At 57.6% G+C, this 232,763-nt stretch overlaps 6 protein-coding genes across 11 annotated transcripts; 3 read left to right on the top strand and 3 right to left on the bottom strand.

Annotated features, from left to right (window-relative positions):
- The first annotated feature begins 7,821 nt into the window (after nt 1–7,821).
- Nucleotides 7,822–12,948, top strand: LOC120375083 (gap junction gamma-1 protein-like). The gene is made up of 4 exons (XM_039495733.1): nt 7,822–7,890; nt 10,436–10,484; nt 11,488–12,671; nt 12,813–12,948. The coding sequence occupies exons 3-4, from the start codon at nt 11,513–11,515 to the stop codon at nt 12,818–12,820; spliced, it is 1,167 nt and encodes a 388-aa protein (XP_039351667.1). The 5' UTR covers nt 7,822–7,890; nt 10,436–10,484; nt 11,488–11,512; the 3' UTR covers nt 12,821–12,948.
- Nucleotides 12,949–17,117: 4,169 nt separating this feature from the next.
- INHA (inhibin subunit alpha) lies at nt 17,118–21,895 on the bottom strand. 2 transcript variants are annotated; one of them, XM_039495734.1, is made up of 2 exons: nt 21,607–21,895; nt 17,118–18,495 (listed from the first exon to the last, which is right to left on the bottom strand). In XM_039495734.1, exons 1-2 carry the CDS (start codon nt 21,860–21,862, stop codon nt 17,735–17,737), a joined length of 1,017 nt encoding a protein of 338 aa, XP_039351668.1. In that variant the 5' UTR covers nt 21,863–21,895; the 3' UTR covers nt 17,118–17,734. The 2 variants fall into 2 exon arrangements, with proteins under 2 accessions (XP_039351668.1, XP_039351669.1); XM_039495735.1 differs by having other exon boundaries at nt 21,629–21,895.
- Nucleotides 21,896–29,812: 7,917 nt separating this feature from the next.
- On the top strand, nt 29,813–90,489 carry OBSL1 (obscurin like cytoskeletal adaptor 1). The gene is made up of 27 exons (XM_039495900.1): nt 29,813–30,860; nt 36,333–36,602; nt 37,078–37,338; nt 39,745–40,050; nt 40,483–40,758; nt 42,094–42,369; nt 44,445–44,717; nt 52,384–52,656; nt 53,762–54,034; nt 58,940–59,215; nt 60,187–60,459; nt 61,913–62,188; nt 62,622–62,897; nt 65,256–65,531; nt 68,581–68,856; nt 71,294–71,569; nt 72,732–73,007; nt 73,228–73,494; nt 76,059–76,328; nt 80,157–80,423; nt 83,707–83,973; nt 84,524–84,636; nt 84,914–85,070; nt 85,723–85,884; nt 88,433–88,537; nt 88,801–89,067; nt 89,784–90,489. Exons 1-27 carry the CDS (start codon nt 29,831–29,833, stop codon nt 89,789–89,791), a joined length of 7,326 nt encoding a protein of 2,441 aa, XP_039351834.1. The 5' UTR covers nt 29,813–29,830; the 3' UTR covers nt 89,792–90,489.
- A 3,820-nt stretch (nt 90,490–94,309) lies between these two features.
- TMEM198 (transmembrane protein 198) lies at nt 94,310–139,741 on the bottom strand. Of its 2 annotated transcripts, XM_039493549.1 has the most exons (5): nt 139,218–139,741; nt 100,050–100,300; nt 98,701–99,276; nt 96,229–96,419; nt 94,310–95,299 (listed from the first exon to the last, which is right to left on the bottom strand). In XM_039493549.1, exons 2-5 carry the CDS (start codon nt 100,237–100,239, stop codon nt 95,153–95,155), a joined length of 1,104 nt encoding a protein of 367 aa, XP_039349483.1. In that variant the 5' UTR covers nt 100,240–100,300; nt 139,218–139,741; the 3' UTR covers nt 94,310–95,152. The 2 variants fall into 2 exon arrangements, with proteins under 2 accessions (XP_039349483.1, XP_039349484.1); XM_039493550.1 differs by lacking the exon at nt 139,218–139,741 and having other exon boundaries at nt 100,050–100,378.
- A 921-nt stretch (nt 139,742–140,662) lies between these two features.
- CHPF (chondroitin polymerizing factor) lies at nt 140,663–157,332 on the top strand. Of its 4 annotated transcripts, none has more exons than XM_039494423.1 (5): nt 141,864–142,310; nt 146,717–147,282; nt 149,589–149,771; nt 154,278–155,533; nt 155,584–157,332. In XM_039494423.1, the coding sequence occupies exons 1-5, from the start codon at nt 142,184–142,186 to the stop codon at nt 155,672–155,674; spliced, it is 2,223 nt and encodes a 740-aa protein (XP_039350357.1). In that variant the 5' UTR covers nt 141,864–142,183; the 3' UTR covers nt 155,675–157,332. The 4 variants fall into 4 exon arrangements, with proteins under 4 accessions (XP_039350355.1, XP_039350357.1, XP_039350358.1 ...); XM_039494424.1 differs by having other exon boundaries at nt 142,021–142,176; nt 146,718–147,282; XM_039494422.1 differs by having other exon boundaries at nt 142,168–144,385; nt 146,718–147,282.
- A 10,345-nt stretch (nt 157,333–167,677) lies between these two features.
- Nucleotides 167,678–200,371, bottom strand: LOC120374567 (apolipoprotein L3-like; the record flags this gene model as incomplete). The annotated part of the gene is made up of 2 exons (XM_039494425.1): nt 167,678–170,457; nt 200,016–200,371. Coding segments are annotated over 2 exons (1,116 nt in total), but the record flags the coding sequence as incomplete, so codon positions are not given.
- Nucleotides 200,372–232,763: the final 32,392 nt, after the last annotated feature.

The following is a 232,763-nucleotide window of genomic DNA, read 5'->3' as shown; positions in this document are numbered from 1 at the left end:
TGGGGGCAGGGCAAAATGGGGCAGGGCCTCATCTCTCTCCTCCTCCCCCCCAAGGAAGAATCACTTGCCCGAGTGGAGCAGGTGCAGGGAGGCTACTTGAAGAAAGGCTCCTCACCTTGTGTGGTTAGCGTGCTTGGACTCCTAGACTCTAAGGTCAGAAAGGACCATCACAATCATCTCACCTGACCTCCTGCAGATCGCAGGCCACAGAGCCTCGCCCATCCACACCTCTAACAGACCCTAACGTCTCTCTGCAGATCACGATTTAAAGATTTCTGGTACCGAGATGTGTCCCCCTGGGGGTGCTCCTGCCCCCCTTCCCCTCTCTTTGGCCCGTTCTCTAGCTGAACAGCGAATGAGGAGGAACTGAGGGCGGTTCACCCACGTTGCACTATGCACCCTCGGAGCGTGGCAGGAGGTCGTCCAGAGCACCTGGGGGCTGAATGACGCTGCCAACGGGACATCTCTGACCAAGGGCCCAAGAGGCACATGCGCACCTAAGGACACACGTCTCAAACAACCACAGTCACTGCTGCATAAAGTGAGTAACCTCCTCTCAGCAGGAGGGACAGAGGCAGCTCTGCCCAGGTGGCTGTCACCTTCTGGTTCCTCCCTCAGTGCCTGAACTCCCCTCAGTTTCCCTGCTCCTGGGGAAAGGCACCAACGCACAACCCCTCTGCAGGCTGAGACGGCACTGCCATTAGGCTCTGCCTCAGAGCAGAAACAGTAACTTGCTAGCTCTCTGCGTCACAGCCAGAGGGTGAAAATGGGACCCCGTGTGTCTACGGGCTGGGAAGGGGACCCAGCACGTAGTGTTTGATTCAAACCAATTGGCAGTTCTGGTGTTTGCCCAAGGGCTTCTGCCTACTTCACCATCCCACGCACAACTACTGCCCCTTGCACCTCTCCCTGGCGTTCCACAGGCCCTGCTTGGCTCACTGCCTGCGCTGCGGCTGGGGCCTGACTCTTCCCCCCTCGCCTCAAAAAATGTTACAATCATTGTCACCGGCCCCTTTCCTGTGATGCCTGTTCCAGGTCTCCAAAATCTACCACTGTCCCTGTCCCCTCCACCAGCAGGGATGTGCAAAAAAAAAGGGGGGGGGAGGGGCTTGTGTCTCTTGGGGGGAAAGAGTTTATTTATGGGGGGCTTGGAGTGTTTTTACCTCAGAAATGTTAGCAAGCCTTGGCTGCCCTGGTTCTGCTGGAAGGGCCGTGGGGCCAGGGCTTAGGGCGGGAGATGGCAGCTCCTAGCACCTTCACTATGGGGTTGGGTTCTGAATCTTTCCCCAAAGCATCCTTCCTCCGCCCCATGTACTGGTCATTGGAGTTAGATGTGGATAAACCAATCCCAAGAGCTTTCCCCCTTGTGAGCAAACAGCTTTCGCCTCCCTCTGCGGCTGCACCTTCCAGGGCTGAGGCCATGTGGGCTCCAGCCTGCATGGGAACAAGCAGGAAGGACAGGAAGTAAAAACCTTTACATCAAACCATCCCCTCCACTCATGAACTCACGGACGCACCTTCCTGCACCCCCCATGTTGGTCTCTCTCCCCCAGTAACCAGAGAAACGGGGCATAAGCTCTCCCCTCCCTTGCAGGTCACTTGTACTATACCCTCCTTGGCTCTGGCTTCTCCTCCAGTGTCCCAGCAGGGAGGGAATATGTCTACATGGATGTTGGTGTAGGAAATGGGGATCTGGGGGAAGTGAGCACCTGGCCAGCACATGCTGATGTCAATAAAGCTGCCCTAAGCTGTAACCTGCAGGGGCTCGCACGGGGGAACCAGGCTGGCCATGGCAGCTGCAGGCCCAGCGCAGCACCCGGCCTGCTTCCAGCTTTTCCCACTTGCCCAGGCCCAGCCTGAGTCTGGCCAGGCCACACCAGCGCTGGGAAGCAGGTGGCAGCACGAACGCTGGCCAGGGCCAGGAGGCCTGAGCACCTCCCCCCGGGGGGAGGCCCTGCCCCGCTCCAGCCAGCACCACTCACTTTGCACCATCCTGTCCGTGCCCCAGCCGCAGGGCACTGCCCCAGTTCCCTGGGGGAGGGGGGCGGACGGACCCTGAAAGCTGAACTGGACAAAGTGGTGGCAGATGAGCCAAGGGGTGGGGTGGTGCAGCAGGAGGGACGTGTTTGTTTAAAGGGATGGGGGGGCCAAGTGCCACCCCCACACGTTGGGCTGTTACCTCAGCACAGGCCCAGCCTGCAGTCCTTCTGGCCCAGGCCTGCCCTGCAGGGACCCGCCATGGGAGGCAAACGCGAAGCCCATTCAGCCCTTGGCCTCTCTGCTGAGGCTGCCAGGCAGGGCCTGTCTCGAGCCATGGAGATACCTGGTGTCTGGGAACTGAGCCAACCCCCCCACCCCCGAATGTCCCTACACACAGCTTGTGTTCCCCCCTCCCCCTACACACACGGGAACACACACACGGGTGCTCTCTCTCGCTCTCTCTCACACACACAGCTTGTGTTCCCCCCTCCCCGTACACACACACAGGCACGCACACACGGGTGCTCTCTCTCTCTCTCACACACACACACACACAGCTTGTGTCCCCCCTCCCCCTACACACACACAGGCACTTACACACAGGTGCTCACACACACACACACACACACAGAGTCCCCCCCTTTCCCTTATACATGTACGTTCTCTCTCTCACACACACAGACACACACGGGTGCTCACACACACACATACACACAGCTTGTGTTCCCCCCTCCCCCTACACACACGGGGACACACACACGGGTGCTCTCTCTCGCTCTCTCTCTCACACACACACACACACACACACACACACACACACACTCTCCTCCCTCAGACAAACAGACATGTCCACGTACAGTGGCCCCCCCTGTGCACACACAGGTTCCAGCCTCTCACCACCCCCCACAGTCTGTCCTGCCCAGCACGTTCAGTGGGGGCTCCCCTTCACGCTGGGGTCCCACTGCCCCCTCTAGCTTAGCGCTGGGTCCCTCTCTGGGGGCTGAAGGGGGACGTTTAAAGGGTGCGGGGCCGTGGGGCTGGTCAGCGGCCCGTGGCCTAGCAGCTCCAGCCCAGGCCCAGCTCTCTGGCTCCGGGCTGCAGCCACCCCCACGCTGCCTCTCTTGCCCTAGTTCAGCACTTGGGGCTCCAGGCCTGAGCAGTGGTGGAGCCGGCTCGGCCCGTTCAGCCCCAGTGTGGAGTGTGGGGGTGTGTGTCTGGCCTGGGGGCTCCTGGTCTCCATGCTGCCTCGTGAGCCTTACCAGCAGGAGGCCGCCTCAGGGGCCAGAGGTGTACAACGAGCTGGGGCCAGGTTAGAGTTGCTGAACTGTCTAATCGCACAAACCCAAACACCATTGCCCTTTGCCCCACTCCTGCCCTGCCCCTTCTCTGAGGCCTCGCCCCAGCCCCCCTCGCTCCCTCCCCATTCACTTTAACCAGGCTGATGCCCCTGGGGAAGCTTTGGCAGTGCCAGGACAGGCTGGAATACGTGTTCTGATTCTCTACTCTCTGGAGGCCTCAGGGACGCCAGAGACGTTTCCAGTGATCCAAAGTTCTGCTACTCGCCACCATGTACGCCGGCCTGTCTCCTTCCTTAGCTGATCGCTAGGTGTCAGTGGCCGAAGTCTAAATGTGGGATACAGGGAGGCAGAGCCTATTGTGACAATGACCCTATGACAACCTGGGAATTTTGTGTAATATTTTCATGAAGCCTACGCGTGCCTCAGTTTCCCCTATGTGCTGCAGTTACCTGGGGATAGAGAGGCCTGTCGCTCTCTGGGCAGGCTAACACAGGGGTGACAGGCTCCCAGCTGTCTGGGCCTTAGCTCCCATATCAGTGGAGCTCTGAGAAGACAGTGGCAAATCCGACTGCCCAGACACAGATGCCCAGCAACCAGCGCCTCAGAGAGATCTGCACCCCCCACCCCTGGGCAGGGAGCTGAGCCGCATCCCCCGCGGGGCTCGGGAACAAAGGGTGGGGGGCGGGGCGGGGGCAGGAAGTTAAGTGCTGGCTGCCGAGGACTCTGGGTTAACCTGCCTTGGGACAAAGGGAGGTCAGAGGGACGGGGGGCTCTGGGCTGACCAGGATGGTCTCGGCTGTAACTTTCTGTTCTCTGGGCTCCCGGGGCTGGTCCAGGTGACTCATCACCCGCCTGTCGGCCCACGCTGGCTGCGTGTCCCTGCAGACGCTGGTGGAGGGGGCGCTGCCCCCCAAGATGGTACAAGTCTCCATTGGGGTTTGTCTCCGGGGGACTCGCTGCCCGGGGCTCATGGGGGAGGCAGGGGGGCTGCAGGCCCAGAGGTCCAGCCCCAGGAGGCAGTGAAGCTACGTGGCTTCCCCTGGAAGAAAAGCGAGACCCCGCGGGGGCCTGGCCCCTGTTCCAAAGCTGGGGCCGTGGCCCCGATCCTGTGGGTCTGTAACAGCCCTGCAAGTCCCAGCCTGACTTAGAATGGCCACTCCGTGTCACCAGTTCTGTCCAGCTGCTGCTTGTAACGCTGTCGAGTTAGGGACTGGTTACATGTTTATTATCATTTGTTTAGCAGTAGAGTCTAGGAGCTCCATCATTGCCCAGGGCCCCGTGACACCAGGTGCGGTACAACACCGAACAGTACGATGGTCCCTGCCCCAAAATGCTCACAGCCGCCAACAGCAGGCGAGTCACAGACAGAGGGAGGTGCACAAGGAAACAGTGATACGGGGCCTGGCCGCAGGCCGGGCCAAGGCCGCCCGGAGGATTGCGGGGGCCCGGGGTCTTCGGCGGCGGGGGGTCCTTCCGTTCCGGGACCCGCCACCGAAGTGCCCCGAAGACCCGCGGCGGGGCCCCCCCGCCGCCGAATTACCGCCGAAGCGGGATCCACCGCCGAAGTGCAGCCCGGTCTTCGGCGGCGGCGGGGAGGTCCCTGCCGCGGGTCTTCAGGGCACTTCGGCGGCGGGTCCCGGAACGGAAGGCCCCCCCCCGCCGCCGAATTACCGCCGAAGACCGAGCTGAACTTCGGCGGCGGGTCCCGCTCCGTCTTCGGCGGTAATTCGCCAGCGGGGGGTTGTTCCGCCCCGGAGCGGAAGGACCCCCCGCCGGCGAAGACCGGGAGCGAAGAAGCTCCTGCGCCCGGCCCCGCAAGAGTTTTCCGGGCCCCCCGGAGCGAGTGAGGGACCCCGCTCCAGGGGCCCTGAAAAACTCTTGTGGGGGCCCCTGTGGGGCTCGGGGCCTGGGGCAAATTGCCCCTCTTGCCCCCCCCCTCTGGGCGGCCCTGGGCAGGGCAGCAGGCTCAGCACACCAGCTGGCTAACCAACCAACGCCAAGTGTTTTTGTAGGCACTGTGATGCCGGAGAGTTTTAAAGGGGGATTTTAATTGTGCAGCGAGTGTCTGTGGGATGGGCACCAAGGAAATAGATGGTTGGGGTTGCCACATAGCACTCCAGACCCACACATTCACATGTGCCCTTCTGCTTCTGCCCCCCACAATTCCCCAGGCACCGGAGTAGACAAGGAGCACGTCAGCTAGGTGCGTGCTGGGAGAGCAATGTTTTGTAGAGATCTGTACGCTGAATATTAAATACTGCCCTGAATGCCCCAACCCAGCACCCCCTTCCCTGCTACACAGGACTTCCTGCCAATCCCCAGTGCCTCAGTTTGCCCCAAGTCCCTGGATGCTGGCCCCGAGCTGCCTTTTCTGCCATCGAGTGACTCAGCAGGAACGGGTGCTGCTAGACACCCCCTGATGACACGAACATCTCCCCGTCAGCATTACACACCGTCTTAAGACAACCCAACCAAAGCTGCACGCCCACCTAAAATACACACTTAGCTATTGCAACCATGCCGTGGCAGGAACCATGGCAACCCAAACATACAAACCATACCCCCAGGCACCCCCAGGCACAAATACACTCCACCAGATACACTCAGAATACACCTCTAGGCCAGACACACAGGCCCCAAAGGCACACGCTGACACACACGTTCTGGCGCTCACTCCAGGTGGTGTCCCTGACCTGGCAGAGACCCACGGGTTCTACCTCTCGTTTACGCTTTGCCAGTGCGTGTGGAGCTCTTCACGCCAATGGTGTTCGTGTTATCGTTCCTCATTGGCACTACCATGGTGCCCAGGGCCCCGTGACACCACCAGACCAGGCCCTGCCGTGCTAGGGGCTGCCTGGACGCAGACCCAAAGCCCAGGCTCGGCCCGGCCCCCACAGCTCACAGGGCAAGAGGCAGCAGGTGGCCACAGCAAGCTGGGGGAGCAGTTGGTCGGGGTGACGGGCAGGGCTCCCAGCTCTCCAGCAACCCACAGCTGGCAAAGCTTGGTAAACACATGGCCAGAGGCAAGTTGTCCAGAGGGATTTGGGGGCTGTAGCTGGGCTTTGGGTGGGGGGCAGCGTGGGTCTTACACACTCAGCCCCAGGCCCTGGCATCAGTCCCAGTGAGATGAGCAGGAAGGGAAGCAGGAGGCTGCAGCTGGGGGGGACTGGAGAGGGGGGTGAGCTGCCGGGGGGGCGGGGAGAGGAGACAAAGGGCATGGCTGTTGCTGGGGTTGAAACAAGGAGCTGGGCTGGGGCTGTGGCGGGGGGGCAGGGAGGGTGTGTCTCGGGAGTGGGCAAGGGCTGATGGGGGCAGTGAGGGGGCATCCCAGGGCTTGATGGGTATAGGAAGGGGTGTCCTGGTGGTTGAGTGGGGGCAGGGAGAGGAGTGTCCCGGGTGCTGGGGCGGGTAGGAGGTTTCTGGGGAGTGATGGGGGCAGGAGGGGTGTCCCAGGAGCTGGGGAAGGGCAAAAGGGGGTGTCCTGGGGCCTAATGGGGGCAGGGAGAGGGGTATCCTGGGGATGATGGGAGGCAGGAATGAGGTGTCCTGGAGGGGTGATGGGAGCAGGGAGGGGTGTCCCGGGGCTGGGGAAGGGCAGGAGGGGGTGTCCTGGGGGCTGATGGAGGGGCAGGGAGAGGAGGTGTCCTGATGGTTGATTAGGGGCAGGGAGAGGGGGTGTCCCGGGTGCTGGGGGCAGGAAGGGGAGTCGCAGGAGGGTGATGGGGGCAGGAAGGGGGTGTCTCAGGGGCTGATGAGTGGCAGGAGAGGTGTCCTGGGGACTGTATGGGGGCAGGGAGGGGTATCCCAGTGGTTGATTGGGGCAGGGAGGGGTGTCCTGGTGGTTGATTGGGGAGCAGGGAAAAGGGGTGTCACGGGGCTGGATGGGGGGCCATGAGGGGTGTCCCAGGGGCTGATGGAGGCACAAGAGAGATGTCCCGGGGTCTGGATTGGGGACAGGGAGGGTGTAGGTTGGGGAGGTTGACTGGGGAGCAGGAGAGGGGTGTCCCAGTGGTTGATTGTGGGGCGTGGGGGTGTCCTGGGTGCTGGGGGCAGTGAGGGGTGTCCCGGGTGCTAGGAAGCAGGCAAGAGGTATCCCAGGGATGGAAGTGGGGGCAGGGAGAAGGGGTCTCCTGATGGTGATTGGGGGCAGGAAGGGGATCCTGGGGCTGATGGGGGGCAGGGAGAGGGGGTGTCCTGATGGTGATTGGGGGCAGGGAGGGGGGGTCCCAGGGTCAGGGAGGGGGATACCGGGGCTGACAGGGGGGCAGGGAGAGGGGGTGTCCCGGTGGTGATTGGGGGCAGGGAGGGGGGGTCCCAGGGTCAGGGAGGGGGATCCCGGGGCTGACAGGGGGGCAGGAAGAGGGGGGGTCCCGGTAGTTGATTGGGGCAGGGCAGGGAGGGAGGGTCCAGGGGCGGCAGCTGGTGGCTCCAGGCTGGTTCCCGGGAAATTGCAACATGTGGGTTAATCTGGTTCGCGGCCGGGGCCCGGCCTGTGGGGCTGGGGCGGGGCGGGGCGTGGGGCGGGGCAGCTGGGGCCGGCCGGGCCACGCTTTGTTCGGCGGGCGGGAGACAGGCGCGGCGCTTTGTCCCGCCGGGAGCGTGTCCGGCCCTGGTGAGCGGGGCTAGGGGAGCCGGGCGGATCGCGGGCGGCCCCGGGGGGAGCGGAGCCGGGGTCCCGGGGAGAGCGGGGCCGGGCGGATCGCGGGGGCCGGGGTCCCGGGAGAGCAGGGCCGGGAGCCGGGAGCGGGGCCGGGCGGATCGCGGGGGCCGGGGTCCCGGGAGAGCGGGGCCGGGCGGATCGCGGGGGCCCTGGGGAGCCGGGCGGATCGCGGGGGGTCCCGGCGGGAGCGGGGCCGGGTCTGGCTCTCGCGTTGGATTTGGCGGGGGGGCGGGTTCCGGGACAGCCTGAGCCCCCCCCCCCACTCCTCAGCCGCCCCCGGGCTGCTGCACGGGCGGGGCTCGGCCGGGGTGGGGAGGCGATGGGAGGTTCGGGGCTGGGAGAGGCTCGGGGGTCTCCGGAGCCAGGCAGGGACTCGGGGACTGGGGAGTCGGGGGGGGGGTCAGGAGCCGGGCACAGGGCTCGGGGGGGGGGTCAGGAGCCGGGCACGGGGCTCGGAGGGGGGGGGGTCAGGAGCCGGGCACGGGGCTCGGAGGGGGGGGGGGTCAGGAGCCGGGCACGGGGCTCGGGGCCGGGGAATCAGAGGGGGGCAGGAGCCGTTCAGGGAGTTGGGGGCAGGGGACGGGGAGTGGGGGTGTTTCAGGTTTATGTGGCGCCGAGCCGAGCCGGCCCCTGTTGGCGGGAGCGGCCCGGAAAAGGGGCTTTGGGTGAAGCTGGAAACTCTGGCTGTGGGAACAGCTGGGGGGGGGGGTGTCCCACAGGCCCCACAGGCCCCACAGAGCTCGCCCCCCACCCTCCACGGACTCCTCCCGGCTGCCCGCCCCACGGCCCCCAGGCTGCCTGCCCGCCCCACGGCCCCCATAGAGCTTCCACGCTGCCTGCCCCGCCCCACGGGCCCCACACTGCCTGCCTCACCCCATGGGCCCCATAGAGCATCCACGCTGCCCATCCTGGCGTTCGCCCTCCAGCCGGGGCCCTTGGACGGTTTTAAAGTATCCGCAGTGCTTGGTGCTAACCCGTGGCAGGGCCCGACTGCAGCGTCAGCACCCCGTGGTCCCAGCCCCGGCTGGGAAGCACCCCGAGAGCCAGCAGGCACCGTGCAGTGCTTGGGTGGCACCGGGCTGGCGCCCTAGCGCGTCCACACAGGACAGTTACTGGGCATAAGCCAAGAAAAACTGCTGGTGCGGTGCTGGAGCGACTCCCGTGGGCACACTGTTCTGGTGTGAGGGGCCTTTCCTAAGACACTGGTATTGGGGGAGTGGAGTGCTGGCAAGGGGGCACAGCACTCCTGTGACTGGAGGAGCTGCCCATGTGGACGAGCCCTCCGCTAGGTGAGCAGGCGCTGAGAGGAGGCTGCACAGAGATTACATTGTGTGCTGTGGAAGAGCCATGCCCCAACCTCGCCTCTGCTCTCCCCAGCCCCTCTCTTGTGGCTGCCTTGCCACGCGTCTGGCTTTGCATCAGAGTGGAGCACCCGAGTGAGTAGAGCCAGGGGAGGGGGGATCTCCTCCACCCCATACAAAGCCTCCCCTTCTTGGGGCTCCCCCTGCTCAGAGTGTCCCCCTATCCTCTGTAAAGGACCTTTGGGGCCAGCCACCTCTCCTGGACCCCCTGCAATTCCTTGGCCTCCTACCTACTCCCTCCTGCAGCTGCGTCCTGCTCCCCACTGACCGGCCTCTCTGCCAACTCTTTCCTCTGTGAATCCTCCTCACTGCTGTATGTGGGATTGTGGGGTGTCCGGGCCTGGTGGGTCTGATGCTGGGAGTGGGCGGCCCTGGCTGGCCAGAGTTCTCGCCCTGCAGCCACGTGGCGGTGCTGGGACAGGCCGCGGTGTCTCCACTGCCAGAGCAGGGTTCCTCCCCCCAGGTGTTCATTGTGTGTGAGCACCAGACCCGGGCGGTGCTCCCTTCACAAAGCACCTGCCCTCATTCCAGGATGTGGCACTGCTCCAAGACCCGTGAGTCCATGTGACAAGGACAAACAGGAGCAGCACCTGGGACGGGAATCACGCTGGAGAGATGCTGTCTGGCTGCCTGTCCCAGCTGGTCCCTCCTCTACATTTCATATCAGTGCCATTTCCCTGAGCCATTTCCTCTCCTGCCCTGAGCCGATGTGCCGCCCACCTCCCCAGTGCTTAGGGTGCACGTCCCCTCTGCCCTGCTCCTTTGCCAGAGTCACAGAGAGTAAGGCCCCAAAAGACCATTACATCATATAGTCTGATTCCCCCTGTGGAGCCCAGGCCAGAGACCTTCCCTCAGTGATCCCTGGATGGAGCCCACTGAACTGAGTTTGACTAATGCACCTTCCAGAGAGGCCTCCAGGTTGAGGTGGAGAATCCACCCATCTCTGGCCCATTCCCGTGGTTAATGAGCCTCGCTGTTAATTTGTGCCTAATTTCGCATTGGGATTTGTCTGGCTTCAGCTGGCAGCCATTGGTCCTTGTCCCGCCTTTCTCCACTGGATTAGGGAGCCTGTAATGTGCCCCCTCAAGGTGTTTATACACTGCAATCCAGTCATTTCTCTTTGTTTTGATAAACAGGTTGAGATCCATGCGTCCCTCACTGTGAGCCATTTTCTCCAGTCCTCAGGTCAGTTTTGTGGCACTTTTCTGCATTCTCCCCCAGCAGGGGGCAGGAGCTGGGAGCGGGGCAGGAGCAGTGTATGGGGGGCTGTATGCTATGCTGGGAGGCGTCTCACGCTGCCCTCTGGATGGGGGGGGGTCTCCATGTTCCCACCGTGCATGGCAGGTGCTTTCTGGGAGCCGGGTCTCTGTCTGGGTCGGGTTGGAGCAGGGAATGTCACAGGATTGGCTCTGGATTGATTCTGGAGTGGCACCGTGTTTGAAGTAGGGCCAGGTAGCTGCTGACCCAACCCCTGGTGGGTGGTTGGGGCTGGGCCCCTGCCAGAGTCTCCTGCTTCTTGCGCGGGTGGGGGTGGGGGCCGGAGCTGGACTGTCCGGTCTTGTAGATGCATTTGTGCCCTGTGGGGAGTTTGGCTTCCAGGAGCCAAGCGCACGTCTGGGGGCGGGAGCATGTGTGCGCACCTATCTGCCTGCCCCTGAGGAGCCTGGTTTAGCACACGCTCCTGGCAAACAGGATGTTTGGTCCCTGTGGGCCTGTGCATGGAGGGTGAAGGGGGGTAGGCAGGGGTGCCGGGGGAGGGGCTTGTAGCCTGTGTTTGGGGGTGGGGGGGAGGATGTCCAGTGGGGGAGCCAGCCTTTCCATGGTGGACGTGCTGGGGGGGGTCATACTGAATAGGCATGTGGGAAAGGGAGATGCACCCAGTGTTTGAGCCGTTGGCTCCCTCCCCCCCTGTAAGGTGCCTGGAACCCTTTGGGTGGGCGGGGGCTGCAGCCAGTGGAGGAGGGACACAGCCTGGGGGCATGGCACAATGACCCGCCCAGGAACAGGCCCCTCTACCTCCTGTGCTATCCCATGGTGCTGGGCTCTGGCTGGAGCCCTGCTGCCCTGGGGGGCGTCCCCTCTTGGCGGTGAGTGCTGTGGGGTCTGGCGGTTCGGGGGCTCAGCTGGGGCTAGTGGGCTGCGTTCACTCTGAGGTTTATCGGCTGTCCCCTCCCCTTGCCTCCTGTAGGGTCTGAGCCATCGTCTGGGCCAGGATGAGCTGGAGTTTCCTGACCCGGCTCCTGGAGGAGATCAACAACCACTCAACCTTTGTGGGCAAGGTCTGGCTCACTGTCCTCATCGTCTTCCGCATCGTGCTGACTGCCGTGGGTGGGGAGTCCATTTACTATGATGAGCAGAGCAAGTTTGTGTGCAACACGCAGCAGCCGGGCTGCGAGAACGTCTGCTACGACGCCTTCGCACCCCTCTCCCATGTCCGCTTCTGGATCTTCCAGATCATCATGGTGGCCACGCCCTCCGTCATGTACCTGGGTTTCGCCATGCACCGCCTTGCCCGCGGGCCGGAGGGCCGCCGGCGGGGGAGCGGGGGCCCGCGGGTGCGCATGCCCGTGGTGCGGCGGGGCGCCGGGCGGGACTACGAGGAGGCAGAGGAGGATAACGAGGAGGATCCCATGATCTTTGAGGAGATCGAGGTGGAGAAGGAGAAGGGCGGGGAGGGGGGCGAGAAGCACGATGGGCGCCGGCGGATCCGCCAGGATGGGCTGATGAAGGCCTACGTGCTGCAGCTGTTGTGCCGCTCGGTGCTGGAGGTGGCCTTCCTCTTCGGGCAGTACGTGCTGTACCACTTTGAGGTGAGCCCCTCCTACGTGTGCAGCCGCAGCCCCTGCCCGCACATCGTCGACTGCTTTGTCTCCCGGCCCACCGAGAAGACCATCTTCCTGCTCATCATGTACGCGGTCAGTGGGCTCTGCCTCTTCCTCAACCTCCTCGAGCTCTGTCACCTGGGGGTCGGCCGCATCCGGGACTTGCTGCACCAGGGCAGCGACAGCCCGAGCCCCCACGACAGCCACCCTGGGCCGCACTATGCCAAGAAGGCCCCCAGCGCGCCTCCCACCTACCACTCGCTGAAGAAAGAGCCCCCCAAGGGCCAACTGGCCAACGGGAAGCTGGACTACAGCGAGAACCTGGCCAGCGTTCCGGCCGAGCGCTCCCGCGAGCACGAGCTGGACCGGCTGCACAAGCACCTCCGCATGGCCCAGGAGCACCTGGAGATGGCCTTCCAGCTGAACCCCACACTGGAGACGGCCAGCCCCTCGCGCAGCAGCAGCCCTGAGGCCAACGGTCTCGCTGCCGAGCAGAACCGCCTCAACTTGGCCCACGAAAATGAAGGATCTGCTTGCGAGAGAACCACAGGTGAGCAAGGTCTGGGCCATGCCCCCAGCTGTCTCCCAGGCGCTAGCCTGCCCACATCTGTGTCCCCAACCACAGGGCTCTCTCAGACTCCTCTGCAGGTGCTGCAGCAGGACCTTAATGTGCGTGTTCTCCCCCCCACAGGATTGTGAGAGGCTGGGCCCCTCAGGGCAGCTGCAGAGATGGCGACGGAATGGCTGGGACTGGCAATATGCTCCTGAGGAGACCACTGGAACCTGGACAGCCTGTGCTGGGGAAACGGGGAGGAGACCGGGGAAGAGACCGGACCACACAGGGTTGGGGGCTGAGCTTCCGAGGAGGGCTGGGCTGGGAAGCCCTCTGCCTCCCGTGGGGCTCCAGCAGGCCAGGCTGGCATGGGAAGGTGACTTGGGGGAGGAGCATTCCTTCACTTGTCTCACTTTTTTAGAAAAGGGAATCTTGTATTTTTGTACTTTTTATAAACTTGTCAGTGCACATCGCCAGCCCCAAACACCTGCGTCCCCTCCCCGCTGGGACCTTCAGCCAGCCCCAGGCCCTCCCCGCTGGGACCTTCAGCCAGCCCCAGGCCCTCCCCGCTGGGACCTTCAGCCAGCCCCAGGCCCTCCCCACTGGGACCTTCAGCCAGCCCCGTCTCCCCTGCCCCCAGCAGTGAGGATGCTGCACTGTCACGGGAAAGGGCTTGTGTGCAGTCGCATGGAGGCGGTCGCTTTCCCACGGTGGCAGGGAGCTGTCGCCGAGTGGGAATCCCATGGGATCCAGCGGGGCTGGGCCTATGCACACCATTCCCTTGAGGTCCTTCCTCCGAGCTGGGTCTGACATCTTCTCGATCTCGTGGCTGCAACCGGCCTGGGGGAGCCAAGCCTGTGGACACGTCTACCCAGAGTTGCAGGCAGACGGGGTCGCACCGAGCTTTAAATATGGGGCAGCCGTTCCCTGTGGGGGGAGGGGAGCTGGTTCCCCGCTGAGCTGCAAGTGGGAATGGCCAGTCTCTGCGCGGGAGAGCCCAGGTCCCTGGGTTTTTGTCAGGAGGCCTGTTCCCACCTAATGCTCATGCTCTCTGGATTGGCTGGTGTAGGGGGTTGTAGATTAGCAAGAGGCTGAGCAGGTCTCCGGGGGGAGAATAGGGCACTGCGAGGTGAGGGAGGGCAGGGGCCGTGCTGAGGGGGCAGCTGTGCTGTAAACTCAGCCCCAAGGGCCAAAGACCCGCACTGATTGTAAAGCAGCTTGTGGAGGCAGTGGCACAAGGCCCCCCCACGTCGCACACGTAGGTACGAACTGCCAGGCTGGGGGCTCTGCCCAGGCCCTGGGGTCTGATTTGCACGGGGAAGAGGGACTGGCATATCCGGCTCCCTGCCAGCGGGGCCAATGTGGCAGGGGCCCCTATCCAGCCTGTCTCCTTCACTTCCCCTGCCGGCAGCTTTGCACCTGGCTGGCTGGTGCCTGGGCCAAAGCGATTCGGTTACATTCCAAGACTCAGGCATCCCGGAGGCATCTGCTTTCCTGCCTGGGGCATGGCGCGGCAAACACGGGTTCCTGTGCTGTGGCAGGGCCTGCCTGCCTTCGGACAGTCCAGAACCAGCTGGGAAATGCTGGGTGTGTCTGATCATCTCAGCCTGGGTCACGTGATTATTTTGTGTCTTTGCTTTTTACTCAAATGATTATGAAGTTTTTATATTTTAGTAAAACTTGGAGATGTTTTGTACAGAGCCCTGCAGCTGGTTCTTCAGGGGGGTGGGCTGGGGGAACTGCATAGAAAAGCAAAATGCTGCCCTGGATCTCTCACTCCCCGTGTGGTTTTCCCTCCTCCTCCTCCTGCCCCAGGCACTGTATGTGTGCACAGGGAGACCGTTGAGCTATGGTTTGCCAGATTAGAAAATACAGGGCAAGGACACATGGGGGCCCTCATCCAGCTCGCTGGTGTTCATCACAGAGCCTTGCTGTCCCGGGCCATATCTGGACTGAGGACGGAGCAGAGTGTGAATCCTGGGCCGCCCTGAGGCTGGATGGGAACCTGGGCCACCTGGAGGAGAAAGGCCCTGCCCCCGGGGCAGCCAGTCCTCCCTGTCCTGAGGTTCTATTGGCGCAAGTGCTCGCTCCAGAATTGAGCTGAGTGTCTCAGAGCCCAGAGGGGCTTGGGGCAGGTCTGGGCCAAAAGGGCTGGGTGAGGCACTGGAAGGGGATCTTGGGGCCCTTGGCACGGGCTGTGTGACTGCTCAGTGAACACCGGAGCAGGCGGGTAGAGGCAACTGTGCCCAGGAATGCAGGGGAGCAGCAACAGCAGAAAGCCAGTTTTCTGCACCTCCTAGTTCAGCCAGCTCTGGTGACCCCTCATCCCCTGCAAGCTCTGCCAGACTGGGCCCAATGTTCAGCCCTTGGGCTGTGTCTGGCTGCTTGGCCGCTTTGTGCCATCATGTCAGGGGATGATCGGCTGGTGAGAGACCTCCCCCCATGCAGCCGGTGGAGGTGCAGTGAGTTGGGAACCGGGAGATAGAAGTTCTGGGCTCCCTCCCATGCGAGGCCTTGCACCCCCTCTGGAGCAGGCGCCCAGTACTGGTAAATGGGCCACAAGGTCACTTCTGGTCTAATTCTGACTACAACAGGGCTCTTGATTATGGCAAACCCATCTCTGTCACTTGGCACATCCAGCCTGAAGGACAGCGTGGCCAACACTACAGCTGTGACCCCTGCGGAGCCCTCCCAGATCCAGAGAACCTGGTCTCTCATCGCTGATCTCCTACTGCGAGCTGGCAAAGAGCTGTGACCCGCTGGCAAAGTGCGTATGCAGGGCTGGTCCCCAGGTGCTCCCGTGCTCCTGGTCTGCGCTGGAGCTCTGATGGCGGAGTTCAAATCCTGCCAGTTACACCCTGGGAATGTTAGGGTTGCATGTGATCAGAATTTGCATTTCCTCTCCCTTGAAAGAAGGATTTATTTAATTTACCCTGTGAGAAAGCCACTGTTATAGCTACTAACTGCTGGTTAGAGTGCAGCCTGCCCCCCCGGCCGCGTGCCCCCCAGGCCGTGGCTTGCTGGTGCAGGTGGAGGCTGCATGTCCCAGCCCCTGCACTCTGCCCCCGAGCGCAGCTGCCCCCTCCGAGCCAGGCCTAGCACTTGCTCCTGCTTTCCCAGGGGTTGCACGGGGAGACTATTCCCCTCAGTGTCAGCCGGTGCAGGAGCTGGAGCGGCCCCACACGCCGAGGGGGGACCAGTGCTGCCCTGGGGAGCAGCCCGGGCCCATCTGAGGAGTGGCCCTGCAGGGCAGAGGCTCCGCTTCGGCTCCGTTCCCTTGGCCCCAGCCTTGTGATTTCCTGGGCGGGGGGGGAGCTCCCTTCCTGCTCCCCATGGCCGGACACCGCACCACAGCGTTCGTCAGGCTGAGCAATATCCTGCCGGGCTCAGCGCCTCCCTCCCCCGGCTCTGGCTTTGCCAACCCCCTCCCTGCTCAGGCCTCAGCCGTGGGGCGGGGCGGGGGGACCGAGGGGGAGAAGCTTGGCAGGGTATTGGGGTAATGAAGGGTCCGCTGCCAAGGGCACTGAGGGAGCAGCCTGGGCTCAGTGGGCTGGGGGTGAGGGAACAGCCTGGGCTCTGTGGGGTTGAAGGAGCAGCCTGGGCTGGGGGCGTTGAGGAGCAGCCTGGGCTTGGCTGGGTGGGGTTGAAGGAGCAGCCTGGGCTCAGTGGGGTGGGGGTGAGGAGCAGCCTGGGCTCGGTGGGGTGGTGGGGTTGAGGAGCAGCCTGGGCTGGGGTTGAGGGAGCAGCCTGGGCTCGGTGGGGTGGTGGGGTTGAAGGCGCAGCCTGGGCTGGGGGCGTTGAGGAGCAGCCTGGGCTCTGTGGGGTGGGGTTGAGGAGCAGCCTGGGCTCTGTGGGGTGGGGTTGAGGAGCAGCCTGGGCTCTGTGGGGTGGGGTTGAAGGAGCAGCCTGGGCTGGGGGCGTTGAGGAGCAGCCTGGGCTCTGTGGGGTGGGGTTGAAGGAGCAGCCTGGGCACTGTGGGGTGGGGGTTGAGGAGCAGCCTGGGCTCTGTGGGGTGGGGGTTGAAGGAGCAGCCTGGGCTGGGGGTTGAGGAGCAGCCTGGGCTCTGTGGGGTGGGGGTTGAAGGAGCAGCCTGGGCTCGGGGTTGAGGAGCAGCCTGGGCTCATGGGGTTGAGGAGCAGCCCGGGCTCAGTGGGCTGGGGTTGAGGAGCAGCCTGGGCTCTGTGGGGTGGGGTTGAGGAGCAGCCTGGGCTCTGTGGGGTGGGGGTTGAGGAGCAGCCTGGGCTCTGTGGGGGGTTGAGGAGCAGCCTGGGCTCTGTGGGGTGGGGTGGGGGTTGAAGGAGCAGCCTGGGCTCGGTGGGGGTTGCGGGACCAGCCTGGGCTCAGTGGGGTTGCGGGGTTGAAGGAGCAGCCTGGGCTCGGGGGTGGGGGTTGAGGAGCAGCCCGGGCTCGGGGGTGAGGAGCAGCCCGGGCTTGGCTGGGCGGGGTGAGGAGCAGCCTGGGCTGGGGGGGAGCCAGGGGGGTCTCAGTGGTGCAGCTGCAGGGACTGACCCTGGAGCAGGTTTGGCGAGTTGAACCGCTCCCCTTTGCCCCGCCCAGGACCTGCCCGGCTCGGTGACTCAGGGGCTGCTGCCCGGGGGCTGTAGGGAGGATCCAGCCTGAACTCCTGGCTCGCAAGCCCCTTGTCTGCTCTGGGATGGGCAGATCCTTGGGGGGGCGGGGGGCGAGCAGGGTCACCAGCCAACAAGTGTGAAAAATCGGGACGGGGTGGGGGTAATAGGAGCCTATATAAGAAAAAGACCCAAAAATCGGGACATCTGGTCACCCTAGGTGTGAGCCCGCTGGGTTTGCTGAGTGCAATGACACCCCCCCCCCCACGCACCCCCGCCCGGGGGTGGGATCCAGTCAGAATGACCTGCTAGCCCTGGTTGAGGGAGCCCGGCTCCATCGTGCTGGGTCATCCCAACGCGGGGATGGCCCCCCCGCCACCCCGCATGGCAGGAAAACAGCCCCCCCCACGTCCCACCCCGTCGCGGGGAGCTCCGAGGGAGTCGGGCCGGCTCGGCAGAGCCCAGCGCAGGGCTGCGTGGTACCCGGCGGCCCTAGATGCAGGCGCAGTCCTGGGTGAGGATGTTGGGCACAGTCTCGTACTTGAAGGAGTAGCCGCCGTCGGAGGTGGTGCGCACGCGCAGGGAGCGCATGGTGCTGGGCAGGGCGGCACAGCACAGCCGGAAGCCCAGCGCGTGGCTCAGGGTGTGGGCGTCGGAGCAGCTGCCGTGGCAGTAGTGGAAGACGAAGCTGCTAGGGTGCACGATCCACTTGTCCCAGCCCAGCTCCTCGAAGGAGATGTTGAGGGCGGCCCGGTGGCAGTCAGCATGGGCTGCGGCGTCTTCTGACGGGCGCTGCAGCAGGTTGAGGGCCGCCGGGGACCAGGGCACGGAGGAGCGGCGGGCTCTGTCCGGCCCTTTGGGCTTGGTGGTGGCCATGAGGAAGGGCATCTTGTCTGCGTCGGCCGTGCAGGGGCAGCCCGGGCAGCGCACGAGCAGCACAAAGAGCTTCTGGGAGACGTAGCGCAGGAAGGGCGCAGCGAAGTGGAAGACCGTCCACTGCTCGGCTGCCTGCACCACAGTGGCTGCCACGGTGACCCGGCCCTGCCCCGAGAGGATCAGCACGTCTGCCCCCGCCCCAGAGCGGTTGGCAGCAGCTGGTGAGCTGGGGGGCACGAGGACCGGGCCTGTGTGGAACCAGAGCTGGGTGGACGTCACCACGCGGCTCAGGGTGTGAGGTGAAGGCTGGAAGAGGTAGGTGAAAACGCTCTCGTCCTCTGGGAGCCCGTCTGGCTGGGGTGGCTCACATGGCACATCTGCAAACGGGCAGCAAGGGTCAGCAGAGCAGCCGGGAGCCCCCAGGCCTGGGCCTGCCCAGCGCCCCGTACAGGATGGCGGGACCCAGGGGCCAGGGCTCTTGGCTGCACCAAGTCAGACTTCAGAACGGCAGGTCAGGAGTTTGGGTCTTCAGCATTAAGCACTGGGTTCAGGAGGGACTCGGTGGGACCGCAGGGGGCTGGGGGTCAGGACGGAGGGGCACCAGCGGAGATGTGTGAGAGGAGCCCAGCTGGGGCTGGGGGTCAGGACTGAGGGGTACTGGCAGAATGGGGGGAACCTAGGCTGGGCTAGACGGGGCCTGGGGGGCATCGGCGGGGCGGGGGGAGTGTTTGGGGGGGAGCTTTGCTACCTGGCCCATTCGGCCTCTGGCGGCTCGAGGCACCAGTCTCAGTTACACGCTGTGCCAAGCGTCTCACATTCCCCCAGAGCCGGACGCCCCGTCCCAGCCGGTGCCGGGGAGGCGCCTGCAGAACAAGAAGGTCCTGACACCTCGTGTCAGACAGGAGCAACTGCACGGCTCGGTGTGACTGGGGCTCTTGTGGAGCAGGGGCAGGGGCCAGACACCTTTGCGGACGGTGCCCCCTCTGCAGCGTGGCCTGGGACAGGGCTTGCTCGGGGCCGGGGCCGGGGTCACACCCACTGAGTCTGGGGCTGAAGGGGGACAGGCGCCAGCCGCTTACAGGCATGGCCTGGTTTCCAAAAGCAGCTCTGAGCGGTGGGGCCGTGCACTCCAGGACATGGCCATGGGACAGAGGGGAGACTGCCCTAGAGACTCCAGCCCCACCACTGCACCGGCCTTGCCTTCCCCCACCCCCTTGCCCCCTGCCTGTATCCAGCCCTGCCCGAACACACGCCCAGAGAACCACCACCCGGATGGGCGGGCCCAGAGCCACAGGGCTAACCGCAGCAAACCCCACCGGGGTGCCTGCCTGGCTGAGTCACTTCCCTCTGCTCCCTGGGCCCAGTGCTGATCCAGCCCCCGGATCTCCCCCACCCCACTCCTCCGATCCAGCCCCCGGATCTCCCCGAGCCCCCTCCTCCGATCCAGCCCCCGGATCTCCCCCACCCAACTCCGATCCAGCCCCCGGATCTCCCCAGCCCCTCCTCCGATCCAGCCCCGGATCTCCCCAGCCCCTCCTCCGATCCAGTCCCGGATCTCCCCACCCCACTCCTCCGATCCAGCCCCGGATCCCCCAGCCCCCTCCTCCGATCCAGCCCGGATCTCCTCCGATCCAGCCCCGGATCTCCCCAACCCCTCCTCCGATCCAGCCCCGGATCTCCTCCGATCGAGCCCACTCCTCCGATCCAGCCCCGGATCTCCCCAACCCCTCCTCCGATCCAGCCCCCGGATCTCCCCCAGCCCCCTCCTCCGATCCACCCCCCGGATCTCCCCCAGCCCCCTCCTCCGATCCAGTCCCCGGATCTCCCCCACCCCACTCCTCCGATCCAGCCCCCTCCTCCGATCCAGCCCCGGATCTCCCCACCCCTCCTCTGATCCAGCCCCTGACTCTCCCCCACCCCCTCCGATCCCGTCCCCAGCTTTCCCCAGCTCCCTGCCCGTATCCATCCCTGTCGGAACATGTGCCCAGAGAGCCACCACCGGGACGTGCAGGCCCCAGAGCCACAGGGCTAACCGCAGCAAACCCCACCCGGGTGCCCGCCTGGCTGAGTCACTTCCCCCTGCTCCTCAGGCCCAGTGCTGATCCAGCCCCCGGATCTCCCCCACCCGCTTCCTCCAATCCATCCCCTCCTCTGATCCAGCCCCACCCCCGCTCTCCACAATCCCCCTCCTCCAATCCAGCCCCCCCTCGCTCTCCCTCACCCCCACCAATCCAGCTCCTGGATCTCCCTCACCCCTCCTTCAATCCAGCCCCCCCAGGTCTCCCCCACTCCTCTGATCAAGGCTCCCAGCTGCCCCCACCCCCTCCAAATCAGCTCTCCAGCTCTCCCCACCCTCCTCCTCTGATCCAGCCCCTGGCTCTCCTCCGCCCCCTCCTTCAATCCAGCCCCTGGATCTCCCCCAGCCCCCTCCGATCCAGCTCTCTCCTACTCCTTCGATCCAGCCCTCAGCTGCCTCAGCCCTGACCCACTCACCCCTCCAGGTCCTTTTAGCTCCTCTGCTGCCCCCCACGTCCCAGACCCACCTCCAGCCCGGTCAGGCCTCCACCAGCCCTCCCCCAGCCAGCTCCCTGCCTTGGTTCCCCCCAGCTCCACTCCAACCCCCTTACTCCCCCCATCTCTGACGCAGACCCTCCAAGCTCCGCTCCAACCTCTTCCCCCAGCCTCTCCAGCTCTGATCGAGCCCCACCAGCTCCAGCTTCCTGCCCCATGCAAAGCAGCCTCTCCATCGCGGGGGCGCCTATCCTGCCACCACCTCCCTCAGTGCTGCGATTCCCCCAACGCCCGCTCACCCCGGACGCAGGGGCCCCCATCCCAGGCCTCTTGGTGGAGCCTTGTGGGAGCTGGTGTGACTGTCCCACGGGCATCGCCTTAGTAAGCAGCTCTGGCTTGCCGGGGGGGGCGGGAGAGGGAGAACCCCCAGCTCTCCTGACCTCATGGGGAGCCTCATGGGGTCTTAACCCCTCCTCCCACAGGTACAGTAGCCCTCCCCCACACCTCCTGGCTGTCGGGTGCCCTCGGTTCAAATTCACCTTCAGTCACAAATTCATTTGGGGTCTCAACTGCACCCCTGTCAGCCATGTCACAACACAGCACAACGGGGCATCCTGAGGAGCTCAGGGCTCGACTAGCAGGGGCTCTGGGTCAGGACGGCTCTCCCCATAGCCCCACCGCCCCCGTCCTGTGCAGCCTGATCCCCCTGCCCCCATCCCCCCTGCCCCCGTCCCTGCCCACCCTGAGCCCCCCGCCCCCGTCCCCCCTGCCCCGGGCCCCCCCGCCTGCGTCCCGCCCCGTCCCTGAGCAGCCTGATCCCCTGCCCCGTCCTGTGCAGCCTGAGCCCCCGCCTCCCTGCCCAGCCTGATCCCCCTGCCCCGTCCCTGCCCAGCCTGAGCCCCTGCCCCGTCCCCTGCCCAGCCTGAGCCCCCGTCTCTCCCTGTTCAGTCCAGTCTGACCCCCCCGCCCCCTCTCACCTGTGGTGGGGAAAAGTATCACCTGGGAGGTGTCCTCTAGCTCCTGGCCTGGGAGGGCTGGAGTCCCTGGGATGTGCCTCCTGTGCATCCCCCTGCGCTGCTGCTGGGCCCTGCTCCTGGGGCTGCTGGGACTCAGATACTCCAGGACCTGGGCCCGGAGCTTGGCCAGGATGAGCTGCCGGTCGAGCTCGGCGCCCTGGCAGCCTGCAGCAGTGACCGGAGCCAGCAGGGCCAGCAACAGGTGCAGCAGCCACATGGCTCTGGCACATGCAGGGGTCTCAGCCGCGAGCGTCTGTCTGCACGGCCAGTGCTGCTCGCTGAGCCCTCCCTGCTGGCCTCTGCCTGGGCACGGTGGCATTGAGACGTATCTGACACTGACGCAAATGTCTGCTAGCCATGAATATTATCTCTGGGCTCTGGAAACAGCCAGACGTCTGGAATGCAAGGCCTGCAAGGACAACAGAGCAGGGGGACGCAGCCCCGGGCAGGGGGAGGTCACGCTGCACTGGGTGTGCGGGACAAGGATGGTGGAGCCCAGTCCAGAGGGAGGTCAGACTTCCCCAGCTGGGTGAGTGAAGGTATTGCCAGGACCGGGGAGCTGCAAAGGCAGCATAGAGCTGCCCACCCCGTCCTGTGCCAAGTGCCGCTGAGCGACAGCACAGACCCTGTGCCTGTCTCTAGTGCTTCTGCTTGTAACAAGCCTGCTGTGTGTGCCCGCCTGTAACCAGTGCCCGGGTCTGCAGCCTGCCTGACACTAGTGCTGTGTGTGCCCGCCTGTAACCAGTGCCTGGGTCTGCAGCCCGCCTGACACTAGTGCTGTGTGTGCCCACCTGTAACCAGTGCCTGGGTCTGCAGCCTGCCTGACACTAGTGCTGTGTGTGCCCGCCTGTAACCAGTGCCCGGGTCTGCAGCCCGCCTGACACTACTGCTGTGTGTGCCCGCCTGTAACCAGTGCCCGGGTCTGCAGCCCGCCTGACACTACTGCTGTGTGTGCCCGCCTGTAACCAGTGCCCGGGTCTGCAGCCTGCCTGACACTAGTGCTGTGTGTGCCCGCCTGTAACCAGTGCCCGGGTCTGCAGCCCGCCTGACACTACTGCTGTGTGTGCCCGCCTGTAACCAGTGCCTGGGTCTGCAGCCCGCCTGACACTACTGCTGTGTGTGCCCACCTGTAACCAGTGCCTGGGTCTGCAGCCCGCCTGACACTAGTGCTGTGTGTGCCCGCCTGTAACCAGTGCCTGGGTCTGCAGCCCGCCTGACACTACTGCTGTGTGTGCCCGCCTGTAACCAGTGCCCGGGTCTGCAGCCCGCCTGACACTACTGGTGTGTGTGCCCGCCTGTAACCAGTGCCCGGGTCTGCAGCCCTCCTGACACTAGTGCTGTGTGTGCCCACCTGTAACCAGTGCCTGGGTCTGCAGCCTGCCTGACACTACTGCTGTGTGTGCCCGCCTGTAACCAGTGCCCGGGTCTGCAGCCCGCCTGACACTACTGCTGTGTGTGCCCGCCTGTAACCAGTGCCTGGGTCTGCAGCCCGCCTGACACTACTGCTGTGTGTGCCCGCCTGTAACCAGTGCCCGGGTCTGCAGCCCTCCTGACACTAGTGCTGTGTGTGCCCGCCTGTAACCAGTGCCTGGGTCTGCAGCCCGCCTGACACTACTGCTGTGTGTGCCCGCCTGTAACCAGTGCCTGGGTCTGCAGCCCTCCTGACACTACTCCTGTGTGCGCCCGCCTGTAAGCAGTGCCCGGGTCTGCAGCCCGCCTGACACTACTGCTGTGTGTGCCCGCCTGTAACCAGTGCCTGGGTCTGCAGCCCGCCTGACACTACTGCTCTTAGCTACCCCTGGTTACACAGCGGGGTTAGCTGTACCAATGACCCTGCTGCTGTGGGGGCCAACGGCTGGGCCGGGTGACGCCTGGCTGTTGTGCCGTTGTGTCTTTGCAGCGAGGCGAACTGGCCTGGTTCTGCTCAGCAGCCATCAGTGCTGGGGTTCCTGGCTGTCACGTTATTGATTTGAATTGGGACCATATAGAACATGGTTGCAACCAAAGTCCTGTAGTGGCACCAAATCTTGTATAAAGGGAGTCAAATGACCAGGTTATGGGTTGCTGGTTATGATTATGCTGTCTATATATATAAGCTCATGCTACAATAAATTTGTTAGTCTTTAAGGTGCCACAAGTACTCCTGTTCTTTTTGCGGATATAGACTAACACGGCTGCTACTCTGAAACCTGTCTATATGTGTGTATCAGTTTTGTAGTTGAAGTTATGAGTATTGGCTCTATGCTGTCTGTATTTCACACTTATGCTGTGCTTCTGGGTGACACCCCAGACAAGCTGGTGTTAGCCCTGCCTAGCCTGCTTGAGGGCCCATTAAGGACCATCAGCTACACAATTGACCCATGGAGAGAAGGCAGACACGCCTTGTGACTCAGCAAAGTGCAGGGACTGGCCCATGTGACTCCAGACTCCATTTTGCTGTAATTTTCCACAGTAAGAACAAAGAGGTTCTTACACCTGGAAAAGACTATAAAAGGCTTATGCCTCATCTCCATCTTGTCTTCAGTCCTGCGTCTTACCTCTGGAGAGACTTTGCTACAAATGGAAGCTACACAAAGGACTGAATGACCCATCCCAGCTGGGGATGTTCCAGAGACTTGATTTGAACCTGCAATTTATTCTATCGCTGCTGCAAGCCTGAACCAAGAACTTTGCCATCACTGGATGGAATTGATTCCATGTAACCAATTCTAGCTCTCAGCTCTACCTTTTTCCTTTTATGAATAAACCTTTAGATTTTAGATTCTAAAGGATTGGCACCAGCGTGATTTGTGGGTAAGATCTGATTTGTGTATTGACCTGGGTCTGGGGCTTGGTCCTTTGGGATCAGGAGAACCTTTTTTGTTTTACTGGGGTGTTTGGTTTTCATAACCATTCATCCCCAGGACGAGTGGCACTGGTGGTGATAGTGGGAAACTGGAGTGTCTAAGGGAATTGCTCGTGTGAGAGCACCAATTCAGGACAAATTGCTTAAACAAGGCAGTTACAGCCCAAGGCTGGGTTTTTTCCACCTCTAAGGCAAACCAAACCAGCCAGACCAAGCGGACTTCGGTCTCACCCCACTCAGTTGGGTTCCGCCAGAACCAGCATCGTTACACTGGCCAACGAGGGTTTGTTTCTCGGGTTTCCACTGGAGTTTGGCCGGGGCGGGCAAGCAGGGCGGTTGTCCTGGGCACCGGCTGAAAAGGCCATCACATTGCTCGAGTGGGCCCGTTTGCCTTTCTAAAATATGAGTTAATTTTTGTTCCTTGGCTGGTTAGTTACAGCTTTTTTTAATGGCTCATCCGGTCTGCGGCGGGGCGCTGAAACTATTTTCTAGCTAGATCAGAGCTAGCTCAGGTGGTGCCATCAGACCTCCCGACTGCAGTGTAGACATACCCTGTATGGGGCTGCCAACCTTCTACTTGCACAAAACCAAATACCCTTGCCCCGCCCCTTCTTTGAGGCCTCACGCCTGCTCACGCCATCCCCCCTCCCTCTGTCCTTGCTCTCCCCACCCTCACTCACTCGCAGGGGGTTGGGGGCTCTGGCTTGAGGTGCGGGCTCTGGGGTGGGGCAGGAGGGGGCTCCGTGCTCCGTGCTGGGATTGAGGGGTTCAGAGGGCAGGAGGGGGATCTGGGCTGGGACAGGAGGTTGGGGTGCGGGAGGGGTCAGGGTGCTCCGGGCAGCGCTTACCTCAGGCAGCTCCCAGAAGCAGCAGGATGTCCCCCCTCCGGGTCCTAGGCGGAGGCGCAGCCAGGCGGCCCTGTGCGCTGTCCCATGCACAGGTGCTGCCCCCGCAGCTCCCATTGGCTGTGGTTCCCACATCCCTGCCCCCACATCTCTGCGCCTCATCCACCCCCCACTGCAGCCTGGTGTCTCTCACACCCCACATCCCTGCACCCCATGTTCCTGCCCCCCACATCCCTGCGCCCCATCCCACCCCTGCTGCATTCCATTGTCCCCTGCCTCCCCATCCCCCGCCTTCACGCAGCATTCAGCCCCCAGCTGTGGGCTAGCGTCCCCTGTACCCCATTCCCGGCTTTCTGGCTGGCTGCTGGCGGGGAGCTGCTGGCCTCTGGGCACTGCGCACCCTGTCTACTGTGTGCAGTTTGGTGTCCTTGAGGCTGTGCTGACACCCCGGGGTCCTGCACAGGGTCTGCCCTGGGCGGTGCTGAGCTTTGTGCCTGAGGAGAGCGGCAGGGCAGGGCCTGGCTGGGCCGAGGGCTGCACTCCTGCTGCAGCGCTATAGATAGCTGGCCCTGCCCAGCCCCGCGTTATCAGCCCCGCGTGTCATCGGAGGGTATTTTTGGGGACAGCAGCTGCAGGCATTTGTAACATTTGGTCCCTGCATGTTGACACCCTGGAGCTGTGCAGGCAGAGGTAGCGGGGCAGGGTGACGGACGTGGGGCAGAGAAGGCAGCGGAGCCGGGAGGAGGTGCCAGGGCACAGCCGGGCTGGCGTGCAGGTGTGGGCGCAGCGACAGGGACGAGGAGCAGAGCTGGACGGGCGGATGGAGCGTGTGTGACAGACGGAGCAGCAGAGTCACACGGACGGACGGACGGACGGACGGGACAGGCTCTCTGAGCGGGGAGGACTTGCGGGCTCGTGGGTAGAGCCTCCCTGAGGCAAAGGAGGGTCCAGCCCCACTGGCCTGGTTCTGACGCTCTGTCCCCAGCGCTGTGCCTGGCACTGTGAGTATCGTGGCCCCCTGCTCTGCCAGTCGCAAGGAGCCCACGAGGAATTTGCAGGCCTCGTGAGGGATGCCCTTCCCCAGGTTCCTGCAATGGATGTGGGGTGAGGATCTAGGTCAGGGCATGGGGGCCCATGGGTCTTAGCCCCGCAGGAGGGGCCACGTGTGGGGCCACCCTATGGAGCCGGGTCCTGGGTTCACCCAGGGTGATCCTGACACCAGTTACAATTTACTGCCCAGCAGCAATGGGGGAACCTCTGCACCTCCTTCTCCCAGCGGGAGCCCTCCATGCCGCAGCCCAGGAGGGGCTGTGTCTTCCCTCCCCCCTACCTGAGCCCTGCCTGCCCCAGTGCCAATGGGGGGCTGCCTGCCCCTCTCCCCACCTGAGCCCTGCCTGCCCCAGTGCCAGCGGGGGGCTGCCTTCCCCCCCCGAGCCCTGCCTGCCCCAGTGCCAGCAGGGGGCTGCCTGCCCTCCCCCACCCCCACCTGAGCCCTGCCTGCCCCAGTGCCAATGGGGGGCTGCCTGCCCCTCTCCCCACCAGAGCCCTGCCTGCCCCAGTGCCAGCAGGGGGCTGCCAGCCCCAGTGCCAATGGGGGGCTGCCTGCCCCTCTCCCCACTGGAGGGGTTAATTCCACTGCCCATGCACAGCGTGACTCCCTCTCTCCCTTGCAGGCCACTCAGCCGCCAGAAGGACGGTGCCGCTCTGTCCCCAGGGGCCCGTGGGGGGATCGGGCACCTGGTCTGCCAGTCCGGCTTCAGGGAGCATCTTCCCAGGCGCCCGCCCTGTGGGCTGGTAAGTGGAGAGGGTCCGTCTGGCAGGGAGATCAGGCTGCCCTGGCCACCTCCCACCAGCCTGGATTCTGCTGCCCCAGTGACAGCCCCTTATCAGCCCCTCAGGGTGAGCCAGGCCAGATGCTGCAGGAATGCGGCTCCACCCCACAGGATCCTGCAGGAAAGGAGGGGAGGGAGCCAGTGGTTCTCTGTCCTGCTGCATTGCTGCCCCCTTGTCCCCGTCACCCCCTCTGCCCCACAACGCCCCACTGCCCCACACCCCCACAGGGAGCTGCCTCTGCCCCCTCACCCCCTCTGCCCCACAACCCCCCACTGCCCCACACCCCCACAGGGACCTGCCTCTGCCCCTCACCTCCTCTGCCCCACACCCCACAGGGACCTGCCTCTGCCCCTTCCCCACTGCCCCACACCCCCACAGGGAGCTGCCTCTGCCCCTCACCCCTCTGCCCCACAACCCCCACTGTCCCACACCCCCACAGGAGCTGCCTCTGCCCCCTCACCCCTCTGCCCCACAACCCCCAGTGCCCCACACCCCACAGGAGCTGCCTCTGCCCCTCACCTCCTCTGCCCCACACCCCCACAGGGACCTGCCTCTGCCCCTTCCCCACTGCCCCACACCCCACAGGAGCTGCCTCTGCCCCTCACCGCCTCTGCCCCACACCCCACAGGGACCTGCCTCTGCCCCCTCACCTCCTCTGCCCCACACCCCCACAGGGACCTGCCTCTGCCCCACAACGCCCCACTGCCCCACACCCCCACAGGGAGCGGCCTCTGCCCCTCACCGACTCTTCCCACACCCCCACAGGGACCTGCCTCTGCCCCACAACCCCACTGCCCCACACCCCACAGGGACCTGCCTCTGCCCCCGTCCCCACTGCCCCACACCCCCACAGGGAGCTGCCTCTGCCCCCTCACCGCCTCTGCCCCACACCCCCACAGGGAGCTGCCACTGCCCCCTTCCCCACTGCCCCACACCCCACAGGAGCTGCCTCTGCCCCTCGCTGCCTCTGCCCCACACCCCCACAGGGAGCTGCCTCTGCCCCCTTGCCGCCTCTGCCCCACACCCCCACAGGGAGCTGCCTCTGCCCCCTCACCGCCTCTGCCCCACACCCCACAGGGACCTGCCTCTGCCCCCTTCCCCCACTGCCCCACAACCCCACAGGGAGCTGTGTCTGCCCCCTCCGCCCTCTGCCCCACACATCCAGCAGGGAGCTGTCTCTGCCCCCGACCCCCCCTGCCCCACACCCCCACAGGGAGCTGCGTCTGCCCCATCCAAGAAGGGAGCGTCTCTGCTTTCCTCTGCCCCCAGGCCCAGGATGGGGGGGGGGGTCTCTTCCTTTCCTGCCCCTTCCCCTCTGCCCCCCAGGCCCAGGAGGACATCTCTGTCTCCTGTGTGGGAGGGAAGGCCGGGGCCTCGCTGGTATTTGCTTCCTTTCAGTGCTGGGCTGGTGCCGGGGGCTCAGGCCTGGCTTCGCTGGGTACCCAGGGCAGACGAGTCGGTGCAAGGTGACTCTGGGCTCCCCAAGGGCCAAAGCTGCCATCGAAGGGGGCTGGGATGTGGACACCTGTGCCACAGGACCTTGGATGGGCTCCCCCCTCCCCCTGCAGCATCCCACCCCCAAATCAAGTCACACGCCACCAAACGGGAGCCCGAGGAGACACATTGGTCACTGCCAACCGGCTGGATTGGGACTGGTGCCCTCGAGGGGACGGCCCAGAGTACCATTCCCCACCCCTGAGTCAGCCAGTACCCTGCCCTGGGGCCAAGTCAGAGCTGTTGTCCCTGAGAGGGGAGGGGTCCCGTGTCCCATTCCCCACTCCTTGAGCCAGCCTGGTGTCAGCAGATTTGCCTGCATGTCGGTTTCCAGCTGAGCTGGCGTTCAGCAGTGACGAAACGTCACGGGGCAGCAGAGTCCTGTGAGGGCCCAGGAGGGTAGAGGGAGGCCTCTGGGTGCCAGGTATGGGACCTGCAAAGCACAGGAGATCTAGGGGGCCTTTGGGAGAGGGGGGAGACCGTATGTGGCATTGCACAGGCTCCTGCCACCGCCTGAGCCAGGCCTGTCCGAGCCACCGCAGGGCTGGTTGCCTCTGTGCCCAAGGCTGGCGCTGGCTAAGAGTCCCGGCAGAGTGGACTGGTTGTGTTCGCGCCATCAGGGGATCCAGGAAGTGACCGGAGTCTCCCGGGTAAGGGCCCAGCGAGACCGAAATAACCGTTTAACAATAGGCTTGGGCTGGCGGCCTGCAGGGAAACCCGATGCACTGGGGCTGGGGTGGAATCCAGGGGGCTGGGGACTAAACATGTCCAGGGCGACTGCCGTCTTTTGGCCAAAGGACTCGGCACAAGATTCTTCTGAGCTTCCAGCTCCCAAAGGTCTGGGCAGCTGCTTCGCCTGGCCAGGGCCTGCGCCCCACGTGGCCCTGGGCTGAGGGGTCCAGGGGGCTCTGCTTTGAAACAGGCAGGCCACAGAGCCGCTTCTCCATTGGGCTGACCCTGCCGCGGCCTTGCTGAGAGGAGGCTGGCTCCCTGAGGGAGTGCCATGAGGCTCCTGGTCCCTCCAGTGCAATTCCTCGGCTTGCGCCATAGCCTTCTCCTGCAGCGGAGTTGGAGTCTGTCTGTCTGTCCCTCCAGGTGTCTGGGCCCAGCTGCTGTCCTGGCTGAGCCCCTGGTGCGGGGCCCTGCAGTGTCCCAGCTGAGTCCGGAGATGGATGTGTTCGGGGGGGCCCCTCGGTTCCTTGCCTACCCCCGCACTTTCACAGTGCAGAGTGGTGCTGATGCCGTCCTGAAGTGCCAGATCGCGGGTGACCCACGCCCCAGCATCATCTGGGAGAAGGACAAATCCCCGATCGTGCTGCTGGGCCGCTTCCAGGTTGAGGCTGAGGGGAACGTGTACAGCCTGTCGATTTCCCAGGTGACCCCAGCGGACAGCGGGCAGTATGTCTGCAAGGCCAAGAATGCCATCGGGGAGACCTACGCTGCTGCCACACTCAAGGTGGAGGCGGGGAAGCTGCAACAGGAGGGAGACCCTGAGGATGTGCCCCCCGTCTTTCTGAGCAAGCCGCTCTCCTGGCAGGTCTGCCGGGGGGAGGACGTGATGTTCACCTGCAGGGTCTCGGGGCAGCCTTGCCCTGTGCTGCAGTGGGAGAAGGATGGGCGCCAGTTGTCGGATCTCTTTGAGAGCAGCCATTTCTCCGTGGGGAAGGAGCCGGACGACTGGCATTTCCTGAAGCTCTTTAGCGCCCGGCCCCCGGACGGAGGGGTCTATGTGTGCAGGGCGCAGAACCGCTCCGGGGAGGCCCTGGCAGCAGCTGTGCTCCTGGTCGACCCCATGGCTCGTGGGCTGCCAGACTGCTGGCCCCTGAGCCATTTCAGTAAGCAGCCGGATCAGCACGGTGACAGGAGACTCCGCCACGGGCAGCGCGCCGCACCCTGGCTGGCCCGGCCCAATGGCGAGGTGGCGCCCGGCGCACCCAAAGCCAAGGCCTTTGCTGTGAGCGAGGGGAAGCACGCCAAGCTGCGGTGCTACGTGACAGGCAAGCCGAAGCCCGAGATTGTGTGGAAGAAGGACGGGAAGGTCGTTGCGCCAGACAGGAGGCACCTGGTCTATGAGGACAGGGAAGGCTACTTCATCCTGAAAGTGCTGTACTGCAAGGCCCGGGACCAGGGGCTGTACGTCTGCACCGCCTCCAACACGGCCGGCCAGACCCTCAGTGCCGTGCAGCTCCATGTGAGAGGTAGGGCCCGGGGGGTGCAGAGACACGGGCCTTGCTCACAGCGGGCGAGGGGGGGGGGTCAGAGCAGGCTGCTGCTGGTCGATGGTTTAGCCCGGGTGTATGGAGGGGCAAACCTGACCCGCTCCCAGTGGTTCCCTGGGGGCTGGGGTTACCCAGGGGGGCTGGATCAAGGGGAAGCGGAAACGGGATCCTGATTTGCCAGTGGGACAGTTTGCAGAGAAGCCAGGGCTCTGGGCTGTAGGGTGGGCTGTGGTGGTCTGGAGGAGGTGGTGGTGGTAATGGTGGGATCAGGATCGGGGCCAGGCCCCTGAGGGGTCTCGCTCTCCCTCCAGGGGAAGCCACGCGGCTTCACCGTCTCCTGGGGCTGGACCCCTGGGCCTGCAGCCCCCCTGCCCCCCCACCATGAGCTCCAAGCAGCAAGTCCCCCTGAGACAGACCCCGAGGGAGACTTGTACCATCTTGGGGGGCAGCGTCCCCTCCGCCAGCATCTGCAGGGACACGCAGGCAGTGTGGGCCGACAGCTGGGTTATTAGTCACCTGGACCCAGCACAGGGAGCTCTTGGGGAGCCCAGAGACCAAAGCCCCGTCCCTCTGGACTTGTCCCCGGCCAGCTGCACTTAACTCTCCTCTCCCTCTTCCCCCAGCCCTTTGATCCCGAGCTGGGGGATGCTGGGAGAGGCGGGGAGTCCGGATCTCTCTGGGTTGTTGGTTGCTGGGGGTCCATGTCTGTGCAGTCGGATTTGCCACTTGTGACGCAGGAGGGAGCGGGGTGGATTGACCTGGGAATGTCCTTTAGTTTTACTGGGACTGTCTGCATGGGGGATGGGAGAGCAGGGGATGACTTTAGGTGAGGGACGGGACCTGAGCCTGTAACCTGAGCCAGGAAGGGGGGTGGGGCGACTGGACAAAGGGAGAGGGGGGAGAAGGAGGGAGAGAGCCTGCTGGAGAGGTTTTTAGTTTTCAGTTTTGGGCTGTCTGGGAAGAGGCAGGGAACCCCAAGTCTGGAGTCTAAGATCCTTGCCCCCAAAATGGACCTGACTGAGGGGTCCTGTTGTCTGTACCTACAAGCCCTGCTTGGGACCGTGTTCCTGTCGTCTAATAAACCTTCTGTGTTACTGGCTGGCTGAGAGCCCCGGTGAATCGCAGGAAGTAGGGGGTGCAGGACCCTGACTCCCCCACACTCCATGACACCAGTGTCTTCTCAAGAGCTTCACTGATATGGGACCTAAGGCCCCAGACAGCTGGGAGCCCGTCACACCTGTGTTAGCCTGCCCAGAGAGCGACAGGCCTGTCTATCCCCCAGGTAACTGCAGCACATAGGGGAAACTGAGGCACGCATAGGCTTCATGAAACTATTACAGCCAATTCCTGCTTCATTGCAGTGGCGTTTCTGGTTAGGACGTTGCAAGGCAGAAGGGTGGGCTTGGGGACGCAGAAGGCTGTTCGGTGGGGGGGGGGGGGTGTCTCCGGTTCCAGTGTAAAAGGGCACGGGAAGGGGAGGCTCGTGCACCAGTCCTAGGACATAGGCTGGGATGCCACAATGACCTAGGACTGCTCTGGCCAGCCAGGATCAGGGCCTGTCTCTCTGGCTGTCCTGCCTTCACCCCAGCTTGGTGCAGCTGCTGTCTGGGCTCGGAGGCTCAAGCGAGAAGAGAGACAGGGGAGCAGGACAGAAGGGTCCTGGTGTCACGGACTCACAGGACTCGTGCTCTCCCTTGGCTCCATACGGTCCCTGCGGGGAGCCCCCTTCAGTGCGACAGCCCTTCTTGGCAGTCCACTTTCTCTCAGGAGTTAACCCATGGGCTCCCCGCCTCCTGGAACTGCACCTCTCATAGGCCCCCTCAGGGAGTCCACTCCCCATGGGCTCCCGGGGTCTCCACTGCCAGAGGGAATAATGCTCCCCCCCACCCCGATCTCTAGACTGGAGCGACTCTCAGCCAGCATAAAACAGGAGGGTTTATTGAGTGTCCAGGGCCGTCTCCAGGCACCAGCATCCCAAGCAGGTGCTTGGGGCGGCATTCTGCAAGGGGCAGCAGTCCGTGTGTTTTTGCCCCCAAGCAGAGCATCAAATTGCCGCCGGATGGCGGGGGGAGTCCGTGTGCCGTTAGGGCAGCACGCGCGTTTCCGCGGCAGTGGCAATTCGGTGGCAGCCTCTATGTTCAGCTGTCCGCGGCAGCACAGCTTCTCTCTTCCGGCTGAAGACAGAAGCTGCCGCCGAATTGCTGCTGCGGCGGAAACGTGCGAGCCGCCCTAATGGCGCACAGACTGCCCCCGCCGTCCGCGGTGACAATTCGGCGCGTTGCTTGGGGCGGAGAAAACAGTAGAGCCGGCCCTGTGAGCGTCTGAACCCAGCACAGGGAACTCTCCGGGCCCTTGGGCCTAGCAACCCTTAGAGCCGGCCCTGTGAGCGTCTGAACCCAGCACAGGAAACTCTCCGGGCCCTTGGGCCTAGCAACCCTCCAGGTCACCCAGCACATCCAGGTCTCTCCAGCCTTGGGGGGGGGGGGGCGCTCTGGCTGCTCCCTCCCCAGTCCAGCCACCCCCTCCTTCCAGCCGATCATCCGAAATCATCTCCCCTACGGCTCCTCCCCGTCCATTGTCTGCAGTCCCAGGTAAACAGGTCACCTGGGCTCCTCTCTTCCCTCCTTTGTTCCCACCCCTGGCTGTATCCTCCCTCCTCAGCCCTTTCTATTCCCGCTGGCCAGAACCGGCAGGCTGCCAAGCTGGGCTGGGTCTCCTGGTCACCAGGTCACCAGTCACTTTGTCCCCGATCTCCAGGCCTTTATCCAAGGTCCAGGCTGCAGGTGAGGTCACACCTGGTTCTCTGCAACAACCCGCCCGCCACCCCCTCGTTACACAGGCAGGCAGCACACAGGGAAACCGAGGCACAAACAGAGTCCATGCAAAACACTAAGACCATCCCCCACTTCATCACACCTGGCCATGTCCCTTCTGGCACTGAGCCAGGTTGGGTGGGAGGGGGTCAATGTGTTTGGGAGGGCGGGGGGGCTGTGGGCTGTTAGTGACAATCTCCCAGGGAAGTGCTGAGTGGGTTTGGCCCTGAACTGGTGGGGCTGGGAGCCAAGTGTCTGTGCTGGCAGCGTTTCCCTCCCGCCCTGCCCGGCACGTGCTGAGCCCCCAAGAAGGCAGCCGGGAACGGGGCACTCACTCCTTGTCTGGCCCCAAGGGAGGATGCTTGAGGCTGCGAGGGGCAGACGCAGCACCCGGGGAACACACTGAGCTCCCCTGAATGTCGGCCCTCGGAGAAGCCTGGGGGGAGTTGTGCTTGTGAAGGCCAAAGGGGCAAAGTGTGTGTGTGTGTGGGGGGGGGGGCTTAGTGCCTCTAGGGCGTGAGCGTGTGTGATCGGTGGGGGCTGGCTGTAGTCTCCTGCCCCTGGCCTTGCTGTGCCCTGTGGATCCGGTCCAGGACTGGGTTTGGGCAGGACAGGGGAGGAGGAGGTGAGGTCGGCATTAAACGCCATGTGGCCCTGGATGGTGAGGGTGGCACTGCTGCCAGCCCTGGAGATGAAGGGAGCTCAAGGCACAGGGCTGGCCTTCGGGAGACATTGGCTTCTCCCGCGGAATAACCCCGTCGCCGCTTCCCCTTCGTTATGGCTCCCGAATCCCACGAGTCGTTAATTGAACTGCAGCAACCTTTACTGCCCAGCCAACCGTCACGCCTTCCAATCCACCCGGCGGGTGGCCCCAGCCAGCCCTGGCTCCCTCCTGGGCGCAGGCTGCCTCTGCTCCCACCCCACGTCTTACAGCTCTTAAGGGTGTGGCAGCAACACATGCTCTGCCACAGCCCGATGCCACCTCCCTCACCCCACCCATTTGTCTAGGGGCTGGCGACACGCAGAACGCGATGGGAGAGGTTCTCCTGCTGACAGCGACCTAGCGCTGTCTACACCAGGGCTGAGGTCGGTAGAACTGTGTTGCTCAGCGGTGTGGATTTTTCAGCCCCCTGAGCGCTGATTTCTGCCGACCTCATTTCCCAGCGTAGACCCAGCCTCGCGCTTATGTTACATGTGTGTTGCTGGGGTGTGAAGAAGCAGGGACTGTCTGTGTGCGTGGTAGGCAGAGACAGGTCTGCAGCTGTAACATGAGCCTGGCCTGGGGGAGGGGAGGTCTCACCTCTGGCTGGGGCTAGACAAAGGGAAGGGTGGAGTGGAGTCAGTCTTCAGTTTGGGAGCTGGGTGGTGGGTTTCAGGGGATCCTAGGCTGGGATCCAAGCACCCTGAACCCCCAGAAAGGCCAGATTGAGGGGTCCTGGCTCTGCACACAAGCTGGGCTGTATCCTGTGTTCCTGGTGTTCAATAAACCTTCTGTTTTACTGGCTGGCTGAGAGTCACTGTGAGTTCAGGAAGAGGGGTGCAGGGCCGGACTCCCCCACACTCCGTGACATGGAGCAGCTGGGGTCCCAGTGGAGCTCAGGGCCCATTGTGCTGGGTGACAAGGCAGCCACCATGAAGGCATTGGCAGGACGGGCTGGTTTGTGCCTCCCTTGAACTATGCCCGATGGTTTGTATTTCTTAGCATCATGGGGTTCGACGGGACCGCCAGGGTCAGGGAGGCTGTGCCCCTGCCGTGATGCAGGATTTGCTGGGTCTAACCCAGCCCAGGCAGCCGGCTACCCAGCCTCAATGGCAGGAGCTTCCCCGCGACTCTGGCAGTGCCTGTCACTCTGCACTGGGGCTTGGAAAGTGTAATGCTAATCAAGCCCACAGACACCCTTGCCTGGCTGGAGGTGCGCAGGGGCCTGCCCGGGGGCCCGGTCCTTTGGAGGTGAGGGGGGCCCAGGGTGCAGGGGACTGCCCGGGGGCCCAGCCCTTTGGAGGTGAGGGGGGCCCAGGGTGCAGGGGCCTGCCTGGGGGCCCAGCCCTTTGGAGGTGAGGGGGGCCCAGGGGCCTGCCTGGGGGCCTAGCCCTTTGGAGGCGAGAGGGACCTAGGCGCAGGGGCCTGCCCGGGGGGGCCCAGCCCTTTGAAGGCGAGAGGGACCTAGGTGCAGGGACCTGCCTGGGGGCCCAGCCCTTTGGAGGCGAGAGGGGCCCACGGCGCAGGGACCTGCCCGGGGGGCCCGGCCCTTTGGAGGCAAGGGGGCCCAGGGCGTTTGGAGCAGTGGTGTCTCTGCCGGGGGGTTGGAGACAGCATGAAGAGCTGACAGCAGGGGACTGAATGCTGAACATAGCAAGTGCCACCCCCTGTGTCGCCTGCCACCTCTCAAAATAGCCCGCTGGGAATGGAGAGCTTTCGGCTGCCCCCTCCCTGGAACAGACGGCTCTGGGCAGGGGCTGGGCCAGGCTGACTCCTGAGCGGGGCGCCCAGGGGCTGGGCAGGCTGGGTGCGTTATGGGGGGTTTGCTTTCCTCTGAAGCAGCTGCTGCGGCGCCTGGGCTTGCTCTGGTGGTGGCCCTGGCCCGGCCTGGCCCCGCCTGCTCGCTGCAGTTCCTGTCTCTCTCTTGCTCGGCACCAGAGCCCCGGGTGCGGTTCCAGTTGCAGCTGGAGGATGTGGAGGTGCAGGAATGTGAGGACGCCGTGCTGGAGTGCAAGGTGCCCTTGGAGACCATCCCCACGGCCTGGTACCTGGAGGACAAGCAGCTGCAGCCAAGCCACAAGTACGTGATTGAGGAGCAGGGCCTGGTGCGACGCCTGACCATCCGCGATGCCCGCACTGACGACGATGGCATCTACCTCTGCGAGATGAAGGACAAAGGGCGCAGCATTGCTGAGGTCTCCGTCAGAGGTGAGAGGGACAGGCCTGGGGTGCACGGAGCCTGAACAGATGGGCATGGAGACCGTCTTGCCTGTGCTGCTTGCTGCCTGCCCTGCCTGGTCCTGCTTCCTGCTGCCCTGTCCCTGTCCAGTCCTGCCCTGTCCCTGCTGCCCTGTCCCTGGCTCCCAGCCTGTCACCCACTGCCCTGCCTGGTCCTGCTTCTCACTGCCGTGCCCCTGCTACCCTGTACTTCGCACCCAGCCTGTCACTTGTTCCCTGCCCCAGCCAGCCAACGCCTGCCCCAGCTGCCCAACCTGCCCCATAGTGCTCTGCCCTGGCTCCCAGCCTGTCCATTCCTGCCCCCCTCAAGCCAGCCCCATTCCCGACACCCCCTTTTCTTGCTGCTGAATTTCCTGCTCCTGCACCCTCGGGCCCCAGGCTCCCCATGTCCCTCCCAGCACCGCAGCCCCATGTGACTCTGGGCTGTTCCTGGACACTGTCCCAGGGGCGATCGTGAAGCGGCTCCCGCGGAAGCTGGACGTCATGGAGGGGGAGAATGCTGCCTTCTGCGTGGAGACCCGGGACGCCGTGGAGGGAATCCGCTGGAGCCGGAATGGGCTGGAGCTGCGGGAGACACCATGCACTGTGCTGAAGAGCTTCGGCAAAACCCACCTGCTGGTCCTGGTGCATGTGACGCGGGAGGACGCTGGGGTCATCTCCTTCAGCGTGGGGGAGTCGCAGACGTCCGCCCAGCTTCGCATCAAATGTGAGAGCCCCAGCATGGAGCCCATCGGTCTGTGGGTCGGGGTCCCTCTGCTATAGGGCTGGATTGGAGTCAGTGTCCCCCTTAGGGACCTCGGGGCTTTTCGCCTTCCTCTGCAGCTTGAGCTGTGGCTCACCTGCTGGGATCACCTGGGCACCTCTCCCTAATCAGTCCCCCGCCACTGTGCGGCTTGGGCCGCCGGTGGCGCCTGTTCGCTGCCTGTGGCCACAGCTCAGTCTCCTGAGGGCCAAAATGGTTGAGTCTAACTCAGATCTTTGGGTTTAATATAGGGGTATCTGGGTAAAAATGAAGGGCCTGTGATAGGTGATCTGGTCCCTTCTGGCCTTAGACCCAATGACATCTGTGAAACTAGCGTGATGCTCCCAGTGGTGATGCACGAGCGTGAACACCAACCTCAGGGCAGACGGGTACAAACCAGGCCACAAACCCCATGTTGGTTGTGAGCTCTAAACTCGGATTTCACCAACCTCCTGCGCCTAGTGCAAACTCCTCAGGCACTTTAGCAGCCTTAACATGGAGTCACAGACAGTCTTGGTGCGCCGGCCTGTCTCGTCACCAGGCGAGCCTAGCTCTGCGACAGGCGGCCTCTTACACCAAGGAGCACGGCAATATTCAGGTTACTCCCAGTCCCAAAGGACCAGGCACTTACCCCAGGTCACTTGTGCTTTAGTCTCACACTGAAGACAACGCTTGCAGCCAGTCATAGAGTAACTGTCTGAGGGTTTATTAAGTAGAAAAAGGAAATGAGAGTTATTTACAAGGCTAAACGGAGTGAACACAGACACACAAATGACTTACAGGCTTAGGTTTCAAAAGGTGACGTAAGTTTCTATAATCAGCCTGCTCTATGTGTCCTTTGGGGCTGACCCAGGCTGAGCAGCTGGGGATCTCTTGCTTATGCTTAGAAACACTTTGATCCCCAGCGTCCAAGCAGCACAGAGATACCTTGTTCCTTCGGTTTGGGGTCCCCCCCCACCAGCTGCGGACTCAGCTGATGGGAGACGTCCACTCACACGACTCATTGTCACAGGGAGCAGCGCAGCATTTTGCTGACAGTTTCTCACTCCAGATGTAGAGAGTTTCCAGTTGCAAGAACCACCCCTAGCCTGTCTGGTACTGCTGGGTCTCCTCCTTCGGGAGGCACAGAACAATTTCTGTAGAAGAGGAGCTCGCTCACTAATGTCTGTCTCCTGCACGGCGATTCACACAGTCCCAGAGGCTCACAATACACCCGCTCCAATAATGCATTGCAATATGGAATACACATAGCGCAGGGGAGATTAACGCAGGCAGCAGCTCACAAGCCTTCACTAGTGCAAACACTTCCTTGTAATGCTGATCCCTGTTTTACCACTATTACCCCACAAGTGAGCCAGACAGATCCCAGCTCTGTATCTGTCAGTGTCCAGCTGAGAGATGGAGGCCTTGGCATGAGCTGGCACCTGGCCTGGCAGCATCACACCTATGCCCAACAGCCAGATTGGAGCTGGTGCTCCCTAGTGCACCGTCCTGAGTTATCTGCACTTCTGGCCCCTTTGTGGCCTTCTTGAGGGCACCCCACTCCAGTCTCTAGCCAGCACCTTTATCTGGGCCGAGTCGGGCACTCCCTTTGGCTGCAGAATCCTGCAATATATGGTGAGTCTGTCAGCAGGTCTGACGTCAGCTCAGCACCGGCAATCCGGGGTTAACCAGGGACCAGCCAGCGCTCATGAAACCAAGTGCTGTTTGTTCAGAACAAAAGCATAAAACAATAAACAGCTGGTAATGCAGGTCTGTTTTGCCCAGCAGTCCTTCATCTGCTACATGCAAACCCTGCTAGGCCTCGACTACTTCAGCTCCTTCCTGCAAGGCCTGGCTCCCTGGTCCCGGTTTCATGTCAGTTCCTGGATCGAGTGGGAGTGACGTCTCTCCCTGTGTCGGGGATGGGGGTGTCACTCTGTACACTAGAGGGTTCTTTATTTCCCTCGCCTCGTGAACCAAGTCAAACCAGTCTATGCAAAGTCCCCGGGGTGACATTCACAGCCATGTTACCTGCACGAGGGATTTGTAGTGGTGATTTTAGTTCCTACTTGAAACATCTTAGCTCACCCATTGAGCCAGGAGCACACTAGCCCGTATAGAACATTTTTATAAAGCTGATGCAGGAGTATTTGAATAATCCAGGTGTCCAGAGCAGCGTATCCGTCCCCTGGAGCTGGGTTGGAGCTGGTGCCCCCGGAGGGGAAGGCGTTGTATCCCATTCCTGGTCCCCTGACACCAGGCGGCCCCTGAACTGGGGATGGCGGCTGGCAGCCCCCAGAGGGGAAGGTCCCATGTCTCAGCTGGTTTCTCACCCACTCGGTCGACATCTCAAAGCAGGGAGCTAACCAGATGTGGGGTTTGTGTTAGGTGCAAAGCGCGTCCCCCCGAGTGCGCCCGTGGCTGCCGAGATGAGCACGGACCGCAGCAACGCTGCCCTCCTGACGTGGTGCCCCGGGCCTGATGTGCACAGGACCCCCCCCAGCAGCTACGTCCTGGAGCGGCAGGAGGCCAGCACGGCCGAGTGGGTGCAGTGCCTTACCACGGACCTGGCCAGCATGGTGGAGGTGCTCGGGGACAGCGTGCCCGCCGAGGCAGACTACTGCTTCCGCATCTGTGCCGTCAACAAGTATGGGCGGAGCAGGCCCGTGGAATTCCCTGGCTCTGTGCACCTTGGTACGTACCACAGCCCTGGGGGCCCATTCCCTTCCTGAGCTCACTCCCTCCAGGCCCTGCTCCCGCCTGAGCCCTGCCAGACACGGCTGGTGCCAGGATCCTGGGAATTACACCCGCATTGGCTTGTGCAGGGCACTGATGGGCTGAGTCCAGCACCAGTACAGTGCCCTCTTCTTCCCAACACGGAATGGGACAGGCCATAGGCCCACCAGCTGAAGGGCACTTGCCCTGGGGGGCTGGTCCATGTCTGGAGGGCAGCCCCCTGGCCCCGCACCCGGCGTGCTAGTGGCCAGCCCAGAGTGCGGGGGTGAGGGGACGTGGGTAACGTGTCCCGTGGCCAGTGGCTGAAGGGCAGCCATAGCCAAGAAGGGGGCCAGAGCGCTGCCCGAGCTGTTGCCTGTCTCTGGCTGAGGACCCTGCACTGTGCTTTAGTCCCTGTAGCCTGCGTGCGGAGAGCCCTGAAGGACGTGCAGGTGCAGGCAGGCCAGGATGCCCAGTTCTCCCTGGAGCTCTCGGCCTCCGTGGCGGGGAGCTGGTTCCTGAACGGGGCGAAGCTGGAGGAGGAAGAGGAAGGCCAGCGCTACTGCATAAAGCGCAGCGGGACGGCGCACTCCCTGCTGCTCCGCGGCGTGCGGCTGGCGGAGAGCGGGGCCGAGGTCAAGTTTGTGTCCAGTGGCGTGCGGGACTCCGCCACTCTGCGGGTGCAAGGTACGTGTTCTCCTGCTGCGGATCAGCCCCCAAACCGGGGGCGGGGGCACTACACCCAGGCTCCAGACCACCCTCCCAGGATACCGACTGAGAGCACTGAGCTGAGGGGATGAACCAGGCGGCATAAACACAAGCGTTACAACAAGGGCCTGCCCTTCCCACACGCCTGCCCTCCCAGCAGCTCAGAGTCCTTGGCAAAGGCCAAATAATCCTCCCAGCCCGCGGGAGGTTGGGGAGGGATAGGCAGGGACCACTTCACCCAGCAATGTAATGCAGCCCCCTCTGGCCTGGGTGGTGGCAGCTGGCTAGGACACAGGGATAGTGCCCCAATTCACAGGGAAAGGGTCCTGGGATTGTTAAATGCCACAAGGGGCAGAACTTTGGTTCTCTCTGAGTGCCAGAGCCAGCACCATAACACGGGCTGCCTCTCGGGGCTTTTCCTCTCCGGCTGTTAGTATCCTGAAGCTTTTCCCTGCATTGCCCCACGCCCCCTTCCTTCACTGCAGCCCAGTGCAGCACCTACAGGCCTCTGACATAGCACCTGTTGCTGCCCTGGCCTGAGGGAGCCCTCTCCCTCCCTGCAGAGCGTGTGCTGCTTGCTGAGGTGTCTCCCCAGGGTGTCTCCCTGCGCTGAGCCCACAGGAGGGAACGTTGGTTCAGCCAGGGAGAGGCTGCATTGGGCTCCATGGGGTGGCAGCAGGTTCTCACCGGCCCTGCTGGGGCTGGGAGCAATCTGCCCTGGGCTCCTGCTGAGATGCCGCGGAGAGAGCGAGCCCCATGTCTGCAGCAGGCTGTGCTCCCCTCTGGGGTAGGGGGTGGAGCATTACATGCTGGGAGCTGTAATCTCCAGGGGCTGCTCCGCTGAGGGATGCAGGGGAGAGCAGCTCCTGGCCATCTGGCAGCCTGGCCTGGGGTGGGATGGGCTGAGCAGCAGGGAGCTGGCCTGTGTGGGGTGCCTGGCGGCATGCGCTGGCCTGCAGAGCCTGATCCCGCGGACACAATCTGCATGGGCAGGGGCGGCTCCAGGCACCAGCACGCCAAGCGCGTGCCTGGGGGGGGCAAGCCGCGGGGGGCGCTCTGCCGGTCGCCGCTAGGGCAGCAGGCAGGCTGCCTTCGGTGGCTTGCCTGCAGAGGGTCCGCTGGTCCCGCAGCTTCGGCGGACCTCCTGCAGACGTGCCTGCGGGAGGTCCGCCGAAGCCGCGGGACCAGCGGACGCTCCGTGCTTGGGGCGGCAAAATGTCTAGAGCCGCCCCTGTGCATGGGGCATTGTCCTGGCTGCCCTGTGGGAGCGAGGACTCGCCTCCACTCTCTGCTCATTCAGGGTGACTCTCTCAGCCCCACAGGTGCGCATCGCCCCGGTGCCCGAGGCCCGGCGCCTCCAGGAGCTCCTGGCAGGGCTGCCGCTGCTCCTCGAGTGTGAGGTCTCCACGCCCGACGCCCCTGTGCGCTGGCTCAAGGACGGGGAGGCTGTGCCCTCGGAGGGTGTCGTCGCCCTGCAGGCAGAGGGCTGCACTAGGAGGCTGTTTATCCGCTCTGCCCGCCCCTCAGACTCCGGGACGTACACGTGTGACGCGGGCGAGGATGCGCTGAGCTTCGCAGTGACCGTGAGCGGTGAGCTGGGGGCTGGCCCACAGGAGCCCTGTGCCTCTGCCCCTCCTGCAGGTTCCTCGCAGACAGGGGCTCAGGGCATTAGAGCTGGAGACGTCCCATCACATCCCAGCAGGCCCAGGACAGATGTGTGGCCCTCTGATCCCTTTCTCCCCTCCTGCCCCATCCACCCCTCCCTTAGCCTCCCTTCCTCACTGCCTCTCCCCCAGAGACCTGCCTTCTCTGGCCTTCACAGGCTCTGCTGGCCACTGAAATCAAATCATCTGGAGCTGCTGTGGCCAGGTTCTGTCCATGGCCCTGGGGGAGGCCTATGGCCATGTGAGCCCAGGGGCTCTGCCACCCCTGCTGGGTAGTAAGCAGAGGCCAAGTGACGGGCAGCTGCCCCCAGTGACATTGTCCAGGGTGAATCCCATGGGGAACGATCTCCCAAGGCTGCTGGCCACTGGCAGCACATGTGCTTCACTCTGGGGTGCAGGCTAGTGACTTACCCACCCCACCTTGTTACACGGAGCACCCAGTTCCTTGTCTGGACACCTGCAGGGCGCCCCACTCTGCTGTCGTGTAGACACCTGCAGTGCACCTCAGGTTACTGGCTTCACCTCCCTTCAGCACTGGCCCCTTATTGCAAAGCACTTAGGGTCTGTTTACAGTGCAAAGAAACCCAAACAAAACCCCGCAGCAGCGAGTCTCAAACCCTGGGTCACGGGGGCTCGTGCTACGTGGCTGTGAGTAGCTGCGTAGCTGTTCCTGCTTAGGCTGGAGCTGGGCTCTCACCCCCCTGCCGGGTTTCAGAGCCCAGCTTGAGCCCAAGCGGGAATGTGCACGCTGCTCCTTTCAGCCCCGGAGCGGGAGTCCCACAAGTCAGGTGACCCAGGCTCTGAGACCTGCTGCAGAGGGGTTTTCTTGCACTGTAGATGTGCTGTAAGGTTACATCCGCACTGCAGAGAAAAACCCCACAGCTGGCCTGTGCTAGCTGACTCAGGCAGTGGGGCTCGGGCAGCCGGGGCTGTTCCCTTATGGTGTAGACGTCCCAGCTCTGGAATCCTCCTACCTCGCAGGATCCTAGATCCTGCGCTCCAGGCCGAGCCGGGAAATCTACACTGCAGTGAAACAGCCCCTTAGCCTGAGCCCACTGCCTGAGGGAGCTGGCCTGGGCCAGCCAGGGGTGTCTAATTGCAGTGTAGACGTACCCTTAGTCATGTCTATAATAAATCCAAACAGAAGCTTGAGATAAAAATTCACATACAAGCATGTAAAAGGGTTTGGAAACATCAGGTTACAAGGGAAAGAAAAACATAGCCTGCAATCAGACCTGGTAGGCCCGTCCAGCCCGGGCCAGGCCACTGAGCTGGGATCTGCCTCTCCTGAGACTCGTCTGCTGGCAGGGTACCTCCTCTGCATGGGGAGTTCCTGTGCCTTGTCTCCTCATACGCAGCCCCAGACCGTTTGTCGCTTTCCATGAGCCAGGCTCCAGCTTAGCCCGAGGGTCCCCCATTCAGAGGCTTTTCCTGCGGTTCTTTTGTCTTTGTAAATGCTCAGCCTGTGTCTGGCCCAGCCTGTAACCCAGGGCTGGGCTGGGACGAAAGTTGTCAGTTGTTCTCACTCTTGACCGAGTTAGCTGATCCCCAGCCACTGCAGGTGACTTGCTGCATCTCCAGCGGGTCTGGAGCATCGTATTCTACATTTTACACATCTCTTCAAGTAGTGCCCGTGCAGTAACCGTGACACTCAGCTCGTGCTTAGCGTGCGGCAGGGACCGCGCACAACTACCCGCATGGTGCACTCTCGCTAGCCGCTCAGGCCTGGTGCGAGATGCCTGCCTGGGCATGGCTGCTCAGCAGGGCAGAGCTCATCGGCTGCCCCCACCCAGCTGCGGGAGCCCCCCCAGCCCCACTAGACAGGGCACAGCTGACCCAAGTGTGCTCCGGTTCCCCTCAGTCGATGGGCACTGGAAGCCCCTTGTAATAATGAGCAATAACCTCCCAGTACTGAGGAATGGGCGGGGTGCTTGGCTGGGAGTGACCCAGCCCGGCCAAGCCGGCAGCCTCTCTGCTGAGCCCAGCCTGTCTCCCCGCCAGAGCCGCCCGTGAGGATCGTCAGCTCTAACGAGGACGCCGCGCACACCTACCTGGCCTCGGAGCGCGTGGTGCTGGCGTGCGAGCTGTCCCGTGCCGACCCCCCGGTGCAGTGGTACAAGGACGGGGTGGAGGTGGAGGAGGGCGAGCACCTGCTCCTGGAGCGCGAGGGGCCCCATCGCAGGCTCGTCATCCCCTCGGCCCGTCCGCAGGACACGGGGGAGTTTGTGTGCGACGCGGGCGGCGACTCCGTCTTCTACAACATCACAGTGACAGGTGGGTGGATCCCAGTTCACTGGCATAGGTGCTGTGGGTCTCTGTCCGTCTGTCTGAGGGGTTTCTATAGCTCTGTCCCTGCAGTGTCCACACGCCCTTCGACCTCTGTCTCTTGGTCTGTCCAGCTCTTTCCCTTCTTTGCACTTCGTTGTTCTGCCCTCATCCTCCCTGGCCAAAGCGTCTCTTGTCCTCACTCCCCTCCTGTTCCATCAGAAAGCTTCTAGTCACACACACGCCCGTCCTCCCTATCAGCTGTCTTCTGCTGCAGTTTCACTATCCGGGAGCTGAGATTAGCTGGAGGGGCCCATCGGGAGCGGGTGAGGCTGGGGATTCGGGGCCTGGGCTTGCCAGCTCTGCTCACACTGAGAGAGATCACTGGAGGGAAAACGTTTTATTGATCTTTGCTCTGATTTACTCCATTGCTACTAGTTGCACCCCTGGGACTTGCGATCCCGCCTCGCCAGCCAGCGGTTAACAGAGCGCTCTTTGGGGAGGGGCGTGGGCTGAGGTCTTGCTGCTGTACAGGGAGGTGATGGGAGCCTGCTGCCCTTTGTAAGATAAGCAGGGGGTGGTCTGGCCATGCAGTGGATGGGGGTCCAGTGAGGAAGGACCAGGTGGTGCTTTCAGTTACTCGGTAGATTGTGCTGGCTAGGTCCTATGATGGTGTCCCTTGAGTAGATAGGTGGACAGAGTTGGCACCAGGGTTTGTTGCAGGGTTTGGTTCCTGGGTTGGTGTTTCTGTTGTGTGGTGTGTGGTTGCTGGTGAGTATTTGCTTCAGGTTGGGGGGCTGTCTGTAATCAAGGACAGGCCTGTCTCCCAAGATCTGGGAGAGTGAGGGATAATCTTTCAGGATAGGTTGTAGATCCTTGATGATGTGCTGGAGAGGTTTTAGTTGGGGGCTGAAGGTGATGGCTAGTGGCGTTCTGTTACTTTCTTTGTTGAGCCTGTCTTGTAGTAGATGGCTTCTGGGTACTCTTCTGGCTCTGTCAATCTGTTTCTTCACTTCACCAGGTGAGTAATCTAGTTTTAAGAATGCTTGATAGAGATCTTGTAGGTGTTTGTCTCTGTCTGAGGGATTGGAGCAAATGCAGTTGTATCTTAGAGCTTGTCTGTAGACAATGGATCGTGTGGTGTGTCCTGGATGGAAGCTGGAGGCATGTAGGTAAGTATAGCGGTCAGTAGGTTTCCGGTATAGGGCGGTGTTTATGTGACCATCGCTTATTAGCACAGTAGTGTCTAGGAAGTGGACCTCATGTGTGGATTGGTCTAGGCTGAGGTTGATGGTGGGGTGGAAATTGTTGAAATCCTGGTGGAATTCCTCAGGGGCTTCTTTTCCATAGGTCCAGATGATGAAGATGTCATCAATGTAGCACAAGTAGAGTAGGGGCGTTAGGGGACGAGAGCTGAGGAAGTGTTGTTCTAAGTCAGCCATAAAGATGTTGGCATATTGTGTGGCCATGCGGGTACCCATAGCAGTGCTGCTGATTTAAAGACATAAATTGTCCCCAAATGTGAAATAGTTTGGGGTGAGGACAAAGTCACAAAGTTCAGCCACCAGGTTTGCCGTGACATTATCGGGGATACTGTTCCTGACAGCTTGTAGTCCATCTTTGTGCGGAATGTGGGTGTAGGGGGCTTCTACCTCCATAGTGGCCAGGATGGTGGTTTCTGGAAGATCACCAATGGATTGTAGTGTCCTCAGGAAGTCAGTGGTGTTTTGAAGGTAGCTGGGAGTGCTGGTAGCGTAGGGCCTGAGGAGAGAGTCCACATAGCCAGACAATCCTGCTGTCAGGGTGCCAATACCTGAGATGATGGGGCATCCAGGATTCCCAGGTTTATGGATTTTGGGTAGCTGGTAGAATACCCCCGGTCAGGGCTCTAGGGGTGTGTCAGTGTAGATGTGTTCCTGTGCTTCTTTAGGGAGTTTCTTGAGCAGATGATGTAGTTTCTTAGGGGAGGAGGGATAGCCCCCACCCCCCAAAGCCAGAGTTGTGAGTTCAATCCTTGAGAAGGCCATTTAAGGACCTGGGGCAAAATCTGTCAGGGACAGTAGTACCTGGTCTTGCTGTGAAGGCAATGGACTCAATGATCTTTCAAGGTCCCTTCTAGTTCTATTTTATTTGTTTGGTAACCCTCAGTGGGGTCAGAGGGTAATGGCCTGTAGAATGTGGTGTTAGAGAGTTGTCTAGCAGCCTCTCGTTCATATTCCAACCTATTCATGATGACGCCAGCACCTCCTTTGTCAGCCTTTTAAACCAGTAGGAAAACACTTCAGTCTCCCTGGTCACTCAATAACAGACCTAACAGTGGCAATTCTTCAACAAAAAAACTTCAAAAACAGACTCCAGTGAGAAACTGCAGAACGGGAATTAATTTGCAAACTGGACACCATCACATTAGGCCTGGATTAAAAACCGGGAGTGGTTGTGTCATTACAAAACCTAAACCTAATTCCCCCCGTACTGATTTCCCCTACTGTTAGTGACACTTTCTTGTCAACTGTTTGAAATGGGCCACTTTCATTACCACTACAAAAGTTATTTTTCCTCCCTTGGTATCCTCCTGCTAATTGAATTGTCTCGTTAGACTGACCTTACACTTGGTAAGTCAACTCCCATCTTCTGTTCTAAAAAACAAAACACAGGCTGACGCACTGGTGGGTGTCCCAGCCAAATTCCACAGGGAGCAGGATGAGCAGCTCCTTGCACTCCTGTTGGCAACGTGTAGGGGAAAAGCTGCGTGGGTTGAGGGCAGGGAGGCTTGACCCTGAGTGACACACGCTGGGGGTCTCATGCTGCCCAGACTAAAACATTCTTGGAATGACTAAATATTCTAGATGACAGTTTCCTAACTCAAAACGAACTGTATCCACCACGGGGGGATTCCATGTTAGACCTTGTTGTGACAGAGACACTGATCACAGAATTAAAAATTGGTGACATTTTAGGTAGAAGTGACCATGACTTGATTGCACTTGTTATGTGCAAACAGAGTAAAGTCCAAACCAGTCAATGTCTACTTGGTGCTTTAAAAGGGCCCCTTACAGAAAGCTGAAAACCAATTGGAGCCAAATCAACTGGGAGATTTAAACAGAAAAATGTCAATAATCACTGGGAATTGTTTAAGAAGGTGACCTCTCGAGGTCCCTTCCAGCCCTATGTTTCTATGATTCTCTGATTTTACTAGATGCCCAAAAAGCCACAATCCAGAGAGTCGGCTACAGTGGTTAAAAAACCAACCTGGCTTAGAGGGGAAGTGAAAGTGGCTCTAAAAATTATATATATAAACTAGGATTGCATCTGAAGAAGTGAGGTTCTTTACCCACGAAAGCTTATGCCCAAATAAATCTGTTAGTCTTTAAGGTGCCACCGGACTCCTCGTTGTTTTTATTTATACGCTGGGCTTTTCAGAACATTGATAAGGGAAGCAACAAGACAAAAGGAAAAATCTATGGCCAGCAGAATTAAGGACAATAAGAAGGAGGTTCTTTAAAGTATATTAGGAACAAAAGGAAGCCTAACAATGCTATTGCTCCATTATTAGATAGAAATGATAGACTAGTCAGTAATAATGCAGACGAGGCATAGGTGTTCAATAAATATTTCTGTTCTGTATTTGGGAAAATAACCGATGATGTAGTCGGATCATATGATAATGACACTCTTTCTATTCCACTAGTATCTCAGGAGGATGTGAAACCGCAGCTACTAAAGCTAGACATTTTAAAATCAGCAGGTCCAGATAATTTTCATTCAAGAGTTTTAAAAGAGCTGGCTGAGGAGCTCGCTGGCCCGCTAATGTTGATTTTCAATAACTCTTGGAACACTGGGAAGTTCCAGAGGACTGGCAGAAAGCTAACATTGTGCCATTATTTTAAAAGGGCCAGTGGGATGACCCAGGTAATTATAGGCCTGTCAGCCTGACTTCAATCCTGGACAACATAATAGAATGGCTGGTATGGAGCACAGATTCTAAGGCCAGAAGGGACCACTGTGATCATGAGTCTGACCTCCTGTATAGCATAGGCCATAAGACTGCCCTGAAGTAATTCCGGTTTGAACTAGAGCAGAGCTTTTAGAAAACATTCAATCCTGATTTAAAAATTTGCAGTGATGGAGAATCCACCAGAGCTCTTGGTAAGTTGTTCCAATAATTAATTATCCTGAAGTGTGGTTGACAAAGGTAATAGTGTTGATGTAATAGACTTAGACTTCTGTATGGCACTTGATTTGGTACTGCACAAGATTATGAATAAGAAACTAGAACAATATAAATTCAACATGGCCCATATTCAGGGAATTAAAGACTGGCTCACCGTTAAGTCTCAAACAGTAATTGTAAATGAGGAATCATCACTGAGCATGTGCGTTTCTAGTGGGGCCCCGCGGGGACTGGTTCTTGGCCCTACACAATTTAACTTTTATCAGTGACCTGGAAGAAAACAAAATTATAAAATTTGCAGATGACACAAAAAATTGGTGGCAGGTACATCATAGAGTCATAGAACTGGAAGGGACATTGAGAGGTCATCTAGTCCAGTCCCCTGCACTTGTGGCAGGACTAAGTATTATCTAGACCATCCCTGACAGGTGTTCGTCTAACCTGCTCTTAAAAATCTCCAATGATGGAGATTCCACAACCTCCCTAGGCCATTTATTCCAGTGCTTAACCACCCTGACAGTTAGGAAGTTTTTTCCTAATGTCCAACCTAAACCTCCCTTGCTGCAATTTAAGCCCATTGCTTCTTGTCCGATCCTCAGAGATTAAGAAAAACAATTTTTCTTCCTCCTCCTTGTAACAACCTTTTACATACTTGAAAACTGTTATCATGTCCCCTCTCAGGCTTCTCTTTTCTAGACTAAACAAACCCAATTTTTTCCATCTTCCCTCATAGCTCATGTTTTCTAAACTTTTAATCATTTTTGTTGCTCTTCTCTGAACTCTCTCCAATTTGTCCACATCCTTCCTGAAATGTGGTGCCCAGAACTGGACACAATACTCCAGTTGAGGCCTAACCAGAGCGGAGTATAGTGGAAGAATTACTTCTTGTGTCTTGCTTACAACACTCCTGCTGATACAGCCCAGAATGATATTCGCTTTTTTTTCAGCAGTGTTACACTGTTTACTCATATTGAGTTTGTGATCCACTATGACCCCAGATCCCTTTCCGCAGTGCTCCTTCCTAGGCCGTCATTTCCCATTTTGTATGTGTGCAACTGATTGTTCCTTCCTAAATACAGTACTTTGCATTTGTCCTGATTGAATTTCATCCTACTTACTTCAGACCATTTCTCCTGTTTGTCCAGATCATTTTGAATTTTAATCCTGTCCCGCAAAGCACTTGCAACCCTTCCCAGTTTGGTATAGTCCACAAACTTTTTGAGTGTACTCTCTGTGCCATTATCTAAATCACTGATGAAGATATTGAACAGAACCGGACACAGAACTGATCCCTGCAGGATCCCACTCGTTATTTCCTTCCAGCATGACTGCGAACCACCGAAAATGACTCTCTGGGAACAGTTTTCCAACCACTTTTGCACCCACCTTATAGTAGCGCCATCTAGGTTGCGTTTCCCTAGTTTGTCTATGAGAAGGGCATGCCAGCCAGTATCAAAAGCTTTACTAAAGTCAAGATATACCACGTCTACCACTTGCCCCCTATCCACAAGGCTTGTTACCCTCTCAGGTTGGTTTGACATGATTTGTTCTTGACAAATCCATGCTGACTGTTACTTATCACCTTATTATCTTCTAGATGTTTGCAAATTGATTGCTTAATGATTTGCTCCATTATCTTTCCGGGTATAGAAGTTAAGCTGACTGGTCTGTAATTCCCCAGGTTGTCCTTATTTCCCTTTTTATAGATGGGCACTATAGTTGCCCTTTTCCAGTCTTCTGGAATCTCTCCTGTCTTCCATGACTTTTCAAAGATAATTGCTAATGGCTCAGATATCTCCTCAGTCAGCTCCTTGAGTATTCTAGGATGCATTTCATCTAATTTGTCCAAGTAATTTTTAACTTGTTTTTTCCCTATTTTAGCCTCTTCTGATCCTACCTCATTTTCACTGGCATTCACTACGTTAAACGTCCAATCACCACCAACCTTCTTGGTGAAAACGGAAACAAAGAAGTAATTAAGCACCTCTGCCATTTCCACTTTTCCTGTTATTGTCTTTCCTCCCTCATTGAGTAACGGGCCTGCCCCGTCCTTGGTCTTCCTCTTGCTTCTATTGTCTTTGTAGGACGTTTTCTTGTTACCCTTTATGTCTCTAGCTAGTTTGATCTCGTTTTGTGCCTTGGACTTTCTAATGTTGTCCCTACGCACTTGTGTTATTTTTTTTCTATTCATCCTTTGTAATTTGACTGAGTTTCCACTTTTTGTAGGACTCTTTTTCGAGTTTCAGATCATTGAAGATCTCCTGGTTAAGCCAGGCTGGTCTCTTGCCAGACTTCCTATCTTTCCTGTGCAGTGGGGTAGTTTGCTCTTGTGCCCTTAATAACGTCTCTTTGAAAAACTGCCAACTGTCTTCTATTGTTTTTCCCCATAGACTTGCTTTCCATGGGATCTTGCCAACCAACTCTCTGAGTTTGCTAAAGTCGCCGCCTTGAAATCCATTGTCTTTATTGTGCTGTTCTCCCTCCTATGATTCCTTAGAATCATGAACTCGACCATTTCATGATCACTTTCACCCAAGCTGCCTTCCACTTTTGAATAATGCAGAGGATATGTCACTGATAGTGAGCAATCTGGATCGCTTGGTACACTGGGCTCAGGCAAACAACGTGTAAATGTGTTGGGCATACGTACAATGGCAGGCCTGTACCCTGGGAAGCAGGGACTCTGAGAAGGACTTGGGGGTCTAGATGGGTAATCACATTAACATGAACTCCCAGTGCGACGCGGTGGCCGAAAGGGCTAATGCGATCCTGGGATGCATAAACGAGAATCTCAAGTAAGAGCAGAGAAGTTATTTTATCTCTGTATTTGGCACTGGTGGAACCGGTGCTGGAACCCTGCCCCCCATTCTGGTGTTCACAGTTCAAGGAGGATGTTGGTAAATGGGAGAGAGTTCAGAGAAAAACCACGAGAAGGAATAAAGGATTGGAAAACCATCCTTGTAGTCACAGACTCAAGGAGCTCAGTTTACTTAGCTTAGCAAGGAGAAGGTTACGGGATGACATGATCAGTCTGTAAGTACCTACGTGGGGAACAGAAGTTTGATACTGGGCACTTCAGTCTAGCAGACAAAGGCACAGCATTATCCAGTGGCTGGAAGTTGAAGCTAGACAAATTGAGATGAGAAATAAGGTGCAAGTGTTTAGCCGTGAGGGTAATTAACCACTGGAACCATTTACCACAAGTTGTGGCGGATCCTCCATCACTGGCAGGCTTTAAGTCAAGGTTGGAAGTTTTTCTAACAGATCTGCCCTGGTTCAACCAGGAATTAATTCAGGGGAGACCGATGGCCTGTGTGACATGGGGGCAGAGCAGATGATCGCAGTGGCCCCTTCTGCCTTATAACCTATCAGTTGCATAAAGGATCCAACTTCATTTCCAGCCCCAAACTCTGGGGTCCGGTGGTGGGCTGCTGCAAGAACTCGACAGAATTTGTAGATCAGTTACATACGTCTCTGCTGAGCCCGTCCTGTCTCCCTGCCCAGAGCCGCCCGTGAGGATCGTCAGCTCTAACGAGGACGCCGCGCACACCTACCTGGCCTCGGAGCGCGTGGTGCTGGCGTGCGAGCTGTCCCGTGCCGACCCCCCGGTGCAGTGGTACAAGGATGGGGTGGAGGTGGAGGAGGGCGAGCACCTGCTCCTGGAGCGCGAGGGGCCCCATCGCAGGCTCGTCATCCCCTCGGCCCGTCCGCAGGACACGGGGGAGTTTGTGTGCGATGCGGGCGGCGACTCCGTCTTCTACAACATCACAGTGACAGGTCGGTGACACCCCTGGCCTCCCGGTGGGTGGGTCAGCAGCGCTCCCCCATTACCCCAGCTGGCAGGTCGGTGACAACCCTGGTTCCCTGGTGAGTGGGTCAGCAGGGCTCCCCCATTACCCCAGCTGGCAGGTCGGTGACACCCCTGGTCCCTGGTGGGTGGGTCAGCAGCGCTCCCCCGTTACCCCAGCTGGCAGGTTAGTGACATCCCTGGTCCCTCAGCAGGTGGGTCAGCAGGGCTCCCCCGTTACCCCAGCTGGCAGGTCGGTGACACCCCTGGTTCCCTGGTGGGTGGATCAGCAGCGCTCCCCTGTTACCCCAGCTGGCAGGTTAGTGATACCCCTGGTTCCCTGGTGGGTGGGTCAGCAGGGCTCCCCAATTATCCCAGCTGGCAGGTCGGTGACATCCCTGGTTCCCTGGTGGGTGGGTCAGCAGGGCTCCCCTGTTACCCCAGCTGGCAGGTCGGTGACACCCCTGGTTCCCTGGTGGGTGGGTCAGCAGGGCTCCCCTGTTACCCCAGCTGGCAGGTCGGTTCCCTGGTGGGTGGGTCAGCAGGGCTCCCCCGTTACCCCAGCTGGCAGGTCGGTGACACCCCTGGTTCCCTGGTGGGTGGATCAGCAGGGCTCCCCCGTTACCCCAGCTGGCAGGTCGGTGACTTCCCTGGTTCCCTGGTGGCAGGGCCGGCTCCTGGCACCAGCTGAGCAACCTCGTGCTTGGGGTGGCAGATTCTAAGGGGCGGCTTCCGTCCAATCCTAGGGCGGCACGGCCACCCTTTTTTTGTTCGCTGCTCTGGCCGCCCTGCGGGGGTGGCGGCGCAGAGGAGGGGAGCGCCCTGCTGGGAGCCGGCTGCGCGCTCCGTCTGCCCCAGCCGGTGCCAGGTCTGCAGCCAGCCTGGCAACCCGCGTCCTTCCCTCCCCACTGACCAGAGCGGCGTGGAGGCCTCCCGGCAGGCGGCGCAGCACGAGGGGCCGAGTGGTGAGCGCCCCGGCTGAAGGAAGCCCTGGCCGCCCCCCTTCTCTCTCTCCCCCCTGCTCCCTCCCCCTCCCCCCGGGGAGTGACCCAGCCGGCAGCCTCACTGCTGAGCCCGTCCTGTCTCCCTGCCTAGAGCCGCCCGTGAGGATCGTCAGCTCTAACGAGGACGCCGCGCACACCTACCTGGCCTCGGAGCGCGTGGTGCTGGCGTGCGAGCTGTCCCGTGCCGACCCCCCGGTGCAGTGGTACAAGGACGGGGTGGAGGTGGAGGAGGGTGAGCACCTGCTCCTGGAGCGCGAGGGGCCCCATCGCAGGCTCGTCATCCCCTCGGCCCGTCCGCAGGACACGGGGGAGTTTGTGTGCGACGCGGGCGGCGACTCCGTCTTCTACAACATCACGGTGACAGGTGGGTGTCGGCTCCTCCCAGCCCTGGCTGCCCCCACTGAGTTGTCCCCCCTTTTCATCACGGCTCCCGCCCCGCCCGTAGTGCCAGCAGCCCCGTCATGGCCCAGGCCCCCCTCAGCTCGGTGTGGTACAAACACAGGACACAGGCAGTGCCTGCCACAGGGGCTCACAGGCTGAGTACGAGCCGGGAGCTGGACGGACGGACGGGCGGGCGGGGGAGCACACGGCAGCATGGGCAGCATGATGGGCAGTGGCCGTTGCTCGCCAGCAACCCAGCCATCGTCACCTGGTTCGCAGGCCTCCCGGCAAAGGAGAGTTTGGGGGGGGTGGGTAACGAGGTCGCCTTGCGGCTGTTTCTGGGAGCGCTGCCCAGGCAGGAGGGGCAGCCGGGGAGGAAGCACAAAGGGCCTTGTTTGCAAATGTAATTGGTGGGCAGTGGAGGCACCCAGTCGACAGCCAGTGAGAGGGAGGTGGGGACAGGCCAAGAAGTGCCTTGGAAGTGAGACAAGCGGCTTCCGTTTGGGGTGATGGAGAAGCCAGCAGAGAGAATCAAAGCACGGGGATATGGCCTCAGTGACAGGCCAGGAAAATGACCGTGGCAGCAGCAGGTGAGTGGGGCAGGACGCATTCGTCAGGGCTGGAGAGCAGGCTGCTGCAGTGACAGAGAGACGAGAGGATGAGGCCTGGACACGAGGGTTAGCTGTGTGGGTGGGTAGGACAGACCATAGTCTAGAGACGCTATCCAGGCAGAATCAGCCGGATTTGGAGACGGGTTTCTCTCCAGGGCCTCATGTACCAGCTAAGGTGAAGCTGATGCCAAGCTAGGGGCCTGTTTGTCTCCCACAGAGATTGAGAAGTAAGGCAGCAGGAGGGCCTGGGGAACGAAGAACCCATTGTAGCTATGTTGGATTCGAGCTGAGGGCTAGACATCCCTGGGAGAGGTCAGAACCCACACCCAGATCTTAGTTTGGAGGAAGGACTTGGCTGGGGAGCGGGAGGTGGGGCTGTCAGCTGTCAGCACAGGAGGTGCTGGGTGGAATCTATGTTTGCAGATGAGTTTACCCAGAGACACGGTGGGGGACCAAGGCCAGAGCCCTGTGGAACTCCCCCAAGAAGCTGGAGGGGTGTGACACTTTCGGGGTTACCCAAGGTGACTCGCTACTGCTCAGAGCACGAGGGAGCCCACTGGGGGAAACTTGCCCCAAACGACCGCTGCTGGCTACACGAGCGGCCCCCTCCGGGCACTGTGAACCCCGCTCTTCCCTCTGCAGGCCAGCAATTCGCACCCCCAGCCCTCCGTCCCCTGAGTGAGGCCTTGGGCAGCGCAGAGAGACCCTGTCACTAAATCTCTGGAGATCGTTACCCCCTGAGCTTGGCACAGGTCCTTCCAGCCTGTCTGTGCTCCCCACTGCGCACCCCCCCCAAGTGCCCAGGCCTCCACAACTGGCCCCCAGAATGCACAGATTTGCTGCCTCCGTGCAAGCAGGGCCCTCGTTCACTAGCTCCCCTCTGTTCAGCCCGTCCTCAGCACCCATCACTTAGCCAGGGCTGCAGTAAAACCAAACAGAGGTTTTGATAAAGCTGCAGAGAGATTCAGACAGAAGCCAGGAGACGGGCTGGAAACACACGGCTACAGACCAAAGAAAAATACAACCCGCCATAGGCACCGACTCTGGAGCATCCATGGGGAAAAAATGGTGGATGCTGAGCATCCACTGGCAGCTCTCCTATCAGCACCTCCCCCCAGCGCCTCCTGCCCACCGGCGGGCCCTGCCGATCAGCATCTCCCCTTCCCACCCTGCACCTCCCGCCCACCGCAATCAGCTGGAGGCCCTGGGGGGGAAGGGGGAGGAGTGAGGAAGAGGCAGTGGAACAGGGCAGGAAAAGGTGGGGTGAGGCTTGGGGCAGAGCCAGGGGATCCAGCACCCCCTGGAGCCTGTACTACTTGTTAGTAAGTTGGACTTGTAAAAGGTTCAGAAAAGGGCAACAAAAATGATTAGGGGTGTGTCACGGAGTCCCCGGGCGCTGCTCTGGAACTGCTCCCCACCAAGCCAGGCAGGACTCTGGGGAGCCTCCTCTCCCTCGGAGCAGCCTGTCTGCAGGGCAAGAAGCTCCCCCGGCTTCACCTCCTGGGTCTCTCCTTGGAGCATTCAGCATCCTCTGCCCCTCCGTGCGCTTCCCCCAGCGAGTCCGCCCCGGCGGGGTCCTGGGGAAGTGACAGGGTGCTGCACTCGCTTCGCAGTCAGACGTGACTCTCAGCCAGCCAGTAAAAAGGAGGTCTATTAGATGACAGGAACAGGGTCTAAAACAGAGCTTGTAGGAACAGAGAACAGGACCCCTCAGCCAGGATCATCCTGGGGGGGGCAGCGAGCCAGACAACCACATCTGCACTCACTCCTTGTCCCCCGCTAGCTCCAAACTGACTCCCCCTCCAGCCCCTCCTCCTCTGGGCTTTGTTCCTTTCCCGGGCCAGGAGGTCACCTGATTCCTTTGTTCTCCCACACCTTTTGCGATCACCTTGCAGGGGGCCTTTAGTTGTCAGGACACAGCCGGCCATTTATGCACACTGGCCCTTTGCTCTGCAACAATCTCACCACCTAGAGACATAAGAAATGCATAGGGGAAACTGAGGTACCCACACCGTATTCAGAGGAAACATTAAGAACAGTCCCACTTCGTCACAGTGTGGAACAGCTGCTATATGTGGAGAGATTAATAAGACTGGGACTTTTCAGCTTGGAAAAGAGATGACTAAGGGGGGATATGATAGAGGTCTATAAAATCATGACTGGTGTGGAGAAAGTAAATAAGGACGTGTTATTTGTGCCTTCTCATAACACAAGAACTAGGGGTCACCAAATGAAGTTAATAGGCAGCAGATTTAAAACAAACAAAAGGAAGTATTTCTTCACACAACGCACAGCCAACCTGTGGAACTCCTTGCCAGAGGATGTTGTGACAGCCAAGATTATAACAGAGTTCAAAAAAGAACTAGATATGTTCACGGAGGATAGGTCCATCCATCCTATTAGCCAGGACAGGCAGGGATGGTGTTCCTAGCCTCGGTTTGCCAGAAGCTGGGAATGGGCGACAGGGGGTGGATCACTTGATGATTCCCTGTTCTGTTCATTCCCTCTGGGACACCTGGCATTGGCCACTGTCAGAAGACAGGGTACGGGGCTAGATGGACTATTGGTCTGACCCAGTGTGGCCATTTTTATGTTCTTAAGCTCCTTTCCTGTCTGAGAAGGTGTTTCTCACCCACTGGCTCATCTGGCCAGTGCTGGGCCAGTCCAGAGAGCTGGGATGCACATTTTTCACGAGACACTCCTGCTGGCAGAGCATACAGTCTCGTGCTTCTTTCTCCGGATGACCCGCCCTGTTCCAGGTCTTTTTCTTGGGCTCTTTAGTGCTGTGGGACGACCCAAGACCACGCCTTGTCTGGCCTGTAAACTCTTGGCTGGGCTTGGGGGAAAGGTGTCAATTGTTCTCACTCCGAGCTCTGAGGATCCCCGCCCCGGGGACTGTCTGGCCTCCAGCAGCTTTGGAACACAATAGTCTGTGGTACATAACTCTGGGAATACTTGCCAGCCAGCCAGCCAGCCAGCCCGCAGTAGCCGTGGCTGCCAGCAAGGTCTTAGCCCGTCTGGGCACGTCCCTGGGCACAGACTCAGAACTGTGCAACCCCCGGCTGTTGCCTGGGTCTGGAGGCTCCTCCAAAGGAGCGGTTGGAGGGGGAGGAGGAGACTCAGAGAGGCCAGACTCAGGGAAGGCAAGAGGAGGAGCATGGCCGGCTGTGTGAAGGCGGCTGACAGGTCTGGGGGGATGAGGATGGAGTGCTGGGCCTGAGCCTTGGTTAGAAGGGGCACTAGAGATTTGGGCGAGGGCAGTTTCTGTGGCGTGCCGGGGGTGGGAGCTGGGCTGGAGGGTCTAGGACGGAGCAGGAGGAGAGGAACTCCAGCGTGTGCAGGGAGCTTGGGGAGGAAGGGAGATGGGGTGAGAGTCGAAGAGGCAAGTGGGGCAGGCTGGGTGTTGAAGATGGGAGCGACTGGCACTTTGTGTTGTGAGGGGATGAGCCAGAGGAGAGTGAAAAGCGGCGGGAGGAGGGGGGTTCAGGGAGGCCAGGAGCTGGGACTGGATGGGGTCCTGGGCACAAGTGGAGGGGTTAGAGGAGACGCTATGACTGGGGAGGAGGAGGGAGAGTTGTGGGAGGGGCAGGCGAGCCGAGGGGAGGGGGAAGGGCAGGTCACATTTCGCCAGCTTTCTCTTGGCAGAAATTGGCAAGATCCTCTGGTCACATGGCGACTGCTTCCCGCCAGGCTCCCCCCCAGGCCACTGCCCCCCTCCTGCTCTGCAGCCTCCCAGACACCCTGCAACCCCTGCTAGACACAGACGCTGGGCGGATCCTCACCTATCTCCTCACTAGGGTGAATGGGGACAGTCACGAGTTTGGGTCTTTTTCTTATATAGGCTCCTATTACCCCCGACCCCTGTCCCGATTTTTCACACTTGCTGTCTGGTCACCCTGCTCCTCACTCTTCAGCCACCTCCCTCCAGGCCTCCCTGCCTGGCTCTGCACCCTCCCTCCTGGCCGGCCCTCCTGCCCCTTCCCCAGTTCCCTGCTTTCTGCCCCGACTCCAGCCAGTCTGTCAGCCCAGCACCTCCTCTCCTCCCTTCACCCTGTGACTGCTGCCTATGGGAGCCCTGTGGGCTCAGCCCTCGGCAGCTTGTCCCCTCCAGCCTGGGAGCTGTTAGTGTGCGGAGCAATGTCACCCCCCCGCGGTGCTCCTACGGCCTGGGGCTGTGAGCGCCGTGGGGCTAGGACCCCGGCCTCCTCTGGGCTTTGAAATAGCCCTGCCTCTGAGGGTGCTGCCGCACTCACGGTGATAAAGAACTGGTCTCTCAGCCCCACAGGTGCGCATCGCCCCGGTGCCCGAGGCCCGGCGCCTCCAGGAGCTCCTGGCAGGGCTGCCGCTGCTCCTCGAGTGCGAGGTCTCCACGCCCGACGCCCCTGTGCGCTGGCTCAAGGACGGGGAGGCTGTGCCCTCGGACGACATCGTCGCCCTGCAGGCAGAGGGCTGCGCCAGGAGGCTGTTTATCCGCTCTGCCCGCCCCTCAGACTCCGGGACGTACACGTGTGACGTGGGCGAGGATGCGCTGAGCTTCGCAGTGACCGTGAGCGGTGAGCTGGGGGCTGGGCGACGGTCCCCTCCCTGGGAGCAGGGTTAATGCCCACGGGCAGCGCTGCGGGGCTGTGCCGTACACTCAGATAGGAAGCCGGGGTCTCTGCCCTGAGGTGCTGCCTGGCCAGTCACTCTGTGGGGCTGACCCTGTATCCAGCGCTGCCTTTGCCGTCGACCCCAGTAGGGCAGCAGGCATGGCACACGGGCTTGCCAGTGAAGCGTCTGGGCTCGACGTGCATTATCAGAGCTGGCACTTGTCAGACCCAGCAGGGCCTGGGCTCCGACTCCTGGTCCCTGTGCGGCCAGCGGGGGACCAGCCTGCTGCCCTGACAGCCCCTGCGGACACAGCTCTGCTTTGAAGGTAAATGAAGATCCTCAGAGTCCTGAGCCCTGGCTCTCCCTGCCACGGGGGTGACTGCGGGGAGCTGGGCCCTCGGGAGAGAAAGAGCAGCTCCCCCCGACACGGAGAATGCAAGTGACTCTGCGGCTGCAGCTAGCGCAGAATGAGCCACATCCCCACCTGATGAGGGATGGCCAGTCTAGGCTCCGCATCTTCCCCAGAGAGCTGCCCCCAGGGTCACTTTCTCACTCTCTTCCTGGACATCCTATCTTGGGGCTAGTCTACACACCAGCCGCCGGTCGGCGGCGAGAGTTCGACTTCAAGCTTGAACTATCGCGCCTAATCTGTCTGTGGACGAGTTTCGAACTCCGGGGCGCGCGCCCCACCACTGCACCACACCAAAACGGCGGGGCGCGGAGGTCGATTTTGAGGACGACTCGGTCCACGCGCTGGATCCGGAGTTCGAGAGTGAAGGGTACTTTGTATTCAATATTTCAGCGCCGGACGCCATGCGAACCCCTAGTTTCTTTCACTGCCCTGTGTGACCTGCCTTGGAGAACAGGTGGGGCGGCTGGCTGGGAGAGACCCAGCCGGCAGCCTCACTGCTGAGCCCGTCCTGTCTCCCGCCAGAGCCGCCCGTGAGGATCGTCAGCTCTAACGAGGACGCCGCGCACACCTACCTGGCCTCGGAGCGCGTGGTGCTGGCGTGCGAGCTGTCCCGTGCCGACCCCCCGGTGCAGTGGTACAAGGACGGGGTGGAGGTGGAGGAGGGCGAGCACCTGCTCCTGGAGCGCGAGGGGCCCCATCGCAGGCTCGTCATCCCCTCGGCCCGTCCGCAGGACACGGGGGAGTTTGTGTGCGACGCGGGCGGCGACTCCGTCTTCTACAACATCACGGTGACAGGTGGGTGATGTCCCCTGGCCTCCCGGTGGGTGGGTCAGCAGGGCTCCCCCGTTACCTCAGCTGGCAGGTCGGTGACACCCCTGGTCCCTGGCGGGTGGGTCAGCAGGGCTCCCCCGTTACCCCAGCTGGCAGGTCAGTGACACCCCTGGTTCCCTGGTGGGTGGGTCAGCAGGGCTCCCCCGTTACCCCAGCTGGCAGGTTGGTGACACCCCTGGTCCCTGGCGGGTGGGTCAGCAGGGCTCCCCCACTACTCCAGCTGGCAGGTCGGTGACACCCCTGGTCCCTGGTGGGTGGGTCAGCAGGGCTCCCCCGTTACCCCAGCTGGCAGGTCAGTGACACCCTTGGTCCCTGGCGGGTGGGTCAGCAGGGCTCCCCCGTTACCCCAGCTGGCAGGTCAGTGACACCCCTGGTCCCTGGTGGGTGGGTCAGCAGGGCTCCCCCGTTACCCCAGCTGGCAGGTCAGTGACACCCCTGGTCCCTGGTGGGTGGGTCAGCAGGGCTCCCCCATTACTCCAGCTGGCAGGTCAGTGACACCCCTGGTCCCTGGTGGGTGGGTCAGCAGGGCTCCCCCGTTACCCCAGCTGGCAGGTCGGTGACACCCCTGGTCCCTGGTGGATGGGTCAGCAGGGCTCCCCCATTACTCCAGCTGGCAGGTCAGTGACACCCCTGGTCCCCTGGGGGGAGATGACAGGTGGGCCGGGCTCTCACCAGCACCGAGCCCCTGGCCCTGAGGGGAGAGCCCGGCCCCCCTGTCAGCGTCCAGCCCCGGCCCTGAGGGGGGAGCCCTGTGCCCCTGTCAGCGCCCGGCCCCCCGTGCTGAGGGCAGAGCCCGGCCCCCCTGTCCATGCCCGGCCCCTGGCCCTGAGGGGAGAGCCCTGCGCCCCTGTCAGCGCCCGGCCCCCCGTGCTGAGGGCAGAGCCCGGCCCCCCTGTCCATGCCCGGCCCCTGGCCCTGAGGGGAGAGCCCGGCCCCTCTGTCCATGCCCAGCCCCCGGCCCTGAGGGGAGAGCCCTGCGCCCCTGTCAGCGCCCGGCCCCCCGTGCTGAGGGCAGAGCCCGGCCCCCCTGTCCATGCCCGGCCCCTGGCCCTGAGGGGAGAGCCCTGCGCCCCTGTCAGTGCCCAGCCCGCGATGCCCCTGGAAGAACTGGTGTCTGGGTCTGATAGAGGCTGTGATACCTGAGCTCCGTGGGCAGCTGCTTCCCCGCATGTAGCACAAGCTAGCAGAGACTTTTCCTGACGACCATCAGGCTGCAGCCCTAGCACCCACCCAGATCCCCCAGAGCACGGGGGAGCATGATGGACATGGGCAGTGGCCGGGGGTCTCGCTAGAGCAGAGTGGGGTCCAGGGAAGTAGGCAGGCTGGGGTTGGGTAGAACAGACCCCCTGCCCTGCAGCGGGTAGAGATTGGGTATCCCTGAGCCCATCGTGTCCCTTCCGTTGGATGTGCCCGACAGAGCCCCCAGTGAGGATCCTGTGCCCCCAGGAGCGCTCCCTGGAGCTGCGGGCTCTGGCGCTGCAGCGCCTGGAGCTGAGGTGCGAGCTGTCTAGAGCAGACGCCCAGGTGTGCTGGTTCAAGGACGGGCTGGAGGTGGATGAGACAGAGAACCTGCTGCTGCGGGCAGAGGGGCCCCTGCGCTGGCTGATTGTCCCGCAGGCCCGGGCCGAGGATGCCGGCGAGTACATCTGTGAGACAAGGGACGAGTCCGTCTCCTTTGACGTCAGGGTGTCAGGTGAGCGTGGGGGGCCAGGTAACGTGGGGCACAGCTTCCTTATCTCTGTGACCGTCGTCGATGAACTGAGCAAAGCTCTTCCCCCACTCCGAGTCCGTCTCCCCCTCTCGGCTGCACTTGGTGTCTCCCGGGTTCCCGCTCTGCTTGTGGTCGCTGGGGAGAGTGGGCCGTACGTTTGCCGGTGGTGGGTATCTGCTGGCATGACTGCTCCGTGTCATACACGTGCCCCAAGGCACAGCCATACGTGCTGTGTCTCCTCAGGCCCCAGGAGCCATCCCGTGATCTGCCCCCTGCAGCTCTTACACCCACCATTGCTCTTTCGTGGCGTGAAAGGAGAAATTGGCCGTGCCGGACATTGATTCAAACCAACAGGCCAGGGTGGGGGCAGCATTGTCCCCTCGCTGCCTGGGCCAGCGCTGCCCTCTCCTTTCAGAGCCCCCGGTGAAGATCCTGCAGCCGCGGCGAGCTCCCCACACCCTGAAGGCTGTTGTGGGGGAGACGGTGACTCTGGCCTGCGAGCTCTCGCGCGGGAACGTGCCGGTGCAGTGGGTTAAGGATGGCACCAGGCTGGAAGCTGGCGGCAGCCTGATCCTGGAGGAGGAGGGTGCCCATCGGCGGCTGGTCATCCCTGCGGCTGGAGTGGAGCATTCTGGGAAGTACGTCTGTGATGCGGCTGATGACACCAGGACGTTTACTGTCCAAGTGTGTGGTGAGTGAGAGGCTGGGGAGGGCCCAGAGACCTGAGTAGTGCCTGGGGGTGGGCTGGTGACTGGCCCCCGTGAGCAGGGCAGTGCTGGGGGAAGCGAGTTCCCTGGGTGGGGGCATTGGCACTGCAGGAGGTGCCTTTGCAGCCAGATTTGGGCTATAAAGTGATGTCCCCACAACCCTCTCTTGCCCCCTGCCTCATGCTGCCCCCTGAGAACCAGAGCTGAGTCCCAAGCGCAGCCTTGGCACGCCTGTCGCTGCCTGTGTGGCAGGCCGCATGCACCGGGCTCTGTTTCCAGTGGCTAGTCTGTCCAGGGACAGTTGCTGAGTCTGCGCACTCAGGCTCAGGGCTTGTGCCTTGGCATAGGCTCCACTGGGTGCTCTTGGAGAGCCATGGTGAGTCTGTGGGGGGGTCAGCAATGGGGTGGGGAAGGTGTCACGGACCCATAGGATGGGGGTCATGTCCCCCATGTGGGGACAGGCTCTGGGAGGCCCCGTCAGTGGGTCATGCCCCCAAAGGGTCTCACTCTGCCTCCAGGCAGCGAGTCCCACGGAGACAGACCCTGAGGGAGAGTTGGACCATCTATGGCGGAGTCACAGGTCCGATGCTCTGGAGCTGCTCTGTACAAAGCCAGCAGGACTCTGAGTAGCGTGACTCCTCTCAGGGCAAGGAGCTTCCTGGGACTGACCTCGGAGTATTCAGCATCCCTGTTCACACCGTACACTTCCCCTTGTTGGGTCCGCCTGGACGGGACCCCTGGGGAAGCCAGAGGGGCCCTGCACCCCAGCTCCGCACTCAGCAGTGACTCTCAGTCAGCCGGTAAAACAGACGGGTTATTAGTCGACAGGATCACAGCATAGAACAGAGCTTGTTAGCACAGAAATCAGTGACTTTCAGCCAAGTCCATCTTGGGGGGCCCCGGACTGGACACCCTGGACTCGCTACTCTCTGAGTTACCCCTAGCAGACTGCTCAGCGTCCAGCAACCCGACCTCTGACACACCCATTGCCCCCTCCCGATCTTTGTCTCACTCCCCAGGCAAAGTGTCATCCGGTTGCACCCCCTCCTGGGTCTCAGATTATGAAGGACATCGTCCATCGCTTACGTGCAGGCAGCCAGAGCCATCTCGCCTGTCCCCAAGGGGCTCAGCAAAAGTCACACACCCTTAGTCCCACCATCTAGGCATTGGTGCAATAAGCCGGGAAACTGAGGCATACAGAGTATTCATGCAAAACAGTAAGACTCACACAGGCTCACGTACAACATAATAAGGAGGAAAACCCCACTTTGTCACCCCATCTTAGGGGTCAGCGCCCCCTCCGCCAGCGTCTGCAGGGACACGCAGCCAGCGCGGGCCGACAGGCGGGTTATTAGTCACCTGGCCCAGCCCTGGGAGCCCTTGGGGAGCCCAGAGCCCAAAGCCTCGTCCCTCTGTCACGCCCACTGACCTCCTCAGTCAGACTCCGCAATTACCTCCCACTGCTTCCTGCAGCCAACACAACCCCTCACCCCCAGCCCTTTGTTCCCGAGCCCAGCGGGGATGCGGCTCAGCTCCCTGCCCAGGGGTGGGGGGTGCAGATCTCTCTGAGGCGCTGGTTGCTGGGCATCCGTGTCTGGGCAGTTGGATTTGCCACTGTCTTCTCAGAGCTCCACTGATATGGGAGCTAAGGCCCAGACAGCTGGGAGCCTGTCACATCTGTCTCTTCCCCCGCTCCCAATAGGTAACAATACAGCATATAGGGGAAACTGAGGCAGACACAGACTTGATAAAAATAGTATCGACAATTCCCACGTGGGCGCAGCAGGCCCAGCTCGCCAGCCTGAGTTTCCCAAGCGGTCTGTGCCCGTTTCTGTCTCCTTGGCAGTCCCTGCAGGCCCCAGAGCCCTGGCAGCTGCACTGGTTGTCTCCTCCCAACAGGAAATCGAGGGGTGTGACATGAAACAGGCTAATTGTAGGCAGGATGCTCAGGGGCCAGTTGGGCCCATCCTGGTCCTGGGGGGCCTGCGCTAGCCTGACCACCCACTCAGAGAAGGCCGAGTCCTGGGCCTGTGTCCGAGTTCCCACGTCTAGTCTGGTGCCCGTCTCTGACAGCGACCAGCCCCAGGCACTTCCAGGGAAGGTACAACCGCCCTGCAATGAGGGCTGGGCCCAGGGGAATCGCCTTCCTATCCCCAACACTGGCACAGGGGGGTTCAGCGCCCTTGTATGTAGCGCAGTGTCATGGGGGCTCTTGTCACTGTTGTCCATGCAAATATTGAATCCTTCTGATGCCTGCTGCGTTCCTGGGCGCAGTGAAACCTGGTGGCAGGGAGTTCCATAGGCTGGTTAATCGTAGCTGCTGTTTGTCTTGGTTCTGCCAGACCCTCCCGTGACGATCCTGGGGCGGAGTGAGCTGCAGACCCACCGCCGCTGCCTGGCCGCGGAGGACCTGGTGCTGGAGGTGACGCTCTCCCATGCCCACGGAGAGGTGAAGTGGTACAAGGATGGTGAGAAGTTGCAGGACATGGGGCGTGTGCGTCTGGAGGAAGACGGGGCGCGGCGCGCACTGGTCATTCTGGGCATGGAGAGCAAGGATGCGGGGGAGTATCTGTGTGACAGCCATGACGACAGCCTCATCTTCTGTGTCGCCGTGGAAGGTACGGCTGAGCTGCCGCTGACCTCCTGTCCGGCGGGTGGGCGAGGGCCCTGCCTGGCATTGGGGAGCAGTGCAGGAGCCGGGCGGCCCCTCTGGCGGGACGGGCCCTTTGCTGCCGGGCCCCACAGAATGAGGGTGTGAGGAGCCTTACTCAATGGGCTAATGGGGGGTCTGTGATGGGGGTGAGCAGGGCAATAGGCAGGTGGGTGATGGCACTACATGACTTAGGCTAACTAAAATCAGAGGGGACTGAGGAAGGACAGAGGGCCCAGGCTGGCGGGGAGGGGGCAGAGGGCCCAGCCAGGCAGGCGGGGGAGGGGGAGAGGGCCCAGGCAGGTGGGGGCAGAGAGCCCAGCCAGGCGGGGGCAGAGGGCCCAGGCTGGCGGGGAGGGGCAGAGGCCCAGCCAGGCAGGCGGGGGAGAGAGGCCCAGCCAGGTCGGGGAGGGGGCAGAGGGCCCAGGCAGGCGGGGGCAGAGGCCCAGGCAGGCAGGCGGGGGCAGAGGCCCAGCCAGGCAGGCGGGGGGAGAGGGCCCAGCCAGGTCGGGGAGGGGGCAGAGGCCCAGGCAGGCGGGGAGGGGCAGAGGCCCAGGCAGGCGGGGGCAGAGGCCCAGCCAGGCAGGCGGGGGGGCAGAGGGCCCAGCCAGGCAGGCGGGGGAGGGGGCAGAGGCCCAGCCAGGTGGGGGCAGAGGCCCAGCCAGGCAGGTGGGGGGGGGCAGAGGGCCCAGGCAGGCAGGCGGGGGGGGGCAGAGGGCCCAGCCAGGTGGGGGAGAGGGCTGCAGTGGGGGCGGGTGACGTACAGTGTGGGCAATGTAGGGCGCCCCCACTGGAAGGAGTAATCTGGACCCTCAGGCTCTGCCCTGGGCTCTGAACTCCCTGTGACCCCTCGGGGAGAGCCCTGGGCAGCCCCATGCACCCCGCTTGATGCGCGGCCATGGGCGAAGAGTAACCCCAGCTGCGGCCGCGCAGGGCTGGAGAGTGCATGGACAGCGTCTGCTGCGACCGCTCTGGGAGGCTGAGCCTGAGGTGCAGCGCCGGGCTCTGGTCTCCCAGCTTCAGAAAGGGTCTGGTGGGGGAAGGGGCCTGGGCGAGCGTCCGTATAAAGAGACTGCAGAGGCTGAGGCCGTTCGGTTCAGAGGAGCCCCATGCCACAGGCTGACGAGGTGTGTCTCCAGGAGCGGCACAGAGAGGGGGATTGGGTGGGGCTGGTTGCCCCTCCTTTAACAGCAGACCACGGGGTGCTCAGTGAAATGGGAAGGCTGTGTATTTAATAGCAGCAGCAGGAAATGCTGTTGTATTTTAGACACTACACACGTAACCTGTGGAACTCCCTGCCACATGGTATCCTTGAGGCCAAGAGGTCAGTGGGATTCAGAGAGCAGAAGTGTTCTCATGTGTCCTGGGAACATCCTGTTACACGAATGGCAATAGCTCTGAAAGGACTGTCAGCCCATGTGTCCCATCCTAGCCCTAGTGCAGGGGTGGGCAAACTATAGGGTGACCAGACAGTAAATGGGAAAAATCGGGGCAGGAGGTGGGGGATAATAGGAGCCTATATAAGAAAAAGACCCAAAAATCGGGACTGACCCTATAAAATCAGGACATCTCATCACCCTAGCAAACGATGGCCCGTACGACATTTTAATACAGCTCTCGAGCTCCCGCTGGGGAGCAGGGTCTGGGGCTTGCTGTGACGCAACAGGGAGTGGGGCGGATTTGACCTGGGAATGTTGCAGGGGGGTTACATCTAGCCTGCTTCTCGCTTGCATATATATACCTGCCCCTGAAAATTTCCACTACCTGCATCTGACGAAGTGGGGATTCACCCACGAAAGCTCATGCTCCAATATGCCAGTTAGTCTATAAGGTGCCACAGGACCCTTTGCTGCTTTTACAGATCCAGACTAACATGGCTCCCTCTGATACTTGTGCCCCAGAGAAATATTCAGGGGAAGGTCTCTCCCAGCTGGGACTTCCCCCTGCAGCCCATGGAGAAGCCCCTCTCCCTGTGCCCCAGAGCAGGGTTCTGACCCCATCCTGCTGTCTCAGGCCCGGCTGGGATCGTCCCGGGTACCTTCTGGAGTGGAGGGGGGAAGCTGAGCTGAGGCATGGGGTGTGCCTCCCCGCCGGCTGGTACTTGGCCAAGGTCTCTCCATGGCCTGCCTGGAGTTTGTGGCTGTTACTTCTGTCTGTCAGCCACCTGTCTAGCGTATAGTCTGCCTGTCTGTGTCAGTCGGCCTCTCTGGAGCAGAGCCAGTACGTCTGTTGGTACAAGTTGTCACAGCGTCCCCGGGCGATGCTCTGGAACTGCTCCCCACCAAGCCAGGCAGGACTTTGGGGACGCTCCTCTCCCTTGGAGCAGCCTGTCTGCAGGGCAAGAAGCTCACACGGCTTCACCTCCTGGGTCTCTCCTTGGAGCATTCAGCATCCTCGGCCCCTCCGTGCGCTTCCCCCAGCGAGTCCGCCCAGGCGGGGTCCTGGGGAAGCCAGCGGGTCCTGCACCCCCACTTCACAGTCAGACGTGACTCTCAGCCAGCCAGTAAAACAGAGGTTTATTTAGACGACAGAAACACAGTCCAAAACAGGTCTTGCCAGTACAGACGACAGAACCCCCTTTAGTTAGGTCCATCTGGGGGCCCAGGGAGGCCCCAGCCCCGTCCGGACTCCCCTCCATTTCCCAGCCAGCTTCCAAGCTGAAAAACTCCCCCCAGCCTCTCACTCAGCCTTTGTTCAGCTACCCACCTGGCCTCTAACCCCTTCCTGGATTCTCACATGCTCAGGTCTCCTCCCTCAGGCCAGTCTCCCATCCCCCAATGCAGACCGTCCTCCCAGGCCAACACCCCCCACTCAGCACTCACAGCCCCCAGTAAGAACAGTCCCAGTTCGTCACAGGCAGTGCTGTCTGTCCGGCCGTCTGGCACGCTGTCCGTGTGCAGCCTGTCCAGCATGCACGCAGTGAGTCGCTCTGGCTGCTGCATGCCATACTCTGTGGGGTGTGAGGCACGCCTGGCCTCTGCCCCATGCAGTGACGCTGCCTCTCTCTGACTCCCCAGAGCCCCCTGTGTGCATTGTGAGGAGCAAGGGGGTCCGGGAGCAGCAGTGCCTGGCGGCCGGCGATGACTTGGTGGTGGCCTGCGAGGTGTCTCGGCCCAGCGCTGCCGTCCGCTGGCTCAGGGATGGCCAGGAGCTGGTGCCCAGCGAACGGGTCCGGATTGAGGACCGGGGAGCTCTCAGGCAGCTGACCATCCTCGGGGCCCAGCCCAGCGACTCTGGCTCCTATGTTTGTGACGCTGTTGGTGACCAAATGGTGACGACCGTGGAGGTGGCAGGTGAGCCGGCAGGGGCCATTGTACATGCCAGCTAGGTGGGCTGGGCGGACGCGGAGCAGAGCAGGAACACTGTCCCTCCCAGCCAGGCTGGGGGCCTGTCAGCTCTCCCTGGGACTGCCCCCGTGCTGCAGGTAGTGGGGTGAGGTTCAGTGAGGGTGCTCTCTCTTGGCAGCCAGTGCAGGGATTGGGACGGTGGCTCTGGCTACTTGTGATCCCAGAGCTCTCTCCCTAGTGTCCTCGCCAGATTCCTTTTCCAGAGAATCCATCGTGCCCCCCCCAAGCTTTGCTGGATGCAGGATCCTTCAGCACTTCTGGTCCTAAACTCTGGTGGTGTTGCTGAGCAGCTGCTGCATCCCAATCCAGAGGTGGCTGCATATCAGTGCTGGGTGAGGGATGCCTCTCTGTGCCTCCTGAATGAAAGGCCTCTACACAGGACCGACCCTCTGTTCTCTGGACTCCCCCCTCCAGAGCACATGCTGCCTGTGCCTTGTCTTACTGGGCCTGGAGTTTGGGCTGGGAGCCCCGGCTCCATGGCAAATGTCCCCCCCTCGATGTTGATTCGGAGGCTCCCCATACAAATGGAAGGGGGGCTCTGGGGATCGGCCCATGGTGGGGGGAACCGGTTCAGGGTTTGCGGGAGCCGTGCGCAGGTCCCAGCCGCTTGCTCCCAGCCGCCAGAGGAGCAAGGTGGCACCCATGGAGCAGCAGGAGCCTTACGGGGGCTGGTTACATTTCACCTTGGCCAGCTCCCAGGCACCTCACCTGCTGCTGCCAGGGGCTGAGCTGGGCATTTATCAGCTGGGGTAAAGGGAGGTGGCCCCGCTCCCTGGGGCAGGGCTGGGGCTGCAAACGCTGTCCTGGCCTCTGATGGAGGCTGAGCCCTGGCAGTGCAGGAGGGCTGCGGGGCTGCCCCAATCCCTGCCAGCGGGCGCATGGGAGAGACGAGGAGTGAGAGGTGCTGGCTCGGCTGGATGCGCCCTGCTGCCTTGCCATGCCCAGCCCAGGCCTCTGGCCTCCTCCTCAGCACTTGCTGCCCAGGCTGCAGGACCCACAGCCTGCTCCTGTTTGTGTTAGACACGCCTGGATGGAGGATTCCCAGCCTCCTGCCCTGCGTCACCAGCAGGACCAGTGCAGACACTGCGGCTGTCACTGGGGTAGCTCGGAGCTCCCTCCCTGCCCAGTGCTCCTTCCTGCTCCCCACAGCCAGTGACCCCGACCCCGCTCCCCACAGCGCCCCCTGCTGGGGGAGGCCGGGCTGGGGTAGCCAGGAACCCCCCGCCCCCAAAGCCAGTGACCCCCGACCCCGCTCCCCACAGCGCCCCCTGCTGGGGGAGGCCGGGCTGGGATAGCCAGGACCCCCCCACACACACACAGCCAGTGACCCCGACCCCGCTCCCCACAGCGCCCCCTGCTGGGAGAGGCCGGGCTGGGGTATCCAGGAACCACCCCCCACACACAGCCAGTGACCCCGACCCCGCTCCCCACAGCGCCCCCTGCTGGAGAGGCCGGGCTGGGGTAGCCAGGACCCCCCCCACACACACAGCCAGTGACCCTGACCCCGCTCCCCACAGCGCCCCCTGCTGGGAGAGGCCGGGCTGGGGTAGCCAGGACCCCCCACACACACACAGCCAGTGACCCCCTACCCCGCTCCCCACAGCGCCCCCTGCTGGGAGAGGCCGGGCTGGGGTAGCCAGGAACCCCACACACACAGCCAGTGACCCCTACCCCGCTCCCACAGCGCCCCCTGCTGGGAGAGGCCGGGCTGGGGGAGCCCGGCACCCCCCCCCACAGCCAGTGACCCCTACCCCGCTCCCCACAGCGCCCCCTGCTGGGAGAGGCTGGGCTGGGGTAGCCAGGAACCACCCCCCACACACACACAGCCAGTGACCCCTACCCCACTCCCCACAGCGCCCCCTGCTGGGAGAGGCTGGGCTGGGGTAGCCAGGAACCCCCCCCACACACACATACAGCCAGTGACCCCTACCCTGCTCCCCACAGCGCCCCCTCCTGGGACAGGCTGGGACCGGAGCAGCCGGGAGCCCCTCCCGCCCCCGCCCCCCATGCAGTGCTCCCAGCATAGGTGGCCCCTACATCCCATTTTGGCCGGGACAGCCCCCTTTCTAAGCCATGCCCCGGCCGTCCCGGCAGAAGTGGGCATTTGTGCTGTTTGCTTTGCTGACTTGATCAATGGGACAAATGCCACTTCTGTCTGAGTAGTGGGGTGTGCAGGAGGGTGAGCAGCGATGCCGCCCCGCACGGGTGGGGGGGAGGGCGGGAGGGCTCGGGGAGCAGCGTGGGCCAGGCCTGAACGAGGAGCGGGGCTCAGGCGAGTGGCTCAGGCCAGCCCCTGTTCACCCTCTCCCAGCCTGCACCCCACAGCGCCCCGGAAAAGCTGCCCCAGGGCTGCCTGGTCACTTCCTTTCCCCTCTGGCTCCAGCGCCCCCCGTTCGCGTGGTGAATAAGGAGGAGGCCGAGATGCCCGTGGAGGTCCTGGAAGGGGAGAGTGTCACGCTGGTTGCCCGGCTCTCCCAGGAACAGGCTCCTGTCCAATGGCTGAAGAACAAGCGGGCGCTGCGTTCGGGGGCGCGGCTCCTCCTGGGCACCCAGGGGCCCTCGCACAGCCTCACCATCAAGCAGACGGAGCTGGGCGACAGCGGCACCTTCAGCTGTGACACTGGGGACGACGAGGTGCACTTCACCCTGCGCGTGGGAGGTGGGCCAGGCGGTGGGGAATGTCATTGACTGACCGGCTCCCTGCCCGGCTCCTGCCCAGCCCCCTGCCCGGCTCCTGCCCAGCACGCGGCTCCCTGCCAGTGCCCAGCCCCCTGCCCGGCTCCCTGCCCGGCTCCCTGCCCAGCTCCCTTCCTGGCTCCTGCCAGTGCCCAGCCCCCTGCCCAGCTCCCTGCTCAGCTTCTACCAGCACGCGGCTCCCTGACTAGCTCCCTGCCAATGATGAGCCCCCTGCCCAGCACGCGGCTCCCTGCCAGTGCCCAGCTCCCTGCCCGGCTCCCTGCCCGGCTCCTGCCCAGCACGCGGCTCCCTGCCCGGCTCCCTGCCCGGCCCCCTGCCCGGCTCCTGCCCAGCTCCCTGACCAGCTCCTGCCCAGCACGCGGCTCCCTGCCCGGCTCCCTGACCAGTGCCCAGCTCCCTGCCCGGCTCCCTGCCCAGCTCCCTTCCTGGCTCCTGCCAGTGCCCAGCCCCCTGCCCAGCTCCCTGCTCAGCTCCCTTCCTGGCTTCCTGCCAGTGCCCAGTCCCCTGCCCAGCTCCTACCAGCACGCGGCTCCCTGACTAGCTCCCTGCCAATGACGAGCCCCCTGCCCGGCTCCTGCCCAGCACGCGGCTCCCTGCCAGTGCCCAGCCCCCTGCCCGGCTCCTGCCAGTGCCGAGCCCCCTGCTCAGTCCCCTGCCCAGCTCCTACCAGCACGCGGCTCCCTGACTAGCTCCCTGCCCAGCTCCCTGCCTGGCTTCCTGCCAGTGCCCAGCCCCCTGCCCAGTCCCCTGCCCAGCTCCTACCAGCACGCGGCTCCCTGACTAGCTCCCTGCCCAGCTCCCTGCCCGGCTCCTGCCTGCCCAGCTCCCTGCCTGGCTTCCTGCCAGTGCCCAGCCCCCTGCCCAGTCCCCTGCCCAGCTCCTACCAGCACGCGGCTCCCTGACTAGCTCCCTGCCCAGCTCCCTGCCCAGCTCCTGCCTGCCCAGCTCCCTGCCCAGCTCCTGCCAGCGCCCGGCTCCCTGCCCAGTTCCCTGCCCAGTTCCCTGCCCGGCTCCTGCCCAGCATGTGGCTCCCTGCCCGGCTCCTGCCAGCACCCGACTCCCTGCCCGGCTCCTACCCGACTCCTGCCTGCGCCCAGCTTGCCTGCTCATGGTTCTCTCCCCAGAGGCTCCAGTGGTGTTTGTGAACAAGCAGGAGAAGCCGGAGAAGGTGCTGGTGCTGGAGGGGGGCAGTGCCGTGCTCTCAGCCATCGTCTCCAAGGAGCAGGCTGGAGTGAGCTGGAGGGGGCCCCAGCAGCCCCTGGCAGCAGGGCAGCGCTGCGAGCTGCGGCGAGAGGGCCGGGTGCACAGCCTGGTGCTGAGCAACGTGGGCAAGGACGACGCCGGCCTCTACACCTGCCTCTCCCACCATGACCAGATGCAGTTTGAAGTGAGCGTGAAAGGTGAGGGGGCAGCACCGGGGGTGTGGGGGGGTCCCCAGCCAGCAGCCCTGCAGCCCCAGGGCAAACCAGGGCAGACGCTGACCGTCTGCAGCAGGGGATCTGGCAGCAGCGAGGGCAGGACAGGGCTGCCCCATGGCCGTGGGGATCCAGTGGTGCTGGAGGCAGGGTGGGACCCCTATCAGGGGCACAGATACCCACCGGCCTCCGTTCGTGTTCCCAGAGCTGCTGGTGAAATTTGTGCGAGGCTTGTCGGACGTGCAGGCGCACGTGGGCGAGACAGTGCTGCTGTGGTGCGAGCTGTGCAAAGCCAAGGGGCAGGTGGTGTGGCTGAAGGATGGGCAGGAGCTGGAGCCCAGCGGCAGGTGGGAGATCAAGGCAGAGGGGCGGGAGCGGTCCCTGGCGCTGAGCAATGTGGGGCCTGAGGATGCCGGCGAGTACTCCTGCGAGTCCAAGGATGACCAGACGCTGGCCATGGTGACTGTGCAGGGTGAGTCACGGGGCCACGGGGCCCTGCTCCAGGGACTTAATACCCCCGGGGCCCAGCCCGCAGCTCCCGGGCCCTGACCCCCCAGCCCAACTCTCCGCCCTGGGGCTCTGATCCACTGCCCCTGGGGCCCAGCCCTCAGCTCCAGGGCCCTGACCCCCCCAGCCCAACTCTCAGCCCTGGGGCCCTGATCCACTGCCCCTGGGGCCCAGCCCTCAGAGCCAGGGCCCTGACCCCCCAGCCCAGCCCAGCACCAGGGACCTGATCCCCCAAGACCCGGCCCAACCCCCAGAGCCCAACCCTCAGCCCCGGGGCCCTGACCCCCCAACCCAACTCTCTGCCCTGGGGCCCTGATCCACTGCCCCTGGGGCCCAGCCCTCAGAGCCAGGGCCCTGACCCCCCAGCCCAGCCCAGCACCAGGGACCTGATCCCCCAAGACCCAGCCCAACCCCTAGAGCCCAACCCTCAGCCCCGGGGCCCTGACCCCCCAGCCCAACTCTCAGCCCTGGGGCCCTGATCCACTGCCCCTGGGGCCCAACCCTCAGCTCCAGGGCCCTGACCCCTCAGCCCAACCCTCAGCCCTGGGGCCCTGACCTGATCCCCTGCCCCTGGGGCCCAGCCCTCAGAGCCAGGGCCCTGACCCCCCAGCCTAGCCCAGCACCAGGGACCTGATCCCCCAAGACCCGGTCCAACCCCCAGAGCCCAACCCTCAGCCCCGGGGCCCTGACCCCCCAGCCCAACTCTCAGCCCTGGGGCCCTGATCGACTGCCCCTGGGGCCCAGCCCTGAGCTCCAGGGCCCTGACCCCCCAGCCCTGGGGCCCTGATCGACTGCCCCCGGGGCCCAGCCCTCAGCTCCAGGGCCCTGACCCCCCAGGCCAGCCCAGCACCAGGGACCTGATCCCCCAAGACCCGGCCCAACCCCCAGAGCCCAACCCTCAGCCCCGGGGCCCTGACCCCCCCAGCGCAACTCTCAGCCCTGGGGCCCTGATCGACTGCCCCTGGGGCCCAGCCCGCAGCTCCCGGGCCCTGACCCCCCAGGCCAGCCCAGCACCAGGGACCTGACCCCCCAAGACCCAGCCCAAACCCTAGAGCCCAACCCTCAGCCCCGGCCCAGCCCAGCTCCAGGGACCTGATCCTCCAGCCCAACTCTCAGCCCTGGGGCCCTGATCGACTGCCCCTGGGGCCCAGCCCGCAACCCCAGGGCCCTGACCCCTCAGCCCAGCCCAGCCCCAGGGCCCTGATCCCCTGAGACCCAACCCAGCCCTTGGGGCTCAGCCCTCAGCCCTGGGGCCCTGACCCCTCTAGACCAGCCCAGCTCCAGGGACCTTCCCACTCCCCCACAGACCCAGCCTCTGTGACCCAACCCCCCTCCCAAGACCCACAACAGAGTGCGCTGCAGTCCCCAAGCTGGCATGACGCAGGCGGGTCCCCATGGGGGGCTCTGCCCCTCAGGAGGGGGGCGCACTGGCAGCCCAGTCACACCAGCCAGGGTAGGGGGGATTTTGTGGCTGTGGCTCTCGTACCAATCCCAGGTGGGTGCCATGCGCCGGGGGAGGGGGGGATGAGCTCCCCCCAGCACCAGCATCTTGCCCGGGGGTGCTCTTCACCCAGCTGCTCTGAGCAGGGTGCAGGGGAGGGGGGCAAGCAGCGTGTGGCGGCGGGGTGTGAGCTGGGGGAGGGGTGTGAGCGGGGGGAGGTGAGTGAGCAGGGTGCAGGGGAGGGGGTGAGCGGGGGAGGCGAGCAGGGTGCAGGGGAGGGGTGAGCGGGGAGGCGAGCAGGGTGCAGGAGGAGGAGTGAGCGGGGAGGGGCGAGCAGGGTGCAGGGAGGGCGGTGAGCGGGGAGGGGCGAGCAGGGTGCAGGGAGGAGGGTGAGCGGGGAGGGGTGAGCAGGGTGCAGGGGAGGGGTGAGCGGGGGAGGGGGCGAGCAGGGTGCAGGGGAGGAGGTGAGCGGGGAGGGGGCGAGCAGGGTGCAGGGAGGGGCGAGCGGGAGGGGGCGAGCAGGGTGCAGGGAGGGGCGAGCAGGGTGCAGGAGAGGGGTGAGCGGGGGAGGCGAGCAGGGTGCAGGGAGGGGAGTGAGTGGGGAGGAGGGGTGAACAGGGGAGGGGAGGGGAGGGGGCAAGCAGGGTGCAGGGAGGGGTGAGCGGGGACAGGGGCGAGCAGGGTGCAGGGGAGGAGGGTGAGCGGGGAGGAGGGGTGAACAGGGGAGGGGAGGGGCGAGCAGGGTGCAGGAGAGGAGGGTGGGAGGGGGCGAGCAGGGTGCAGGGGAGGGTGTGAGCGGGGGGAGGGGGGTGAGCAGGGTTCAGGGGAGGGGTGTGAGCGGGGGGAGGGGGGGCGAGCAGGGTGCAGGAGAGGGGGGTGAGCGGGGGGAGGAGGGGTGAACTGGGGGAGGGGGCGAGCAGGGTGCAGGGAGGGGGCGAGCAGGGTGCAGGGGAGCGGGGTGAACGGGGGGCGGGGGAGGGGGCGAGCAGGGTGCAGGGGAGTGGGGGCGGGGGCGGGCAGTGGGTTGCGGGGGGAGACGGGCACGGAGGCTCAGTGAGACCCCCCCCCCCCCACTGCTCTGGCCCCAGTGCCCAGGGTGGTGGAGATCCTCTCGGAGCTGCACAGCGTGACGGTGCTGGAGGGGGAAGACGCCACATTCAAGTGCCTGGTGTCCCCGGATGACGTGGCCCTGACGTGGCAGCTGAACGGCCAGGCTGCCACCTCCTGCGAGCGGCTGGTGGTGACCAGGAACGGGCTGTGCCAGGCCCTGACCATCCGGCAGTGCCAGCTGGGAGACGCAGGCACCGTCACAGCCCGCGCGGAGGGCCTGGTGAGCACAGCCCGGCTGAGCGTGCAAGGTGAGGGGACTGGCCTGGCTGAGCGTGCAAGGGAGGGGCCTGGGGTGGGGCCACCTGGCTGAGTGTGCCAGGGAGGAGCATGGGGTGGGGCCGCCTGTCTGATTGTGCAAGGGAGGGGCCTGGGGCAGGGCCACCTGGCTGAGTGTGCCAGGGAGGGGCCTGGGGCAGGGCCACCTGGCTGATTGTGCAAGGGAGGGGCCTGGGGTGGGGCCACCTGGCTGAGTGTGCCAGGGAGGAGCATGGGGTGGGGCCGCCTGTCTGATTGTGCAAGGGAGGGGCCTGGGGCAGGGCCACCTGGCTGAGTGTGCCAGGGAGGGGCCTGGGGCTGACCACAGCCCGGCCTAGCTGAGTGTGTCTGTTGTAGGAGGAATCTCGTTGAGGGATGCACGGGGGGGTCTCCCCTGGGGGTGTCGGGGGAGGATTTTCTCTCTCGGCTGATTTCTGAGGCCGTGGTTCTCGGGGTCTGTCTCGTTGGGGATGGAGTCTGATGGAGGGTCCCTCCTGTTTGGGGGTCTCTCCCAGAGGGAGGTATTTTGTTGGGGGGGGGGTCTCATGGGAGGGGTCTGGGATGGTGGGGTGGGTTCCAAGAGGTCTCCTGGGGGTGGGGGGGATGGCAGGGGTGGGTAGTTCCTGGGAGATCACCTGGGGGGTTCTGGGATGGCTGGGGTAGTTTGTGGGGGTCTCTCATGGGTTCTGGGGTGGGGTTGGTGGTAGTTCCCCGGGGGCCGCTCCCCCGTGGGTCTTTTTGCGGTTCTGGGATCGTGGGGGGCGTGCCCCAGGGAGCCTCTCACAGGGGCTGGGCTGGGGGCGTGTGTAGTTCCTGGGGGGTAGGTCACCAGAGGGTCTCTCACAGGGGCTGGGCTGGGGTGGGGTTGGTTCCCAAGGGGTAGTTCCTCAGTGGGTCTCTCAGAGGGTCTGGGCAGCGGTGGGGTTGGTTCCCCAGGGGTGGTTCCCAGGGGGGTCTCTCACAGGGGCTGGGCTGGGGGTGTTGGTTCCCACGGGGTCTGGGCGGCGGTGGGGTGGTAGTTCCTGGGGGTGGTTCCCAGGGTCTCACAGGGGCTGGGCTGGGGGGGGTGTTGGTTCCCCAGAAGGTCTGGGCAGCGGTGGGGGGGTTGGTTCCCCAGCGGGTGGTTCCCCAGGGGGTCTCTCACAGGGGCTGGGCGGGGCTGGGGGGGTGTTGGTTCCCCAGAAGGTCTGGGCAGCGGTGGGAGGTTGGTTCCCAGCGGGTGGTTCCCCAGGGTCTCTCACAGGGGCTGGGCTGGGGGGGGTGTTGGTTCCCCACGGGGTCTGGGGGGCAGTGGGGGTGGTAGTTCCCCAGCGGGTGGTTCCCCAGGGGGTCTCTCACAGGGGCTGGGCGGGCTGGGGTGTTGGTTCCCCAGAAGGTCTGGGCAGCGGTGGGGAGGTTGGTTCCCCAGCGGGTGGTTCCCCAGGGGGTCTCTCACAGGGGCTGGGCTGGGGGTTTCCCAGGGGTCTGGGTGGCGGTGGGGTTGGTTCCCAGCGGGTGGTTCCCAGGGGTCTCTCACAGGGGCTGGGGGGGGGGTGTTGGTTCCCCAGGGGGTCTGGGAGGCGGTGGGGGGGTTGGTTCCCCAGCGGGGGGTTCCCCCGGGGGGCTCTCACAGGGGCTGGGCTGGGGGTGACCCACGGGTCTGGGCGGTGGGGGTGGTAGTTCCTGGGGTGGTTCCCCAGGGGTCTCTCACAGGGGCTGGGCTGGGGTGTTGGTTCCCAGAAGGTCTGGGCAGCGGTGGGGTTGGTTCCCAGCGGTGGTTCCCAGGGGGTCTCTCACAGGGGCTGGGCGGGGCTGGGGGGGTGTTGGTTCCCCAGAAGGTCTGGGCAGCGGTGGGGAGGTTGGTTCCCCAGCGGGTGGTTCCCCAGGGGGTCTCTCACAGGGGCTGGGCTGGGGGGGGTGTTGGTTCCCCACGGGTCTGGGCGGGGTGGTAGTTCCTGGGGTGGTTCTCACAGGGGCTGGGCTGGGGTGTTGGTTCCCCACGGGGTCTGGGTGGCAGTGGGGTGGTAGTTCCTGGGGTGGTTCCCCAGGGGTCTCTCACAGGGGCTGGGCGGGGCTGGGGTGTTGGTTCCCAGAAGGTCTGGGCAGCGGTGGGAGGTTGGTTCCCAGCGGGTGGTTCCCAGGGGTCTCTCACAGGGGCTGGGCTGGGGTGTTGGTTCCCAGGGGTCTGGGTGGCGGTGGGGTTGGTTCCCAGCGGGTGGTTCCCCAGGGGGTCTCTCACAGGGGCTGGGCTCGGCTGGGGGTAGGGTTGGTTCCCCAGGGGTTGGTTCCCCAGGGGGTCTCTCACAGGGGCTGGGCTGGGGTAGGTTGGTTCCCAGGGGTGGTTCCCAGGGGTCTGGGTGGCGGTGGGAGGTTGGTTCCCAGCGGTGGTTCCCAGGGGTCTCTCACAGGGGCTGGGCGGGGCTGGGGGTGGGGTTGGTTCCCAGGGGTTGGTTCCCAGTGGGTCTCTCACAGGGGCTGGGCGGGGCTGGGGGTGTTGGTTCCCAGAAGGTCTGGGCAGCGGTGGGAGGTTGGTTCCCAGCGGTGGTTCCCCAGGGGTCTCTCACAGGGGCTGGGCTGGGGTGTTGGTTCCCAGGGGTCTGGGTGGCGTGTGGGGTTGGTTCCCCAGCGGGTGGTTCCCCAGGGGGTCTCTCACAGGGGCTGGGCTGGGGGGGTTGTTGGTTCCCCAGGGGGTCTGGTTGGCGGTGGGGTTGGTGCCCCAGCGGGTGGTTCCCCAGGGGGTCTCTCACAGGGGCTGGGCTCGGCTGGGGGTAGGGTTGGTTCCCCAGGGGTTGGTTCCCCAGGGGGTCTCTCACAGGGGCTGGGCGGGGCTGGGGGGGGTGTTGGTTCCCCAGGGGGTCTGGGCGGTGGTGGGGGGGTTGGTTCCCAGCGGGTGGTTCCCAGGGCTCTCTCACAGGGGCTGGGCTGGGGTGGGGGTTGGTTCCCAGGGGTCTCTCACAGGGGCTGGGCTGGGGTGGTGGTTCCCAGGGGTCTCTCACAGGGGCTGGGCTGGGCTGGGGTGGGATTGGTTCCCAGGGGTGGTTCCCCAGGGTCTCTCACAGGGGCTGGGCTGGGTGTTGGTTCCCACGCGGTCTGGGTGGCAGTGGGGGTGGTAGTTCCTGGGGGTGGTTCCCAGGGGTCTCACAGGGCTGGGCTGGGTGGGGGTGTTGGTTCCCAGAAGGTCTGGGCAGCGGTGGGGGGGTTGGTTCCCCAGCGGGTGGTTCCCCAGGGTCTCTCACAGGGCTGGGCAGGGGTAGGGTTGGTTCCCAGGGGTTGGTTCCCCAGGGGGTCTCTCACAGGGGCTGGGCGGGGCTGGGGGGGGTTTTGGTTCCCAAGGGGGTATGGGCGGTGGTGGTGGGGTTGCTACCCCAGCGGGTGGTTCCCCAGAGGGTCTCTCACAGGGGCTGGGCTGGGGGTGTTGGTTCCCCAGAAGGTCTGGGCAGCGGTGGGGAGGTTGGTTCCCAGGGGTCTGGGTGGCGGTGGGGTGGTAGTTCCTGGGGTGGTTCCCCAGGGGGTCTCTCACAGGGGCTGGGCGGGGCTGGGGGGGTGTTGGTTCCCCAGAAGGTCTGGGCAGCGGGGGGGGGGTTGGTTCCCCAGCGGGTGGTTCCCCAGGGGGTCTCTCACAGGGGCTGGGCTGGGGGTGGTTGTTCCCCAGGGGGTCTCTCACAGGGGCTGGGCTGGGGGTCGGGTTGGTTCCCCAGCGGGTGGTTCCCCAGTGGGTCTCTCACAGGGGCTGGGCGGGGCTGGGGGGTTCTTGGTTCCCCAGAGGGTCTGGGCGGCGGGGGCTCCCAGGGCTCCCCGTCGGGCCCGGTGGAAGCCCTGCCCTGCCCTGCGGTGCCTTGCAGAGGCCCAGGTGCTGTTTGTGCGGAAGCTGCAGGACGTGGTGGCCGAGGAGCTGCAGGACGCGGTGCTGCAGGTGGAGCTGAGCTGCGAGGCGGGCGAGGTGCACTGGCTGAAGCAGGGGGTGCTCATCCAGCCGGGCAGCAAGTACCAGCTGCAGGAGGCCGGGCGCAGACGGGGCCTGACCATTCGCAGCCTCAGCCCCTCGGACCGCGGCACCTACCGCTGCGAGAGCCTCCACGACCGGACGCAGGCCAAGCTGAGCGTGGAGCGTAGGTGTCCCTGCCCCTGGCTCCAGCAGGGCCTGGCCAGGAGAGGCTGCAGGGAGGGGAGGCTGGGGGGTGCGGAGGGGAGGTAATGGTGTTGGGGGGTGGCCTGGAGAGGGGAGGGGTGTGGGGGGGGGGAGGCTGTGGGTGGCCTAAGGTGGGCAGGGGATTAAAATGGGAGCCAAGCGACTGAGGCTGAATCTCAGGGAAGTTCTCTGGCAGCTGCAGCTGGCTGGGAGTCATCCCTGGGAGGGGCTGTGGGGGATCCTGTGGCTGGCCCATCCCCTTGGTGCAGCCCCATCCCTGCCCCCCGATGTCAGTCCGGGTTCAGACTCATCCCCGCCCCCTGGCACCGCTCCGGGTTCAGACCCATCCCTATTCCCATGGCGCCGGTCCGGGTTCAGACCCATCCCCACCCCCTGGCGCCTGTCCGGGTTCAGACCCATCCCCGCCCCCTGGCGCCTGTCCGGGTTCAGACCCATCCCCGCCCCCTGGCGCCTGTCCGGGTTCAGACCCATCCCCGCCCCCTGGCGCCTGTCCGGGTTCAGACCCATCCCCACCCCCTGGCGCCGGTCCGGGTTCAGACCCATCCCCGCCCCCTGGCGCCGGTCCGGGTTCAGACCCATCCCCGCCCCCTGGCGCCTGTCCGGTTCAGACCCATCCCGCCCCTGGCGCCTGTCCGGGTTCAGACCCATCCCGCCCCTGGCGCCTGTCCGGTTCAGACCCATCCCTATTCCCATGGCGCCGGTCCGGGTTCAGACCCATCCCCACCCCCTGGCACCTGTCTGGGTTCAGACCCATCCCCGCCCCCTGGCGCCTGTCCGGGTTCAGACCCATCCCCGCCCCCTGGCACCTGTCCGGGTTCAGACCCATCCCCCCCCCCCGGCGCCTGTCCGGGTTCAGACCCATCCCCGCCCCCCGGCGCCTGTCCAGGTTCAGACCCATGTTCAGACCCATCCGCCCCGGCGCCTGTCCGGGTTCAGACCCATCCCCGCCCCCTGGCACCTGTCCGGGTTCAGACCCATCCCCGCCCGCTGGCGCCTGTCCGGGTTCAGACCCATCCTCACACCCTGGCGCCTGTCCGGGTTCAGACCCATCCCCACCCCCTGGTGCCTGTCCGGGTTCAGACCCATCCCCACCCCCTGGCGCCGGTCCGGGTTCAGACCCATCCCTATTCCCATGGCGCCGGTCCGGGTTCAGACCCATCCCCACCCCCTGGCACCTGTCCGGGTTCAGACCCATCCCCGCCCGCTGGCGCCTGTCCGGGTTCAGACCCATCCCCACCCCCTGGCGCCTGTCCGGGTTCAGACCCATCCCAAAACCCATGGCGCCGGACCGGGTTCAGACCCATCCCCGCCCGCTGGCGCCGGTCCGGGTTCAGACCCATCCCCACCCCCTGGCGCCGGTCCGGGTTCAGACCCATCCCCGCCCGCTGGCGCCGGTCCGGGTTCAGACCCATCCCCACCCCCTGGCGCCTGTCCGGGTTCAGACCCATCCCTATTCCCATGGCGCCGGTCTGGGTTCAGACCCATCCCCACCCCCTGGCGCCTGTCCGGGTTCAGACCCATCCCCGCCCCCTGGCGCCTGTCCGGGTTCAGACCCATCCCCACCCCCTGGCGCCGGTCCGGGTTCAGACCCATCCCTATTCCCATGGCGCCTGTCCGGGGTCAGCCCCATCCCCACCCCCTGGCACCTGTCTGGGTTCAGACCCATCCCGCCCCTGGCGCCTGTCCGGTTCAGACCCATCCCGCCCCTGGCACCTGTCCGGTTCAGACCCATCCCGCCCCGGCGCCTGTCCGGTTCAGACCCATCCCGCCCCGGCGCCTGTCCAGGTTCAGACCGATCCCCACCCCCTGGCACCTGTCCGGGTTCAGACCCATCCCCACCCCCTGGCGCCTGTCCGGGTTCAGACCCATCCCCGCCCGCTGGCGCCTGTCCGGGTTCAGACCCATCCCCGCCCGCTGGCGCCTGTCCGGGTTCAGACCCATCCCCGCCCCCTGGCGCCTGTCCGGTTCAGACCCATCCCGCCCCTGGCGCCTGTCCGGTTCAGACCCATCCCGCCCCTGGCGCCTGTCCGGTTCAGACCCATCCCGCCCCTGGCGCCTGTCCGGTTCAGACCCATCCCGCCCCTGGCGCGGTCCGGTTCAGACCCATCCTCGCCCCTGGCGCCGGTCCGGTTCAGACCCATCCCGCCCCTGGCGCGGTCCGGGTTCAGACCCATCCCGCCCCTGGCGCCTGTCCGGGTTCAGACCCATCCCGCCCCTGGCGCCTGTCCGAGTTCAGACCCATCCCGCCCCTGGCGCCTGTCCGGGTTCAGACCCATCCCTATTCCCATGGCGCCGGTCCGGGTTCAGACCCATCCCCGCCCCCTGGCGCCTGTCCGGGTTCAGACCCATCCCCGCCCCCCGGCACCTGTCCGGGTTCAGACCCATCCCCGCCCCCCGGCGCCTGTCCGGGTTCAGACCCATCCCCACCCCGGCACCTGTCCGGGTTCAGACCCATCCCGCCCCGGCGCCTGTCCGGTTCAGACCCATCCCGCCCCGGCGCCTGTCCAGGTTCAGACCCATCCCGCCCCCTGGCACCTGTCCGGGTTCAGACCCATCCCCACCCCCTGGCGCCTGTCCGGGTTCAGACCCATCCTCACCCCCTGGCGCCTGTCCGGGTTCAGACCCATCCCCACCCCCTGGTGCCTGTCCGGGTTCAGACCCATCCCCACCCCCTGGCGCCGGTCCGGGTTCAGACCCATCCCTATTCCCATGGCGCCGGTCCGGGTTCAGACCCATCCCCACCCCCTGGCACCTGTCCGGGTTCAGACCCATCCCCGCCCGCTGGCGCCTGTCCGGGTTCAGACCCATCCCCACCCCCTGGCGCCTGTCCGGGTTCAGACCCATCCCTATTCCCATGGCGCCTGTCCGGGTTCAGACCCATCCCCGCCCGCTGGCGCCGGTCCGGGTTCAGACCCATCCCCACCCCCTGGCGCCGGTCCGGGTTCAGACCCATCCCCGCCCCCTGGCGCCTGTCCGGGTTCAGACCCATCCCCACCCCCTGGCGCCTGTCCGGGTTCAGACCCATCCCTATTCCCATGGCGCCGGTCCGGGTTCAGACCCATCCCCGCCCCCTGGCGCCTGTCCGGGTTCAGACCCATCCCCGCCCCCTGGCGCCTGTCCGGGTTCAGACCCATCCCCGCCCGCTGGCGCCTGTCCGGGTTCAGACCCATCCCTATTCCCATGGCGCCGGTCCGGGTTCAGACCCATCCCCACCCCCTGGCACCGCTCTCTCTCCGCTGCAGCCCGAAAGGTGTCTGTGCGGAAGCCACTGTCGGACATGGAGACCTTTGAGAAGGAGACAGCCACGTTCCAGCTGGAGCTGTCCCATGCCGACGTGCCCGGGGTGTGGACGCGGGACGGCATCCGGGTGAAACCCAGCCGGACCTGCCGGGTCAGCGCCACGGGCTGCGTGCACAGCCTGACACTGCTGGGGCTCACGCTGGAGGATTCGGGCACCGTCACCTTCACCGCCGACACCCTGCGTTCCAGCGCCCGCCTGACAATCAGAGGTGGGGGCTTGGCTGGGGGTTGGGCCACGTGTCGCACCGTGTGGGGCCTGCCACGGAACCACTCTGGTGCCACCTGCTCACCCCGTCCTGACACTCTGCAAAGCCTCAGCCCGACATCGCAGACCCTGCTGCTGCAGCCTGAGCGCTGGGGTCTGCAGCCACTGCCCCAGGAGCAGCTCACAGGCACGGGCCAGCGCTTGCAGCGAAGCAGGGCCCAGCCGTGACCTCCCTGCTGTGAGCTTCTCCACAGCAGTGCCCCACTGGGGAAGCCAGCGCTGTGAGCTTCTCCACGGCAGGGCCCCACTGGGGAAGCCAGCGCTGTGAGCTTCTCCACGGCAGGGCCCAGCCGTGACCTCCCTGCTGTGAGCTTCTCCACAGCAGTGCCCCACTGGGGAAGCCAGCGCTGTGAGCTTCTCCACGGCAGGGCCCAGCCGTGACCTCCCTGCTGTGAGCTTCTCCACAGCAGTGTCCTGTGCCCCTCCGGTCCCGCTCCTGAGTGGAGCTCCTTGCATCTGGTTAACTCTCTGGCCTGTGTCTCCTCTCCTCTCAGAGCCGCCAGTTGCCATGGTGAAGGCCCCCCGGGACGTGGGTGTCCCTGAGACAGGGGCTGCCAGCTTCGAGTGCGAGCTGTCCCGCCCCATTGCGGAGGTGAAGTGGTACAAGGTGAGGGTGGCTCTGTGACACCGTCTGGGCCCCGGGGCCTGGCCTCTCCCGGCCCGAGGCCCCTCTGGGCTGCAGGCAGGCGTTCTGCCCTGGGCCAGGCCTGGCTTCAAGCTCAGCCATGGGGGGGACGAGCTGCAGGGGGGTGCCCCAGCCATGGGCTCCCCACCCGGCACGCGGTGTCAGCCCCGAGCCCCTCGTCCTGCCCCGTCCCTCCCAGGCTGCCTGCCGGGAGCCCCAGCCCCGGGCAGCCCAGTGACTGCGTCCCGCTCCGTCCCAGCAGGACGGGACGGTGCTCCGAGCCGGGCCCAAGTGCCGCATCTACTCAGTGGGCCGCCGGCGCCTGCTGCAGCTCAGCCACTGCAGCCTGGACGATGCAGGGGAGTACACGTGCGACGCAGGCGACTGCCGGGCCTCCGCCACGCTGCGGGTCTACGGTACGCCGGGCCGGGGGGCTCCAGGGGTGAGAGCGGAGGGGGGGTCTGAGAGCTGGGGGTTCTCTTGGGGGTGAGAGCCGAGGGGGCTCCCAGGGGTTAGAGCTGGGGGCGGGCTGAGAGCCGAGGGGCTCCGGGGGTTAGAGCGGGGGTTTGAGAGCCGGGGGCTGAGAGCCGAGGGGCTCCGAGGGTGAGAGCCGGGGGCTGAGAGCCGAGAGGGCTCCGAGGGGGAGAGCCGGGGGGCTGAGAGCCGGGGGGCTCCGGGGGTTAGTGCTGGGGGCGGGCTGAGAGCCGAGAGGGCTCCGAGGGGGAGAGGGGGGGGGGGGGGGTGAGAGCGGCGGGGGGGCTGAGAGCCGAGGGGGCTCCGAGGGTGAGAGCGGGGGGGGGCTAAGAGCGGGGGGGGGCTGAGAGCCGAGGGGCTCCGGGGGTTAGAGCTGGGGGTGGGCTGAGAGCGGAGGGGGCTGAGAGCCGAGGGGCTCCGAGGGTGAGAGCCGGGGGGCTGAGAGCCGAGGGGCTCCGGGAGTTAGAGCGGGGGGGTGGGGGGGGGCTGAGAGCCGATGAGCTGGGGAATGGGGCGTCCCTTAGTCACACCACAGCCCCTGCAGAGCTGTGTGGGGATGGAGACCCCAGGGGTTTGTTCCTGTCCCCCTTGCAGAGCGCCAGGTGCAGATCGTGCAGGAGCTGGCGGACGTGCGTGTGCGTGAGAACGAGAACGCCGTCTTCACCTGCCAGGTCTCGCACGAGGACGTGAAGGGCGAGTGGTTCAGGGACGGCGAGAAAATCAAAGTCACCAGCACTGTGAAAATTCGGCAAGAGGGTGAGTGCCACCCCGCCCCCGCCAGGCCGCTCCCGGGGCCCTGGTGTTCCTGCTGCTCCCTGTCCCGCTGCCTGCCGCACTCAGCCCCACACTCCCCGCGGGAGGCTGCTGGACCTGCGGGCTCAGAGCCCCGTGGTCTGGGCCTAGAACAACTAGGGGATCACCCAGCCTGGGCAGGCCACGCTCACAGCATTCCCTGGGGCTCCTGCGTTCCTCGAACCCCCTCCCCAGCTCCCTGTGCCCCACCCCATCCCGCAACCTCAGTGACTCCTGCAACACAGCCTGGCCCCTCCCTCCCCCTGGGGCTGTGTGTCCCCGTTCCCCTCCTCCCCACGGCAGGGCCCCTTCTCTGCTCCTCCTGGGGCTCTGTGTGTGTCCCCGTTCCCCTCCTCCCCACGGCAGGGCCCCTTCTCTGCTCCTCCTGGGGCTGTGTGTCCCCGTTCCCCTCCTCCCCACGGCAGGGCCCCTTCTCGCCTCCTCCTGGGGCTGTGTGTGTCCCCGTTCCCCTCCTCCCCACGGCAGGGCCCCTTCTCGCCTCCTTCTGGGGCTCTGTGTGTGTCCCCGTTCCCCTCCTCCCCACGGCAGGGCCCCTTCTCGCCTCCTTCTGGGGCTCTGTGTGTGTCCCCGTTCCCCTCCTCCCCACGGCAGGGCCCCTTCTCGCCTCCTCCTGGGGCTGTGTGTCCCCGTTCCTCCTCCCACGGCAGGGCCCCTTCTCTCCTCCTCCTGGGGCTCTGTGTGTCCCCGTTCCCCTCCTCCCCCCGTCTGGGCCCCGTCTCGCCTCCTCCGGGGTCTCTGTGTGTCCCCGTTCCCCTCCTCCCCACGGCAGGGCCCCTTCTCGCCTCCTTCTGGGGCTCTGTGTGTCCCCGTTCCCCTCCTCCCCACGGCAGGGCCCCTTCTCTCCTCCTCCTGGGGCTCTGTGTGTGTCCCCGTTCCCCTCCTCCCCACGGCAGGGCCCCTTCTCTGCTCCTTCTGGGGCTGTGTGTCCCCGTTCCCCTCCTCCCCACGGCAGGGCCCCTTCTCTCCTCCTCCTGGGGCTCTGTGTGTCCCCCATTTCTCCCCCACCAGGAGCTCTGTGTCCTTGGCTTTTCCCCCTTCTTTATTTCTTCCCTGTCTGTCGGGGTAAGTAACTGGAAGAGCCGGTGGGATTATAGCCGGGTAGTGTGCCCGTGCCAGCTTCAATCTCGCTGGCCTGGGTACCAGCAGCAGTGCGGATGTGGTGTCAGAGGCTAGTCACTCGAGCGTGTACACAGGGTCCCCGGGGGGCTTGTGCGAGGGTCAGGGATGGCTCCAGGCACCAGCATCCCAAGCAGGTGCTTGCTTTGGCAATCCGCAAGGGGCAGCAGTCCCCAAGCTGCGGACGGTGGGGGCAGTCCCTGTGCTGTTAGGGCGGCACGCACGTTTCCGTGGTGGCGGCAATTCAGCAGAAGCTTCTATGTTCAGCTGTCCACGGCGACAATTCAGCGCGCTGCTTGGGGCGGCTAAAACAGTAGAGCCGGCCCTGGCGAGGGTTGCTAGCCTGTGCCATCGTGTCTACGCCATTGCTGTTACCCATGCTAGCCATGGCAGGGCTCTGCCAGCCCATGCCACGCTGGCACCTCCCTGGCGGTGTAGACGGACCATATGAGCCGTCACTCTGGGTGGAAAGGGTTCAACCTCCAGGGGAAAGCGGGGCCGAGCCGAGCTGGGGGCGTGCTGTGCTGGAAGATGTCAGCGGCTGCCCCCGGCCGGTTCGTGGGTCTATACACAGTTAGAGGTGGCTGAAGCTGTGACCCTGCTCGCCAGGTGCCAGGCGTCCGTGTGGCCGTTACCCGGTGGTGTTTGTCACCCAGCTCAGGGGGTTCTGCCCATCCATGCCCAAGCTGGAACTGATGGGGTGGCTGCACTCAGCCGTTAGGCAGTGGGTCCTTACAGCAAAAGGCCGTGTCCATGGGAACCAGCCCAGGACAGCCCTGGCACACCAGCTTTCCATGGGGACACACCGGCTCCGCACGCAGGGTGCCACGCCGGTTAACCCAACCCACACCCAGGCTGTGCGTCTCCATGAGTGACGGAGCTCGGGCGCCTCAGCGTCACCCCTGCTCCTGTCGCAGGAACGGCGGCCTGGAGACAAGCCTAAGACCTCACTTTGCTCAGCCCACCAGACACTCTGGGGGCGCTCACCAGGCTGGGTGAGCTCACTGGTGCCCACACTGGCTCTCTTGCACGTGCACGAATTCACACGCTGGTGCCTAGTTCATGCACCGCCCCACATTGTGACTGATGTACACACACACACACACACACCCCGCCCCAGGCATCTCTCAGTGTGGGGGCGCAGAGTCCGGCTGAGCTGCTCCTCTCCGTGTGTCACTCACACCTTCATTAACCCTGTATTAGCCCCGGAGTCTTTGGCTCTCTCGGGGGGGGGGGCACCAGTGCCCAGGAGATCTCCCTACTTACCCCTCCCCAGTCTGCCCGTCCCAGCCCAGGGCAGGGGGCTGCTCACCCGTCGTCCCCTGCAATGGCTGAGCCGTGGTGCACGGCGTCACGCCAGCGCCTTCCTCCACAGGCCCCAGGCACTTCCTGCTCATCTGCAACGTGCGCCCGGAGGACGCGGGATGCATCCGGTTCGTGGCCAAGGCAGCTGCCTCCGACGCCAGCCTGCAGGTGGAGGGTAATGCGTCCCGCGAAGCCCTGGGGGGGTGACTAGGTGGGCAGTGGAGGGGGCTGGCTTGGCGGGTGTGCGAGGAAGGGGCTGGGGGCGAGTGGATGCCAGGTGCCAGCTGAGGGCCGGGCGAGCGCCGAGCTGGGCGTTTGCTGTGGCTGGGAGGTCTCGCACTGGGTTTCGGGGGAGGGAGGTGGGAGTGACCCCCCAGGCCCCAGCCCCTCGCTTGTCCCCTCCCATCCCCGCGAGCTCACAGGCGCTCCCCTCGGCAGCACTCCCTATCCGGATCATAAAGCCGCTGCGTGACAAGACGGCGCTGGCGCGGCACAAGGCCACGCTGGAGTGCACCGTGTCGCAGGCACGCGGCCGCGTGCGCTGGTTCCGCGGCGACACCGAGATCTTCGCCAGCGACAAGTATGAGATCTGCAACCTCGACTGCTATCGCACCCTCATCATCCACCGCGTGGGGCCGGAGGACGAGGCCTCCTACACCTGCGACGCCTTTGACGACCGCTCCACCGCCCGCCTGCTGGTGGAGGGTGAGGCGCAGGGCGTGGCTGGGGACTGGCCCTGGTGGGGAGGGGCTGGCACCGTTCGTGGGGCTGGGTGCCACTGGGCGCTGCATGGGCCAGGCTGGGCGTGTGCAGCCGAGGGGCTCCAGCGGCTGTGGGGCTGCAGAACGTGGCGGTGGTGGCCCCCGCTGAGGCCCGGCTCAGTGCGAGGTGTCTGTCCCCCCAACGGGGCGGTGCTGTGGGCTGGCACACGTGCGGGTGGAGCGCGTGGGCCGGGTGCACAGGCTGGCGCTGTGCCGGGCCTCACCCAACACGAGCAGGTGCTGAAGGTCTCCGTCCGCGGTGCCTGTGCCGAGGCCCAGATCACCGGGCGAGGGACGTGTCCCAGCTGCGTCCGTGGGCCCAGCACCGAGGCTTCACCGGGGGTGTGCCTGGCAGCCCGGCAACTCCTGTCACCCGACTCAGGCCCCTGGCCAGGGTCCGTCGCTGCCACGGGGCCTCTGCGAAGCTGGGGTCTGTCGCTCTGCCGCGAGGCCCCTCCATGCCTCGCCCGGGGTCAATCACTGTGCTGAGGGCCCCCTCGCCCCACCCGGGATCCATCTCTGCCATGGGGCCTCTCCCCACCTGGCGGGGGTCCATGGCCCTGCCAGGTCATGGTTGGGGGGGGGTCTCTGGATGGGGGTTGGGCTGGAACCTGCCCCTCGGGGGGTCAGTTGCTCTCTGACCTCCCCTTCTCCCCACAGGGCATTAGGTGCTGGCGTTGGACGAGCCCGACCGGATGGGTCCTGGCTGCCCACTAACCACTCCAGTGCCCCAGGTCGCTGGGTGACATCCTGTCCCCGCCCCCCCCCGAGCAGGGCAGTGCCCTGGGCAGGGGGTGCTCTGGGGTGACCCCCACTCCCAACGCGGCTGAATCGACCTCGCAGTGGGACTCTACGTTTCCCTGCTCCTCCGCAACACAAGGGCAGGCCTCCATTTCCACCCCCACCCTGCTCCTTGCGACCGAGGGGCTGTGGGGGCAGGGAGCAGCTCAGGGGGCCTGGCAGCCTGGGGACCAGGGAAAAGCCCCACGTCTCCCCCCCAAAGCCCCATGGGGGATGGGCAGAAAGGGCCTGGGCTGGCAAGTCTCCTGGGGTGGGGGTGCTGAGCCCCAACAGGACCCGCAGGGGCTGCTCCAGCAGCTTCTGCGCACTTGGGTGGGGCAGTGCTGGGGGGGGGGGGCGGGGGCTGGGTCTTGACAGAGAGGAACTGTAGCCAAATGGTGCCCTTGTGAGGGGGAGGGGGCAGGTGTCCCCACAGACCCTCCCTCCAGCCCCTGTCCTGTACACCCACAAATCACCTGGCAGTGCTCCTGCCCCTGTGACAAATTAGGAAAGTGCTTCATTTTTTCACTGAATAGTGTGTGTGCCTCAGTTTCCCCTGTGTGTTACTCAAGTATCTAGGTCAGGGGTGGGCAAACTTTTTGGCCTGAGGGCCACATCTGGGTATGGAAATTGTATGGCAGGCCATGAACGCTCACAAAATTGGGGGGTTGGGGTGTGTGTGGGGGTGAGGGCTCTGGCTGGGGGTGTGGGCTCTGGGGTGGGGCTGGAAATGAGATCAGGGTGCGGGACGGGGATCTGGGCTGCAGCAGGGGGTTGGGGTGCAGGAAGAGGTGCAAGCACCAGCTGGGGGTGCAGGCTCTGGAGTGGGGCTGAGGGTGCTCCAGGCTGGAACAAAGGGGTTTGGAAGGCGGGAGGGGGATCAGGGTTGGGGCACGGGGGAAGCTCAGAGGTGCAGGCGCCAGGCAGCATTTACCTCAAGCAGCACCCGGAAGCAGCGGCGTGTCCCTCTCCAGCTCCTACACAGAGGCGTGGCCAGGAGGATCTGCGTGCTGCCCCATCCACAGGTGCCACCCCTATGGCTCCCATTGGTCACAGTTCTCCTGGCAGTGCCCAGCCCCCATATGTCCCCAAATGTCCTGGCAGTGCCCAGCCCCCGTACATCCCCAAATCACCTGGCCGCTTCCCCTCCCCTCAGTCATGGCAATGCTCCCCCCGCCCCAGTAGTGAGAGCTGGAGGGATGAGGGGCACATGGCGGCAGGGCCTTTCCCTGGTCCCGAGGCTGGTGACTCTGCCAGGCCCCCTGTGGTGGGTCCCCAGGCCATGCCCCCCTCGCTGCCCCCCCTGCTACCAGCATGTGGGGGGCATTGGAGAACCCTGTCCCACCCAGTGCTGCAGAGACTGACAGCACCCTGGGCCAATCCTGGCCCTTCTGCGGGCAGGGCTCTGAGGCACCCCATGGGGTAGGGTGGGATGCACCAGCTGCAGCCCCTCTGTGCTCACAGCAGGTCATTTGCAATTGGGGAAAGCTGCCCCATGGCTCACAGGGACCTGCCCAGGCTTGGGCGCAAAGAGGGGGGGCGGCGACGGCCCTGTGCCCCCCATGCCCAGCCCCACAAGCAGGCAGAGGCGTGGCTCCAAAAGGCTCTTTACTGCGTGGCTGGGCCCCGGCAGCGTTTGGCACATTTACAAAAAGACTGAACGGGGGGAAGGAACCAGGGCGCAGGGTCCTGGGCATTGGGGCACGAGAAACATGCAGCGGCCCATGGCTAGATGGGGAGGGGGCTGAGCGCGCAGGTACGACCCCGCCCCAAGGACAGGGGGGCAGGAGTTCCCTGGTCCCAGTCGATCTGCTGGGGCCCCTCGGCTGGGGGGCAGGGAGCAGCAGCGGCTCCTGTCCGCGGGCTGGGCTCCCTGGTGGGAGTTTCAGGCAGGCCCACTGACGGCTGGGGCAGCGATGGCAGGAGAGCCCCTAGCAAAGCACCCAGCAAAGGGCCCCATCCTCCTCCAGCTCTGTGCAGACCCAGCAGCCTCCTGGGGGCCCCGCTCCAGCCTGGGCGGAGGGCAGGGTCCATCCCAGGTCTGATGGCCCCGTTCAGTCAGTGATCAATCAATACAGCTGCCAGCCACACCAACAGCCCATGGGCTGGGGCAGGGAGTCCTGCCAGAGCGGCTGGCTGGAGGGGAGGCTGCTTTGTGCTCCCGCAGCTGCAAAATGCAGCCCCCAGTGTCCCAGCCTCAGCTCCGCAACCCCCCAGCCCAGCCCACAGCCGGGCCCCCTCCCTCCCCATCCCCATTCAAAATCCAGTCACCCGCAAACAGCGCCAGTACGTGGCCCGATTCGGTCCCAGAGGTGAAGGCTCCATATCCCTGAGCAAGCCAGTCCCCCGGCCCTGGAGGGGAAGGGCCTCAGCTTCCATTCCTGAGCCCCCCAGGCAGACCAGGGGCAGGGCAGGGGCCCGAGGGGGGAGGCCCCATGATCCGTTCCCCTCCTTGTGTCAGCCAGGTGCCTCTGGTTCTGTGCCAGCAGCATGGGCAGCGAGGTGCAAGTCGCAGGGGCGGTGCCGGCTGCCATGAGGCCGACGGGCAGACACAGCTGGAAATGCCTCAGTGCCGGGCAGGCCTGGCAGCTGCTGGCCCTGCAGCATGAGTGGCCCAGTCCCAGGGACGAGACTATCCCTCACGTGCGCCGGGGAGCAGAGGGGCCGCGCTCACACTGCCCCTCCAGGCGGGCAGTGCCCGCAGCCCCCAGCCCAGTGCCTGGCAGGCGAGCGGCTGGGACACCACCTACCCTGGCCCGTTCTCTGAGGGAACGGCCTCTCCTGGCGCTGCTCTGGCCCAGGGCCGCTGGGGGACAGCTCCCAGCGAGCTGGGGTGTGTCCAGGCACTCACGGAGCTACGCTGGGGGGGGCAGAGATGGGGGAACAGGCACCATGGAGCTACGCTGGGGGGGCAGAGATGGGGAACAGGCACCATGGAGCTACGCTGGGGGCAGCGCGCGGGGACCAGGCACCCTGCAGCTACGCTGGGGGGGCAGAGATGGGGGGAACAGGCACCATGGAGCTATGCTGGGGGGACAGAGATGGGGAACAGGCACCATGGAGCTACGCTGGGGGCAGAGATGGGGGAACAGGCACCATGGAGCTATGCTGGGGGCAGAGAATGGGGAACAGGCACCATGGAGCTACGCTGGGGAACAGGCACCATGGAGCTACGCTGGGGGGAACAGGCACCATGGAGCTATGCTGGGGAACAGGCACCATGGAGCTATGCTGGAGGGGGAACAGGCACCATGGAGCTATGCTGGGGGCAGAGAATGGGGAACAGGCACCATGGAGCTATGCTGGGGGAACAGGCACCATGGAGCTACGCTGGGGGCAGAGATGGGGATCAGGCACCATGGAGCTACGCTGGGGGAACAGGCACCATGGAGCTACGCTGGGGGCAGAGATGGGGAACAGGCACCATGGAGCTACGCTGGGGGGCAGAGATGGGGAACAGGCACCATGGAGCTATGTTGGGGGCAGAGATGGGGAACAGGCACCATGGAGCTACGCTGGGGGCAGAGAGGGGAACAGGCACCATGGAGCTATGCTGGGGGCAGAGATGGGGGAACAGGCACCATGGAGCTACGCTGGGGGCAGAGAGGGGAACAGGCACCGTGGAGCTACACTGGGGGCAGAAATGGGGAACAGGCACCATGGAGCTATGCTGGGGGCAGAGATGGGGGAACAGGCACCATGGAGTTATGCTGGGGGCAGAGATGGGGGGAACAGGCACCATGGAGCTACGCTGGGGCAGAGATGGGGGGAACAGGCACCATGGAGCTGTCCTGGGGGCAGAGATGGGGAACAGGCACCATGGAGCTGTCCTGGGGGCAGAACTGGGGAACAGGCACCATGGAGCTACACTGGGGGCAGAACTGGGGAACAGGCACCATGGAGCTATGCTGGGGGCAGAACTGGGGGAACAGGCACCATGGAGCTACGCTGGGGCAGAGATGGGGAACAGGCACCATGGAGCTACGCTGGGGGCAGAGATGGGGGGAACAGGCACCATGGAGCTACGCTGGGGGCAGAACTGGGGAACAGGCACCATGGAGCTACGCTGGGGGCAGAGATGGGGGGAACAGGCACCATGGAGCTACGCTGGGGCAGAGATGGAACAGGCACCATGGAGCTACGCTGGGGGCAGAGATGGGGAACAGGCACCATGGAGCTACGCTGGGGGGCAGAGATGGGGGGGAACAGGCACCATGGAGCTACGCTGGGGGGGCAGAGATGGGGGGGAACAGGCACCATGGAGCTACGCTGGGGGGGCAGAGATGGGGGGGAACAGGCACCATGGAGCTACGCTGGGGGGGCCGAGATGGGGAACAGGCACCATGGAGCTACGCTGGGGCAGAGATGGGGGAACAGGCACCATGGAGCTACGCTGGGGGGCAGAGATGGGGGGGAACAGGCACCATGGAGCTACGCTGGGGGGACAGAGATGGGGGGAACAGGCACCATGGAGCTACGCTGGGGGGGCAGAGATGGGGGGGAACAGGCTCTCAGGAAACTGCTCACTGAGCTGCTTGGGGGTCAGTGGGGGGCTAAGGGCTGGCATGGAGGGAGCTGCCCTGGGGGCCTCGGGGGAAAGGTGGGGACACCAGGAACTCTGGGGCGCGTTTGGCTCATCAGGCCCTGCCACGGGCTGTGCCCCCTCGGGGAGTGGCAGTGGGGCGCTCACCCTGCTCCATGAGTCCACGTGTCCCATGCCGCCATGCAGGGTCTGTGCCAGCGAGCGGGACTAACCCTCTCCCGGCACTGCTCGCCGGCCAGCGATCACTGGGCACGGCCCTGCGCCTGCCCCGTCGATGGGCTCCCTGCCCCAAACGGGCCACAGCGTCGCCTCCCACACCCCTGGCGCTGACTCCTGCTCGCCCTGGCGTGTCTGGAGGGCTGGTCCGTGCTGGCCTGGCGTGTCGGTCCGTGCTGGCCTTGGCGTGTCGGTCCGTGCTGGCCCTGGCGGAGCCCTGGTGTGTCTGGAGGGCTGGTCCGTGCTGGCCCTGGCGTGTCGGTCCATGCTGGCCTTGGCGGAGCCCTGGTGTCTCTGGAGGGCTGGTCCGTGCTGGCTCTGGTGTCTCTGGAGGGCTGGTCCCTGCTGGCCCTGGTGTGTCGGTCCCTGCTGGCCCTGGCAGGGCCCTGGTGTCTCTGGAGGGCTGGTCCGTGCCGGCCCTGGTGTGTCGGTCCATGCTGGCCCTGGCAGGGCCCTGCTGCTGGTGTCACGAGAGGTCGGGGGGTCTGGGCTATACCCGAAGAGCTGGGCCAGAGCCCATGGTCAAGGGCACCGTAGAGCCGCAGTCATAGTCCAGGTCAACCACGGCGTGCGTGCTTGTGATGAGGCTGCTCAGCGACGTCCCCGTCTGCCGCTCCCGGAAGCTCTGGATGTAGCTCTGGGTGAGAGAGGTGGGACATGAGCCTCATGTCCCCAGCCCTCCGGCTGCCACCCCAGCCCCATCCCCTCCACCAGCTCTGGGGCTCTGCTGGCCCTGTCTGGGGGAAGGACCTGCCAGGCTGCTGCAGTACAGCCCTTCCCCAGCAGGTGGGGCCACGCCACACACCCGGGCAGGGCAGGGAAGTCAATTCCCTGGTTCAGGCTGCTGCAGCAGGCGGTTCTCCCCTGCCCCCCCCCCCGGTCGGTGGGGCCCTCTGCAGCCTGGGGCAGCGTGTGGGAGTCTGGGGGAAAGGCCAGGGGGCACTCGCCCCCCAGGGTGGGACCACAGGGGGAGTCTAGGCAGCAGAGCTGCTCCTGCCCTGGTGATGAGGGCAGCAGGCTGGCGGCCAGGCCCAGCATGCAGGCAGGCAGGGGTGGGGGATGTGGGGGAGGAGGAAAGGGTGCTGGGGTGGGGGTGCTGTGTCAGGAGCAGAGAGGAGGGTTTGGGGATCTATGGGGGGGGTCACCCCCTGCTGGTGCTCAGCCAGGGAGGCGTTGCCAGTGTGGCCAGCTGGGTGCTGCTCACTGGGGGTATCTGATGCCTTCACACTGGGGAGCAGGACCTGGCATCCCCCGTCAGCTGTAGCTGAGGACGGAGGATGGGAACGCTCTCCCCACCCCCACCCCCAGAAGTGGGGCAGGTTCAGTTCTGGTTCAGGCGCTGGCGGGAGAAGGCAAAGGGGCCCCCGGCCGGGGCTGATGCCCGTGGGGAGTTGCAGGGCAAGGAGACCACGGGCTGGCTCAGTCCCTCCCGCTAGTTCATTGTGTTTCTGGCAGAACGAGGCGACGCCGTGAATGTGCAGGGCAGAGCCCACCCCTTCCCAGAGCGCTGGGCTCCTGCCTCCCCCTGCCCAGGCCCAGCCCCAGCGCCTGGGGCACGGCACTCACGGGGGAGAGCACGTCCCCGTCAAAGCGCCGCACGGGGGTTGGCTTGCGTCGGTAGCTGGGCTCGGGCGGGTGGGCTTTGTGTGGGTGGGGAGGGGGATGGGGTGGCCTCCGCTGCTTCTTCTTCTCCTTCCGCTCCTCCCGCTGCTTGATCCTCATCAGCTGCACCCGGCGCTGCTGCCGGCTGATAACCACTGGGGGGTGAGAGGGGGAGTGAGGGGTCTGTTCTGCACCCCCGCGGCACCTGGACCTGCAACCCCCCCCCACGCCTGGCACCCAGATCCTGCAACCCCCCCTGGCATCCAGACCCTGCAACCCCCCTGGCACCTGGATCCTGCAACCCCCATGCCTGGCACCCAGACCCTGCAACCCCCCCCGGCATCCAGACCCTGCAACCCCCCTGGCACCTGGATCCTGCAACCCCCCTGGCACCCAGACCTGCAACCCCCCTGGCACCTGGATCCTGCAACCCCCCTGGCACCCAGACCTGCAACCCCTGGCACCTGGATCCTGCAACCCCTGGCATCCAGACCCTGCAACCCCGGCATCCAGACCCTGCAACCCCCCTGGCACCTGGATCCTGCAACCCCCCTGGCACCCAGACCTGCAACCCCCCTGGCACCCAGATCCTGCAACCCCCCCAGCATCCAGACCTGCAACCCCCTTGCACCCGGACCTGCAACCCCCCCCCCACGCCTGGCACCCAGACCCTGCCACCCCCCCTGGCATCATGTCCCTGCTACCCCCCTGGCACCCGGACCTGCAACCCCCCTGGCACCTGGATCCTGCAACCCCCCCGGCACCCGGACCTGCAACCCCCCTGGCACCCAGACCTGCAACCCCCCTGGCACCCGGATCCTGCAACCCCCTCGGCGCCCGGATCCTGCAACCCCCCTGGCACCCGGATCCTGCAACCCTCCCACCCCACGGCACCTAGATCCTGCAACCCCCCACAGCACCCGACTCCTGTAACCTCCCCCCCACATACACACAGTACCCGGACCCTGCAACCCCCCATCCCCGGCATCCAGACCCTGCAACCCCCCTGGCACCTGAATCCTGCAACCCCTGGCACCTGGACCCTGCAACCCCCAGCATCCAGACCTGCAACTCCCTGGTTCCCGGATCCTGCAACCCCCCACCCACGGCACCTAGATCCTGCAACCCCCACAGCACCCGAATCCTGTAAACCCCACATACACACAGTACCCGGACCCTACAACCCCCCGTCCCCGGCAACCACAGCCTGCAATCCCCACCCCACCCCTGGCACCCAGACTCTGCAACCCCTGGTACCCGGATCCTGCAACCCCTCACCCCACGGTACCTAGATCCTGCAACCCCCACAGTACCCGGACCCTGCAACCCCCGTCCCGGCATCCAGACCTGCAACTCCCTGGCACCCGGATCCTGCAACCCCAGCATCCAGACCCTGCAACCCCTGGCACCTGGATCCTGCAACCCCAGCATCCAGACCTGCAACCCCTGGCACCCTGATCCTGCAACCCCGGCATCCAGACCCTGCAACCCCTGGCACCTGGATCCTGCAACCCCCGGCATCCAGACCTGCAACCCCTGGCACCCGGATCCTGCAACCCCCACCCCACAGCACCTAGATCCTGCAACCCCCACAGCACCTGAATCCTGTAACCACTCGCACATACACACAGTACCCGGACCCTGCAACCCCCCATCCCCAGCAACCACAGCCTGCAATCCCCCCCACCCCACCCCTGGCACCCAGACCCTGCAACCCCTGGTACCCAGATCCTGCAACCCCCAACCCCTGGCACCTGGACCCTGCAACCCCCACCACCCCTGGCACCCAGACCCTGCAACCCCAGCATCCAGACCCTGCAACCCCTGTCACCTGGATCCTGTAACCCCCGGCATCCAGACCAGCAACCCCCCTGGCACCCGGTTCCTGCAACCCCCCCCCCCCCGGTACCTAGATCCTGCAACCCCCTACAGCACCCGAATCCTGTAACCTCCCCTCCACATACACACAGTACCCGGACCCTGCAACCCCGCATCCCCGGCATCCAGACCCTGCAAGCGCCCTGGCACCGGGAGCCTGCAACCCCGGCACCCAGATCTGCAACCCCTGGCACCTGGATCCTGCAACCCCCGGCATCCAGACCAGCAACCCCCCTGGCACCCGGTTCCTGCAACCCCCCACCCCACGGTACCTAGATCCTGCAACCCCCTACAGCACCCGAATCCAGGAACCACTCCCACATACACACAGTACCTGGACCCTGCAACCCCCGTCCCCGGCAACCAGAGCCTGCAATCCCCACCCCCAACGGTACCCGGACACTGCAACCCCCCCATGTCATCCCTCCAATCACTGAGAGCCTTTGACTCCCACCCCACAACACCCCCCCAATCACTCAGAGCCTGCGAACGGCCCACACCACCCATCACCTCTGATCCCCCATTCCCCGCGTCCCTCGCCTGCCCGTCCCACCTCACCTTCGGTGTGGGAGTACCCCTCGGCCGTGACTTTCCACTGCACCAGCACGCCCAGCGTGGCGAGGACAGGCCAGACGCCCAGGATGACCCAGCTGTACCAGCACATGGGCCGCGCGGGCGCCACCTTGACGCGCTCGTAGACGTACTGCACCAGCAGCAGCAGCTCGATGAAGTAGTCGACGGTGACGGTCATGATGGCGCTGCCGAAGACGGCCGTGGAGAGGGTGGTGAAGAACTTCTGCCACTGCAGGGTGAGCACGGCGCCGAGCATGCCCACGCCCAGCAGCAGCCCGATGGGGATCCACACCGTGGGCGGGTGGTAGAACTGCTCCATGGCCACCAGCGTGGCCAGCGCCAGCAGCAGCCCCAGCAGCAGCCCCACCATGAAGAGCCCGACGCTGCGCACCAGCATGGTGACCAGCCCGCACAGGACGCCGATGCCCAGCCCGATGCCCACCGAGGCCTCCACGCTCAGCTGCGTGTCCAGCACCCGCTCCTTGTAGCACAGCATGAAGATGATGATGGAGCCAAACATCAGCCCGGTCAGGAACATGACGGCCTTGAAGCAGCGGTAGCCTAGGGAGAGCAGGGCTGGTCATTGCCGCAGGCTCTGTCCGGCCAGCGGGGACGCAGCGTTGGCAGGAGCCCTCCCTGGCGCACACTCAGCTCCCCTCTGCGCCACCCGAGGGCAGGGGGGCTCCTGCTGGGGGGTGCGGTGCCAGGGTTCGCCGCAGGCGGCCTCGGTGCAGGCACGGATGTGCCAGGCCAGAGATACTGACTGCGGCTCGGCGATGGCCTGGCTGACCGAGCCGGGTGCTTTCAGGATGTGATAAAATGACACCACGTGCGCTGCCATTTTGCGGGGAGAACTACGTCGCGTCCATGGCAGAACGAATTCCCACTCTCGCCGTGTCGCCCGAACCCCTGAGCTCTGTCAGAGTCGTTGTCAGACTGCAGCCAGCTGCCCCAGTCCCCTCTCCCCCAGCTCGGCCTCAGCCCATCCGCTGGCTCTGCCTGGCTGGAGGGAGGAACATGGGCTGGGAGCCAGGGGCCCCGCACACAGAGAAGTGGGCTCAAGCGGACCAGAGCAGCATGGCTGGGTGCCAGGACTTCTCACCTCTGCCACTGACTCGCTGTGAGCTGGCGGGAGGCCAGGCCCCACCCCTGCGCCTCAGTGTCCCCACATGTACGGGGGAGAGCAGGGAAGCAAAGCAGGCTGGCGATGGCTGCCGCTCTCTGCCTGTCCTCCCGTCACCCGCACTCACCAAGCCCCCATCTCTTGCCCCGCTCCCCCCACTCCCTGCCTTGCTGCACAGCCGAGGCAGCCAGCCCGGCCCTGCCGGACTCACCGAAGAAGCAATAGATGATCCCAAAGAGGCAGCACATGGCGCACACGACCGAGGGCACCACCTGGTACCGGCGCTCGATCTCCTGCTCACAGCTGTGCACCCACTCCTGCCCGGGCTCGTGCGGCAGCAGCCTGAAGCGCAGCGTCTGCACAGTTGAAGTCATGGCTCTTGGCGATCCCGGCGGGGGCATCAGACGCCCCACGCCCTCCGCACGCCCCACAGGCCGCGCTGCATCCAGGAGCCTCCTCCAGCTGGCGAGAGGGCAGAGTGACAGGGGGAGGGGGTGGGATGAGAGCTAGCCTGCCCCGAGCACCCAGCGAGCCCCAGGCAACTGCAGGCTGGGTGCCCACCCCAGAGCCACCCTGATCCCTGCAGCACTGCAGTGGGGGGAGCTCAGCCGCCCCCCCCCCCAATGCCTGGTGCCCTCCCAGGCCATGGGACAGAGCGGGACCCTGTGCTGGCACCAGGGAGCCAGGCTGGAGTAGGAGGCAGCCCTGGAGTGGCTGTGGGGAGGAAGGCGCAGGGACAAGGGGGCTCTGGCAGGAGATGGGGGAGGCCATGGGAAGGGGGACAGGGGGAGCTTCCTGATGGGGGCCCAGCCCAGGGCTGCCAGCAAAGGTGTGAGGAACCCCCCTGCATCCAGCAAAGGTGCGAGGAACCCCCCTGCATCCAGGCAGGTAGGAGAGGGGCCCCCGGACAGGAGACTGCCGGGATGGCTGAGCCTCACACTACAGTGCGTGTAAAAGGCTAGTTGGCATGACAGAGCCATTCACCCTGAATCGAGCGGGGGTGGGGGGGGAGAGTCACAGAGCAGGTCTGCTGGTGTCTGGGGGGGGACTGGGGATGGCCACGGAGCGGCTCCCCCGGTGTCTGGGGGGTCTGGGGCCGGGATTGCCACGGAGCAGCTCCCCGGCGTCTGGGGGGACTGAGGCTGGGGATGGCCATGGAGCAGCTCCCGGCGTCGGGTGGGGACTGGGGCCGGGGATGGCCACGGAGCGGCTCCCCCGGCGTCTGGCGGGGGGGACTGGGGCCGGGGATGGCCACGGAGCGGCTCCCCCGGCGTCTGGGGGGGGGGACTGGGGCCAGGGATGGCCACGGAGTGGCTCCCCCAGCGTCGGGGTGTGGACTGGGGCTGGGGATGGCCACGGAGCAGCTCCCCTGGCGTCGGGGTGGGGACTGAGGCCAGGGATGGCCACGGAGCGGCTCCCCCGGCGTCGGGGTGCGGACTGAGGCCGGGGATGGCCACGGAGCGGCTCCCCCGGCGTCGGGGTGGGGACTGGGACTGGAGAGGAGATGGAGGGTGACTGGGACTCAGGAAAGTCAATAAAGAGCTGTTTTGTTTTGGTCCTGTTGGCTCCCCCACAAGTGAAGGGTTGTTAGTTTGGCTCAGGGGCCAAACTACTCTGAGAGGAGGGAAACTGAGGCCATAATTGCCCCACTACCAGAGCGAGATGTAAACCAGAAGGGAAACTGAGGCAGCGACGCTGGAACGGTAACAGCTGTTACAGGTGCTAACCCCCTCCAGACCCAACCCAAAGCCTTGGCACTAACCCAGAGATCCCAAGCCTGAACCAACAGCACAGCCCTGCACAGAGAGACCCAAATGGACAGGACTGATCCCAGAGAACGCAGCCACCAGGCGCTAACGGAGGGAGCCCACACCACCAGCACCGCCCCACAGGGCTCCAGGCCAGACGGGACCCTCGAAGAGCTCGCCTGACTCCTGCCTAGCCCTGGGCCCCCCGCACTGCGCCCAGTAACTTCTGTTCAGCCAAAGCCACCCCAGAAAGGCCCCGGTTGGACGGGAACCCTTCAAGTGAAGGGGAATCCACCACTTCCCCGGGAGCTCGTTCCACGGGTGAAGCACCTGCACCGTTAAACATCAGGGCCTTATTTCTAATAGGGATTTATCCAGCTGCAGCATCCAGCCACAGGCTCTGGTTCCGGACGTCTCTGCCAGACTGAAGAGCCCTTAGTGCTGCAGCTGAGCCGGCTGCCTGGGGGTGCCGTGCCATGGCTGAGCTGGGTGGCCGGGGGCGAGGGGTGCGGGGCCACGGCTGAGCCGGCTGGCCGGGGGTGCTGCACCGTGGCCGGCCGTGGGCGAGGGGTGTGGGGCCGTGGCTGAGCCGGGTGGCCATGGGCGAGGTGCGGGCCGCGCTGAACCGGCTGGCCGGGGGTGCCGTGCCATGGCTGAGATTGGCGGCTGGGGGTGAGGGGTGCCGCTTCATGGCTCAGCCGGCTGGCCGGGGGCGAGGGGTGCCATGCTGCGGCTGAGCTGGATGGCTGGGGGCGAGGGGTGCAGGGCTGTGGCTGAGCCGGGTGGCCGGGGGCGAGGTGCGGGGCCGTGGCCCTGCTGGGGGGCCGGGGGCGAGGGGTGCGGGGCCGTGGCTGAGCCGGGTGGCCAGGGGCTAGGGGTGCCGGGTTGTGGCTGGCCAGGGGCGAGGGGTGCCGGGTTGTGGCTGAGCTGGGTGGCCGTGGGCGAGGTGCGGGCTGTGGCTGAGCCGGCTGGCCGGGGGTGCTGCACCGTGGCCGGCCGGAGGCAAGGGGTGCCGGGTTGTGGCCTGCCGGGGGCGAGGGGTGTGGGGCCGTGGCTGAGCCGGGTGGCCATGGGCGAGGGGTGCGGGCCGTGGCTCAGCCGGGTGGCTGGGGCAGGTGCGGGGCCTTGGCTGAGCCGGGTGGCCGGGGGCTAGGGGTGCCGGGTTGTGGCTGGCCAGGGGCGAGGGGTGCCGGGTTCGGGGTGCGCTGGGTGGCGGTGGGCGAGGGGTGCGGGGCTGTGGCTGAGCCGGCTGGCCGGGGGTGCTGCACCGTGGCCGGCCGGAGGCAAGGGGTGCCGGGTTGTGGCCTGCCGGGGGCGAGGGGTGTGGGGCCGTGGCTGAGCCGGGTGGCCATGGGCGAGGAGTGCGGGGCCGGCTGAGCTGGGGTGCTGCACCGTGGCCGGCCGTGGGCGAGGTGCGGGGCTGCGGCTGAGCCGGCTGGCCGGGGGCGAGGGGTGCGGGGCCGTGGCTGAGCCGGCTGGCCGGGGGTGCTGCACCGTGGCCGGCCGTGGGCGAGGGGTGCGGGGCCGCGGCTGAGCTGGGGGTGCTGCGCCGTGGGCGGCCGTGGGCGGTGCGGGGCTGCTGCTGAGCCGCTGGCCGGGGCGAGTGCGGGGCCGCGGCTGAGCCGGCTGGCCGGGGCGAGGTGCGGGCGCGGCTGAGCCAGCTGGCTGGGGTGCGGTACCGGGGCTGGCCGGGGGCGAGGGGTGCGGGGCCGCGGCTGAGCTGGGGGTGCTGCACCGTGGCCGGCCGTGGGCGAGGTGCGGGCTGCGGCTGAGCCGGCTGGCCGGGGCGAGGTGCGGGCGCGGCTGAGCGGCTGGCCGGGGCGAGGTGCGGGGCAGCGGCTGAGCCGGCTGGCCGGGGTGCTGCACCGTGGCTGGCCGGGGCGAGTGCGGGGCGCGGCTGAGCCGGCTGGCCGGGGTGCTGCACCGTGGCTGGCCGGGCGAGGTGCGGGCCGCGGCTGAGCCGGCTGGCCAGGGTGCTGCACCGTGGCTGGCCGTGGGCGAGGTGCGGGCTGTGGCTGAGCCGGCTGGCCAGGGGCGAGGTGCGGGGCAGCGGCTGCGCCGGCTGGCCGGGGGTGCTGCACCGTGGCCGGCCGGGGGCGAGGGGTGCGGGACCGCGGCTGAGCCAGCTGGCCGGGGGTGCTGCACCGTGGCTGGCCGGGGGCGAGGGGTGCGGGGCCGTGGCTGAGCCGGGTGGCCGGGGGCGAGGGGTGTGGGGCCGCGGCTGAGCCGGCTGGCCGGGGGTGCGGCACCGTGGCTGGCCGGGGCGAGGTGCGGGCCGCGGCTGAGCCGGCTGGCCGGGGCGAGGGGTGTGGGGCCGCGGCTGAGCCGGCTGGCCGGGGGTGCTGCACCGTGGCCGGCCGTGGGCGAGGGGTGCCCAGCGTGGCAGGGACTTGGGCTGCTCTCAGGGTCTGGGCTCCCTGCACTGTGGGCCCCTTGCTGCCCCCCCGCAATGGGGCCTGGTGCTGGGCCGGCTCAGGGGCGCCGGCCGGGCAGCCGCTGGCAGCCGACGCCAGCTTGGGCCCGAGGCTGGCAGGGCCCCGGAGTGACCCCACGTGCGGGGGCTGCCTCGCTGCCACCCCATTGGTCCACTCGCTGTTGCTAAGGGAGGCAAGACACTCGCTGATTGGCTGCAGGGAAATTACCCACCGGCTGCCTCCTCTGCTACAGCCTCTTGTTACATCCCCGCCCCCCCCGCCGGGCCTAGCCCCCCTGCCCCCCCCAGCCCCCTTCCTGCCCTCCCGGTCCATACACAGCTCTGCTGCTGCTCCCCAGTGCTGACCCACAACCCCGAACGTTATACAGTTTGGATCTGATCTAAGATTAGGGAATTGGGGAAGCAGCCTCTGTGCCCTCCCCCGCCCCCCAGGCAGGGCTGCCAGGCAGGGTTCGGGGGCAGCCCCTCTGCACCTGTGCAAGTCTGGGGCTCCAACCATCAGGAGAAGTTTCACAGGGACAGGGCTGAGCACAGATGCCAGGTCCGACTGCAAAGCCTCCTCCGCTCGGGAAGGTGCCAGTGCTATAGCAAAGGGAACGGAAACTGAAAACGCCCGTTGTCGCATCCTGACTCCTCAGCTGTGGCGTGGCGAAAGGGCTGAGCTCCGGCTGGAGCAGGCACCAGCTGGGAGACAGGTGCTGACTCCGGCACAACCCCCCCCCCCCCCACACACACACAGGATTTGCTGGCTGGCAGTTCTAATGCCCTGGAAATCCATGACAGGACCCTTGCTATGTCTGGCCCCCCGAAGGCGCCGGCACTGAATCTTCTCAGGTTCTGCTGCATGCGCTTTGCCTTGTTATGTTTCCAGCCCTGTACAGAGTCTGTCGGTGACGTGGTTTAGTGGTGGCCTTTGCTGGAGGATGAGAACTGTCGAGAGCTGTGTGGGTGTACAGCTCCTGGAACAGTCCCTCCTTGCACCCAGGACAAGTCCCATTACCCCCTGTAACAAGCGGGGACAACCTCAGAGCAGGGACTCCCAGCGCCACTGCAGCCCGCAGGCTTGCCTCTGCCCCCGCCACCAGATGTGGTGCTCTACCGGGGATCATCCTCCAGGCTCATGCGGCGTGAGCCCTGTGCCACCTCTGGCACGGCAAGCAGGAGATGCCATGTGCCTTAGACGGACAAGCGGTAGCACAGCTCAGATACCAGTCACGACAGACGGACGGATGGATTGACCCGTGGGAAAAGGGATGCTCCTCGCAGAGGACCAGAAACTGCCCACTGACAATGTGCGGTAAAGGTTTTCTGTGGGCCGGCCCCGCCTAGCACATGGCTCCGGAGCGCTAGCTCGGAAGAGCTCTCCGACGTCCCGCCGCTCTCAGCAGAGGGTGCTGCAGAGAATGGTGCAGGTAATGATGGCAGGATGGATCTGTGGAAGGGATCCTCAAAGCTTCATCCTCTCCCCGCCCTGGAGATTACGCTGGCAGCCTGCAGCAAAGCTGCTAATGAGAGCTCTGGGCGCCTAATCCCCGAGTGCCCCGGGGAAGAGGCCCATGTGCATGGGCCAGCTGCAGCCCAGCGACCACAGGCTGCTCCTGGGGGAGGGAGGAGACCCACAGCTGATGCTGCAGAGCGGAGCTGTGGCCCCTCAGGCTCTGAGGGCCCTAGTGGGTGACCAGGGTACGTGATTGAAAACGGGCTCCCTGGGGGCCATGCGCTCGGAGTATTAAACTGAGGCCCTTGAGTCAGTTCCGTGGCTGTGGGGAGGTGGCATCACCTTCCCAACTGGCTTCCAGTGCTTCCCCTGCACCGCAGGAGCCGCTCTGGGGTGGGCCAGCTGCAGCCAGAGACTCCCCTGCCTCTGCTCAGCAGCATTCACGCCTGCTGGCCGCCTGCCATGCCACGAGGGAGAGGACCCGGAGGCTGTGAACTGCCAGCAGCAGACAATCTCCTCGATCCAGGGTGCTGCTAGTGCGGCAGCTGGGTCTGAACGTCTCCTCTTCTCCCCAGTCCCCGACACCTGTCCATCCCACCCTGGGCCAGCTTCACCAGCTGCCTTTCAGTGTGTGCTCTTCTCCACCCGACCCCGGGCCAGTGAGCCTGGGACTGCTGGAGTCAGGAGAGGGGAGCCATCACTGCGCCCACTCCCACCAGCCGTGCCACTGGCCTGACTTCTCCTGGACCCGCAAGGGGCTGCGCTGCGCTAGACAGTCAGGAAGTGACAGCACCCAGATTCCCACGCCTGCCTGGCTTCCCTGCCTGTGCCGGCATCATTGCAAACGAGGCTCTAATTACAGGGCACAGGCTCATTCTCAGCCAGTGCAAACGTCCCAGCCCCAACTGCCCCGTCCCAGCCCCTACTGCCCCGTCCCAGCCCCTACTGCCCCGTCCCACACCCCCATGCCCCGTCCCAGCCCCTACTGCCCCGTCCCTGCCCTCCTGCCCCGTCCCACACCAGCCTGCCCCGTCCCAGCCCCCACTGCCCCATCCCAGCCCCCCTGCCCCGTCCCAGCGAGCCTGGGACTGCTGGAGTCAGGAGAGGGGAGCCATCACTGCGCCCACTCCCACCAGCCGTGCCACTGGCCTGACTTCTCCTGGACCAGCAAGGGGCTGCGCTGCGCTAGACAGTCAGGAAGTGACAGCACCCAGATTCCCACGCCTGCCTGGCTTCCCTTCAAACGAGGCTCTAATTACAGGGCACAGGCTCATTCTCAGCCAGTGCAAACGTCCCAGCCCCAACTGCCCCGTCCCAGCCCCTACTGCCCCGTCCCACGGCCCCCTGCCCCGTCCCAGCCCCTACTGCCCCGTCCCACGCCAGCCTGCCCCGTCCCAGCCCCAACTGCCCCGTCCCAGCCCCTACTGCCCCGTCCCTGCCCCTACTGCCCCGTCCCAGCCCCCTGCCCCGTCCCTGCCCTCCTGCCCCATCCCACACCAGCCTGCCCCGTCCCAGCCCCACTGCCCCGTCCAGCCCCTACTGCCCTCCCACACCAGCCTGCCCCGCCCCAGCCCCCACTGCCCCGCCCCAGCCCCCACTGCCCCATCCCACACCAGCCTGCCCCGTCCCCGCCCCCTGCCCCGTCCCTGCCCCTCGTGCCCCGTCCCAGCCCCTACTGCCCCGTCCCACACCAGCCTGCCCCGTCCCTGCCCCTACTGCCCCGTCCCACACCAGCCTGCCCCGTCCCTGCCCCGTCCCAGCCCCCTGCCCCGTCCCATGCCACACGGTTCCAGGCCCCCATCTTGCTCACACCACTGGGACTCTGGCTTGCCCTTTCCAACACCACGTCACTCCACCGCCCCACCGCATGCCATCCTGCCCTGCCCCCCAGCACACGCTCCAGCCCCAGCCCAGCCATGCTGCCCTGCCCTGCCCACCCAGGCAATACTAGGCCCTATTCCGTCCCAACCCACTGGACTCCTCCCCAGCTTGTCCCACCCCCTACGGCCTGCCCCACCCTGTCCTGCCCTAGCCAAGCCCACTCCGCGCTGCTCACTCCACCCAGCGCTTTCTGCCTGTGCTCACACATGCCACCCCAGTGCTCCAGTGTCCTGCCCCATCCAGTCCCAGGCCTCCCCTCTCCATCCCCCGTACCATCCCATCTGCCGCTTGGCAACCTCCCATTTGCTCCCAGCATCCAGGTGCACCCTCCGGAGGTTCCCAGCAGGCAGGCAGCTGAGGCGAGGACGGGTGTTGCTAGGATACTGTGCGGCAAAGCCTTCTGGAGAGCCAGCCGGCAGCAGCTCCTCCTCTCTTTGTCTGGCGCCCAGGGGGCCCTGGCGGGAAGGCCTCGTACTGCCAGAGGGTCCCGGCTCCTGCCTGGCAGGGCTGGCCTGAGACCTTGTTCCCGGGAAGCCAGAGCTCGGCAGTGGGTGTTTCCCAGCCCGGGGGCTCACACGCTAGTGTGCACAGAGAGGAGCAGGATGGGAGCCCGGTCACCCCCCGGGCAGTGTCCCCCCACCCACCTGCTCCCACCCGGGGAGAGGAAATGCCTGGGGCTGCTGGCCGGACACCTGCTGCCCTTCGGGCCTTGGCGCCTTCCCAGTGCAGAGCGGGGAACCGCTCGCCCGGGCCTTCTCCAGGCTGGGGCGGGCGGGAGGGAGGGCAGAGAGTGTTCACAGGCTCTCTGAACCCCAAACAGTCAGCAGGAGCCAAGGCCACGGGCTGGTGAGGTGCAGAGACATTATTACTGCCCCACCTGGTCACCCCAACCCTCCACCCTGCCTTCCCTCCTCCCCCCAGCCTGCAGCACCTGTTCCCATCCACCCCCACACCAGGGCAGCTATCCCCGTCCACCCCCGCCACTCCCACACCGGCGCAGCTATCCCCGTCCACCCCCACCACCCCCACCCCAGGGCAGCTATCCACATCCACCCCCACCACCCCCACACCGGTGCAGCTATCTCCATCCATCCCTGCCACCCCCACACCGGGGCAGCTATCCACATCCACCCCCACACCAGGGCAGCTATCCCCATCCACCCCCGCCACTCCCACACCGGTGCAGCTATCTCCGTCCACCCCCACACCAGGGCAGCTATTTCCGTCCACCCCCCCGCCCACCCCCACACCAGGGCAGTTATCCCCATCCATCCCGCCACCCCCACACCGGGCAGCTATCCACATCCACCCCTGCCACTCCCACACCGGCGCAGCTATCTCCGTCCACCCCAGCCACCCCCACACCAGGGCAGCTATCCACATCCACCCCCGCCACTCTCACACCGGCACAGCTATCCCCATCCACCCCCACCACCCCCACACCAGGGCAGCTATCCACATCCACCCCCGCCACTCCCACACCGGCGCAGCTATCCCCATCCATCCCCGCCACCCCCACACCAGGGCAGCTATCCCCATCCACCCCAGCCACTCCCACACCGGCTCAGCTATCTCCGTCCACCCCTGCCAACCCCACACCAGGGCAGCTATCTCCGTCCACCCCCGCCACCCCCACACCAGGGCAGCTATCACCGTCCACCCCGCCACCCCAACACCAGGGCAGCTATCTCCGTCCACCCCCACCACCCCCACACCAGGGCAGCTATCCACATCAACCCCCCCCACCCCCACACCCGCGCAGCTATCCACCTCCACCCCCGCCACCCCCACACCGGCGCAGCTATCCATATCCACCCACACCACTCCCACACCGGCACAGCTATCCACATCCACCCCCGCCACCCCCACACCAGGGCAGCTATCCACATCCACCCCCGCCACGCCCACACCGGCGCAGCTATCTCCGTCCACCCCCGCCACCCCCACACCAGGGCAGCTATCCACATCCACCCCCGCCACTCCCACACCGGCGCAGCTATCTCCGTCCACCCCACCACCCCACACCAGGGCAGCTATCTCCATCCACCCCCGCCCCCCCCCCACCCGGGCAGCTATCCACATCCACCCTCGCCACTCCCACACCGGCGCAGCTATCTCCGTCCACCCCCGCCACCCCCACACCAGGGCAGCTATCCACATCCACCCCCGCCACTCCCACACCGGCGCAGCTATCTCCATCCACCCCTGCCACCCCCACACCAGGGCAGCTATCCACATCCACCCTCGCCACTCCCACACCTGCGCAGCTATCTCCGTCCACCCCCACCACCCCCCCACACCAGGGCAGCTATCTCCGTCCACCCCCACACCGGCGCAGCTATCCCAATCCATCCATGCCACCCCACCCCACGCATACTGGGATGTGACGAAGTGGGGGGTTTTCTTGGTTTTTCCATGTTTTCCAATGGGTTGCATGCGGGGGGTGGGGGGAGTGGGACTCAGTGTCCCTGGATGTTACTGGTTTAACGAGGGGAGGAGAGAGGGAGTTTGTTGGGACACAGGACTGGAGAGGGGACTTGGGACCCTGGCCAATGGCCTGGAGGATGGAGACCCCAGCAACTGGTGACCTGGTGACCCAGAGATCCAGCTCAGGAGTCGCAGCCGGTTCTGGCCAGTGGGGGACAATGGGCTGCGGGGAGAGGACCCCGTGACCTGACCAGCCGGCTCCAGCCCGAGGGGCCAGAGGGGGGCTGAGAGGAGACCCAGGTCTGCCTGTTTACGACCCTGTTTCCCTGGAGAGAAGCCAATGGACAGAGGGGGCTTGGGGCTGGGGGTATCGGAGGCCCAGCTGGGAAGCAGGGGGGCTCGGGGCTGGAGAGGGGGAGCAGGCAGAGCCCACCTGGATGCAGGGGAGACTGGGATGTTCTGTGCTGAGGGAGGCCAGGCCTGAGACCCTGAGAGTTTCCTGTGCTGTGTTCAACTCTCAATAAACCTCCTCTTTTACGCTGGCTGAGAGTCGCTCCGGGCTAGAGAACAGGGGGCATCAACCCCTTCGGGGGTGAGGTGGCCTGGGGGGTCCAGAGCGCGTGGACTCCCGGAGGGGGCCCACAGTGAGAAACAGGTGTGCTAAGGTCAGAGAGGTGCAGCTCCAGGAGGTGGTGTGGACCCCCCGAGAAGGGCTGTCGAACTGAAAGGGGCACCCCCCACGGACCGCACGGAGCCAAGAGTGGGCACGATCTGTGAGTCCGTGACAGCTGACCTCGAAGCATTCAGCATCCCCTTCCACACCGTGTGCTTCCCACAGCAAGTCTGCCCGGGCAGGGCTCCTGGGGAAGCCAGGCACCCTGCACCCCAACTCCGCAGTCAGACGTGACTCTCAGCAAGCGTAGAACGGAAGGCTTATTAGTCGACAGGATCGCAGTGTAGAACAGAAATCAGTGACTTTCAGCCAAGTCCATCTTGAGAAATCCTGGGCCAGGCGGCCTGGACTCCTCCTCTTCCATTTCCCCCAAGCAGACTGCCAGCTTCTAGCGCCCACACCTCAGACACTCCCATTGCTCCTCCTCCTTCTCTCTGTCTCCTGGCTGCATCCCCCTCATGGGTCTCCGGTTATGAAGGGCACCGGCCATAGTCTATGTGCAGGCAGCTGGAGCAGCTTCCCCTGCTCCAGAGGTCTCAGCCCAAGTCACACACCCCTATTGCCACTGCTGAGATACTGGTGCAGCACACAGGGAAACTGAGGCACACACAGTATTCATGCAAACGAGTAAAACTCACACAGGCTCAACAGCAAGACTCACATACAACATAACAAGGAAAATCCCCACTTCATCACATCTCTCCCGCATTTGAGACCCAACTGAGCGGGGTCACTTTAACCAGTGGCCTGGGGAAGTTCAGGCCCCCCTCTCCGGGACAAAGCGTCAGCTATAACATTTGCACTCCCCTTAACCTGGACCATCTCCATCTCATACTCCTGGAAGAACAGACTCCACCTCAGGAGCTCGGCATTGGCCCCTCTCATCTGGTGCAGCCACAGCAGGGTGAGTGCTCAGTGCACACAGTGAAGTGGCGCCCAAACAGATCTGGCTGCAGCCTTTCAAGAGCCCACCCCAGGGCCAGGCACTCCTTCTCCATGCCTGCATAGCCCTGCTTCTGGGGCAGCAGCTTCCTGCTCAGGCACATGATGGGGTGTTTCTCCCCCTTTGCATCAATGTGCATCAGCACCACGCCCAGCCCTGTGTCAGGGTATCGGTGAACACCATAAAGGGCTTGTCAAAGTCTGGGTTTCCCAGCACCGGGCCCTTGACCAGAGCCTCTTTCAGCGCCCGGAGAGCCCTCTGGCACTGCCCGGTCCAGACCAGCTTGTCCGGCTTCCCCTTCCTGCATAGCTCAGGGATGGGAGCTGACACAGAGCTAAAGTGGGGCAGTGTCCCGCCATCCCAATAAAGGCCTGGGGAGCGGGCCAGTCTCTGATCGCCCCCACCTCGGCTGGCTCTGGCTTTAGGCAGCCGCTCCCCACCTTGGGGCCCAGGTACGTCACCTCTGCCATCCTCACCTTGCACCTGCCAGGTTTTACAGTCAGCCCTGCATCCTGCAGGCGACCCAGCCCCTCTTCCCCTGGGACACCTGGTCCTCAACCTCCGCTAGGGTACAATTCTCCATCCCCCTCAGGAGCTGATCCCCCTGGCGCCGGCAGGTGACCGGCGCCGCCTTGAGGCTGAAAGGCAGGACCAGGGATTTGTACAGCCCCAAAGGGGCAACAAAAGCAGGTTTCAACCTGGCATCTGTATCCAAAGGTACCTGCCAGTAGCCTTTGGTGAGAAACCTGGTCATCACCCACAGCTTGTCTAGGATCTCATCAGGCCTAGGCATGGCAGGCACCAGACATGGTGATGGCATTGAGCTTCTGAGAGGCCACACAGAATCGGATCGACCTGTCTTTCCTGGGGACCAGCAACACGGGAGAGGCCCCCGGGGCTGGTGGGTGGCTGGATCACTCGTAAGCCGGCATGTCTCTGAGCTCTTCCTCCAGGGCCTAGGCTGTGCTCCCCATTACGCCGAATGGGGAACACCTGATGGGAACCCCGTCTCCAGGTCAGCCAGGTTAGTGAGTGCAGGCAGGTTGGAAAACAGCTGTGGGTACGAATGCACCCCTCTGATCTCTGCCTGCTGGGCAGGGGTAGCTAGTCAGAGAGGGGAACTGAGTCCAGCAAGGGGCCGGCTCCTGTCTCAGGGAAGAGACCCACCAGGGGAGCTTCCCCCTTCTCCCACTGGGCACACATGGCCAGTACCAGCCTCTCCCTGTCACAGTCCGGCTCCATCATGTTGACCTGGTTCCCTCAGTGGCTGTGAGCCCGGCTGGGCAGTTCCACCACATCATTCTCCTCATTCAGCTGCTGGATGACCTCGAAGGGTCTGTCCCAGGGCTTAGTGCAGCTTCCGGGACGAGACCCCTCACCTGGTCCTGGTGCCATAGGCTGAGCGGTCGTACCAGAGCTTCTGCCTCCCTTGGGCCCTGGCTAGGTTCTCCCTGGCCGAACCCATGAGCTCAGCGAGCTTTTTCCGGAAAGTCAGTACATGCTCCAGCAGTGATTCTCCGTCGGAGGAGGCCTTCCCCTCCCAATTGTCCCTCACTAAGTCCAGGGCCACCTTCTGAAAGTCTCCTCTGACAGGCAGGTGTCCCAAGGCTGCCTTACCCTTGTCCTGGGCCTTTTGCACCTCTGGACAAGGCAGCCCTAGTTGGCAGCTGTCCCGCCCTAGCGGTGGTTCCCCATACTCAGCTTGGGTCTCCAATCCCCCTGGACTCAGCTCTGCCCCTGCTGTCCCAGTGGGGGCAGGCAGCAAGCCCGCTGCTTTGCTCACAGCATCAGAGCCAGCGTGAGCCCCCTCTCCGGTGTGCAGGGGGGCGGGGAGCATCTCTCCCTCCCGCTCAGCCCCAGGGGTCTGGTTACAGACAGGCAGGTATCCTCAGCCCAGCAGCCCCTCCCTGCTGCCAGCCAGGTCATTTGCATTTTCACTGACTGCTTCAGTCTCAGCCAATTGGTTCCCTGGATTCAAATTCAAATCCTCGGCCCTTACAGGAGCGGGGCCTGGATCCTCTGGATGGGTCCTTCTACCTCTCAGCTGTCGCTGTCTCTCCTGCTGTTCTGCTTCATGCCTTCCCTGTCTCTCACGCTCCTCTGACTCCTTCAATCTCAGCTCCAATTCCATCCGTCTCAGATCCATCGAAGGGGAACCTGGTGGAGACCCCCAGCTGGTTGGGGACACGGGTCTCTGGGACACCTGGCTCCTCCCAGCCTCTCTTGCGGCGCCAGCTGGGTCAGAAATCAGCCCCTTAGAGTGATCCTCCCCTTAAGCTTTCCAATGTGCAGCCCTCTCTGCACAGTTCTACAAGGTCCTTCTTAAGGGGATGGTTATAGGCAGGAAGGTTATATAGAGGAAGCAGAAGGTCTGGTACGACCACACGGCGCGGGCCCGCACCTTCGACACTGGGGATCAAGTAATGGTCCTCATCCCCGTGAGGAAAAACAAACTCCAGGCTGCCTGGGAAGAGCCCTTCAAGGTTGTCAAGCAACTAAATGAGGTAAACTATGTGGTGGAGCTGTCGAACCGGGCGCACCACCGCCGGGTCAGGTGTACCATGTGAATATGATGAAGCCATACTATGACAGGGGGAATATGGTGCTGGCCGTGTGTGGACACTGGGAGGAGCTGGGGGATGACCCCTTAGTGGATCTATTCCCAGGGACAAAGGCTGGTTCCCCCTGGAGGCGATTCCCCTCTCTGATCAGCTGACCCCTGCCCAGCAGGCTGAAATCAGAGGGGTGCTGCATCTGTACCGACAGCTGTTCCCAGCCAGCCTGGGCGCACTAATCTGACTGTCCATCGCACCTGCCTATAAAATGCTCCCCCTTCCGAGTCACAGGGAAAACTGCTCAGAACCTGGAAAGAGAGGTCAGGGACATGCTGGCTTTAGGGGTGATCCAGCCGTCTTCCAGCCCTTGGGCCTCGCCGGTGGTGCTGGTCCCCAAGAAGGACGGGTCGATCCGGTTCTGTGTGGACTATCGAAAGCTCAATGCCATCACCGTATCTGATGCCTACCCCATGCCAAGGCCTGACGAGCTCCTAGACAAGCTGGGAGGCGCTCGGTACCTTACCACCATGGATCTTACCAAGGGCTACTGGCAAGTGCCGCTGGATGCAGATGCCAGGCTGAAATCGGCCTTTATCACCCCCCTGGGGCTCTATGAGTTTCTGACCCTGCCCTTCAGCCTCAAGGGAGCACCGGCCACCTTCCAGCGCCTGGTGGATCAGCTACTGAGAGGGATGGAGAGTTTTGCCGTGGTGTATATTGACGACATCTGCGTCTTCAGCCAGACCTGGGAGGACCACGTGTCCCAGGTTAGACAAGTGCTGGACCGACTCCAGGAGGCGGGGTTAACCGTAAAGGCTGAGAAGTGCAAGGTGGGGATGGTGGAAGTATCTTACCTGGGCCATCGGGTGGGGAACGGCTGCCTGAAGCCGGAACCAGTCAAGGTGGAGGTGATCAGAGACTGGCCTGCTCCCCAGACCAAAAAGCAGGTCCAGGCCTTTATTGGGATGGCGGGGTACTATCGGAGGTTCGTGCCCCACTTTAGTGCCATAGCTGCCCCCATCACTGAGCTGTGCAAGAAGGGGAAGCCAGACAAGGTGGTCTGGACTGAGCAGTGCCAGGAGGCTCTCCGGGCGCTGAAGGAGGCTCTGCTCAGAGGCCCAGTTCTGGCAAATCCAGAGATTGACAAGCCCTTTCTGGTGTTCACCGATGCCTCAGACACGGGGCTGGGGGCGGTGTTGATGCAGGAGGATGAAAAGGGGGAGAGAAACCCCATCGTGTACCTGAGCAAGCAGTTGCTACCCTGGGAGCAAAACTACGCGGCCATAGAGAAGGAATGTCTGGCCATGGTGTGGGCCCTTAAGAAACTAGAGCCATATCTCTTTGGGCGCCACTTCACCGTGTGCACCGACCACTCTCCCCTGACCTGGCTGCACCAGATGAAAGGAGCCAACGCCAAGCTCCTGAGGTGGAGCCTGCTCCTGCAGGACTATGACATGGACGTGGTCCATGTGAAGGGAAGTGCCAATATGATAGCGGACGCGCTGTCCCGGAGAGGGGGCCCCGAACTTCCCCGGGTCACTGGGCAGAGTGACCCCGCTGAGTTCAGTCTTGAAGTGGGGAGAGATGTGACAGAGCGGGGAGGATTTGACCTGGGAAGGTTGCCGGGGAGTTACACTGGGGATGGGAAGGAAGCTCCCTGAGCTGTAACCTGAGCCAGGAGGGGGGTTGGGTGAAGTGACACCTTCTGCCTGGGAGCCTGAACAAAGGACAGGAAGACCAGAGGGGAGGGGGCAGAGAGCTGCTGGGGGGATTTTTAGTTTCAGTTTGGGCTGGGTGGTGCAGCGCAGGGGATCCCAAGCTGGGGTCTAAGCTCCCTGAACCCCCCAGAAGGACTCGATAGAGGGGTCCTGGCTGTGCCCACAAGCTCTGCTGTAGGCTGCGTCCCTATTGTCCAATAAACCTTCCGTGTTACTGGCCGGCGGAGAGTCACAGTGAATCCCAGGAAGAGGGGTGCAGAGTCCTGACTCCCCGACACTCTGTAACACCATCCTTCCCGGTCACCCCCACACCGGCGCAGCTATCCCCATCCATCTCTGCCACCTCCACACCGGCACAGCTATCCCCATCCATCCCCGCCACCCCCACACCGACGCAGCTATCCCCATCCACCCCCACCACCCCCACACCACGGCAGCTATCCCCATCCATCCCCACCACCCCCACACCGGTGCAGCTATCCCCATCCATCCCCGCCATCCCCACACCGGCGCAGCTATCCCCATCCATCCCCGCCATCCCCACACCGGCGCAGCTATCCCCATACATCCCCGCCACTCCCACACCGGCGCAGCTATCCCCATCCATCCCCGGCACCCCACACCGGCGCAGCTATCCCCATCCATCCCGCCACCCCACACCGGCGCAGCTATCCCAATCCATCCCTGCCACTCCCACACCGTCGCAGCTATCCCCATCCATCCCCGTCACCCCCACACCGGCGCAGCTATCGCCATCCATCCCCGCCATCCCCACACCGGCGCAGCTATCCCCATACATCCCCGCCACCCCCACACCGGCGCAGCTATCCCCATCCATCCCCGCCACCCCCACACCGGCGCAGCTATCCCCATCCATCCCCGCCACTCCCACACCGGCGCAGCTACCCCCATCCATCCCCGCCACTCCCACACCGGCGCAGCTATCCCCAGCCATCCCCGTCACCCCCACACCGGCGCAGCTAAACCCATCCATCTCCGCCACTCCCACACCAGCGCAGCTATCCCCATCCATCCCCGCCATCCCCACAGCGGCGCAGCTATCCCCATCCATACACGCCAACCCCACAGCGGCGCAGATATCCCCATCCATCCCGCCATCCCCACACCGGCGCAGCTATCCCCATCCATCCCGGCATCCCCACACCGGCGCAGCTATCCCCATCCATCCCGCCACCCCCACACAGGCGCAGCTATCCCCATCCATCCCGCCACTCCCACACTGGCGCAGCTATCCCCATCCATCCGCCACTCCCACACCGGCGCAGCTATCCCCATCCATCCCGCCACCCCACAGCGGCGCAGCTATCCCCATCCATCCCCCCCATCCCCACACCGGCGCAGCTATCCACAGCCATCCCAGCCACCCCCACACCGGGGCAGCTATCCACATCCATCCCCGCCACCCCACACCGGCGCAGCTATCCCCATCCATCCCGCCACTCCCACACCGGCGCAGCTATCCCCATCCATCCCGCCATCCCCACACCGGCGCAGCTATCCCCATCCATCCCCGCCACTCCCACACCGGCGCAGCTATCCCCATCCATCCCCGCCATCCCCACACCGGCGCAGCTATCCCCATCCATCCCCCCCACCCCCACACCGGCGCAGCTATCCCCCTCCATCCCCGCCACTCCCACACCGGCGCAGCTATCCCCATCCATCCCCGCCACTCCCACACCGGCGCAGCTATCCCCATCCATCCCCGCCATCCCCACACCGGCGCAGCTATCCCCATCCATCCCCGCCACCCCCACACCGGCGCAGCTATCCCCATCCATCCCCGCCACCCCCACCGCGGCGCAGCTAGCCCCATCCCTCCCCGCCACCCCCCCCCCGGCGCACCTATCCCCCTCCATCCCCGCCCCCCCCAAACCGGCGCACCTATCCCCATCCTTCCCCGCCACCCCCACACCGGCGCAGCTATCCCCATCCATCCCTCCACCCCCACACCCGCGCAGCTATCCCCATCCATCCCCGTCACCCCCACACCAGGGCAGCTATCCCCATCCATCCCCGCCACCCCCACACTAGGGCAGCTATCCTCATCCATCCCGGCCACCCCACACCAGGTGCAGCTATCCACATCCACCCCCGCCACCCCCACACCAGGGCAGCTATCCACAACCATCCCCGCCACCCCACACGGGCGCAGCTATCCCCATCCATCCCCCCCCCCCACCTCCACCCAGCTATCCCGCATCCCCGCCACCCCCACACTGGTGCAGCTATCCCCCTCCATCCCTGCCACCCCCACACCAGCGCACCTATCCCCATCCATCCCTGCTACCCCAACACAGGCGGAGCTATTCCCCACCATCCCCGCCATCCCCACAGCGGCGCAGCTATCCCCATACATCCCCATCACCCCCACACCGGCGCAGCTAACCCCATCCATCCCTGCCACCCCCACACCGGCGCACCTATCCTCATCCATCCCCGCCACCCCCACACCAGTGCACCTATCCCCATCCTTCCCCACCACCCCCACACCAGCACAGCTATCCCCAGCCATCCCCGTCACCCCCACACCGGCGCAGCTATCCCCATCCTTCCCTGCCACCCCCACACCGGCCCAGCTATCCCCATCCATCCCCGCCACCCCACACCAGGCGCAGCTATCCCCATCCATCCCCGCCACCCCACACGGGCGCAGCTATCCCCATCCATCCCGCCACCCCACACCAGGGCAGCTATCCCCATCCATCCCCGCCACCCCCACACGGCGCAGCTATCCCCATCCATCCCGCCACCCCCACACCGGTGCAGCTATCCCCATACATCCCTCCACCCCCACACCGGCGCATCCCTGTCACCCCCAAACCAGGGCAGCTATCCCCATCCATCCCCGTCACCCCCACACCAGGGCAGCTATCCCCATCCATCCCCGTCACCCCCACACCGGCGCAGCTATCCCCATCCATCCCCGCCATCCCCACACCGGCGCAGCTATCCCCATCCATCCCCGCCACCGCCACACCGGCGCAGCTATCCCCATCCATCCCCGCCACACCCACACCGGCGCAGCTATCCCCCTCCATCCCCCACACCCCCACACCCGCGCAGCGATCCCCATCCAACCCCACCACTCCACACCGGCGCAGCTATCCCATCCATCCCCGCCACTCCCACACCGGCGCAGCTATCCCCATCCATCCCCGCCACCCCCACACACGCGCAGCTAACCCCATCCACCCCCGCCACCCCACACCGGCGCAGCTATCCCCATCCATCCCCACCACCCCACACGGCGCAGCTAAACCCATACATCCCCGCCACTCCCACACCGGCGCAGCTATCCCCATCCATCCCCGCCACCGCCACACCGGCGCAGCTATCCCCATCCATCCCCACCACCCCCACACCGGCGCAGCTATCCCCATCCATCCCCGCCACCCCCACACCGGCGCAGCTATCCCCATCCATCCCCGCCACCCCCACACCGGCGCAGCTATCCCCATCCATCCCCGCCACCCCCACACCGGCGCAGCTATCCCCATCCATCCCCGCCACTCCCACACCAGCGCAGCTATCCCCATCCATCCCCATCCCCACACCGGCGCAGCTATCCCCATCCATCCCCGCCACCCCCACACCCGCGCAGCTATCCCCATCCATCCCCGCCACCCCCACACCGGCGCAGCTATCCCCATACATCCCCGTCACCCCACCAGGGCAGCTATCCTCATCCATCCCCGTCACCCCCATACAGGCGCAGCTATCCCCATCCATCCCCACCATCCCCACAGCGGCGCAGCTATCTCCAACCATCCCCGCAACCCCCACACAGGTGCAGCTATCCCCAGCCATCCCCGTCACCCCCACACCGGCGCAGCTATCCCCATCCATCCCCGCCACTCCCACACCGGCGCAGCTATCCCCATCCATCCCCGCCACCCCCACACCGGCGCAGCTATCCCCACCCATCCCCACCACCCCCACACCAGCGCAGCTATCCCCATCCATCCCCGTCACCCCACCAGGGCAGCTATCCTCATCCATCCCCGTCACCCCCACACCAGCGCAGCTATCCCCATCCATCCCTGCCACCCCCACACCGGCGCACCTATCCCCATCGTTCCCCGCCACCCCCACACCAGCGCAGCTATCCCCATCCATCCCCGCCACTCCCACAGCGGCGCAGCTATCCCCATCCATCCCCGCCACCCCCACACCGGCGCAGTTATCCCCATTCATCCCCACCACTCCCACACCAGGGCAACTATCCCCATCCATCCCCACCACTCTCACACCGGCGCAGCTATCCCCATCCATCCCCCCACCGGCGCAGCTATCCCCATCCACCCCCGCCATCCCCACACCGGCGCACCTATCCCCATCCACCCCCGCCATCCCCACACCGGCGCAGCTATCCCCATCCATCCCCCCACCGGCGCAGCTATCCCCATCCACCCCCGCCACTCCCACACCGGGCCAGCTATCCCCATCCATCCCCGTCACCCCCACACCGGGCCAGCTGGCCTAACTCTGCAGTCCCTGGCCGTGGGGCGCTGGTGCCGTTTCTGGGCTGCCTGTCGGGCGGTGACAACGTTACGGCTTCCAAACCTGGCGGCCAAGTCCCTGGGCAGTGGAGCCAGGAAATAAACCTGCTGACCCGGAACCCGAACCCGCCCTGCAGGGTCCCCAGCTCCTCCAGCCCCCGCGCCTGCAGGGTCCCCCCGGCTCCTCAGAGCCTCCAGCCCCCACCCGCAGGGTCCCCGGCTCCTCCAGCCCCCTGCCCACAGGGTCCCCCGGCTCCTCAGCACCTCCAGCCCCGCCCACAGGGTCCCCCCCCCGGCTCCTCCAGCCCCCCCGCCCACAGGGTCCCCCCCCGGCTCCTCAGAGCCTCCAGCCCCACCCGCAGGGTCCCCCGGCTCCTCAGCGCCTTCAGCGCCCCACTCCGCAGATCCCCGAAACCCAACGCCTCCAGCCCCCGCCCGCAGGGTCCCCGGCTCCTCCAGCCCCCGCGCCTGCAGGGTCCCCCCGGCTCCTCAGCACCTCCAGCCCCCACCCACAGGGTCCCCAGCTCCTCCAGCCCCCGCCCACAGGGTCCCCCAGCTCCTCCAGCCCCCGCCCACAGGGTCCCCGGCTCCTCAGAGCCTCCAGCCCCACCCGCAGGGTCCCCGGCTCCTCCAGCCCCGCGCCTGCAGGGTCCCCGGCTCCTCAGCACCTCCAGCCCCACCCACAGGGTCCCCCCGGCTCCTCCAGCCCCGCCCACAGGGTCCCCCGGCTCCTCCAGCCCCCGCCCACAGGGTCCCCCGGCTCCTCAGAGCCTCCAGCCCCCGCCCACAGGGTCCCCCGGCTCCTCAGAGCCTCCAGCCCCACCCGCAGGGTCCCCCGGCTCCTCCAGCCCCCGCGCCTGCAGGGTCCCCCGGCTCCTCAGCGGCTTCAGCCCCCGCCGCCTGCAGTGTCCCCGGTTCCTCAGAGCCTCCAGCCCCCACCCGCAGGGTCCCCCGGCCCTCAGCTCCTTCTCCCCCAGCCCACAGGGTCCCCCGGCTCCTCAGCGCCTTCAGCCCCACCCGCAGGGTCCCCCGGATCCCCAACCCGCCTCCCAGGGCCCCCCCCGCCCGGCCCGTGGGGGCCCCCCCGCCCCTACCTGCGCCCCCGGCCCGGCCCCGCCGCATGGTCCCGGCCCGGCCCGGCCCGCGGTGCTGAGCGGACAGCTCCGCCTGACGTCACCGCCACGTCACGGGGCGGGGCCGCGCGAGCGGAAGTGGGGGCGGGGCAGAGGCCGCGGGGGCGGGGCTGCGAGGGAAGAAACGGGGGTGAAGCGCACGTGCAGGTGCGGGCGTGTGTGCGCAGTGACGTGCAGGGGTGTGCATGCAATGCCCGTGGAGGTGTGTGTGTGTGCGCATGTGTGCGTATGCAGCTGTGTGCGCGCAGTGCATGTGCAGGGGTGTGTGTGTGCATGCAGTTCGTGTGCGGGTGTGTGCACGTGCAGTGCACATGCAGGTGTGTGTGTGTGCAGTGACGTGCAGGGGTGTGCATGCAGTGCACGTGGAGGCGTGTGTGTGCGTATACAGCTGTGTGTGTGCAGTGCATGTGCGGGGGTGTGTGTGTGCAGTCTGAGTGCAGGTGTGTGTAGATCTGGTGTGCATGCAGGTGATTGCAGGTGTGTGGGTAGGTGTGCAGTGACGTGCAGGTGTGTGCATGCAGTGCACGTGGAGGTGTGTGTGTGTGCATGTGTGCATATACGGCTGTGTGTGCGCAGTGACGTGCAGGTGTGTGCATGCAGTTCGTGTGCGGGTGTGTGCACGTGCAGTGCACATGCAGGTGTGTGTGTGTGCAGTGCATGTGCGGGGGTGTGTGTGTGCAGTCTGAGTGCAGGTGTGTGTAGAGCCAGTGTGCATGCAGGTGTGTGCGTGCAGGTGTGTGGGTGTGCAGTGTGTGCATGTGTGCGTATACGGGTGTGTGCGTGCAGTGCACGTGCAGTGGTGCCCTTGTGAGTGCACCGAGGGGTGTTGGCGCAGAGCGTGTGGTGTCTCAGGATCCATTCAGGACTCGTTAGGAAGCTCCCGGCTCTGCCAGGTGCTGCTTCATGAGGCTTGAGGGAGTCTCAGTTCCAGGCTGAGGTGCGCCCTAGAAACCCTTAGGCCTGAGGCTGGACACGGGAGCTCGCGCTCCCCCTGGTGACTCAGTACGACCTAGAGCACAACTTCCTTGAGGAGCCCCAGCCTTGTGTGAGATCTGCAGGAGCTGGGAGGTTGCCAGTGGAGCCGTTTCCTCAGAGTGGGCCCTGTTGCCCCCTTTCCTGGGCATGGCCATGCTGGCATAACTCCCAGGGGAATGGGGAGAGATGGGCCCCCCATAGGCACTGCTTCAGCTGGTGGGTCTCCCTCGTAGGTACCCTCCATACCCAGTCAGAGAACAGCCCAGCCGGTGGCACGCTGGGCAGCCTCCACGTTGGCTCAGAGATAAGTCACCCATGCTCCATTCATCCATTTGCCCTCCTTGCACCCTCTGCAGACCACGCTGGTGCCCCGCAGCGCTGAGAAGCTGAGGAGGAGAAATTGACCAGAGGCTGGACGCGGAGTTCAAGGCTCAGTCCCACACATCAGATGGCCAGAAAATCCCAGGGTGTCCCGCACTCTCCAAGGGCACTTGCTGCACAGGCTCTTCCGGGCCGTCAGCCTCAGAGTGGGAGGTAAGCCCAGCCAGAGACCCCCTCTCTGCCTACCTGATAGAGGCTTATCCTCCAGACCGGGGTGGGGCCACTCCACGAGAACGGCCATGCGGCATCACACCAGTCGCCCATCTAGCCCAGGATCCTGTCTCCGACAGTGGCCAGTGCCAAAGCTGCAGGGGAAGCTTTAGTTACAGCCATAGGGCCTCTCGCTGCGGGGGTGCAGAGCCCAAACAGCTCAAGATACTTGGGGGTCTGACTTCCAGGTTTGTTCTCTTGAGGTTGGCAATGCTGGACTCTCAGACACCCAGCCTGGCACAAAGCCAGCAGTTCTGCCCTGAAAGCCCCTCTCGAGGTAGGGCCTGGAGCTACAGCCCCCCACCCCCCGCGAACAGTCATATCGGTGGCCCCAGAGACTCAGTGTGGGCAGGTGTGTGTGCAAGTGTGCTGCACTTTCTATCTGAGGATCAGCCTCTGCTTTGGAAGGGCTGTCGGTGCGAGGGGTGCCCGTGCGTCTGGGTGTGAGGGGCAGTCAGTGTGAGGGATACCCGTGTGTCTGTGAGTGAGGGGCTGTCGGTGTGAGGGGTGCCCGTGTGTCTGCGTGTGAGGGGCTGTCGGTGCGAGGGATGCCCGTGTGTCTGCGTGTGAGGGGCTGTCGGTGCGAGGGGTGCCCGGGTGTCTGTGAGTGAGGGGCTGTCGGTGCGAGGGGTGCCCGGGTGTCTGCGTGCGAGGGGCTGTCGGTGCGAGGGGTACCCGTGTGTCTGGGTATGAGGGGTTGTCGGTGCGAGGGGTACCCGTGTGTCTGCGTGTGAGGGGCTGTCGGTGTGAGGGGTGCCCGTGTGTCTGCGAGGGGCTGTCGGTGCGAGGGATGCCCGTGTGTCTGCGTGCGAGGGGCTGTTGGTGCGAGGGGTACCCGTGTGTCTGTGAGTGAGGGGCAGTCAGTGTGAGGGGTGTCCGTGAGTCTGGGTGTGAGGGGCTGTCGGTGTGAGGGGTGCCCGTGTGTCTGGGTATGAGGGGTTGTCGGTGTGAGGTGTGCCCGTGTGTCTGTGCGTAAAGGGCTGTCAGTGCAAGGGGTACCCGTATGTCTGTGCATACAGGGCTGTCGGTGTGCTGTGTGCAAGGGGCTGTCGGTGCGAGGGGTGCCCGTGTCTGCATGTGAGGGGCAGTCGGTGTGAGAGGTGCCCGTGTGTCTGTGTGTGAGGGGTGCCCGTGCGTCTGGGTGTGAGGGGCTGTCGGTGTGAGGGGTGACCGCGTGTCTGTATGTGAGGGGCAGTTGGTGTGAGGGGTGTCTGTGTGTGAGGGCTGAAACATGTTGTGAGGTTGAAAATACCCACAAGCAGTCTTTCAGGTATTACAGTAGAAAGGCCAAAAAATGTTAATGGCTTGTTGAGGAGATGCACACAAGGGCAAGGATCACTCCAGGAACTGGGTACAATAGAAATCTCTCAGAAATAGCTGAGTCAGTCAGTTGCAAATCAATTTGGAGTGGGGAAGTCCACTGTTGGGGCTGTATTACTCCAAGTGTGCAGGGCAATAAATCGCATCCTGCTGAGGAGGACCGTGACTCTGGGAAACGTGCATGAAGTAGCTGTTGGCTTTGTAGAGATGGGTTTCCTGTGGCGGGGCGATTGATGGCACACGCATTCCAATTTTAGCACCAGACCACCTTGCCTCTGAGTACATCAATAGGAAGGGATACTTCTCCATGGTGTTGCAGGCGCTTGTGGATCCCATGGGCGTTTCACAGACATCAGTGCAGGCTGGTCTGGAAAGGTGCATGACGCATGCATCTTCAGGAACAGTGGCCTGTACAGAAAGCTGCAGGCGGGGAATTTCTTTCCAGAACAGAAGATCACATTGGGGGATATGGAAATGCCCATAGTAATCCTGGGAGACCCGGCTTACCCCTTACAGCCCTGGCTCATGAAACCTTACACAGGGCACCTGGCAGCAGCAAGGAGCGTTTTAAAAACCGGCTGAGCAGGTGCCGCATGGTAGTCGAACGTGCCTTTGGCCGTTTGAAAGCTCGCTGGAGGTGTCTCAATGGCAGGCTAGACCTTGCCAAGGATAATATTCCTGTGGTCATAGCCGCGTGCTGCACTGTGCATAATCTGTGTGAATCTAAGGGTGAAATGTTTGCTTGGGTGTGGTGCACTGAGGCCGAGCACTTGGCTGCCCAGTTTGAACAGCCAGATGCTAGGGCTGTCAGAGGAGCCCAGAGGGCTGCTATTAACATCACAGAGGCTTTGAGGAACCACTCTGACAATGAGGGGCAGTAACACGTCTGCTTTGGAGTTGCTTCCCTGGTGCAGCCATGTACAGTTTTGGGGCCCAAGATCCATGCAACAAAATGCTTTAGAAGCCTGTTTCCAAGAGTGAATTGATTGCTATACGCTTTTGTAGAACATGGACTAAAAACGCTGTACCATTAAATACCTTGGCCTTTATTGATTGTTAAAAAGGGTAAAACCTCACAAGTGTGTTTAGCTCCAGCTATCATAGACAGCTGCAGCGGCACAGCAGCCAGCAAACAGAGCTGTAAACAGGGGAGTCTCACTGGGAGTTCTGTCGGAGGAGCAGGTTTTTGTATTTTGTGGAGTTTGTACGTGTGGAGGCTGGTAGGGGCAGGGTGCTGGGGGAGAAGCTGAGCCCTGCTTAGGGGGCGGGGCTTATCTGCTTAGGGGTCCTATAAAGGCAGCCAGCCAGTCAGGCAGCAGCATAGACAACGGCAGCGGCACAGCAGCCAGCAAACAGAGCTGTAGACAGGGGAGTTTACAGGGGGAGGTTGCGGGGGAGACGTAGAGACCTAGGCAGAGGAACTGACAGGCTAGTGAAGGGCGTGGGTGGTGTTCTGCCGGTGTTCTGGTGCCTGTTGGGGGTTTGTTTTGGTTTGTGTTTCCTGCACTAACAGGTTTTAGGTGGGAAGGCTATGACCGATACAGAGGCAGCAGTGAAAGACACAATGAGGATGACTGGATGTGGAAGCTGCGGCATGTACCTGATCCTGGAGGGGGTACCTGAAAAGAGTTTCATCTGCATGAAGTGCCGCCTGATAGAGCTGATGGAAGAAAAGAGCCGAGGACTGGAGATGCAGGTGGAAACTCTGGCTGAGTTTAGAAGGGGGTTCGAGCAGATGATGGAGCAAAGACATGAGGAGGCTGAAGGGATAATCTCAGACTTGCAGATGGAAGCAGGCCCACAGAATTCTGAGGGGAGACTGCTGGGTGAGGAAAGTGGACAGTGGAAGCATGTGACTAAGAGAACCAGGCAGAGGAAAAGATGGGCCAGTGAAGGAGAAATAGAGCTCAGGGACAGGTTTGCGGAGTTGGAAAATGAAGAAGGGGCACAGCAGGTGGTCGCTGAAGGTGAGAGGGCAAGGAAGAAGAGAAGAGCAGCTAGTCCTACAGGAAGAGGGGAAGAGTCAATGGAGACAACACCAAATATGAGCCCCAGGAGGATACAGGATGGGTTGTGGAGGATGGCAAGGGTGAATAGGAATCGAGAGGACTTGCAGCCAGTGGGAGCAGGGGATAGACCGGAGAATCACACTGTCACCAGGAAAAGGCAGGTCTACGTGATTGGGGACTCCTTACTGAGAAGAATAGCCAGGCCTGTAACTAGAGCTGATCCGGAGAACAGAAGGGTGTGCTGTCTGCCGGGTGCTAAGATACGGGATGTGGACCTGAGGCCGAAAAGGATCCTAACGGGAGCAGGAAAGAATCCGTTGATTGTCCTTCATGTGGGAACGAATGATACGGCTAGATTCTCGCTGTAACGTATCAAGGGAGACTATGCCAGACTGGGGAAGACGCTTAAGGAAATCGAGGCTCAGGTGATCTTCAGTGGGATTCTGCCTGTTCCTAGAGAAGGGCAACAAAGCTGTGACAAGATTATGGCGATCAACAGATGGCTCAGGCAGTGGTGCTATAAGGAGGGCTTTGGGATGTACGGCCACTGGGAAGCATTCATGGACAGAGGACTGTTCTCTCGGGACGGACTTCACCTGAGTAAGGAGGGAAATAGACTTCTAGGATGGAGGATCGCCCAACTGATTGAGAGCTTTAAACTAGGAATTTGGGGGAGATGGTTGGGAGATGTCCAGGTAATCTCCACGCCGGAATTTAACATTGAGAGGGAAGAAAACAAAGTAAGAGAGGATACAGCCGTGGGCAGAAGAATGGACATACGGAGGAAGGGTTGTGTAGATACCAGTCTAACTGGTGATACTGGCGGTAGAATGTCTGTGCCTAACCAGGTAAAGAATGTCAGTGAAGCCAAGCGGCAAAAATTAGGATGTCTGTACACTAATGCGAGGAGCCTAGGTAACAAAATGGAGGAACTAGAGCTACTGGTGCAGGACGTGAAACTGGCTATTATAGGGATAACAGAAACATGGTGGAATAGTAGCCATGACTGGAGTACAGGTATTGAAGGCTATGTGCTGTTTAGGAAAGACAGAAATAAAGGCAAAGGTGGTGGAGTAGCATTGTATATCAAAGATGAGGTAGACTGTAAAGAAATAAGAAGGGATGGAATGGATAAGACAGAGTCTGTCTGGGCAAAAATCACATTGGGAAAGAAAGCTACTAGAGCCTCCCCTGCGATAGTGCTTGGGATGTGCTACAGACCACCGGGATCTGATTTGGAGATGGATAGAGACCTCTTTAATGTTTTTAATGAAGTAAACACTAATGGGAATTGTGTGATCATGGGAGACTTTAACTTCCCGGATATAGACTGGAGGACAAGTGCTAGCAACAATAATAGGGCTCAGATTTTTCTGGATGTGATAGCTGATGGATTTCTTCACTAAGTAGTTCAAGAACCAACAAGAGGGGATGCCATTTTAGATTTGGTTTTGGTGAGTAGTGAGGACCTCATAGAAGAAATGGTTGTAGGGGACAACCTTGGTTTGAGTGATCATGAGCTAATTCAGTTCAAACTAGATGGAAGGATAAACAAATATAGATCTGGGACTAGGGATTTTGATTTCAAAAGGGCTAACTTTAAAGAATTAAGGAAATTAGTTAGGGAAGTGGATTGGACTGAAGAACTTGTGGATCTAAAGGCAGAGGAGGTCTGGAATTACTTCAAGTCAAAGTTGCAGAAACTATCAGAAGCCTGCATCCAAGAAAGGGGGAAAAAATCATAGTCAGGAGTTGTAGACCAAGCTGGATGAGCAAGCATCTCAGAGAGGTGATTAAGAAAAAGCAGAAAGCCTACAGGGAGTGGAAGATAAGAACATAAGAACATAAGAAAGGCCGTACCGGGTCAGATCAAAGGTCCATCTAGCCCAGTATCTCTGTCACCCACAGTGTGGCCAATACCAGATGCCCAGAAGGAGTGAATCTAACGCACAGGATCAGTGATCTCTCTCCTGCTATCCATCTCCATCCTCCTGCCAGGAGGCTCTTATAGGGGACACCATTCATATCCATCTATTAGCCATTATAGGACTTAGCTTTAGCCATTAGATTAGTCCCCTTTTAAACATTGTTATAGTCCTTCCCTTCTTCACCTCCTCCTCAGGTAAGTTCACACAGTAAGTTGACTAGAACTGAAGAAGAACTTCCTTTTTTTTTTTTTTTTTTAAACCAGCTATATTCTTATTTGGTGACTGAATTAGCTATTCTTGTATTAGTAAATAAATAAACTTTTTTTATCCATCCACTTCATCCAATATCTCTCTGATTTTAATATACCTCCCTTCCTCCTCTTGTTTTCAGACTTCCTTCTCCTAGAGTTTAAGCTACTTTATCCTCTCCTCTCCCTGGACCCTCTCTTATTTTAAAATCATTTTACTTTTTTCTAGTGCTAGAATATCTTTTTGAGGTGAGGAGGATCTTCTTGTACACAGAATTGATTCTGTGATAACAGTATATATGATATTGGGCAATAAAATATATTTTCTCTCTCTCTATAATATATTCTCAGTCTCCTATTCTATCCCCTTTTTTTTTTGACCTGCACACATGTTGCTTGCTTCTCCAGAAGACTCTCCACGATAACTCCAGATCTTTTTTTATCCTGTTGCGTTGTAGCTAAATTAGCCCCATCTTGTTGTATCAATTAGGGTTATTTATTTTTGTGTGTGTACTTTACATTTATCCACATTAATTTTTGCTTTACATTGTTTGTTGCCCAATCACTTAGTTTTGTGAGATCTAGTTTCACAGTCTTTTGTTTTGTCTTTTTGAAGTTTGTCACCTCTGCTGGTCAGTACTATCTTGAGTCACTTAGTAAACCAAACAAACTTCTCCCACCTCCTGTTTGAATTTCTGAATACTCTTAGAATTTATTCTTAATAATTGTGTCCACTTGGGGAACACTCTTTAACACAGACATTTACCTCTACCCTTTGTTCCTTTGTTCCTCCCCATCCTAATTTTCCTTTTTAGTTCTTTCTTTTTCAATCCCATGACAGCTTAATTTGACGAATCCCATTACAGCTTAATTTACGTAGAAGCTTTTGTGAAAACCTTGTGTAAGGCTTTCTGGAAATTCCCTAATTCCACACTGTCCACACCGGATCCCCCTTGTCCACATGTTTATTCCTTTAGTTAAGAAACCTAGTTAGATGTTAAAGACACACTTTTTCTTTGCAGAATGTGTTTGACAATTTGCAATTTTTCAATTTTTTCTATGTATCTTGTTATTTTTTTATTTACTATTTACGTTTTAACTATGCCGGGTACACCGCCAGATTTACGTTTCTTTGGCATTAGATCACCCACCTAGCCCTTTTTCCTCATTAACGACACATTGCTGGCGTGGGTTACAAAAACGTTTTATTTATTAACATTTGATTTCTTTGTAGTTTCTTTAGTCAAGCTGGTCCGTGTGAATCTTTCAGAACTCTTGGGTGATGTTAATTTATCAATTACTCCTCTAACCTCCTGTTTATTTATCAATTAATTTTTCAGTTAATCACCTGAAAAGCCTCACAGTGACTTTGGCTCAAGTACTAACCTCTCTAAAAACCAGCTCAGCAAAGAAGATCTTTCCTTTCTTATTGAATGCCCGTGAAGCCTGAAAGTTTGAATTTTGAATTTTTGACTTTGATCTTTTGTTACTTGACTTTGCTCTTTTTTCTGAGCTTGATCTTACTTTATTACATAGGGTTTTTTGGTTTGATATGTATGCTTCTTGCTTCACACTCTTTTTTGTTCTTTTTTTATTTCTTTCTTGCACTCTCTGGCTATGTTCTTTTTCTTTCTTATTTGCCTCTTGGCAGTTTTTTGGCCACTTTTCTATTTTTTCTGTTGCCTCCCTTGGATTTTACTTCCCTTTTTTTTTTTTTAGTTAAGCCTTCTTTTTACTTGACTTACATTTTATTTAATTTCTTAATTTGGGGTATACTTTGAAGTTGGGCCTCTATTATGGGTTGACATTGAAGTTGGGGGATTATTATGGGGTATTTTTGGGTTTTTGCGACTTGCTTTATTTCACTTCATTGTACTGTTTTTTTAACTTTTGTCTAAAGGCCACAGTGTTGCCAGCAAGCCTTTGTTCCTTTTGAAATTAAAGGCCACAGTGGGCAGGGGATGTTATTCCTACCCACACCACAGGGATTGCAGTCTGCTGATAGTTACTATTTTTCCAGCAGTTGAGATCTACTCAGCCTCTCTCACCAGTGGGTTCCCCCACCTAGAGTCAAAATCTAGTACAGCCTCCCCGAGGTATCCTTATTCTGTGTCCATCTCTGCCTCTGAATTTTCCATTTAAAGTATCGAGAAATCTTTATTCCTGTCCATATTGAAATTTAATTTCCCTATGGTTATATTTTTGAATAGCATTAATATTGGTACTTTAATTTTGGTCAGGTTTTCAATTAGCCTCTTAGATTTCACTTCACTGTATTTCACTGGTTCTATTTTCCTGGTAAGAGAGGTCTATGTTTATATTTTCTTTTTGTTTTCATAGCTCAGGAACTTTTACCTAACACATATTGCTTCTACTAGATCAGGTTTTGTTTTATTTCTACTTCTTTTGAATCCCCTATTGCCCTGTGTATCATCTACCCCGATTCCCCTCTTCCCAGTTCTTGATTGTGTCCCATTTGTTGTACTCCTGCCTTTGTGTCAGTCCCTGTCAGTTATTACAAGGGTATTGAGTATCTATATCCTCCTTTATCTTCCTTTACTTCAGTGGGTGGGATTAGCAAGGAAAGCTACCTTATTGAGGTCAGAACATGTAGGGATGAAGTAAGAAAGGCTAAAAGCCATGTAGAGTTGGACCTTGCAAAGGGAATTAAAACCAATAGTAAAAAGTTCTATAGCCATATAAATAAGAAGAAAACAAAGAAAGAAGAAGTGGGACCGCTAAACACTGAGGATGGAGTGGAGGTTAAAGATAATCTAGGCATGGCCCAATATCTAAATAAATACCTTGCCTCAGTCTTTAATAAGGCTAATGAGGAGCTTAGGGATAATGGTAGGATGACAAATGACAATGACAAATGGGAATGAGGATATGTAGGTAGATACTACCACATCCGTGGTAGAAGCCAAACTCGAACAGCTTAACGGGACAAAATCGGAGGGCCCAGATAATCTTCATCCAAGAATATTAAAGGAACTGGCACATGAAATTGCAAGCCCATTAGCAAGAATTTTTAACGAATCAATAAACTCAGGGGTTGTACCGTATGACTGGAGAATTGCTAACATAGTTCCTATTTTTAAGAAAGGGAAAAAAAGTGATCCGAGTAACTATAGGCCTGTTAGTTTGACATCTATAGTATGTAAGGTCTTGGAAAAAATTTTGAAGGAGAAAGTAGTTAAGGACATTGAGGTCAATGGTAATTGGGACAAAATACAACATGGTTTTACAAAAGGTAGATTGTGCCAAACCAACCTGATCTTCTTTGAGAAGGTAACCGATTTTCTAGACAAAGGAAATGCAGTGGATCTAATTTACCTCGATTTCAGTAAGACATTTGACATGGTTCCACATGGGGAATTATTAGTTAAATTGGAAAAGATGGGGATAGGTAATAATTGGAGATATACCAATCTCCTAGAACTGGAAGGGACCTTGAAAGGTCATCAAGTCCAGCCCCCTACCTTCACTAGCAGGACCAATTTTTGCCCCACATCCCTAAGTGGCCTCCTCAAGGATTGAACTCACAACCCTGGGTTTAGCAGGCCAATGCTCAAACCACTGAGCTATCCCTCCCCCCAAATCAATATGAAAACTGAAAGGTGGATAAGGAACTGGTTAAAGGGGAGACAACAACAGGTCATACAGAAAGGTGAACTGTCAGGCTGGAAGGAGGTTACTAGTGGAGTTCCTCAGGGATCAGTTTTGGGACCAATCTTATTTAACTTTTTTATTACTGACCTTGGCACAAAAAGCAGGAATGTGCTAATAAAGTTTGCGGATGACGCAAAGCTGGGAGGTATTGCTAACACAGAGAAGGACCGGGATATCCTACAGGAAGATCTGGATGACCTTGTAAACTGGAGTAATAGTAATAGGATGAAATTTAATAGTGAAAAGTGCAAGGTCATGCATTTAGGGATTAATAACAAGAATTTTAGTTATAAATTGGGGACACATCAGTTGGAAGTAACGGAGGAGGAGAAGGACCTCAGAGTATTGGTTGATCACAGGATGACTATGAGCGGCCAATGTGATATGGCCGTTAAAAAAGCTAATGCAGTTTTAGGATGCATCAGGCAAGGTATTTCCAGCAAAGATAAGGAGATGTTAGTACCATTATATAAGGCACTGGTGAGACCTCATCTGGAATACTGTGTGCAGTTCTGGTCTCCCATGTTTAAGGATGAATTCAAGCTGGAACAGGTGCAGAGACGGGCTACTAGGATGATCCGAGGAATGGAAAACCTGTCTTATGAAAGGAGACTTAAAGAGCTTGGCTTGTTTAGCCTAACCAAACAAAGGTTGAGGGGAGATATGATTGCTCTTTATAAATATATCAGAGGGATTAATATTAGGGAGGGAGAGGAATTATTTAAGCTTAGTACCAATGTGGACACAAGAACAAATGGATATAAACTGGACACTAGGAAGTTTAGACTTGAAATTAGACGAAGGTTTCTAATCATTAGAGGAGTGAAGTTCTGGAACAGCCTTCCAAGGGGAGTAGTGGGGGCAAAAGACATAACTGGCTTTAAGACTAAGCTTGATAAGTTTATGGAGGGGATGGTATGATGGGATAGCCTAATTTTGGCAATTAATTTGGCAATTGATCTTTGATTATCAGCAGGTAAGTATGCCCAGTGGTCTGTGATGGGATGTTAGATGGGTTGGGATCTGAGTTACAACAGAGAATTCTTTCCTGGGTGCTGGCTGGTGAATCTTGCCCACATGGTCAGGGTTTAACTGATCACCATATTTGGGGTCAGGAAGGAATTTTCCTCCAGGGCAGATTGGCAGAGGCCCTGGAGGTTTTTTGCCTTCCTCTGCAGCATGGGGCACGGGTGACTTGCTGGAGGATTCTCTGCAGCTTGAGGTCTTCAAACCACAATTTGAGGACTTCAGTAACTCAGCCATAGGCTAGGGGTTTGTTATAGAAGTGGATGGGTGAGATTCTGTGGCCTGCATTGTTCAGGAGGTCAGACTAGATGATCATAATGGTCCCTTCTGACCTTAAAGTCTATGAGTCTATCATTGTGCAAACTGTGAGAGGGGGAGGAGTGATGGGGAAACTGAGGAGGGCTGTGACGTGAAAAGGAATGTGTGGGCATAGAGGTGGGTGTTGTTGGCAAAGAATTGTGCATGTGCTGCAGTGGAGGTTGACCACGGATCTGCTCAGTCCACAGCTGTACCAAAGACTTGAGCATCTCTGTCTGATCCTCCATAACTTTTATCATCCGCTCTGTCACTTGCCTATAACCTATGGACTAATTCTGAAAGAACTCTTTGCAACTACAAAGCTCATCATCTCTTCTATGAATCTGATCTCAGAACTGTACTCATGTCGGTATGTATATTGATCTTTTAACCAGTATTCTCTTTTCTTTTTTAATAAATTTTAGTTTAGTTAATGAGAATTGGCTGTAAGCCTGCATTTGGGTAAGATCTGAAATATTCATTAACCTGGGAGGTAATGTGTCCGATCCTTTGGGATTGGTAGAACTTTTTTATATGATGAATGAGATTTTCAGTAATCCTCCTCCTATTTGACTTGGGGTGTTTGGGTGGAGGCCTGAGGCTGGGTTGCTTTAAGAGAACTATTGTGGGGCAGGTGTCTGGCCTGTGCTCTGCAGGAGGTCAGACGAGATGATCACAATGGTCCCTTCTGGCCTTAGAATCTATGAATCTACGTAGAACATCCCTGACGTTTTGGAATTGAGTGGACGTGGCATTCAGCAGTTACACTGCATTGCATCCAAAGAGACACACAGAGAAACGTCATTGAATTGAGCATACAGCCTCGCGAGCTTGGCCAGCTATGTAAAAATGTCGCCTCAGCTTGCAAAGCAGTGTGCCAAGTTCAGCTTTGGATTGACAGAGTCTGTGCTATGCCCCACAGGTTTTATATAATCTCTTTGTACAGGCTTAGCTTTCCACGAGAGCAGGCCATGGGCCCTCAATGGCTCCAAGACCATGACTCTCAACAGTGACTCCAACTTCGTTCAGACTCCAGAGAGAGGCTTTGTCCGTTAGGGAGTGATGCCACCAGCGGAGTATTGGCAGCAAGGCAGGGCAGCCTTTTCAAAACAAGGCAGCATTGCTTAGCCACCTGGAATACAGCACTGGAGAGACTTCAGGGCAGCACAGAGAAGCAAAGCTTAAGTCAGAGTCCATGGACTGCTCTACACTCTAACAGTAGGTTGACAAAACAGAATCATCAGACCCCTAGGTCAGTCAAGGGCTAGGTCCATCAATGGTGATTAGCCACGAGGGTCAGGGATGTTGTAGTAGTAGGATTTTATGTTTGTATTTTGTATAATTTAAAATGAAGGATAAAGAATAATAATGTAGCATGCATTAAATGTATTGATGTACGATTTGACCATATCCTGCCAGCCACCCTTTCTGAAAGCAGAAAGGAATGGCCTAGTGTGCCATTGGGAAAGATGCATCAGCTAGAACCTTGTGTCTGAAGCGGATTTCAAGGCCGTAATAGACCTTTAGGGTCACCACTTTGTTGTAGGTTTAAAATTAGCATTTTGAAATAAGTAAAAGAATGTAATGATTCTTTTCTCCTGCATTGCAATTTGATGTTCTTGTTCAAATGCTTTGTGTAAAGCAATCCTGTTTTGTGTGTGAATGAGGAATGTGTGTGTTAGAAGATAAGTGTGAAGGCCATCACCAGACCAGATGTTCTAGGGAGGAACAGAGGACAGATGTAAAGGTGCCAGGAGATTGCAACACGCCCCTATTGAGATGTCAGAGGAGGGCAGATTGATGACTCTAAAGATGAGAGAGGCACCTATCAATGGGGACAAGAGAGCTGTGATCACAGCCAGCCTGGGGTAACTCCCTGAGGAACTGATGAAAGAACAAGATAAAGGATGAGAACAACAATTTAAGAAAACAAGCACTTGTCAAACGGCGACTGATTGCAGCATGACGATGCAAAACTCACTGGTCCCAAGGAAGGAAGATCACTATTTAAACAGGGTGCCTTGCCATGAAACGTTGGGTTCGTCCTGCCAAGACTTCCCTGGAGCATTGTGTCGCAATCGACAGAACCCGGCTCCTCCCTACCGGTGATCAACTGAGCTGGCCACTAGATTGATCCAGACTCTGGCCTGGTAACTATATCATTGAATGGCAGGACTCTCTGTGTGCGTGTGTTTGAATGCATATGCTAATTGTGTATCTCCAATAAACGCAGCGTATTGCCTTTTCCCTTGAAAAAGATCCCATGTGCTTCTTATAAACATAACAATGTAACCCAGCTGCCAGAAGCTGGGAGGGGAAGAGGGGTGGATCTCTCCAAAATTGCCCTGTTCTGTACACTCCCCCTGAAGCTCTGGTGCTGACCAGAGGCAGGATACTGGGCTAGATGGACAACTGGTCTGATCCAATATGGCCATTCTTATGACAGAAGTTGTCTTGCGCTGACCTAACTTGGCATGTGTCTACACTCCAATTTGTCTCTGGCTTGTGTAAGTGTCCCTTACAAGGGCGCAGTAAAATGACACCTCCAAATAGCACAAAACCATGGTTGATGCAGTGTGATTTAGACACTGAATGACCTGTGTCGACCCACAACGCCCCAGTTCCTGCGACAGTGACCACTCTGCTCACAATTTTAAACTCCACCGGGTTAGGGAAATTGTTAAAAACCAGTGCAAAAGTTATGGGACGGTGAAAGTTGCATGTTGGGAACTTGACCCCTAGCAACCAAGATCCCTGGGCGAATTGTTACTGTCCCCCCAAAACACTGCAAAAGTGTCCCAAAAGACACTGTGCTGGAAGGGGCACATGGCACACCGGGATACCTTCCCATGGTGCACCATGCTTTATAGCGATGCAAGCACGCCTGCTGAGTACATTCAGCCAAGTATGCATGTGGCTGAGCCATATACAAATTTCAGCAGCTGTCAATGATATAACTTGTGTCAGCTGTAGTTTGTAGCAGAGAGGTGGCCCGTGTTAGCAGAACCCTGTGGGACAGTCTTCAGAGACTCCTCAAATCCATCTGTCTCCTTGTCTCTCTGTCCGACTGCGAACCCAGCTCCTAACACAGATACCTGGCACCTCGTCCCTTTGTTCTCCAGCTCCCGCCAGGCTGCGTTCACATGCTCAGCCTGTTTTAAGGCTGAAGGGCCGGAACGCCAAAGTTCAGTCCTTGGGGCACCCATTGTCTCTTCTGGGCCTTCCACTCATAGGCACTGATTCCACTCAGTTCCTGAGGGTGCATGTGCACCCAGCTCTGACAGGCTGACTGTCTTTGTTCCTTGCCCACTCCCCATGGAGCCGTACAATGTGAGCAGGTAAACTGACACACCCATATGGCAAACACACCCATGTTCATCACAGCTCCCCACAGTCTGAAAGCCTGGCTGAGTGCCAGGCAGCTGCTGTCGTCACAAGCGGTCCCCAGTTCCCCTCACAAGCTGCTACAGCGGGCAGGCTCAAGGGAGTGGATAGGATCAAGTCACTTCTTGTGGACATTACAGATCTTCTTGGAAGTTCTGTGACAGAGCAGGAGTTGGACTCTTTTCTCAGATCTGCAGACAGCCCTGAAAGGCCCTAGCTTGATAGATCAGCCAGACCTCCCTGCAGTGAGCCCATGGATCAATCCATATTCACATTTCTGTCAGTATTGCTTCTGTTTGGTGATGCTCATGTGAAAAGGAGCAGGGAGCGTTTAAGTACTAGCGGGGCCCAGCGCTGAGAGGGAAGCAGTTCTGATCCCCGGTAAGAATGCCCTTGGACCGAGATTAGTGCAGGAGGTTGTGGTTGTTTAAAGGTTCTTGGATTTGCTTTTATCTGGCTTTGAGCAGGGCTGTTTCCAGTCTGAGCTCCTGAGCTGGGGAGCAGTTCCCATCTGCAGCCGCTCACAGCCAGCTACAAACCACAGGGAGAGACAATCAGCTGTATCAGGATCACAGAGGAAGGAAGCCAAACGTCCCTGACCCGGAGAAACCTGTGATTAAACCAGCTCAGACGTTTTATCTCTTGTTCCAGTTAAACCACAAAGACATTTGCTTTCAGAGCTGGGATGCGACTTATCCATCTGCTAAGCTTCTAGCTCCCAGACAGACTGAGCGGGGCTCCCGCCCTCTCATTCAGAGCCCTCCCCCAACTCTGTGTCTTCTCTGTTCAGCTATTCCACTGCACTGCCATTCCCCAGGCGATTGCGCTCTCTGCACGATCATTGTGATGATGTTGTTAAGCAGAAACACAAACCGTCTGTCCATCCATCTGTCCTGCAGCCTCCTGTGCTGCACCCAGTGGCACAAACTGTCCGTCTCCTCTCTTAGGCAGCATCACCTTGCTGCTCAGCCGGTGGAAACAGACTAAATTCTACCAGGGGAACGAGCCTTTGAGAAGCCTAAACAGTGGTCATGGCTTCGAGGCTGATGAGCGGAGTTGACGGGATGGTGGTGTTGCTGCAAGCAGGACTTAGCTAACCGAGCTTTGCAGCTGTAGCCAGGATATGGGAGCGACCAGGCGGGTGAGGGAACATCTTTTATTGGACCAAGCGAGGGAGACCAGCTTTGGAGCTTCCACCTTGTATCTGAGTTAGTTTCCCAGACACACAGAAGAGCTCAGTGTAAGCTCGAAAGCTTCTCTCTCTCCCCAACAGCGCTTGGTCCAATGAAAGATCTCACACCACCTGCCTTCTCTCTTGCTGGCCATTGGGGAGCTCTACCAGTGGCTTTTCCTGAGCCTTTGGCAGTAAGCAGTGCAGTGAGTGATCAGTCACTGATCAGCAGGCCTGCCTGTGGGCAGGTGGTGCTGGGAGCCAGGGCGTGGGAGGAGCTGATGAGAGGCTGCTGACGTGTTACTGTGGCTCTTTGGCAATATACGTTGGTAGATTCTGGCTCCTTCTCAGGCTCAGGTTGGCCACCCCAGTCTAACCTTATGACTCTACGTGTTTTAAAGAAAGGCCCTGGCTAGCAGGTAGATGGAAGGCATGGTGGAGAACAGGAGCGGGAGCTTGCGAGGGGGAGAGAAGAGGACCGGAAGAAGATGGAGGAGTTAGTTTTGTATAAAGAGCCATCTCATTCTTGCTGCATGATCGCTCATATCAGGATCTACCAACCTCCGCTTGGCTGGAAGCCATTGGGGAAGTAGCTGCCCTGAGGGCTTGCTGGTGTGATGCAATGCCAGGTTTGAGTAATGTGTTAACACAAAGGCTGCACCATTACATGACATTCGTGAACAAATGCTCAACACAAGCAGGAGGAGGTTTGCCGAAGAGTCACCAGCTGTTTGAGCTGGTGTCATGCACAATCCAGCCCCGAGTGATTCAGTCCAAAAGCAAAACTACTTGCGCTGAAGGCACCAGTGCGGAGCTGTAGAAAGAGCATAAAGGAACTGCAGGTTCAGTTGCCTACTGGGCCTGGTAGAACACAGCAAGGAGGTACCAGTAACTGGAAAGGAAACGCCAGGACACTGCAGAGCAGTGCACCTCACTGGGTCTGACCCCACCCCCCCATCTCCCGATCAGCTGTTTCGTGGCATGCGGGAGATGGGGAGGGCATAGCAGGCTGAGGGGAGGGGGCGGGAAGGGGTGGAGTGGGGGCAGGGCCTGTGGCAGAGCCAGGGGTTCGGCAGTGAGCACCCTTCCCCCCTCCAGCTCCAGCCCCAGCCCCGGAGTTGGTGCCTATACAAAGAGCCATATTAACCTCTGAAGAGCCGCATGTGGCTCCGGAGCCAGAGGTTGGCCACCCCTCGGTTAGACGGACTGCAAGGGTCAAATCCTTTACAGATATATTTCCCTAACCAACCTTAAGCTAACTTGAATTCTTCAATTTTATACTTACCCTACGTTTCCCCTTCTGAGAAATAGGGACAATGAGACTGACTTTCTCTGGGGAGCGGTGAAGACTGATTCACTCCTGCCTGGGAAGCTCTTTGGGAGCCAGATGGGACGTGCCAGAGAAGGGGGAAGGCTGAGGGTGGTGCAGGGCGTGGAGGCCTTTCCGGGGGCATTGCAATGTCTCACTGTGAGCTCTGCACCACGCTCCCAAGCAGCGGGACCATGGCTGGCTCCTTTTCTTCCTGCCCCATGCAAGGAGAGCGACTGCAGCTCACTAGGCTAATCAGGAACAGTCTTTGGACTCCAGGCGTGGGGGACTCCAGTGACACCTGCTCGGGCCCCAGGCAGGCAGCCTGAGCCCTGCCGCTCTTCATCTTTGCCCTTCTCCCTGTCCGCGGGCCTGCCCTGCCCAGGGTCCCAGGGAGCCGCTGGTTTCCAGGCTGCGAGACGAACAAGGAGCCGAGTCTGGCAGAGTCAGGCTGGGCCTCATACAGAAGTCGCTAACCCAGGGATCAGCAAAGCCCCAGGTGGCCCATTCCCAGCTGGCCTCTCTGCCCCCCATCCAGCCCCCCCAGGCCCACTCCTGCTCTGCCCCTCTGCCCCCCCAGCCAACCCCCCACAGGCCCATCCAGCCCCAAGGGGCCCATTCCCGGCTAGCCCCTCTGCTCCTGCTCCTTCCATGGGCCCAGCCAGCCCCCCCACACTCTGCCCCAAGGGGCCCATTCCCAGCTGGCCCCTCTGCCCCCCCCCAAGCCAGCCCCCCCATGGCTCATCCAGCCTTCCCAGACCCCCTGCTCTGCCCCTCTGCCACCCCAGCCTACCCCCCCCGGGCCCAGCCAGCCTCCCTCCCTGCTCTTCCCTGAGTGGCCCATTCCCGGCTGGCCCATACGCCCCCACGGGCCCATCCAGCCCCACCGGCTCTGCCCCAAGGCCCATTCCCAGCTGGCCCTCTGCCCCCAGCCAACCCCCATGGGCCCATCCAGCCTCCCATGGGCCCACCTCGCTCTGCCCCTCTGCCCTCCATCCAGCCTCCCCAGCCCCTGTTCTACCCCTGTGCCCCCAGCCAACCCCACGGGCCCATCCAGCCCCCGCTCTGCCCCAAGGGCCCATTCCCAGCTGGCCCCTCTGCCCCCATCCAACACCCCAGGCCCACCCCTGCTCTGCCCTCTGCCCCCAGCCAACCCCACAGGCCCATCCAGCCCCACGGGGCCCATTCCCAGCTGGCCCTCTGCTCCGCCCTCCATGGGCCCATCCAGCCACCGAGAGGGCGGGGCCGGGAGGAGCCTGCGCGCTGTGGGACCCCGCGGCAGCGCGGCCCCGCCCTCCCGCCAAGCCCCGCCCTCCCGCGGGGAGCCGCCGGAGATCCCGCACGCGGCGCGCGCCGGGCGGGGATTGGCTGGCGGGCGGTGACGCGGCGCTGCTGACGCGGGGCGCGCGCGGACACGTCGCACCCGCCATGCGCCTCTCGCTGCTGCTGCCGCTGCTGCGGCCCGCGGCGCCCGTGGCTGTCGGGGTGTCGCTGGGGCTGACGCTGAGTCTGCTCAGCGCGGGCTGGGGCCAGGCGCCCTGCGGGCCGCGCGCCGCGCGCCGCCCCGCCCCCCCGCCGCGCGCCGGCCCCGCCCCCGCCGGCCAACCGCCGCCCGCCGCCGCCGCCTGGGAGCCGCGCGTGCTGCCCGCCCGGCCCGCCGCGCCCGCGCGCGCCGCCAGCAAGGCCGTCAGGTGGGGGCGGGGCGTTGGGGCCCTGTCGGTTGTGGGGCTGTGGGAAGACGGGGGCTGGGGTTGAGTGGACGGGAAGGTGGGTGGGTTGGGAGGCTGTGGGAAGATAGGGGATGTGGGTTGGGATGGGGGTTGGAGGTTGGGCAGTGGGGGCTGTGGGTTGAAGGGATGTGGGAAGATGGGGGCTGTAGGGTGGGGTTGGGGGCCTGTGGGAAGGTGGGGCTGGGGAAGACGGGGTTGGAGGTTGGGCAGTGGGGGCTGGGGGTTAAGGGGATGTGGGAAGGTGGGGCTGGGGTTGGGGCAGGGGTGGGGGCTGTGGGAAGGTGGGGGCTGGAGGTTGGGCAGTGGGGGCTGTGGGTTAAGGGACGTGGGAAGATGGGTGGGTTGGGGTGGGGAGGCTGTGGGTTGAAGGGATGTGGAAGGTGAGGGGCTGGAGTTTGGGGTAGGGGTTGGGGGCTGTGGGAAGATGGGGGCTGTGGGTTGGGGTGGGGCTGTGGGTTAAGGGCACGTGGGAAGATTTGGGGTTGGAAGATGGGGTCTGTGGGTTGGGGTGGGGTGGGGAAGATGGGGCTGTGGGAAGGTGAGGGGCTGGAGTTTGGGGTGGGGGCTGTGGGAAGATGGGGCTGGAGGTTGAGAGGATGTGGGAAGATGGGGCTGTAGGGTGGGGTTGAAGGGATGTGGGAAGATGGGGTCTGTGGGTTGGGGTGGGGCTGTGGGAAGATGGGGGCTGTGGGAAGATGGGGCTGTGGGAAGATGGGGGCTGGAGGTTGGGGGTGGGCTGTGGGAAGATGGGGGCTGGAGGTTGGACAGTGGGGGCTGTGGGTTAAGGGGACGTGGGAAGATGGGTGGGTTGGGGGGTGGGGAGGCTGTGGGTTGAAGGGATGTGGGAAGATGGGGGGCTGGAGGTTGGGGCAGGGGGTTGGGGGGGGCTGTGGGAAGACAGGGGGTTTATGAAGTCACAAGTGTGGGGGTCAGCTCTGCTCACCATCCGTGTCATGGACAGCGCCTCCCCTGCCTGGCGTCCTGCAGCCCCCATGCACCCAGTATCCCCAGGGCTGGCCCTCCAGCCTCCACCGTGTATGAGCCAGGCCCTGGGGCACTGGCACCCTTCACTTACCATCCAATGGCACCTGCTGTGCCTGGCGATGGTGCTGGGGTGCTCCGTGCCCAGGCTCGCCGTCCGGGGCCAGCCCAAACCCCAGGGGGGCAGAGGGCACAGCAGGGCATGCCGAGGCGAATTGGAACAGGTGCCTGATGAGTCTGGCTCCCCAGTGCGGTAGGGTGGGGAGCTGGTGTGCCAAGCACCCTGTGGCTGCCCTCCTTGAACGGACCAACCACTGCAAGGAGACGGCGCCCACGGGGAGAGATGAGGGGGGGTGGTGAGTAACTAGGGTCTGCCCAGTGGAAAGTAATGGGCAGCAGCCTGGCCCTGACCCTGCTGTTCCCCAGCCCATTTCATACCAGCTTCACAGCCAGACACCCAGCAGCTTTCATCCGTGTCCCGTGGCCCATCATAGTACAGGGATTTGGGTAGCGGGGAGTGACCTTAAATGGGAGGCCTGGGGCAGGGGGAAGGCTCAGAACTGCTGCCCTGGGCAAGGTCTGTTACAGAACCATGGTACAGCTGCCTCTGGATGTGAAGCGCAAGGGTGATGCTGTGGGTCTGGGGGAGAAGTGCCCAGGCTGTGGCATGTAGCTTGTCCCTAGGACAGTGGCTGCTGTGGTGGTTCATATTGGTGCAGCTTGCATGCTGGCTTGGAGCAGTCAGTGGGGACACCGTGGGGCAAATGTGGGGCTCCGACTTGATGCATAAGGGGCCATGAAGGGGTTGGGCTTCAGCTGTGGCTCAGCAGGATGAGTGCTGCTGGCTGCCCGGACAGTGCTGCCTCCCTCTGTTCAGTGAGACTGACTGGTTCATCGGTTTATTGGCCCTTCCAGGAGAGCGCAGGTCTCGGCTCTGGCCGCACAGGAAGTCTTTCTGCAGAAATAGTTTCCTTTGGGAGCAGCCTGGCTGTGCACAGCCGCTGCTGGCCGAGCTGGCAGTACCCCTGTTCCCAGTGCTGCTGCTCTGCATTCTCAGACTGTTCTTGCCCCACGCCTTGCCTTATCACAAAATGTTTCCTGGCCTAGCACCCGCCCCATTGATGACTTGTTCTCTCTATTAGGAAGCTTTTTCTCTTATCTAATGTCAGTTTGCCCTGTGGTGGTTTGAGGTCATTCCACCTAGGGCTGCAATATCCCAAGCTAAGCAGGGTTGGGCCTGGTCAGTATTTGGATAGGAGGCCTTTGTGGACATCCAGGTGCTACAGAGAGCAGGGGAGTGACTCCAGGAGCTGGTCCCTGGGCTCAGCGCTTGGCAGTGCTGGGGCCCTGGCAGGATGCAGCACAGAGCGCCCAGGGACCGGGCCAGTGAACGAGCTCTGTTGTACCCTGGAGGAGGCGAGAGGGCAGGAAGTGGAGGGGCTGAATGAGGCCAGTGTGCGGGAGGCAGCAGCTCAGGGTTGTTTCCTGCCTCTTGGCTGCACTGCATTGATAAAACCTGAGAGTGATGTGAGAATCATGCAGCTCTGGCTGGGGCTGCTGTGAGTGGGGCTGGGCCCCCCAGCAGCCAGCACTGAGACCAGCTCTTTCACGCCCTCTTCACAGGCTTCAGGCGCCTTTTGTGCTGGTGCTGCCTTTCACGGCGTTTGGGCCCTGGGCCCTCTCTGGCTCAGGTGGGCTGGGCTCAGGAGCTGAAATCCTTCCGCTTGGAGGCCCTGTGATTGAGTGGGTGCTTGGGGAGAGCAGAGCCCAGCTGCCCATGGGCAGGAAGGGGCTGTCAGTGACTCTCACTGCAGGAGTGGGTCTCTGGTCTCTCCCCCAGTGCTGGTGCTGCGTGGGCAGCGGGGTGCTGGAGCTGTAGGACTGTGACTTGTGACAGCTCACTCCTGTGGGAGGGATGGGTCTCCTAGCAAGGGGGAGCTGCAGCAAAGCAGGTGTCTGGATGGTGGAGGACGGGAAATGCATGGGGCAGGGGCAGCAGAATGGGGGCTCTGGGAACTTGCTGTGTGTGGCTGTTCCAAAAAGCTGCCCTGGAGCTGGGATTCCTGCCTGAAAAGTGGGCTTAGTGGGGACGCGGTGCCATTGCTGCTGGGCTGTGGAGAGCCCCTACCCTCACTGCACCTCATCAGGGGTCTGCCAATATCTTCCCACCAAGCAGACCGGGTCCCATCCCCAGCTGCCCCTTCTCTGCTGCAGCAAGTTCAGGTCTCTTGGCCTCACCTCCTTTGGGGCTCTGCTCTGCCTCATGTTCATCACACCTCCGCTGTGCCAGCTTTACCCGCCGCATCTCGCAGAACCTCTCCTCGCCCTGCCCTGCCCTGCATGGTGTCCTCCCGTCAGCGCCCGCCAGTGGTGCAGCTGCCCTGTCATGGGCCTGCCGGTTGGTGTGAGCCACGCGGCAACCAAGAGAGCTGGGTTAGTAGGTTTGGGACCCTTGAGCTGTGCCCTGGGGAGTCTCATGCTACCGCCACCCTCCCCCATTGCATACCCAGCTGCCTAATTAGACTGAGCTCTTTGGGGCAGGGCCTGCCCGGCTCTGGGTCTGCGCAGCCCGGGTGCACTAATCAGGGTGCTCTCTGCAGCCATCCATAAGGGACAGCCCCCAGCTGAGTTGGCGGGGCCATGGTGCTGTATCCCACCCTTGTCCCTGCCTGAGTGGGGTTGGCAGGTGGGCAGGGGCCCACTGGAATAGGGGACGTAGTCCTGTCCCTTAGCAATGCCCCGGGGCTGGTGGTGGGCTGTCCCGGAGCTTGTCCTGGGCCTTGTGTCCACCCTGCTGTCTGCTCCATTGAATGTGGGGGCCCTGGGGCGGTGACCAGGAGGGCAGCTTTGCTGCATGTACACGCCCTATCCAGAGACTCTCCTGGGCTGCCCCATGTTGCCTACAGGAAACTTCTGTACCCACTGAGGCCTGTGGGGGTGGGGGTCTCCATCCCAGGACATGCAGCTGCTTTGCTCCACTCAAACTGCACCCTGCTCCCTTCCCAAGAAGGGTTTGTTCGGGATGCTGTGGTGCCCTGTCGGTGGGGGAGCATATCCCACCCCTCCTGCAGTCCAGTGGGCTCAGCATAGCAGCTCCCTGGCAGACTGGGACCTGGCCCGGGCCCCCCAGGCACAGTTATGGGATGCCGCGTGTGTCACAGGCCAGGCCCGTGGTGGCAGCGAGAAGCCTGGGTTAGCAGTGGCGGGGTTGGTGCTGCCTGGGCCCACGGTGTCTGTGTCGCCCTGTGTGTGGCACATGCCTTAACCTCTGGGGCCAAGGCAGGTCAGGTCAGGTCCCCCTTCCCTGACGCTGGGTCGGGGGAGGGAAGGAGAAGTGTGGTCAGCAAACTCCCTTTCTCCCCACCCACGACATGTGCCCCAGGGCCTCCTGCTGCAGAGCTGGGAGGACACATGCTCACACACGACCGTCTCCCGGGTCCCACACTGCCTTAGCCTGCTCCTGTGTGGGGGGTTAGGAATTAGCCTCTTTAGAGCACCACAGAGGAGGGGGTTCTGGAGGACCAGAGAGGCCCATCCAAAGGCTGGCTGTCGGCTGTTCTGGTCTGTATAGGTTTTGTACTGTGCTTGTCCCTGCTGCATCTGGGCCCCTTCCAGTGAGGCATTCAGCCAAGTGACTCCACATCTGCCACGTGTTCATTCTCCTGTCCCCTCCCCAAAGGAAGGGGCACGTGCTGCGGGGAGTCTGGATTCGAGTCTATATTAATAATATAAATGTGCCTGTTGCTGTGTGTGCATTAGAGGAGGCGGGTCGAGAAAACATGCCTGATGCTTGGGAGTTCTGCTGGGGTTCCCCATAACCTGGGATGTCCCCTCACTTACCTCTGCCCCAGCTATTCACCCCCGCAATCCTCTTGGTGCCATGACATTCTCTGTGGGGAGGGAATCTCCATGCTTGGAGCTGATGAGGGCACATATTGGGTATCTGTGCTGGGGCAGTGTCCCTGTGCCGGGCTGGTGGGAGGGACCCTTGGCTGTCCCTGTGCCAGTGTGGGAGTCCTGGGGTCTCAGACACACGAGGGGCCCCTGCAAGCGTGGCTGGGGCATTAGTGGGTGTGACCCAATGGGCAGAGCACTGGACTGGGATGCAGGAGCTCTGGGTTCTCTTCCTGGCTCTGCTGCTGGCCTGATGGGTGCTCTGGGGCCAGTCACTGCCTATCCCTACGATGGGGTTGGTGATGCTGACGTCTTTCATGAACTGCTTTGAGAGCTGTGCAGGAAATGTGCCAGACAGGAGCAGGGCTAGCCAGGGTGGCGCTGTCTGCAAACGGGAGAAGTTGGCGAAGGGCAGCCGAGGTGTTGGGGACTGCGGGAGGGGTTCTGCACCGGGGCGGGGCTGTGAGCCAGGGTAGCTCGCTGCTGGTGTGAGGGGATGCCATGGGGGGAGGGGCACGTGCTGTGTATCCTGCCCCACCCAGCCCCTGCCTCTCGCTTCCTTGCCCTGAATCTGCCCTGCCCTGGAAGGACCCCTGCTGGGCAGAGATGGACTGGTCATCACCTACCCCTCTGCCCCCCACCCCTGCATCTCTGCAAGCTTCCTCACAGCAGTGCCCTGCCTGAATCCAGCCCTACTCAATGGCTCAGATGCAGCTCATCTGTGTTTGGGGAGAAGCCCAGAAATCCGAAGCTGTGCCTGGGTGCCGTGACTTGTGTGGTCAGCTGGATCAGCCCTGCAGGGCTCAGGGGCAGGTTTGTGCATGGCTGGCTGGGGAAAAAGCTCCCTGACATGCGCTTTCTGCCCTTCCAGGACACGGTACATCAGTACGGAGCTGGGCATCCGGCAGCGGCTCTTTGTGGGCGTGCTCACCTCCAAGAGCACGCTGAACACGCTGGCTGTGGCCGTGAACCGTACGCTGGGGCATCGGCTGGAGCGGCTGGTGTACTTCACGGGCACGCGGGGCCGCAAGGTGCCGCACGGCATGACGGTGGTGACGCATGGCGATGAGCGGCCCATCTGGAACATGTACCAGACCATCAAGTACATGCTGGACCACTACGTGGGCGACTTTGACTGGTTCTACCTGGTGCAGGACGACACTTACACCGAGGCCCATCGTGTCAGCCGCCTGGTCGCCCACCTCAGCATCGACACCCTCCTCTACCTGGGCCGGCCTGAGGAGTTCATTGGGGGCGACACTGAGGGGCGCTACTGCTACGGTGGCTTCGGCTACCTGCTCTCCCGCAGCCTGCTGCTGCGCCTGCAGCCCCACCTGGAGAACTGCCGCAACGACATCCTGAGCGCCCGGCCCGACGAATGGCTGGGGCGCTGCATCATCGACTACACGGCCATCAACTGCATGGAGGAGCACGAGGTCAGAGCTCCCCCCTCGCCTCCACCCTGGCCTCCCACCCTGCCCCCATCAACCCTCACCCCTTCATTGATTCCCTGCCTCCATCTACCCTCGCCCCCATCAACCCCCGCCCTGGCCTCCTGCCCCCATCAACCCCCACACTGGCCCCCTCCTCCCTATCAACCCTCATCCCTTTATTGAGTCCCTGCCTCCAGCTACCCTCGCCCCATCAACCCGTGCCCTGGCCTCCTGCCCCCATCAATCTCCATCCCCACCCTGCCTCCATCAACCCTCACCCCTTCATTGATTCCCTGCCTCCATCTACCCTCGCCCCCATCAACCCCCGCCCTGGCCTCCTGCCCCCATCAACCCCCACACTGGCCCCCTCCTCCCCATCAACCCTCACCCCTTCATTGAGTCCCTGCCTCCATCTACCCTCGCCCCATCGACCCCCACACTGGCCTCCTGCCCATCAACCTCACCCCCACCCTGACCCCTTCCCCATCAACCCTCACCCTTCATTGTTTCCCTGCCTCTATCTACCTTTGCCCTCCGCCTCACTGCCCCCTGCCCCCATCAATCTTCCCCAATCAACCTCCACCCCCACACTGGCCCCCTCCTCCTCAACGCTCACCCCTTCATTGATTCCCTGCCTCCATCAGCCCCTGCCCCCATCACCGCCACCCTGGCCCCTGCCCCCATCAACCTCCACCCCACATTGGCCCTCTGCCCCCATCCTGACCCCTGCCCCAATCAATCCCCACCCCACACTGGCCCCTACACTGACTCCACCCCCTGCCACCATCAACCCCCATCCTGACCACCTGCCTCAATCAACCTCCACATTGGCCCCCTCTGCCCCATCAACCCTCACCCACTCATTGATCACCCGCCCCCTTTGCCCCCACACTGACCTCTCTGCCCTGTGAGGGGTTTCCCCCAGGGTGCCGCCTGGAACTGGGGTACCACTGAGCCCGCCTGATCCACCAACCCGGCTTCACTTTACACTGTACTGTGCAGCCTGCCAAGCCCTCCCCCAGGCTTCAGCCTGCACGTTACCAGCACACATAGAGGTAGGGACACAGCCAGCTGCAGGAACACACAGATGCTGAAATCAGCTCTGCATGGGAAGGCTGAGCTAAGGAACTGCCCAGTACTCAAGTGAACACTCCCCTCTAGAGGGTGATCCCAAAGATATACCGTCTTGCACCGCACAGAGATCTGTACAGCACAAGCTCATGGAATTCGCCCCCTTCCTCAGTGTGGAGAGGAATGTACACAGCTTTATGCCCCAAGTATGATTTCCCTACACTGGGTTTAGACAAAACAAAACCAAGTTTATTAACTACAAAAGATAGATTTTAAGTGACTCTAAGGGATAGCAAATGGATCAAAGCAGATTATGTAGCAAATAAAACAAAAACGCAAACTAAGCTTAATATACTAAAGAAATTGGATGTGAGAAGCAAATTCTCACCCGAAGGGTATGTCTACACTTGCAGAGTTTTTGCGTTGTAAGTTTCACTGATGATAGGGAACCAGTGAAAGAAAAGTGCTGGTTTATGTACTCACTTAATTCCTCGGGCATCAGAGAGTGTTTACACTGGCAGCACTTCCATCGCTGATGAGAGCAGCGCTGTAGGGCAGCTGTCCCACAGTGCAGCTCTTGATAGGTCTCGTGGGAGGGGGGGTGAGTGGAAGGCATTCTGGGTCCCTGCCCAGTGCCCTGTGCTGCCCTGCTTCGTGTCCCAGCAGCCCCATTACTTCCTTGTTTCTTTCCTGGCATTTTTAACACCCCTGCCCCTTCCTGCTATCTGGCTGCTTTCCCCACCACATCTACAAGCAAAGGGCAAGGGAGTTTCAAACTTTCTGGGGCTTACAGGGGGAGGGGCTGACGTCCCTTTACCTGGCATCAGAGCAGTGGAGATACTGGCCAGAGTGGTCACTTTTGGAACTGTGGGGTATCCTCCAGAGGCCAAAAGGTGTTTACACAGGTAGAACCCCAGCTCAAGGCCTGTGGTACCGGTACTCAGAGCAGGGATTAGGGTGTGATTTGGGGCAGGTATTACCCCCTCTCTCTCCGGTTCAGGGCCGTGTGATTTGGGGCAGGCATTGAGCAGGGATTAGGGTGTGATTTGGGGCAGGTATTACCCCCTCTCTCTCCGGTTCAGGGCCTGCGGTACCGGTACTCGGAGCAGGGATTAGGGTGTGATTTGGGGCAGGCATTACCCCCTCTCTCTCCGGTTCAGGGCCTGCGGTACCAGTACTTGGAGCAGGGATTAGGGTGTGATTTGGGGCAGGCATTATCCCCTCTCTCTCTGATTCAGGGCCTACGGTACCAGTACTTTGAGCTGGGGAAGAACACGGACCCGGAGCGGGAGAGCGACCCCCGTTTCCAGAGCGCGTTCACTGCCCATCCTGTGCTGGACCCTGTCCAGATGTACAGGTTGCACAAACACTTTGCCCAGGTGGAGCTGGAGAGAACCTACCAGGAGATCCAGCAGCTCCAGGTGAGGCCCGGCACCGGGAGAGGGGGAGTGTAGAGGGGATGGGCCTAGAGCTCTGAATCAGATGGGCAGGGAGCAGCCTGGCTGCAGCTTGCGTCACCTTGCCCCAGGGAGCCATCTCATTCAATCTCAATCTGCTTTACCTGCCTTAATGAGGCAGCCAGAGCACAGAATCCCCCTGGCCTGTGCCCTGGCACCGGGGCCAGGCATCTTCCTTCACCCTCTGTGCTGGTGATCGACCCTGGCAGAGGCGGTTCTGCTAGGAGAACGGGCCTGCCAGGGTGGCGGAGCATGCCCTCTGCGGGCATTACTCTGGTAGATCTGGACTGGCCTGATCTCTGAGCCCAGCCTGGCACTATTGCCCAGCTCAAGTGCTCCCACTGCTGGCTGCCTTCCTCCTGCAGGGTTTCATCAGTTTATTTCTTTTAAAGGCAGAAAGGATCCCTGTGATGGAGGTTATGCTCTGACCTCTGCATAACACAGACCGAAAACTTCCTCGAAACAGTCCCTGGCTGAACTAGAGCAGATCTTCTAGGAAATGTCTAGTCCTGATTTAAAAATTTCCGGTGATAGGGAATTTTCCATGACCCTTGGTAAACTGTTCCAGTGGCTAATTACTGTCACTTAAAAATGTGCACCTTATTTCTAGGCTGAATTTGTCTAGCTTCAACTTCCAGCCATTGGATCACATTAGACCTTCCTCTGCTAGACTGAAGAACCTTCTACTATCAGATTTCTGTTCCCCGTGTAGGTACTTACAAACATGATCAAGACACCCCTTAACCTTCTCTTTGTTAAGCTAAATAGATTGAGCTCCTTGAGTCTGTCACTATAAGGCAGGTCTTCCAATCTGTTAATCATTCTTGTGGCTCTTCCCTGAAGCCTCTCCAATTTATCAACACCCTTGAATTGTGATCACCAGAATAGGACACAGGATTCCAGCAGCTATGGCACCAGTGCCGAATACAGAGGTAATATAATACCCCTTCTCCTACTTGATATTCTAAGGATGGCCGTAGCCCCTTTGGCCACAGCATCTCACTGGGAGCTCATGTTCAGCTGGTTATCCACCATGACCCACTGCTTCCCCAGATACAATACCCCGTTCTGTAAGTATGGCTACATTCTTTGTTCTTAGATGCATGTCTTTGCGTTTGGCCGTACTAAAAACACATTGTTTGCTTGCGCCCAGCTTACCAAGAAATCCAGATCATTCTGTATTGATGACTTGTCTCTCTCCTTTGTTTATTTTTCCCCCAAACTCTGTCATATCCAAACTTTATCAGTGACTTTGTTTTTTCAAAGCCATTGATAAACATGCTAAATAGCATAGGGCCATAAACTGTTCCCTGCAGGACCCCATTAGAAACACGCCAGCTCGATGATGATTTCCCATTTACAATTACATTTTGAGACCTAGTAGCCAGTCTTTCATCCATTCAATGTGTGGCCATGTTGATTTTTTTTGTATTTTTCTAGTTTATTAATTGAGTTGTCATATGGTGCCAAATCAAACCCCTTACAGAACCGTCTAGATCAGGGGTAGGCAACCTATGGCATGGGTGCCGAAGGCGGCACACAAGCTGATTTTCAGTGGCACTCACACTGCCTGGGTCCTGGCCAGCAGTCCAGGGGGCTCTGCATTTTAATTTAATTTTAAATGAAGCTTCTTAAACATTCTGAAACCTTATTTACTTTACATACAACCATAGTTTACTTATATATTATAGACTTATAGAAAGAGACCTTCTAAAAATATTAAAATGTATTATTGGCACGCGAAACCTTAAACTAGAGTGAACAAATGAAGACTCGGCACACCACTTCTGAAAGGTTGCCGACCCCTGGTCTAGATGTAATATATTTACTAACCTTTATCAACCAAGCTTGTAATCTCATTAAAAAAACATGTTGATTGGCATGAATTACATTACCTTCCTTTAATTCTTTATTAATAGAGTCCTGTTTCAGCTGTCCCATTATTTTGCCCAGGGCTGATGTCAGACTGATCGGCCAATAATTCCGCAGGCCATCCCGGTTCCCCTTTTTGAATATTAACACAATCGCTTTGTGCCAGTCCTCCGAAAATTCCCCAGGGTTCCATGACTTGTTAAAAATCAACATTAATGGTCTGGAGACTTTCTGTGCCAGCTCTTTTAAAACTCTTGAAGGCAGATTATCCAGACCTGCTGATTTAAAAATGTCTGAATTTAATAGCTGCTGTTTAACATCTCCAGAGTTACTCTTGGAATGGAAAGTGTTTGATCATCATGTGACATGACGACATCATCTGGCTTTTTTCCACCTTCAGAACAGAAATATTTATTGAACACTTCAGCTTTTTCGCATTATCATTGACAGTTCTACCATTTGCATCTAGTCATAGACCAATACCATAGGTAGGGTTCCTTTGGCTCTTGATATACTTTAAAACCCATCCTTTTTATTGTCTGTAACTCTGCTGGGCGTGTGCCACCGGCGCTGAGCCGGCTGGGACGGAACCGCAGGTCGCTCTGGTAACAGGAATCCCGACTGGGCGTCCGTCTGTACCGAAGCCAGAGCTCTTGGCCGTGGCCCCTGACCTTCCTGGTTCCTGTGAATCCCCACGGCCATGCGGAGGCCCCTCTGAGTGTCTCTGTTGTTAGTGTTTGACACGTAACAAATCCTGGAGCCCCGAGTAAGTACCTGGGGACGGGAGAAAAGCCAACATGGCGCCAGCATTTAAAATCCAACCTGTGATTGTGTGGGGCTGAATCACAGGTTTCGATGATAAAGGTAACTGGTTACCATGATGCACCGAGACTCTGTAAGGCATGTTTTGGCTCCCCGTGGTGTTCTTGATTAAACAGAAAAAATTAAGCACTCCACAAAATCAATGCAGCCTGTCTGAAATGGATTAAAAACTGGTGAACAGATCTCCAGAAGTCGCCATAAATGGGAAATTGTCATCCACTGGGGTCTGTCTATTGGGGTCCTGCAGGGCTCTGTTCTTGACCCAGTGCTATTCAATATCGTGTATCAGTGCTGGTAAAATCTGCAGATGACACAAATTGCGGAGTTGTAAATAAGGATGGGGACAGGTCTGTGACACAGCCTGGCCTGGATCACTTGATAAGGTTGACTCACGTGAACAGTGTGTGTTTTAACACAGCCAAATGCGAGGTCACACACCTAGGAAAAAAGAATGTCGGTCACGCTTACGAGATGGGCACCGTATCCTGGACACATTGAACAGGATTTAGGGGTCACGGTAGGTAACCAGTTGAACGTGAGCGCCCAGTGCAGCGCTGTAGCTAAATGGGCGAACTTGATCCCTAGCTGTATAAGCAGGGGGGATGCCAGGTGCAAGCAAGGAGGTGGCATTCCCTCTGTGTATGGCATTAGAGCAGACTGCACACTGTGTCCAGTGCTGGTGTCAACCCGTCAAACAGAGCATTGGAAAAACAGGCTCAGAAAGGAGCTACAGAAGGGATTTGAGATCTGAAAAGCTGCCTGACAGTGAGAGACTAGGCAGCTCAGTCTATTCAGTCCAACCAAGAGAAGGGTATGAAGTGCCTTGGGCATATGCACTGTACAAGTACTGACAGAGGTAGATTTCTCCTGACAGAGGTCTCTAACCCAGCAGACAAGGCAGAGCGAGACCCAGTGGCTGGAGCTGAAGTGAGACAAATTCAGAGTAGAAATGGGGCACAGATGTTTAACAGGGCGGGGGATTAACCACGGGCACAGGTCACCCAGGGACCAGACTGAGTTCTAAAGGTCCTGCCCCACCTCAGCCAGGAGTGGGAGGCTGGATGCAGGAGTTGCTGGGGAGGGTCTCAGGCTGGGAGAGGGGTCGGACCCTCTGGCCTGTGAATTTGTAAATGTTATATGATGGTAGCGCCCACAGGCCCTGCTCAGGATCGGGCCCCGTCATGCCAGGTGGGCATGGTCAGAGCCAGTCCCTGCCCTGAAGGGCTCAGCCTGAAGACCCAGCTGAGGGGCGGAGGCGGGAGCCAGGCCCGGGATGGCCGAGGGGCGGAGGCGGGAGCCAGGAGCCAGGCCCGGGATGGCTGAGGGGCGGAGGCGGGAGCCAGGCCCGGGATGGCTGAGAGGCGGAGGCGGGAGCGGTGCAGGACAGCAGATGAGCTGTGGGGATTGGCCAACCAGCTGGAGTCACTGTAGGGTTTGTGTAACCTTGAGCAGCTGAGGAATAGTCTCAGCTCCTTACCGTACGGGTTGGTGCTGCCATCTGATGGGGGAATGGTGACCTTGCATGGTTAACAGACTGCGTCCCCGCCCCTGGAGTGACAAGGTGGGGGAGGGGTGTCACATCTTTTATTGGACCAACTTTGGCTGGCGCGAGAGACGCTTTCGAGCCACACAGAGCTCCCCTAGAAACTCCGGGATTTGGTAGGAAACCGGGGGTGACTGTGTGCCTGGGAGGAGCTAGGCCAAGCCATGGAGGGTTGGTGTGGGGGACTGGAGGGTGTCTTGTTCCTGCTTCAACTCCCCTCCCTCCTTGTGCAGCTGGAGATCCAGAACACCAGCAGCCTGTCTGCAGACGGAGACCACGGCGCCACGTGGCCTGTCGGCATCACCCCCCCGTTCCAGCCCAAGACGCGCTTCGAGGTGCTGCGCTGGGACTACTTCACGGAGGAGCAGTTGTACTCGTGCGTGGATGGCTCCCCCAAGTGCGAGCTGCGCGGCGTGGACATGGCTGACGTGGCTGACGTGGTGGCCATAGCCATGGAGGAGCTGAACCGCAAGTACCAGCCCGTGCTGCACATCCGCAAGCAGCAGCTGGTGAACGGGTACCGGCGCTTCGACCCCACGCGGGGCATGGAGTACATGCTGGACCTGCAGGTGGAGGTGGTGACGCAGAAGGGGCACAGCCGCTCGGTCGTCAAGCGCGTGCACCTGGTACGCCCCCTCAGCGAGGTGGAGATCATCCCCATGCCCTACGTGACTGAGGCCAGCCGCATCAACGTCATCCTGCCGCTGACCGCGCATGACCGGGACCATGCTGGCCACTTCCTGGAGGTGTACGCGGCGGCCGCCTTCGAGAGCAGTGAGAACGCCGTGCTCACCTTCCTCTTCATCTACGACCCCTTCGAGGCCCAGCAGGTGGCACAGAATGACGTCTTCGCTCCGGTCAAGGCCAGGATCGCCGAGTACGAGCGCAAGTACGCCGAGGTGAAGATCCCTTGGATCAGCGTCAAGACAGACGCGCCCTCCCAGATCAAGGTCATGGACATCATCTCCAAGAAGCACCCCGTGGACACGCTTTTCTTCGTGGCCAGCGTGGACACCGAGGTCACTACCGACTTCCTGAACCGCTGCCGCATGAACACCATCAACAGCTGGCAGGTCTTCTTCCCAGTCCACTTCCAGGGCTACAACCCAGCCATCGCCTACCACAACCAGGCGCCGCCCGCCGCCCTGGATCTGATGCGGGACGCTGGGCGCTTTGACCGAGACATCTTCCACGAGGCCTGTTTCTACAATGCCGACTACATGGCAGCGCGCACCCGCATGGCAGGCGACGCGCAGGAGAACGAAGACATCTTGGAGACCCTGGACATCTACGACATGTTCATCAAGTATTCCAACCTGCACGTCTTCCGGGCCATGGAGCCCGCCCTGCTGCAGCGCTACCGGCAGCACGTCTGCAACCCCCGCCTCAGCGAGGAGATCTACCACCGCTGCATGCAGAGCAACCTGGAGGGGCTGGGCTCCCGCTCTCAGCTGGCCATGGTGCTCTTCGAGCAGGAGCAGGGCAACAGCACCTGAGCTGCAGGAGGGGCTGGCTTGGCTGCCTCCCCACGGCCTGCCCCACCTGCTCTGCTGGCTCTGGTTGTTCTTCCCCTCCCGCTCCCTGTAGACCGTGGGCTGGGTGGGGGATGGGCTCAGACCATCAGCTCTAGACTAGTGCTGGCACTGGCTGGGCTGGGGCGCTGAGGGGGGACCTGTGATCTCCTGGGGCTGGAGAGACTCCCCTGGGAGCTGGTTAGAGGATGGGGCTGGGAGTCAGGCCACTTGGGTTCTGATCCCAGCTCTGCTCTGGACCCTGGCTGGTCCCAGTGTCTCCCTCCCCCTCTTTCCATGGGGCAGTGATACTGAGCAGCCCCTGGGAGGGGGCTTCATGGGGGCTGGCACTTGCACTTGTCCTCACTCTGGGCTGGGCAGGGCCCCAGGGCAGGTCCAGGGTTTGCTCCAAAACCTCTGCTCCCATGAAATGGCCCTGGAAGGCTGTGAGTGGCTGGTGGAGGAGGCTGGAGACTGCAGTGGGGCTGGAGCCTCTCCCTGTCTCCTCTACACAGCGCGTCGGCCATGTTGGGGCAGCGTGGATCCTCTGCTCCTGTGTGCACGGGGTGCCTGGCCCTGCCCCGCAGTGTGCGGCTTTGCGTGCTGGTGAGTGTGGGGCATTGATGTGGGTAGAGTGACTTGTGAGGACAGGGTGGCCGTGCGACTCCATCCTGCAGTGAGGTGCAGCACCCCCTGTCTCTTGCCCTCTGCCCCATGAACTCCGCTGGCTCCAGTGGGCTGAGGCTCCCCTCCCCCTCCCGTGGCTGCTCCAGCCCTGGAGCGTGTGGCTTTAAAGAGTAATTGCCTGGCTTTGCCCCCCAGGTGCTGCCACTTGGGGTTGGAGGCTCTGAGAGCCCCTGTTTGGTACAGTGTGGGGTGCGCTTGCCCTGTCAGCCCCTCACCCACGGAGTCCCTGGGGTGCTGCAGGGCAGGAGGGATTAGAGCTGCAGGCCCGATCCAGGGCTCTGTCCCAGGTTGCTCAGGGTGCCGGCTCCTGGCTTGCGTTCCTGAAAGTGCAGCCTGGGCTCTGGGGGCAGCTGGAACCTGCTGCTGTAGAGCTGGGGGAGACTGGGGCGGGGGGAGGGTTTCTCTGGTACGTATGGCGCAATAAGACATTTAATGTCAGTGCAATGCAGCTCTGGCAATAACCCGCTGGCCGAAGCACTCCTGGCTTGGGGGAGGGGGAAGCCTACAGGGCCCGGGCCCCAGGACGTGTGGGTGGGTCCCTCTGTTCATTGACTGTGCTGCTCCCCATGGGAACCAGGACCCAGGCCGGTTTGGCCTCAGCAGTATTTTAGCAGGACGGGAGGACGCTGCAGCCCTCCGACGAGAGCTTCCCCTGGGAGGTTTGAGCTGTTGCTGCCGCTGGCTCAGCAGGCCTGATGCAGCTGCCCCTGCAGGTGCTGTCACCCTCAGGGCTCTCCATGCCGCTGCTTGCGGGGCTGCATAAGGGGACAGGGGGTCCTGTCCCCATTGGCCGCAGGCAGGGCCCTGTGCAGGGACACGGGTGCTGGAATCGGGCCCTTCTCCGGGCAAGCATTGACTCCTGGCTTCTCCGTGGAGCTGTGCTCTCTGCCTTGAGCTCGCCGGGTGGGGGGCCGTGCCTGGGGCTGCCCCCAGTCAGTGCTGCTGGGGCTGCCAGAAACGGGACAGGTGGGCTGCAATGGGAGTCTCCACGGAGAAAGTGACCGAGGAGCCAGGCTCGGCTCCAGGTTTATATTTAATGTGGGGTTGGGTTATCGTGTTTACACTGCAATAAAATGGAGAGGACAAACTAGTCTGGCTGCGAATTCTTCACTGCGGGGGAGGGAGGGCAACAGGCACCAAAGGAGGAGAGAGAGGGAGTTGTACCTGGGCGTCAGAGCTGGGCTCAGAGAGGGGAGCCGGGCCGGGGAGGGGCCCAGGGCAGGACTGTCCCTCCTTTACTGTGCAGCTGAGGGGTGACTGGCTGTGCTGGGAGGTCGGGTGCTGATGACCCCGTGTGCTGATGGGCAGCTGTGGCTGTGCTGGGAGGTTGGGTGCTGATGCCCCTGTGTGCTGCCCTGGCGGGGGAGCCTTGGGGCTCTGCAGCAGAGCCGGGGTGGGGCTGCTGAGCTCTGCCTGCTGGGGAGCTCTGGGTGCACAGGACGACAGGTCAGCTGCTTCTGGGCTGCCTCACCCCCTTCTCCCTGAAGCCTGATTGCGGGGAGCCTCTCCCAGCCCATGCTCCTTTCTGGCTGTAACGGCCACTCCTGGTGCTGGGCTGGGCCTGTCACCTCCCAGTAGGAAGCTCGGTGCTGGGTCGCTCCCCACGGCCTGGTCTCTCTCCAGTCGAGTACTAAGGGCCCTGCTCACTGGGCCTCCGCGCCCCCACCCCCAGCCCCTGGGGTCTCAGCGGGTTCTCGCTGGGGAGCCTGGCCTAGCGGGCCTGGCATGGACGGGTTTCTGCAGGGAGCCGAGAGCTGGGGAAGGCTGTGGTGTGCTCAGCACGCCGGGGTGTGGAGCATCTGAGTGTGTGAACCCCGGGGGGCGGAGGGCTGGTTCGACCTGCGGAGAGAGAACAGCTGTGCCTGAGGGGGATGCAGCCGATTCCAACCTCTGCCCCCCAACGCCCTCCCCCCGCCGCCTGAACGGTGCACCAGCCAGCGTCTCGACCATCTCCCCACACCCTGCCGCCTGAGGGGAGCATGGCCCCACCCCCACTGATGGTCTCCCTCCCCCACCTGCCTGGGGGGAGCATGGGCCACTCTCCCAACCATTCCCTCCCCACCTGAGCCCCCTGATGGTTCACCCCCCGTGTCTAGGGGGAGCACTGCCCCCCACCTGCCTGGGGGGAGCACGGGCCACTCTCCCAGCCATTCCCTCCCCTCCCCACCTGAGACCCCGACGGTTCCCCCCCTGTGTCTAGGGGGAGCCCTGCCCCAACCCCCCCACTGATGGTCCCCACCACCTGCCTGGGGGGAGCATCGGCCACACTCCCCAAACCAGCACCGGTCTGAGAGCCGTCGGGATCTCACACCTAGATGGGTGCAGGAGGCGTTCCTGGGCAGGGCGCTCGTTTTCCCGTCCGTAGGCCGGGGGACTGGCACGCAGAGGCTGAGCAAGCTGCTGCCGTGGCCACTCCACAAGGACGCATCACCGTGTGGCCCCATCCCAGCGTCATGCCTAAGGTGCTCTCAGGTTAGTGTGACCATATTTCCCCAAAGGGAAAACAGGACATGGTGTGGGGCTAGCCTGAGCCCCCCCTCCCAGAGCCACTTGTCCGAACCTCTCCCCACCCCACCCCCCTGCCCATGTGGGGCTGGCCTGAGCTGTGCATCTGAGCCCTGCCCCCTTCTTCCCAGCTGGGGCTGGTGTCGCTGCTCACCTGCGCCCTGCCTGCCCCCCCCATGTGGGCGGGGGGGCATTGCTGCTCCCTCGAGCCCTGTCTCCCCCCCCCCCCCGTGCAGGGCTGGCGTCACCACTCCCCCTGGCCATCTGTCTCTTTGCTCTTGCCAGCTGATCCAGGCAGCAAGCCCAAATGGGACAAAGCACCTTTGCCAAAGAAGTCGGGACGGCCAGGACAGGGCTTAAAACAGGGACTGTCCCGGCCAAACCCGGATGTCTGGTCACCCTATCTCAGATTCCCACTCACCCCAAAGCCCCTTCCTGCCCTAGTTCTTAGCCAGACACCAGCTCGCCCACCACCGCCCCCTCCATCCCTGGCTGTGAAATGGGGCCCTGAGCTTACCTAGAAAAGACCCCGGCCTTTAACAAAATCTAAGGGGTTATTTGCAGCATGCGAGGAGCTGTGGCAGGGAGAACCCAGCGCCAGGCAGGATGAGGAAATGCACGAACACTGTTACACCGGGGCAGAAAGCCGGTTCCCCCTGGATACAGACGGCTCCGTAAGAGCCACCGCAGCAGCCGTGCTGTGCCGCAGGGAAGCTCTCTGGTGGGAAACGGCAAAGTGGCAACTTGGACTGTGGTGCCTGTTTTCACTCTTTGGATTTAGCTTCGTGCACCGATGCTCAGGGTGGGAGTGCGACGTGCCGGCCACACTGACCTAGAGCTCCCTGCCCAGCATCCGCCGGGTGGGGCACTGCTTGCTGACCTCCCTCCAGCGGGAAAGCACCTCAGCCCCCAAAGCAGAGAGGTTCCTCGCCCCCCCTCCCTCCCTGCCTCGGGGCTCTCGTCGACGGCAGGACTCTGCAGCGAGGGAGAAAGAACGGAGCCGGCTGCGGGGTAACGTAGGTGTCCTCCCTCGTATCGAGCAGGGCAGCGACCTCGCCCTGGCATGAGCCCGCTGTGCACAGGGCCCTGAGGACACTGATTTCACGGCCTGCGTGGACATAGCGGCGTTAGCGGAATGCCGCAGCTTTTGCCAGTGCTGGGGGAGGTGGAAGTGCACATCCCTGCTTCTGCACCGGTGCTGAGGCGGTGGCTGCTCGGGGGCGTCACTGGGCTGGTCCCATCCTGGAGGGGACAGGGAGGGCAAGCGGGTCCTGTCCTGGGGTGTGGGGGGCTGAACCCCCCCTGGACAAGCAGCGAGAGCCAGCGCAGTGCGTACGTCAGCAACGTGGGGCCGGATGGGCCAGGCCGGGGCAGGGATCAGGGCCTGGCTCACCCTGTGCCCAGCTCCCGCTCAGGCTGCTGCTTCCTGCCCAGCTGGCGGGGTGGGGGGTGGCTGACGGCACAGAGAGTCGGGGCCTGGCCTGGCTCACCCAGCGCCTGCAGGCCCGAGACACTGGAGCGATGGCTGTGAGGAGCTGAGACCCCGCAGAGACAATGGGCACCCGCTGACCCGTGACAAACACCGAGCGGCAGGGGCAGCTGAAGTGTGAACACGGCAAGGCGGTGTCGGGAGAACAAGGAGGGGAGAGGCAGGGCCGGATCTAGACTTTTTGCTGCCCCAAGCAAAAAAATTTTGGCTGGCCCCCACCCCAGCCCTGGGCTCTTCACCCCCCCCCACTCCACCCGCATCCCCTGCCACCCCACCTCTGGGATCTCCCCACGCCCACTGCCACCCCAGCCCTGGGCTCCCCCACCCCACCCGCACTCCCTGCTGCCCCAGCGCTGGGCTCCCCCCCACCAGTGCTGACTCCATCCGCTCCCCCCTCACCTCCAGCTGGTCCAGCGCTGGCAGGGTCGGGGGAAGCAGCGGGGCTCCCAGGCGGCGCCTCAGCTCAGGGTCCCTCCAGCAGGGGCTCCCGCCTCTAGGACCGGCTGGGGCCCGGGACAGTGGAGCCAGGGGACCTCCTGGCAAAGGGCTGCAGAGCTGGGGCAGGGCAGACCCAGAGAGAGCGGGATGCGGGCCCCACACAGCAGCGCCCCAGGCACCAGTCCCCACTATGGCCCCGCTGCTGCTGCTGCTGCTCCTGGCTGCCCTGCCACAGTCCCTGGGTGGCTCGGGCCGCTTCGGCCAGCCCCGGCTGCAGTGCTGGGGGACGGCCTGCGTGCGGCACCTGCACGCGGCTCCATGCGCCAGGCAGTGCGGCCCCCAGCCCGAGTGTCCGCGCTCAGAGCCCGCCCGGCCATAAGGTGCGGGCGCTGCTCCCCGACGCAGACCGCAGCGGCCCCAGGGTGCCCCCCCCCGTGCAGGACGCGCTGCTGCTCTCAGGGCCGGCTCTAGGCTTTTGCTGCCCCAAGCGGGAAAACAAGGCTGCCTGGACGTGCCGCCCCTGAAAACGTGCTGCCCCAAGCACGTGCTTGGTTTGCTGGTGCCTGGAGCCAGCCCTGGGGAGAGGTGTCTGTGCTGAGAACTGGGCTCACAGACACAGCAGCTCCCTGCGGGCACAAAGCCAACGGGAACGTACGTTTCCGAAGCCTGTTAGGTTATTTTTAGCCGAGTTGCAGGTTTTTGTGCTTAATGCTAATGGGCTGCTCTTCCTCTGGGCGCTTGTGTGTGTGTGTGTGTGTGTGTGTGCGCTTTGATCGTGCCCTGCTCCCCACCCAGTGTGACTGACTGACTGACACCCCCACCCCTTTGCCACTCTGTAACCCCCCCCCCTCGCCTCTGCCTCCCAGCCAATGGGCTGCAGCGATTCCTTTAAAAAGGGAGCAGAGGCACATGATTGGCCATCCCACTCATTTGAAAATACCCATTAATTTCATTGATTGGTTCAGCGCGGCTATTTAAAGAGCAACGTCCTCCTCTCTTGGGTACGGTGAGGTGCTCTAACGGGGCGGTTGCCCCACTTTGGCAGAGGAAGGGTTAAAGCAGGCTGGAGGGAGCCTGTACAGAACCCGGCCAATCAGAGAAGGGCAGAAAGGCAGCCAATCAGGGCCAGGCTGGGCCCTATATAAAGGCTGCAAGGCAGAGGAGAGAGCAGTCTCTCCCTGACAAGCAAGGGGGAGGAGGGGCCCGGGCGAGTGGAGGGAAAGCTCCAGCCTGATCCCTGCCAGGCTGAGGCCCCCAAAGGACAGGGCTGCGGAGGTCCAAGGGGAAGTGCCCCAGGGAGCCTGAGCAGTAGAGGGGAAAGACACAGGGCGGGGCCTGGCTGCTGCAAAGGGTCCCTGAGACAGGACCCAGAGTAGTGGGTGGGCCTAGGTCCCCCCCCTCCCCACCTTACACTGCACCTGGCCAGGGAGGAGCCTGGCCCGATACAGACTGAGGCTGGGGTTAGACTCTGGGGCTGCAGTTGGCCATGAGGGCAGGGCCAGGCTGAGGACTGTGGATACCCCTGGAAGGGAGGAGAAGCGAGTGGGGCACAGCCGGAGGGCTCTGTCCAGGAGAGGAGGCCGCAAGCCAGGGAGCAACGCGGGTCCCAGACAGCACCGCAGAGCAGACAACGGGCGAGACGCCACCTGCAGAGGGCGTCCCACAGCTGGGCAGAGCTAGTTCCTGCAGCAGCCAGCAGGAGGCGCCGCGGTGGTGAGTCCGCATGTGTTACAGGTGGGTTGGGACTGGGGAGTGGCTGCTGCTACCCTGAGTAAATGGCATCCACGCCCCTGCTAAGAGGAGTCGCCTGGAGGGGGTTGGGGGTGGAATATGTCCTCAGTGCTTGCGCTGCCGTGAGTGCTGACAGACAGGACTCATGGAACGGTGCACTTGGCAGTTACACTTCAGATCGAGGGACGTGATCATTCCCCTCTATTCAGCACTGGTGAGGCCTCATCTGGAGTACTGTGTCCAGATTTGGGCCCCACACTACAAGAAGGATGTGGAAAAATTGGAAAGAGTCCAACGGATGGCAACAAAAATGATTAGGGGGCTGGAGCACATGACTTATGAGGAGAGGCTGAGGGAACTGGGATTGTTTAGTCTGCAGAAGAGAAGAATGAGGGGGGATTTGATAGCTGCTTTCAACTACCTGAAAGGGGGTTCCAAAGAGGATGGAGCTCGGCTGTTCTCAGTGGTGGCAGATGACAGAACAAGGAGTAATGGTCTCAAGTTGCAGTGGGGGAGGTTTAGGTTGGACATTAGGAAAAACTTTTTCACTAGGAGGGTGGTGAGGAACTGGAATGGGTTACCTAGGGAGGTGGTGGAATCTCCTTCCTTAGAGGTCTTTAAGGTCAGGCTTGACAAAGCCCTGGCTGGGATGATTTAGTTGGGGTTGGTCCTGCTTTGAGCAGGGGGTTGGACTAGATCCCTCCTGAGGTCCCTTCCAACCCTGAGATTCTATGATTCTATGACTTACAAATACGGGGGCAGGTCTGGTGTGGAAATTGTGTTGCTTACGTATTTATATGTAGTAGTACAAGTGTGTGTGGGACACTATAGTGCACAGACCACATCTCATTCCATGAAATGGACATTCTTATTCCATAGCACATAGTCTCCAACAGATCATCCAGGAGATGGTTCCTTCTTGGCAAAAGGATCTGACTCACTCCTGGGCTGGGCCGGGCCACTACAGCTAGTTGCATTGACCAACCCAAAGTGCAAAGGATGTGTGTGCCAGGCTCCCTGGCTGGTGCAACAGCAGGGCCAACAGAAAATGCCCTGGCAGCTGGAACACAGGGCCTGAGGCTCCCGAGTTGGGGCACTAAATTCTGGGGCCAACCAGAACTTGGGACAGTCGGGAGGGGTAGGGTTGTTTTTTAAAAAAATTGTTCTGAAAAAGAGCTTGGAGATTGAAAATGTTCCCTATGCTTTAAGTACCTTTAATATGTACTGAAATGCTACTAAGTACAGACCAATCCAACTACTTCAAGTTCAGATATGAAGCGTGTGCCGGAATACTGCAGTGCATGGGAACACGGCCCAGTGTTTGTGGGTGGTTGGTGGTTGTGTGGGCTTGTTTCAGAGTCTAGGCTGCTTAACGCTTTTGAGACCCATTTCAGCTGGTGGTTTGAGAGGTATCTGATGTCCCTGTGGCTGCCTGCTGGGCAGACCTTAGTTCTCACTGAAAGCCTGCTGTGAAATGGGAATCTCTCAAATCATTTCTTGGGGAGGGCTCCAAAATCTCCAGCAAACTTTCATCTGTGGTGTTTTGTCCCGCTCTCTGCCTGTGTCACTCCTGTGCTGTCCGAGTGCTCTGTGCTGCACGCTCGGGCTGCTCGAGCAGCTTGTCCCAGGGTCCTTAGGGTGGGAGGGCCCTACGGACGTTAGGTGCCACATTCAGAGGTTCTAAGGCCAGATGGGACCATTAGATCATCTAGTCTGACCTGCTGTTTGGCTCAGGCCAGAGAATTTCACCAGTCGCCCTGTATTGAGCCCAGTAACTTGTGTTCAACTGAAGCATCTGCCAGAAGGGCCCCAGGCTGGATTCGAGGCCCTCAGGATTCTGTGCCAATGGATGGTGACCCGCCCTAGTCACACCTCTCGCCTAATTCTAGCTGGGATCTGCCTGGTTTCAGCTTCTGTGGGATTTGGGTGCCTTTGAACATCCCAACCTCCATCTTGGCTCTAGCAGTTCGTGAGCTTTGATGTGCTCAGATTATCTCAGAATTGAAGTAGGGACAGAAAAGCTTATTCCAGTCTCCAGCTACCTGGTCAGTTAGGCCTGAGAACAGTTGTGGGAGTTGCTGAGGAATTACTATTTCAAAGGGCTGGCACAATTCACACCAATGAGGAAACAGTCGCTGCCCCAGGGAGGTTCCAGTCCTGGGTAAATTTAAATCAGTTCCCAGGAATCCCCCTGTCTCCCAGCTAACGGGGTTCCTGATTGCAGAGAGCTGGGCTGGGGGTGAGCTAGGGGCAGCCTGTCACCTTCTCTAGGCTAGAACAGGCTCCATTCAGCCCTTTGGGGTCCCTTCACTCTGATCCCGCAGCCAAAGCCAATTGATCATCTGTAACCATTTGTTGAGCTGAGCATGTGTCATCGCTTACCCTGGTCTGTGAGCTCTCGGGGCTTCAAGAGCCGTCGTCGTCTCGTCTGTCTTACCACGTTCGGGGCTGTCACAATAAACGTAATTCATAGATTAGGTTTTAAGGCCTCAGGTGACCATTTTGACTGTCCAGTCTGACCTCGTGCATAACACAGGCCAGAGACGCGCTCAGTAACGGCTGGCTGGGCTAGAGCAGAGCTAGGAAAGGCGTCCAGGGTGGATTCGCGTGATGGAGAATCCACCATGTCCCTAGGTCAGCCGTGCCAGTGACCATTATTGTTACATGTTTGCACCTGATTCCTAGTCTGAATTTATCCAGCTTCCAGCCCCTGGCTCTTGTTGTGCCTTTTTCTGTTACAGAGCCAGCTACGGTCAGAAATCTCCTTCCCATGTGGGGGCTTCTAGACCCCGATCGAGTCACCTCTCCCTTGGCCCTCCCACAACACGAGCTCCCTTCGTGGGAGCCCACAGAGTGAGTCCTTGGCTCACAGACGCTGCAGCTGTTCAGAAATGATCGAGCAGCTCCACAGGGCCGCTGAGCTCGGCTCCCCTTCGGGGGCTCAAATGTGCTGCTGAGTCCTGTTGGGCTCCTCACACCTGACTCTTCAGGAGTTTATGAATGGGATCCTGTGCCTGGGTCACCGCTGATAGCAGGGACTGGACTCAGTGACCCGGGGGCCCTTCCAGTCCTACGTTCCTATGTTTTCATTGGTGGAGAATAAGTCGTGGGATCCCCCAGATGCTTGTGGCAGTGAAATGAGACTCCACTCACAGTGGACGGCACCGACCTGTGACCTTTCCGCTCCTCTCACCTGGTTTCCTGAGAAATTAAATAGTTATCAATGTTGACAATGAAATAATCATGACGAGGGGGCTGAGTTAACCCCTCACTGGGATGAATGAGACTGTTCATTGTAGCAGTTACACCTTGGATCCTGTTTATTGGTTATATAGGTTAATATAATGATCATTCCATTATGAAATATGGAAACCACACTGGCAAAGCTACTTGTTACAGCATGAAGAAACTCACACAATAAAATTAAAACACACGTTGTATATTGCATCACTTCAGCTGACAGCAGTTACATTGTTATAAATGCCCTTGCAGGTTACATATACACACTGCGTCTGCAGGTAAAACATTGCCTCTGTGTGTTTAAGTACCCTTATGTTTTATAGCTTGTATTCAATAAAACTAGGGATTGTTTAAAAGAAGAGAGGAAATATTTTTGTAAAATTTTGATTAAATTATTTGAAATTAAAATTTACAACTTTTGAATCAAATAGAATCAATGGGAAAACGCTGAGATTTTGTTTGTTGGTTTTCAGAACAAATAAATACACTGACCGGCCCTAGCTGAAACCTTGGGGCCCAATCCTGCCCGTGGCAGAGCAGCTGAAGTCCGTGGGGCTGCGTCCAGGCCAGGCAATATGCCCACCCGCAGTCACTTACAGGCTCAGGGTCTCACTTTGTTTAAGCACTGGGGGTGGGGGAACAAAGGGGGGAAAAGGGCCCTTAATACTGTTGAAAGCTTAGTCCCATTTCGGGGGTACCGAATTCCAACCAACCTTGCCTGATTGGCTTTTATAAAAGTTACAATTAAACCTTCAAACACTTGAAAAGGCTGAGCCCCTACAGCTTGCCATATCTGTAGCTCAGACAGACTCAAGGTTCTTTTATTGACATGTTCCGATGAGGCTTTGAGAACAGTCACCTTCTCCCATGGCTGCCTACCCCCCCCACCACCACCATGGGGGAGCGGTTCAGGGGCCGTGAAGGGGGTGTTGCTTTTTTCTTTTGCCTGACACCTAAAACACGGGTGGATGGAACTTCCCTTCCCTCCTACCAGCGAACTTTAATTAACACACTTTGAAAACCCCTATAAACTTGTCCTTTAGGGGACTATAACCCAACATACAGGTACTATATTGTGTCACATGCACACATCAAAAGTTGTCATAAAAACAAAACAATTAACCAAATACTCCAAATAAAAAATTACAGATTGAAACAAGTCACCATCACAACAAGAAGTGTCCTGTTTGCAACAGCCCTTATTTCAGCTGATTTAACCCTCAATTTATGGCCAATGTCCCAACAACCCAAAATCAAGAGGTCCTCTGGAACTTCCCGGGTGTGCCCAGACTTACTGAAACTCAGCATAAATGGGCCAGTGAGCTCTTCAGCTCTTCTGATCGTCTGGAATGCAGATTGTCTGGACGGGCTGATTTTAAAAATACCTAACGTTAGTAGCTGCTGTTTTGCATCCTCCTGAGTTACTGTTGGAATGGAAAGTGTTTCCTCATCATATGATGTGATTACATCATCTGCTTTTTCCCCCAACTACAGAACAGGAATATTTATTGGACTCTTCTGACTTTCCTGCATTATTATTGACAGTTCTACCATTTCCATCTAGTAAGGGGCCAATACCATTGTCAGGATTCGTTTTGTTCCCAATGTACTTTAAAAACCTCCTTATTGTCCTTAACTCTGTTGGCCATGGATTCCTTCTTGCATCCCTTTGCTCCCCTTATCAGTTTTCTACAATTCCTAGCTTCTGACTTATATTCATTACTATCAATTCCCCCTTTTCCATTTGTTTTATATAAAATATATTATTTTACAGCTCATTAATTTCCACTTTAAGCCAGGTTCCTTTCTTAACAAATATGACCTTTCTTGATTGTGGCTTTTTGGGCAGCTGTGGTTTGGAGTTTGCATAAAGTCACACTGCCTACTCCCACTGCAAACCACCACCATAATCATCATTTCTCTCTCCCTGTCTCTCAAAGCACTTGAAACCAAGACAGTTAAGTAAAACTTTACTTTTAGTAATTTCTGTTATTCCTTTAAGTTTTTACAGGTAAAATCCTACAGATGGGAACTGAGGAGAGACTGTGCAACGTCTAAGGTGACACAGGGTATCTGTGGTAGGCTAGGAATAGAATCTCAATTGCTTCCCAGTCAAGAAAACAGCCACAAGGCCACTCTTCCTGACCCAGCTGGTTCCTTCTCACCAGGTGTGTACATCTTTCAGGATGTGGAAGATAGTATGACGGTAAATCCTGGGGCTCAGCAAGTGGTGGTGGTAGTGACAGCTACGATGGTGAAACTCATTAAAATGTAGTAGCACCTTCGTATTGTTGCTCCCTAGCAAGTTGTCAAGGGCTCCCTCCCAAAAAGCTAGCTGTAAACTGAGCAGAACCCCTGCCCATCAAAGATAATCAAAGCCAGCATCCGGCGGTCCCATGTATGGGCACTTATTGTAACAGTGTCTCAGCCAGTAGCTGTAGCTCCTGAGGAACTTGAAACTCACAAATCACAGCTCTGTAGAGTAAAGGCATCCAGCTCTTACTTCAATTTTTTTTTAATAAATAATTTTTATGGTTACAGGGTGGGAGTGAACTTTCCATCTTTCCCCCAGAATACAGCCCCCTTCACAATGAGACTAACCTTGACACCTTGCTGACTGGTGCTACGTTAGCACATTCCTAAGTAGATGGAACTGTAACTCCCCCAGGTCGTGGGGAACACAAGTTGTGACAGGTTGTCACCCTGGGCTGCAGTCTGGGAGCCGTGGGAACCACTTTGCCCCCTGACCATACAGCTGAACTGGCCTCTCTCACACTGCTCTGCTGGTGATTCATCCAGCCCCTCCAGGCCATTATCCCCCAACATGACAGCAGGTGGCGCCACTCACCCAACTGAGCTACCTGAGTGCTTTACCGAAGCCACTCAAGGACAGACAACAGCCAATTTCCCAGCTCCCCAGCCTTGCACCTTTGCTGGAGTATAAACCCAGAATTATTCTGTCTTGCACTGCACAGGGATCTGTACAATGCAAGCTCGTTAATGTAGTTCGCTTTCTTCTCAATGTTGGAAAGGTATGCAACAGCCTTTGTTTACAGAGAGGAGATTTTCCCAGACACTTCACTCAAAACACAGTGGTTAAGATAAAATATAAAACAAGCTTATTAACTACAGACAGATCGATTAAGTGACAGCAAACAGATGAAAGCAGATTACCTAGCAAATAAACAAAAACACAAACTAAGCCTAACATACTAGATAGGATTTAAATTATCAATTTCTCACCCAGGCTGATGATACAAGCAATCCACCAAGTTTCCATAAACAAGCTAAAAATCCCTTTAGCCTGTGACCAGCCCTTTCCCCCAGTTCAGTCTTTGTTCCTCAGGTGTTTCCAGGAATTCTCTTGTGTGGGGAGTGAGGCCCCGAGATGATGTCACTCTTCACCTTGTATAGTTTTTCCATAGGGCGGGACCCTTTGTTCCAAGCCCAGTTGGTAGAAAAATACACCTACCAAAATGGAGTTCAGTGTCATGTGGTCTGGTCACATGCCCTTGCTGAGTCCTAGCAGCCATTACTCACAGACTGGCTGAAATGTTCCCAGGAAGGCCAAGCTCTTCCATGGTCCATTGTCTTTGTTGATGAGCCATTGGCATTGTCTGTCTTCTTTGTTGTGCCTGAAAGGCTTGTTGTGGGTGTTACCTTGTTAGACCCACAATTGGCTAGAAAGAAAGAAATCAACAACAAAACAACAGTGCTGGGGACAGACTGAGGTTAAGAAGCCAGTTGGACTGTCTAGCTTGCACTATCCACCCCTGTTACCATTTTAATTGTGGAAAAAGTCTTTAACTACGGCTGCTACTAAGAAATTCAATGACTAATTTTAGGGCTGGTTTTAATATGTGTAAAATGTAATAATCATGAATGTGCATAAATAAAGAGTGGGGCCTGGGAGTGGGTGTGTTCTGTAGGAACATCACTAGGTTAAAGAGCAGGATGATGTGGGGCGCTGAAGCCCTCCAGTCCCTGTGGAAGGCAGTGGGGATGGACATTCAGCATCTTGCAGGACTGAGCCATTTGTTTTTGCCCAAAATTCACTCTTGTTTATCTGCAGTTAGTGCCTTGTACATTTCATTGATTTGGCAAATCATTTGCTCCATTTCATTGACTTGGACAATCACTTTTTCCATTTCATTGACGGCTTCTCGGATATTAGCTGCCAGCTCTGTTTTTGCGCCTTTGTGGAGATCCACAGAATCCTTTGCTACAAAGAAAATATCTAACGCCAGGGTGAGAGCTGTTAGAACATGGGTAGCAGCTCCTGCAAATCTTGCAGCTCTACCAGCATTAGCCAGGAGCTGCCCAGCTTTGACCATTTTTATGGTGTTGAGAACAGCTCGTCCTGCCCCAGACCCTATCTGTGAGAATGCAAACATAAAAGCAATGTCTCCATAACTTTCCAAGCATTGTATAGCCTTTATGATATTTCCCAGCTCGGCCTGACACTCCTGTAAGAGTTTCTCTACTGTCTCCTTCTTGACTTTACTTGCCACTATATCTGTGGTGGTTGCGGCTGCGCTGGTCAGGCCCCCTGCTGTAGAAACAGCCAGTCCTGTAAGAGAGACTATCAGGGATGCTCCAAATGTAACAGGAGCGAGACAGAGGCCTACGATGGTCGTTATCCCCCCGGCAATTCCCACTGCCCCTCCAGTAATGTTTGCTATTGTCGCTCCTTTGTGGACCATGTCAATATCATCTGCAATTTCCCGAAGCTCAGGGAAGAGCTTCTGCAATCTGTCTCTCGCCGGCAATAATGACTGCAGCACTTCATTGATCTTCTTCCTTTCTGGCGAGCTGACAGAAAAGGGAGAAAAATAAAAAATTAGTCTCCAGGTCTAAGATCCCTGCTCTTGCACCTTCTTGGGCAGTCTTGACCAGCTCCCATTGACTTCCATGGGAGCTGCATCCATTTACTCCAGGGCTGAGTTTGGTCCATGGTGACGGGTGAGCCTCAGTAGGTTTCATTTGGATAAACACACAACAATTAATTTAGGACCACAGGAATTGCCACACTGGATCAGATCAATGGCACAGCTGCAGTTGACTCGTATTCTGTCTTCACTGGGTACTATTAGGATATAGATATTCAGGCCTGTCTGTAAAAGCCTATACTCTAAGAATTTAGGTGTATGTTTATCATTTAGCTAGTTATAGAGGTATAAAGGAGAGAATCAAAATCACGGTCTGCCGGTGTAAGGGCCTTCTCTTACTGTGACAGTCTGAGGCCCTGTTCTTAGGCCAAGACCTTCGGCTAAGCAGCAGAGGCAGCCATAAACTGGGAAGTGAATGGTCACGTCCTCACATCCCAAACTAGTCACATTGAAATAAGGCAATCTGGGGCTGGTAGGAAGGTGATCCGATCTATCATCTCCAAAGAAAGGGAAGAGCCTAGAAGATGTAAAAGGAAACTTAGTTTGATAGCATCCTGTCTGGCAAGAACTCACTTCTCAATAGCTGGGATGTGAAATCCTCATTTCTGTGTTGTTCTATCACTGCAGTCTCCACGTCCCTACTGTTTGTCTGTATAATCTGTGTCTGGTTCTGTGATTGTTTCTGTCGCTGTATAATTAATTTTGTTGGGTGTAAACCAATGAAGGTGGTGGGATATAATTGGTTAAATAACTGTTACAATATGTCAGGATTGATTAGTTAAATTTCAGTAAAATGATTGGTTAAGGTATAACTAAGTAGAATTCAAGTTTTACTATATAGTCTGCAGTCAATCAGGAAGTGGGGGTGGTGGTTTGGGAACAGGGACTGGGGATGGGGGAATTGGGATCATGTTTTGCTAAAGTGGTGGGAGGGGGAATGGGAACAGGGACACAGGCCAGGCTCTGTGGTGTCCGAGCTGGGAAGGGGGACACTGAGGAAGGAAACTGGAATCCTGCTCGCCGGAAGTTCACCCCAATAAACATTGAATTGTTTGCGACTTTGGACTTTGGATATTGTTGCTCTCTGTTCATGCGAGAAGGACCAGGGAATGAGAGGGTGAAGGAATAAGCCCCCTAACAGGGACCAGTAACAGATGATTCAAATGAAGGTGAAACCCCACATAAGGGGCAATTATGAAATACCAGGCCCAGAGGTTAAGTTGCTGCCTTCTCCCAGGCAGTTAGTGGTTGACTCATGCTCTGAAGCAGGAGGGTTTAGATCCCTTTCAGATGTTTTATCCTATCTAATTTAAAGGTGGATGTTCTCTTCATCTAGATTCACAGATAAACACTCTATTAAATTGGAGTTAAGACTGAGGGTAGAAACCTAGGAAACCGAGAGATAAGATTAAAATTAAAAGAAATCCAAACAGGGTGAGGTCGGGAAATGCTCAGTCAGGGCCTTAAGAATCCTTAACTCTGCCCTGTAGTGATTTCACCAGGAAAGAATGAAACAAACCCAAATGTCTTTAGAAATCAGTTTATAGCACAGCATCATTCTAGGGAAGAGTTAAGGCTATTGGGTGCCTCCCTATCAGAATTCTTCTCCCCGTGTAGGTGCTTATAAGCTGTGATCAAGTCACCTGTGATTCTCTCTAGCAGCGGCTCGTTACTTGTTTGACAGATGAGTCACGAATTACAAAATTGCCCTGACGTGGTTGTTCAGAGTCTGGTGTCTGGGTTCTGCAGTGATTGACATCACGTGACCACAGTGGACTGTCAAGCCCGTGGCACTGGGACTACACGGCAGCAACGGCAGGAAGGAAACACCCTGTGACGCTGTCTGGAGTGGCGTGAGTCCCAGGGTGTGAGTCCCAACCCCCGGGCAGACAGCCAGAGACAGTGCAAACTCCAGACTGGTTGTGGGCTCTGTACTTAGATCTTAGACAGTATTTGGTCCTGCCATGAGGGCAGGGGACTGGACTCTATGACCTCTGAGGTCCCTTCCAGTCCTAGAGTCTATGAATCTCACCAACCCAGCGTCAAATGTGAAAACCTCCGACACCATAACACCATGGAGTCACAGACAGCCCCCGTGGGCACATCCGTCGGTCTCGCCACCCAGACAAGCAGATGGTCCCTTACACCACAAATTGCAACAATATTCAGGTTACTCCCAGTTCCAAAGGACCAGTCACTTACCCCAGGCCAATAGCCCCTGAGATCTCACACCAGAGACAACGTTTGTAGCCAATCCTAGAGTAAACTATGAGGATTTATTAACGAAGCAAAAGAAACGAGAGTTATTCCAAGGTTACAGCAGGTAAATGTACACACACAAAAATTACAGTCTTCAGTTTGAAAAGGGGATAGAGCTCCCGTGAGATGCCAGCTCTCTCTGTCCTCTAGGGCTAACCCAGGCTAATTCTGGGGATCTTTTGCTTGTGCTTAGTAGCTCTTGCCCTGTTCAGTCTGAGCTGCATAAATATAACTGTGTTGTCTTGTGAGGCCTTTTCACGTTTCTGTTCCCAGAGTTCAAGCTGATGGGACGTGTCCAGGTGCACGAACCTCTCCCTGGCTGGGAGGGGGAAGCAATTAACAAAGTCTTGGGTCCTTAGATGTTCCACAACGTCTCGTGTCTCTGGGTTTTCTTTTGTTGGGCAGGAGAGAAGCCCCTTCCCCCCCCCCCGCCAGGGAATCTAGTATTTCTCACTTTACTACCTCACAGCACAGGCTACAGATGTGAGCAGTGAGATTAGTGCAGGCAGCAACTCACAAGCATTCCACGGAGTCTAAACACGAAGCTTCACATCTGTTTTCACAACACTCCCACCCAGCCAGGCTGGTTTCCAGGTACCTGTTTGTCAGTGTTCAGCTGAGGCTGGGGCCTTGGCATGAGCTGTTACCTGGTCTGCCAGCGTCACAGCCCTCTCCCCCACTCCAGTGCGGAGGCCTGTTGGCAATCTCAGTGGCTCACCTTTCTCTCACATTGCAGAGCAGGGGGCTCTTGGGCACAGCTCAGAGTTCCTTGCTCGTTCCCACGGCAGGGGTAGCTGCGCTGCCATGTTCCTCCTGGGGCTGTGAACAGAGGCAGCTCACAGCAGAGCGTCCGAGGGTGCAGCTGTGACTGTGTTGGGGGTAGCGGGACATGGTGAGTGGTGCCTGGTCTGTCTGTGGGTTGTTTGCTCTCTGTGTATGGACTGTGGCTGGGCCATGGCCCCTGCATAAGCAGCTGAGACAGGCCTGTGTGTTGGTGCTTTGGTAAAGGCCACGAGGCTCTAACCCTGGAGCTTTGACCAGCCCAGCTGTCTGACATCTCTCAGTGGTTAATCGCTCCCTGGTGGGGAGGGCAGAGCTGGGCAAAGCAGGGAGAGTTGGTGTAAAGAGTCACTTGCTAGGTGAACTCAGAAGCCGCAAAGAGAAGGAGCATTTCTGAGGGAGCTGGAGAGGCTTTCCTCCCAGGTACAGCTCTACAGGTGATATCCAGCTGGCCAGTGACGGGACAGTGGTGGGGACCTGCAATGGACATGCCGTGTTCTCTTCCCTGCCTGAAGCCAGAAGGGATTTCCTGTGCAGGGAGCGCATGCTGGTGGCTGTGTGGGAGGAGAAGATTCTTGGGTTGGAGGGGTAAGTGGAGATGCTACAGAGAATCAGAAGCTGAGGTGTTCCCAGACAACCAGGCCAGGAAACCCCAGTCCCCCAGGTTCAAAGGAGAAACGAGCTGGCCACCAAGGCATCATGTGGAGAGAGGAAGTCGGAGAGGAGGCCTGGCAGTTCATAACCACCAGAGGCAGAAGGTCACAGAGCATTCTGGGTGTCTGAGATAGATGAGGATGGGCAGGCTGTGGCCACCAGAGAGAGGAGGACTGGGAGGAATTAACACAGCTAGAAGTTTCCAGTTGGTACCAGATCCTCATCATGGAAACCGTGGAAGAGACCTTGCAAGATCCAGCTGGTCCAAGGGAATGGAGACATGTATGTGGGACACATGAGGATGTCAGCTTTGTCCAACCTGTGTGAAAATCAGATTTCCCCATAACGAGTTCTCCACCCATTCATGGAAGACAGACGATCCTTGTTGGGGATTCAGCACTCAGAAGAATGGAAAGAACTTCCTTCAAGGGACAGACAAACAGGACAATGTGCTGCCTTCCTGGAGCCCAGACACGAGATGGCTGGAAAACAATCAGGGAGAATTGGAAGTCCTGGCACAATCAAGGAACTATGATGTGATTGGAATAACAGAAACTTGGTGGGGCAGTTCACATGACTGGAGCACTGTCATAGATGGATATAAACTGTTCAGGAAGGACAGGCAGGGGAGGAAAGGTGGAGGAGTTGCATTGTATATAAGAGAGCAGTATGATTGCTCAGAGCTCCAGTTTGAAACTGGAGAAAAGCCTGTTCAGAGTCTTTGGGTTAAGTTTAGAGGTGAGAGCAACAAGGGTGATGTCGTGGTGGGTGTGTGGTCTATAGACCACCGGACCAGGAGGATGAGGGAGACAAGGCTTTCTTCAGACAACTAGCAGAAGTTACTAGATCGCATGCCCTGGTTCTCATGGGAGACTTCAATCACCCTGATATCTGCTGGGAGAGCAATACAGCAGTGCACAGACAATCCAGGAAGTGTTTGGAGAGTGTTGGGGACAGTTTCCTGGTGCAAATGCTGGAGGAACCAACTAGGGGCCGTTCACCTCTTGACCTGCTGCTCACAAACAGGGAAGAATTGGTAGGGGAAGTAGAAGTGGGTGGCAACCTGGGCAGCAGTGACCATGAGATGGTTGAGTTCAGGATCCTGACACAAGGAAGGAAGGAGAGCAGCAGAATACGGACCCTGGACTTCAGAAAAGCAGACTTTGACTCCCTCAGGGAGCTGATGGGCAGGATCCCCTGGGAGGTGTGATGGAGCAAGGCCGGATGGCTACAGGAAAGTACTGAGGAGCAGGTATGTTAGCTCCAGGCTAAGCAAATCCCTAGTACCTTGGGAACCAAAATGGCAGTTGCTCCAGGCTAAACAAGGCACCTGGGGCCAATTAAGAACTTTCTAGAAGGCACCGGAGAGAGCTACATTGATTGGAGCACCTGCAGCCAATCAGAACAGGCTAATCAAGGCACCTGGTATAAAAAGGGGAGCTCACTCCAGTCTAGGGAGGAGGAGCCAGAGGAAAGAAGTGCGCATGAGGAGCTGGGAGCAAGAGACACAAGGAACTAAGAACTGAGAGGGGGTACTACTGGAGGATTGAGGAAAACACCATACAAACTAGCAGCATCAGACACCAGGAGGATCCTGTGGTGAGGATAAAGAAGGTGTTTGAAGGAGGCTATGGGGAAGTAGCCCAGGGAAGCTGTAGCGGTCAAGCAGCGGTTACAAGTAGCACTATAGAGACTGCTGCAATTCACAGGGCCCTGGGCTGGAACCCGGAATAGAGGGTGGGCCCAGGTTCTCCCCTAGCCCTGCTACTCCTAATCAGACACAGGAGGAGTTGATCCAGACTATGGGTTTCATCCAAGGGGAAAACCACTGAGGGGAAGAAATCCGCCAATAAGCGCAGGACCTACTAGAGGAGAGGAGGAACTTTGCCACAGAGGCTAAAATGAGGAGGCAAGAGTCCAGGAGAGCTGGCTGTATTTTGAAGAAACCTTATTGAGGGCGTAGGAACAAACCATCCCGAAGTGCAGAAAGAATAGAAAATATGGCAGGCAACCAGCTTGGCTTAAGAGAAATCTTTGGTGAGCTTAAACTTAACAAGGAAGGTTACAAGAAGTGGAAATTTGGACAGATGACTAGGGAGGAGTATAAAAATATTGCTTGAGCACGCAGGGGTGAAATCAGGAAGGCCAAAGCTCAACTGGAATTGCAGCTAGCAAGAGATGTGAAGGGTAACAAGAAAGAAAATAACATAAGAACGGCCGTACCGGGTCGGACCAAAGGTCCATCTAGCCCAGTATCTGTCTACCGACAGTGGCCAATGCCAGGTGCCCCAGAGGGAGTGAACCTAACAGGTAATGATCAAGTGATCTCTCTCCTGCCATCCATCTCCATCCTCTGACAAACAGAGGCTAGGGACACCATTCCTTACCCATCCTGGCTAATAGCCATTAATGGACTTAGCCACCATGAATTTATCCAGTTCCCTTTTAAATATTGTTATAGTCCTAGCCTTCACAACCTCCTCAGGTAAGGAGTTCCACAAGTTGACTGTGCGCTGCGTGAAGAAGAACTTCCTTTTATTTGTTTTAAACCTGCTGCCTATTAATTTCATTTGGTGACCCCTAGTTCTTGTATTATGGGAATAAGTAAATAACTTTTCCTTACCCACTTTCTCCACATCACTCATGATTTTATATACCTCTATCATATCCCCCCTTAGTCTTCTCTTTTCCAAGCTGAAGAGTCCTAGCCTCTTTCATCTTTCCTCATATGGGACCCTCTCTAAACCCCTAATCATTTTAGTTGCCCTTTTCTGAACCTTTTCTAGTGCTAGAATATCTTTTTTGAGGCGAGGAGACCACATCTGTACACAGTATTTGAGATGTGGGCATACCATGGATTTATATAAGGGCAATAATATATTCTCAGTCTTATTCTCTATCCCCTTTTTAATGATACTTAACATCCTGTTTGCTTTTTTGACCGCCTCTGCACACTGTGTGGACATCTTCAGAGAACTATCCACGACGACTCCAAGACCTTTTTCCTGACTCGTTGTAACTAAATTAGCCCCCATCATATTGTATGTATAGTTGGGGTTATTTTTTCCAGTGTGCATTACTTTACATTTATCCACATTAAATTTCATTTGCCATTTTGTTGCCCAATCACTTAGTTTTGTGAGATCTTTTTGAAGTTCTTCACAGTCTGCTTTGGTCTTAACTATCTTGAGCAGTTTAGTATCATCTGCAAACTTTGCCACCTCACTGGTTACCCCTTTTTCCAGATCATTTATGAATAAATTGAATAGCATTGGTCCTAGGACTGACCCTTGGGGAACACCACTAGTTACCCCTCTCCATTCTGAGAATTTACCATTAATTCCTACCCTTTGTTCCCTGTCTTTTAAGCAGTTCTCAATCCATGAAAGGACCTTCCCTTTTATCCCATGACAGCTTAATTTACGTAAGAGCCTTTGGTGAGGGACTTTGTCAAAGGCTTTCTGGAAATCTAAGTACACTATGTCCACCGGATCCCCCTTGTCCACATGTTTGTTGACCCCTTCAAAGAACTCTAATAGATTAGTAAGACACGATTTCCCTTTACAGAAACCATGTTGACTATTGCTCAACAATTTGTTTTTCTATGTGTCTGACAATTTTATTTTTAATTATTGTTTTGACTAATTTGCCCGGTACTGACGTTAGACTTACCGGTCTGTAATTGCCGGGATCACCTCTAGAGCCCTTTTTAAATATTGGCGTTACATTAGCTAACTTCCAGTCATTGGGTACCAACGCCGATTTAAAGGACAGGTTACAAACCATAGTTAATAGTTCCGCAATTTCACATTTGAGTTCTTTCAGAACTCTTGGGTGAATGCCATCGGGTCCCGGTGATTTGTTAATGTTGAGTTTATCAATTAATTCCAAAACCTCCTCTAGTGACACTTCAATCTGCGACAGTTCCTCAGATTTGTCGCCTACAAAAGCCGGCTTAGGTTTGGGAATCTCCCTAACATCCTCAGCCTTGAAGACTGAAGCAAAGAATCCATTGGTCAGGGAAAGTGTGGGCCCCTTACTGAATGGGGGAGGCAACCTAGTGACAGAGGATGTGGAGAAAGCTGAAGTACTCAATGCTTTTTTTGCCCCGGTCTTCACAGACAAGGCCAGCTCCCAGACTGCTGCACTGGGCAACACAGTATGGGGAGGAGGTGAGCAGCCCTCAGTGGTGAAAGAACAGGTTAAGGACTATTTAGAAAAGCTGGACGAGCACAAGTCCATGGGTCCAGATCTAATGCATCTGAAGATGCTGAGGGACTTGGCTGATGTGATTGCAGGGCCATTATCTTTGAAAATTTGTAGTGATTGGGGAAGGTCCTGGATGATTGGAAAAAGGCAAATATAGTGCCCATCTTTAAAAAAGGGAAGAAAGAGGACTTGGGGAACTACAGACTGGTCAGCCTCACCTCAGTCCCTGGCAAAATCATGGAGCAGGTCCTCAAGGAAACCATTTTAAAGCACTTGGAGGACAGGAAGGTGATCAGGAACAGTCAATTTGGATTCACCAAGGGCAAGTCATGCCTGACCAACCTGATTGCCTTCTATGAGGAGATAACTGGCTCTGTGGATATGGGGAAAGCAGTGGCTGTATTATTCCTTGACTTTAGCAAAGCTTTTGATATGGTCTCCCACAGTATTCTTGCCAGCAAATTAAAAAAGTATAGGCTGGATGAATGGACTATAAGATGGATAGAAAGCTGGCTAGATGGTCGGGCTCAACGGGTAGTGATCAATGGTTCCATGTCTAGTTGGCAGCTGGTATCAAGTGGAGTGCCCCAAGGGTCGGTCCTGGGGCCGGTTTTGTTCAATATCTTCATTAATGATCTGGATGATGGGATTAATTGCACCCTCAGCAAGTTCGCGGATGACACTAAACTGGGAGGAGTGGTAGATACAGTGGAGGGTAGGGATAGGGTCCAGAGTGACCTAGACAAATTAGAGGATTGGGCCAAAAGAAATCTGGTGAGGTTCAACAAGGACAAGTGCAGAGTCCTGCACTTAGGACGGAAGAATCCCATGCACTGCTCAGGCTGGGGACCGAGTGGCTAGGCAGCAGTTTTGCAGAAAAGGACCTAGGGGTTACAGTCGATGAGAAGCTGGATATGAGTCAGCAGTGTGCCCTTGTTGCCAAGAAGGCTAACAGCATTTTGGGCTGTATAAGTAGAGGCACTGCAAGCAGATCGAGGGACGTGATCATTCCCCTCTATTCGACATTGGTGAGGCCTCATCTGGAGTGCTGTGTCCAGTTTTGGGCCCCACACTACAGAAAGAATGTGGATAAATTGGAGAGAGTCCAGCGGAGGGCAACAAAAATGATTAGGGGGCTGGAGCACATGACTTATGAGGAGAGGCTGAGGGACCTGAGGTTATTTAGTCTGCAGAAGAGAAGAATGAGGGGGGATTTGATAGCTGCTTTCAACTACCTGAAGGGGGGTTCCAAAGAGGATGGAGCTCGGCTGTTCTCAGTGGTGGCAGATGACAGAACAAGGAGCAATGGTCTCAAGTTGCAGTGAGGGAGGTCTAGGTTGGATATTAGGAAACACTATTTCACTAGGAGGGTGGTGAAGCACTGGAATGGGTTCCCTAGGGAGGTGGTGGAATCTCCTTCCTTAGAGGTTTTGAAGGCCCGGCTTGACAAAGCCCTGGCTGGGATGATTTAGTTGTGAATTGGTCCTGCCTTGAGCAGGGGGTTGGACTAGATACCTCCTGAGCTCCCTTCCAACCAACCCTGATATTCTATGTTACTGTGACCCAGGAGTCCCTCAAATGCCAGTTGGCAAAGGCCACACCATACCATCAGGTCTGACACACTGACTGCCCCAACACACTGTTGTCATAATCTGTATCTAAAAGGTGTTGTATGCAAACAGGTAACATCCTGGTCATTAATATTATCGTGTGATCTCTGTACGGGCAGCGTATCAAGCTGATAGGTGTGTGCTGGAAATACCTTCCTGACATGTGTCTGGCAGGCGGTGCCTACGCCCAGTCTGTCCTAGACAAAGGAAAGTTGTTTTGCTGGCTTGACGGTGTTTCCAAGGTCAATTATACAGGTGAAACCAGAGACAATGAAAGGAGCATTTACATGGAAGGTAAAGAACCCACCAGGCGAGCAAGTGAGGGGAGACGGCCATTTAACAGACTTGATGGGGATGGAGGCTGCGCCCTTAGGAAGCCTTCCTGCCTCTTGAAGCAGGTCAGTGAACTGTGGGAAGAAGTAAGCAGAGGCACAAAGCCGTTTTGTCCATCGCCTCGGGATGAGGGGGAGCAGCACACTGAGTTCATGAAAAGTGGGTCCTCTTGGCGTGAAAACCAAGAGTAGCTAGAACTGACAGTAGGTGAGAAATCTGCTTAGACAAAGATTGCGACTTGCTGACATTAAGTTTGTCACAAGAAAACGTTTTGTTTGACTTGTAACCATCCCTGTCTCTTCTATTCTTATTGCTGCAATCTCTGTTCTTCTCTGATAAAACAAGAATAAGTTTATCACAAAACCATCTCAGCGCTGTGTATCGACCCGAAGGGTAAAATCCTCAGTGAGACCACCAAGCTGGTGTGGGCTCTGTCTCTGTGGAGGCAGCAAACATGGTAAATTCTGCAAGGGACCAGACACAGGGAGTGGGCACTGCTGGAGAGGTGATTTTGGGGAGACTCAGGACTGGAGTGGTTGTAGGTGTCACCCTGTGAGGAGGAACTGGGCTGGTGGCAGCTGGGGGAGGCCATTGTGCTGTGAACAGGCTGCTGGGATTGGGGCTCTGAGCCAAAGCTGCACAGCAGGGAAGCACTGAGGGTTGCAGGGCAGGTGGTGACAGGACCCCGCACTAGTCTAGGTGAGCCCCAAAGTGTCACAGTCGCTTTGAGGCTGGCTAGGCTCTGATGTCAACAGGCAAGGATCCATTAGTGATGGTTCATATCACCTGTAGTGACACTGCGTTGTGGGCTATCTCACAGACAGCAGGTGACTTCCAGGCTCTCAGAAGTGTGGAGAAGAAGAAGAACGTCCCAGTGATCTTCTCAGAGACCCATCCAGTCCCACGAGCGCAGGCTGTCAGATGGCGGGAGATTCTGGCAGGGAGCTGCTGGCGAGGGAAGTGGTGGAGGCCTTGGGTCTGGGGAACAATGTTCTACCTTCTGTGGCAAGAGGGGGCTAGGTCGCTTGGCTGGCCTCCACCTCAGTAGAGGGGGGAACCAATCTCCACAGGGCCGGGCCGGCTGGAGCAGTCAGGAGGTGTTAAACTAACAGCCAAGGGGGAAGGTAAAAAAGAGGGAAGATCTGAGCACTCAGCACAAAACCGAGAGAAAATGGTGCTACCCGGTGTGAAGCTGCTCTGGGAACAGCTTGTGTGGTAGCAGTTCCTTGGTGTCACTGTCGTTGTCCTCCATCTGCTGCCGCTGGAGGAGCCTTTTGTAGCCACATCATCCGCTTGGTGGTGTGGTGGTTGAAACTGTCCTGCGACAACAGTCTGTGAGTGGGTGCAGCAGAGGAGAAGGGGAAGTGGTGTGAGAAAGGGACATTAGTCCATTGGACTTTCACACCACACAGTGGGAAACTGAGGTGAAGGGCACTGCCCAAGACACTGTGGGGCAGGGTGGGGGTTGTTTATTATTGCCTACTTTTGAGTCATTGTTCCTGTGTTTCCCCAAAGTCATGCCATGTCTCTTCTCCTCTTATAATAATTTTTTTTTCATGTTATGCACAGACTCGGTGCTTGCCAGCGGGGAAACGTGGCCTATTAAAGGTGCCCAGGGGAGTTACTTCATTTTTCCAGATTTCTGGGTGGGGGCTTGAGCCAGTTTTATTTTGTAATTTTAAGAGCAACCCCTAGATATTGAATCCAGCCCTTGTTGCTGCCGACACCACCTGACTGAAGGGTCATGTTAGTTTCCGTAATAGCCTCGTGGGAGGGGCTGTATCTGAGGCCTTTCGAAAGTCCAGATAAAGTGTCAATAAGGTCTTTTTTATCCACTATTTCATTGACATTTAAAACTTCACAGGGGCAGCAAGGGAGCCCACCCCAGCCTGGAGCCTATCGGAAACCCAAGTTGCTCACTGATTACTTCCTGTGTGTGGGAGGAAGCTCTCGGGAATGGCTTTTTCACAGACCGAGTTCCTCGCTGTTTCCCTGCAACAGGGGTAGCAGCTGCTCTGGTTTTCTTCCGTGTGTCTAAGGGTGATCTCAAACGCACGCGCGATGTTGTTAGTGGTTAATAGAGCTCTCCTGAGGGGCTCCAAATCTGGACTGGCGCTGTCCCCAGGAGTGCTTATTACTACTGACCCTCTGCAGCCCCCGTAGGTACTGGCCTCCTCATAGGTGAGATCGACTAGCCCAAGAAGTGAGACACTTCATGGATTACAGTCTCTGACTGGCAATTTTTTACAAGATATTTAGGAGCCGTCACAAGTAAATGATTTTGTCTCCAGTAGAACCTTATAACTTTACATACGGTGTTGTCATGCACATTTTACCTGGACAATAATGATCAGCAAATTATGAGTTTTCAAATGATGCCTCGCAAGGCAAATTGTGTACAAAATTTATCATGGTCCTGAAAAAGGGGTGAACAAAGGGGTACAATCCGTCAAAGTCTTATTCATTTATTGCCTTGCAGAATGCTAGCATGGTTCCCTAGTGGCTCATCTTTGCACTTCCCAGGTGAGCCCGTTTCACAGTGAGTCTCAAACTATTGTACTGGTGACCCCTTCCACACAGCAAGCCTCTCAGTGCAACCCCCCCTTATAAATTAAAAACACTTTTTTATATATTTAACACCATTATAAATGCTGGAGGCAAAGGGGGTTTGGGATGGAGGCTGAGAGCTCACAACCCCCTATGTAATAACCTCATAACCCCCTGAGGGGTCCTGACCCCAGTTTGAGAACCCCTGGCCTTTCAGATCTATTAAAAAAACAAAACATCTGGTTTGGTCACTGCCTGCCCATGTCCTGTATCCAACCCAAGCAGAATCCCCAGGGCTTTTTAATCCCTCAGTGGCACAGACCGTAAACCCAAGTCTAAGGGTTTGTCTACATAGCCCACGTTACAGCACTACCACAGTGGGCTGTGTAGTCACCAGGGGTGGTAGCTTTATCACTGGAAATGTGGCTCCCAGCCGTAGAACGCTGTCTGTACTGCCACTTTTCAGTGCTAAAACGTTTATCGCTCAGGGGTATGTTTTTTCACACCCCTTAACAAAATTTTAGGGCAGAAAGTGGTAGTGTAGACACAGCCTAATTGTTTTAATATTCTCAGTGTTCCGACAGCTGCCTTACAAAAGCTGATACTGATCATGCTGTATATGACCCAAAATAGGCTTGGCAGAGCCCACTCTACCTCCCCTGGAAAGAGAGAGCAAATTCCCACAACGGCACCTACCCTGCTATGCAGAGAGGGAATTTCTAAACATTACAGGTGACAAAGATGACTGTCAGTGTTTCAGTCAGCACAGGGGAATTCGATATTAGACCTTGTCCTAACAGATAAAGAGGAACTGATCACAAGACTAAAAGTTAATGGTAGCTTAGGTACAAGTATCAGAGGGGTAGCCGTGTTAGTCTGGTTCTGTAAAAGCAGCAAAGAATCCTGTGGCACCTTATAGACTAACAGACGTTTTGCAGCATGAGCTTTCGTGGGTGAATACTCACTTCTTCGGATGCTCTTGCACGAATACCCACGAAAGCTCATGCTGCAAAACGTCTGTTAGTCTATAAGGTGCCACAGGATTCTTTGCTGCTTAGGTACAAGTAATCATGACCTGATCTCATTTATAATGTACAAGCAGAATAAAGCCCACCAGTAATATATATACCTGCTGCTTTACTAGGACCAGTTTCACATATCTGAAAACAATTCACACAGCTGGAAGAATCTAATCAGAAAACTGTGAAAGACAATTGGCAATTATTTGAGAACACTTTACTAGATGCCCCAAAAGCCCCAATCCCACGGTTGAGGAAAAAGGCAGTGGTAGTTTAAAAAATGACAACACTGCTTTAGAGGGGAAGTGAAGAGAGACAGACACACACACACAAAAGTGGAAGTTGATAGTAATGACTAAGATTGAGCTCCTTGAATCTATTTGGCTTAACAAAAAAGAAATTTAAAGGGTGACTTGATCAGTCTATAAGTACCTATATGGGGAACAAATATTGGACAATGGGCTCTTCAATCTAGCAGAGGAAGGTGTAAAATGATCCTATAGCTGGAAGTTGAAGCTAGACACATGTTTAACGGTGAGAGTAATTCACCCTTGGAACAGTTTACCCAGGGGTGTGGTGGATTCTCCATCACTGACTATTTTTAAATCAAGACTGGATTTTTTTTTTAAAAATAGGTTCTAGTTCAAAAAACTATTCTGGGGCAGGTCTCTGGCCGGTGCTATGCAGGAGGTCACACTAGATGATCACAACGGTCCCTTCTGGCCTTGGAATCGCCGACTAAGCCAGACTCTTATTAGACAAGGAAAAAGGAGACACAAAACCCTTTATTTCCATCACTCTTGTTTCTAGTAGAACCTCCATCATTTCTTAAATAAACCTTCTTCTGTTGTTGTACAGGTGCTGTGTGGTTTACAGGAGCAGGAGTTTCAGGTAAAACTGGGGCACACGACTCCTCTGGGGTCAGAGGCTCTGGGGTTTCTGAGAGTAGCCAGTGTCAGGGACTGGGATCACAGGCAGGGGTGGCTTCAGGCACCAGCGCACCAAGTGGGTGCCTGGGGTGGCAAGCTGCGGGGGATGGCCTGCTGGTCGCTGTGAGGGCGTCAGTCAGGCAGCCTTTGGCGGCATGCCTGTGGGAGGTCTGCCAGTACTGTGGCTTCAGCAGCAATTCGGCAGTGGGTACGCCAAAGGCACGGGACTGGGGACCTCCCGCAGGCGCGCCGCCGAAGGCTGCCTGATTGCCGTGCTTGGGGCAGCAAAATATATAGAGCCACACCTGATCACAGGGGAGTGACCCAAGGGGGTTCGGGGACTGAGGTGTACCTCCTGCTAGCCTGCATGTGAGGACAGGGCTGGCATAGCCCAGAGAAGAGCATTGAGCAGCTAACGAGCTGGTGGTGCTAACGAGTTAACAGCCAGCCTGGCCCCCACAGGCCAGGCTCCCTCTCGCTGGGGCAGGGGTTCACCAGGTGACTCGGCTGTGAGTGCTCTGGGAACCGTTACAGAGGCCCTGGGATTATTGCGTTGAGGCAAGTTCCCAGGGAATGTGACAGCGGAAGGCAGGGTCGCGCTGACCGTGGGTCCCTGGGGAACCGGGCAGAAATCTGACCAGATCTCGCTCTGCCGTGAGCTGACAAAAAGCTTTGCCTGTCTTGGCTTTGAATCCTGGTCCCAGGTGACCAGGAATCCTGGGTGGGAGGAGAGAGCTTTCCTGTGGTTCATCGCCCAGCCGGGGGCTCCAGGACCAGCCAGGGCTTTGTTTGCTGATCGCGCAGCCGGTTCCGCTGAGGGGTTCGACTCCGACACTCACCCAGGTAGGGACACACAAACAAGCCCCCGCCCCGCTTAATAATTTAACTTAAAAAAGAAACCAGATGTTCCAATTTGTGGGGCCCAGGCCTGTTCAGCTCACACCTCCACTCCTGTCCTCTCATCTCCGGCCTCACAGCCAGCCACCTTCCCCCTCAGGTTCATTCAAACCCTCGTGCGGGGATGAGCTTCTCGACTCCCTGCTCCAACCCCATCACCCCGTTGTGTCACTCCCCTGGCTCCCTCTCCTCTCCCCTCTCAGACCCAGCTCCTGGACTTTCCCTGTGATCCCAGTCCCTGTTCAGCCCCCACCCCCCAGGCAGTTACAGCAGTGATTCTCAACCAGGGGTCTGGAACCCCCTGGGGGGGCCGCAAGCAGGTTTCAGGGGGTCCAGCAAGCAGGGCCGGCATGAGATTTGCTGGGGCCCAGGGCAGGAAGCCAAAGCCCCACTGCCTGGTGCTGAACCCCGGGACCCTGAGCCCCACCACCCAGGGCAGAAGCTGAAGCCGGAGCAATGCAGCTTTGTGGGGCCCTGGGTGCTTGCCCTGTTTGGTGCCCCTAACGCCAGCACAGGCTTTTAGATGCAGAAAAATGCTTGTTGTGGCACAGGGGGGCCGTGGAGTTTTTATAGCATGTTGGGGCTGGGGGGGGGGTTCAGAAAGAAAAAGGTTGAGAACCCCTGAGTTACAGTATCACAGCACTGACCCCGGCCTTCCCACTACCTGTTACTTCATCCCTTACTCATCCAGAAGCACCTTCACACCTTCTCCCAAACTCCCACCACATCCTTTTCAGTTCCCTGCCATGGTGCCCAGTGAAACAATGGCTAGGCTGAGAATGGCTGTCTGACCATTGCTGCAGTCTGAAAAGGGCTAGGCTGACAGTGGCTGTCTGACAATGGCTAAAATGTCAGTGGTTTTCTGACATTGGCTGTAGTCTGACAATGGCTGTCTGAAAGTGGCTAGGCTGACAGTGGCTGTAGTCTGACAAAGACTGAAATCCAGGACCTCTATGGTGGCATTCTCAGAAATGCTCCCAGTTCCACGCGCAGGGCCAGGTAGGCAGGCAGAGCTTCAGAGTCTCAATGTGTGGATGAGACGATGGTGTAGAGAGGAGGGGTTTACATTCATTAGGAACTGGGGAAACTTTTGGGAGGGGGGAGCCTATACAGGAGAGATGGGCTCCACCTAAACCAAAGTGGAACCAGACTGCTGGCACTAAACATTAAAAAGGTTGTAGAGCAGTTTTTAAACTAGGAGATGGGGGAAAGCCGACTGCTGCAGAGGAGCATGTGGATCGGACAGAGACTTCTCTTAGGGGAGAGTCTATTGATAGAGCAGCAAAGAATCCTGTGGCACCTTATAGACTAACAGACGTTTTGCAGCATGAGCTTTCGTGGGTGAATATTGATAGAGAATCTCCAGGTTCTAGTCAGGAGCAGAGGATGAAAGAGGATAATGTAAGGGCCAGATCAGACGAGAAACATTCACATAAAAAAGAATCTGACACATCAGAAAAGGGCAGACAAATAAACAGGGACAAGTTTTTAAAGTGCTTGTACACAAATGCCAGAAGTCTAAATAATAAGATGGGTGAACTAGAGTGCCTTGTGCTAAAGGAGGCTATTGATATAATAGGCATCACAGAAACCTGGTGGACTGAGAGCAATCAATGGGACACAATCATTCCGGGGTACAAAATATATCGGAAGGACAGAACAGGTCGTGCAGGGGGAGGAGTGGCACTATATGTGAAAGAAAATGTAGATTAAAATGAAGTAAAAATCTTAAGCGAATCCACATGTTCCATAGAATCTCTATGGATAGAAATTTCATGCTCTAGTAAAAATATAACATTAGGGATCTCTTATCGACCACCTGACCAGGACAGTAATAGTGATGATGAAATGCTAAGGGAAATTAGAGAGGCTATCAAAATTAAGAACTCAATAGTGGGGGATTTCAATTATCCCCATATTGACTGGGAACATTTCACTTCAGGATGAAATGCAGAGATAAAATTTCTCGATACTTTAAATGACTGCTTCATGGAGCAGCTAGTATGGGAACCCACAAGGGGAGAGGCAACTCTAGATTTAATCCTGAGTGGAGCGCAGGAGCTGGTCTAAGAGGTAACTATAGCAGGACCGCTTGGAAATAGTGACCATAATACAATAGCATTCAACATCCCTGTGGTGGGAAGAACATCTCAACAGCCCAAAACTGTGGCATTTAATTTCAGAAGAGGGAACTATGCAAAAATGAGGGGGTTAGTTAAACAGAAGTTAAAAAGGTACAGTGACTAAAGTGAAATCCATGCAAGCTGCATGGGTGCTTTTTAAAGACACCATAATAGAGGCCCAACTTCAATGTATACCCCAAATTAAGAAACACAGTAAAAGAACTAAAAAAGCCACCGTGGCTTAACCACCATGTAAAAGAAGCAGTGAGAGATAAAAAGACTTCCTTTAAAAAGTGGAAGTCAAATCCTAGTGAGGCAAATAGAAAGGAGCACAAACACTGCCAACTTAAATGCAAGAGTGTAATAAGAAAAGCCAAAGAAGAGTTTGAAGAACGGTAGCCAAAAACTCCAAAGGTAATAACAAAATGCTTTTTAAGTACATCAGAAGCAGGAAGCCTGCTAAACAACCAGTGGGGCCCCTTGACGATCAAAATACAAAAGGAGCGCTTAAAGACGATAAAGTCATTGCGGAGAAACGAAATGGATTCTTTGCTTCAGTCTTCATGGCTGAGGATGTTAGGGAGATTCCCAAACCTGAGCTGGCTTTTGTAGGTGACAAATCTGAGGAACTGTCACAGATTGAAGTGTCACTAGAGGAGGTTTTGGAATTAATTGATAAACTCAACATTAACAAGTCACTGGGACCAGATGGCATTCACCCAAGAGTTCTGAAAGAACTCAAATGTGAAATTGTGGAACTATTAACTAAGGTTTGTAACCTGTCCTTTAAATCGGCTTCTGTACCCAGTGACTGGAAGATAGCTAAGGTAACACCAATATTTAAAAAGGGCTCTAGGGGTGATCTCTGCAATTACAGACCAGTAAGTCTAACGTCAGTACCGGGCAAATAAGGGTATGGCTACACTTGCAGCCATACAGCGCTGCCGCGGGAGCACTCCCGCAGCAGCGCTTTGAAGTGAGAGAGTGGTTGCGGTGCCAGCGCTGGGAGAGAGCTCTCCCAACACTGCAGGTACTCCACCTCCCCATGGGGATTAGCTTACAGCGCTGGGAGCCACGCTCACACTGGCGCTTTGCAGTACTGTAACTTGCTGCGCTCAGGGGTGTGTTTTTTTCACACCCCTGAGTGAGAAAGTTGCAGCGCTGTAAAGTGCCAGTGTAGCCAAGGCCTGAGTTGAAACAATCGTAAAGAATAAAATTGAGAGACACCTAGAAGAACATGACTTGTTGGGCAAAAGTCAACATGGTTTCAGTAAAGGGAAATCGTGTCTTACTACTCTATTAGAGTTCTTTGAAGGGGTCAACAAACAAGGTCCCTCACCAAAGGCTCTTATGTAAATTAAGCTGTCATGGGATAAAAGGGAAGGTCCTTTCATGGATTGAGAACTGGTTAAAAGACAGGGAACAAAGGGTAGGAATTAATGGTAAATTCTCAGAATGGAGAGGGGTAACTAGTGGTGCTCCCCAAGGGTCAGTCCTAGGACCAAAGCAGATTGTGAAGAACATCAAAAAGATCTCACAAAACTAAGTGATTGGGCAACAAAATGGCAAATGAAATTTAATGTGGATAAATGTAAAGTAATGCACATTGGAAAACATAACCCCAGCTATACATACAATATGATGGGGGGCTAATTTAGCTACAACGAGTCAGGAAAAAGATCTTGGCGTCATCATGGATAGTTCTCTGAAGATGTCCACGCAGTGTGCAGAGGTGGTCAAACAAGCAAACAGGATGTTAGGAATCATTAAAAAAGGGATAGAGAATAAGATGAAGAATATATTATTGTCCTTTTATAAATCCATGGTACGCCCACATCTGCGTACAGATGTGGTCTCCTCATCTCAAAAAAATAAATATACTGGCATTAGAAAAGGTTGAGAGAAGGGCAACTAAAATGATTAGGGGTTTGGAACAGGTCCCATATGAGAAGAGATTAAGGAGTCCAGGACTTTTCAGCTTGGAAAAGAGAAGACTAAGGGGGAATATGATAGATGTCTATAAAATCATGAGTGGTGTGGAGAAAATGAATAAGGAAAAGTTATTTACTTGTTCCAATAATATAAGAACTACGGCCACCAAATGAAATAAATAGGCAGCAGGTTTAAAACAAATAAAAGGAAGTTCTTCACGCAGCGCACAGTCAACTTGTGGAACTCCTTGCCTGAGGAGGTTGTGAAGGCTAGGACTATAACAGGGTTTAAAAGAGAACCTCCATGAATTTATCCAGTTAAGTCCATTAATGGCTATTAGCCAGGATGGGTAAGGAATGGTGTCCCTAGCCTCTGTTTGTCAGAGGATGGAGATGGATGGCAGGGGAGAGATCACTTGATCATTGCCTGTTAGATTCACTCCCTCTGGGGCACCTGGCATTGGCCACTGTCAGTAGACAGGATACTGGGCTAGATGGACCTTTGGTCTGACCCAGTATGGCCATTCTTATGTTCTTACATTAATGGCTGTCTGACAGTGGCTTCGCTAACAATTCCTGGCTGACAGAGGCTGTAGTCTGAGGATGGCTGTTTGATAGTGGCTAGGCTGACAATGGCTGTAGTCTGAAAATGGTTCTCTGACATTGGCTGTAGTCTTCTAGTGGCTGTGATATGACAGTGCCTGTCTGAGTATGGCTGTAGTCTGACAGTGGCTAGGATGACAATGGCTGGACAGTGGCTGTATCATAAATAGAGAGAAGGGTAGCATAAAATCCCTCTTTGGCAACTGTACTGAATCGCTTTACCTGTAAGGGGTTAAAAAGCTCAAATAACCTAGTTGGCACCTGACTAGAAGGACCAATGAGAAAAGAAGAGACTTTCAAATCTGGGGGGAGAGGGGGAGGATTTGTTCATGCTCTCTCTTTGTTGTTCCCTCTGTGGACAGAGGGAGAGACCAAGCAGGTACATCTCCTGAAAATATATCTGGAATAATCCATCTAAAACCACAGAAATTGTAAGTAGGCAAGGAAATGCATTATGTTACCTTTTGTTTTAGCTTGTGAATTTTCCTATGCTACAAAGGTAGTTTTATTCCTGTTTTTGTAACTGAAGCTGAGCTTAGAGGGGAATCCTCTGTGTTTAAAATCTTATTACCCTGTAGAGTTACCTTCCATCCTGATTTTGTAGGTGTGATTCTTTTTCTTTATAATAAAGTTCTTCTTTTAAGAACCTGATTGATTTTCAGTTTCCTGAAGACAAAGGGTCTGCTTTGGTCTCACATTGCTAAGGCAATTGGTTGGTATGTTATTCTCAAGTCTGCCCAGAAAGGGGGTGAAGGGGCTTGGGGGGGATATTTTGGGGGGGACAGGGATTCCAGGTGACCCTTCCCTAAATTTGCAGACCTTCAGAGTCTCAACGCATGGATGAGATGATGGTGTAGAGAGGAGGGGTTCACGTTCATTAGGAACTGGGGAAACTTTTGGGAGGGGGGTAGCCTGTACAGGAGAGATGGGCTCCACCTAAACCAAAGTGGAACCAGACTGCTGGCACTAAACATTAAAAAGGTTGTAGAGCAGTTTTTAAACTAGGAGATGGGGGAAAGCCGACTGCTGCAGAGGAGCATGTGGATCGGACAGAGACTTCTCTTAGGGGAGAGTCTGATGATAGAGAATCTCCAGGTTATAGTCAGGAGCAGAGGATGGAAGAGGATAATGTAAGGGCCGGATCAGATGATAAACAGTCACATAAAAAAGAATCTGGCACATCAGAAAAGGGCAGACAAATAAACAGGGACACGTTTTTAAAGTGCTCGTACACGAATGCTAGAAGTCTAAATAATAAGATGGGTGAACTAGAGTGCCTGGTGCTAAAGGAGGCTATAGATATAATAGGCATCACAGAAACCTGGTGGACTGAGAGCAATCAATGGGACACAATCACTCCAGGGTACAAAATATATCGGAAGGACAGAACAGGTCGTGCAGGGGGAGGAGTAGCACTATATGTGAAAGAAAATGTAGATTCAAATGAAGTAAAAATCTTAAGCGAATCCACATGTTCCATAGAATCTCTATGGATAGAAATTTCATGCTCTAATAAAAATATAACATTAGGGATCTATTATCGACCACCTGACCAGGACAGTAATAGTGATGATGAAATGCTAAGGGAAATTAGAGAGACTATCAAAATTAAGAACCCAATAATAGTGGGGGATTTCAATTATCCCCATATTGACTGGGAACATTTCACTTCAGGACAAAATGCGGAGATAAAATTTCTCGATACTTTAAATGACTGCTTCATGGAGCAGCTGGTACGGGAACCCACAAGGGGAGAGGCAACTCTAGATTTAATCCTGAGTGGAGCGCAGGAGCTGGTCCAAGAGGTAACTATAGCAGGACCGCTTGGAAATAGTGACCATAATACAATAGCATTCAACATCCCTGTGGTGGGAAGAACATCTCAACTGCCCAACACTGTGGCATTTAATTTCAAAAGGGGGAACTATACAAAAATGAGGGGGTTAGTTAAACAGAAGTTAAAAGGTACAGGGACTAAAGTGAAGATCTGGTTACATGACCTTTTAAACTGGAGTAATTGTAATAGAATGAAATTTAATGTATTTCCAGCAAAGATAAGGAGGTGTTAGTACCGTTATATAAGGCACTGGTGAGACCTCATCTGGAATACTGTGTGCAGTTCTGGTCTCCCATGTTTAAGAAGGATGAATTGGAACAGGTTCAGAGACGGGCTACTAGGATGATCCGAGGAATGGAAAACCTGTCTTATGAAAGGAGACTGAAAGAGCTTGGCTTGTTTAGCCTAACCAAAAGAAGGTTGAGGGGGGATATGATTGCTCTTTATAAATATATCAGAGGGATTAATATTAGGGAGGGAGAGGAATTATTTAAGCTTAGTAACAATGTGGACACGAGAACCAATGGATATAAACTGGACACTAGGAAGTTTAGACTTGTAATTAGACGAAAGTTTCTAACCGTTAGAGGAGTGAAGTTCTGGAACAGCCTTCCAAGGGGAGTAGTGGGGGCAAAAGACATATCTGGCTTTAAGACTAAGCTTGATAAATTTATGGAGGGGATGGTATGATGGGATAGCCTAATTTTGGTAATTAATTTGGCAATTGATCTTTGATTATCAGCAGGTAAGTATGCCCAGTGGTCTGTGATGGGATGTTAGATGGGGTGGGATCTGAGTTATTACAGATAATTCTTTCCTGGGTGCTGGCTGGTGAGTCTTGCTCACATGCTCAGGGTTTAACTGATCGCCATATTTGGGATCGGGAAGGAATTTTACTCCAGGACAGATTGGCAGAGGCCCTGGAGGTTTTTTGCCTTCCTCTGCAGCATGGGGCACGGGTGACTTGCTGGAGGATTCTCTGCAGCTTGAGGTCTTCAAGCTGCAATTTGGGGACATAAATAACTCAGCCATAAGTTAGGGGTTTGCTATAGAAGTGGATGGGTGAGATTCTGTGGCCTGCATTGTGCAGGAGGTCAGACTAGATGATCATAATGGTCCCTTCTGACCTTAAAGTCTATGAGTCTATAAAGTGAAATCCCTGCAAGTTGCATGGGCCCTTTTTAAAGACACCATAATAGAGGCCCAACTTCAATGTATACCCCAAATTAAGAAACACAGTAAAAGAACTAAAAAAGAGCCACCGTGGCTTAACAACCATGTAAAAGAAGCAGTGAGAGATAAAAAGACTTCCTTTAAAAAGTGGAAGTCAAATCCTAGTGAGGCAAATAGAAAGGCGCACAAACACTGCGAACTTAAGTGCAAGAGTGTAATAAGAAAAGCCAAAGAGGAGTTTGAAGAACGGTAGCCAAAAACTCCAAAGGTAATAACAAAATGCTTTTTAAGTACATCAGAAGCAGGAAGCCTGCTAAACAACCAGTGGGGCCCCTTGACGATCAAAATACTAAAGGAGCGCTTAAAGACGATAAAGTCATTGCGGAGAAACGAAATGGATTCTTTGCTTCAGTCTTCATGGCTGAGGATGTTAAGGAGATTCCCAAACCTGAGCTGGCTTTTGTAGGTGACGAATCTGAGGAACTGTCACAGATTGAAGTGTCACTAGAGAAGGTTTTGGAATTAATTAATAAACTCAACATTACAAGTCACTGGGACCGGATGGCATTCACCCAAGAGTTCTGAAAGAACTCAAATGTGAAGTTGCGGAACTATTAACTAAGGTTTGTAACCTGTCCTTTAAATCGGCTTCGGTACCCAATGACTGGAAGTTAGCTAATGTAACACCAATATTTAAAAAGGGCTCTAGAGGTGATCCCAGCAATTACAGACCGGTAAGTCTAACGTCGGTACCGGGCAAATTAGTTGAAACAATAGTTAAGAATAAAATTGTCAGACACATAGAAAAACATAAACTGTTGTTGAGCAGTAGTCAACATGGTTTCTGTAAAGGGAAATCGTGTCTTACTAATCTATTAGAGTTCTTTGAAGGGGTCAACAAACATGTGGACAAGGGGGATCCGGTGGACATAGTGTACTTAGATTTCCAGAAAGCCTTTGACAAGGTCCCTCACCAAAGGCTCTTACGTAAATTAAGCTGTCATGGGATAAAAGGGAAGGTCCTTTCATGGATTGAGAACTGGTTAAAAGACAGAGAACAAAGGGTAGGAATTAATGGTAAATCTCAGAATGGAGAGTGGTAACTAGTGGTGTTCCCCAAGGGTCAGTCCTAGGACCAATCCTATTCAATTTATTCATAAATGATCTGGAGAAAGGGGTAACCAGTGAGGTGGCAAAGTTTGCAGATGATACTAAACTGCTCAAGATAGTTAAGACCAAAGCTGATTGTGAAGAACTTCAAAAAGATCTCACAAAACTGAGTGATTGGGCAACAAAATGGCAAATGAAATTTAATGTGGATAAATGTAAAGTAATGTATATTGGAAAAAATAACCCCAACTATACATACAATATGATGGGGGCTAATTTAGCTACAACGAGTCAGGAAAGAGATCTTGGAGTCATCGTGGATAGTTCTCTGAAGATGTCCACGCAGTGTGCAGAGGCAGTCAAAAAAGCAAACAGAATGTTAGGAATCATTAAAAAGGGGATGGAGAATAAGACTGAGAATATATTATTGCCCTTATATAAATCCATGGTATGCCCACATCTCAAATACTGTGTACAGATGTGGTCTCCTCGCCTCAAAAAAGATATACTGGCACTAGAAAAGGTTCAGAAAAGGGCAACTAAAATGATTAGGGGTTTAGAGAGGGTCCCATACGAGGAAAGATTAAAGAGGCTAGGACTCTTCAGCTTGGAAAAGAGAAGACTAAGGGGGGACATGATAGAGGTATATAAAATCATAAGTGATCTTGAGAAAGTGGATAAGGAAAAGTTATTTACTTATTCCCATAATACAAGAACTAGGGGTCACCAAATGAAATTAATAGGCAGCAGGTTTAAAACAAATAAAAGGAAGTTCTTCTTCACGCAGCGCACAGTCAACTTGTGGAACTCTTTACCTGAGGAGGTTGTGAAGGCTAGGACTATAACAATGTTTAAAAGGGAACTGGATAAATTCATGGTGGCTAAGTCCATAAATGGCTATTAGCCAGGATGGGTAAGAATGGTGTCCCTATCCTCTGTTCGTCAGAGGGTGGAGATGGATGGCAGGAGAGAGATCACTTGATCATTGCCTGTTAGGTTCACTTCCTCTGGGGCACCTGGCATTGGCCACTGTCGGTAGACAGATACTGGGCTAGATGGACCTTTGGTCTGATCCGGTACGGCTGTTCTTATGTTCTTAATCACTTAGTGGTGGCAGCAATACCATCCAAGGACAAGAAAAGGAATTTGTGCCTTGGGTTAGTTTTAACCTAACTGGAGAAGAGGAAGCATTACTGAGCTCTGAGGTAAGGGTGAAGCTTGGGAAAGGGGAGCACGGGGAAGTGGCCCAGGGAATCAAAGCAGCGCCAGTGGTGGAGGGAAGCTGCTAACAGCTGCTATCATTAGGGTCTCTGGGCTCGAACCCAGAGTAGAGGGCGGGCCCGGGTTCTCCCCTTCCTCCCCGCATGATCTACAGAGATCCCTTTGGGAGGTGAAACAGACTTTGGTCCTGGCAGGAGACCAAATGGTGCCTATGGAGCTCTAAGGATAGTTAAATTTACGGGGTCTTTCAGGTCCCCACATCTGTACCCCAGAGTTCAGAGGGGGGGGGGAAACCCTGAATGGCTGTCCGACAATGGCTGTAGTCTGACAATCAGAGGGGTAGCCCTGTTAATCTGTATTGTGACAAAGCTCCAAGTCTGCATTGGTGGGTCCTAAGCTTCCTGGCGGATTCAGTGGCCTCAGAAGCTCAGTAAGGCCCTCAAGATGACCTCCCTTTCCCAGTATGGCAGTAAAGGTTACAGCTTATTGAGCTATTTTCATCACAGGCCAGTATGGGAGGTGGGAAGGTGGAATACCCACAGTCTCTGTTGCTCCTTAGAGCTCCATAGGCACCGTTTGGTCTCCTGCCAGGACCAAAGTCTGTTTCCCCTCTCAAAGGGATCTCTGTAGATCATGCGGGGAGGAAGGGGAGAACCCGGGCCCGCCCTCTACTCTGGGTTCGAGCCCAGAGACCCTAATGATAGCAGCTGTTAGCAGCTTCCCTCCTCCACTGATGCTGCTTTGATTCCCTGGGCCACTTCCCCGTGCTCCCCTTTCCCAAGCTTCACCCTTACCTCCGAGCTCAGTAATGCTTCCTCTTCTCCAGTTCCTTTCACCTAGGCTCCTCTCAAGAGAGAGAACTGGCAAGGAGAGCTTTTAAAGCAGTATAAGTGGGACCTGAATTGGTCCCAGCTGTCTCCATTAGCCTATCAACCTTAACTGACCCTTTGTCAGTTAATTGAGGTCAGGTGCCAGCATTAGCCTAACGACCTTAACTGGTTAAATTGGCCTCAGGTGTCTTGATTGGCCTGGAGTAGCCCTTGTTTGGCTATTCAGGGAACAGGGACCTGCTCATTCTGAGGCTGATATACCTGCCTTCCACTACCCTCTTATATCCTTCTGGCCTGAGTCCATCACAGAACCCACAAAAACAACGAGGAGTCCGGTGGCGCCTTAAAGACTAACAGATTTATTTGGGCATAAGCTTCTGAGGGTAAAAAACCCCACTTTTTCAGATGCATGGAATGAAAATACAGATACAGGCATAAATATATATTGGCACATGAAGAGAAGGGAGTTACCTTACAAATGGAGAACCAGTGATAACAAGGCCAATTTAGTCAAGGTGGATGTGGTGCACTCCTAATAACTGATGAGGAGGTGTCAATACCAAGAGAGGGAAAATTGCTTTTGTAGTGAGCCAGCCACTCCCAGTCTCTATTCAGGACCAGTCCACACAAGAGATCCACTTCCTGGACACTACAGTGCAAATAAATGATGGTCACATAAACACCACCCTATACTGGAAACCTACTGACCGCTATACTTATGTACATGCCTGCAGCTTCCATCCAGGACAAATCACAAGATCCATTGTCTAGGCTGACAACGGCTGTAGTCTGACAATGGCTTCCTGAGGAAGGCTGAAATGTGTGAGCTGTTACATAAGCCTGGTCTACACTAGGCGTTTAAATCGGTTTTAGGAGCGTAAAACCGATTTAACGCCAAAACCGTCCACACTAGGAGGCACCTTATATCGATTTTAATGGCTCTTTAAACCGGTTTCTGTACTCCTCCCTAACGAGAGGAGTAACGCTAGTATCGGTATTAACATATCGGATTAGGGTTAGTGTGGACGCTGATCGACGTTATTGGCCTCCGGGAGCTATCCCACAGTGCACCAGGGACCGCTCTGGACCGCAATCTGAACTCGGATGCAGTGGTCAGGTAAACAGGAAAAGCCCCGTGAACTTTTGAATATTTCCTGTTTGCCCAGCGTGGTGCTCCGATCAGCACGGGTGGTGATGCAGTCCGAAATCAAAATAAAAAAAGAGCTCCCGCATGGACCATGCGGATGTGATTGCTGTAAGGGCAGGCAAATCCGTTCTATCAGCGCTCCGTTACAGAAGACGAAATTCAAAATCATTTTTAAAAAATCTCCAGACAGACGCCATAGCAGGGGCTCAGCGCACTGCTGCGTGACAAGCGTAACGGAAAGCCAAAGAATCAAATGGATGCTCATGGACTGGAGGACTGAAGCTATCCCACAGTTCCTGCAGCCTCCGAAAAGTATTTGCATTCTTGGCTGAGCTCCAAATGCTTCTAGGGTCAAACACAGTGTCCGCGGGTCAGGGCATAGCTTGGCAATCTACTCACCCACCCCCCACCCACCCCCAGAAGCGAAAGGTAAAACAATCCTCTGACTCTTTTACATGTCACCCTATCTTTACTGAATGCTGCAGATAGACGCGATAGTGCAGCACTCAACACCAGCATCCTTGCCCCCCCCCCGCCATGGGCGGCTGATGGTACAATACGATGGAAATCCATCCTCATCATCAGCATCAGCTGATCGTACAAAAAGCTGGAAATCCATCCTCATGATCAGCCTCAGCTGATGGTACAAAAGGACTGTTAACCGTCCTCGTCATCAGCCTATTGGCCCTAATTTTTTCTGGTGGATGGATGGTGCAATATGGCTGGTAACCATCCTCATCATAGCAACAGGGGGCTGAGCTCCATCAGCCCCCACCCTTCATGTGTAAAGAAAAGATTCAGTTGCCCCTGGACTAGCAGTGGGATGCTGGGCTTCTCTCCTACACACTGCTTAATGTCCTGTCTGGACTATCATAGCAGCTGGAGGCTGCCTTCCACTCATTTCTCACTAACAAGTCAGTGTGTCTTATTCCTGCATTCTTTATTAATTCATCACACAAGTGGGGACAATGCTACGGTAGCCAAGAAAGGCTGGGGAAGAACGGAATCAACAGGTGGGGTTGTTACAGGAGCACCCCCTGTGAATAGCATACAGCTCATAATTTCTGCAGGCTCTGACACAGAGCAGCTGTGCTCTCTGGTTCTATGATACGGTGGTTCTCTAGCACACTTGCCTATATTAGGCAGCACTGATTCTATTTTTAGAAACCAAAAAGGAGGGATTGACTCAGGGAGTCATTCCCAATTTTGCTTTAGCCCCTGGCTGATCGGCCAGGGGCACTTATGACAGCAGCTAATGGTACAAAACAATGGAAGGTGCAATATGGCTAGTAACCAATCTTGGCTTTGCGCCTGGCTGATTGGCCAGGGCACTAGCAGCAAATGGTACAAAAGGACTGGTAGCCATGATCATCCTCAGTTCCAATTTATGGAAGGGTTTGGATGGTGCAATATGGCTAGTAACCATCTCTGCTGTCATGCAAAAGCAAAAGCATGCTTCTGTGTAGCGCTGCTGAATCGCCTCTGTGAGCGGCATCTAGTACACATACGGTGAGAGTCACAAACGGCAAAACAAGCTCCATGATTGCCATGCTATGGCATCTGCCAGGGCAATCCAGGGGAAAAAGGCGCGAAATGCTTGTCTGCCGTTGCTTTCCCAGACGAAGGAGTGACTGACGACATTTACCCAGAACCACCCGCGACAATGATTTTTGCCCCATCAGGCACTGGGATCTCAACCCGGAAGTTCCAAGGGGCGGGGGAGGCTGCGGGAGCTATGGGATAGCTAGGGAATAGCTACCCACAGTGCAACGCTCCAGAAATCGACGCTAGCCTCGGACCGTGGACGCACACCATTGATTTAATGTGCTTAGTATGGCCATGCTCCACCCGATTTTATAAATTCTGTTTTACAAAACCGGTTTATGCAAATTCGGAATAATCCCGTAGTGTAGACGTACCCATAGAGGTGTGAGCAGATCTCAGCTAATGTAATTGGTTCCATTGCAGTAAATGGAGCTTTGCCACCCTGGTCTGCACCAGCTGAGGGTCTGGCACCTGGTGTTCGTTTTACTGTCACCGTCTCCTCTCACCCTTGCCCTGGTTGTCTTTCTTCCACCTATTGGTACCTTATTATAATCCTGGATTGCGAGCGCCCTGGGGCGAGGGCTGTCTCTCCATCATGCGTACAGCCCCTGGCACCATGGGGACACAATCCCTGTGTGGGGTCCCTAGGCACCACTGCCATACAGTTAATAGGGAGAGAACCACACACAACATGCACTGCCCATGGGAAAGGAGAGTTACTTACCTTTCCCTGAAATAGTGAATAAGAAACTCATCAGGCACAGCTTTCTCACAAACTGAGTTCACGGCTTTTTCCCCACAGCAGGAGTATTTTCCATTCTCGTATCTTCCTTTGTGATTTAGGGTAATTTCAAATTCATACTGAATGTTGTTAGCATTTAATACTGCTTTCTCAAGGGGATTCAGATCTGGGACACTGGGTTCTGAATCAACTTTCAACTTTGCCAACTTCCCTCTGCAGGCAACAGAAATAGTCTCCTTGGAATAGGTGATATCTCGTATCCCCAGGAAGTGAGATGCTTCATGGATAAGAATCCCTGGCTGAGAACCTTCTCCAAGATCTGTGGAAGCCTCCCAGAATTGCGGGCACAAATACACTGTTTTGTCTCCAGACTTTGGATAAACATAAGCATAGGTATATTTCCTGGTTAGATCCTCCTTAAACTTCACAGCTTCCAGCTCTGAGATGAGGCGTTGAACTAACTCTTCTGTCAGTATCGCATGGCGTTCCATCCAGAATTTGGGATCTCCACTATCACCAAAAACCAGATCCTGGGGCTTCTCCATCAGCACTCGGTCCTTTTTCTTCAGGGCATCTCTCAGAATCTCCACTGCTTTCTGCTTTGCCGCTTCTGCCGTTTTTCTCTTTTTTTCAGCTAGGAGTGTGTGGTTACTGGAAAAGTCACTTGCTTTAACAATATAGCACAGTATTCCTGTTGGTGTTATGATGCTCACGAATATTTCCTGGCAACTCATCTTTGCACCTACGTAGCACGTTCACTTCAGCCAAGAGTAATTCTCCACGTGAGCTCTCGCTGCTAAAACACAAAATTTGGCTTTGGTTACGTTGCCTTTCGAGGTAAAGATCTGACACATTTTGATTCACTCTAGTGGGAACACAGGAAACACCCGAACAGATCAGACCAGGCATCCATCTAGCCCCCGCCCCCCCCCTAAAACTGGCTGGTACCAGCTGGTTCAGGGGAAGGGGCGAGAAACCCCCCAAATGGATAATTCACCCTTAGAGAGAATTTCCTCCCAACTCCAGATAGTTAGTGCCTGGGAGGCTTGTGCCCAGCGGGGGAGGGTTTAGATCCCTTCCAAACATTGGACACTTGGTTTTGTGTTTTCATTCTCTCTCGTGTAACTGTGGAGGTGCTGCCTGTCTGTCTGATTCTCCAATTCTCCTCTGAATCCCGCACATGACACCTGTGGCCACGAGTTCTACAGCGGAGTTACGTGTTATGTACATGGGTGTCCGTGTGTCAGTTTTACCTTTTCTTCCCTCCCAGGGCCAGTGCAACCATTTAGGCGACCTAGGCGGTCGCCTAGGGTGCTGGGATTTGGGGGGCGCCATTTTTCTTCAGCAGCGACTGTGGATCTTCGGCCTCCCCGGTCGCCACCGGCATTTAGGCAGAGGGAGCTGGGCCAGGGGAGCACGGGGAGGGCCGCCTGCAGCAAGTAAGTGGGAGGGCGGTATGCAGGGGAACTCCCTGCTCCAGCTCACCCCTGCCCCGCCTCCTCCCCAAGCATGCCGTGGCTGCTTCACTTCTCCCGCCTCCCAGGCTTGCGGCGCCAATCAGCTTAGGCGCTGCAAGCCTGGGAAGCGGGAAAAGTGAAGCAGCAACAGCATGCTCGGGGTGCTTGTGCTTGTGCGTGGAGCAGGGGTGAGCTGGGGCGGGGGGGGGGAGCTGCCACGGGGGGGGGGAACGGCACCTCGTGGGGGGGGAGGGGGCGCAAGGTGGAAGTTTCGCCTAGGGCATGAAACATCCTTGCACCGGCCCTGTTCCCTCCGCTTCATCGAGTGTCCCATTGTTCTTGCATTATGAGGGGGTAAAGAGAAGCCCTGACCGACCTCCTCTCTCTGCCATTCGTTAGTTTGTACATTTATCATTGTCTCTCTGAACTAAACAGCCCTCTCTCGTTAATCTCTCCTCACACAGCAGGTTTCCCAGACCCCTAGTGATTTTATTATTATCTGAATCTCTGCTCTGTCCTTGGTGAACAAAACTGGGGACAGAACTGAACTGAGGCCTGGTCCACACTCCAAAGGCAGGTTGACATCAGCCAACTTGCACCAACCTCATTACACGTTTATTGACACTAACATTTGCCTCCTGCTGACGTGAACTCCTGGTTACAGAGCTGCAGTGACACCACGTCCCGAATGGCGAAAAGCCTCGGCCACCTCCGTAGGTCACCGCAGTGCGAGTGCAGATGCTGCAATTCTTGTGTCTGTCTGCCACTGCCCCACAATGCCCCAGGCCCCCTGCCAGTGACAGTTCTGAACTCCACTGCCCAGGGGTCAGACACTGGGAGCCTGTCCCCACCTTTCAGAACCTCTGGGTGTTTTTGAAATGCTTTGTCCTGATCACCCACCTGGTGAACACACTTCCCTGCTGCCTTTGTGTGCGTCCAACCCTGCTGGCTCCACACACCCAGAGCTGCCTTGGATCTATTCTGCCTGGGGGGGAAGGGACTCTGCAAGCTCAGGTACGGAGCAGCTGTAGCAGGACCGACATCTACTTGCAAGATGCAGAGGGATTCACAGAGCCTGGGTTGGGTTCCCAGGCTTCCTAGACAACGAATGGGCTTCCCATAACCCAGCACCCTGGACGGGGAGCCACCGAGCTAGCCAATGGGAGATGCCGAGCAAAGGGGGGTGCTAAGCCCTGCTCCTCTCCTGGCGTTTGTCTCCCAAGTCTGGGCTGGAGGGAGGCGCCTCCCTCTGGGTGGGATTCACAGCTGGGAGCCGGGCCTGGGCTCTGCTCTGCTAACGGCGTGTGCTGCTGCTAAGCTGCTGTTTGCAAGACGTGCGCCAGCAGCACACGCCATTAGCCCAGGAGCTAGCGCAGTGACCCAGCAGGGGGGAGAGTGGGGTTCAGTCCCCTCACCCCCGCTCAATGGAGGGGTTTGACTCTAGATCTCCCCCACACACAGGAGACAGGGCCCTGGGACAGGCTGATGTGGGGCTCTCCTGTTCCACTGCATATAAACGTTTAAAGAGTCACTGAGCTGGTGACCATGACCGTGGGGGTGGGGCACTTACCTGAGAGGGTCAAGTTCACGTGCCCCTGCTCCAGGGAGTCATTAATTACTTTACGCCCAGTTGGAACAGCTTCCACAGGAGAGAGTGAGGGAACCCCCACATCAGAATCCCCCCAGCCCAGTGATTCGGGCACCCGCATCCCATTGTGAATCTCACCAGAAATGTTTTCTCTGATAGTTTTGGTTAGATTTTGATTTTCTATCATTTAATATAAAATACAAGTGAAAATGAAACGTTGTGTGTATCCAACAAACATTTCTGTCCCCAAACTGCATTTTCCAAAACTTTCAGACTGTTTTCTGAGCAATTCTGCTCTTCTGGCTTCTCGTTCTGGTTCAGAATGAAAACAACTTTGGAACTCTCAGAATTTTGCATGGGACAGAAATTTCAGGTTTCCACCAGCCCCAGGCTCGTGGGATGATGCTGGTGAGTAGCCACAGGGCACCAAACTAAGGGTGACAGAAACCTTAGTTCTGGCACTTCCCGAGTTCTGAGTGCTTGGCTGTGTGACTTTACTAATGTTCTGATCATGCACTTTGTATGGCTGCAATATGGGATAAATACCCTCCTGCTTCAGAGTGTGAGTTGAGCATTAACTGATGGGGGGGGGGAGTTAGGAAGGACCCTCCGCTTTGAGCAGGTTATTCTGTAATTATTCCTCTGAAGCAGCTGGTCCTGGCCACTGCCAGAGACGGGCACTGAGCAGGAGCTCGGATCTGGTCCGGCAATGTGTGTGTTTCTCCTCAGTGTCTTTTCTCTCTCTCCCCTTCTTCCTCTGGTGCAGCCCCTCCATCTCACCCCCACTCTCATGGGTGACACTAAGCTGGGGGGAGTGGTAGATACAGTGGAGGGTAGGGATAGGGTCCAGAGTGACCTAGACAAATTAGAGGATTGGGCCAAAAGAAACCTGATGAGGTTCAACAAGGACAAGTGCAAAGTCCTGCACTTAGGACGGAAGAATCCCATGCATTGCTACAGACTAGGGACTGAATGGTTAGGCAGCAGTTCTGCAGAAAAGGACCTAGGGGTTACAGTGGACGAGAAGTTGGATATGAGTCAACAGTGTGCCCTGGTTGCCAAGAAGGCTAACAGCATTTTGGGCTGCATTAGTAGGAGCATTGCCAGCAGATCCCCTCTATTCGGCACTGGCGAGGCCACATCTGGAGTATTGCATCTAGTTTTGGTCTCCCCACTGCAGAAGGGATGTGGACAAATTGGAGAGAGTCCAGTGGATGGCAACGAAAATGTTCAGGGGGCTGGGGCACATGACTTACGAGGAGAGGCTGAGGGAACTAGGATTGTTTAGTCTGCAGAAGAGAAGAATGAGGGGGGATTTGATAGCTGCTTTCAACTACCTGAAAGGGGGTTCCAAAGAGGATGGATCTAGACTGTTTTCAGTGGTGGCAGGTGACAGAACAAGGAGCAATGGTCTCAAGTTGCAGTGGGGGAGGTCTAGGTTGGATATTAGGAAAATCTTTTTCACTAGGAGGGTGGTGAAGCACTGGAATGGGTTCCCTAGGGAGGTGGTGGAATCTCCTTCCTTAGAGGTCTTTAAGGCCCGGCTTGTGTTACCTGTCAGCTCCGTGTTCTTGGGGAACCAGGGCACAGTACCCAGTCTGTCTGACTCATGACAGACTCCACCCCCCACCCCCAGCCTCTGTTTGAACCAAATCTGCATCAGAAGAAAGACTTACAAAAATCAAAGGAAAGGCCGTGGGAGACCCACCTAAACCCCTGGGATAAGGGTGATAGAATTAAGGAAACTCCCCTAGGCTCATTTGCATGGAAGATGGGACAAGGAGGCATCTCCATTAGCTACAGACTGGAGACCAGAGACTCCAAGGCTAGAACCGCTCTGAACTCTGGGACCAGAGAAGCAGGGAGTACATAAGAACATAAGAACAGCCATACTGGGTCAGACCAAAGGTCCATCTAGCCCAGGATCTGTCTGCCGACAGTGGCCAATGCCAGGTGCCCCTGAGGGAGTGAACCTAACAGGCAATGATCAAGTGATCTCTCTCCTGCCATCCATCTCCATCCTCTGACGAACAGAGGCTAGGGACACCATTCCTTACCCATATTGGCTAATAGCCATTTATGGACTTAACCTCCATGACTTTATCCAGTTCTCTTTTAAACCCTGTTATAGTCCTAACCTTCACAACCTCCTCAGGAAAGGAGTTCCACAAGTTGACTGTGCGCTGCGTGAAGAAGAACTTCCTTTTATTTGTTTTAAACCTGCTGCCTATTAATTTCATTTGGTGGCCCCTAGTTCTTGTATTATGGGAACAAGTAAATAACTTTTTTCCTTATCCACTTTCTCCACATCACTCATGATTTTATATATCTCTATCATGTCCCCCCTTAGTCTTCTCTTTTCCAAGCTGAAGTGTCCTAGCCTCTTTAATCTTTCCTCATATGGGACCCTCTCCAAACCCCTAATCATTTTAGTTGCCCTTTTCTGAACCTTTTCTAGTGCCAGTGTATCTTTTCTGAGGTGAGGAGACCACATCTGTACACAGTATTCGAGATGTGGGCGTACCATGGATTTATATAAGGGCAATAATATATTCTCCGTCTTATTCTCTATCCCCTTTTTAATGATTCCTAACATCTTGTTTGCTTTTTTGACTGCCTCTGCACACTGTGTGGACATCTTCAGAGAACTATCCACGATGACTCCAAGATCTTTTTCCTGAGTCATTGTAGCTAAATTAACCCCCATCATATTGTATGTATAGTTGAGGTTATGTTTTCCAATGTGCATTACTTTACATTTATCTACATTAAATTTCATTTGCCATTTTGTTGCCCAATCACTCAGTTTTGTGAGATCTTTTTGAAGTTCTTCACAATCAGCTTTGGTCTTAACTATCTTGAGCAGTTTAGTATCATCTGCAAACTTTGCCACCTCACTGGTTACCCCTTTCTCCAGATCATTTATGAATAAGCTGAATAGGATTGGTCCTAAGACTGACCCTTGGGGAACACCACCATTTACCACTCTCCATTCTGAGAATTTACCATTAATTCCTACCCTTTGTTCCCTGTCTTTTAACCAGTTCTCAATCCATGAAAGGACCTTCCCTTTTATCCCATGGCAGCTTAATTTACGTAAGAGCCTTTGGTGAGGGACCTTGTCAAAGGCTTTCTGGAAATCTAAGTACACTATGTCCACTGGATCCCCCTTGTCCACATGTTTGTTGACCCCTTCAAAGAACTCTAATAGATTAGTAAGACACAATTTCCCTTTACAGAAACCATGTTGACTATTGCTCAACAGTTTATGTTTTTCTATGTGTCTGACAATTTTATTCTTAACTATTGTTTCGACTAATTTGCCCGGTACCGACGTTAGACTTACCGGTCTGTAATTGCCGGGATCACCTCTAGAGCCCTTTTTAAATATCGGCGTCACATTAGCTAACTTCCAGTCATTGGGTACCGAAGCCGATTTAAAGGACAGGTTACAAACCTTAGTTAATAGTTCCGCAACTTCACATTTGAGTTCTTTCAGAACTCTTGGGTGAATGCCATCTGGTCCCGGTGACTTGTTAATGTTGAGTTTATCAATTAATTCCAAAACCTCCTCTAGTGACACTTCAATCTGTGACAGTTTCTCAGATTTGTCGCCTACAAAAGCCAGCTCAGGTTTGGGAATCTCCCTGACATCCTCAGCCTTGAAGGCTGAAGCAAAGAATTCATTTAGTTTCTCTGTAATGACTATATTGTCTTTAAGCGCTCCTTTTGTATCTCGATCATCAAGGGGCCCCACTGGTTGTTTAGCAGGCTTCCTGCTTCTGATGTACTTAAAAAGCATTTTGTTATTACCTTTGGAGTTCTTGGCTAGCTGTTTTTCAAATTCCTCTTTGGCTTTTCTTATTACACTCTTGCACTTAATTTGGCAGTGTTTGTGCTCTTTTCTATTTGCGTCACTAGGATTTGACTTCCACTTTTTAAAGGAAGTCTTTTTATCTCTCACTGCTTCTTTTACATGGTTGTTAAGCCACGGTGGCTCTTTTTTAGTTCTTTTACTGTGTTTCTTAATTTGGGGTATACATTGAAGTTGGGCCTCTATTATGGTGTCTTTAAAAAGGGCCCATGTAACTTGCAGGGATTTCACTTTAGTCCCTGTACCTTTTAACTTTTGTTTAACTAACCCCCTCATTTTTGTATAGTTCCCCCTTTTAAAATTAAATGCCACAGTGTTGGGCAGTTGAGATGTTCTTCCCACCACAGGGATGTTGAATGCTATTGTATTATGGTCACTATTTCCAAGCGGTCCTGTTATAGTTACTTCGTGGACCAGCTCCTGCACTCCACTCAGGATTAAATCTAGAGTTGCCTCTCCCCTTGTGGGTTCCCGTACCAGCTGCTCCATGAAGCAGTCATTTAAAGTATCGAGAAATTTTATCTCTGCATTTCGTCCTGAAGTGAAATGTTCCCAGTCAATATGGGGATAATTGAAATCCCCCACTATTATTGGGTTCTTAATTCTGATAGCCTCTCTATTTTCCATTAGCATTTCATCATCACTATTACTGTCCTGGTCAGGTGGTCGATAATAGATCCCTAATGTTATATTTTTATTAGAGCATAAAATTTCTATCTATAGAGATTCTATGGAACATGTGGATTCGCTTAAGATTTTTACTTCATTTGAATCTACATTTTCTTTCACATATAGTGCCACTCCTCCCCCTGCACGACCTGTTCTGTCCTTCCGATATATTTTGTACCCCGGAGTGATTGTGTCCCATTGATTGCTCTCAGTCCACCAGGTTTCTGTTATGCCTATTATATCAATAGCCTCCTTTATCACAAGGCACTCTAGTTCACCCATCTTATTATTTAGACTTCTGGCATTTGTGTACAAGCACTTTAAAAACTTGTCGCTGTTTATTTGTCTGCCCTTTTCTGATGTGCCAGATTCTTTTTTATGTGACTGTTTATCATCTGATCCGGCCCTTACATTATACTTCTCATTCCTCTGCTCCTGACTATAACCTGGAGATTCTCTATCATCAGACTCTCCCCTAAGAGAAGTCTCTGTCCGATCCACACGCTCCTCTGCAGCAGTCGGCTTTCCCCCATCTCCTAGTTTAAAAACTGCTCTACAACCTTTTTAATGTTTAGTGCCAGCAGTCTGGTTCCACTTTGGTTTAGGTGGAGCCCATCTCTCCTGTATAGGCTCCTCCCATCCCAGAAGTTTCCCCAGTTCCTAATGAACGTGAACCCCTCCTCTCTACACCATCGTCTCATCCACGCGTTGAGACTCTGAAGCTCTGCCTGCCTACCTGGCCCTGCGCGTGGAACTGGGAACATTTCTGAAAATGTCACCATAGAGGTCCTGGATTTCAGTCTCTTCCCTAGCAGCCTGAATTTGGCCTCCAGGACATCTCTCCTACCCTTTCCTCTGTCATTGGTACCTACATGTACCACGACCACCGGCTCCTTCCCAGCACTACACATAAGTCTGTCTAGATGCCTTGAGAGATCCGCAACCTTCGCACCAGGCAGGCAAGTTACCATACGGTTCTCCCGGTCATCACAAACCCAGATATGTATGTTCCTAATGATCGAATCTCCCATTACTAACACCTGCCTTTTCCTAGAAACTGGAGTTCCCTCCCCCGGAGAGGTAACCTCAGTGCGAGAGGCAACCCCAGCACCATCTGGAAGGAGGGTCCCAACTATGGGAAGGTTTCCCTCTGCTCCCATTGACTGCTCTGCTTCCCTGGGCCGTTCTTCCTCCTCAACAGCACAGGGGCTGTCTGAGCAGAGGTGGGACAATTCTACAGTGTCCCGGAAAGCCTCATCAACATACCTCTCTGCCTCTCTCAGCTCCTCCAGTTCCGCCACCCTGGCCTCCAAAGGCCGTACATGGTCTCTGAGGGCCCCGAATTGCATAAGAACATAAGAACGGCCGTACCGGGTCAGACCAAAGGTCCATCCAGCCCAGTATCTGTCTACCGACAGTGGCCAATGCCAGGTGCCCCTGAGGGAGTGAACCTAACAGGCAATGATCAAATGATCTCTCTCCTGCCATCCATCTCCATCCTCTGACAAACAGAGGCTAGGGACACCATTCCTTACCCATCCTGGCTAATAGCCATTTATGGACTTAGCCACCATGAATTTATCCAGTCCCCTTTTAAACATTGTTATAGTCCTAGCCTTCACAACCTCCTCAGGTAAGGAGTTCCACAAGTTGACTGTGCGCTGCGTGAAGAAGAACTTCCTTTTATTTGTTTTAAACCTGCTGCCTATTAATTTCATTTGGTGACCCCTAGTTCTTGTATTATGTGAATAAGTAAATAACTTTTCCTTATCCACTTTCTCAACATCACTCATGATTTTATATACCTCTATCATGTCCCCCCTTAGTCTTCTCTTTTCCAAACTGAAGAGTCCTAGCCTCTTTAATCTTTCCTCATATGGGACCTTCTCTAAACCCCTAATCATTTTAGTTGCTCTTTTCTGAACCTTTTCTAGTGCTAGAATATCTTTTTTGAGGTGAGAGACCACATCTGTACACAGTATTCGAGATGTGGGCGTACCATGGATTTATATAAGGGCAATAATATATTCTCAGTCTTATTCTCTATCCCCTTTTAATGATTCCTAACATCCTGCTTGCTTTTTGACCGCCTCTGCACACTGCGTGGACATCTTCAGAGAACTATCCACGATAACTCCAAGATCTTTTTCCTGACTCGTTGTAGCTAAATTAGCCCCCATCATGTTGTATGTATAGTTGGGGTTATTTTTTCCAATGTGCATTACTTTACATTTATCCACATTACATTTCATTTGCCATTTTGTTGCCCAATCACTTAGTTTTGTGAGATCTTTTTGAAGTTCTTCACAATCTGCTTTGGTCTTAACTATCTTGAGTAGTTTAGTATCATCTGCACTATCTTGAGTTGCGTTGTGAGCTCGCTCCAAGGAACACCACCCACAGCCAGGAATGAGCAGCTCCCATGTGGAGCCTGAACAAAACCACTCTGGTATCTCCCTTGTTTACACACAAACAAATTTAGTGTTCCCCTTGTAGCCCACGGAAGCTTATGCTCAAATAAATTTGTTAGTCTCTAAGGTGCCACAAGTGCTCCTGTTCCCTTGAACCACTGTTCTTTCCCTACAAAACCCCCGACCTGCGCTCAGGTAAGTGCTCTGATGCCTGGATCCAAAATCTGCATCAGTTCCACTGGGACTTCATCTTCTCCTGACTGATCGTGCTGGGGGCTCTGCCTGTCTCTAGCCCTCAGCTACCATCACCAGATCCCACCTGGGACCCCCGATCGATTCAAGCTCCACGGGGTGGTGAGAACCCAGCTCTCTCCCTCTCTCTAGGTGTAGCCCCCTGACCCTGACTTGTGTGACTGGTTATAGTTTTGTAAACCTGACTTTTATAATTAAGTTTGAGTTAATATTATCCCTGTTTTGTTTGTTTGGCTCCCCTTGTATGGTTATTACCCAGCAATAAATAACTTTCATGGTTAAGCTGGTAGCTTCTCTCTCTCTCTCTCTCTCTCTCTCTTCCCCCCTGTCCCCCATGGGTGTTTTTTTGGTTTTTTCATTCACTCTGCAGCGACGCTCCTCGTACCTCAGCTAAAGATCCCTCTGGCACCCAGAAATCCGGTGGGGTTTGCTCATCCAGTGGGTTCCGACCGGAACAATTGTAATGTGAAAGTGGGGAGAGGGACCTGGGACATAGGAGGGTGACAGCTTGGAAGTGCTGCTCGACCAGCCTGCTGAGTCCAGGGACATATGAGGGAGCACTGATTAACCCGGTCCTCTCAGACGCGCTCTGTTAACGTGTGTGTGTGTGTGTGTGTGTGTGTGTGTGTGTGTGTGTGTGTGTGTGTGTGTGTGTGTGTGTGTGTGTGTGAACTCAGCCTGGGGGAGCTGAGGTCCTGCAGGTAGCTCCACTGGGAGGGGACTTGCAGCAGGAGAAGCAGAGCTCTGGGTGAGAACACACCACACGTGACACAAGCAGCACATGGATAGAAATACAGAACCTCCCCCCTCCAAGAAGAGTAACTCTAATAAATAAGCGCACACCAAAGTAATGGGCAAAGCTGGTAACACTTGACAAAGCCCTGGCTGGGATGATTTAGTTGGGGTTGGTCCTGCTTTGAGCAGGGGGTTGGACTAGATCCCTCCTGAGGTCCCTTCCAACCCTGAGACTCTGTGATTCTCTGCCCTGCTGTTCCAGTTCTGTGCTCTGCATCCGGCCATAGATTCATAGAGTCCGGGTCCATCAGGGACCATCAGATCATCTAGTCTGGGCTCCTGTACAGCCCAGGCTGGAATATTTTGCCCAGTTACTCTTGTGCTGAGCCCCCAGGACTTTGTGTTTGACTAAAGCCTCCCTCAGGCAGGCCCCAGGCTGGACGTGAAGCCATCAGGAGCTGGAGACTCCAACCGTCCCTTGGGAGCTTGTTCCAAATTGGTGCCTCATTTCTGATTTCAGTTTGTCGGGCTGCAGCTTCCAGCCATTGGCTCTGGTTCTTCCCGTCTCCACTAGATGAGAGAGCCAGAGCTAGTGCCTGCTGGTATCTGCCTGGGGAGGGGCTTCCCCACGGATCACATCACCTCTCCCTCTGCCCCCGCTCAGCTGGGCAGACCCAGCTCGGTAAGGCTCACACTGTACAGCTATTTCTGCAGCCCTCGAATCATTTCTGAGGCTCTTTTCTGCACCTGCCCCAATTTTTAAATGTTTTTTTTTTTTTAAATGTGGAGCCCAGCACTGGATGCAGGATTCCATTATCGGTCTCCCCAGTGCCATAGTCCGGGTAAAATCACCTCCCTGCTCCTACTCGCTTCTCCCCTGTGTACCCAGCCCAGGGGGGCACTGGTTCCTTGTGCCACTGCATCGCACGGGGAGCTCACAGTCAGCTGCGTCTCCACTGTGTCCCCTACATGTCTGTCAGCGTCTCTGCTTTCCAGGGTACAGCCCCCCAGTCTGTGGGTCTGGCCTGTGTCCCTTGTTCCTAGATATCTGACCTTGTACTTGGCTGGATTAAAACATATTTTGTTTGAATGGACTCAACTTACCAAGCACTCCGTACAGCAACCACAGGGCTCTGCCAGGGCCCCTGCACCATGACCCCCAGCACCTCCTGCTATTAATGTCTGTAGCCCACCGACCTCTCGGTGCCAGCTGGCAGAGGGTACAGGGCACAGGGGGTACAGGGATCCCCTGGGTTCACCATCGGGGTCATGTAACATCTGCTGAAAGCCTGTGTCACACTGGTCATCGCAGTCAGCGTGAGATGTAAGTGCGGCGAATGTGGGGAGTTCTGTATCTCCTGGAAATTGTGTTCTCCAGCCTTGCAGGGAAAGGCAGGTCACTCAAAGGGAGCGCGCGGTGAGAGAAGCCGCTCCGGACAGCGTGTGGGAGACACTCATCTCCCCGGTGGGTTTTGTGTGTCTCTCAATAGAATCTGTTAATGGAGTGAGTCAAATGCTACAAAGAGCCGGCGGAGACCATGGAAGGAATGGACGGGAAGAGGTAAACAGCAGCACTGGAGGGGGACGACCCTGTTTTCAAATGAAGGTTGAAGGTTCGGTCTGATCTATCTGGGGGTGCAGAGAGACGCCCTGCCGGTCCTTCAGGCCGGGCGGACAAGCTGCCAGCGGGATTGAGCTTATGTGAGAGGGTCCCCCCGACCTGGCAAAGCACTGGGCAAAGGGCCTGGGGAGCTGTCCTGGAGAAGACGGGGGAAGGGCCTGTGTGTTAGGGGTCGGCTCTGGAAAGCGGGTTCTGATTTTGTTTTATATGAAACCATTTGTGCCCAATATTCTTACTCGCTGTCACGTGAATCTCTGTTCTTTGATACCAGCTTTATTCCTGCTCTCACGGTATCGAGCGACCTATAGCGATAGCCAAGTGCCGTGTTACGCGGAGCAGTGATCCTGAGCTGAGTCGTCTAAGCTGGTGTGTGCTGCTCCTTCGGGAACAGAGGGTCTGAGGCTGGGTCTACACCAGACTTATATCGGTGTAACTACGTCGCTCAGGGGTGCGCCCTCAGCCCCCCTCCTTCAATGAACCCCCCAAATCCAAGCACAGGGTTTCATTTCCCTTTCCCAAGAGAGCAAATGAGGGTTGTTTTTAAAAAGTAACACGTGTGTTTTGAACTAAGGAGCTGCCGGCTGACTCTGCCGGTTCCCTGCCCTCACACCCGGTCACTCAGGAGCGGGGCGAGTCACCGCTGAGCTGGGCTCTGTACTCACCAGATGCTGCTGCGCTTGTGCCACGTCTGGTCTCTCGCTTCAGGGGCTGCAGCGACGCTGTTCTGTGTCCACTGAACGATCCGATGCAGCTCGAGTTAAATGCTGGGCTGCAGAATGGGAAAGGTCCTGTGGGGCACGGTGCTGTTTGCTGATCGCTGGTCCCAAAAGTGATGTGGGATCTTCCCTACGGCCTCCTCCCTGTATAGAGCTGAGCCCCTTTCGTCCCCGCAGCAGCAGGAAATCCCTGTGACGTCAGACCTTTCGCTTTTGCTTTCTTGCTGCTGGAAAAGTCCCGTGTGGGGCCAGTTGTGACAAGGTCACAGGAATTACTTTATAGTGTATTTCGGAAATTATGTGTTTCGGTAAGTGGAAAAGCCTGTCCCCTATAGATGGGATTCATGGGCACAGGTCGTTTCTAATGATTCAGCTGTCAAACGGGAGCAGCCAGAACTCTCTGGGCTTTTCTTCAACGGAGAGTTAATGCCAAGTTAGGCAAAAAGCTTTTCACACACAACTTTTTTTTGGCAAAGAATGGAGATTCCATGACACCAAAATGGTTTGTGACTTTCTGTTGATTTTGCTGAATTGTTTATTTTTGGAAAAAAAAAAGTCAAAATGGCCAGTTTTGATATTTTCAAAATGAACCATTCAATTTTTTTGTTTGAAATGAATTCTCATTTAGAAAACTCCTTTAATTTTATTTTATTTTCAAAAAGCTTGAAATCAAAATGAAACTAATCAAAAAAATTTCTGGTTGAATTTTGTTTAGATTTTGATTTGCTGAAAACTTTGAAAATTTTCAATTTCTGTCTAGTTCAGATTGAATTTTCTTTTTATATTTCAAAATTCCCAACACATTGATAAACCTATTTGGGTTTTTATTGCCCAGTTCTAGTGAACTCACGTTATAGCTCAAGTGGTTGCTCTTAAGTCAAATCCCGTCCACACACAAATTCCTTGTTCACACGCAGCGCTGCCATTAACGCAAGCTGGCTGGTCCATCAGGGTGCAGACTACAGCTCGAGTGAGCACAATTCATTAGCTGCTAACTTGGCCACTGTGTAACGTGGATACAATTTTAAGAGGAACCTCTAGATACTGATCCCAGCTCTTGCTGCTGTCACAACCTGGCAGCAGGGTTATAAATGCAAGACAACGGCCTCCTCTTGTTTGTTTCTACTGGTAAACAGGGCTACAATAAGAACGGCCAGACTAGATCAGACCAATGGGCCATGTGTGATGTTATTAATATGAACTGGGACCGTATAGATCATTGTTGCAACCAAGGTCCTGTAGTGGCACCAAATCTTGTATAAAGGGGGTCAAATAAGTTGTCTAAAACAAGGTTATGGTTTGCTGGTTCTGGTTATGCTGTTTGGGTGCAGGTATCATTTGTGTATTTAAAGTTATGAGTATTGGCTCTAGACTGTCTGTATTTCAAACTTGTGCTCTGCTTCTGGGTGACACCCCAGACAAGTTGGTGTCAGCTCTGCCTGGCCTGCTTGATGGCCCATTAAGGGAATTGCTTGTGTGACCTGTGGTTGGCCAGTGGGGTGAGAGCGAAGTCCTCTCTGTCTGGCTGGTTTGGTGCAAAGGACCCAGCCTGGGGCTGTGACTGCCGGCTCTGAGCTATTTGTCCTGAATTGATCCTCTCAGCAGCGTCCCGCCAAAGCCTGCTTTGTTACACCCCCTCACTCTTCTCTTCTGCAGACTAAACAAGCCCAGTTCCCTCAGCCTCTCCTCATAAGTCATGTGCCCCGGCTCCCGGATCCTTTTCATTGCCTCTGCTGGACTTAGATTTCCAAGACTGGGGTTTTCTTCTCCATTTCAAGGTCTTTCCATTAACTTCCACGGGGCCCCGTTGCCTCTTCCTGGCTGGACAATGGATGGGAACTTGACATTAGTTTTGTCTAAACAGCTAGTCTGGGGGGCCCCTCCCTGCTGGGAGGTGCACTTGGAATGTTGGTTCAGGTCAGGAGCGAAGCATTCGCTGCACAGGGACACACAGACTGAGCATCAGTGTCTGTACAGGGCTCCTAATGACCGCCCACCACAGAACATTACAAGTGTTCATCACTGACCTCACCGGACATATTTTATACCCGCTAACATTGCACACACCGGTCGGATCAACTGCTCCCTTCTGGGGGTTCAGACCCCCACCCGCCCGTTCTCCCCTTGTGGTGGCTGGACCCTGCATGTCACAGGGGGAGAACAGTGATAAGATTGGGAGCGCTGGTGATCTTGGGGCTCAGCCTTGTGTTTGGAAAAGTGCATTTCTTGTCAGTCAGCCGTGAACGTATCAGCAGCCCCAATGGGGCACTAGCCAGCTGTGGTGTTGAGTGGCACTTCTGGTGGCTTCCTCATGGTGAGAACAAAATAACCTCCCCACTGTGACTTATAGGAACCCCAACTGCAAGGGCTTTGCAAAGTGAGGTTACTTAGTCCAGGTCTCAAGTCTGCCTAGCAACAGGACTCCGTCTGCCCAGTGATAGACATGATTACAAAAGTTGGTACACGCGCCTAGGTTCTTCTTTTAATTTACTTAGGGGTCTGTGACACATGGCCAGAAAGGGTTAAGCAGCTCACAGGCTAAATGACCCAGATTCGTTAGAAAAGTGTGTGATTTGTAATTAAGGCCATTCCATGCTAGATAGGCCACAACTTTGAAATGCAAACCTGTATTGTTAGAGAATTGGAGGTGGTGCTAATTGTGTGTGTTTACTTATATCTTGTTAGAGGTTAGCCATGTAAACAGACAGTTCCTGTCTATCACAATAGCTATTGAGTCAGAGATCAAAAGGGAATATTAACATTTAGATGAATCTTGGGTGACATAATCTCATTGTCTATATGTCTCTCGAAAGTTAGTGATAAACTGCTTAATGGATAAATTACCTTATGTTAATCCGCGTAGTTAATTACCAGTGAGGTTTGGGAAACAGAAGGTTACATCAAAGGCCTATTGTTCATCCAAGAACTCTGCGCTGTCCAGGAACTGTATAAAGGACTCTTGGGACCTGATCCTTTCATCTCAAAGCTGCTTATGCTTTATCAGCAGGGCTGGCTCTAGGCACCAGCATTCCAAGCATGTGCTTGGGGTGGCACTTCTCAAGGCGTGACACTTTTTTTTTTTTTTGCACTTCAGTGGCAAAAAACCTGGAGCTTATACTTATGCTTTATCAGGGAAGGCACTTAGTTGCAAGAGGGAGATCGCCAGTCTCATCTAGATCATTCTGGGTATGAAACATTGGACTGAATCTATGGACTAATTCTAAAAACTCTTGGAACTACAAAACTCACCATCTCTACCATGAAACTCATCTCAGAACTCGGGGCTCCAGCCCCAGAGGGGTGTGTGAGTGGACAGAAGGGGCGGAGCTGGAGGCTAGTTCCCCAAAGTGGGGCTCCACCTGCCGCCCCTGGGTCCAAGCCCCCAGAGCTCATGGGCTAATTTAAAACAAACCACAGGACATGAGAGTGACACAAATTGCAAAATGTTGCTTCCTTAGTGTCCAACATAAAAACGTGCTCATAGAGCTTTATTTCTAACAAAACAGTCTTTTGTTGCAAAAAGTATCAGCTTCAGATAACGAGGTTGAGAGGGGGGCAGTCCTTATCTTTCTCCTTCATGCAGAGACAAAACCATAGCTTCTTTTTTAAATGTTCATTGTAAATGATGGGCATGTTACATTCACCCCCCAAATCTAACACTTTACAAAGGGTATCCTGTAATGCGGTGTGACAACATTCAATTTAAAAGGCTTCCGTACTAAAGTCAATAGGGGCTAATTTCCAATAAATGGAAAATGGTATAAAAATACGTTATATCAATTGCCCTTATTCCTTTTCCTCAAAGGTTAGACTTTCATGAGGCTCCTTCTACCATTTTTAAAAACAAAGACTAAAGACTTTCTGTAATTAGAGGCAATATAATGCCTGGTACAAAACTGAAAACAAACAAGGCTGTCTGCTAAACTTACCTAAATTTTGTCAATAAAGCAATCTCCATGCATGCTGCTTTGACTGGTGTTTTAAAAGTTTATTTGTTAAAACTTCCCTTGGTTTAACAGCGTTTCGATTTTTTAAAATCTTAGGAAAATAAAAAGGGTGTGTGGCGGGGGAAGTAGAATTCTTGTCTCTGCTAACAAGAATCATCAACTGTTTTACATAAACTGTTTTTTCTCTTAAGTTAGCTTGTGAGTGTTTTGAATAAAGGGTGTAAATCTAAAGCTTTCTTTACTGTTTACCATTAAAAGGTTTTTTGAGCAGTTTTCCTTCGTGCAAAACTTTAAAAATGAAGCTAACACGACTTGTTTAAAGGCTGGTGTAGTTCTACACAAACTGGCGTGTTTGTCTGTTCACTCCTTTGTTTAAAGAGATGCATCATTTTAAACAGGCCAGCAGTCACTAGCCACGCCTCTTGGCTCCTTATGATTGGTTGAGGAAAATGCAATTCTATGACGTGTCTAAAGAACAGCTTCTGATTGGCTCAGCCAAGGGGTGTGGCTTGTCCAAGGCTGCGGCTGCCCCGGAATTCCTGCCATTTGACTGTTGTAGTGGCAGGTGCAGGGATGAGCTGCTTTTCTCCTCTCTCTGCCAGTGGGCCAGAGACAGGCTCTCTTCCCTTCCTGTTGGCTTAAAACTTTCTTTGCAGCCTCTCGCGTTATCGTCTCACGTCTCACTCTGTCTGTGACGGGCTGAAAGGCTTTTGCTTTTCTCACGTCTTCTGCAGCCTCCCTCCCTTCGTGTCTTGTCTAATCCCAGCCCCTTTGTTTTCTCTAAAAACATATGTTCCCTTAATACAATTAAAGCCTTTATTTAAAAAACAGTGTTATTTCTCAGACTTCATTTCTAAACTACTTAAAGCTATAAAAATTATTTTTCTTTATAACAACCTGTTAGCCTGTGCCTGTCTTTACACTTTATTCCTCAATTTACTTAACATTATTTAAGAGGTATAAAAAAGCAAGTTTTCTTCTGACAAAAATCTCTTTTCTTCTAACCTTTAAAATGGCTCTAAATGTGAAAAAAAACCCACACAAGAGTCCTCATGTTTCCCATAAAAAATTTAAATATTTTTCAAAGTGGCCAATGGTGCCAAATTGCACACCTACAAATATGAGGCTGGAGGGAAAGACATAAAAAAAAAAGGGCATGAAAATCTGTGCATTATTATGGTGATGAATGCCATAAACATCGTACCTACTCCTTGAACAGAAAAATTGCAGAATCCAAGATGACCTAGGAAGGTGTGGTGTTTAGATGTGCTTGTAATTATTAGAACTGGGAGCACTGGCTATTGGGAGTCTGAAAGGACAGGAAACAGGGAGGAGTTGAGGAGGCTGAGTGAGAGTTACAGGGGGTGCAGCAGCAGCTTGGTAAAGAGTTTCCACTGTAAAAATAAAGTCCTGCTGAAGTTTGTTAGTACCTTGCCTGGTTGATACAACAGAAGGGGAAACAGCAGCTACAAGTCACACAAAAAATGGAAATAAAGTCGCAACCTCCGTCTTCGCCTCCTACCTTAGCTAAATTCCCTTTATCTAGTGCCGCCGAAGTTTCCCAGCATGCCCCTGACCTAGAGGGGATCTAGTGTTTCCCAGGCAACACCTCGCTTAGACACTGGCCCTCAGTTTTTGGACACTCTTCATGTCAAGCCCCTCCTTATTTAAGGGTTTGCAATTCTTTCCTCTTTCTCTCAGATGATGGGGATTCCTGGTTACACAGAGTGGGGGCACTTCCCTCCATTCTTAGATTTCCAAGACTGGGGTTTTCTTCTCAGAAACTAACTTTCAACCCCCCACCCCCACCCCCACCCCCACCTCGTTGCCTCTTCCTGGCTGGACAATAGATGGGACTTGAAGTTAGTTTTGTGTAAACAACTAGCCTGGGGGAGCCCTGTGAAGTTATTGTTAAAATCTGAGACCATATAGATCATTGTTGCAACCATGGTCCTGTAGTGGCACCAAATCTTGTATAGAGGGGGTCGAATGAGGTGTCTAAGACAAGGTTATGGGTTGCTGGTTATGATTATGCTATCGGTATATGTGTGTATCAATTTTGTAGTTGAAGTTATGAGTATTGGCTCTATACTGTCTGTATTTCAAATTTGTGCTGTGCTTCTGGGTGACACCCAGACAAGTTGGTGTTAGCTCTGCCTAGCCTGCTTGGTGGCCCATTAAGGACCATCAGCTACACAATTGACCCATGGAGAGAAGGCGGATATGCTTGTAACTCAGCAAAGTGCAGGGACTGGCCCATGTGACTGCAGACTCCATTTTGCTGTAATTTTCCACAGTAAGATCAAAGAGGTTCTTACACCTGGAAAAGACTATAAAAGGCTGATGCCTCATCTCCATCTTGTCTTCAGTCCTGCGTCTTACCTCTGGAGGGACTTTGCTACAAACTGAAGCTCTGAACAAAGGACTGATGACCCATCCCAGCTGGGGATGTTCTCCAGAGACTTGATTTGAACCTGCAGTTTACTCCCCATAACGAGAGGCACTGGTGGTGATACTGGGAAATTGGAGTGTCTAAGGGAATTGCTTGTGCGACTTGTGGTTAGCCAGTGGGGTGAGACCAAAGTCCTCTTTGTCTGGCTGGTTTGGTTTGCCTTAGAGGTGGAGAAACCCCAGCCTTGGGCTTCAACTGCTCTGTGTTAAGCGATTTGGCACTCTCAGTTGGGTCCCGCCAGAACCACATCGTTACAGCCCCTCCCTGCTGGAAGGTGCACTTGGAATGGTGGTACAGGTTAGGAGCGTAACATTCTCTGTACAGGGACACACAGACTCAGCACCGCAGTCTGAACAGAGCTCCTAATGACCATCCAGCTCATAAGAACATAAGAACGGCCGTACTGGGTCAGACCAAAGATCCATCCAGCCCAGTATCGTGTCTACCAACAGTGGACAATGCCAGGTGCCCCAGAGGGAGTGAACCTAACAGGCAATGATCAAGTGATCTCTCTCCTGCCATCCATCTCCATCCTCTGACAAACAGAGGCTAGGGACACCATTCCTTACCCATCCTGGCTAATAGCCATTAGTGGATTTAACCACCATTAATTTATCTAGTTCTCTTTTAAACTCTGTTATAGTCCTAGCCTTCACAACCTCCTCAGGTAAGGAGTTCCACAAGTTGACTGTGTGAAGAAGAACTTCCTTTTATTTGTTTTAAACCTGCTGCCTATTAATTTCATTTGGTGACCCCTAGTTCTTGTATTATGGGAATAAGTAAATAACTTTTCCTTATCCTCTTTCTCCACATCACTCATGATTTTATATATCTCTATCATATCCCCCCTTAGTCTCCTCTTTTCCAAGCTGAAGTGTCCTAGCCTCTTTAATCTTTCCTCATATGGGACCCTCTCCAAACCGCTAATCATTTTAGTTGCCCTTTTCTGAACCTTTTCTAGTGCTAGAAAATCTTTTTTGAGGTGACAAGTATCAGAGGGGTAGCCGTGTTAGTCTGGATCTGTAAAAGCAGCAAAGAATCCTGTGGCATCTTATAGACTAACAGACGTTTTGCAGCATGAGCTTTCTTTGGTGAATACCCACTTCGTCGGATGAAAGTAGTGGAAATTTCCAGGGGCAGGTTTATATATGCAAGCAAGAAGCAAGCTAGAGATAACGAGGTTAGTGCAATCAAGGAGGATGAGGCCCTGTTCTAGCAGTTGAGGTGTGAAAACCAAGGGAGGAGAAACTGGTTCTGTAATTGGCAAGCCATTCACAGTCTGTGTTTAATCCTGAGCTGAAGGTGTCAAATTTGCAAATGAACTGAAGCTCAGCAGTTTCTCTTTGAAGTCTGGTCCTGAAGTTTTTTTGCTGCAGGATGGCCACCTTAAGATCTGCTATTGTGTGGCCAGGGAGGTTGAAGTGTTCTCCTACAGGTTTTTGTATATTGCCATTCCTAATATCTGATTTGTGTCCATTTATCCTTTTCCTTAGAGACTGTCCAGTTTGGCCAATGTACATAGCAGAGGGGCATTGCTGGCATATGATGGTGTATATTACATTGGTGGACGTGCAGGTGAATGAACCAGTGATGGTGTGGCTGACCTGGTTAGGTTTTTGAGGTGAGGAGACCACATCTGTACACAGTATTCAAGATGTGGACGTAACATGGATTTATATAAGGGCAATAATATATTCTCAGTCTTATTTTCTATCCCCTTTTTAATGATTCCTAACATCCTGTTTGCTTTTTTGACCGCCTCTGCACACTGCGTGGACGTCTTCAGAGAACTATCCACGATGACTCCAAGATCTTTTTCCTGACTCGTTGTAGCTAAATTAGCCCCCATCATATTGTATGTATAGTTGAGGTTATGTTTGATGTTATGTTTTCCAATGTGCATTACTTTACATTTATCTACATTAAATTTCATTTGCCATTTTGTTGCCCAATCATTTAGAGCAGGTCTACACTAAGGGCGGGGGTCGAACTAGGGTACGCAAGTTCAGCTACGTGAATAGCGTAGCTGAATTCGAAGTACCCTAGTTCGAACTACTCACCCGTCCAGATGCCGCGGAATCGAAGTCCGCGGCTCCAAGGTTGACTCCGCCACCGCCGTTTGCAGTGGTGGAGTACCGGAGTCGACCGCGGCGCTTCCGGAGTTCGAACTATCGCGTCCAGATTAGACGTGATAGTTCGAGCTCCGAGAAGTCGAACTCACCGCGTCGACCCGGCTGGTAAGTGTAGACTAGCCCTTAGTTTTGTGAGATCTTTTTGAAGTTCTTCACACTCTGCTTTGGTCTTAACTATCTTGAGCAGTTTAGTATCATCTGCAAACTTTGCCACCTCACTGGTTACCCCTTTCTCCAGATCATTTATGAATAAATTGAATAGGATTGGTCCTAGGACTGACCCTTGGGGAACACCACTAGTTACCACTCTCCATTCTGAGAATTTACCATTAATTCCTACCCTTTGTTCCCTGTCTTTTAACCAGTTCTCAATCCATGAAAGGACCTTCCCTTTTATCCCATGACAGCTTAATTTATGTAACAGCCTTTGGTGAGGGACCTTGTCAAAGGCTTTCTGGAAATCTAAGTACACTCTGTCCACTGGATCCCCCTTGTCCACATGTTTGTTGACCCCTTCAAAGAACTCTAATAGATTAGTAAGACACGATTTCCCTTTACAGAAACCATGTTGACTTTTACCCAACAATTTATGTTCTTCTCTGTGTCTGACAATTTGATTCTTTACTATTGTTTCGACTAATTTGCCTGGTACCGACATTCATTTGCTCAGAACATTACAAGTGTTCATCACAGACCTCACCTGACATATTTTATACCCGCTAACGTTGCAGACACCAGTCAGGTCAACTGCTCCCTCCTGGGGGTTCAGAGCCTCCCCCTTCGCCCCTTGGGGTGGCTGGACCCTGCGTGTCACAGGGGGAGAACTGTGATAAGATCGGGAGAGCTGGTGATCTTGGGGCTCAGCCTTTTGCTTTGAAAACGTGCATTTCCTGCCATTCAGCCGTGAACGAAGCAGCAGCCACAGCTGGGCACTCGCCAGCTGTGGGAGGCCAAAGGCAAAACCTTCCTGCTCAGAAATCAGCGGGTTTATTTGAAAGGGTGGGTCTGGCTGGGGTGGGGGGTGGAGTCAGGGCAGGGTCAATGTTTGTCTGTCTGTTAATGGCACCAGGAACCAGTGGCAGCAGCTTTATAATTAACGAACAAATCTTTAAGTGCAGGTTGGCAAATAACACAACTGTTGTGTATTCGTTTATGCTGTGGTGGTATCTGCGGAGGCCCCAGTTGGGGTCAGGACTCCTCTGCGCCAGGTGCTGCACAGACACTGGGAGACCTGGTCCCTGCCCCGCAGAGCTCACGGGCTAGTTGAAAACAAAAGACAAGGAGAGAGTGATGGATATGGGAATCAGTTCCCACGGTTACGGTGGTCAGCTGGGTGCACGGCTTGATAGTTCACATTTAAAACTAAATCTCGGGCTCCCAAGCCACTGCCCAGGTGCGGGGGAGCTGGTTGCTTACCAGCTGGGTGGCAGCAGTGGGGCTGGAGCGGGGATTGACCAAGTGGCCTGTGGAAGCATTAAACACAAATGATCTAAAAACGTTTTCTTAAAATGTGGCCTTGTGAGATTTTTTGTGCCTTTGGACACATAAAGCAGACGAGGTGGGGGTGGTTCTTCTTTGACTTATCCTGACGCTTTTCATTGATTTATTTTTTAATTTTTGTTTGAAGCCCAAAGAGAGGGAGAGACGCAGTGGGGAGGGGACGTGGGTTGTAGTTGAATCCTCTGGGCAGGTTAGTTAGAAGGTGCAGGGCTGCCATAGTTACTACAGAGGTTCAGAAGCTGTTTCTGAAAGTTCTACAGAAAGTTTCCATTAAGGGCTAGCAGTCCTGCAGAGGTGCATCTGCTGTGAAAGCTGAGTCCCAAACCTGTACCGCTCTGGCTCAGTGAATCATAGAATCATAGAATATCTGGGTTGGAAGGGACCTCAGGAGGTATCTAGTCCAACCCCCTGCTCAAAGCAGGACCAAACCCAACTAAATCATCCCAGCCAGGGCTTTGTCAAGCCCGACCTTAAAAACCTCTAAGGAAGGAGATTCCACCACCCCCCTAGGGAACCCATTCCAGTGCTTCACCACCCTCCTAGTGAAATAGTGTTTACTAATATCCAACCTAAACCTTCCCTGCTGCAACTTGAGACCATTGTTCCTTGTTCTGTCATCTGCTACCACTGAGAACAGCCGAGCTCCATCCTCTTTGGAACCCCCTTCAGGTAGTTGAAAGCAGCTATCAAATCCCCCCTCACTCTTCTCTTCTGCAGGCTAAACAATCTCAGTTCCCTCAGCCTCTCCTCATAAGTCATGTGCTCCAGTCCCCTCATCATTTTTGTTGCCCTCTGCTGGACTCTCTCCAATTTTTCCACATCCTTCTTGTAGTGTGGGGCCCAAAACTGGACACAGTACTCTAGATGAGGCCTCACCAATGTCAACTAGAGGGGAATGATCACATCCCTCGATCTGCTGGCAATGCCCCTACTTATACAGCCCTAAATGCCGTTAACCTTCTTGGCAACAAGGGCACACTGTTGACTCATATCCAGCTTCTCATCCACTGTAACCCCTACGTCCTTTTCTGCAGAACTGCTTCCTAGCCATTCGGTCCCTTGTCTGTAACAGTGAATGGGATTCTTCCATCCTAAGTGCAGGACTCTGCACTTGTCCTTGTTGAACCTCATCAGGTTTCTTTTGGCCCAATCCTCCAATTTGTCTAGGTCACTGTCTATCCTACCCCTACCCTCCAGCGTATCTACCACTCCTCCCAGTTTAGTGTTATCTGCAAACTTGCTGAGGGTGTAATCCACTCCATCCTCCAGATCATTAATGAAGATATTGAACAAAACTGGCCCCAGCACTGACCCTTGGGGCCCACTGCTTGATACCGGCTACCAACTAGACATGGAGCTGTTGATCAATACCTGTTGAGTCCAACGATCTAGCCAGCTTTCTATCCACCTTATAGTCCAATCATCCAGCCCATACTTCTTTAACTTGCTGGCAAGAATACTGTGGGAGACTGTATCAAAAGCTTTGCTAAAGTCAAGGAATAACACGTCCACTGCTTTCTCCTCATCCACAGACCCAGTTATCTCCTCATAGAAGGCAATTAGGTTAGTCAGGCATGACTTGCCCTTGGTGAATCCATGTTGACTGTTCCTGATCACTTTCTTCTCCTCTAAGTGCTAAAGAATTGATTCCTTGAGGACCTGCTCCATGATTTTTCCAGGGACTGAGGTGAGGCTGACTGGCCTGTAGTTCCCCGGATCCTCCTTCTTCCCTTTTTTAAAGATGGGCACTACATTAGCCTTTCTCCAGTTATCCAGGAACTCCCCCGTTCGCCATGAGTTTTCAAAGAGAATGGCCAATGGCTCTGCAATCACATCCGCCAACTCCTTTAGCACCCTCGGATGCAGCGCATCCGGCCCCATGGACTTGTGCTCATCCAGCTTTTCTAAATAGTCCCGAACCACTTCTTTCTCCACAGAGGGCTGGTCACCGTCTCCCCTTACTGCGCTGCCCAGTGCAGCAGTCTGGGAGCTGACCTTGTTCGTGAAGACAGAGGCAAAAAAAGCATTGAGTACATTAGCTTTTTCCACATCCTCTGTCACTAGGTTGCCTCCCTCATTCAGGAAGGGGCCCACACTTTCCTTGACTTTCTTCTTGTTGCTAACATACCTGAAGAAACCCTTCTTGTTACTCTTAACATCTCTTGCTTGCTGCAACTCCAAGTGTGATTTGGTCTTCCTGATTTCACTCCTGCATGCCTGAGCAATATTTTTATACTCCTCCCTGGTCATTTGTCCAATCTTCCACTTCTTGTAAGCTTCTTTTTTGCATTTAAGATCAGCAAGGATTTCACTGTTAAGCCAAGCTGGTCGCCTGCCATATTTGCTATTCTTTCTACACATCGGGATGGTTTTTCCCTGCAACCTCAATAAGGATTCTTTAAAATACAGCCAGCTCTTCTGGACTCCTTTCCCCCTCATGTTATTCTCCCAGGGGATCCTGCCCATCAGTTCCCTGAGGGAGTCAAAGTCTGCTTTTCTGAACTCCAAGTGGTTTCTGTTGGCGGGGGAGGGAGGGCTAGGAGGGGTCCCAGACCCTCCAGACCGCTCCGGCATAGCATTACCACCATTGAAATGTAAAAAACCCAGCCCCCCACCCCCAAAGCAAGCCCACCGCAACCCCAATCCCCAGGCCTCTCTGCAACTTCCCCTTCAACAGCTGTCTAGAGAGATAAGGCAGATAGCTACGACTGAGAACATCGCAGGTCTCACTCATATGACTCAAACCCTCTTGCGCACACACGTGCAGTTGCTTGTGTGGTGCTGGCAGACGGCTGCTATATTTTCAACAGGTTTGATCTGTTATCATTTAAACTGTGGAAGGGGGAATATGCAGCATCGTTAACTGGGCACAGAAACTTTGAACATTAGCTATCCCAGTCTGTTGTGAGAATAATGCACATCTTTAGTCCCACGTAAAAAACCCTGGCAGATTAAATTATTTTTCTGGCAACTCAGTAAAAAAACAGGGCCAGTCTGGCCAAATATCAGTCAGGTGGGGACCCTCCTCTGGCCGCAGTGGTGCTGAATCACAGGGCCAGGGCTGGCCTTACCATGAGGCGAACTGAGGCGGCTGCCTCAGGTGCCAGACTGTGTAGGGGCGCCACTAGGACCGAGAGTGTAGAAAATTGTGTCTGCTGCTGGTGCATATGTATTTAGTCTGCTTTAGAGGCACAGAGATGGTGGAGTGCTGTGCTGGAGGAAGGAGGGCACAAGAGACATAACAGGCAGGCAGGAGAAAAGGTGAGAGCAGGGGTGAGCTGGAGCCAGTTCGCACCGGTTCACACGAACCTGTTGTTAAATTTAGAAGCGGTTTTAGAACCGCTTGTTAACTGGCTTCCCTGCGAGGGAAGCTTTGATGGGCTCTGCCTGGGAAGCCTGTAATTCCTCCTCCCGGCCGCCGGGGGGCGCTGCGCTGCGAGAGCCACGTGAGCTGCCTCCTGGCCCTGCTGCTGCTCCTGCTCTTTGGACCTCTGGCCCTGGGGCTCCTGCTGCTGCCTGGGGAGTCCCCGGGGGGGGGAGGGGGCTGCTCCCAGCCCCCCCCCCGTGTGAGTGTCTGCGCCCCTCCCCCGCCTTCCCTGCCCCCTGCCCCTCCCCCAGCCAGCCCCTCCCCCAGCCATCCCCTCCCCCGCCTTCCCTGCCACAGCCACCCAGCCACCCCTGCCCCTAGCCCCCTGCCCCAGCCACCTCTGCCCCAGCCACCCGCAGCCAGCCCCAGCCCCACCCCTGCCCCAGCCCCACCCCTGCCCCCCCCTGCCCCCAGCCGCCTCTGCCCCCAGCCACCCGCAGCCAGCCCCAGCCCCACCCCTGCCCCTGCCCCACCCCCTGCTTTTTTTTATTTACCGGTTGGGTGAGCTCTGTGTCTGTAAATAAAATGGAGGTTTTGGTTAGCTGCCTGCTGTCTGGCCTCAAGTGATTTCTTCCTAAACCGACTGCCCCCCAGGATATAACAAGTGGCGACGAGGGTGAGACTCCGGTGCTGCTCCAGTCACAGAAGGAAGTAGAAGTCAAGGTAAAGAACAAACAAACAAAAACGCTGCTTGTTTGCACTGACTGTGAAAGTGAAACTAAAATCATGGCTACTCTGACCAGGCCCCTGGAGCCTTTTGATGAGAATACAGAGCAGTGGCATGTGTATACTGAGCGTTTTGAGCTTTTTTTATGGCAAATGACATTACAGAAGCGAAGAAGGTGCCAATATTCTTAACTGTTGTAGGGGCTAAAACCTACTCTCTGCTACGCAGCTTACTGCACCCTGTTAAGCCTGAGACTAAATCTTACAGTGACATTGTGGAAATCCTGGGGCCCCATTTTCCCCCAAAACCACTGGTAATTGCTGAAAGATATAGGTTCCACAAAAGAGACCAAAAGGAAGATGAAACAGTTGTACAATTTGTAGCCATTTTAAAAAAGCTAGCAGAACACTGTGAATTTAAAGAAATGTTAAATGATGCCCTGCATGACAGGTTAGTGTGTGGCCTCTTCAGTGAAGTTATACGGAAGCTCCTACTGACAGAGGCTCAGCTTACCTTACAGAAGGCTGTTGATATTGCTGTCTCCATGGAACTGGCTACAAGGGAGGCACAATACATCGGTGCATCCCCTAGGGTGCAAAAAGTGTCACAAGAACCGACCCACAAAACGGTGCAGAGTCAAGAATGTTACCGCTGTGGTAAGCCGGGTCACCAGGCATCAGAACGCTGGTATAAGGACCTGGTGTGTCGACACTGTGGCAAAAAGGGACACATTGAGTGTGCCTGTAAACAAAAGAAAAAGAGGCCTGTGGTCTGGCCGACAAAAAGAGGAACCTTGCATACCCTAGAGCAGACCCAGGATGATCAAGGTGACACCTCCTCACAAGAGGAAGTGCCACTGCATGTTTTGTCTTTGGCAGCGGGCTCACATGAATACTGGGTAACCCCCTTATTGGAGGGCAAACCTATACGCATGGAACTAGACACCGGTGCAGCTGTCTCGCTGGTCTCTGAGACTGTGTATAAAGAAAAGCTACAGCATCTTCCGCTTAAGGCAACAAAAACTGTTCTGAAGACGTATATGGGAGAAGCTGTGCCCATGTTGGGCACTATTGATGTTAAGGTGGAGCTCAATGGACAGGCAGCTAGATTGCCACTGTTTGTGGTGAGAGGTAGCTACCCAGCCTTAATGGGTAGGTCTTGGCTTGGGAAGATTCAACTGAACTGGGCAGAAGTGCACCGGATGACTAAAGAAGAAACCAGTCTAACCCCTATACTAAGGAAACATGCTGCTGTTTTTGGAGATGATTTGGGAAGTATGAAGGGAATCACTGTGACATTGAACATTAAACCTGGCAGTCCACCAAAATATCTGAAAGCCCGAACTGTGCCATATGCCATCAGGCCAAAGGTTGAAGCAGACCTGGAGCGCCTGGTCACCAATGGAGTCCTAATACCAGTTACCCATAGCTCATGGGCCACTCCTATTTTTCCAATAGTGAAGAAAGATGGCTTTCTCCGGATTTGCGGTGATTTTAAAGTCACTGTCAACCCAGTGTTGTGTGCAGAGCAATACCCGCTTCCCCGCATCGATGACCTCTTCACAGGCCTGGCTGGGGGACAAAAGTTCAGTAAGATTGATCTGAGTCAAGCATATTTACAGATGCACGTCGATAAAAAGTCCCAAGAGCTGTTGACTATTGTGACTCATAAGGGGCTTTATCGATACTGTCACCTACCCTTCGGAATAACATCTGCTCCCACCCTGTTCCAGAGGGCTATGGACCAGATCTTGTGTGGCTTGTCAGGAGTTCAGTGCTATCTGGATGATATCCTGGTCACTGGAAGAAATGAAGAGGATCACTTAAAGAATTTAGAGGCTACCCTACAAAGATTGGAAGAGTATGGCCTACGAGTTCGCAAAGACAAGTGTGAATTCTTCAAGCCCTCTGTTGAATATTTGGGACACATCATCGATTCTGCAGGTCTTCATAAGGCCCCTGCAAAAGTTAAAGCTATTGTGGAGGCTCCCCCACCACGAAATGTAAGCCAGCTGCGCTTGTTTCTAGGACTACTGAACTATTATGGAGAGTTCATCTCACAGTTAGCCACACTGCTAAAACCACTTCACGAGCTCCTTGGGCAGAACAAGGCCTGGAAGTGGACTGAAGCCTGTGATGTTGCATTTAACAAAGCTAAGGATGCATATTCAAATTCTGAAGTTCTAACGCACTTTGATCCATCCTTACCCCTGCAATTGGCCTGCGATGCTTCCCCTTATGGAGTGGGAGCAGTCGTGTCACACATTATGCCTTCGGGAGAAGAGAGACCTATTGCTTTTGCTTCACGCACTCTAAGCAAAGCAGAAACTAACTACGCCCAAATCGAACGTGAGGCATTAGGAATTGTTTTTGGAATTCGGAAGTTTCATCAGTACCTGTTTGGGTGAAAGTTTCCTCTTCTTACAGACCATCGACCTCTGACGTCAATTTTTGGACCCTACACAGGCATTCCCCCATTAGCTGCTAGTCGTATGCAACGTTGGGCATTGTTACTTTCAGCACACACATATGAAATTAAATATCGGAAATCCACTCTGCACGGCAATGCAGATGGCCTCTCAAGGTTGCCTTTGCCAGTCAAACATCAAGATAGTGCCCAAAAGGAAATCTTCTACTTTGAACAGGTAGAGAATACACCCATCACTGCTACTCAGATAAAGAAGGCAACTCGCGTTGACCCAGTATTGTCCCAAGTTATGGACCTGGTGATGCATGGAAAATCTCGACAAACCTCTCCGGTCTCATCCGACCTTGTTCCCTACATGTCCAAGCGGACGGAGTTATCGGTCCAATCTGGTTGTTTGTTGTGGGGGAGACGTGTCATTATTCCACCACCACTGAGATCACAGATGTTAGAACAGCTACATTCCGGTCACTGTGGACTAGTGCGCATGAAGGAAATTGCACGAAGCTATTTTTGGTGGCCTGGATTGGACAGCACTATTGAAGAGAAGGCAAAAGCTTGTATGTCATGTCAGGGTGTGAGGAATGCACCCCAGTGGGCACCCCTACACCCATGGGACTGGCCTGAAAACCCGTGGCAACGTATTCACGTTGACTTTGCTGGCCCCCTTGAAGGAAGCATGTTCTTGGTGGCAATAGATGCCCATTCTAAATGGCCAGAAGTCTCTATAATGCAGTCCACTTCTGCAGAGAGTACTATCCAAAAACTACGAGGATTCTTTAGTCGTTTTGGTCTGCCAGAACAACTTGTGAGCGACAACGGACCGCAGTTCGTTTCTCAGGAGTTTCAAAATTTTATGAAGGCAAATGGGATACACCACATCACGTCAGCACCATATCATCCGTCCACCAACGGATTAGCTGAAAGATTTGTGCAGACAATGAAAAACGCTTTGAAATCAGCAAGGGGACAACACTCCATTCAAAAGCGTCTGGATACCTTCTTACTTTCCTACAGAAACACACCTCATGCAACGACCCAGGCATCCCCAGCCTTTCTAATGTTGGGACGACAGCTGCGCACTTGTTTTGATCTGCTGAAACCTTCTGAACCCAGACAAACTGTGCAACATCAGCAGCAATATCAAGTCATCAGACGGGCACCCAGAGCAAAAGACCGAACCTTTAGCCTGGGACAGCCAGATTTGGCTCAGAATTATACTTCCAGAGCTAAATGGGTCCCGGCCACAGTCATCACTCAAACAGGACCTGTTTCCTACACAGTCCGGTCTGCAGAGAATCTTACCTGGCGGCGACATGTAGATCAGCTGTTGCCAGGTCATGCCAGTCCTCAGGACCCATCTGCAGTTGAGGGGTCTGACTTCACCTCTTCTGGTGAGGCACCGAATCATGAGTCACCTGTTCCTGACTGTTCTCCTCCATTACTGCCGGTGGCTGAGATACCCCTTTGCCCAGCACGAGCTGATACCACCTCCTCACCCGTTCATGCTGCGGATCCTGAGCCCCTAGTGCTTTCGGGTGCAATAACACCAGAAGTTCGCCATAATCCACCTAGAGACAGAAGGCCTCCTCATGGGCTGGATCTTTAGCTAGGGTGAACCCACGGTTATGGGGCAAAATAATCCCCCGGGTTTAGCCGGGAATGGAGGCAGTCTACCTTCCTTCTCTAGTCTAGTGTGTGTTTTATTTAGGGGATGTTCTTATTAGGGGGGGAGGAATATGTTGTGTATTTGGTTGTCATGGTTTTTGTTGCTATGGCAACTGAGTTAGATTATTATGGGTTAGCTCAGCCAGCTTCAGCCGGCTGAGTGAGCTCTCTGTGTCTGTAAATAAAATGGTGGTTTTGTTAGCTGTCTGCTCTCTGGCCTCAACTGATTTCTTCCTAAACCGGCTGCCCCCAAGGATATAACACCAACCACCCAGCCCCAAACCGAAACTAAACTAACTCACCCCTCCAGCCGGCCCCTTCCTTTGTCCAGCTTCCCGGGCAAAGGTGCTGACACACCTCCCCCCTCCCTGGCTCAGGTTACAGGCTGAGTACCTGTCCCTCAGCTAAAGTCCTCCCCGGTTCTTCCATCCCCCACACAGACAGTCCCTACTCCGTCACACTAACTCAGTTGCCATAGGAACAAAAACCATGACAACCAAATACACAACACCCAGGAAGTGGGATGCTTCATGGATTAGCGTTCCCGGCTGGGAATCTTTTTCAAGTTGTTCAGAAGCCTCCCAAAATTGTGGACCCAAATAAATGGTTTTGTCTTCAGATTTTAGATAAACATTTGCAAAAATATCCTCCCTAGAAATATCCTCCTTAAACTTCACTGCCTCAAGCACTGAGATGAGGTCTCTAACCAACTTGGCTCTCAGTATCGCAAAGCGTTTCATCCAGAACTTGGGATCTCCATTGTCACTGAGAATCCACTCTGTGGGCTTTTCCATGAGGACTCGATTCTTCTTGAGGGCATCTCTCAGGATCTCCAGTGCTCTCTGCTGAGCTGCTTCTGCAATTCTTCTCTTTTCATTTGTTAGATCTCCACTGTTATTCTCAGAGCTACATTTTGTATAACTGCAGTGTGTACTTCCATTTTCTGCCTTGCTGCACACTATTTCTAGGAAACTCATCTTTGTACAGATGTGGCACGTACACTTCAGTCACAAGGAACCTCCCAGGTGCAATCACTGTTAAAACACAAAACATTTGGCTTGGTTACAGTGCCATTTCCAGCCAGAACTTCCAACACTCTTTGATTAACCCTAATCTTGGCAGTTCTTTTGTTAGAAAGATGCTTTAAGATACTTTAATGGACTTCTCCTCCCCCACTGGTTGGGTTGCAGGTGGGTGAGGGTGTAGTTTGAGAGTTTGGGATATAGGATGGAAACAAAATATTCTTATAA

The sequence above is a fragment of the Mauremys reevesii genome, linkage group 11, assembly GCF_016161935.1.
Source record: "Mauremys reevesii isolate NIE-2019 linkage group 11, ASM1616193v1, whole genome shotgun sequence".
Lineage (NCBI taxonomy): Eukaryota > Metazoa > Chordata > Testudines > Geoemydidae > Mauremys > Mauremys reevesii.
The sequence above is the reverse complement of the archived record's forward strand: the minus strand, read 5'-3'. Positions and strand labels throughout refer to the sequence as shown.

What these genes read in the sequence shown, in the direction of transcription:
- LOC120375083 (XM_039495733.1), top strand. Translation starts at nt 11,513, where the DNA reads ATGAGCTGGAGTTTCCTGACCCGGCTCCTGGAGGAGATCAACAACCAC.
- INHA (XM_039495734.1), bottom strand. Translation starts at nt 21,862, where the DNA reads ATGTGGCTGCTGCACCTGTTGCTGGCCCTGCTGGCTCCGGTCACTGCT. An exon ending in GATACTTTTCCCCACCACAG is followed by an intron (nt 18,496 to 21,606) that starts GTGAGAGGGGGC and finishes GCCCGTTTGCAG; the next exon opens with ATGTGCCATGTGAGCCACCC.
- OBSL1 (XM_039495900.1), top strand. Translation starts at nt 29,831, where the DNA reads ATGGATGTGTTCGGGGGGGCCCCTCGGTTCCTTGCCTACCCCCGCACT. An exon ending in CTACAACATCACGGTGACAG is followed by an intron (nt 54,035 to 58,939) that starts GTGGGTGTCGGC and finishes CTGGTCTCTCAG; the next exon opens with CCCCACAGGTGCGCATCGCC. An exon ending in AGCCCGGCTGAGCGTGCAAG is followed by an intron (nt 76,329 to 80,156) that starts GTGAGGGGACTG and finishes GGTGCCTTGCAG; the next exon opens with AGGCCCAGGTGCTGTTTGTG.
- TMEM198 (XM_039493549.1), bottom strand. Translation starts at nt 100,239, where the DNA reads ATGCCCCCGCCGGGATCGCCAAGAGCCATGACTTCAACTGTGCAGACG. An exon ending in GATCATCTATTGCTTCTTCG is followed by an intron (nt 99,277 to 100,049) that starts GTGAGTCCGGCA and finishes TGCTCTCCCTAG; the next exon opens with GCTACCGCTGCTTCAAGGCC. An exon ending in ACGGGGACGTGCTCTCCCCC is followed by an intron (nt 95,300 to 96,228) that starts GTGAGTGCCGTG and finishes TCTCTCACCCAG; the next exon opens with AGCTACATCCAGAGCTTCCG.
- CHPF (XM_039494421.1), top strand. Translation starts at nt 140,670, where the DNA reads ATGCGCCTCTCGCTGCTGCTGCCGCTGCTGCGGCCCGCGGCGCCCGTG. An exon ending in ACTGCATGGAGGAGCACGAG is followed by an intron (nt 147,283 to 149,588) that starts GTCAGAGCTCCC and finishes TCTCTGATTCAG; the next exon opens with GGCCTACGGTACCAGTACTT. An exon ending in AGGAGATCCAGCAGCTCCAG is followed by an intron (nt 149,772 to 154,277) that starts GTGAGGCCCGGC and finishes CTCCTTGTGCAG; the next exon opens with CTGGAGATCCAGAACACCAG.